The following is a 278,786-nucleotide window of genomic DNA, read 5'->3' as shown; positions in this document are numbered from 1 at the left end:
TTCCTGTACTTGATGCTGGACAGTAAACAAGATGCTTCTGTTTTTCCCAATCCTACTTCTCTGCCCACTCCCCACGCCTTGTGTCTCCATGGTGAAGGGGACTATCATTTATAATGTGCCCCATCATTTATGAAGACTTGGCCTGGAGCCTGGATGGAGAGAAACAGAGAGATTTCTACAAACATTTCTTCCACATACTCACAGAAGAAAAGGCAGTGAACCAGTTATGTTCAGGTGGTTGTATTAAAGTTTTTAGGGAGTTGTTTCTCCATGCTACGTGACTCAAATAATAAGGTACAAATTCTTTAATTCCCTGACATTTTAGACAACTCCATTCTGTACATGAGAACCTTCCATTCTATGTAGTAAACCAATGGAGGAGCTAGACTTTGAATCAGAAGGACAAGTGTACTCTTCCCCACCCATTCCAATACAGCTTTCACCCCCAGGTCTCCAATGACATGTCAAAGTCACCAGTGTGTGCATCTGGCCAAATCCAACAATGGATTTTAATTCTCATCTTAGGATCTCAGTAGCAGTGACACCATCGATTCTTCTCTTTGTGAAACACTCTTTCCCCTTGGCTTTTGGGCCACACCACATATTTTCTTTCCCTCCTCCCAATTTGGATCTTCCCTGTCTTTTTCTGGGCTCTCCCCTTCTTCCTGACCTATTTACATGTTGGCATTCCCTCCAGCTCAATCCCAGCCTTCTGGTTTCCTCTGTGTGATATTCTCCAGTCCTGTGGCATCAAAGGCAGCCTATATGTTGGTGACTCCCAAATTTTAACTTCAACCTTGACATTTTTCTTATTGGGAACCTCAAATCCAATGTCTCCAAAATGGAATTCCTAATTTTTCCTCTTAAAGCTACCCCTCTTTTAGTCTTCTCCAACTCAGCAAATGACACCAAGGTGTTCAGACCAAAACCCTGGAATATTTCTTAACTCTTTTTCATGCTTCATATTTACTGAACCAGCCAGTCTTCCCAACTCTGTCCCAAATCTGAGTTCTTTTTAAAACCTGGACTGCTACTATTTTTGCTAGCTTCATTTTTGCATTGATTATTGCAATAGCCTCCTGTGGTAGACGGTTCCACGGTTTCCAAGCATTCACCACTCCTCATGGTGGAGGATTATACTTCCCCACTCCACTGATGTCAGGCTTAGCCACATGACCTGATTTGGTCAATGAAATGTAAGGGAAGTGATGTGTGTCATTGTCAGGCAAAAGAGCTCATAGTTAGCATGTGATTCACCGTGACCTCTTTTGTCTCAGATATAAGACCAGCAATGCTCCAGATAGCGGAGATGATGTGTGGAAGAGCAGCAAAACATGAAACATTTTTGCCATAGCATTACTCAGCCCATTCTGACTCATACAGTTATCAGCTTGACTCCATAGTTCTATGTCCTGGCCCTCCCCTGCCACCTGCCCAGTAAATTATCCACATAGTAGACAGAATCCATTGTGAAAGAGTAAATCAGCTCATGTCATTTCCCTTCTCAAAGTCCTCCAAAGGCTTCTCATTCAACTTAGAATAAAGTTGTTTATTTTTCTCATCTTGTTCCCTAAGCCCCTTTGTGGCCGAGTCCCAGCCCATCTGACAGCATCTCTTGCCCACCTGCTTCTTGCTCACTTCTCTCAGTTCACACTGGCTGAGATGATCATGTGTCAACTTGACTAGATCACAGGATGCTCAGATATTTGGCTAACATATTCTGAGCGTGTCTGTGAAGATGTTCCTGGGTTAGCATTTTTTAAAGTTTATTTATTTATTTTGGGAGAGACAGACAACACAAGTAGGGGAGGGGCAGAGAAAGATGGGGAGGGAGAGAATCCCAAGCAGGCTCCACATTGCCAGCACAGAGTCTGATGCAGGGCTCAAACCCACAAATCCATGAGATCATGACCTAAGCCAAAACCAAGAGATGCTTAACCGACTGAGCCACTCAGGCATCCCCCTGGATTCTCATTTGAATCAACAGACTAAGTAAAACAGATAGATTGTTTTCCCCAGTATAGGTGGGTCTCATCCAATTGATTGAGAGGCCGAATAGAACAAAAAAGGTAGAAGAAAGGAGAATTTGCCCTCCTCTGCTTGACTATTGAGCTGGAACATTGGTCTTCTGCCCTTCAACTGGGATTTACACAATTGGTTCGGCTGAGTCTCAGTCCTTCAGACTGAGACTGAGTTACACCACAGGCTCTCCTCAGTTTCCAACTTGTGGAGAGAAAATTGTGGGATTTCCCAGCCTCTAAAATCACATGAGCTGATTCTTTATAATAAATACATAAACATACATATATATGATACACATATAGAGAAAGAGATCCTGTTGGTTCTGTTTCTCTAGAGAACCTTGACTAGTACATTTCCTTTCCTGATGTTACTTAAATAAAATATATCTACTCCAAGAAGAAAAAAAAACAAAGATAGGCTGACAGGAAAATTCTCCTGAAGAATCAAACCAACCAAACCACCTTACCCTTTACAATTCATTCTAATGAAGTCCATGATTAACAAGTTCCACCCACACACACAGAGCTTCCGGTTAGCTTTTAAGCATCCTATTTTAAAATGTGAGCATAAGCCAGTGATCACCAGACCCCCAAGGAAATTCTCTAACCTGAAAACTAGAGGTCAAATTATTGGCGGTGTGGGGGAGAGGGGTGGGATAAAGAAACTTATATAAACCTATGGAGGAAGATAACAAATTGAGAGGAAATTATCATTAACATCCTCAGAGAAGTAGAAGTTATAGTATTATAAAAACACTTCTATCAAAAATAAAACAATTATAGACCAAAAGAGACTTCTTAGAAATTCAGTTAAATAGAATGAAAATTTCAGCAGAGGGATCAGAAGATATACTTACGAAAATTTATTGGAAAGTAGAGTGAAAAGTCAAAGGGATGGAAAATATGGTGGAGAAGAAACTTTAAAAATCAGTCTAAGAGTCCATCCTCTGAATAAGTAAGTAAAGTTTCAGAAAAAGAGAATATGGAAAATAGAAGAAAGGACAATGCAACAAAAATAATTCAAGAAATTTCCCAAAACTAGAGGGCATGAGTTTCCAGTTAGAAAGGCCATGTTAGATACCCAGAATAATAGATAAAAACAAGTCCATACTAAAACTTATCATCATAAATTTCCAGAACAGTAGGGACAAAGTAACAATTTTAAAGGTTTCCAAAAAAGTAAAAAGTGTCACTCAAAAAATCAGAATAACTATGGATTTCTCAGTAACCATGCTAGAAGCAAAAAGCTAATATAGCAATGACTTCAAAGTTCCATAGAAAAAATCATTTCTAGCTTAGAATTCCACATCCAAAAAAGTTATCAATTCAATGTTTGGGTGAAATACAGACATTTCAGACATGATAGGTCTCAAAACATTTACCTCCCATGTACCCAATCTCAAGAAAATATTGGGAAGTTCATCCAAAATGAGAAAGTAAACCAAGAGAGAGGAAGATATGGCATCTGGGAAATATAAGCATCCAAGAAAGAGCCAAAGGAATCTCAGGGATAAAGATGAAGGGAGATCCAAGAAGAACAGCTGCACACTGAACTTTGAATGAAAACAGTCCAGATCGGAACAGCTTAGAAGAGCACAGGAGAGAAGACCAAACAGATGGCCTTGTAGGAATAGAATACCTGATGTGAGTGAACGTACCAAGAGGAGATTTAAACAATTAAGGAGAGAGTTTGGGATGACTTGGTGTTAGAAAACAAAGCAAAGGTGGAAAAAAAAAACAATGTAACTGTTAACTCCAGGAAAACCTAACGGTCATACAAGAAAACAAAAATTATGTCCAGCTGTGAAGCGTGTTTATGTAGATGGATGATATACACACTAATATTAACCTAAGCAAAATTGTGAAGTAATAATAATGAGATAATGGGAAGGTGGGAGGTCAAGAATTATACACGGTAGAGCAGGGCAGGGGTGGTAAAAGAGAGCTGTCATAGTGGGAAGCTAATAGATAATGCCTGAAGCTGAAAAAGAAAAGAGAAAGTAGTAGTGTAATCATAGTATAGAGATAAGGAGGTAATATCAAAGTAAGCAATTAAAATCATTAAACATGTTGATTCTAGAAAGCAGGGAAATGGTAGAGCAAGGAGGAGCTACTTCATTTTAGAGTGCCTTGTGAAATTATTTGTCCCCTGCTATGGACTGAATGTGTCCCCCCAAATTGATGTGTCGAAGCCCTAATCTCAAATGTGATAGTATTTGGAGGTGGGGCCTTTGGAAAGCAGTGGTTTAGATGAGGCCATGAGTGTGAGGGTCTCCATCATGGGATCAGTGTCCTCATTTAAAGAAGAAAGACTAGATCTTTCTGTCTCTCTCTCTCTCTCTCTCTCTCTCTCTCTCTCTCACCATGTGAGGACACAGAGAGAAGTGAAGCCAGAAAGGAGCCATCATCAGGAACCAAATCTTCTGGCACCATGATCTTGAACTTCTCAGCCTCCACAACTGTGAGAAATAAATGTCTGTTGTTTAAACCACCCAGTCTATGGTATTTTGTTATGGTAGCCCAAGCAAACTAAGACAACTCCTAAAATTATGTAAGTGCATAACTTTGATGAAAATGAAAACTGCATTTTAAAATGATCATGCATCAACAGTGAATTAAAAGGATGGTTTTAATTTGGCTTCCCTTTGTTATGTGCACACATAGACACATAGCACCATTTGGGCAATACATTTTGCAAAGCATCTAAATGCATGAAAATATTTCAGGGAAGTGTTAATGATGGCCTGGGCCAATCTGTCTGTTGTAAATAGTTCTCAGGAAAGTATACTAATTAGAGCTAGGATAGGCAAATGATAAAACAACCCATCAATCAACAGCACTTGCTGCTCAACTATTGAATATGTAGCAAGGGATAGTCAACATTCTGTGGGGTAAACAACCTAGTGTATGATAGAGTTTCTGGCACTGAAGATTTTATTATTCAGGGAATGACACAGGACATAAACTTCTGTAAAGTTAAATGACAATACAAATTTATAAATAATGTTTCATTAAAAAGTAAAAAGATGTCACAAGATAATGCATGACCTTTGTTAAATATATACCAGAAACTATAGATGTGTTATTGTTTACAAGATGTGTTATTGCTTATGATGCAGGGAAGGAATCTCAGAGGAAAGATTAAAAGTAGATCTTGAGGGATGGGCTGGACTTGAACGGACAGGGGGAAGGAGTAATTCAAAAGGTGGATCCAGGAGAGCAAGATGTGGTCTGGGAACTGTGCAGAATTTGCGGGGTCTAGAGCCAAGGCATTTGAATGAGTCCACTAACGAAACTGTGAAGGCAAATTTTAGCCTTTGGCCTAAGCAAAGCCACATATTCAGAAAAAAAATAATTCCATCACCACAGTGAGGACAAAAATCCAATCCAGTATTCTGCTAGGAAGTGTATCCATCATTTCATGAAATCAAAAAACCCCAGAGATGGTTTCTGATCCATGTTATAGGCCCAAATTCCCTGCAAACAGAAATTACCTCTTATAAAAATCATTAATTATGACATTGCCTCAATTCTATGGTGAACAATGAAAATATGTTCATGGACCTGTGTACTTGGATTAAAGCACCAGGGTATGATTTATTGGGAAGACTATTCTCCAAGGGAACATAAAAATGTAAGGCTTGCATTTTTATAAAGTTCAAACGCATTACCTCTTCAATGGTGAAATAAACTAAAGTGACCTCCATTCAGACAAATTAATAAAATAGCATGCAAATTAGCAAAAATTAATATTCTGCCATTTATGCAGCACTTGGAGCCTACAATGAAAAATACATAGAACAGTGGGAAGTCAGAAGCATTTTCTATATGTAGCTGTTACCAGACAAACCTACACATATGGTTGTCACTCAAAAAAAAAATAACAACAACTTCTGCTTTGATCTGTTAAGTAATTAAGGGAGACCTACGGGCAGATATTAGAAGACAACCCACAGCACATCATGAGGCTGAGACTAGTTTATATCCAGTTCCAAAGAGCAGGTAGCTGTACCCACTAGTGCCCAGAAGAGGGCAGACAAGAGCTGCTCAGGTGGAATCTTCTTTAGAGGGACACCCAGTTGGTACCAGTCAGGGAAAACCATCCTCTCCACCTGCACAGGGAAGACCAGAATCAGCCCAGAACTGACTGGTGAAAGAGGTGAGGCAGGAGAGAAGCAACGGTGGGTAACATGGACCAAAGTAGCTGAGATAGATGAAGAGCCAGGCCAAGAAGAATCATGGAGAAGCCAAAGAATGGAAAATAAAGACAGATAGTGGCAAGGGGTCAAAGGATCTAGACTCAGGACACAGCAACTCGAATCATGCCACTCCCTGGCTCAAAGGCTTTCAATGGCTCCCTATTACCATAAAACAAGCCTGAACTCCTTAGCCTAACTTCCAAGGTGACCCTACAATCTAGCTCTAACCCACCTTAGGATTTACTGTTTTTTATAATCACAGACCCAAGACTCCAAGCAAACAAGAGGTGACTTCCCTCCTCTACATTTTTGTTCCTGCCGTCCCTTCATTCATTCATGCACACACTGAGTGGACATGACACAGTAGTGATGGGAGGAATACAGGATCAGTAAGATGAAGTGTCCACTTTTGAGGAGCCAGAGGCTCAGGGAGAATAAGCAAGGGAGTCAATGGGGTGGAGAGAGGAGTGACTAAATCAGACCATCAGACAAGGCTTCCTGGCAGAGGGGACTACCTCCCTGAAAATGCCTCTCTCTTCTTTCCCCTTGCCTAAACCTTCAGTGCCTGCTAGAGAGCCATCTGTTGTTTTCACCTGCTGCCCCACCTTTCCACCCTCTTCTCCTTTGGAAACTGCTTCTCATTCTCTTTTCCAGGTGAGCTTAGGTGGCACAGACCTGGCCAATCATATTACTTCATCCTGTTGTCCATTGTCATTGAGTTATCAAGTCTCCTCCAAACCAATCACATTTCTCCCCTGGATTTTTTCCTTCCCTTTTGGCATCAAAGGGGTAGCTCCCTCTTTCTCCTGGATTAGAAACTGTCAGATTGGATTCCAGAGCTGCTGGTGCCATGTCCCTTGTCCCATTAAGGATTCTGGAAGAATGAACTAGAGAGAAGACAGAGAAACCCAACACTATGAAATCCCAGAATCAAGGTACGCTAAATCAGACCCGACCTGTGTTTAACTGCATGTAATAAGAGCCCAGCTCCAAGACTTAACCAAAGAGGAATTTATTTTTCTCAGGTGACACCTGACTGAAAGGCTGGCAAGAAAGATCCAGTTTGCAGGCTCCGTGGTGACAGCAGAGACCCTGGCCTCTCCTGCCATTTTACTCCACTGTCCTCATCACCTGGCTATCCTTCTCATCTGCCAAGATGATTCCTGAATCTCTGGGTGTCATATCCACATCCCAGGCAAAAAGGATGAGCCTCATATGCCAGCTAAGTGTCAGGATTCCCAGAAGTGCCACCTGTACATATCTGCTTAAAATACAGAGAACAAACTGAGGGTTGACGGGGGATGGGTAGGGTAGAGGGGAAAATGGGTGACGGGCCTTGAGGAGGGCACTTGTTGAGATGAGCACCGCGTGTTGTATGCAAGCGACGAATCACAGGAATCTACCCCCGAAACCATGAGCACACTGTATACACAGTATGTTAGCTAACCTGACAATAAATTATATCTTAAAAATAAAAAGTTAAATTAAAAAATGAAAAGAAAAGGGTCACATGAACACCCCTAGCTGCAAGGGAGCCTGAAGAGCTGAGTGCTTTCAGTTGGGTGCACTGAGACGGTAGAGAGAATGTACATTGGGTAGGCAGCTGGCGGTGTCTGTCACGACTCCCCAGTCACCACGTTTGCCTAAACGTTTGCCACAAATCCTCCTTTTTCCTTAAGCGAGTTTGAGGTAGGTATGCATAACTTTCTAAAAAAGCCGCGGTTAATATGCCTGCCAAATGCCACCACCATCACCACCTGATCCAACTATATCCGAATAATCTTGCCTTCAATATCCAGTTATAATGCATGCTTTTCCCACAGTAGCCTGACGAAGGGCAATCACGGGGACAAGGTTAACCCCACAGACAGTCAAAGCAGTCAGAAGGACCCTGCAAGCATGATGGCTGGAATGCAATGTCCCTCCCCCTTTGCTTGGCCTGTAGAAGATTCAGGAGGCGGCCATCTTTAAAGCCAACAGTGTGATGAACGTCTACCTAGGCACTGCTATTGACCCTGTTCCCTGAGGGCTGCAATGCTACCCAGGGCATTGCTAGTAGCAAAGAGGTGACAGCAACAGCCCTATTTGCCACTATAATGCTTAAATACAATATGGGACATCTAATTGCTATGTGATGGGACACTATACCACAAAGAAGAGAATGGGGGCGTTCTGTATGTGTACTGATGTAAAACACTTTCCAGAAGGCATTACCGAGGGGCGGGGGGAATTGCAAAATGACATATATAGGAGGTAATCATTTGTGTTAAAGGAAGAAAAAATAATATATGAATAAATATTTGTTCCTGCCTAAAGTATCTTGAGAAGGGCATATAGTGCAAGAGATTGGTGCCATTAGCTGCCTCCAAAGTGAAGGACAGGGAGCCTCAAAAACAGGAGGGAGGCATTTCTTTTCCCAGCCTTTACACCTTTTGAATTCTGGACCTTTGTGGAATCTATCTAAACCTACTTGTACCTGTTTGGATCCTGTGAGCCTATTTGAAAAAGAATGAAAATATGTTTCTTAAAATAAACACATTTGTGGTCTGTGGTGGTAATGCCTAGTCTTTGATTTGGTTTGGTCTGGTTTTTCAAGGCAGAACAACAGGAAGAAGGAAACTGGCAGTCAGGGCTCGCAAAGAAAAAAAGAAAATGAGCAACCATTTAACAATAAAATAGAAATAACGTGTTTTGATTAATGGATTTTTTTTTTCACATTATTCTCAAAGCATTTACAGACTTTGGCTCACTCATCCTCTTTCTGTTCCTCTTCTACAAGGTGTGGAAAAATTGATTCAGTTCCTTTCCGTTCAGAAGTGAGGAGAGGCGTGAGGAGCCCAGGCTGGGAGCCTGGCCTGCTACTCTGTCCTGGAATCAGGACACCAGGCCTTTGCCCCCCACTGCTGCCTGTGTCCCGAACTGCCTTTCTTCAACTCTTTATTCCCAGAAGCCACTCCTAGGTGCTTCTCTATTGAAAATAGCTGTTCCTTCCTTTAGAACAGGGGCCAGAAAACTTTTTCTCTAAAGGGCCAGATAGTATTTTAGACTTTGATGGCCACTCGCTCTCTGCAACTACTCAACTCTGCCATTAGGGGGCGAAAGCAGCCTCAGACATCACACAAACAAACAGGCCTGCTGTGGGGCCAATACAATTTCATTTACAAAAATAGTCTGTGGGCTGGATTTGGCCCACAGGCTGTTCTTTGCGGACCCCTCCTTTGGACCCCAAGGAAATCTGCCATCAACTAGCATCATGCTCTGCATTACATTTTGGTTAGCGGTTTACCCTTCTGTCTTCCCCCAGATGCAGACTCCTTGAGAATGAAGACTTTTCTCATCCTGGTGTAATGCCCATCCACTAGCCTGAATATCCACTGAACTGGCCCAGAGTCACTCAACCCATCTGCCGAAGAAAGAACCCAGCTCATAGCTTACTTTTCCCGGGGCATGTCTGTCACAGCAGACGCCAGCACTCGCACCCCACTTGCTGTCCCCGGGCCCTCAACAGCAATGTCACTGTCTGCCCCACTGCGCTGGGTTCTCTGGACCCAGAATAACTCAGAGACCCTTCTCTAAATGTTTGGTTGCATGTCTGGATTAAATAACGTTTAGGGGCACCTGGGTGGCTCAGTCGGTTGGGCGTCCGGCTTCGGCTCAGGTCGTGATCTCACAGTCTGTGAGTTCGAGGCCCACGTCAGGCTCTGTGCCGACAGCTCAGAGCCTGAAGCCTGCTTCGGATTCTGTGTTTCCCTCTCTCTCTGCCCCTTCCCCACTCACACTCTGTCTCTCTTTCAAAAAAATAAAATAAAAACATAAAAAATAAATAAACAAATAACATTTAAAGCTATCAAATTCAAAAAGCAATGTTGCTGAATGTGCCAGGTTTATGATTTTGAACATCACAAAAAGACATTCAAGGTTGGGGGGGGAGGATGGATGCCTGGGTGGCTCAGATTTCCGCTCAGGTGATGATCTCCCGGGTTGTGAATTTGAGCCCCAGCTGGGCCCCCCACCCCCCGCACTGACAGTGTGGAGCCTGCTTTGAATTCTCTGTCTCCCTTTTCTCTCTGCCTCTCTCTCTCTTTCTCTAAAAAAGATAATACTAATAAATGTTTTTTAAAAAGTGTTTTTAAAAGACATTCAAGGAAAGAAGAAAAAACTTTTACTTTCCATTGTAGAACCTTGAATTTTTGGCCATTACATTATTGCTTCCAGTTTATATTTTCGAAGACACACTGAAGGGACTTAGTATGTCATTTTTTAAAATGTGTATTTCAGGATTCCTAACAAATAATTGTTGGCTAACTCTAGAGAAATACAAAGTTGTTTTGAGTTTGGAAATCACAGAACTTTATTAAATCATCTTACCCTCATGTTCTCCTTTTCTTTTTGTTTTCTTTTTATTTCTTTTTAAGTGAGCTCTACATGCAACATGGGGCGCAAACTCACGACGCTGAGATCAAGAGTTGCATGCTCTAGGGACTGAGCCAGCCGGGTGCCCCTCTTACCCTTGTTTTCTAAGATTCATTTCTGCACTCGCAATCCTATGCTTCCGAAGTCAGGGACCTCTGTGTTCTGAGTCTTGAGAACCCATAAAGGATCCAGCCTTTCTTTGGCCCCTGCCTGCCACGCTCCACCGGACCCAGATCACTGCCTCCTGGACTTGGAGGGCAAGTCTACGAAAGGCAGCCTCCACCCAAAAACACTGTGGCCTCTGCAGCCAGGCAGGACTGCTATTCCTTTGGCTCCAGGTAGGAGGAGCAACTGTTCCCTCCTTCAGCTCCGGGGGGCCTCCTCAGCCCCCAGCTCTTCTCTGTGGTCCCTAGACCTAGGAATCCCTCCCCAGAGTTTCAGTCCTCCGTGTCCCCCAGCAAGACACGGCCGACTGAGTTTCCTGCTACCAATGAAAATGCAAAGAAATGAAATTCCGCTGTACACTGTCCTGGAAGTCCGCTGAGCCTCCCACTAGGACTGCCATCGGCCTTCAGCCCCTAACGTCTTAAGGAAACTTCATTGAGTGCAGTGTGTATTTGGATAAGCAGAGGCGATGAGTTGAGGCTTCCCCCAACCTTGAGAGCCACTGGGCTTTCTTCCCTGATCCAATCACTTCTTCCCTCACCTCCCAGCCCACCTTCTAGAGCCTGCATCGGAGTTGAAAAGTACACTTGAAAAGCGACTGGTGTGACTAGGAACGGAGTTTTTACTTTCTTTAAACTAATGTAAATTTACAAACTAATACTTAATTCAGTTACTGAAAAACTTTAAGTATGTTTGCAACTACATAGGTGGGTAAATCTGTTTTTTCAACCGCAAATTTCATGAAATTGAAATACACATCAAGTATTTTCAATGAAAATTGAGTGTCCACATTGAGATGTACTGTAAGTATAAGATACATGTCAAATTTTGGGGCGCCTGGGTGGCGCAGTCGGTTAAGCGTCCGACTTCAGCCAGGTCACGATCTCGCGGTCCGTGAGTTTGAGCCCCGCGTCAGGCTCTGGGCTGATGGCTCAGAGCCTGGAGCCTGTTTCCGATTCTGTGTCTCCCTCTCTCTCTGACCCTCCCCTGTTCATGCTCTGTCTCTCTCTGTCCCAAAAATAAATAAACGTTGAAAAAAAATTAAAAAAAAAAAAGATACATGTCAAATTTTGAGTGCTTCGTACAAAAAAGAAAAAAAAAAGAATGCCAACTATCTCATTCATGATGGTTTATATTGATTGCATGTGAAAAAAAATGGTATTTTGGCTATCTTGGGTTAAAAAAATATATTATCAACATTAATTTCAACATTGCCCTTTTTTCACATTATTTTTCTATCCGTCAGCACTGTTCTAGACCCTCTTTCAGTTTTCCTTTGCACTAGGAAACTGTCCAGAAAGTCTGGCCACCCCCTGGCAGGGCTGCCCTCCTGGTGTTAGCAGGATGGCGTTTTCAGAAGAAAGTGCTCACCTTTCTGAGGCTCATTGTGATGAGAGGAGAGAAGGGTGGTCAGCAGGTAGAGCTAGCTGGGTCTGACTTCCTGCAGAAAAGCCAGCTCGGAGGCCAGTGTGGCATCCCACAATGGGATGATAAAAGCATGGCTCTGGCCCTCCAAAGACACAGCTTGGTGGCGGGCTCCCGCAGCCGAAGGCTGAGTGCAGTGGCACTGGTACACGCAGGAGCATCTAACTCAGCCTGAGGAGCAGGGAACTCTCCCCAGGAGAGGTAGCATTGCAAAGCTGGAGCAGATTCAGACATCTCTCTGGCTAGCCCGTGCGGTGGCTCTGCATGGCCTCGCGGGGGCCACACCTATTGCTGAGCCAGATGCACGGACCCGGGCATCATTACCCTCTCTGAGGCGTGGTTTCCATCCTGTCCAAGAAGAGGGTTTGAGCAGACTCTACTGCGAAATGCTGTCATTCAACACAACTGCCTGTTTTGTACATGGTGTTGGCAGAGAAGCAGGGCGCGGTCGGGCCGAGGCCAGGCCTTTCTTTACCTTTCTCCCATAGAGTAGGGCTTCCTTGGAGTCCATCTCCATGGCCAGCACCAAGCCCAGGTCGCTTCAATGAAGAGACACAGAAGGGAGGGCCGCTGGGACCGGTAGTGCCAGCCCTCCTCAGCAGGACCAACGTGGGGACGGCAGCTCTCTGTAGCTACAGCCCTTGTCCCTGGGGAGCACCTCCCCTCCAGGAGACTTTGACTTGGAAACACACAGGATGGATTTGGGCACACAATCCCGACTGCGAATGCCAGCACTTTCGGAATACCCAGCAAAGTGCTTTCCGGGCTTCTGGAAACACCTGGGAGGAGGGGGTGAGAGAGCCCTGGAGTCAAAACCCAGAAACCCAGCCCTAATGCTGACTCAGCCAACAACTAACTCAGTGCCTAGGGTCATAACAACAGCAGCAGCAGCAACAACAACAACAACAACAACAACGTGGGGTGTGTGTGTGTGTGTGTGTGTGTGTGTGTGTGTGTTACCATGTGCCAGGGGAAACAGGAGTGTAGATAATATGCAATAGTGATGAGAGATGACCTGTTGACCTCCAGTTTCAGGGATCGGGAGGGACTTCCTGACATTTGGGAGACCAAGCAAGTGCAAAGCCTGAAAAGAGAGGCCATGAGGACTTCAATGAGGCGTGTCTCCCCTTGCTGACTGCCAAGTTCACTGTCCATCTACCTCCTCTCAGACACCCCCTGCAGCAGTGAGCTGAATCATCTCCACTCTCTGAGACAAAAAGCTTGTCCAATACAACTCAACACTTGATTATTCACACTTACTGTTATTATATTTATTACTATCAAGAACATCTTCTCTTTTTTTTAATCTTTACTTATTTTTGAGAGAGAGAGACAGAGAGACAGAGTGCGAGCGGGGGAGGAACAGAGAGAGAGGGAGACACAGAATCCGAAACAGGCTCCAGGCTCTGAGCTGTCAGCACAGGACCGAACGTGGGGCTCAAACTCACAAACTGCAAGATCATGACCTGAGCCAAAGTGGGATGTTCAACCAACTGAGCCACCCAGGCGCCCCACTATTAACAATTTTGATGGTCTACTGCTATCATGCTTTGTAAGTACCTTGTCTCTCCAACATCACAGTCAGTGAATATGATCGATACTTTCTTGTATTGCCTGCCAGCCTGCCATACAATCTCTGGATTGGAAGGGAACCCAAAGATCATTCTATCCAGAGCCCCATTCTCCTCTCTCCCCAACATGCCTCTGCAAGACCGACGTGCATACTGTCTACCTCTTTATTATGTTTGTGCAAAACAGAATGTTGAAAACAGGTTCTTTCTGCTTCAGTATCAGCTGATACTCCAAAACAAGAGCTGACTGCTTCCCACCTCAATGAGGGGTCAGACCACCAGGACTTAGGGTAAGACAACCTGACTTAGTCAGGTTTTAAAAAGCCAATCCAGGGGCACCTGGCTGGCTGGGATGGTAAAGCATGAGATTCTTGATCTTGAGGTCGTGAGTTTGAGCCCCACATTTGGGGTAGAGTTTACTTTAGAAAAAAAAAAAGCCCAATCTACCCACCTGTGGAAGCTTAAAGTTGGAGAGGGAAAATAAGGGTTGGGGTTAGGTAAGGATTTGGGGAGAGAGCCGTCAGTGTCTAGACTCGCACACTCCCTGTGGGGGCTCTGTCTTCCCACCAAAAACCAAGGCACAGGAGCTTCAGTGATACCTCTTAGAGGCTTCAATGCATGTTCCCTGGAAAGTGCAGAACTCAGTAGACTGGTGTCAGATCATGCTGAGGAATCCGAAGGGCTAGTGACTATGGCTGACAAGCTGCATTGAGGGTGGAGTAAGGAGTTGTGTTGAGGGTGGCTTTATTTCCCCAAGTTGTCAGGGCAAAGAATGTGTGAAGGTTTCCATAAGCCAGAACTGACCCAGGAGGTGTGCGGCCAGGTGCTGGGGCAGCAGGGGAGGGAGAAGCGCAGGAACAATCAGAAGAGACACAAGCTCTTGATCAAGCAAACTGCAGGTGCCCACCAGGAACAGGAGGGGGCTGGCTGCAAAGGACCCATGAAGGAAGACTCGAGAAAACCCAGGTGGCTAGGACAACACCAGTCGAGTGAGTCTTTTCCTGCCCCTTTCTTTCTCTCTCCCTCTTCCCAGTTCTGGGGGAACCGGAAGAAGCCCCGAGAGTATGGGGGAAAGAAACAGAGCACCCAGTGAGGAGAAAGAGACACAACAGCCCTCTACCCCTTCTCCCCTCCACCCAGCCTGATGCAGCTGAGGAAGAAAAGGGAAGAAAATTTCACCTGCAGTGAAAATTGGAGAGTTTGAGCTCTTACACTAGAGTGGACACGTTAATTACTAAGTGGAGACCAGGTTTTCTGAGAGCAGTGACTAGATGACTTTTTCTTAGATAAGAGTGACCAAAAAAAGCCCTGGGCCTTGCCCCAGTTTTCTCAGGGTGCAGGATAAAAACTCCAGGATGAGCTTGATAGGACAGCAGGAAACCAAGAATACAATTCATTTCCACTGCATCCTGCAAGTACCTTCTTGTCCAGTATGATGATGACATATACCATTTCAAAAATTCGGATCATACTCTATATGGTATCCAAATGTTTTTTCTTCAAAGAATAATATATCATGAAGGTTTTTCCCTTGGAAGAAAATATTCATCTATGAGTTGAACATTCCACCATATGGACATGCCGTAATTTATTTATCCAAGATCTATCCAATGTTTGCTCTTGCAAATCACGCTAAAATCAAATACCCTACGCATAAATCTTTGTTCACATATTTGCTTCCTTCCTAAAGATAAATTCCAAGGAATGGAATTGCTAGACTAACAGAAATTTTTAAGGCATTTTAGCTCAATCACCAAAGAGCACAGGGTCCAGAAATACATTTTCGCTGACTGGATTGAGTGTCCAGACCAGCCCTGCAGAGGCTGAGAACTTCCTACAATCTGTGTATCTTCCCTCACGTGACCAGGGAAATACTAAATGTGACTATTAGAGGAAGTTCTTCTCATGCACAGGGACTTAAGGGGAGCAAGCATCACATCTGAACAAGCCTATTCTTTTTTTCTACCCTAACACACACACACACACACACACACACACACACACACGAAGAACTCATTGCATATACTTGTGTAGTGTCTCCCTTCCTGGCTCTCTCATGGGATTAATTTCTTGGGGAAGCAATATGGAGTATGGCCAAAAGCATGGATTCTAGAGTTGGACTTGGCTCTTCTGCACAGTAAATGTGTTACCAAAGCAAGTGTTACTTCACCTCTGTGTCCTGAGTTTCCTCATTCATAGACCTTGTATTATGACTGAATTGTGCCCCCCTCCATTCATGTTTGAACTCCTGACTGCCAGGACCTCAAAATGTGACTGTATTTAGAGAATTGGTTCTTAAAGAGGTAATTGAGTTAAAATCGGGTCGTTAGGGTAACCCAAAATGATGACAGTCCTTAAAGAGGGGCTTAGGGTACAGACAGCACACAAAGAAGAAAGGCCTTTTTTTTTAAGTAGACTTCATGCCCAGCGTGGAGCCCAACATGGGGCTTGAACTCACAACCCTGAGATCAACACCTGAGATGAGATAAACAGCAGGAAATTTAATCAACTGAGCCACCCACGTGCCCCAGAAAAGACCATCTGAGGAGATAACCATCTCCAAGCCAAGGAGAGAGGTCTCAGAGAGGTCTCAAGCCTGCTGACTTGGTGACCTCAGACTTCCAGCCTCCAGAGGTACGAGAAAATAAATTTCTGTTATTTAATTCACCCAGTTTGTGGTACTTTGTGATGGCAATACTAATACTAACACTAATATTAGTTTTGATACACCTTCCAAATTAGATTAATTCCTAAAAGTACTTAACAAAGAGCCTCAAATTCAGTAAATGCTTCATTAATAATATCATTAGTTAACATTTTCTGTTCTTACCTTCCCGAAAAATTGAACCGGGTTCTCAACAGGGAGTGATCGTTGGCAATGTCTGGAGACATTTTGGTTGTCACAAACCAGGGAGAGGAGTGTCACCAGCATCTAGTGGGTAAACACCAGGGATGCTTCTAAACTTTTATGCCCAGGACAGGTCCCACAACAAAATGTCAGTATCACTGAGGTTGAGAAGCCCTGAGCTAAACCAATCCTGACATTCACCTGAGTGCCAGCTCTTCCATCCAGATGAGCCCCACATCCCTGTTTTGGGGGATCCTGCTTTCATGTGGCATTTCCCTCACATGATCTCGGAGGCCATCTGGTACCCCAAACAGGTAGGCTTGGGCATACCCCCAACCCCCACCATAAAACATGCACAGTGTGACATTACAGACAGGAACCTAAAGACCAGGCATATTAGCAAGCTTCTACCACGATGCAGCTGCCTGACAAACAATTACCAATCTGTGAGGCAAAGAAAATACACATTTATTTATTGCTCACAGCTTTGACAGGTGGCTGGGGTAGTTCTGCATCCACCTGTGGATCAAGTTCAGGTCTGCCTCGTGCATCATGCCTCATGCCTCATGCCTCATTCTGGAGCTCAAACTGAATGAACCCCAGGAACTGGGGCATGTCCTTCCCATGGTGGAAGGTCCCAGAGGGGCAAGCGGAAAGAAAGTATCTCCTTCGGCTCAGAACTAGTCCACTTACTTCAGCCCACATTCCATTGGCCAAAACTTGCTGCTGGTTCCCTGTTACCTACAGGATAAAGTCCAGAGTCTTAGGCTGCCTTCAATTTTGTATTGAAATCAGATTGACTATAATAGAAAAGCATTTTTCAGATGTTTGGCAGCACAGGAAAGGGCTTCGCTGTCCAGCTCTTTAGCTTTCCTCTGGTTCTGTTTGCAGTTTTCGAATGGGTCCATCGTACTATTTCACACCAACAGGACTTTGCGGATGCAGTCTTCCCAGCCTCCCACCCAGAATGCCTTCTCCCAATCTGCACTTGGAGAATTCCTCATCTCCATGTCCCAGTTCACATGTCTCCTTTTCTGCAAAGCTCCCCAGCCCAACCAGAACTAATTTTTTTTCCTTTGGCTATCACTGGACGTAGACTCATCTATCAGGTCACTTCCCACATGTCATTGCCCTTATCTCTGCACACTTAGGGAGCATTCTACAGGCAAAAACAGTGCCTTGTTCATTCTCAGGTCCCTGGGACCTAAGTACTCAATATTTGTTGAATTAATGAGTGAGAAAGCAAACAAATGACTCAGTGAGTGAATGAATGCATGCATGCATGCATGCATGCATGAATGAATGAATGAATGAATGCTGTGTCCCATTTCAAAGTATGTGCACTTACTAATTTACTCACACAGGGAATCACCTCCCAAAAGCCATTCTCCCCTTCTTCCTTATGATCCAAAACCTAAATTTTAAACTGAGCACATTATCATTCACTTCTCAACCTCCCTTGCAGTGAGGGTGTGCCTATGAAACTAAGTTATAGTCCATGATATATAAGCTGAAATATTGTATGTGACATCTTGAATGGCTTCTTAACAGGAAAAGGACAGCCTTTTTCCATTCCTCCTTCCTGCTGCCTAGAATTTAGATGTAATGGCAGAGCTTTGGCAGCCATCTTGGACCATAAGAATGGAAGGTACACATGACAGAGCAGAAAAATAGAGGGCATGTGGGTGCCTGACAATTCACGGAGCTGTCTTAGCAGCCCCCCACTACTTACCTCCAAAATTCTTTTACATGAGACAATAAATTCTTGTATGTTCTAGCCACTGTAGTTGAGCCTCTTATTAATAAGTAAAATGAATTCAAAAGCACATTCAGAGATTCCTGAGTTTTCACTGGTTAAACACATTTTTATCTCAGTACGATATACATTCACTTTCCTATCAGTGGTTCTGGCATTCTCTACACAGTCGTAAAGAACTGTCGCAAAATGAAATCCTCTCATATCCAGCTCAGTCTTTGCATTGCTGCTACCGTTCCCTCTTTCTACTGAAAACTCGGGGCGAGGGAGTGGAGTAAAGTTTTACCACTAACATATTACCAGGAGATTCTTAGGAGTGCAGTTACTAAACTTTCTGGCAACAGGTAGATTCGGTCACCTTTTTTCTGAGCAATGTTAACATTTTACATATGAAACCAAAGTCCTTGAGCATGGCTGTCATCCTCCACTGTTTCTCTAAACACCTCCCTATCTCACATAGAGGACAATCCTTTACAGCCCACACTCTCTGCAGACTTAGCACGCATGGAGGTCCTTTGTCTGTGGGCCTCTGCCTACTTGCTCTATGCCGGTCTCCTCTGGCTGCTCTCCCACTGCAAGGCCTCCCTACTTTCTGCACCAGCTTCGATGCGTCCAGCCCTTTAATCGCTGACTCTCACTCCCCTTATCAGCACCTGCCCTGTACTAATCCAGTATCGCCGTGGGAAAATTAGGCTTCCAAATAAAGATAATTTCTTCTGCTGCCTATTCTCTCCATGGACAATGGACAGATAGATAAAGGTATAAAATAGGGCAGGGGTCACAGAGTTCATCCAGAGCAGTGATTTTCAGAGTATTTCTATTTTAAGCCTGGAAGTCTTTGTTCGTCTGAAATCTTAGGGGAAGCCAAATATGCAAAGCAGATAAAGTTAGAGCCACTTGAAATGGGAGGGTGATTTGAGAGAACCCAGAGACCTATTTGCTTTCCCTCCCCACCCAGCAGTTTTGGGGACCTCTCAGAACCCCTGGTCTCTACATCTTCTTCCTTTTGCCCAAGTGTGCCACCACCAGGTGTTTGCATGGATCATCCTCACTCCCCAGTTGAGTTCCTGAACAAATGTCACCTCTCCTGAGGATCTTTTCCTGCCACTTATCCAAAGTAGCTCCAACCCCAAGTCACAGCCTCCTCTTTCAGGCTGCATCAGTCTTCTGTTAGCCCTGGTCCTCTAAGAAACAGATGTCAAGATGGAAGGAGTGCAAACTTATCAAAGGGAACATACGAGAAAGTAAAGAAGGGGTGTGGGATGGGCTGGCAGGCTGCAGTGAAGGGCTGCGCCTGAGAGAAAGAGAGTGGGGAGCCGGGGTAGACAAGAGAAAGAGATGGTAAGAAGTCTTAGACCATGGTACATTTCTAATAAAACTTGGGCAAGACCATCAGAGAGTATCCAAGTACAAGTGGAGTCCTACATCTACGTCAGTATCTCTACCGTGCTCAGTTATTGGTGGGAAGTGGTCCCAGAGAAGCATGGTCCCCATCAAACACAGTGATGGATTTCAGAATATAGTGACTGAGGCTCTCTCAGTCACTTACACACCCTGCAGTATGAGATCAGAGAGGCCCATTCGTGTGGCTGCCACAATTTTTCTTCATAGCACTCTCAGCATCTGACATTACATTTAGTGTTTGTTTATTGTTGTCCCCCAGCTAAAATGTAAACTCTATGACAATAGAGACATGCCTGGCTTGTTCACCACTGTATCCTCAGCTCCTAGAAAATTTGTGGCAGATAGAATGTGCTCAACAAATATGCATTGGTTGGTTGGATGGATGAATGGATAGATTGGTTGGTTGGGTGGATGGGTGGGTGAATGGATGGATGGAAGTTGGGTGCATGGGTGCACGGGTGGGTGAGTGGATGGATAGATGGATAGATAGATAGATAGATAGATAGATAGATAGAATGGGCCACAAAGGAGGTGTTACATGAAGGGAACAGTATAAATATCTCAAAGCTGTGTTGTTGATCAAAGAAAAAACAAAAAAAAATATCTTTCCATTATGGGTTACCAGGGGAATTGGAAGAACAGAATGATATTGAGGGGGCTTCAAGAATGTTGTTTCCTTGGATAAGAAACAAAATTCAGGGAAGCCATACAGGTGAGGGGAATTCAGCTAAGAGTTTAAGAATATAGGCTAGTTTGTTGGCCATGGGTTGGAATTCATCCAGGCTGAGAGACTTGTATTTATTTCTCTGAAGATAAAGGGAAGCAAACTTACGGACATGAAAAAAATGAAAATGTAATCTAACCTCCTCTCCTTAGAAGACACACACCCCACAAACACTCATACACTGGGCTTCTCTTGTGTGTGATCATTAATGGCACATGTTCCCCACCACCATAACATTGCTGTTGTATAAGTCACTTTCCTGACTACAGAGGCTCCAAACTCCAAGACTCTGTATCACCTGGGGAGCTAACTCCACTATCTAGATTTCAGTCAAGAAGATCTGAGGAGATCAGGTTTAAGGTGTCAGCATGGATGTGAACATGTGAAAAGTGGAATGGCTTCTCAGTGAGTCAATACTGAAATCTAAAGTGATTTTCCTCCCTTATTGGTAAAAACAAAATAGCACACACTCCATAAAAGAATACCTGATCTTAGTTTACGGGGCTTTCCAAAATACATGTGCTTTCTCTGATATGACAAGTTCAACTGATTTGTGTAACAAACCATAAAATTAAATGTATGTACTTAGGGGACTGGGGCTGCCAAATGGATTCTCCAAAGTAACTCTGCCTTTTTGATTCACTGCACCATTTTTAGCTAAAGCTGGTATAATGCTCTGAACACTTCAATAAAAATGGAATCTCACAAACCTCCAAGAAGCTAAGGGCAACCTCCAACTTCTAATAACAGAGTTTAGGCAGCCACTAAGGACCAAGAGAAGTCCACAGGGTTTGATGGATTTGAGTTTATGAAAGCAGCTATCATTTTTGTCCCATTGACTCAGGGATGGGGTCAGACAGGGGCCTAAACGACCACAGCAGGAAGTGAGAAGCGGTAGCATGAAGGAGGGGGCTGTAAGCACACACCATCCCTTTCCTTCTGCAAGCAATGCACCACACTTTCCTCTGACATGCACACTAGGCTTTGTAGTAACTTTTCATATGGTCCAAATCAACAGTGTGAATAGCACTAGTCACTGAGATGCTATAACATTTGTATCAGATCCTTCGTTCCCATAAATCCCCAGGGGTTGCTCATATACGATTCACTGACATTTCTCACTCCTCAACACTAAAGAGCTATATACTAAATAGAACAGACAATGCTTGGCACACACTGTTTACTGTAGCTCTTAGTGGAAAAAGTTATGAAAAATAACTACTATTTCGATGAACATTTATTGAGTTCTGACCCTGTGCTAGACATCAGGGATACAAAGATGAGTACAGGATCATCCCTCCCCACAAATAACTTACAAAATAGAGGAGGCACAAAGGCAACATGATGAACATATATTGAATCATTTAGAATGTATTCACCTGAAAGTAACAGAATATCCCCCAAAATGTGACTTAGGCAACAGGGGTTTCTTTCTGGATCTCACATATCAAAAAGGGTAAAGGAGAAAGTTCCTAATGTGGTTCTGCAGCATTCCTTCAGGATGGGAGGGATTTGTTTCACTCGTTCTGTGATTCTCTTGACTTTTCCCTCATAGTTGCAAGATGGCTGCTCCAGCTCCAAACATCACTTCTCACAGAACTACATTCAGTGGCAGAAATGAAAAGGGAGAGTATTCTCTGCATCACTCTTTTGTTGTCATGGAGGAAAATCATTCCCAAGAATCCCTTAGTAGATTTCCCATCCAATCCTTTTAAGTAAGATTAGATCACATCCCAGACCCTACCTACAAGGCAGGCTGGAAAAGAAAATGTCAGGATTTTTTTAGCCTTTGTAGGGAGAGGCAAATTCTGCCAGCAAGTCAACAGGAGAAGGACCCATTGTGGGTGAGCCACCAACAGGGTCTGTCAGGCACAATGGCAAAGAAGTCTAAGTCCAACTATGGGAGCATGGAGGAAGCACACCCGTCCCACTAAGAGGAGAATCCCTGGAGCTGATAACACCTGACATGAATATGAAAGAATAAATGGAATTTAGCAAGATGAAGATAAAGATGACGATAAAAAGGATGGGTGGACCAGGGCTCCAGGCAAAGGAATGACATGAGCAAAAAGCACTGAATCCTGAAGGAGCAAGATGTCAGCACCAACTTAGCAATACTAGAGCATCTAGCAATAGGACATGAGTCTTAACAAGTGTCAGAGGCTTGGTCACTAAAGCTGCCTGGGTTGCGGGCAGGAGCTTGAACCTGCAATCTAGGCCAGAAATTGCAGATTCCACAGCCAGGGAGGCCAAACCCCACCTCCAGATGTGTTCTCTTTGGCAAGCACACAGTGTCTGCGTTCTGAATACAATGGCTACAGGCAAGGCTCTCACTTTCCCACCGAACCCCTTTCTATTGTCTTCCACCTGGCCTCCTTCCTTCATTTACATTGTCTCCCTGTTCCGTTAAGAATTTTGAGCTTGTCTCCCCTGAGCAGGCTCTGGGAGCCATCAAAGGATCTTAAATAGGGAAATAGTAGTGCCATTTCTACATCTTATATTAATCCCTCTGAATGCAACAGGGAAGTTGTAGTTCCGAGAACCATAGTGGAGATACGAAGAGAGTAGAAGTTATATTGTTCAGGGTTCTTGGTTGCAAGTGTCAGAAACACAACTCAAACCAGTGTAAATTATTTAAAGGATATATTAGTTCACACAACTTTTTTTTTTTTTTAATTTTTCAACGTTTATTTATTTTTGGACAGAGAGAGACAGAGCATGAACGGGGGAGGGGCAGAGAGACAGGGAGACACAGAATCGGAAACAGGCTCCAGGCTCTGAGCCATCAGCCCAGAGCCTGACGTGGGGCTCGAACTCCCGGACCGCGAGATCGTGACCTGGCTGAAGTCGGACGCTTAACCGACTGCGCCACCCAGGCGCCCCACTTTTTTTTTTTAAGTAAGCTCTACACACAACGTGAGCCTCGAACTCATGACCCTGAGATCAAGAGTCCCATGCTCTACCCACTGAGCCAGCCAGGCGCTGCCCCCCCCCCCCATCTTTTTTTCCCCTAAACCAGACAAAATCAAATTTAATAGGTAGGCCAGACAGGGAATCCACACCAACAAAGAATTCCAAATTCAATGAGGCAATATGAAGCTTATATGAGCTAAGGAAAAAGAGGAGAAAACTCATTAGCAAGAGAGTCAAGTTTGGAAAAACAAGATTGTTCTGTTATGCAGATGAGTTCCTTGGTAAAGAGGGGGCAATGTTAACGCTTCTCTTCCCACTGCAGGCTGTGTTTTCTGATGTAAATTTAGGCAGTAATGGGAGAAGCAGGACACCTTTCCTGCATCTGCTGGGTTTTTATTACTTTTCACTCGAAATAATCTTCATGCCAAAGTGGCACATTTGTGGGCAGCCTGCCCTGGGCCCCTACAGCTCCCCCATCTGGAACTTCTCTGGAAGTTCCACATATTAAAAATTGAGCTAGTAAATTGTTCCATCTCATTGAGCAAGTCTTAGAACCGTAAGTCTATGATTCAAGAAATCAGGTATTAAACAAGAGGTATTCCTTTAGACACAAAAGAAAAACCTTGGTTAGTGATTAGGTCATAATATAAATCAGTCTTTGAGTCCTGAGGATGACTGGTGGAGATTTCTAGATGTTAAGACCAAAGCATCTTCAGGCAGTGACAGTCAACAGATTTTCCTGGTTTGTAGTTCAAATGTCTGGAGATCTTTGAACGTCCCACACAGCAACAGGCACGAAGACGGCCTACATGTAAGCCGTTGTGGTCCTTTCTCTGAAGTTTACAACCAAGTCATTCATATTCAGTCTGCAGGCCTTCAGGGAAAAGGGCACTTTTAGTTCTCAAATTAATCCAGCTCAAGGGTGGCAGAAAGATAAGAAATGTTAGTTTGGAGAGTGGTAGTCGGGTTCCAGAAGAAATCAGGATCTGGTCTAATTTGTAACGAACAGTATTAGAATCTCATATTTACTCAGATGTGTTATTGAAACATTTTTCTTTCTATAATCACCCTCATTTTTACCAAAGATAGCCATATTAATATGTTTTTGCAAGATAAGTCTAGTTTTTAACAACTTGGTCTAATTATATGCATACGCACAGCAAGAATAGTGATTGGCCATACGAGTTCCTTTAAATCTGCTTTGCTAGAATTTTTCACAAGGAATTTCAAGATTGAACTTTTAAAACTCTCTCAAAGCTAGAAGCCAAACCAATACTTGCATCAAATACTTGCCAGAGTTTGCCTACTATATCTATAGATTTGGATGAATTCCTCTCTCTTCCAGGTCCCCAACATACCCTGAGGCTCCTGCACCTTCCAGGAAGTGACCTTCTTTACGTACCTGGTAAGGCTGCTGGAAACTGTAAGTAAGGTATCAAGCCAACATCTCCAAGGGGTTCTACTGGCCCTGTAAAGTCAACATTAGTCCCTTACATCTGTCTGGTCATATCTGAGTCTATACATGTCTCAAATAGCACATTCCAGTAAAAGCCTTGATAACATAACTAATGTTTCCAATGGTGTCCTGTTACAAGGAGAACAGATTCTTATTGAACTAATATAATTAAGTATATTGCCATAAAAATATAAGGACACTAAGTGTGTGTGTGTGTGTGTGTGTGTGTGTGTGTGTGTGTGTGTATATACATATATATATATATATATATATATGTATATATATATATATATATATATATATATATATATATGAATGCTCACTGAGGGACACCTGGGTGGCTCAGTGGGTTAAGCAACTGACCTCAGCTCAGGTGATGAGTTCAAGCATGTGGGTTCAAGCCCTGCATCAGGCTCTGTGCTGACAGCTCAGAGCCAGGAGCCTGCTGCCAATTCTGTGTTTCCCTCTCTTTCTGCCCCTCCCCCACTAGTACACTGTCTCTCTTTCAAAATAATAAATAAACCTTTAAAAAATTTACAAAAATACTCACTGAGCTTTTGAATTCTAGAGAATTCAGGTAAGAAGAAGAAAAATGTTTCAATTCTGCTTATAATGGTATAATTTATCAAATTGTTATAGGTCAGTTAAAGAGAAAAGATTTCCTTGCATCCACACAAAAAAAGGAAACATTTTAAAAAATCACCAATGTTTTAAACAAAGTCATAACAATTACTATTCTCCTCTTTAGTTTATTCAGTCCCATGTTATTGATTGTTGTTTTGCTTGAATCCAGATTTTTCATTAGTTTTGGAAATTCTTTAAGTCAGTTTTATGATTTTAAGGTTATTAGAAACCGGTATTCAAGAGTTTGTTTTGTTTTTTTTTTTCTCTAAGTCTCACTGAAGATAAAACACATTTGTAATAGTATCCATGTAAACAGGAAAGTAAAGGACAAGACTTAAAATGGCCATGGTTGGGGCATCTGGGTGGCTCAGTTGGTTCAGTGTCTGACTCTTGATCTTGGCTCAGGTCATGATCTCACGGTTTTATGGGTTCCAGCCCCGCATCAGGCTCTCACAGCTCTGCACACTGGCCGCTTGGAGCCTGCTTGGGATTCTCCCTCTCTTCCTTTCTCTCTCTGCCCCTCCCCCACTCTCACTCTCTATGTCTGTCTCAAAATAAATAAATAAAGTTCAAAAAAATGGCCAGGGTTAAAGATTTTTTTTAACTTTTATTTATTTAAGTAATCTTTACACCCAACATGGGGCTCAAACTCATGATCCCAAGATCAAGAGTTATATGCTCTTCCAACTGAGCCAGCTGGTGCCCCAAAGGCTAAAGATTTGATAAGAGTTCATTATGATGCAATTGGCAAAGAAATTTAGTTATTTCTATGGCATACAACACTCAAGATAATAATATATCAGGATATTCAATTTATAGTTTTATACAGTTTTTAGAACACTTATTTTAATTACGTATCTACACAAATATAATCTTCACAGAGATTAGTATCACTTATTTGACAATGCTTCCTATTTAATTTAATGTACCAGATATGTCTAATTTTTCATAAAATCTTTGAAATCTTCCAGGAACTCTGGAACAGCTCAGATTGCGCTCAAAAGATTTTATTCTATAGGAAAGAAAATTTCCAAATTTATTCTATGAGGCCAGCATTATCCTGATACCAAAACCAGATAAAGACATCACAAAAAAAGAGAGAGAGAGAGAGAGAGAGAACTACAGGCCAGTATTTCTAATGAACATAGATGTAAAAATTCTCCATAAAATATTAGCAAATCATATCCAATAGTACATTAAAAAATCATTCACCACCATCAAGTGGGATTTATTCCTGGGTTGCAAGAGTAGTTCAATATTCACAAATTAATCAGCATGATACATCACCTTAATAAAAAAGAAAGGATAAGAACCATATGATCATTTCAATAGATGCAGAAAAATAATTTGACAAAGCACAACATCCGTTCATGATAAAAACACTCAACAACGTAGGCTTAGAGAGAGTATAACTCAACATCATAAAGGCCGTATGTGAAAACCTCACAGTTAACATCATCCTAAATGGGGAAAAACTGAGAGCTTTACTTCTACGGTCAGTAATAAGACAGGGATGTCCACTCTCACCACTTATATTCAACATAGTAGTGAGAGTCCCAGCCTCAGCAATCAGACAACAAAAAGAAGTACAAGCATCCAAATCAGAAAGAAAGAAGTAAAAACGTTTACTATTTGCAAATGACATGATACTATATATAGAAAACCCAAAAGACTCCACCAAAAAACTGCTAGAAATGATCAACTAATTCAGTAAAGTTTCGGGATACAAAATCAATGTACAGAAATCTGTTGCATTTCTATACAGCAATAATGAAACACCAGAAAGAGAAATTAAGAAAACAATCCCATTTACAATTGCACAAAAAACAAGAAGATACACAGGAATAAACCTAACCAAAGAGGTGAAAGACCTGTACTCTGAAAACTATAAAACACTGATGAAAGGAATTAAAGAAGACACAAAGAAATGGAAAGACATTCCATGCTCATGGATTGGAAGAACAAATGTTGTCAAAATGTCTACACTACCCAGAATAATCTACACATTTAATGCAATCCCTATCAAAATACCAGCAGCATTTCTCACAGACCCAGAGTAAACAATTCTAAAATTTGTATGGAAGCACAAAAGACCCTAAGTAGTCAAAGTAATTCTGAAAGACAAAAACAAAGCTGGAGGCATCACAATTCAAGTTCAATTACAAAGCTATAGTATTCAAAACAGTATGGCACCAGCACATAAATAGACACATAGGTCAATAGAACAGAATAGAAACCAGAAATGAATCCACAATTATATGCTCAATTAATCTCCAACAAAGCAGAAAAGGATATCCAATGGGCAAATGAATTTTTGAATGTTTCTTCAAATGGTGCTTGGAAAACTAGACAGCAACATGCAGAAGAATGAAAGAAAAATTCAAAACGGATTAAAGACCTAAATGTGAGACATGAAACCATAAAAATCCTAGGAGAGAACATAGGCAGTAACTTTTTAAAAAAATTTTTAAATGTTTACTTTTTTATTTTGAGAGAGAGATTATAGCTGAATAATATTCTATTGTATATACATACAACATCTTCTTTATCCATTCATCAATATGTAGACACTTGGGCTGTTTCCATAATTTGGCTGTTGTAGATATAATACTGCTATAAACATCAGGGTGCATGTATCCTTTGAATTGGGATTTTGTATTCTTTTTTAAAATTTTATTTAAGTAAAGTCTACCCCCAATATGGGGCTTGAACTCATGACCCTGAGATCAAAAGTCACAGGCTCTTCTGACTGAGTCAGCCAGGCACCCCAGTGTAGTTCTATTTTTAACTTTTTGAGGACAGTACATATTTTTTTCCAGAGTGGCTACATCAGTTTGCATTCCCACCAACAGCATAAGAGGGTTCCCCTTTCTCTACATTCTTGCCAATACCTGTTGTTTCTTGGGTTGTTGACTTTAGCCATTCTGACAAGTGTGAGGTGATATCTCATTGTAGTTTTGATTTGCATTTCCCTGAAGATGAATGATGTTGAACATCTTTTCATGTATCTATGGGCCATCTGCATGCCTTCTGCCCATTTTGTAATTGGATTTTTTTTGAGTATCAAGTTTTTTAAGTTTGTTTGCTTTTTTATTATTTATTTATTTGTTTGTTTGTTTATTTTTAGTAAGCTCCACACCCAATGTGGGGCTTGAACTCATGATTCCAAGATCAAGAGTCACGTACTCTATCACTGAGCCAACCAGGCACCACTGAGTTTTATAAGTTCTTTTTATATTTTGGATATGAACCCTTTATCGGATATGTCATTTGCAAATATCTTCTCCCATTCCACAGGTTGCCTTTAAGTTTTGTGGATTGTTTTCTTCACTGTGCAGAAGCTTTTTATTTTGATGTAGTCCCGATAGTTATTTTTGATTTTGTGTCCCTTGCTGCAGGAGACATATCTAGAGAGAAGTTGCTATGGTTGATGTTAAAGAAATTACTGCCTGTAGAGGTGCCTGGGTGACTCAGTCAGTTAAGTGGCCTACTCTTGATTTTGGCTCAGGATATGATCTCAAGGTTTGTAGGATTGAGCCCCATGATAGGCTCTGTGCTGACAATGTGGAGCCTGCTTTGGATTCTCTCTCTCCTTCTCTCTCTGCCCCTCCTCTACTCATGTACTCTCTCTCTGTCTGTCAAAAATAAGTAAACATTAAAAAAATTATTTTTAATTTTTTTAATTAAAAAAAATTTTTTAACATTTTTTTTAGAATTTGATTTTGAGAAGTATGTCCAAAAAATCAAAACTTCTGATTAAATAGGATCACAGATTATTATAAAAGAACATGTAATTATGCATTTCACCAAAGTGACAACAAAAGATATCAAAAACAAACACATAAAGTTACATACTTATGAACAAAATATAGTTGGGATTTTTTTGTTGTTATTGTTCTGTGTTGTTTTTTAAGTAAATCAAAGTCCTGATTAAACATAGGAAATTATTTTGGCAAATCAGATTCCTTGCTTTTTAGGCAGATAACATTAAAGAAAACAATATTTACAATTTATTATTAAGAACAGATCAATAGTTTTTTTTAAAAAAACTTTATTCTTTTAACAAAGAGAAAACAAAAATTTTAATTTTTGCACCAGTGTATTTTTTATATTAAAATTAATTTACTTACTTAAATGTATTCTAATTTTCACCAGTGTAGACCACACACAGAATTCCCTTTTAAAGATTCCTTTCCCAGAAAACTTCTGCAACTTTCCTGTTTATACTCAGTTTGTCCTAAGCTTTTCTTCTTTAAATAACTAGTCTCATTTCACTTTCTTTTCCCTCAACAAAAACATATTCCCATTCCACATATTTTTCCCCAAAACACATATCTTAATTTGCCTGTATGCAGAGTTCTCTTATTTCTAGTGGTCTCAATTTCATTTATTAGAATTCGTCACGCTTAGGAAACTTCATTTCTAGTGTAAACTAAATAGTGAATAATTGTGAATTGTTTCTTACGCCAGTATTTTTGGTTAGCAAATTTATGAGTATATTTTATAATTTCTAAAAATATATATTTTCCATAATATAATTTTTTAATAAAGCACAAAGTTTACTAATAGAACTGTATTCATCTTTAGTTTGTCTGCAATAAGGCAAAAAACAGACAAACCTATGTTTAGTACTTAATATTTCATTATTTTATCTTATTTAGAAATGATCTAGCTATTCACACTCAGCTCATCATTTAACTCAGCAAAATGCCAAAATTTCAGGTTACCACCCAAAAGTTTACCTAGAAACATTTTAATCTTATTTACATCTATTTAATCTACTTGTTCTTAACAATTATGTTTAGATTACCCACAAAATTTCATGAGGCATTAGACAAAGTTAACCATTATCCTAATTTTTTTTGACAAATTTGCAACAGAGACAATAAGAACCCATTTGACCTTTGTTAAACATGGGTAAAATAAAAGCCTTACATTTTAATGCATAACTCTAAAGACAATTTTATTTTAATTAAACCAACAGCCTTAAATTGGCTTTGGTACCAAATACTATCCCAGATTCATGTGAACTTGAAAAAACATTTGGGTTAGTTTGACTTTTGGAATGCCCGATTCTTACAAGGTCTTGCCTCCAAACCAACTAAATAGAGCTCTTATACAAATGAATTTTAGCAATAGCATCCAGAGGTAGAAAAAATATAACACAGGTAGATACACATACAGACGAGATGGATGGAAACACAGACGAGATGCAAATAATCGTCTAGATTTTGTTTTTGCTAATATTTGTGGGAAAGACATTAAAAGCTCAATTTCCAAGTATCTCCCTTTCTCTCTCTCTCTCTCTCTCTCTCTCTCTCTCTCTCTCTTTAATGAAAAATGTTTCACCAAAGTTCCTAATCCTTTCTATTTCAAAGAATTGCTCTTAGGCCCTCTAAAAGATGGGGGCAGAAAATTTACATCACCAAGGCAGAGACAAAGCATCTACATTTTATCCAAGGTAAAGATTTGGAGCATATCTGTCTAAGAGATGCTAGTGTCTGGCACAAAAGCCATTCTAGAAGTTAGTATTTTTTTTTTAATGTTTATTTATTCTTTGAGAGAGAAAGAGAAAAAGCATGAGCAGGGGAGGGACAGAGAGAGGGAGACACAGAATCTGAAGCAGGCTCTGGGCTCTGAGCTGTCAGCACAGAGCCCAACGTGGGGCTCAAACTCACGGACTGTGAGATCATGACCTGAGCCGAAGTCGGACGCTCAACCGACTGAGCCACCCACGCGCCCCGAGTTAGTATTTTTTTTTAACTCTTTTCCCCTTTTATTTCTTCAGTTTCAGGTAGTTTTCTTTTTAAAGATGTAAGATTTATAGTTTCATGGCACAGAAAGAGTGCAAAACAGTTTTTGGGTTTGTTTGTTTTTTTCCCAGAGTTTCAGGGTAATTGCGATTTAAAATTCACCTTCCTTTCTCCTAAGTACAGGACAATTTTGTTCCAATCTTGATCTTTTTTACAATATCCACAAACATTTAAGAGGAATAGGCAAGTTTGGGGATTGGTAAATAGGTGGGACTTGACTCATTTCTGTAATTCCATTTCTGGTCTCATATAGATTTGCAAGACAATGAGTTGTTTTTAACTGCCCAAAGAACTAGATTACAGCCTGAGTATTAAGCGATTGGCCTGTCTTTTTAACAAAATCTGCTTCCCTATATTAGAGAGATTTTTAACTAAAATTGGAATCAAAAGATTTTTGTCTGTATAAAGCATTTCAGTAAGAGCTTTCTAATTCAACCTTGGCTTCTATTAGCCCGTAACACTGGTCTTTTCACAGATCATTTGTAGGCGGGAGGAGGAGAAATGTTGGTCCCCTTTTCCTCTGAAGGGAAAGTAGTGAATAAGTCATTAACCTTTTAAATTTCTCTCTGAATTTTGTAGGACATTTTAAAAGTGGAAGTAAAAGGGCTTATAATTTAAAAAGATATCGCCACTATCCAGGAGACACAAATTCCTTGGCACTGGGGGGTGGAAGGGTGTCCAGGATGCACCTGCAAAGGGCATCGCATATGAATGCCCAAAGCTGGCAGAGCCCAATTCTCAATCCCTGGAAGGTAGGAGCCAGTCTCAGATACTTTTGTTAAATTTATTTTCTGGCTTTCAGCATTTATATGAGCAACCTGTACACTTTGAACCTAGAGATTAGAGCTGAGTGCTCCCTGTGAATCTCATAGGGCAGATGAGGCCCTGTAGGCAAATGAGGCCAGATTTTAAGGGAAATTTACATTGGATATGGACATTTATTTCTGAGTCTTAAGCCTAATTTCTGTCATTTTATCTTGTCAAGGGAGTCCCTACTGCTAGCCATTATACTACTAAGAAAACTGAAAGCTTTCTATAAAGAATATTTTCTTTTAAATACAGCCAATTTAAAGGATCCATCATCTGGCCATTGGCAAGTAGGATCTAACAGCAACTCAAACTAATAAGGCTTAAAGGGTTTACCAAAGATGCAAGATGCATCTGAAGAGGGCATAGGTGATACAGTTCCACAATCCAAAAGTTCATTCCCAAAATTAGCCTAAGAGAGCAAATATCTTCATTGCACAGATGGTAAGAATGATGTGGTGAAAATGGTGTCTCAGGTCTCACAAAATTGTGAGATGCCTCCGGTCACAGACTTGCTAACCTGTAACACCAGGTAGGCAATACTGGAATGGGACTTTCCAGCACTAACAAGCAACAAAAGTTTAGACAACAAAGGTTCCTATGGGCTGGAACCTCTCATGACAAACACCCCTGAGAGCTGGCATAGTTGGACAGAAAGAGAGAGAGAGAGAGAGAGAGTCAGAGTTGGTTCCCCAGTCTGTTTGGCCACTAAAGTGCACCCTACAATGGTGGAAAACAAAGAGAATATTCTCATTGGTCACAAAGCCAAGCTCTGAGGATATAGAATGAGACAAAAGGAAAATATATGCATATCAACAGTCTTGGTCAAGCCTGAGTCTCTTGGAACCATGCTACTACCTAAAAGGGATATGCCAGGGGGTTGGAGACTGTGTGATGTTTTACAGTGTACCTTGATGCATGGAAGTTTTCTTATTTTTCTTTTTTTTAATGATATTTTGGGAATTTTAAAATAAGTTTTAAATATTTTTTTTTATTTTAAACATAATCTAACCCCCAACAGGGGGCTCAAATTCATGACCCTAAGATCAAGAGTTGCATGCTCTACTGAATGAGCCAGTCATGTGCCCCCACAGAAGTTTTCTTGAGGTTGGTAGGTGACCTAGTATCAACCTAATCCATTCCACGACCAATTTATCCTATGACGGGAGTCTTCTTGAAGTGGTGAGCACTCTAACAGCTTGTAAGTGCTTGACCTGTGCCCACCAATTTTGCAGCTTTGGCTTCCAGGATGGCCCTTTGCAATAACTTTTACCTCATGTGCACATCACATGACACAGACAAAAAAATACAAAGACCATATCTGGGAGGAAATGGATCAGTAACCAAAAAGTACTCTACCAAATTTAGCCAAAGAGTCACTAGGCCCAAGGAACTAGTTCCACAAATATTTTCTATTGCTAACCTAAATTTTGAAAGAGAGAAAAGGACTCTCACCATTCTTGCTCCTTTGGATCCTCTAGATGGAGATTCTTGAAAGCTAACATGGCGATATGGTACGAAATCTCACCTTCTGCCAGCTACTTGTCAGATGTCCCAAGGATCTCTCAGCTCCAGCAGAGTCCAGGGTAAGTGGTGTCCAGCAAGTTAACATCATCCTGCCAACTCCACTGACTGTCTGGGAGGCAGAACTTCCTCTGTCCTATGGTCCTTCTAGCTAGACTTAGAATCAGGTTGACATGATACAGATTAACAGGCAAAAATCAAGGTTTGACTGGCTCAGTCAGTAAAGCATGCAACTCTTGATCTTAGAGTTATGAGTTCAAACCCCACACTGGGTGTGGAGCTTACTTAGATTAAAAAAAAAAAAGAAGAAGAAGAAGAAGAAAGAAAAGGAAAAAATCAAATTTAATAGGCATTCGTACAGGGAATCCACACAGACATGAAATTACCAGCTCATACAACTTTAGAGTCAGGATTAATTTAAGCCTCAGATATGGCTAGATCCAGGGGTACCATGATAACAATATGTCTCTCCACTCTGCTTTTCCATGTTCTGACTTTATTCTCAAGCAGGCTCTCCTCCTAGAGAAGGTAGTCTCTCACAGCTCCAGACTAATGTGATACTTAAAGCCAACTGTCTCCAAAAAGAACTTGCTTTCTCCATAATTCTAAAATTCCCAGGAAAGTCTTTAAATGTATCAGATGCTGGCAGGACTCCCTATCTCCTTCATTTTCATGGAGACTGAAGAAATAGGAAGTTCTTCCAGCATCTGATACATTTATTCTTTCCTGCATTCATTTATTCATTCAACAAATGTTATGAAGCCACTACCTGGCCAGGCACCAGTCTAGGTTCCAGTGATCCAGCAGTGAACAAAACTGACAAACAAAATCATGGGTATTAGATGCCCCTGATACATGAGTTTGGGCTCTCCTAGGGAATCTGAGCTGTGCACTTGACTCCCAGCTCCTTCTGGGCCCTCAGGCAGGTGTTCCTGGACACTGGGCCCCATCTCTGGAAGTTGAGAGGTTAGTCCCCTAAACCTCATAGCTGGCAAATCACTTACCCATTAGCTGAGCAAAGAGAGAGATAATTTCTGTATTATCCCTTCACAAACTTTTTTCTCTTCCTTGTAGAACCCAGAGGAGGTCAGGGAAAAATAAAATTTCCCCCATCCTCAGCTGCCAGTAGTATTCCCAAAATAAGATAAACTTCTCCAGGGGACTCACCTAAAAAACAGTCCAGACTTCTGTGCCCCTGAGAAAAACAATAATGAGTAGCTATTATTCTGGGCTACAGGTGGAAATTAAAGATGGACATTCAGCTTAACAGGGGCCAAGAGTGGGCGGAGAATATGAACTTCAGAGTTCCAATCCTGGTATTCCCACTTAGCAGCTTTGACACCTCGAGCAAGTTACCCTGCCTGAGGAGAAGCGCACCCATTTGCAAGTGGCAGTAACAATAATGATGGCACCTATATCAAAGAGCTGTGCACAGGAGATGCAGTCATTCACTCAAGTGACCACAGGGGCTGAGGGCCGGGTGTGGTGCACTGTCACATCAAAGTTGGGGGCTGCAGCCAAAACGGAAAGACAATGAATGTCACAAAAGCAAACATCCAACGCTGTGAAACAGTATTTACCTAATAGCTCACCCTCCTTCCAAACAGCTCAGCCTGGACAGGAGAAGCAGGAAGAATAAGATTTCTTTGTCTGCTTCAGACATCGAGGTTGGTACAATGTGTACTTAATTCTTCATTCTGGGGCCAATTGGCTTATGTCATATATTTAAAGAAAATCTATCTTTCTCTCAAAAACATAACTTGGTGCAAACGTTAGGTCAAAATTTCAGCTAAAGATTGGTTTCCTGCAAAATGTCAAGTAAAGTGTCCTACCATTTATGACAGGACAGCTGTTGCCTCTTTTTCCAAGAAGGAATTAAAGGATCTTATTACCCTAAATGAAAATGACTAAAGCATGATTATTTTCCTTTTAATCTTTTTTTCCCCAGTGGAAATTTACATAAGATGGAGTTGTAATCCGTTCCTTTCATGCCAGCAGTGTGTCAGAAAATCTCTACTCTTGTAGTCCCCGTGGCAGCAACCCTTAACCTGAGCTGAGGCTGCATTTGCCTCATGGAGTAGAGCTGGCTTTTATCTGGTGAATGCAATCGATGTAGACAAGTGCATTGGATGACTCAAACTGGAGATTATTTCGGGTTTTGAATTCCATGTGTATTTTGGCCCTCTTCTTTGGCTAAATCCACTGAATGAATTCAAGTCTGTTTGTTACTTGATGTTGTGGTGAAATGGCCTGAGAACTCTCCTGACATTAGGAATGCTGGCTTTCATCACTCCATACTGGTGATGGTGCATTTTCTAGTTTTCTAAGAAGGGATGATGCTCCAGACTCACTTCCTGGATCAGTGAGGACATGCCCTTTGAACCGTTCTCTCAGTGGTGGACCACTCTTTCACAGCTCATCTTTTTGTGATGTTCTGAAAAACACTGATTTGTGGCCACTGGATAGAGTTAACCCCTGGGGGGCGGGGGCATGGGGGGTGGAGGGCCAGCCATTTTAAAGCTGAATGAGCACACCTAAATGGGAATGAGACCCTCATGATCTGCCCTCAGGAGCAGCAACCAATGGAGTGACTGTGTCCAGCACTCTTGAGTAGAGGTCAGGCTTTTCTAAATGGGAATTTAAAACCTCCACTCGTTTTGTGCTGCAAAGGACCCTGTTTAGAGGATGAACAAATAAACTACAGCGTAGGAGAAAATATTTGCAAGTCACATATCTGATGAATACCTTGTATGAAAACTATAAAAAGGCCTCTCAAAACTCAACACTATAAAAGCAAAGAATCAAATAAGAAAATGGCCCAAACACATGAACAAATATTTCAAAAGAGAGGAGTTACAGATGGCAAGTAAGCACAAGAAAAGCTATTGAACATCAGTAGCCATTAAGAAAACGCAAATTAAAACTACAATTATATATCCCTACACACCTATTCAAATAGCTAAAATAAAAAAAATAGTGATAGTATCAAAAGCTGGTGAGGACACAGAGAAACTGGATCTCTGAGGCATCGCTAATGGCAACGTAAAATGGTACAACGACTATGGGAAACAGTTTGGCAGTTTCTTACAAAACCAAACATGCGCTTACCATATAACCCAGTAATCACACTCCTTGGGCATGTATCCCAGAGAAACGAAAACTTATATTCATGCAGAAACATGTACACAAATGTTCATAGCAGCTTTATTTAAACTAGCAAAATACTGAAAACAATTGCAATGTTCTTTTCTGGGTGAGTGGTAGAGCAAACTCTGAGACATGCATAAGGATGGAATACTGCTCAACAAGAAAAATGAAGTATTGGTATGTGCAACAACCTGAATGATCCTCGAGGGCATTATGCTTAATGAAATAAGTCAGTATGTAAAAGTTGCATACCTTTTGAAGTATGACTCTACTTCTGTAACATTATTAAAAAATGACCCCAAAACCCCACATGGAAATGGAGAGTAGATTGATAGTTGCCAGGGGAGGGAAAGGATAGGAAAGTGGGAATACAAGAGGTAGCATGAAGGAGTTCTTCCTTGGTGACAAAGCGGCTCTGTGTCTTGATTGTGATAGTAGTTATATGAATCTATTCACGAAATACAATTACATAGACACGGACACACACAAATGAATGCAGTCTTCAAAAATGATAAAAACAAGGGCACCTGGGCGGCTAGGTCGGTTAAGTGTCTGACTCTTGATCTCAGCCTAGGTCTTGATCTCAGGGTTGTGAGTTCAAGTCTCATGGTGGGCTCCACCCTGGGCATGAAGCCTAGTTTAAAAAAAATTATAAAATGTGCTCGCTTCGGCCGCACGTGTACTAAAATTGGAACGATACAGAGAAGATTAGCATGGCCCCTGTGCAAGGATGACACGCAAATTCGTGAAGCGTTCCATATGTTTTAGCACGCAAGTGGTGTAAAGCGTATCAAGGAGGGTTAATAAAATTTGGAGGAATAAGAATCCAGAATGGATTATAACAATGATCACTTTCTTAGCCACAGCTCATAGGGTTTTTGTTCTTTGGTGGTGAGGAATAAAAAATTTATAGCAGACTTTGACATACTCATTATAATTTATAAAATACATGTGTGGCAATGTCATCTTCATAATAAACTACTATATATAAAATCAAAAAAATTATAAAAACAAAATGAGGTCTGTAGTCTAGTTAACGGTAATATACTAATGTCAATATCCTGGTTTTGATATCATACTACAGCTTGTTATCACCAGTAGGGGAAGCTGGGTGAAGGACATATGTGACTGTGCTATTTTTCGCAACTTCCTATGAGTCTATAGTTATTTCAAAATTAAAAGTTACAAAAAGCCCTCTATTCGTCATTTTCATTTATCATTTGCTTAATCATTTATTCATGGTGTTAACTCTAATGATAACCCTCCGTGTCAAAACAAAAACAAAACAAAAAACCCAAACCCTCAAACAATCAGCAGATCTCCTTGTTTATTCTCAAAGCATTGCTGGGAGCTGTCCCAAGCCTGCCCGTGATCCTTCTGCGCACTTGTCTTACGCTCCGTCTCTGACAGAAGCATTGAGGGTGGACGCGATTGTCCTTTGTTGGCAGGGCTTCATCTAGACCGTCCTCCGGGGTCGGGAGATTCACTCTTGGTCTGTCGTCCATGAATTTACGCAAATTCTTAAGGACTTTATCTTTTCAAACACTGTTCCTTCTAAAGTCACTGAATTTCATGTGTTTATCTCCATTGTTTAAAACACTCACACTCAATATTTGTAATTCTTTTAGCCCTTTGAAACTTCATGGGTGCCCCTCTTATTTGGGTCCATTGAAATTTGGTCAACAAGTTTATTTACAGACATATTTTCTATGTCTTTCGTGAATTCATAGCATTTGCTTATTTCTTCAAAGCTTTGGTCTTTCCATAGTTGAATCCATACCTTTTGAGCTCTTGCTCAGATGTAGGTTCCTCTTAATAATTTAGTTTGCCTCTTCTGATGTGTCCTCTACATGTCCTTCCTTGAGTGGCGGAATGACTAAAATCACACACATTCCTTCAAGTGCTGACCCATCTAGGTGTTGTACAAGATAGATGGAACCAAACTTTTAAGAGTCCAGGACCGGTGAAAGGCTCTTTTACATGCTAAGTTTTAGAGGTGTAAATTTTTCTTCTAGACTTTTTTCTTCACTTGTACTTTTTTTTTTTTTTTTTTTTTTTTTACCAATTGAAATATGCATAAAAGGAACACAGAGGGCAGCCTCTATCAAAGGAATTGAAAGCTTTGCCCCAGAACACCAGGCACTGGGGAGAAATGTTTCCCAGGCACCCAGAGCAGGCAGAGACAGTGAAAGAAGAAAAGTGAAGGTAGCAGACATTTACATAATGACATCAACATATTTTAGCTGCCAGCTGTGAGCTGTCTCCAATTCTTCTTTCACGAGCTCCTCAAAGTGCTAGACCCAGAGTGACCCCTGGGTTTTATTGGCCCCAAGGGCAACTCTGAAAGTAACTACAAGTAAGTTTCCTTTTGTTTCTAATGCTGCCCAGAATAATGAGCAGGATTTTCTTATCCTGATAAGAAAAACACAGCGCAAGTATTTTTGGCAAATAATCTATAGTGAATACTATATCTGTTCTCTGGCAACTGATGGCCATCATTGTATGATTTGACTTGTTCAGATCTGTCCGCTTTTAATGTGTTTTTATACATTTGCCTATCACGCTCTTTTGCTTACTCAGTTGTTCACTGGTTTCATGTCATTTCTCATTTGCTTATTATTACGCAAGTCCCTGGGTTATGCCCTGGGAGCACACCACAAATATCACTATGACTGAGTGTCCGACACTCAAAAAGTAACTGGCATTTGGTAAGTGGGGCATGTGACCCAGCCCAAGCCAATTAGCGTATCACATACTCCTGGCTACAGTGATTGGTCCACAGACAGCACGTGTCCAAAGACAGTCCAATCAGAGCCCCCAAGGGCTCTCGTGTGAAAGCCCCAGGATGACCCAAAGCTCTTCTACCTCTTTCTCTCTACATCCCCAGCACGTAGAGGAGCCCTTGACATGTAGTGGTCCCTCAATAAGTATTTTTTGAATTATTGAATGCTATGCCTTTCTTTCTTATTGTACCAGAAATCTGAGAGGACACAAGAGGCTAGACCTGCCATCTTACCCCCTCAGGGAGCCTGAGACTGAGCCAACAGAGCACAAAGCATGCGGCAGGCAGAGACACGTGATTATATCTGGGAGCCCTGAATCTTGCCATGTCTGAAGCCAGAGCTGCCCTTGGTCTTCTCACTTCCATGAGCCAGTAAGTTTCTGTTTTGCTTAATCCGTGTTTAGTTAGGTTCATGTTATGTCACTGTTTACTGCCGAGTCCTAAATGAAAAAATTAAAAGGGTCATGCCCCAGCCTTAAACTGGAGCATTTCAGTCCCTTGGAAGGTGAAATATGGAGCACAGGCACGTGGGATGGGAGTTTGATGGAGGTGCTTTCCATGACGATGTGCTGATGCCTGTGGCAGAGGGGTGATGGCAGCAGGCATAGAGACAGCACTGGCAATGGTGATGATGCTTGTAATAATGGTGGTGAAGGGGCACGTGGGTGGCTCAGTCGGTGAAGACTGCAACTCTTGGTTTAGGCTCAGGTCATGATCTCACAGTTTGTGGGATTGAGCCCCGCAGCAGGCTTTGTGCAAACAGCATGGAGCCTGCTTGGGATTCTCTTTGTCCTTCTTTGTCTGCCCCTTCCCCACTCTTGTGCAGGCTCTTCCTCTCTCTCAAAATAAATAAACATTTAACATGGTGGCGGACCCAGTGGTGTTGGTGATGCTGCTAATGGTGATAATGGTGGTGGGGGCTGGGATGGCTGCAGTGGTGGCCATTAGCACCAAGTGACTCTCCTCCTGTCTCCTCCAACACTCAGCACCACCGTAAACTAACCTTACAACTGCCTCCAGAATAAGAAATCTTAGAACTTAAAGAAACCTCAAAAAAGTGTCTAATATGAGCCCCGCATTGTGCTGAGCATGGAACCTGCTTGGGATTCTCTCTCTCCCCCTCTCTCTCTTTCCCTCCCCTGCTCGTGCATGCTCTCTCTCTCTCTCTCTCTCTCTCTCTCTCTCTCAAAATAAGTAAATAAACTTTAAAAATTAAAAAAAAAAATAACTGATCTTGAACTTCTAGCCTTCAAAACTATGAGAGGGGCGCCTGGGTGGCGCAGTCGGTTAAGCGTCTGACTTCAGCCAGGTCACTATCTCGTGGTCCGTGAGTTCGAGCCCCACGTCGGGCTCTGGGCTGATGGCTCAGAGCCTGGAGCCTGTTTCCGATTCTGTGTCTCCCTCTCTCTCTGCCCCTCCCCCGTTCATGCTCTATCTCTCTCTGTCCCAAAAATAAAAAAAAAAAAAAAAACGTTGAAAAAAAAAAAACTATGAGAAAGTAAGTTTTTGCTTACCTACCTTGTGGTACTTTGTCATGGCAACCCTAGAAAACTCATGTAGGGTCAGTGAACTAGTATTTCTTAATTCCCCCCAGTTTGTTCTAAGACTCAATCAGTATCTAGAATAATTGCCTTAAAAGGTAAACTTACATTTCCCAGCCCTCTTTCAAGACACTGGCCACACTTCACCTGTCCTACCACAGGTCCAACTTCCCTATGAAAGTTCCTAACCTCAGTTAGGACCTTCACTGCACCATCTCTTAGAAGTACCATACCAGTGCCAAGAACTCATTTGCTCCTGCTAGCTCTTCCCCAACCCCAAAGTTTTCACCTCTCCCTTCCCCCAAACCACACGCAAGTCAAGCTTTTATCAAGCATTTACTAGGCAAGGTGCCATGATGCCTAGCCACATAATATATTTTTAAAGAAGGGACTTTCAGGGACCTTTTCTCCTGAGCAAGGTGGGGGGGTGGGGGTTGCGGATTCAAGCTTTGCACTGCATCTCTCAAGTTATGCCAACCGGGAACCTATCTAAACCACTTGTTAAAAATTTGATGCTGGGGCGCCTGGGTGGCGCAGTCGGTTAAGCGTCTGACTTCAGCCAGGTCACGATCTCGCGGTCCGTGAGTTCGAGCCCCGCATCAGGCTCTGGGCTGATGGCTCAGAGCCTGGAGCCTGTTTCTGATTCTGTGTCTCCCTCTCTCTCTGCCCCTCCCCCGTTCATGCTCTGTCTCTCTCTGTCCCAAAAATAAATAAACGTTGAAAAAAAAAATTTTTTTTTTAAAAATTTGATGCTAAGTTCTCAGGGAGCTAGAGCAGGAATTTATTTAAGATTTTGTTTTTAATCAAATCTCTACATGCAATATGGAGCTTAAACTCACAACCCTGAGATCAAGAATTGCATGCTCTACAGACTGAGCCAGCCAGACAGCCCTAGAGCAGGAATTCCCACCACCGGCACAAGGAAGGGAATGAGTCCTTGGTTCAGGCAAAGCACCATGAATGAGTTGGTAAATTCACCTTGGCAATCTTTGAGCTGTGTTCTCAGTTTCTGTGCACAATTTTCTTTGTCCCAGACTGCCTTGCTACTCTACCAACTAATGCTAGTGAGAAGGTATGCCCATTAATAATTAAGAGCATAAGCCCTGCACTTGGAAGAACCTGGTTCAAATCCTAGCTGCTCCACTTTGTAGCTCTCTAGAACAACATCCTAAATTTGGGAATATGCAGAAGAGGTTCCTGGGTGTTCTTTTGGTGCAGTTTTTGGACTTGACTTTCTACTGAGTAGGCAATTTTCGTTTCTGTAGGGGCAGAGGTTAACTTGTAAATTTTGGTCCAGTTAAGATGCAAATAATTTAACTCTGGTGGTAGAATTGGTTCCAAGGGTTATGGTTTATGGCCCTGTTGGACATTAACCAGCTTTCCATCTAATCCAGTAATATTTCTGTATTGATTTCCTGCTGCTGCTATGATAATTTACCACATCTTAGGGCTTAAAACAACATAAACTTATCTTAGTTCTAGAAGTCAGAAGTCCAAAATCAGGTTCATGGGCTAAAATCAAGTGCCAGCAGGGTTGGTTTCTTCTGGGGGCTCTACAAGAGGATGTGTTTCCTTGCCTTTTCCAGCCTCCAAGGTCACCTACATTCTGTAGCTTGTGGCCCCTTCCTCCATCCTCAAAGCGCATCACTCCAGCCTCTGCTTTCACTCTTCTGTCTCTCACTCAGACACTCCTGCCTCCCTTGTATAAGGATGCTTGTGATGACACTGCACTACCAGATAATCCAGAGTAATCTCCCCATCTCGAAATCTACAATTTAATTACATCTGCAAAGTTCTTTTTACCTTTAAGGGGACGTATTCACAAGTTCTAGCATCGGGATGTGGACATCTTTGGAGGGTGGGCAGGCATTATCTAGGCTACCGGGCTTTCCTTGTATTTCTTTGTTAAATCATCTGCATATACCTAAATTCTCTAATGCTCTTTGCGTAAGCTTTAATATCCTACTGGTTCTCACACAAATTAAAGACTAAAAATCTTTGACATGTGATCATTTAATACTCACCTGAGAATCATGATGCACATTTTGTAAAAATACACTTAACGTAGCTTCATGACCCTAGGCAAGTCACTTAACCTCTCCAAGTTTTACATCTCTATAAGCAAGGATGACATAAATAATAATAATACTTAATTTGGGGGGTTGTCATTGTAGGGGACAAATGAGACAATGTATGTACAACAATTGGTTCAGCGCCTTTGTGCATCATAAGACCTCAATAAATGTTACATGCTGATGCCGATAAGAACCCGGACAAGTACTGTGGCCCCCTGTACCTCCACTTGCCTAAAACCAGAGTGCTGTGCTTAGCGCCCTCTATTTGCCTTTGTAGCTCTCTCTAGCTTTAGGACCAGTTAGCAAACATCAGGTAGTTTCATTCAAGTTGCAAAAAGGCGCCCCCTCTCGGTGAAGAAGGCATTGCAACTCCAGCCAGAGCACCTGACCTGGCAAAGGGGTGCTGACTGGTTTTCAGTCTCCACTTGCCCTTCCCCAGCCGGGTCCCTTTGTGGCACACACAAACTGTACACTCCGCGTGGGGAATCCCTGACCGTGATTTTAAAACTAATTGATGCTGGTGATTATCATAGGAAGCACTCCACATTGTTCTCTGGACAGAAGGAGAGTGATGTAATAATAACCTGAGCAGAAAGACAGGACTTGTCTTTGTACTGATTTCATGCCAAAACATGGCAAATTGCAACAGACAATTGCCAGGAAACTTATTAGCATCAATAACAATATTCTTGCACACACACACACACACACACACACACACACACACCCCAAAACCAAACAAAACTAAATCTGCCCAGAACAACGGACAGTCATCATTCAACAGACTACAAACAGTTCTTCCCGTGGCATGTATAATGATGGATGAAACTCGGCACAAATGTAGTATCCTGCAGCTATGGCTGCACTGACCCCAGAACTGCTTGAACTCAGGGTCATGTTTACACTGTAAATATGTAAATATGCTATGCAAATATGTACACTCGCTCCATTTCTTAAAAAAAGAAAACAGAACCATGCTTAAGATGAGCAGAGCAGCCTTGCCACTCAATGTGTGGTCTGGATCGCCAGCATCTACATGACCTACCTGGCTGCTGGTTAGAAATTCAGAGTCTCAGGCCCCCCAGACCTGCTGGATCCGAAGCTGAATTTTAACAAGATTCCCAGGCAATTCAAATGCACATCAAAGTTTAAGAAGCTCTGCTCTAAGAACTTCTGAGTGAAAGCGGTGGGTGGTAATATCCTTCTGAATAGCTGTCCCTCTTTGTAAGGAAAATTCACACCATTGCTACCAACCAGCAGGGATGTCAGAGAAGGGAAGTCACTGAAGCCGTCTTTCTACACAAACATTCATTAGGGTCTGTTGTATGCCAGACATTGTTCTAGATGCTGAGATACAGCAATGGAAAAGAAAAAGAAAAAGAAAAACCCTGCCCTGGAAGATCAAATGAATAGTCTATAGCATGTCAGGTGGTGGTAAATACTATGAAGAAAAATTAAAACAGGATAGGGAAGGTGACATTTTTGCACTTTTTTAAAAAAAAAAAATTTCTCTCTGTCCCAAAAATAAATAAACGTTGAAAAAAAAATTAAAAAAAAAAAAAAAGGGGCGCCTGGGTGGCGCAGTCGGTTAGGCGTCCGCGTCCGACTTCAGCCAGGTCACGATCTCGCGGTCCGTGAGTTCGAGCCCTGCATCAGGCTCTGGGCTGATGGCTCAGAGCCTGGAGCCTGTTTCCGATTCTGTGTCTCCCTCTCTCTCTGCCCCTCCCCCGTTCATGCTCTGTCTCTCTCTGTCCCAAAAATAAATAAACGTTGAAAAAAAAAAAAGTTTAAAAAAAAAATTAAATCTTTCCTTTGTTTTCACATTTTTCCTTCTTTTTACTTCCAAAAGTAAAGGAGATCGTAGCTCTGCAGTTTTTGCACTCTTCAACATCATGGTCAGGAGAGGATACTTGTGCAAAGATCCAAAGGAAACAGAGACAAGCTTTGCAAATATTTCCTGGAACAGCATGGCAAGGAAAGGGAACAGCACATGCAAAGCCCCAGGGAGCAGAAATTACAGCATGTGTGTATGTGGACGAGAGTGACCCATTGATGATTGATCGAGGGAGAGGGAAGAATTGCTGATGATGTATGTTCTCATCAGTGGAAGAGGATGAGACAGAGGACACAACAGAGGCCGGTCCAGTAGGGGAGTATAGAGTCTGACCACTAATATGAGGGAAGGTAGAACACATGTGCCCAATGTGGGTAAGCTGGTAAATAAAGCGGCAAAGCTCCCAGAGGTTTCCTGTAGGATTTAAGATTTCTCCTTGTAATAGGAGTCAAGTTCATGAGTTGAGAGAGAGAGAGAGAATACTAGAGGTATAGCAGAGAGGGTAGGGTTTGAAACGTCTGGAAGAGTGAACAGACCAGGGAAGCGTGTGCTTGTTAAGTAGCACTGATTCCTCCTGGTGACACAGCAGCTGTCTTTCTCCAGCCACGTTCAGCATCAAGTGGAGACGAGGAGAGAGTGGGGGGTTGGCAGTGAAGATAGGAGCGGCCTTCCCCAGGGAACAGGGGGCTCCCTCTTGACCGCTTGAACCTACAACCAGAAATGCTTAGTGTTGGAATTTCCCTGGAGATGGAGGCTGCTGGAAGCAGAAGCCAAGCTTCAGGGACCCCATACTGGAAACCTACATGAGTTCAAATCCTGACTCGGCCACTTACTACTCTGCATCCTGGGGTACGTGTTCTCACTTCTCTGAGTCTGCACCCCTTCTCTTCAGGCTCTGCTCTTGTTAACGCCTCTGCCCAGAGGCTTCCTCTCCCTTTACCAAGCCAAGGAAATGGTCCTGGTCTGCTGCTTGAAGATACACATTTTAAATATTCAAACAACTGTGTTCATGTATTCATTCATTTATTTAATCATTCATTCAGGGAATACTAATAGCTCATAGTAGGAAAAAAAAATGGATAGGGGCATCTGGGTGGCTCAGTTGGTTAAGCATCTGACTCTTGATTTTGACTGGCATCATGATCTCACAGTTGGTGGGATCAAGCCCCGCCCTGGGCTCTGCGCTGACAGTGCAGAGCCTTCTTGGGATTCTCTCCCTCTCCGTCTCTGTCCCTCCCCTTCTCTCTCTCTCTCCCTCTCTCTCCCTCTCTCTCTTTCTCTCTGTCTCTCAAAATAAATAAATAAACAAACAAACAAACAGTTTTTAAACAAAAAAGGACAACAAGTGGATAAATCCAGGTTCCAATAGAAGTTCTACCAGTTACCAGTTTTATGAAACACACAGAAATAGCTGTACCAGAAAGTTTCTAACTACGCCAAGGCTCATTTTTCTCTGCTGCAAAACAGAAACATTAACACAATGTTCCTCACAGGGCTGTGTGAGAAATAAGTGAAATAATCAAGCTCACCCACAAAGATACTTAGTGCAGTGCCCAGGCACATAGTAAAAGCTCATTAAGCGTTAGCCGTTATTAGTCACAGATATGTTTTGCTAGGCACTGTGCTAAGAGCTGGGGATGCAAGGATAAAGGGGGTCATTTGTGTTTCACACGATTCATATTATAGTGAGGGAGACAGTATCTAAACCAATACATTATAATTGTGATGCAGTTAGACACGAGCTCTGCCAAAGACGTGTATACAGTTACCACTGACAGGTAATGAAGCAGAAGTTTTCACTGCACCTTGGGAAGATGAGAAGTCTTCCTGGGGTGATATTTGGAATGGTCTTCCAATGACGAGACATTTGCCAGATGGAGAAGGGGAAGGGCATCCCACGTTGAAGGAACAACGTGGCATCTTGAAAGGGCATAGTGTATCCATGAAGCTGTGCGGAGCCACAGTCACTGGAATGGAGGGTACATGGAAAAGCAGAACAGCAGATGAAGCTTAAGAGGCAAAGGTCCCACGTGGGGAGGGCCATGTTTGCCATGCTAGCCCTTCCCACGTGATCTTATAAACCATGGACAACTGTGTTCAGGTTTTTAGGCAGAAGAACAAGATCAGGATCCTGGCATTACAATGGAACATAGACGAGAGGAGGAACAAGGCTGAGGATGGGAAATGGGAAATGGCCAGGAGGCCATTGTAATAATGCAGGTGCGACATGATAAGAACTTGGACAAGGGCAGTGGCAGAGGGCATAGAAAGGAAGCTAAGGATGGGAGAGACCATTCAGAAGTCAAATCCGCAGTACTCAGGAATATATTGGGGCTGGATGTGGGGTAAGAAGATGAGGGAGACATTCACCAAAGCCTATTAAACTCATATAGCGATGGGTTAGTGAAGCGGAGTTTAAAAATGTTTTAGGAAGTGAAGGCTCCAAATCTAGGGCAGCTTGAGAGTTACCTTGGAGCATATCTTCTTTGACTCCCTGATGAACACTTGAGCATTTCCTGGTAATCATGTGATAGTAAAGCAAATAGCACCCATTGCCCTCAGAAAAGACTATATGACCATGTATCTATAATGCAAATATAATATTGCTATAATATTAACCATTATGCCATGTGCGTGCTACAGGAGATATGGAACAAAGAATACAAGACTTAGCAGAGAGAAACGTCTACTCCATGGAGGCACTCAACCATGAGAACATTTTTGAAAGATAGAGATGGGCACTGAACGAGGGAGGAAATGCCTGAGCTGAGCAGGTGGGTAGGAAAGCATTTTTCAGGTGTGTTGTGACAGCCCATCATCCTGTGAGCTGTTCCAGAACGAAAGGGTCCATGATCAGAAAAGTCTGGAGATTCAACCCCCTGTCACAGCATGTCTCACAATTCTCTTGACATATTAAAGATCCTGAGAAGCCCTTCAGCTAAAAATAATTTGTTTAGGGGCGCCTGGGTGGTTCAGTCGGTTAAGCGTCTGACTCTTGATTTTGGCTCAGGTCATGATGTCACAGTCCATGGGATCGAGCCCCATATCAGGCTCCACACTGACAGCAGGGAGCCTGCTTGGGATTCTCTCTCTCCCTCTCTCTCTCTCTCTCTGCCCTTCTCTGCTCATGCACGCATGCTCTCTCTCTCTGTCAAAATAAATAAACTTAAGAAAAAATAATTTGTCTAGTGAAAAAAGCAAGTTAGTGGTTACTTGAGACAGGTGGTAGGGATAGAGAGGGGCACAAGAAAACATTTTGGGGTAATGTACATGTTCTATATCTTGATTGGGATGGTAGGTTACATGGATGTACGTATGCATCAAATTCATTGACCTGTACACAGAATGTAAACATTTTGCTGTACATTTTGTGTGTAAATTATACCTCATTTAACTTGATTAAAAACTATAACAATTTGTTGGGGGGCCTGGGTGTCTCTGTTGGTTGGGCATCTGGCTCTTGATTTTGGCTCAGGTCATGATCCCAGGGAGGTGGGATGGAACCCTATGTTGGGCTGAGCATGGAGCCTGCTTAAGATTCTCTCTCTCTCCCTCTCTCTCCCTCTCCCTCTCCCTCTCTCTCTCTCTCTCTCTGTCTCTCCCTCTATGTCCTGCCCCCATTCGCATGCTCTCTCTAAAAAAAAAGTGTCTAAAAACTATTATAACTCGTTGTCTTTTTTTTTTTTTTTTTTTTTTTTTTTTGCTTTGGAGAACCTTTTTATTATTTTCATTAATATTCCCTCAAAAGGCCTATTTCTCTGAACACCATCTGGAGAAACACCAGTGTGTCCATTTCCTATGGCTGCTGTTACAAATTACCACAAATTTAGTGGTTTAAAACATCATAAGTTTATTATCTTACAGTTCTAGAGGTCACACGTCTGAAATGGGTCTCACTAGGCTAAACTCAAGGCGCTGTGTTTGTTCTGGAGGCCCTAGGGGAGGAAAGGATCTGTCTTCTTGCCTTTTCCATCTCCCAGAGGCCACCCACATCCCCTGCCTCAGAGGGTCCCCGTTCCTTCATCTCCAAAGTCAGCAATCATCTCCCTGTGACCTCTGCTTCCTTCCCCAGATCTCCTTCTCTGACTTCTACTTCCCTCTCTCGCTCACTAGAACCCTTGCGATTACCCTGCCCCCACTCACACCATCCAGGATTGTGTCCTCATCTCAAGCTACTTACTTGGATCACATCTGCAAAGTCGTTTTTGTTGTATAACACTCCCAGTTTCCAGGAATTGGGACAACTTGGGAGACTGGGGGCATTATTCTGCTTAACATAACCAGTTTTTAGTGTAAAATAAGAGGAGTGAATAGTAAGCCCAGAAATGAAGGTTGAGGAGGTTGAGGTCAGATCAAGCTAAAGAATTTGGTAAGCGACAGGCAGAGTTTCTTTAACCTTAAATTGGTACATTTACGTTTTAAAGTATGAAAGCTATCATCGGGTATAAAGAGTTTTTCCTAGGATCACCAGCCATCCAGTTCCCCTTTATGGGACCAACAAATGTTACTTACCACTTTCTTATATATTATTTCAGAAATAATCCATGCCTACATAATTCCTTTACACACATGGTAACATAGTATAAAAATTGTCTTGGTGACTTTCTAACTACCACTCAGCAATGTAAGTTGGATATCACACCAGAACAAGACAATGAGAGCTTTTTTAAAAGTTTATTTATATTTTTTAGTAATCTCTACACCCAATGTGGGACTTGAACTCACAACTCCAAGATTAAGAGTCCTATGCTTTACCAACTGAGCCAGCCAGCCATCTCCAAAGAGAGCTTCTTTATTCATTTCAAATGGATACATAGCATTTAATTTTATGGACTGGTGATTCTTCTCATGGTTGTTCATTGGAATGGACTAGAGAGATTTTGAAAGATCCTCAGGAGTTCCAGTTATCTTTTCTCTGCAATAAATCACCTCAAAGGTTAGAAGCATAAAACAATGACCATTTTGTTATGCTCACAATTTGGGGGGGGGGGAGGGCAAGAATTCTTGTAGGGCACAGTGGGGACAGCTTGTCTCTGCTCCACAGTGATGGGGGGCTTTGGTGGGGTGACTTGGATGGCTGGGAGATGGCAGGAATGGTTTGATTGGAGCCGTGTATCTGGGGCTTTGATTTTGACATCAGTTGGAACGCTTGGTTACTATCCACATCATATCTGCAGAGGCTGAAATATCTAAAAACGATTCCTGACTCACATGCCTAGTGCCTGGGCTAGGATGGCTGTAACAGCTGGGGCTGAATGGACCTCTCTCTCTCTCTCTCTCTCTCTCTCTCTCTCTGTCTCCTTTCTTTCTTTCTCTCTCTCTCTCTCTCTCTCTCTCTCTCTCTCTCCCTCCCTCCCTCCCTCCCTCTCCACCCACCGCCTGTCTTCATGCAGCTGGTTTGGGCTTCCTCAAAGTATGGCGGTCTCAGGCTAGTCAGACGTCTTACAATGGCAGCTGGCTCACCCCAGAGCTTAAGTTCCAAGAGTCAATGCAAAAGCTACAAAGCTTCTTAAAACTTAGCCTTTGAGATCTCAGATGACCTATTTGATCCCCTTCTATTAGTTGAGCAAGTCCCTAAACAAGAGACTATCCCTGTTTAAGAGAGGGGGAATTAGACTCTACCTCTCAATGGGAGAAGTGGCAGAGACTTTCAGATCATCCTAATATACCACACCCAGGTGACCTGAAAGTGCAACCAGGCTTAAAAACCACAGTTAAAATGTTCCAGCCCTTATTAGCCAAGCCCTTATTGCTGAATATGCTGGTTGCTTCAGATTTGCTGCTACTGCCAGTGATACAGCACTCAGTATGAACAGCAGTTGTGATTTCACACATGGGCAGATATGTCTGGGGTAAATTCCAAGAAGTGAAGCTGGTGTGGACTAAGGACACCGGGCTGGCTTGGTTGGTAGAACACGTGACTCTTGATCTTGGGATCGTGAGTTCAAGCTCCACAGTTGGGGGGAAACAAAGGAAATTGGTGTGGATTACAGATTAGATACTATAAGTTTTTGAGTGATAATAAAGTGACACAACCAAGGTGGAACTTTAGAAAATCCAGTCTGTCTGCACTGCCCGGGATGGAGCAGAGGGATGCAGGAATTGTAGACAGAGACCAGGTTGATTGTGGTCAGACCGTCTGGTGGGGACAGATCATAAGGTAGAAGTACATCTAGAAAGCGACAGGTGAGACAGAGCTCCCGAATGCTATGATTCTCATTACAGGTGATGGAAGACAGAGGGTAAGGGGGTGATAAACTTATCAGTAGGGATCATATGCACTGGAGTGCTCATGGCCAGTTTCTGAGAAGGGGTGGGACTTCAGATGCAGCATGTAGGATGAGGAGAATTTTAACAGGCAGCAAGGAAAAGGGAAGACAATCTGGCCAGCAGCATTTCATGAGTTAGAAGCCACGGAGAAAGCTTCTTCTTGAGATAGATAATCCAGCTCAAGCACTTAGGGCTTAGCTGTTACCTGTCACACAGCAAGTATTCAAAACAATGATGCATGATTCTCAATAATAGCCAGTAAGGTCTACTAAAAGCTTAACAAATTGGAACAAGACTTTGGATGACAACTGTCAATGCTCTCATTATTTCTAAAGAGATCTACACGGAATGAGAAAAGCTTTGGTTCGGCCATCAATTCTTCAACCATAGGCCCAATCTGAAACCGAGAGGGGTTTCCTCATTCTGTCCTAGAACCCCTCATCAGCTTCCCTTCCTTCCGAGGGATGATCAGTGGGAACTGACACTAGCTGCACAGAGAATCCCTAGAACCCCATTCCTGACCCACCATCACCCGTTCAGCCTGGTGCTCCTGGTACTCCTCTCCTTGCCATCTGGTGACACTTGGGCCCAGGAGTTGATGCTCTTTGGGGTGCATTAACAAAAGATCCCAGAGCAAGTCTGAAAAGGGTCTCGCTCTAAGTGCTGGAAAGACCTTCTCTGAAGACTTGATACAATTCTGGGTGGTACATGGTAATGAAAAGAAGTAACATCTGGATAGTATATGAGGATATGGCTAACTTCAGTCATCCTTTGGGTCTCAGCTTAAAAAGTCACTTCCCATGGGGTGCCTGGGTGGCTCAGTCAGTAAACTGTCAGACTTTGTTTCAGGTCATGATCTCACGGTGAGTGAGTTTGAGCCCCACATCAGGCTCTGTGCTGACAGCTCAGAGCCTGGAGCCTGCTTCGGATTCGGTGTCTCCCTCTCTCTTCCTCCCCACTGCTCGTTCTCTCTCTCTCTCTCTCTCTCTCTCTCTCTCTCTCTCTCTCCGAAATAAATATAATAAAAAAATTTTTTTAATCACTTCCTCCACAAAGTCCTAACAACCCTGACACTGTTTGAGTGCCCCCAATATGTACTTTCCTATACTCTAAGCAATTATGACACTATTGCTATTCTTGTGTATACATCTCCCTTATATACACACTCTCTCTTATAAATGAACTCTTGTTTGCACATCTCTGTGGTAGAGAGACCCCAATGACTCCCACTTCCGGTTTTCTATGCCTTGGTATAATCCCTTGCCCCTTGACTATATAGCCAGGACCTGTGACTTGCTTCTAATCAGTAGAATAGACAAGGTCAAGGGATATCACCCCCAAGGCTGTATTAGCTTACATAACACTCCATCTCAGCAGACTGGAGCAGGAGACTCTGCTGGCTGGCTTGATGAAGTCAAGCCGTGTTGAAAAAGCCGCCATGGCAAGGAGCTGGAAGTAGGCCCCCGTTATCATGGGCGGCCTCTATGGCCTGCAGATGGAATGCAGCTGATGGCCAGCCAAAACCGAGGCCCACAGTCTTACCGTGATAAGAAAGTCAACTCCTCCAGCAAGCTGAAGAAGCTTGGAAGCAGACTTTCCTCCAATCAAGCTTCCAGATCAGAACGAACCCAGTGGACACCTTGAATGCAACCTTACAAGACCCTGAGCAGAGGAGCCAGCTAAGCTGTGTCCAGACCCTTAACCCACAGGAAATGTGATATAAAAATGTATACTTTCAAAGCCTCTAAATTTCTGATAATTTGTTACAGCAACAGAAAACAAATATATCCCCCGCTAGACTATAAGCTCTGTGCGGGCAGGAACCACGTCCATGGCGTACCCCTCATCGTACCTCCAGCAACCTACAGCGTGCTTCACAAATATTTATTGACTGGATGTGCATCATCCCTACAACACTTGTAAGCACTCCATAAGGAGGATCATTTTTACTCGAGTTTTCCTCGAGTGAATCCAAGATTCACACAGAAAGAGAAGAGACAGGACTTGAGCGAGCATTTCCTCAGACCGGACCCCAAGCTCACTCTCTCACATCTGTAGGAACAGTGCGGGCTTTCCATCCCGGCAGGCCCAGTAGAAGCCTACAGACATTACTGTCCCTCACCCACACTCACGGCAGACACATCACTGATAAATCCCTGTATGCTCTCAGGCTGAGTCCATTGCAAACCTTCTCAACTCAGCATTTCGGTAGCCACGAGCAATTGATCAGAGCTGGCCCAGGAGAGGAAACCTATTTATCATCTGAGCTCTCAGCTCTTAGTTCTCTTCATATCTCCGTGCAGCTGAATTTGGGATCTATCCCTAGGAATGTGCAGGAAATAATAGGAAAGCAACGAAAGGCTGGGCATAGATAGAGTGGTACCCAGGAAAGAAAAGTCAAGAAAAGAAAAGGGAGCTGGGGGTAGGGGGGGTGGGGGGGGGCAACGTTCCTAGAACTTTCCCTGCAGAGGAAAGCCCTACAACGTTTCCAGGCAGGAAATTCCACTAATGACGCATGCTACAGCTGGGTTCTCTCATGGCTGAATTCCCTAAGTTAGCTGATGGATTCTTCCTTCCACAGAAATTGGATTCAACAATTCGAATCCTTTTTTAAATTATTATCACTGCCATGCCACCCCAGCTGATGACTACACCAGTGGAGCAATGGACTGAACATTTGCCATGGCTGATATTTTTGTTGTTTTGACAATTAAGGTGTTATGTTTGCCTGAAGGGTTATAGTTTTGATATTTTAAACATTAATCTCCAGAAAAGAAAGCTAACTGTTCAAACAAGGAATACCTATGCTGCCATAAATGTGATAGAGCCTTGAAGTAAGAAAAGAGGTTGAAAAGTGAGGAAAACAGTCAATGAAACAGTTGTCTGGCTTTGACTTTATTTGTTAGTAAATTGAATCAATCCACTTTGCTCTAGGCATTAAATAGACCAGGGTTACCAAAGATATTATGCTGACAATACCACCTCTCCTGCCATGGCAGGCATTACTAATTAATCACATCATTCCTTCCTCCCTGAGTCCCAGCTTGGTCTTGGGAACCTTCCCAACATGGAGCTCCAAGCAGCCAATAACAATCTATCATGTTGGATCTCCAGGCAAAACTACTTGCCGTCCAAGATTATCGGCACAGCCCCAACTCACAAGTTAGCAAACAAACAAACAAACAAACAAACAAAACCAGTAGAGTGAAGCTTTAAGATTAAGAACACAGAAACTGGACTAAGAGTGTCTGGATTGGAAGCCCATCTCTGCTATCCATTAGCCATTCCATGCCTCATTTATGTCAGCCATAAAATGGGGATAATAACAGCATCTACCTCACTAAGCTACAATGTTGATGACATGAGTTCAAATACATACAGATCCTGGAAGAGTACCTGGCAATGGCACTGGCTGTTCTTATCTTTTGATTCCCTTTGTTCCATGTACAAAATCTAGCTCTTCTATCGGACTGTAGGTTGTTCAAAGGTAAGCAACATGCTTTTTCTTCTTTGCATCCCCAGCGTTTAATACACAATAGGAGCTGAATCAGACTCTTCTAGCCAGACCGGCAGACTCACTATTTCCACCCTTGCACCTTGTGCATTTCTGCTTCCGTCTCTTCCACAGCTTCTCGCCTCCCCCACTGCTTCCCATCCCCCCACCAGCCTCCATGTCTTTACGGCTCCCCTTCATCTTCTTCATCCCTCGACTCTCCCCACCAAACCCACCCCGCCAATATTCACCTGATCTCTAGCCATCCTTCAGAGCCTACCCACCTGGAGTCCTTATTCATCTGTTCACCAAATATTTCCAGCTCCCTGCTTTCTGGGCTCGTAGTGGAATTTTACTTCCTGCCCTGCCCCCCTGTGGTGGGGTGCAACCATATTAAAAGGTTGGCCCATGAGTGGAGAATTTGATTGCTGGTGTGAGACCCTCCCAACCTCAGACCCGTTTCCTCTGCCACAACAAGAAGCAAAGATCCAACCTGAGGCTGCTCTATCTGTCCGGTCTGGAGTGAAATTAGGGGAGCAGAGCCACCAGCTGACCCATGATGGACCAATAGCATGAATGAGAAATAAATCTTCATTTTTTTTAAGCCACGGAAATTCATCATTACTATTTCTGCCACCATCACCTGATCTATCCTGACAGATACATTACCTTAAGGTCAGCACCCTCCTACAAGCCTGCTCTAGGCTCCCCTGACCCACAATTTCTTCAAAAGGGCAGGAAAAAAACTCTTACCCATTTTTATCCCCAAATCTAACATACTGTCACACAGTATGTTACCCATTAACATAAGTTGGTTTTAATCTCTGGGCCTCTAGTTTTTCAATCTGTAAAACAGGATAATGAATTTCTTGCTCTTCTTACTTTGCAGGGCTGTTGTGCTCCTAGAATGGAATTGTGTGTAAGACAATGCTTTGTGAACTATAAAATGATGAACTCATCTCAAGCATTACTATTAGATAATAAACTACTGAGAAACATTCTCGGAATTCATCCATTCATCTCATACTTGGTACCGTTCCATTTTGATCATTAACTACCTACACACACGTCACTTTTTAAGTTCTGTTACTGTTCTTAAACTCAGGAATGATAACAGTGGTCAACACCTATTGAATGGTCAATACATGCCACGCACCGTGCTGGGTTCTTTTCATGCCCTTGTCTCTATCATCCTCAAAGAGTCCTAGGAGATGGACACCATATGCCTATTTTACAATACCTGCAGTTCCAATACCTGCTCCATGGGGTTGCTAGAAGAACTAAATCTGAAAACCCCTGGAACATAGCACGGTACTTGGGACATAGCAGCAGCTCAATAAATGGCAGGTGTTACATTCTCACCACAAGCCCTGAGACTGGTACTGTGACCCAGGTGTCAGATGAGAAACTCAGGCCTCAGAAGATCAGGCTCCGCAGCCAGGGGCCCCCTAAGTGGGAGAGTCCAGATGCACACCTACGGCTGCCTGCCAGATGCCAAAACCCATGTGCTGGACCACCATCCCCCACTGCCTCTATCACAGAGCGGGGCCTGTCTTGATGGCCGATGTCACACTCCAGGCCTAATTCTGAGGTCCTCAAACCACACAGCCCTCCGAACTTAGGACCCACCAGAACCTTTGTAGCAATCAAAGTCCTGGCGGGGATCAAGGTAGCCCTGCTAGGTAGCGACCACGACCGCCAAGTGCGCCTGCCCCAAGAGATCTCCCGTCTGTCTGACTTCCCTTCCAGAGAGGCTCATACAGTGCCACGCCCAAACGGGTACTTGATGAGCTCCTTTGATACAAATCTAGTAGCTGATAAGGCTATACAGCACCTGCCTAATATTTGATGCTGATGCTGAACAGTAGGAGGCATCCAACAAGAAAAACCTAGGAGAATCTCAATAGAAACTAAAGGCAAAGGAAAAAAAGTGAAAAAGACAGACCAGGCACCGACTGAATGTTTGAAACCAAGGCTTTTATGCCTTTGAAACGGAATCCGGGGAAAAGGCAGCAACGCCTGCAGACAGTTGGAGGGCTTTTCTCCCCTGGATTGTTGCACCTCTGGGGAGTCTCCGATGTCGAATCTCACAGGTTGGAAGCACAGCCCTGGAGTCCCTGTGCAGCAGGGTGCGCATGAGTCAGCCCTGGAGCTGGCGCGGCCCCAGGGCCTCGCGTGGAGTCCAGACCCATCTCTGACACATGCGGGAGAGCAGAGGCAGGAGTGGGTGTTTGCTGACAAGCAGCTTCATGGGAACGCTTGCCTTGGCATTTCTCAGTGCTGAATCAGGGAGAAAAGTTGGGCAGGGTGCCTGCGAGGTTCAACAGACTGGGGAGCAGGGAAGGGGAGGGAGGGAGAGACCAGGGCGTGAGGCGGGAGGGTGGTAGTCACAACAGCAAAATGACCACCCCTGGCATGCCAGGTGGGTGCATTCCACGCTCTGTCCTGTTTGTCCTACCACAGCCCTAGGCAGCGAGGAATCCCCTGGGGGAACTCTCTTATTCTCTCCTGCTCAGGAGGAAACCAGGGCTAAGAAAGACCAAGGGCTGCACAGCTACCTAGTGGCTAACATGGAATCCACACTCCAGTCTAACCAAAGCCTGCCATTCTCCCACATCTGACCCATCACTTGGCCCTACCTCTGATACACCCTGTCTCACCCTGCGCTCTCCTGCTTCTCCTCCAAAGCTTAGCAAGAGCCAGACAGACGCAACAAACGTGGAGAATGGCATTCACCTCTCGCACAGACTGGGAGGGAGGGAGCGGCCCCCAAAAGCAGGGGCCTAGATGTGTTTTGCTCAACCCTGAGTAGGGCCATCCTACACCTGTTGATCCAGATGAAGAGAGAAAAAGCCAGACCTCCCCATTCCTCCCTGATTGTGTCATCCTGAGCAGCACCGTCCAATCAAAATATCATCCAAGCTATGTATTATGATTTTCTAGTTACCAGATCTTTAAAAGGAAAAAGAGGTGAAGTTAATTAACAGTATGTTTTATTTAATCAAACTATCCAAAACAGTACTATTTCAAGACGTAATCATAAAATATTATTGAGATACTGCGTGTCTTTTTTTTTTTTTTTTTTTTTTGTATTAAGTCTTCAGAAGCCGATGTGCTCTTTATACTTGCTCAACTGGGACTAGCACACATGAGTCGTGGCTGCCATATTGGATGGTGTAGACCTACAGGACAGGAAAATACTTAAACGAATATGCACGCTCCATGATGAGAAGGGTTTTTTAACTGTCATACAGGGAGGTTGACTCTTTTTATTTACAGTTCTATGAATTTTAACACACGTATGGATTCATGTAACCGTCACCATAATCAGGATACAGAGCAGTCCCATCCCCACCAAAGAATTCCATCCTCCACCCATGCCAATGGTTTTTCCATGCCAAACTTTCCATCCTCCCCCAGTCCTGGTACACATGGAATCACACGGTAGGTAACTTTTTGAGACTGGCTTCGTTCACTCAGCATGATCTCTCCGAGATTCATCCAAGTTTGTTGTGTGCCTCGATGCTTCGTTCCTTTTTACTACTGAGTTTTAGCACAATGTATACATATATACACCACAATCTTGCATATCCATTCAGCTGCCGACGGGTGTTGGAATTGTTTCCAGTTTGGGATAATTATGATCAGAGCTGCTGTAAATATGTGCACAGGATTTGTGTAAACATAAGTTTTCATTTCATATCTCAGGAATGGAATTGCTGGGCCACGTGGTAAGTGTATGTTTAACTTCATAAGAAACCACCAAATTGTCTTCCAGAGTAGTTGAACTATGTCTTATTCCCATCAGCAATGTGGGAGAGTTCCAGCTGCTCGGCATCCTTTTCTGCACTTGATGTTGTCCGTATTTTTATTTTAGCCATTATGATAGGTATGTAGTTGTGTCTCATTATGGCTTTAATTTACTTTTCCTTAATGCCTGATGGTGTCGACATCTTTTAATGTGCCTCTGTGCCCCTCCATACGTCCTCTATGGTAATATGTCTGTTCACATCTTTTACCCATTTTTAAATTAGGTTGTGTGTTTTTAAGGTTTTGTATATTCTAAATACAAGACCTTTGTCGGATATGTGATTTATATAATATTTTCTCCCAGTCCCTAGGTTGCCATTTTATTCTCTTAACACTGTCTTTCACCGAGCAGAAGTTTTCAATTTTGATCATGTTCAACTTAACAATTTTTTCTTTTATGGACTTTGCTTTTGTTATCAAGCACTCTTTTGCCCAACCCCAGGTCATGGAGATGTTCTCATATTCAGTCTCTGAACAACAAATCACATGTTTCATATGCAAGGGGTTGAAACTCCTTAAAGAAGTTCAGCTGTGGGTTTTAGTTGTGAAAATCTACCTTGTCATGTGGATTCATTCATCCACTCCGCAGATATTTAGTAAGTGCAAAGTCATCACTAGTAAAGCAGAGATGATTAAAATTTGGCTCAGGATAGTGGCTGCCATTAATTGAAGATCTAGGGCCAATGGCCATGTCAATATCCTCTGCACCCTCCAATCTGGTGTTACTATCCTCATTTTATAAGAGAAGAACCTGAAGCTTAGAAAAGTAATTTTCCAGTAACACAGGCAAGTGGCAATAGAGTTAGGATCAGCTGATTCCAAAGCCTTCAGGTATGGGAGGGTTCTTTGGTTTCTAGCAACAGAAGGGGTAAATAATAACAATAATTAATAATAATAATAATAAAGAAGTAATCCACAGGTATTTCATATAACCAATCCAATGGTTCAAGAACCAAATCTTGAAAGGGGGAAAAAATAAGGAAGTTCAAAGATCTAGGTAGCAGAAAACATATATATGTTAATGTTCAGACATCCTCTTTGAATGAAGCATCTTCAACTAGTTTCAGCCTTTTCTTTTTTTTTTTTTTTTTTTATAATTTTTTTTTTCGTTTATTTATTTTTGGGACAGAGAGAGACAGAGCATGAACGGGGGAGGGGCAGAGAGAGAGGGAGACACAGAATCGGAAACAGGCTCCAGGCTCTGAGCCATCAGCCCAGAGCCCGACGCGGGGCTCGAACTCACGGACCGTGAGATCGTGACCTGGCTGAAGTCGGACGCTTAACCGACTGCGCCACCCAGGCGCCCCTAGTTTCAGCCTTTTCATGTGTCCTCTCTAGATTGAAGTTCCCTGGAACAATCATCTGACTGACCTGTCATGGGTCACGAGACCATCTTTTGACCAAGAAATGATGCAACACCTGGTTTGATGGTCACATCACAACTATGTCCAATTAGGGGCCTAGTCCCCTTTCCTTGTTGAGATGAATACTCAGGTACTATTACTGCAGAAAAAGGCAAGAATGGATCCTGAGAAGACAAAAACCACAGAGGCCCACAATGGCAGTGCCTTCAAAATTTTTGAGCATGATCCATGTTGAGAAATATATTTCACCAGCACATGAGCATATTCACACATGACTGAAATGAAGTTTTCATATAACAGTATGTACCCTTACAACGAGTAGCATACTTTACTATGGCACATTCGTTTTCTTTCATTTTTTAAAAATGGATGTTGCAGGGCACCGAGGTGGCTCAGTTGGCTGAGAGTCCGACTCTTGATTTCAGATCAGATCATGATCTCACGGTTCATGGGACCGGGCCCCATATCAGGCTCTGTGCTGACAGCATGGAGTGTGCTTGGGGTTCTCTCTCTCCCTCTCTGCCCCTCCCCCACTCACACACTCACTCTCTGTCTCTCCCTCTCTTTCTCAAAATCAGTGAATAAAAATGGACGTTGTAACTCCCTCATGGGTCACAACCTACAGATTGTGAAGCATTGTACTTACCGTGCTTTCCTTCCCCTCTCCATCCATGAAGACCCCTGAAGGGAAGTGAGACAGGGAAGGAAGGAAAGCCAGCAAAGGGTTCATGGTGAGGGGCTTGTCACTGTGGCATGTGGGGCTCAGTCACACAGGAGACTTTCTAAGAAACTGTGCAGAACATGCCTGAGGACTGTTCCACCAAAGGGCAGGGAAGCTGGGGTGTTCATCCGCTAACTGACATTCCTCCATATGAAGGTGGCACCCGAGCCATTAATTTCCCAATACTTCCAGCCCTCCATCAAGTGAGGGCCAAGCTCCCAAGGCCAGAGAACACCCCCAAGCAGAGAGGTGCAGGAAGCTTCAGACTGTATGGGAATTATCTTTAGAAGACCTCTGGGTGGATCAAGAGTATAGTTTGACAGTGTCCTGCAAGATGTAACTGGGAGGAAGAAGGACTAACTCGGAAAGCCATTTTCAGCCATAAACACCTGCTTCCCTTCCCGAGCCACACGTCACAGTGAGGCACATCCTGCCCCGATCCCCCGATTTCTAAATTCACCATGTTCATCCTGGCCTGGCTGCCCGGTTCCCTGCTTCAGCACTGCTGAATGTAGACAGGAAATCTGCCCATCTGGTTCGCCAGCCCTACCTGGCCCCACTGATTCTCAGTCACTGTCCCAGAGAATGTCTCGATTTCAGCCAATCATCTCTGCCACAACATTTCAGTAAATCTTTACCCACCCTGCCCCTCCCCTTAGTGCCAGAAGAGAATATGTCCCTGCTCCTGTCAAGATGCCAGTGAAAACAAATATCCTGGGCTCAGGGAGGGATCCGGCACACAAACCTTGATTAATCATCTGCCATTTGTCAGATTAAAACACAGAAGACAAACTGACTTTTGGAGTCGGGTCCAATGGGATGGGACTCGAAGCAGCACTGGGTTCGGAGAGCAAAGTCTTAATCAGCAATGTCTGAGGGCAGTGGGTTTTCACCCAGGCCGCACCAGTCACCCGAGGAGCTTTTAGAGCATACTGATTCCCACTGGGGGATGGGGTGGATCCCGGGGATCCGTAAGTGTTTTCAATCCCCCAGATTGTAATACAGAGGAAGTACAAATGGGACAAGAAGGAGGAAATAATTTGCCTTGGGGTGGTTTTCTTTTTGAGCTAACCTTTGTATCTCGTCGAATTATCTCAATAATGCTACAGTAGCCTCCCTTATCTGCGAGGGATATGTTCCAAGATGCTTGGCAGATGCCTGAAACCACAGTTAGTACCAAATTCTATATATACTATGTTTTTTCTGTGCCTACATAGCCATGATAAAGTTCAATTTATAAATTAGGCACAGTAAGAGATTAAGAACAATAATCTAATAGAACTGTAGCGATATACTATAATAAAAGTTATATGAGTGTGACCGATCTCTCTCTCTTTCAAAATATCTTATTGTCCTATACTCACCTTTCTTGTAACGATGTGAGATGATAAAATGCCTGTGTGAGGAGATGAAGTGAGGGAGCAACGTGGGCATTTCGACGTAGTGTTAGGCTACTTGTGACTTTCTGATTATCCGTCAGAAGGGGGACCCCTCGTTTCCAAACCGCTGTTGACTGCAGGTAACTGAAATGGCAGAAAGCAAAACCAAGGATAAGGGGGAAGGACTGTTTACATTATGGATTACTGTACCCATCTCAAAGGTGAGAAGACTGAGGCTAAGGGAAACCAAGTAACTCACCCAGGTCCCCATTGTTATGAGCGAAAACACCACCATCACCATGCAAGATGGAGTCCGAAGGCCACGACTCCTTCTACCCCGCCGTGCTATCCCCCGAGTAAGATTTTAAGAAGATTAATGATGAAAGGAAGGGAGCAGGAAAACATTTGAGGACAAGAGTGTCACTGGATAAATCAAGACTGGGCCAGGGGAGGCATGTGGGAAGGGCTCTGGAGGCAGGGCAAGCCCTAGATACCTGCTTCAGGAGAAATGAGGCAAAGCCACCAAAGGGGAGGCTGAGTACCAGCTACCCTGCCCTGTCCCAGTGTCCCCTGAGGCTGGCCCTGCTCTCAAGGAAGTCTTGCATTCACAGTTAGCTCAATGGGCCAATTTCTCATCAGACCTGAACTATGTCACGGAGCGCCCCAGCCCGCCAGCCCATGTGAACCTTCCCCCTCTTGTCCCTGGCCTCCAGGCTGACTACATTCAGCTGCGAGAATAAGCCGACATCCAGCGGCCAGCCTTTCCCCATTTCCGCCCTTGATTTCTCTATTCTCTGTGACTGCCTGGCTCTCCAGGCTCAGAGGCCCATCTGGTTGGAGGGACGTCCTGCTGTTTCCAGCCTCCTCTGGGACTGCTCAAAGACAAGGGAAACCCTATCCGTCTCTACTCCTCTGTGTCTGCTCCATGAAACGGAATTTTATTTAAGCATCACATTTGGGGAAGGAAAGGGAACTTCAGTCTGTTCTTTCTTGATTGTACGTTTCAGCAACAAGATGCCCAATAAATTAAGGCAAACTTCGAGTGGAAAACTTCAAAACCAAGGTCTCCCCAGCACGCTGTGCTTCCCAAGTCCAAGAGCGTCTTTCAGAAAATCCTGGAAAACTGTAGGGCTGGAAGGGGATCATGTCGTGGAAGGGGAGGCTGAAGGCCCACATGGGAGAGCAACCTGCCCGATATCATGGCCTGAGGTGACAGCAGACGAGGGCGAGGGTCTGGAACCTGGGGCTTTGACCTCCTGTCTCCAAATGGCGTGTTGCTGGCAGCGACTGAGGAAACACAGAAGAGCAGCAGACTGAAGGTGGTCTCCCTTGGGCCCACCACGATCCATGTTGAGGAATATATTTCACCAACATGTGGGCACATACACTCGTGGCTGAAATGCGTGTGTAGAAACTACAGCCGGTGCCAAGAAAAACAGCGAAGGGAAAACATGCAGGCTCAGCCCCAAGTGTGAAGCAAACAAAGTGATCCTCACTATTTACCAACCCATCCCTCCCAAGTTGACTGATCGGAGGGGGCCACCATACGACACGACTCCAGGGGGCATACCGCACTCTGTACCGCTAATCTGTGTTTTAGAAAGGCAGAAGAGCTGAAATATTAGCTGTTATTTTTCTCGCTCTGCATTAACAGCAGGAACCGAGGCATTAATTGATAACTACAGGATTCATTAAAAACAAATAGTAACTTAAGAACAACCCCGGGAGACTTGGCTTTCGAGATACAAAAGAACAAATCTATAAAAGCAAGTTAATCACCAAGATGCCTGAAAGGACATCCAGAAGGAGCGGACTTAAGCACACACAGGTGTTGGCTGTGGTAGGCATTGTTCTCAGTGCTTTGTGTACATCGAGTCTCCCAACAACCGTATGACATGGTTACTATTATTATCACCCATTTTACAGATGGGGGGACTGAGGGGTACAGCTATCAACTTGCAAATCACATAGCGAGGAAGTGGCCAGGCGTGATTCAAAGGCTGCCAACGCCGTGTGCTCGATTATTTACCACATCGCCCTTTGCAGGAGCCGGCTAATCAATGTCACTTGCTATCAGGAGCTGGGGGCAATTGACTCCTCTGTTGCTCTCGCGTCAGTGCAGGTAAGGAGCGTGAAGTTTGCAGAGGGGCCACAGTGAGGAAGCGATCCTGCTCCAGGAGATCTGGGAAGGAAAGAGGATGTCGGAGCAGGGAAGCACAGGTCTGGACAAGAGTCTCAGCATCCCCAAATATCGACATGGGAGCCTCTGGAAATCCTCCCTTATCCCCAGGCCCCACCTTCTTCAGGGTGAGGAGTGAAAAGAAGGAAGAAAGTGCTTTAGCTCCTCCCTTGGAGGCCCAACAGAGTAACAATTCTGAGTAACTTGGGACCTCCTCCACTTCTGAAGCCAGTAAGGAGAGAGGAGATACTTCTTTTTCTTTTTAAGGAAGAAATTCTTTTTTTTTTTTTTAAGTTTATTTATTTATTTTGAGAAAGAGAGAGAGCACCCACGTGCATGCCAGCAATCAGGGGAGGAGCAGAAAGAGGGAGAGAGAAATCCACGCTGTCAGCACACAGGCCTTGATCCCATGAACTGTGAGATCGTGACCTGAGCTGAAATCAAGAGTCAGTTGTTCAACCAACTGAGCCACCCAGGCAAGATACATTTTAATTCATTGCTGTCTGCTACCTGGAGCGATTTACTTAATGCCTTCCAGCCTCAGTTTCCTCACCTCTACCCTAGAGTTCCCGCCTGCCACACCTACCTTAATGAACTTGAGTTGGCTGGTAAAAGGGCTTAACACAACGCTTACCGCCGCTAAAAGACCAACTGAACCAATGAGTGACTGTTCTCTTCTGCCCCTTTGGGATAAAAGGGCACAGTTAAATTCCTGCCCAATACTCCTAATTTTTCTTTCCCAACAGACCCCTGATTTGATGCAGGGCTTCAATATGGCCAAATAAGAGGATGGCCTTCCCAGGTTCCTTTGTGAGTAGGAGTGGCCATATTTCAGTTCTGGCAAATGAGATGTAAAGAGAAGACTATTTGTGGGTAGAGGACTTCCAGGACATTAGTTACCTCCCAAAAAACAGGGGGAACAAACTCAGCTAGGATTTCCCTCTACCCTTCCCTCTCCTTCCTTCTGAAGGTATAGCAGCCAACTTTCTGCCATCAGGACAAAAACCACAGGCTGACGTCCTGGGTGGTTCAGTCAGTTAAGCCTCCAACTCTTGATTTCAACTCAGGTCATAATCTCACAGTCTGTGAGATTGAGCCCCATGTCGGGCTCTGCACTGACCTGCTTGGGATTCTCTCTCACCCCCTCCCTCTCACTCTCTCTCTCTCACTCTCTGCCCCTCCCAGCTCATGCTCTCACTCACTCTCTCTCAAAATAAATAAACTTTAAAAAGAAAAAAAAAAAAAAAAAACCACAGGCTTATGGCAAAAACAGAGGAGCCTGGCTCCTAAATAACATCCCAATTCTTGACTCCCTGCCTCTTGGTTTGTCATGTTAGAAAAATAAACTCTTATCAGGTTTTCCATTATTTGTAGCTAAACACATTCCTAACTGATATTTACCAATTTCAGTTTGATATATTGAAACAAACAAAATACAGTGTTTGCCTAAGGTCATATCATGAATTGATTGATGGCAGATCCAGGCCTGATGAGTATCTTGAGTATCTTAAATTCCCACTGCAAATATTCTCCTAATAGACTACATGCCCATGAAAATCATATTTATGGCGAGAATCAGAATGAGCAATTATAAAATATTTATATGGAAGCCAGTTGTGCCCATGTATAAGAAACTCCCATCAGAGCACCTGGATGGCTCAGTTGGTTAAGCGTCGGACTGTTGATCTCAGCTCAGGTATGATCTCACGGCTCCTGGGTTCGAGCCCCACGTCGGATTCTTGGGGTTCTGTGTCTCCCTCTCTCTGCCCCTCCCCCGCTCTCTCTTGTTCTCTCAAAATAAATAAGTAAAGTTTAAAAAGAGAAAAAAATGAACTCCTATCTAGAAATTTAAGTAGCCAAATTTATTTTTGAAAACCGTGGATTTCATTTAATCTGTGCAAGTCGCCTTTCAGTCTTGGGGCAAATCACACAAGGAGCTGACCACCTACAGAGCCTGACTTCACCCCTCAGTAAACACAAGGAAGTATCTTTGCACATCACACCGTGAACTCAAACCCAGAAGAGCCGTCTGCCCTGAAATCTATCCTAAAGAAGATACTGAATTTGCAAAAGCAATGCTTTTGAACCACTAATAAATATTTTATAAGCCGATCACTTAGGAAGTCAGGACTGAAAAGCACTCTCATATAAATATAATCTTTGCATGGCAAAATTGTTTGAGCTTAAGGATATCATCTGCCTTGGATTGTTGTAATTTAATGAAAACTGCTGGACTCGAAAAAACGCAATTAATAAAATCATATTCAAATGTTCTTGCTGTGAATCTGTATCTGCAATAAAGCTGCAGGGTGTGAGTTTGGTCAGAATCTCTGGAACTTCAGGATCCCTGGGAGACGGAAGCCTATTCCTTTCCCTGGGACAAGCTATGTCCTTAGAACTATCCAGGTGGATGTAGGGAGCGGTGCTTAGAACTTAATTCTGCCACCAAGCAGTTAGACACCAAGCAAGATGGCTTCATACAGATTCCCCCAGTGGCCGTGGCTGTGCTCATGTCCCTGTTCCCCTGGACAGATCCAGGTTGTCCAGTGTAAAAACAATGTTGGGCCAGATTCTCTCTCGTGGGAAGTCAAGACATAAACAAGAAGTCATAGTGATGGGATGTTTTTACACCCAAGTCACATGGCTGTCAGCAAATGAGAAAGTGAGCCCACCAAATGCTGCCAGCAGCTCAGGTCCCGGGGGCTTGTCTAGTTCTTGCCCTTCCTAGGACGGGCTGATTCTGTGAGCTCTCCCAGCACTTTTCCAAGAAATACTTCATTTTAAACTTGAGCTAGATGGAATCAGTTCCTGCTGCTTAAAGAAAAAATATCTTCACGAATACATTTGACATTATTATGCACTTATTTGTAGGGTCACAGAATCAGAAAGACTAGCTCCTTCCCACATCCAAACAGAAATAAGCAGTCCTACTCTTGAGCAGACAGGAGGTGACACGGGGGGGTGCCTGGGTGGCTCAGTCAGTTAAGTGTCCGGCTCTTGATCTCGGCTCAGGTCATGATCTCACAGTTGGTGGGTTCGAGCCCCACGTTGGGCTCTGTGCTGACAGCTCAGAGCCTGTTGGGGATTCTGGCTCCCTCTCTCTGCCCCTCCCCCCACCCCTCTCTCAAAATAAATAAATAGACTCTTTAAAGAAAAGGAAGTGACAGGGAATCTCTACCCTAGTGTCTCTAGGCCTCTCAGGACAGTAGTTTCAACATCTGCCCTCATACTATGCGCCACACTCTTCTTTGCCTTGTCCCTTCTCGTCCCTGCTGTGGTGCCAGCAGTGTGGCAAGTGGTTCAGGGTGTGGGCTTTGGAGCTGGACCCCCTGCGTTGGAGACCTGACACTGACGCTTCTAGCTGTGGGACTTAGACTATTGTCTGACCTCTCCACGCCTCAGTTTCCCCATCTGGAAAGAGGGGAAGACACCACAGCACTTACCTCGTGGGGTTGTCATGAGGACTGAGTTAACCCAGATGAGTGCTCAGAATAGCACCCCCTCCCTAACTCCTCCACATTTCTCCTCCCGTATTCCAGGCACACCAGCCTGCCTTTCAGAGACGTGTACTCTTCTTCCCACCTGGGAATCTCACCCCACCCAGACCGGTTCCCTCACATGCTCCCCATTCCCACCTAGTGATATATTGCAAAAAAAAAAAAAAAAAAAATGGGCCTGGTTCTCCACCCCTCCCTGTATCCTCACTCACCGTATGCTCTGTGATTTCACAGCCCTTCCCATCCGGAGTCTGTGTTCCCTGTCCCTTGGTCCCGGGCTTGCTTTAGCTAATAGAATGCAGCAGACGTGACCTTCACCAGTTTGGAGACCGGGCCTCAAGAGACCTGGCGTGTTTCCAAGCTCCCTCTCAGACCCCTGCCCGGCCACAAACCCAGGCTGGCCGACTAGATGATGAGACACAAGTGTGCCAGTCTCCACCCTCACCCCAGCCTACAACCAACCAGTCCCCTTGAGTGGGGGCACCTCCTCGCTGACCAGCATCTGACCATAGATGCGTGATGCTCTCCATGGCCCCGCTGAGACTAGAAGGACTGTCCAGGGGAACCCAGCCCAAATTGTCAACTCACTGCACTGAAAACTACATGAGGGTTTGCCGTCTCAAGTCACTACGTTTGGGGGTGGGTTGCTGTGTTGTAAACGCTTACTGATAACACACCCTCTTTAGGCCTGGCTTCTTGGGTGATATAACTGACATAAGGAGTAATGAGACCTACCTCCTAAAATAAGCATGAAGATTATGTGACATAATGCTTGTAAAGTGCCTACGTGACATCACCCAACTGTTAACTACCACAGACACATTAATGATTCTTTGCCTCTTGTCTATAAATGGGGAAATAATATCTAATGAATAGGGTTGCTGTGAGGAATTGGGAAAATTCGTGTCATGTGCTCAGCACCGTCTTAGACACAGATCAGCAGTAAATGGTTATTATTGACTTGTTAACATACTATTGCACAGGCTTGACTCGTTCATTCTCTTCCCTGGCCCTTAGACACAGTCCACCACCACCATCCCCTCGCCAACCCCTAGCTTCAGTTTTCTCGCCTTGATGATTAGACCTGGCCTCCCAGCCTCACCTTGGGGCACCCCCAGCCGGCTCGGCCCCCGGTCGTGGGAGGCGGCATCAGAACCCAGGGCAGGAAGGTCACCTTTAGTCTCTGGGACTCGTTGAACTTCGGCCCTGTGCGGACCTTTGCCACTAGGGGGCCGCCTCCCCCTCCAGCCACACAGAAAGCCGGGGTCAGCCTGTGGCTCCTTTCCGGTTCTGCGACGCACCGCCCATCTTGTCTCTGGGCCGCTGGGGGGCCCATTGCATTGGGGCCACACCCGCACTGTGATCACGCACCTGTCCACAGACCATCTCTGCTGACCGGGAGCGACCCCACCCCCAGCCAGCCTGCAGAGACACTGGTGGCGATACTTGCCCAGCTCCGGGCAACCTCTCAACCTACGTGAGTGGTTTCATAATTCATGTCTGCCCATCAGCGGACAGATTTAGCCTGCTGCCTGCTGAGTCTGGAAATACTGAATATTAAAATATCCCAGCTCGCCCTTCTGACGCCCTCGCCTCTCTCAGATTCGCATGCAGTTGGTTGCACAAACAATCCCAGAGACACACATCAATTTGTCAATTAAGTAGATTTTGAGTATGCACATGTGTACCTTTCATTGAAACAGGGGAAGGAATATTCAAGGCCCCGGGTTTAGGTGCCTGACCTTGGAGAAGGCCTAGTGCTCCTGCTTCAGAGCCAGCGTATTTTCCACCCCCCCACATCGCTGCCCAAACTCCCTGGCCCGTTTTGTAGCACCATGCAATGAAGGGATGCAGGAATCCTGAAGGATTTTACTGAGCAAAGTAAAGCAAAAGACCTCTCCATCCACCCAGAACAGCAATAGAGAGGCTCCCAGGAATTAAAACCGACCATTATCCGAGGATTGAGGAAGCAGAGAGAATCTTTCATATTTGGTAAAGAGGTGCATATGTGTGTGTGTGTGTGTGTAATGTCGCACCCCCTACCAAAACTCTAGCCAACTTGCCTCATGCACATCAAAGACTACCAAGTATTTCCCACCTTCAATGTTGAGTTTTTAAAACTTTTACTAAAAAAAATTTCTAGGCTAATACACCCACCTTTGCTGCGATATCCAGTAGTGGCTAACTGCAAAAGTCGGTTTAGGATTTCAGGGAAAGGAGGTGGGAATTTCCCACAGATTGAAAATAGAGGAAGGAGTTTCCTCTTTCTCTCCTGGCAGATTTCATTGTTTCCTCTAAGAGGAATTTGGTGAGCCTCTAAAGCAGGCTCCAGGTACTGAGCAAAACTCAGAAGGAGCCATTGCTACCTCTTAGAGAGCATGATCTAATTAAAGGGGCAAGAACTCCGTGGGGGAAATGACGGATAAAATCCAGGCAACACAGGGAGCATGTGCGGTAACTTAACGTAAGCACTGTAGTGGGCAGAGTACGGGTCTCCACAGAGGGAATCTGAAATTCCTCTATAACGTATTCAGCAGGAAAGTACTTGAGGTCAGGCAAACCTGGGTTCGAGCCCTGACTCTGCCATTCACTATGGGACTTTGGACAGTGTACTGATTCCCTCTGGAGCCTCAGTTTCCTCACCCATAAAGTGGGTATAACAATACCCACTTCAGAAGCTTGTCATAAGGGTTCACTTAGGCCTTCTTTAGGGCATTTTTCCTCCAATGCTTCATTAGGAACTTCACCTGATCTTAACCTAAAAATGATTTATCACAGCTGATGGATAAATTGCTAATTGGATTAGTAAACAGTTAAACTAAGCATGATGGCTAACTATAAACAGGTGGGCTTTGCCCAACGCCTCTCCCCTCGCTGAGAGAGGTCACAATCTTCTCTTTTCAAAGGTGCCCTGCCAGGAATCCAGGAATATCCATTGTATTAGTTTGCCGTTGCTGCTCTAACATAGTACCATGAACTTGGTTGCTCAAAACAACACAAGTTTATTATCTTATAGTTCTAGCAGTCAAAAGTCCAAATTGAGTCTCAGTGAACTCAAAATCAGAGTATTGGCAGTGCTGCATTCTTTCTAGAGGACCTGAGGGAGAATCTATTTCCTTGCCTTCTTCAGCTTCTAGAGCATTCCTTGGCTTGTGGTCCTTCTTCTGTCTTCAAAACCAGCAGCATCAGGCTTCATCTTTTTCGTGCTGACATCTCTAGTTCTCCCCTGCCTCCCTTTTCCAGTTAAGGACTTGGGACAGCACTGGGCCTACTGGATAATCCAGGATAATAATCCTATTTCAAGGTAAACAGATTAGCAACCTTAATTCCATGGGCCTTAAGTGCCCTTTACCACGTGATCTTACATATTCATGAATTCTGGGGGCCTGGGAGGTAGACATCCAGAGGGGTCATTGTTCTGCCTATGATACCTAAAGGTGTTCCAGAGACAGGCAGAGAGGAGCTGGTCCACTTCCCATCATGGTGGTGACTGAGCAACCTTGTGGGGATGAGAAGGGTACTTAGTGGTCAGGGGGTCAGGAGGTATGAGGTCTGGCCTGACTTGGCTACTCGTTGCTAAAAACTTTGGGCAATTCACCCTTTTCTAGGTATCAGCTCCTCATCTGTAAAACAAACTACCCCTGCCTACTGCCCCTCTATCTTCAAGAAGGCTCGAATGTAATCCTCCTGAAAGCGTCCTATGGACCAGGCAGTGTGGAGGATGCTGAGGCGTGGAGAATGCCACACCTGCTTCCAGGGAGCTCACACTCCAAGGTGTCATCACCTGACCAATATTCATTATTCTCCTCTCCACACACCTCAGATGTGCCTACAGATTGTAGTTTCCTTGTCATCAGGAGCTCTGAGATACACATCCAATGCCAAAAGATTAAAAAGAATTTTATCCAAATATTTTATTTGAATTTTCCTCTAATTTACCTTCATTGTCAAATATTTTACTACTAATAAAGATTCTTTAAATATTTCCAAATCCATTTTATGAAGCCAGCATTGCCCTGATACCAAGACCAGATAGGGACACAACAATCAACCAATCAATCAGTAAATAAATAAGCAAACAAACAAGCAAATAAATAAATAAGAATACAGGCCAATATCCTTGATAAACAGATGTAAAAATCTTCAACAAAATATTAGCAAGCCATATTTAATACTTTAAGAGAATCATAACTATGATCAAGTGGGATTTATGTCAAAGATGCAAGAATGTCTCAACATCCACAAATCAATCAATGTGATACACCACATTAACAAAATGAAGGATAAAAATCATGAGCATCTCAATCGATACAAAAAAAAACATTTGACAAAAGTCAACATCCATCTATGATTTAAAAAGCTCCCAGCAAAGTGGGTATAAACGGAACATACCTCACCATATAAAAGCCATACATGACAAGCCCACAGCTATCATCATGCTCAATGGTGAATAACTAAAAGGTTTTCCGCTAAGATCAGGAACAAGACAAGGAGGACTAATCTCACCACTTTTATTCAACATAGTATTGGAAATCCTAGTCAGACCATTTTGGCAAGAAAAAGAAAGAAAAGATATCCAAATTGGAAAGGAGAGATAAAACTGCCATATTTGCAGATGACATGATTTTTTTTTTTTGACATGATTTTATATATAGGAAACCCTAAAGACTACACAGGGACACACACACACACACACACACACACACACACACACACACACATTATAGAACTGCTACATGAATTCGGTAAAGTCACAGAGTACAAAATCAATATACAAAAATCAGTTGCATTTCTATACACTAATAACAAATTATCAGAAAGAGAAGAAAACAATCCCATTTACAATTACACCAAAAAAAAAATACCTACGAATAAATTTAACCACAGAGGTAAAAGATCTGTATACTGAAAATTATACATTAATGAAAGAAATTGAAAATGACACAAAGAAATGGAAAGATATTCCATGCTCATGGATTGGAAGAATCAATCCTGCTTAAAAGTACATATTACCCAAAGCAATCTACAGATTCAATGCAATCCCTATCAAAATTCTGATAATACTTTTCACAGAAGTTTTTTTAAAAATCCTAAAATTTGTATGGAACTACAAAAGACCTTAAATAGCCAAAACAATCCTAAGAAAGAATAACAAAGCTGGAGGCATCAGGCTCCCTGGTTTCAAACTACATTGCAAAGCTATGGTAATCAAAATTGTATGGTATTGGTATAGAAACAGACACATTAATCAATGGAATGGAACAGAAAGTCCAGAAATAAATCCACACATACATAAGTCAATTAATTTATCATAAAGGAAGCAGGAATATACAATAGGGAAAGACAATCTCTTCAATAAATGGTGTTGGGAAAACAGGACAGCAACATGCAAAAGAATGAAACTAGCCTACTGTCTGACACCACACACAAAAATTAACTCAAAATGGATTAAAGACTTGAGTGTAAGACCTGAAACCATAAGACTCCTAGAAGGAAACACAGGCAGTAAGCTCCTTGACATTAGTCTTGGTGATGACTTTTTTTTTGCATCTGACTCTAAAAACCAAGACCATAAAAGATAAATAAATTAGTGGCACCACATCGAAATAAAAAAAGCTTTTACACAGCAAAGGAAACCATCAACAAAATGAAAAAATAACCTACTGAATGGGAAAAAATATTTTCAAATCATGTATCTGATAGGGGGTTAATATCCGAAGTATATAAAGAACCCATATAACTCCGGGTGCCTGGGTGACACGGTCAGTTAGGCCTCCAACTTTGGCTTAGGTCATGATCTCTTGGTTCATGAGTTCGAGCCCCATGTCGGGCTCTATGCTGACAGTTCAGAGCCTGGAGCTTGCTTCAGATTCTGTGTCTCCCTCTTTCTCTGCCCCTCCTCTGCCCATTCTCTCAAAAAAAGAAAGAAAGAAAGAAAGGAAGAAAGAAAGAAAGAAAGAAAAGAAAAAATATATATATATATATAAACATTAAAAAAATTTTTTTAGGGGCCCCTGGGTGGCTCAGTTGGTTAAGCATCTGACTTCAGCTCAGGTCATGATCTCATGGTCTGTGAGTTCAAGCCCCACTCAAACTGAGGTCGCGCTCTGTGCTGTCAGTTCAGAGCCTGGAGCCTGCTTCAGATTCTGTGTCTCCCTCTCTCTCTGCCCCTCCCCCACTCACGCTCTGTCTCTCTATCAAAAAATGAATAAATGTTAAAAAAATTTTATAAAAAAAATTTTAATAGCAAAAAAAAAAAAAAAAAGGTTTGCTTAACAAATGGGTACAGGACCTGAATATACATTTTTCCAAAGAAGACATACAATGGCCAGCAGGCACATGAAAAGATGCTCAACATCACTAGATATTAGGGAAATGCAAAGCAAAACCACAATGAGGTATCACCACATGTTAGAATGGCTAAAATCAAAAAGACAAGAAATAACAAATGTTCATGAGAATGTAGAGAAAAGGGAACGCTTGTGCATTGTTGGTGGGATGGTAAATTGGTGCAGCCACCGTGGGAAACAGTACAAAGGTCCTCAAAAAATTAAAAATAGAATTATCATACAATCCAGCAATTCCACTTCTGGGTATCTGTCCAAAGAAGACAAAACACTAAATTGAAGATTTAGGCACCAAAATGTTTGTTTCAGCATTATTAATGATGGTCAAGATATGGAAACAAACTAAATGTCTATCGATGGATGAATAAAGATGTGGTATATATAATAGAATACTACTCAGCCATGAAAAAGAATGAAATCTTGCCATTGTGACAACATGGATGGACCTTGTGTGTTTTATTCTGGGTAAAATAAGTCAGAGAAAGACAAATACTGAATGGTTTCACTTATATATGGAATCTAAACAAACAAATGAATAAACAAAACAAAAACTCATAAATACAGAGGAAAGATGGAGGGTTGTCAGAAGAGAGGTGATAGGACGATGGGCAAAATGAGTGAAGGGGGTCAATAGGTACAAACTTCCAGTTATAAAATGAATATGGGGATGTAATGGGAAGGTGAGATTCACCATTGGGAAGGTGAGATTCTAAGCCAAGACTTGAAGGAGGAGGAGGGGCGTATTCTAAGGGACTCTCTGGGGAAAGAACACTTTTAGGCACAGAAATAGCTAAAGCAAAGGGACTAAGGTGGGGCCATGTGACTGAATGGGAGTCAGGAGACCCGGGTTCTCCTCTTTGGGCCTCAGTTTCCCCATGTCTTTTAGGTCTCTTCTCTCGAGGTCCTGTCCAGCTCAAACATGCACACCTCCACCAACTTCATCCCTCAGAACTGCCTGCCCACTCCTCACCCACCAAGAGGAGGCTTCGGAGATCTCTCTGGTTGTCTGAATCCTAGAAAAGGCTTTACCGGGAGCATGGGGGGAGGGGTGAATGGAGACAGATAAGGCTTATTTATAGATCAGGACAGTCTGTGGGCTGCTCTGCAAAGCTGGCTCATCTATAGAAAGAGCAGCCAGTTGCTGAAAGGGTCATCCCAGGGGACCTGCTCGGCTCCTTTGCCAGCCAGACCTGTCTCCACAAAGGGAGTTGGGAGAATGGCAGGATGGAAGCAAATCAAATCACAATCGCTCCCTAATTGGTTTCCCTGCCACCTTTCCCATCCCATCCTTTCTCCTCTTTGCCACACCGGTCTGAGCATGGCGTACTGTGCTGGAAAGGGCCCCATGCAATCACTCTAAGCCCAAAGATCTTAGTAGGGTGAGTGAAGCCTAGAACAGCCTGGCCCAGCCAGATGCTTCCACATCTTTCGTCTATAGCATCCCTTCCCAACACGCCCCAGTCTCCCCTCGAGCCCTTCTGCAAGAGGCACTGTGCCCGCAGCATGCCTTCGCTGCTGCTCCTCCCTTGTCCATCTGGCAGACCCCCCCCACTCCTCCTTAAAGGACCTGCTCAGGTGTCCCCTTCTCTGAGGACACAGGTGTCCTGGGGTCAAGCTTCAAATCCCAGCTCCGTCACTTCCTACCAGGTGTCTAGAGCAAGCTCCCTGACCATCCGAGGCTTTGGTTTCCTCACCCATCAAGTGGGATGAAAACAAATAGCACATGCTCGTGGAATTGTGAGGATTGAGGGTCCTAATGCCCATGAAGAGCTCGTTGCAGAGCCTGGCACACACTAAGCACACAGTAAGCCCTGACGCTGTTACCACCTTTCAGGATTTTTATTATTGTTACTTTATCAACAACTGCTGCTACCACCAGTGCTCCCTAATGTGGTGGCCTGAACATTTGTGTTCCCCCCAGATTCATACATTAAATCCTAAAGCCCACCAGGATAGTATTAGAAGGTGGGGCCTTGGGGAAATTATAGGTCATGGGGGTGGAGCCCTCATGAATAGGATTAGTGCCCTTACCAAAGGAACCCTGGAACACTCCCTAGTTCCTTCCGTCATGTTGGGACACAGCTGGAAAGCACCATCTGTGAGGAAATCAGCCCTCACCGGTCTCCAAACCTGCCAATGCCTTTTTCTTGGACTTCAAGCCTGGAACTGGAAGCAATAAATTCCTGCTGTTTATAAGCTACCCAGTTTGCAGTATTTGTTACAGCAGCTCAAAAGGACTAAGTCGGGCAGAATGGACCCTCCCCTCCAGTGTGTTCCTACACACCTTAGTTAGGGTTCCCTAAAATTGGTGCTGGTTCTCTCAAAATCAGACTCTGAGATAAGGACTTCAATGAGAGGAGTTTCTTTGGGAAGCGATCCTAGGGGGAAGACAAAGGAGGAAGAGGGGGAAATGAGACACCGAGAGAGAAGAGCCAATAGAGAGTGTATGAACGAGATGCACCTTTGTGGGAAGTGAAGCTCATCCTTGAGGGAGCCCCCTAACAAAGAGCCACACCCAGCATTTAGACAATGACATGTGGAAGACCCTACACAACCCGGTCACGGAATGTTTCTGAGAGGCTGGACCGTGGCTGCAGAGAACGAGTACAAGGTGGTGTCAAAGATCTGTCCACAGAACCTCAAAAGTTTTCCAACCCTTGACTCAGCAATTCCATTTCAAAGAATTTATCCTAGGTGAATAATCATAGATGTCCACAAAAATATGACTAAAACCATTTTCATTTCCAGAGTTGTCTATGACAGTGAAACACTGGACACAATCCAAATATCCAACAGGAGAGTGGATAATTAAACCATGGCTTGTCCCCACACTGAAATCCCCAGCAGCCACTGAAAGTCATTTTATATGAAAATATTTAATGTGACAGAATACTGACCGTGATATTGTTCAATCGTTTTTAAAAGCAGATACATACACACATAAACTAATATGTATGATATGACTTAATAAGAGCTGTAATGGGATAAGCACACACACGTGCACACACACGCATGCACACGGGCACATATGCGCACACACAGGCACACACATCCACACACAGACCTGGAAAGATAATGACTAAAAAGGATGACAGTGATAATAGCTGAGTGGTTGAATTGTATTTTAATTTCCTTTTTTTCCCCTTATCTGTATTTTTTATTTAATTTTTGTAATGTTTATTTATTTTTGAGAGAGAGAGACACAGAGTGTGAGGGGGTGAGGTGGCCAGGGGCAGGCAGAGAGAGGGGGAGACACAGAATCGGAAGCAGGCTCCAGGCTCTGAGCTGTCAGCACAGAGCCTGACGTGGGGCTCGAACTCACCAACCACGAGGGGCTTGAATTCACGGACCGTGAGATCATGACCTGACCTGAAGTCAGATGCTTAACCGACCGAGCCACCCAGGCGCCCCGCCTTATCTGTATTTTTAAAATGTTCTACCGCATGCATGTGCTGTGGGGCTGCTCTGACGCACCAGGCTGCCAACACAGAAGGTCTGCAAGAAGGTAGAACACCACTCAGTTTGCTGCCTGTCCACGGAGGCTTGCATTTTTCTCTAATATGAAATGTCCTGCGATCAGGCGCCTTGGGGGACAGGCTTGCCTCCAGTCCCTAAGTAGTCCATCTGAGACATGTGCATCCCTGAAAACACACAGGCTTCTCCAACGAGAAGATACAGCCCATGACCAGAAAAGGAAATTAAATGCTTTTCCCTGTAAATTTCTCCACCTCCAAATTGTAATCATTGAACTGGGGCTACCTGCTGGTTTATGCTGTTTGAGGACTGATTAAAATATGTTGATTCTATGAAGCTACCAGTAGATTTTAACAGAGGGGGAAAATGCAGTATTTACCCTGGGTTTTCTAATGTCTGATCTTCAGTTGTTTTTGATATCATTTTGTGTTCTCTGACTATCCTTTGAGGTGGGATTCAGGATCTAAGTAAGGAAAGGAGGAGACTGTAGGGAGAATCTTTACAATAACTCAAAATATATTTTCTGATTTTTAGAGGAGGAAAGCCTTCTGCCTTTCTCTGGTTTTTCTCTCTCACAATAGGATTAGAGGAATTTTCATCCCTTTTATCACTTCTAGTGCCTCAGCCTCCTCCGTCCCTTAATAGCTTTCCCCAAAGAGAGGGACAAGCTCCTGTCATCGATCAGAGCCTGGCGTGATCATTGGACCATGAGTTACTAGAAGATGGACCTACTACGCCCTTCACATCCCGCATCCATGAACATAGCCCTCTTCACAATTCCTGTGTCGCAGGGAAGAGCCTGCTGGACCCAGCTCAGCCCCAGTGCCTGGCTCCGTGCCCACTCCTGAGCTAGGGTGCAAGCTGGCCGGGTAAATGGGCCTAGAGCTGGCTCCACAGACCCAGCCGTTGTAGATAGCAGGGAACAGGGAGAAGAAAGCCCCAGCTTTTTCTTCTGCCCTGAGGCAGACCTCCTCCAGCTTGTATCAAAAGAGGCCTTCTTTGGGGGACTTTATGGTGCCTGCAGATCATCAAGCAAGCTCGTACTTTGTTCCCCATTTGACTACTGTTCCTTATAATGATTTGGCCAAGAACCTATGGGACAGCAGGGATGAGTGGGAGGATTTACTCTCATCCTACGAGCTGCAGTATAAACACCTGATACGTTCCAGGGATTGTGCCAGGTCCTGAATATACACGGAAGTACCCACTGTTGCCCCCGAAGGGCTCTCAGCCTGTGGGAGGAGGCAGATATATAAGCAAATATGTGTAATAATAAGTACAATCTGACGTGATAAATAATATAAGGCAAGAATGTACAACGTGCCGGTGAGCATAGAGAAGGGACAGCACGTCCCATTGTGATAGAGGGGATCAGAAGGAGACTGAAGTCTCCACAGAAGAGCAACATTTAAGCTGTGCCTTGAAGAATGAGAAGAGCAAAGGAAGGAGATTCTGGGCAGAGGGAACGGTATGTGCAAAAAAAAAAAGAGTGGTGTCACTTCCAGATGTGGTAAGTCATAGACTTTTGGGGTCAGAGTGATTTTCTTATTAGTTTGCATAAGTTTTTTCTAAAGTAAGGCTAACATTCCCTTGTCTAGTAGTGTTGTGAGAGACTTAATCTGTCATACTGTATGGAGTTATCGTGGGAAAAAGCTGAAGATAAAGCATTAGTTAGGAAGTTGTTTGTCTACTTAAGAGCAATGCAGACTCAAAGGAGAGACGCAAGAACAATGCATCCCACGTGAGCGGTCCAAGGTCACACTTCGGTATATGGTAAATGTGCAAGTCAAACCAGAAGGTTAATACACCGCATTCTACCTCATAGAAGGTGCAGCCCGGGAGGGTCTCAGGGAATGATAGGATGTCTCTGGAGCTTTAAGAAGAAAAATGAGGGAACAGTGAAAAGAAATATCTTCACAGCTTCCACTGAAGTCCTCGTCTTCTCATGGAGTTCCATGTACCCACATTTCAGTTGAGGAAGCCCTGCTAACCAGGAAATCAGAGTCGCTTTTTAAAATGCACAACGTGCTGGACCATTAACAAGGGCTTCATGAGGAAGCTGGAACTTAATCTGGTCTGAAAGAGTAAGATTCGGGTAGGGGGGTGCTACGATCTGGTCTGAATGTGTTTCCTCCAAATTCATATGTTGCAATGGTGACAGTGCCTAAATCCTGAGGGCACAGCCCTCATAGGTGGGATTAGTGCTTTATCAAAAGGGCTCCAGAAAGATCCTTAGCTCCTTCTACCATGCAAGGATACAACAGAAGCGTGCAACCTGAAGGAGGACCCTTATTTAACCATGCTGGCACCCTGATCTTGGACTTCCAGCCTCCAGGAGTGTGAGATAGAAATTTCTATTGTTTATAAGCTACCTGGTCTGTGATATTTTGTCACAGCAGCCCCAATGGACTAAGACGTGGGAAAGAGATTGACATAGAAATTCCAGGAGACAATTCCGTCATGCTGCTACTAAACTCAGGCCAGGGTTACCACTCTTTCTCAGGTAAGCCCTCTTTGGTTCCAAGTAACAAAAATCAAGTCAGTGTAGCTCAGTGAAAAGTGGAAAATTTATGGAAGAGATAGATAGTTGGGCATCTCACAGGCTATCACCTCATCACAAAGCTGACAGGATCTCTCTGAACCCCAACTCTCAGAAACGGATCTGACTGGTCCAGCTTGTCTCACATGATCAAACTTCAGCCAATCAACTCTTGCTGCGAGTCCAGATCCCATGGGGTAAACATGGCTGCTTTGAGTAACTCTCACAATAGACAGTCCGTGTTGATGGCCTGGCTAGCTCCATTGGTAGAGCATTTGACTCTTGATCTTAGGGTCCTGAGTTTGAGCCCCACACTGAATATAAAATTTACCTTAAAAAAAAAAAAAGACAGTCACTGCAAGCCAGACTATAGTCCCCAAATTCAAGTTCCTTTCATATGCTAAAGATTCCTTTTGTTTTAGAACTAAAGATTCAGCTGAAATCTGTGAACAATTAAAAATTTTAATTCAGTGTGGAAAGCAGGGTTGTCAGATTTAGCAAATAAAAATGTAAGGTGCCCAACAAAATTTGAATATTTAACAAAAAAATGAGTACGTCCTATGTGATATTTGGGACCTACTTAACTAAACTATGCTTCATGGTCTGTCTAAAATTCAAATTTAACTGGGCATCCTGTATTTTACCTGCCAGCCCTGGTGGAAAGGTGGTACTTTTGCAGGACTCTGAATTCTTGACATTTCCAAAATAATGATCACATCTCTGGGAATTTAAATGCCCAAGACATATGTAAGGGTTTTCAATATGCCAAATCGAGGACATCGTGAGCGAAGCTAGCATCCTGAGAGTGAGAGGTAGACCTGCGTAATTGTCAGGGAGTTAAATTGCTTTCTCGCAGAGAGTCGGCTATTAAATCTGCATTTCAATTTTGGAGGGGTTGGCTGAAGAACTTGAGTATCAACAGATGGGAAATCCCTCACTGCAGCCGTGACCTTTACCTGTCATGCTAGCACAAAGGACCACAGACAAGAAGACGTTATTATACCTCTGGATGCCATTCTCCACAGCCTGTGGACAGAGAGCTCTCTGGGCTCCCTTAGGCTGAGCTGGGAAGGAGGAGAGCCACAATGCCTACCTAGATGCATTCATGGCCTCTTTGGCATATGTGGGTATTTTCTGTTCTTTTCTTTTTTTAAGTTTACTTCTTTATTTTGAGAGAGAAGGGGAGAGAGAATCCCAAGGCCGACATGGAGCTCAAACTCACAAACCATGAAATCATGACCTGAGCCAAAACCAAGAGGCTGATGCTCAACCAGCTGAGCCACCCAGGCGCCCCACATATGTGTCTTTTCATAACTGCATTGTTGTGTCTCTATGAAGAGGACGTTGTTCTTAGTGTTCAACAAACTTAGGTCCTAGGCCTGCTACTTCTTACATGCTACCTTTTCATGAGCTAGAGCAAATCATAAAAGCACTGTAAGCCTCAATTTCCTCATCTGTTAATTGGGGATAATAATATTACCCATCTTACAAGGTCATGGGAAAGGCCGATGATCTCCTGCCTATTTAAGCGTCAGGTTCTGTGGACTACAGTCCCTCAAATTTGTCCCAGTCCCTCTGCTTCCTATTATCCAAAGCCCCAAGTTCAGTCATTAATAATGTTCTCCCAGCAGCCTTAAAATATATGTCTTGTCCACAATCCTACTCTGCTTATCACCAGCTTTAGAGATTTGTTATCCCACTGTCTCTACCTCTGAGCTACTCGGCAGAACTCGTAAGTCATGTTATCAAGTCAAATCAGGTCATCGAGCCCCAGCTGGGCTCTCCATGTGTTCAACAATAATATGCTTTTACTCTTTTCCAATGGCTGAGGGGTTTCATGACTACAATAGAAGTTGGGGCTTTTGTTTTCACATCACACACGTGACAGGGAAGAGGAACAGAAAAGACGAGATCTAACCCTTGGAGTCTTGTCTAATCCATAAGCAGAGAGATGCTTTGAGAGGAGCTGAAAAGGCTGGTTTCCTGAAGTATTTTCTGCAGTAGGGGGCCCACACGGCACCTGCTGCGGGACCTAGGAGGTGAAGTAGAACCAAGTGTGTGGTCCACAGGAGTAGAGCACAGCAGATTCTGATTCTCCGTTCCCTCGTACTGGAGCGGAGCCACGTGACCTGTTCTGACCAATAGTGTGAGCGCAGATGCTGTGCGTCATTCCCATGCCCAAGCATTTAATTGCCCCTTGGAGCCCCTCCAGAACCCTCTTCTCCTGGCATGTCTACAAAGAGGCTGAATGTTCTAGACCGGGAAGCTGCAGCCAGAGGACAGTCCATGATCCTGGATTGCAGAGTTGCCTCTAAATTACTCTGGATCCATACCGAACACTGCAGTCCACACGCATGTATGTGTGCGGGTGTCATCAGAACAAAAATTTCCAAGAAAAAACCCAAAACAAAACACACACACACACACACACACACACACACACATATACACACACATACAGTTTACCTTTATTTACTACATCCATCATGCTGTAAGATTTTTCATTTCACTTCATTTTTTTTAATGCAGGTCAACCTCACTAAATAGATTTCCTGATATGTGCTCTGATCTCAGACTTCCCACTGTGAATTCAGCCCCCTATTATTCTCTTGCATGGGCAGCACTGGATTCCTTCTCTCTGCCGCCAGTCTGTAATCCCAGATCTGTTTATGTTTGTTCAATGCCCACTTGTCCACTAGACTGTAATTTCCATGAGGGCAAGGGCAGGTCTGTGTTATTCACTTCCTTACACCCAGCACCTGGCACTCAATGAGCCCTCTTAAAACCCTCCTTGACAGTTTTTTTTTTTTAATTTTATTTTTTTAATGTTTATTTATTTATTTGAGAAGAAGAGAGAGACAGAGCACAAGCAGGGGAGGGGCAGAGAGACAGGGAGACACAGAATGCAAAGCAGGCTCCAGGCTCTGAGCTGTCAGCACAGAGCCCAACACGGGGCTCAAACCCACAAACTGTGTGATCATGACGTGAGCCAAAGTGGACGCTTAACTGACTGAGCCACCCAGGCGCCCATGCAATTTTCCTTTTAAAAAAAAAAGCCTGTTGGGGCGCCTGGGTGGTTCAGTTGACTTCGACTTGGAACTCAACCTCTGTGGATATGAGAAGACTACTGTATAATACTTCCCCTAATGGGTTGTTTTAGTCACTAAATAAAATAAAACCTGGAAAAGCGTACTTCTTTAACTGTAAAGCCCTATACAAACTAAGTTCTTACTAGTTATTTGTGCTTTTCTTTTTCCTTAATTAGCATCCACACTTTTACATTCATATGAAACAGATCGTGTTGTCCATTCAGGAGAATTAAGAAGTAAAGTTTATTTCAGAAAGACTGTGGGATGTTGTTGGAGGGATGGCATTTCTTTTCTGTCCTTCTAACTTTGAAGAAATAATATGCAAATGCCATGATCTTGCTAAGGTTTTTCCATACAAACCAGATTGGAAATATCTTGCACCTGAACAGTACAGGTATGTTTAAACTGTAAATAATAACCCGGGGGAATAATAAGGTGAGTGAGGAAGGGACAACACGGAATTACAACTGGAATTTCACTAGGTGAGAATCCAAAGCAGGCAGAGCATATAAATCAAATCATTCCTTTTCTAAAAAAAAATTTAACGTTTATTTTTGAGAGAGACAGAGAGACAGAGTGCAAGAGGGACAGGGTAGAGAGAAGGAGTGAGACACAGAATCCGAAGCAGGCTCCAGGCTCTGAGCTGTCAGCACAGAGCCTGACGCGGGGCCAGAACCCAGAAACTGGTGATCATGACCTGAACCAAAGTCAGTCACTCAACTGACTGAACCACCAAGGCCCCCCACCCCAAATCTTTCCTTTTTTTTTTTTAATTATTTTAACATTTATTTATTTTTGAGACAGAGAGAGAGACAGCGCATGAACGGGGTAGGGGCAGAGAGAGAGGGAGACACAGAATCGGAAGCAGGCTCCAGGCTCTGGGCCATCAGCCCAGAGCCCGACGTGGGGCTCGAACTCACGGACCGCGAGATCGTGACCTGAGCTGAAGTCGGACGCTTAACCAACTGAGCCACCCAGGCACCCCCCAAATCTTTCCTTTTTAACTAACAAGGTGTGTGTGTGTGTGTGTGTGTGTGTGCACCCACAGTGTATGTGTGCACCTGTGTGTGTGTGTCTGAATGTTTGTGTGGGTGTATTTTTTCCTAGTCTTTTTTTTTTAATTTTAAAAATTTTATTTAAATTCAAGTTAGTTAACATATAGTGTAATAATGATTTCAGGAGTAGAATTTAGTGATTCATCACTTACATATAACACCCAGTGCTCATCCCAAGAAGTGCCCTCCTTAATGCCCATCACCCACTTAGCCCATCCCCCCCCAATACCCCTCCAGAAACCCTGTTTTTTTTCTATATTTAAGAGTCTCTTATGGTTTGCCTCCCTCTCTGTTACCTTATTTTTCCTTCCCTTCCCCTATGTTCATCTGTTTTGTTTCTTAAATTCCACATATGAGTGAAATCATATAGTATTTATCTTTCTCTGATGCAATTTCACTCAGCATAATACACTCTAGTTCCATCCACGTTGCTGCAAATGGCAAGATTTCATTCTTTTTGATCGCTGTGTGATATTCCATTGTATATGGAGGCCACATCTTCTTTATCCACTCATCCGTCAATGGGCATTTGGGCTCCTTCCATATAATCTGGCTATTGTTAACAGTGCTGCTATAAACTTTGGGGTGCGTGTGCCCCTTTAAATCTGTATTTTTGTACCCTTTGGATAAATACCTACTAGTGCAATTTCTGGGTCCTAGGGCAGCTCTATTTATAATTTTTGAGGAACCTCCACACTGTTTTCCAGAGTGGCGGCACCAGTTTGCATTCCCACCAGCAGTGCAAGAGGGTTCCCGTTTCTCCACACCCTCACCAGCATGGGTTGTTTTTGCCTATTTGTTTGGTTTGTCTGGGGTGGGGGTATTTTACTTTATTTTTGATAGAATAACACATGCATGTGGTGTTAAAATCTAAGAGACCGTCTATTCTACGGAAGGCTGCTCCCAGCTCTCTGGGGTTAGGCTAGAGAGGACACTGACTGGCTCTAGATGACAGTTCCAGCAGTGGCAGAGCTGACAGGGGAGACAACTGTTTTCCTTGAAGTGTTCTTGAGGTGGAAGGAATCTTAAAGGTCACTTTACCGATAAGGAAATGGAGGACGACCAGAGAGGGAAAGTGACTTTCCCAAGACGACAAACTCTTCAAGCCCTTCCTAAGCATCTCTCACATGCAAGCCTTCATTCTGTCACTTGAGGTGGGTCCAAGATGAATAAAGCACGGTCTCCATACTCAAAGAGGTGACAGACTAATGGAGGGGCATTAAATGTCCTATAACACAAGGCACAGTGAATCAAGACTAAAAAAAAAGTGCTTAAGAATACTGGAAGAACTAAAAAGAATTTCTGAACGGGAAATTAGAAAAGGTTTTATGAAGAAGGTGGCATCTGAGCTGGATATCAAAGACAGAAGGATCCAGGACAGTAGCACCCACGCTGGTATAGTTGTCATGTCACCTGCTATCTTAGGCATCCATTTTGGAAAACAACATCAAAATACCAGACCATAAAACAATAACAATAAGCCGGCACAAGGGAAGCTGAGAAGCACAGGCTGGGACAGGACGAGCAGCATGAAGTCACATTTCTGAAGGGGACGGGGGGAAAAAAAACAGGGAGTACCTGCTGATGTATCGCTTCCATTTAAAATGCAAAAAGCAAATCAAAGGGTAAATATATTCTGATCATGCTAAAAAGTAAAAACAATTCTGTAGGTTTATTAAACGTGAATATGGTGCACCGACCTCATGTATATAAACTATAGGTTAGAGGCCTGCTTAGCTTGAGGTAAGGCAAGGGAGAGCAGCTAAGGGGGAAAAATGCAAAGAAAAACAATTTTGAACTAGATTCCAAAATGGGGGGGTGTGGAAGAAATACCACTGTAAGTGTGGTGACACTAAGCCCTGCCTCAGGGGGCCAGGCCAGCAGGTAGAATTATGTAAGATGTAATCTTGGGGGAAAACCGGGTAAAGGGGACCAAGGTCCTCTCTGTATTATCTTTGCAACTTCCTGTGAGTCCATAATCATTTTAGAAGTAAAGGGTTTTGTTTTTGTTTGTTTGTTTGGTTGGTTGGTTGGTTTTTAATGCTCTAGCAGCATCCACTGTGATAGAGCAGGCACTTTGCAGAACTCATAATCTGTAAAATTAACCAACATGATGCCATCACCTTGAGTAATTATTGAAGCCCCAGGGTTGGGGTGAGATGATCCAGCAGGCGTGAGGGTGAGTGCAGGGTGAGCAGGGAGACTGGGCCAGGACTCTGGAAAACTGTCAAGGGCAGGATACGGCACGGAACAGTCAGGAGTGACTTGGATGGTTACAGTTTCCTGCCGTGGTGGGAGCAGAGGGCAGCTCTGTGGTTTGGGTAGATGTAAAATTGTTCTTCTTTTTTCTTTTAGGTTCATTTAGTTTTGAAAAAGAGAGAGAGTGTGTGAGCAGAGGAGGGGCAGAGAGAGAGGGAGACACAGAATCTGAAGCAGGCTCCTCCAGCCTCTGAGCTGTCAGCGCAGAGCCCGAACCCATGAATCGTGAGATCATGATCTGAGCTGAAGTCGGATGCTTAACCGCAGCCACCCAGGCGCCCCCATGCAAAATTGTGCTTAAACCTGTCCTCCAGGGGGCTGTGCCCTACTGCAAGCGGGAATGGGTACAGCGTGAGCTCGTGTGGGGGCAGACCTCGCAGAGCAGGACACTCACAGGCCAAAGGGGAGGGTCTCTCAGGAAGTTCTGGGAAGCTTATTTGCCCTGGGACAGCTAAAGAGCCTCACAAGAGCTTCACTCCCTGTCACGCTCCCAACCACACACACGAACCTCCACCACCACCAACCGTCACCATCACTGCCTTCACCCAGAAATAAAGCATTTCATTAGGGGAGCAAACATCACAGTTTACACCTGCTGTCTTAGCGTAATAATTGAGGGCATCCCCCTTCACTCCCCAGAGTGTGCCAGTTTGGAAGACGGATGAGTGGTGGCAAGGGTGAGGGAGGGTGGGGACAGGGCATGGGCGTGACTATGAAGGGGAAGCAAGAGGAAGGTCAGTGTGGTGATGGGAGCATTTATATCTTGATGGTGGTGGTGGTTACACAAATCTACACATGCGATAAAGGAGATAGAATGATACACACACATTGTATCAATGTCGCGCTCCTGGTCACTATAGTTATGTAAGATGTAATCTTGGGAGAAAACCGGGTAAAGGGGACCGAGGTCCTCTCTGTATTATCTTTGCAACTTCCTGTGAGTCCATAATCATTTTAGAAGTAAAGGGTTTTGTTTTTGTTTGTTTGGTTGGTTGGTTGGTTGGTTGGTTTTTAATGCTCTAGCAGCATCCACTGTGATAGAGCAGGCACTTTGCAGAACTCAGATTGGTGCAGCCAGCATTTGCTTGGATCTGTACAGTTGCTAATAGGAACATAAATTGCAGCCATTATAGGCATGGTGCCAGAGGAGACTTGGTTCTTTTAAGTTGGGAATTACAAGACAGGGAGACCAAGAATTCTCTGTAACTCTTCCATTAGCTCTGTTACAAGAAAGTAAGTGTTCCAGCATGAATCAGCAGAGATAGATATACCCTGTGGAAATGGATCAGTGGATGGCCCAGAACCAGCTCACAGACAGCAGAGGAGATCAGGAAGGACCAGGACAACAATATTCCCTGGCCATGAGCTGCACCAATGTTCAGGAAAGCAGAGAATTAATAGTTAAGCCCAGACCCGCATGATAGGATAGCTGTATATAGTCTGGTAAACTGTTTTTAGTTTACTCCATATCTTGACTTTTGTTGTTCTCAACTGCTCAGTTTTGCTTTTTAGTGCCACAGTTAAAGGAATCCCATGAAATGTTTTTTTTTTTAATTTTTTAACCATTTCCATTTATTCAATGTCATATGTCCACACCATTCACATGACATTTCAATCTTCCCACAAACTTACCAAGTGGATGTTACGATTCCCCACTTTGTATGTGAGAAAGCTGAGACCCCAAGAGGTTAAGTATCTTACCCAATATCACATGAATAATAAAGGGCAGGGCAGGATTCCAGACCAGGTCACTTCAACTCCAAACCGGTGTCATCGCCACTACGCTACACTGCCCCTCCTGGGATGAGTGAGGCAGGGGTAAGGAGAGTTACAGGGTTCCCTGAGCTAGGTGGAGCCAACTGCCATCAGTCACGATCCCATTGCTATGGTGGAAATGCCACCCCTTGGAGAACAGCATCAGAGCCCGCACTGTGCTCCCTCTACTCCCTATCCCCCCAGAGTTGGGGTTGGCGGCAGGGGGGGGGGGTGAGGAGCCCTTTGATTCATTCTATCTTTGCTTTTTTTCCCTGGAAGTCTGGGTGAGGAAGAGAACCCTCCACCCATGCCAGGAGCCATGTGCTAAGCTCTTATCTCAGAGCACCCATGGGTTCCATGCAGACTCACTCATTCTGTTGCCCCACCCCTGAACTGCAGTACATTGGGTGCTACTGAGAACCTTATGGGGTGGCCAGAGGTCCTCAGTAACCTTCAATACATAATAGAAACTGGGAAACCCAAACACCATGTTTCTTTCACTGCATCCTTCAGGTAAATGGCATCCTCAAGAGAAAAGAGAAGAGAGGAGGGGAGGGCAGGGGCGGGGAGAGGAGGGAAGGGAAGGGAAGGGAAGGGAAGGGAAGGGAAGGGAAGGGAAGAAGGGAAGGGTAGAGGAGGAGAATAGAATATTTCTGACCTGAGAACATCTCCAGCAAGGGCTCCACTGGGGAAAGCCTGCAGAATCTAGATCTCTCACAGAGAAATCTGTGGATACCCGGCCAAGTCATTGGATTGGAAATTCTGAAGCCGAGAAAGGAGAGAAAGCAGCCCAGACGGCTGACATCTTGACCGCTTGGCTCTGCAAACGCCAACGAGGACTTTGTCTCCAGTTCACGTGACTCCAGCGGGCAAATCAAGTCTCAGTGTCAGACCAGAAGAGGGTCAGAATGAGGTTAAGCAGCTCCCAGATCTCTCAGCCTTTTTCCTCAGACATGGTTACAGACAAAGAGAAGGACTAAGAATAATTAGTGGCCTCAGGCGCCTGGGTGGCTCAGGCAGTTGAGTGTCCTACTTCAGCTCAGATCATGATCTCAGTTTGTGGGTTCGAGCCCCGCATCAGGCTCCCTGGGGTCAGTGCAGAGCCCGCTTCAGATTCTTTGTCTCCCTGCCTCTCTCTCTCTCTCTCTCTCTCTCTCTCTCTCTCTGAGAAATAAATAAACATTAGGAGCACCTGAGTGGCTCAGTCAGTTAAGCATCGACTTCAACTCAGGTTATGATCTCACGGTTCATGAGTTCGAGCCCCACTTCAGGCCCTGTGCTGACAGCTCAGAGCCTGGAGTCTGCTTCAGATTCTGTGTCTCCCTCTCTCTGCCCCACCCCCTCTCACACTCCGTCTCTCTCTCTCTCTCTCAAAAATAATCATTAAAAATAAAGAAAAAGAAATAAACATTTAAAAAAAGAATAACTAGTGGCCTAATAAAAGATACTTAGAAACTAGCAGCTACAATTTCTCCACATTTACTTGCAGGCCTGGCATAGTGCCTGATATGCATGTATCTCACTGCAAGCTCACGACAGCCATACAGATCATTGTAATGATATCCCCATTTTACAGGTGAGGAAACTGAGGCTTAGAGACACCAAACAACTTGTCTACGGTCCCACTGATAATCAGCATACAGACAGGATTTGAATCCAGGAAAACTCACTCCTGAGCCATTTTTAATGGCTCTTATTCCGTCTCCCATGTGGATGATAGTGGGATGTTCTAGGAGCAGGAGCAGAACTAGAGCCCGGGGTTGCTCAGCTCTATTGTTCTTCCCTACTCAAATATTCCATATGTGTGGTCACTTGCGTGTGGCCCACACATGTGTGTGCACAAAAGCGTTCAGCCAGGAGGTGAGTCCTCGCCCGCCCCATCTCACACACCTTGCCCTGAATCCTTGCTTTGAATGTCTGCCTCTTGTGTGTGTATCTTTCCAATGTGGCTACGTTGGAACTACAAGCTCAGCATTTTGGAAAACCCAGAGGGAAGGGAGGGAAGTTCTCGGGGCTACCTTCACGTGGCTCTACATCAGAAGAGTTGCTTTGGCAGATGAAGCACATAGCCTGTCTGAGCAACCAGGTAGCAACCCATAAATTCCAAGGCTGGGGTCACCCCCAGAAGCGGATCCCATGTTTGTGCAGGGATTTAAGTCCCAGCTAGATCTGGGCCTTGCTCTGGCCTCCCCCAGCCCCTCCTTCTCTGTGGCTGTGTGATATTGGGAAAGTTATGACCACAACACTCAAAATCAGTAAGTGGTCAGCTTTTCCAGTCAGGTGCCTGGTAAGCTCTGTAGGACCTGGACTTGGAACAGCAAGTGAGGCAAAACCATCACTGAAATACAAACCTTGAGTTTTATTTGCAAAAAAATAAAACTCTAGGGGCACCTGGGGGGCTCAGTCGGTTAAGCGTCCGACTTCGGCTCAGGGCATGATCTTGTGGACCCTGAGTTCAAGCCCCGCATCAGGCTCTGTGCTGACAGCTCAGAGCCTGGAGCCTGCTTCGGATTCTGTGTCTCCCTCTCTCTCTGCCCCTCCCTTGCTTGCACGCTGACTCTCTCTCTCTCTCTCTCTTAAAAACAAATAAACGTTAAAAATAAAATTTAAAAAATAAAGCTCCAAGAAGAGCAGGGGGTGTGGAAGATAACACAGATGAAATAAAGGAGAAGGGACGGGTCTTGAAGAAAAGAGCTAGTGACAGGGGAGAAGTGCCAGGTGGGAGGAAGCCACACACTGCAGGAAGGAGGAATGGGGCACCCCAGGAACAGCAACCCAGAAGGGAGCCAGCCACAAACACCAAGCCTGCCCAAGATGGCAGCTGGGAGCTGGCCTTCATAGGGTTTGGTTCATGGTCCCATTGCAGGACCATGTGCAATGGCTTCTGAAGCAGACAGGAAAGTTGCTCAGCCCAAACATGAGTCTCAGGGGTGCAGTGCCATTGGGCCCAAACCCTGGGCACCTCGGCAGTAGCCTGGGAGACAGAGGCCCTATGGGTCACCTTGCAAAGGCCACACCCCTTTTGCCTTAGAGTCTAGGGAAGGAGCTTTGACCCAGGCTCAGTGACTCTGCAGGGGGTCTGATCGGGGCAGTATTGAGATAATAATAATAGTAGGAGAAGTAGTAATAATAGTGATGGAGTTTAATCATAAGACTCTTTGGGAACTTAGAATGTGTTAGTTACTGCTCTGAACACACATATAGTAACTCATTTAATACATCTACTAAATGGAGGTAATGTACTCATGATACTTATCACATGTTAGGAATATTATCAAGATGACACATGTGAAATTGATGATAAGGATGATAACTATAGTAATAATAACAGTGGTGTTGATGGAGGTGATGCTGATGGAGAGGTGCTGTTAATAGTGGTAATGGCATACACATTACAGTGCGGCAGGTAAAGATATAGATTTGGAGTTTCACAGGGACCTAGGTTCAAATTCCAGCTCCATACTCATGGTATGATCTTAGGCAATTAACTCCAATGAGTCTCAGTTTCTTCATCTGTGAAATGGGAATAATATTTCCCTCATGGTGCTATTGAGAAAAGTGCATGTCAGTTTCTTAGCACAGTACCTGACACTGGCTGCACCCTGGCTGCTATGGAAGAGGGCACGGGGCTTGGGGGGCGGGGGGTGGGTAACGGGTGGGGAGGGGCAACAGCAGCAATAAAAATAGCAAAAATGGGGTTCCCTGAAAACTCTCTTGCACTGTTGGTGAGAATGCAAACTGGTGCATTCCCTCTGGAAAACGGTGTGGAGGTTCCTCAAAAAATTAAAAATAAGACTACCCTACGACCCAGCAATTGCGCTCCTAGGTATTTATCCAAAGGATGCAAAACTGCTGATTTGAAGGGGAACGTGCACCCCAATGTTTATAGCAGCACTATCAGCAATAGCCAAAGTATGGAAAGAGCCCAAATGTCCATCGACTGATGAATGGATAAAGAAGATGTGGAATACTAGGCACCAATGAAAAAGAATGAAATCTTGCCATTTGCAACAACATGGATGGAACTGGAGGGTATTATGCTAAGCGAAATAAGTCAGAAAAAGACAGATCTATGATTTCATTCATATGTAGAACTTGAGAAACTTAACAGATGAACATAGGGGAAGGGAAGGAAAAATAAGATAAAAACAGAGAGAGAGGCAAACCATAAGAGACTCTTAAATACAGAGAACGAACAGAAGGTTGATGGGGGGGGGGGGTGGACGGTGGGATAAATGGGTGATGGGCCTTAAGGAGGGAACTTTTCGGGATAAGCACTGGGTGTTGTACGTAAGAGACAAATCATTGGGTTCTACTCCTGAAGCCAAGACTACACGGTATGTTAACGAACTTGAGAATAAGAATAAGAATAAGAATAAGAATAAGAATAAGAATAAGAATAAGAATAAGAATAAGAATAAGAAAGAATAAGAATAATGAAATTCCCGGTAGATGTCAAGAGGTTCTCCCGGGCAGGGAGGGCGTCACCTCCTGATCACACTCTGCACAGCTGTTCCAGCAGAGACAACCTTAAGGGCCTTCACTTCACTTGGAGAGGATGTTTTTAATTTGGCAACGTTTAGACTCGAGTATGCAGGGAGGCCTTCTACACTCACCACAACTCAGGCGCCACTCCTTAACTATTAACCAAGTTGGCTCCAGCCAAGCAAGGAAACAGACAAAGGTTATCTCTGGAGATGTTATGTCACCCTCTCACCTTGGCCCTGGCACCGCATGGCCTGAGCCTGACTCCTTGTCTGCTGGGACCACAATTGCCTTGCACCATTTCCTTCCCCCTCCCAGACCCACAGACTCCCAGACTGTTGCTTTAACCCTTTTATGTCTAGTCAACATCTGTCATTTGAGGTTCTATGACGTCAAAGTGAATGATCATAATAATCGTAAATAGCTTGCGTGTACTGTGTTTACTATGCTGCATGGGTTAGTTTATTCAGTCCTCACAACTACCCTGTGAGTTGGGTAGAATTATTAGCCCCATTTTGTAGGTGAGGACACTGAGGCTCAAAGGGCTAAGTAACTTTCCCTAGGTCATACAGCTCATAAACTGCATAGTGGGTACGTTATTTGACATACGTTCGATCTTGGATCCCAGGCTGATTCTTCCATATGATGCTGCCTGTCTTTCAAAGACTGAATCCACAGGAGCGAGAGTTAATTGAAGAGCCAGGATGGAGGGAGAGTGTCAGGGCTGGGAGGGGAATGCACTTGCCTGACTCTCAGATCCCCCCAGGAAAGCAGCTCTCCTCTACCAGCTTCTCTCTAGACATTGACCTGGCATTACCATGGTCCAATTGACGTGGTCAGTGTCGGTCTCAGAAATGATGCGTCATGCTTTCTGAAAAGACAGACTTAAAAAATAAATAAATAAATGTAGCATGCCCTTTATCTCAGCAGCTCCGCTTCTAGAATTTCATCCTTCAGACATACTTGCACATGTGTGAATTGACATATTTACAAAGTTATTCATTGTTTGTAACAGCACAAATTTGGAAGTAGCCCAAATGTCTGTCATTGGGGAATGGTTAAATAAATTGGGGAATGTGCATATGATGAAATACTCTGCTGCCTAGAATAAATTTAAGAGTAAAGCTCTATCTGCAGGGATATGGAAGTGATTTGTAGGAATACGTAGGAGATGAGAATGTACAACACATTTTAAGGAAGGAAAGTAATAACAGCATGTATGTTATGTTGCCACTATGTGAACCATGGGGAGGAAGAAGGGTAACTGCAGATGTTTTCCTGCATATGCATAGATGGCCTCTAAATGGGTACGTAACAAACTGGAGCCATCAGTTGCTTTCAGAAAGGGCTCTAGGTGGCTCGGAGGCAGAGGTGGGACAAGGACTTTTTGCTCTGTACCATTATGCACCTTCTGAATTTAGGCACCTTTGCCAAAATTAATTTACCTGTAAAAACATGAATAACCATAAGGGAAGGTTCACGGCACATCAATAAAGTCACTGGACATGACATCAGAGACCTTGAATTTGATCATTGTTTCTGTCACCTTGGAAAAGCTGCTTGATGTTTCTGAATCCAGGTTTCCTCAATTATAAGGCTGGGGGGGGCGGGGGGAAGTGATAACTACTTCCTAGGGATGATCAAAAAGATTAAGAGGCAAAGTGTATTTGGTTATTATTCACTCTCCAGATATTTGTAGAGCACCTACTCTGGGTCAGGCCCTGAGCTCATACTGTATATTAACAAGGCTGGCTTCCCCCCTCCTGCGTCATGGGGTTACAGTCTAGTGGGGGGGAAGGCCATGAAATCAATACAGACTTGTGCAGTCGCCTGTTGTCATAAATACTGCAGCGGCTCTGTGAGACAGAATCCCACTGGGGTTACAGAAGGCCTTTCTGAGACAGGGACACTTAAGCTCAGACCCACAGGCATCTGCTTAGCCAACAGAGGAGGGAGGGGCATTGCAGGTGAGAGGTCTGAGCCAGAAATAAACTTGGAGAGTGCAAGGAACCAAAAGACAATCAAAATGGCTGGGAGCAGCGAGCTCTGGGGGAAGGGCTGGAGGCATGGGGGAATGAAAACATCCTGAGCTTCCAGAAACCATGGCAAGGGCCACGGGTATGTTCCAGGTGCAGCGGGAAACCACTGCGGTCCTACCCAAGGCAGTGTGGCATGGCAGGGAAGGGTGTAGGCTCAGACAACCAGCTTCAAGTCCTGGCTCTCTCTCTTTCTGGCTGGGTGCCCTGGGGCAGCCCCATGCTTCTCAATAAGGAGGCAAACAGTGCCTCTGGTACTGTGTGTGAGGTTCAAGTGCATCCCAGGGGAGCTCTTAGCTCTGCGCCTGGTGCCTTGTACACACTCAGCAGATGGCTTCGCAGCAGCAGCAGCCATAACAGCAGTTGCAGAGCATTTCTGAAAAATCCTTCTAGAGGGACGCTGGGCAAACAGTGGCCCCTGGACCAAATCCAGCCCGCCTCCTATTTTCGTGCTGTCCAGAAGCAAAAAATGCTTTTCACATTTTAACATTGGCTTAAAAAAAAAAGAAGAAGAAGAAAAAGGAGAATATTTCCTGATGCGTGAAAATCTTATGAAATTTACATTTCGGCAGCCATAAATAAAGTTTTATTGAGACAAAGCCGCTCACATTCATTTATGTATCATCTAAGGCTGTTACTATGCTGTAATAGGATAATTCAGGAGTTGAAACAGAGACTTGTGGCCTACAAAGCCTAAGGTATTTGCTATCTGGCCCCCTATGGAAAAAATTTGCCAACCCCTGCTCTAGAGAATAGATAAGAGATGCCCAAAGATACAAAGAGCAAGACTGGTTAGGAGGCCCTTGTAGAGTCTGAGCAAGAGATAACAGAAAAAAGGGAGAGAGCAGAGAGAGTCTGTAGACAATTTTTGGAAACTAGCAAGGGCTCACAAGTATTGGGCTTTACCGTATTTGCTACATTGGACACGGTTGTGACTACATCTATCTGTAAGATTTGAGAAGCTTTTGAGGTTTGGTTATCAGCTCCGACATGTTGTAATTAGAGGGCACTTGAGAACAGCAGAGGATGATTCCAGATTCCGGCTGACCGACAAGCTGATGGCATCACAGATATGTAATGTGGGCATCCTCTGGGCAAGCCCAGCATTGAGCTGTATAAATAGAAGCCAGTGGTCATCAGGAAGTATTCCTGGGGCTGAAGTCATCCTCCTTTTACACTGTCACGGCAGACCCCGGGCAAGTGCTGGGTTCACGTCTGTGCCCACAACCAGCTTGAGGCAGGAGAACACAGTGGTGTTGAGAGAGAAGCCAGAACGTTGGCTGGGTAACACCTGTGAAAAAGGTAAAACAACTGGGATTATCCAGTAATGGTAGGTACCACGTATTAGGCACCCACCATGCCCCAGTGTGGGTGCAAGCTCTTCACGTGACTCGTTTCATTTAATCCTCATGAGTACCATTAATTACATTGTCACTACCACCATTATCTCCATTTCACAGATGAGGACAAAGAAACACAAGGGGAACTTGCCCAAGGCAGCAAAACTAGTAAGTGGAGGGGTCAGGATTCCATTCCCAGACATCTGGGTCAAGAACTCCCATACTTAACCACTATGCCTCATTACCTCTCTTTTCAAGCTGTCAGGGAGAGGAGAAGACTATGGGTCATTTAGGAGTAACATTTAGGCCCCTTTTGTTACTTCCCCTCACAACTCCCAGGGATTAAAATATTTTGTCTACCAGATAGCATTTATTATGTAATGACCACCTCAGTGTTTTCTTGAAGTCATATGTGGCCATTGATCCTTGCTTATCAGCATGTAATGCCAACCCTCCCCCCTCCCCAATATGCACATGAGTGAGTGAGCAGGCGCGCGCACGCACACACACACACACACACACACACACACACAATTCAGTCTTATCAGGGATGGATTAGGATTTCCAATGGGCTTTTTTACAACCTGCAGGTAACTCCCAAAGCACCCATGTCACCATCCTATGGGCTCTAGACAAAGGACCACTGCCTGGATACATAGCTCAGGCCCTGTCCAGCTCTTCCTGACCTATCACCACTTAAAACCCAACTGAGTGGTATGGGTATGATTATCTGCATAAGAAACAGAAATTAGACATACCACCAACAAGAATAATAATTCTAACTGCCATTTATTAAGTGCAATGTGCCTTCAATCCAACCCTCTCAACAACCTGTGGGTTGAAGTAAATTGGTGGATATTGTTAGCCCTATTGTGCACAAAGGAAACAGAGCGTCAAAGTTGTCCTTACCACATGAACATCAGAGAGAAAACGTCTGCGTCAGTAGTTACACGCAGGGCTTCCTGACTCTGAACCCTGCTCCTAACTCCAAGGCCACAGCAAGGAATTCAGAAGTATCCCAGAAGGAGCTCAGTTCATTAGATATTTACTGATCACATACTATGTGCCCGGTACTGTAGCAAGTCTTGGAGATCCAATACGACAGAAACGGTCCCTGCCTCATAAAATTTAGAGTTCAGGGGCGCCTGGGTGGCGCAGTCGGTTAAGCGTCCGACTTCAGCCAGGTCACGATCTCGCGGTCGTGAGTTCGAGCCCTCCGTTGGGCTCTGGGCTGATGGCTCAGAGCCTGGAGCCTGTTTCCAATTCTGTGTCTCCCTCTCTCTCTGCCCCTCCCCCGTTCATGCTCTGTCTCTCTCTGTCCCCCAAAAAATAAATAAACATTGAAAAAAAAATAAAATTTAGAGTTCAATTAATACAACTACGGAGTTTATTCATTCAACAAACATTTATTGAAAGTCTATATGCCAGATCCAGACACAATTCTAAGTGTTTGAAGATGCAGCAGTGAATTTAGAGTCTTATGCTTGGACCTCCAGATGGGACGTGCCTTCCCAGCCCTCCGGGGAGTCATCCAGCTGTTGGCAGGAAGTCTGGCCTGCTGTGGGGGCAGTCACCCATCCTGGCACTTACCAAAGTCACAGCCCAGGAGCAGGTCAGAGAAGGGCGGGCTGCTTTATCCCCAGTTGTGCTGAATCCCTGGAGCTCTGCAATATCATGAGGGGTGTGGGGAAGTTCTCTTCACAAGGGCTCCAAAGGAGATGAACCCTACTCTTTCATTAAAAAGTAACTGTGTCAACGTGGTGAGCATACCAAAAGGTATAGAGTCATCCAATCACTGTGCTGTACCTTGAAATGAATGTAACATTGTGTGTCAACTATACCTCAATTAAAAACAGCATCACCCTGTCACAGGGAAGGGGAAGCAGAAGATTCCAACCACAAAAACTAGAAATCAATTACAGTGAGATAACAGAAAAATTTCCAAATACTAGAAAACTAAAAAAAAAACAAAAAAACAAAAAAAAACAAAAAAAAAAAACTTAAATATAGAACTTCATCAAAATTAAAATTTTTGCTCTGTGAAAGACCATGTCAAAGTATTAAAAAACAAGCTTGAGAGTGGGAGAAAATATTTGCAAACCATATACCCAACAAAGGAGTGCTATTGAGGGTATATCAAGACTTCTCAAAACTCAACAGTGTAAAAACATACAATCCAATTAGGAAACGGGCAAGAGACACAATGAGACATTTCACCGAAGTGAAATGAATTTGACATTCACAGATGGCAAGTAAGTGCATCAAAAGATGTTCAGTATCATTAGCCATTAGGGAAATGCAAATTAAAGCCACAATGAGATACCACTATACGCCTATCAGAAATGCTAAAATAAAAAATGTTTGCAACACCAAATGTGGGTGAATATGCAGAAACGCTGGGTCACTCATACATTGCTGGTCGAATTATAACATGATATAGCCACTCGAGAAACCAATTTGGCAGTTTCTTACAAAACCAAAAGTGCACTGGGGTGCCTGGGTGGCTCAGTGGGTTAAGCATTCGACTTCAGTTCAGGTCATGATCTCGTGGTTCTTTGAGTTCAAGCCCTGCCTCAAGCGTGCTGACAGCTCGGAGCCTGGAGCCTGCTTTGGATTCTGTGTCTCCCTCTCTCTCTGCCCCTCCCCCACCTCTCAAAAATAAATAAACATTAAAATAAATAAATGAAATATTCTTTAAAAAGCTAAACTAAAAGTGCACTGATCATATGACCCACCAATCTCATTCCTGGGCATTTATCCCAGATGAATGAAGTCTTAGGTTTATACCAAAACCTGTATACAAATGTGTATAGCATCTTTATTCATAATAGCCAGAAACTTGAAAAGACCCAGATGTCCTTCAACATGTAAATGGTTAAATAAACTGAAACGCATTCATATCAAAGAATACTACTCAAGAATAAAACCTGGGAATGCAAGCTGGTGCAGCCACTCTGGAAAACAGTATGGAGGTCCCTCAAAAAACTAAAACTAGAACTACCCTACGACCCAGCAATTGCACTACTAGGCATTTATCCACAGGATACAGGTGTGCTGTTTCGAAGGGACACATGCACCCCCATGTCTATGGCACCACTATCCACAATAGCCAAAGTATGGAAAGAGCCCAAATGTCCATCGATGGATGAATGGATAAAGAAAACGTGGTATACATATATACTCTGGAGTATTACTCGGCAATCAAAGAGAATGAAATCTTGCCATTTGCAACTAAGTGGATGGAACTGGAGGGTATTACAGTAAGTGAAATTAGTCAGAGAAAGACAAAAATCATATGACTTCACTCATATAAGGACTTTAAGAGACAAAACAGATGAACATAAGGGAAGGGAAACAAAAATAATATAAAATCAGGGAGAGGGACAAAAGAGAAGAGACTCATAAATATGGAGAACAAACAGAGGGTTACTGGAGGGGTTGTGGGAGGGGGGATGGGCTAAATGGGTAAGGGGCACTAAGGAATCTACTCCTGAAATCATTGTTGCACTATATGCTAACTAATTTGGATGTAAATTTTAAAAAAGAAAAGAAAAGAATAAAACCAAATTATTAGTACATGCAACAACCCGTTTGAATCTCCAGAGAATTATTCTGAGCAGAAAAAACCCCAGTCCTAGAAGGTCACATACAGTATGCTTCCACTGAGATAAGATTCCTGAAATGACAAAATTATAGCAATGGTGAGCAGACTGATGGTTGCCAAGGAAGAGAAGTGGGTATAGATGTAAAAGGGCAAATGGGGGACCCTCTGCTTACGAATCTATAATTATCTCAAAATACAAAATCTTAAAGAAATAACCACAACATAAAAAAATAAACTTCAAATTTCATAGAACAAAAAAAAAATGTTAAGAGTGCATAAGAAAAACCTAGTGAAATCCAAATAATGCCTATACTAGCATTGTACCAACATCAACTGCTTCCTTTTGAAAAATGTACTAGGATCGTTGGGGGAAGCTGGGGGAAGATTCCATGAGATCTTCCTATACTATCTTTGCACCTTCTTGGGAATCTTAACCTATTTCAAAATAAAAAGTTTTAATTTTTAAAAACCACCTAGTAGTCTAATGTTCTTACCTTCAATCAATTCTTAAAAGACCACACACAAATGCAGGTCCTGGTGTCTGTATGTCCAGGTGACCACTAGATAGACATACCCACTACACTGGAAAATGTCAGTTATAAATCAGAAATCTCAACTCACAAGTTTCTTTAATTTCTCTAATGCAATTTCATTTGTATTTTGAGCTCCCGTTCAGCCAATGTGGTAGAAATAATCTCAGGCAATTCAGCTCCTGCCCCTTCCTACTTTCCCTGGGGAGATGGCCCAAGGTTTGGGAAACTTACAAAAAGTCTGATATCAATGTGGGGTCTACGTTCCTTTGTGGAGGCTCCAGGAGGGAATCCATTTTCTTGCCTCTTCCTGTTTCCACAGGCTGCCTGCATTCCCTGGCTCGTAGCTAAGAGACTCCGACCTTACTCATCCATTGTCACATCTCCTCTGGCTCCAACCCTTTGCTGCCCTCTCATAAAGACTTTTGTGATGAGGGTAGGCCCACCCCAACGTGTGTGCACAAACAAGTCATGTGAGCACATGATGAGATAGCAACTATCCACAAGCCAAAGAAACATGCCTTAGAGGGATGCCTGGGTGGCTCAGTCCGTTATGCGTCCGACTTTGGCTCAGGTCATGAGTTCGAGCCCCATGTCAGGATCTGTGCTGACAGCTCAGAGCCTGGAGTCTGCTTCAGATTCTGTGACTCCCTCTCCCTCTGCCCCTCCCCTGCTCATGCTCTGTCTCTCTCTTTCTCTCTCTCTCTCTCTCAAAAATGAACATTAAAAAAACTTAAAGAAAGAAAGAAAGAAAGAGAAAGTAAGAAAGAAAAAAAGCAAGCAAGCAGCCTCAGAATGAAATCCACCTTGCTGGCACCTTGGTCTTGGGCTCCTAGTCTGCAGAACTGGGAGAAATGAATGTTTGTTTTTTAAGCCCTCCACCCCCATCTGTGGTGCTTAGGTATGACAGCCGGAGCAGACTACCGTAGTCTGCTGGTTGTGTGGGCTGCGTCTCCAGCACCCAGAATGAGGCTGACATACCCACAAAGAGGAAGGGAGTGTTGTGAGGAGTGCCCCCACCCGTGCTAAGACCAGAACAAAGGAGACCCGTGCTCTCAGGGGAGGAAGTGTGAAGCTGGGCCAAACTTGTCCAGAGACCGAAAGGCAGAAGCAGAAGGCAGAAGGTTTTACCGACAACCCCTCCCTCCTCAGGGGAACTAGGAGTGGGGAGAGGCATCCCCTCCACTGTCCTCTGTGACCACGAAAAGTACATGTTCCCATGCATTTATTCATTCAGCATTTACTCAGCATCCATTCTTTATCAGTCTTCTATTGGCGTGTGAGGAATTACCAGACACTGAGCAGTGTAGAACAGCACAAATTCATCACTGCACAACATGTAGGGCAGGAGTCTGGACATGGAACCACTGACTTTTCTGCTCGGGATCTCACTGGGCAAAAAAAGAGGTGTCAGCCAGAGCTTCAGGCCTGGTCTGGGTCCCAGGGTGCTCTTCTGAGCTCAGTGGCTCTTGGCAGAATTCATTTCCTTGTGGCTGTAGGACTAAGGTCCCCGTTGTCTTGTTAACTATCAGCCAGGGCCTGCGCTCAGCTCCTAGAGGTGGCTCCCGGGTCCTTGCCACATGGGACCCTCCATTGCAGCCACGGAGAACTTCCCCTGTGTGAAATCCCTCTCCTGCTTTGAATGTCTCTGACTTCTTCTTCAACCAGCCAGAAAAATCTGTCTGCTTTTAAAGGGCTCACATGATTAGATCAGGCCTATCCAGATAATCTTCATAATCTCCGGATTTTAAGGTCAACTGATCTGAGGCTTTAGTTACATTTGCAAAACCTTTTCACAGTAGTGCCTAGCTTAGTGTTGGAATAACCAGGGGCGAGGGATCCTGGGGCCATCTCAGAGTTCTACCTACCACAAACTTCATGTTAGGTAAGGCACGAGGACAGGGATGCCTGGCAAATTACCCATCCCTGAGGGACTCACAGCCAAGTGGCCATGGTAAATACAAAGAAGGGACTGGATTGCAAGGCAGCAATTCTAATTCAAGAAAAATGCAATATTCTGTAGGACTTCAGAAGAGGCAGGTTTCACTCTCCCGGGAGGAGTAGAAGGCTTCCCAAAGGAAATGACGTTTGATTTGAGTCTTGCAGCATAGGAAGCGTGAAGGCATTCCAGGTAGAGGGTGTTCCATGTACAAGGATGGAAAAGACTAGCAAATTTAGGCAGTGACCAGGAACCCAGCGATGCTGAGTCTTAAGAGGACAAGGTTAGAAGAAGGGAGAAAGAAGACTGGGCTGGAAAGCTAGACTGGCAAGATGACCCGTGCCATCCTAGAGCAATGGGAAGCAACGGCCAGATTGTAAGTGGGGAAAAGACCTAGCAAGCTCCGTGTTTTCGGTGACAGCAGGGATAACGAGGGCAGATACGGGAGCCAAGAAAATGAGTTAGTTGGCGTCTACCACATTTCGAGTTCCTCAAACTAACCTTATGCTCTCAGAGGGAACGATACTAACTGATGGATCCATGAGAGGCAGACAGGTGTCAGCGGGGTATGAGACGTGCAGTGCTGGTAACACGTGTGGCGCATGGGATGGTTTCAGATGATGCACGGACACAGCAGTAAATGGCTCTGACTGAGAGAGAGAGCTACTGCTTTCCCATTCTCTTTCCATCCTTTTAATTAGCCCCAAAAGAACTTCTCGCTTTGCAGGTAGTCAGTCTTTAACACCTAACACCTTTATCCTCGGGTTCTACCTTCTGCAGTATCTAGCTAGATTAATAGCACTGTGTCTCCCCATAGATAACTTTTACTGTTCCTTTCATTTGCTACAATCAGTATTGGATTTTTTTCCACTGGGATAAAAAGCTTTATTATTATTATTATTATTATTAGCATTATCATATAAGTATGTTTACATTTCAAATGTGATCCAATATAAATTTAAAATGTTATATAGGGGCGCCTCGGTGGCGCAGTCGGTTAAGCATCCGACTTCAGCCAGGTCACGATCTCACCGTCCGTGAGTTCGAGCCCCACGTCGGGCTCTGGGCTGATGGCTCAGAGCCTGGAGCCTGTTTCCGATTCTGTGTCTCCCTCTCTCTCTGCCCCTCCCCTGTTCATGCTCTGTCTGTCTCTGTTCCAAAAATAAACGTTGAAAAAAAAATTTAAAAAAAAATGTTATATAAATAATACTGCAGATGCACGTATGCTGCTGGGGCAAAAATTGTGAAGGTGGTTTATGAATGAGTTAATTTGGGACACAGGTGTAAGAGGGAGCAGGCAGGATTTGCGGTCAGTCTAACTTGGGTACAAGTCCCACTTCTAACTTATTAGCTGGACGACCCGTGAATGAATCGTAAACCTCTTTGTGCCTCAGTTTCCTCCTTAAGGAGATGACGCACCCTCTCAGAAGGTGGTAACGATTAGATAAAACAAAATGAAAGACTCTTCTAGGTGCCTCATACATGGTAGGCACTTGGATCTCCTGGTGTGCATCTCTGAAGAAGGAAACCTCAGTTTGGGGCGACACCAAAAAGGACTTGACTCCAGCACTTACTGAGTATCTGCTCTTGGTAAAAATTACCTGAAGGCATTCATCGGCTTAGTATCTGGGACCTGTGGGCAGGGGCAGTTTTTAGGCTGAATCCAGCTGTTTTGAGAGAAACAATTCATATTAGGAAAAGGTTTTGACTCAGGTTGGCCAGCGCAGGCACCCAGTGTCTTGTCCTGACCTTCTCTATGATCTCAGAATGTTTCTTCCTGCAGAGATCAGTTGGAAGTGGATCTGGAATATTCAGATACATGTGCAAATGAAGATACGTACAAAATACTTCCCATTTTAGTTATCTAATGCCGTGTAATTAACCACCCCAAAACTTTGTAATGCTGAATGTCTACCATTTTGCTATCATCTCTCACAATTCTGGGGGCTGACTGGGTTACACTGGGTAGTTCTTTTGCTCTATGTGACATCAGCCAGGGGTGTTGTCACCTGGAAGGCCAATTAGTCTACAGCATCCAAGATGACTCATGTGGCTGCAGTCTGACTGGGTGTTAGCCAGCAATCAGCTGGAGCTGTTGTCCCCTGAATCCTGGTTTTCTTCCATGTGGCCTCTCCATGAAGTTTGGGCTTCTCACAGAATGATGGCAGGATTCTAAGAGGAAGGAAACAGAAACTACCAGTCTCTTAAGGCCTGGGCTCAGATGTCCCAGAATATCATTTCCATTCATTCCAAGCAATCACAGGACTAGTCCAGAGTCGAGGGAAGGGGACATAAACTCCACATCTTAATGGTGAAGTAGTTTTCATACAGGGAGGGAAAGGATTGATGGAAGCCAACTTAGAAGACTGTACCACACCTCCTAAAGCTTTCACTTTTTGCAAAGGTTGTCAGTCTAAAATTATGTGTATATTTGAACCCAGCAAATATCTATCTAGGAATTTATCTTAAGGAAGTAATCGTGGATGACTCAACACACTGTTGTCCATTGGCGAGGGGGGGGGGGGGATGAAATTACCTAATATTCAACAGTACCGGACCAGTTAAATTCAATGGGGTTTGAGGACAGTGTTTTGAGAGACTATACCCTGGAAGCAGACAGAGTTAAGCTTAAAGCCCAAATTCACCACTTAAAATTTGGACGACTTAACTACCCTCTATAAGTCTCAGTTTCTATAACTGTAGGAGATAAAATATGGGTTTGTTGTGATGAGACATGGAAAAGATTCAACACATAGTGAATGATCACTAAATGTGAATTGCCGTTATTGTTTGTAGTCATTAGTGCTATGATTTTAGTACAAATATTTCTAGATTCCCCCCCCCCCCCATCTCCTGGCACATAACACTTCTATGTCTCCATGTGGGTAACTTTGTGACTAGTTCCAACCAGTAAGTGATAAGTAAAAGTGATATATCACTTCCTGGCTGAACGTTTAATTGTCTGTACAAGATGGTTTTCCTCTTCTAGAATGATTGGCAAAGTCTGATGCATGTGTTGACTGCTTTGTTAGCTGGAGTCCCTGAGTGACTGTGATGGTCAGAGTCTCCTTGCTAACCCTTCACGGACAAGTAGCCAAAGCAAGAAATACAGCGGTTTTAAGTTACGGGGCTCAGGGGGTTATTAGTTACTGCAGCATATTTTAGCCTGTCCTGACTAGTCAATGCTGTTTTTGTCATTCAACCTTGCAGTGAACAACAGTATTATGATCCCATTAAATGTAGCATATAAAAAAGGTATTTAAATTCTTAATGACAACAGGTGGCCAGGTGGCTCAGTTGGTTAAGTGTCTGACTCTTGATTTCAGCTCGGGTCATGATCTCACGGTTCGTGAGATCAAGCCTCAGGTCAGCTCTGTACTGATAGTGCAGAGCCTGCTTGGGATTCTCTCTCTCCCTCTCTCTCTCTCTGCCCCTCCCCTGCACATGCACTCTCTCTCTCTCTCTCTTTCTCAAAATAAATAAACTTAAAAAAATTCTTAACAAGAAAAAATAGTCCTTATATAAGGGCCACCTTCACTATAGAGGGTTCACTATACACAGGGACACTTAAAATATGTTTGTATTTCTCTCCCACCAGATTCCCTTCATCACTCATCCAAATACCAGCTCGACAAAGAGGCTATTTCTTTCTATCCTTTTACCAAGCTTTATTCATGTTCATGGAATTTATCACTACATGTTGTATTACCTATTTGCTTATCATCTGGATCCAATATAAGCTGTGTATCCCAGGTCCTAAAAACAGTGTGTGAAACAAAGTAGACAATTTTTTAATTTAATGTAGGCATACATATATAGCAAAATGTTCATTGTGCTTTTTTCGCGGTTGTAAAATTGAGTGCTATCTATCCATTTCTCTAATGTATTTATTTTCGCTATGCATTCTTGCAACAAATATTTTATTTATGTGAATTTTTGACATTTTCAATGATTAATATGTATTATTTTCACATGAGAAATGATCATAATAGGTAACATTTACTGAGCACTCACCATGGGTCAAGCACTAAAGCTCAATACTTTACATGAATTATCTCAACCTCCCTGGGAGTCAGGTATAATCATCATCCCCATTTAGTATTCACAGATAAGGATACTAACATTTAGAAAGTTAAATGAACACCGGGGCTGGAATTCAAACCCCAGAGCCTCTGTGCTATAGCCAAATAACTAACTTGACAATGTATACATCAGGATGCACATATAAGCTCATTATAAAGAATAAATAGGAACATTCACACACGTTGTCTCATTGGAAGCTCACAAAAATGTTATGAAGGTAAGCCAGCAGGCATTATGATTCCCACTTCAAAGACCGAGTCTTGGGCCCATGTGACTGTGTCTTGCCATCTGCCTCCTACCACATCTTTGCAACAGGTGTTTCCTCCTCCCCCCACCCCCCACCATACTTGGCTATGCACATCTTTTTTAGCTCCGTTGGATACTGACAGAAGACACAGTTCTGTGTCTCAGGGGCAAGCTTGGGGCTTTGTTGCTTATGAGCAAATCTGCATGGGGATTAATATAAGCCAGAAGTTAGGAGACCCACGTTCTGGTCGTGGCACTGTCACCAACTGAGAGCCTCAGTTTTCCCACCTGTGAAATGAGCTGGTTGAAGAAACAGATCCCTAAGGACCGATGCCAAGCTAATGTTTTGCAGGCTGAGAATCCAAAGGAGGAGGGACCAGTGATGTTCTTCCACATCAGACTCAAAGCCCAGGCACCCCATAGAAATAGAAGCCTGGACCACAGGAAATGAAGTGCTTAGCAAAGATCATTCTCGGTAAACAGAAAATGTATACAGTCTCTCTCTTTTTTAAAGTTTATTTATTTATTTATTTTGCGAGAGAGAGAGAGAGAGAGAGAGAGAGAGAGCAAGGGAGGAACAGAGAGAGAGGGAGAGAGAAAATCCCAAGAAGGTTCAGCACTGTCAGTGCAGAGCCCGATGCAGGGCTCAAACTCACGAGCGGTGAGATCATGACCCTGGCTGAGATCAAGAGTCAGACACTTAACTGACTGAGCCACCCAAGTGTCCCCAGAAAATGTGTACAGTCTTGAACAGAATTGGCTCCCTATTACTGGATGAGCCCTGACAAGAGCACACTTCATTCATTCATTTATTTCACAATCACTTATTGTGCACCTATGTACAATGCCCCAGGCAGGCTTTTAAGCACGGGAATATGATAGTGAATGAAACAAAGTACCTGCTTACAGAAACCTTGCGTTATAGTCGAGAGACAACAAACAAATGAATAAGCACATATAAAATAGCATATGATAACAAAGACCTTGCCAGGTGATAATTCTTTTCCAGGATATTGCAAAAGAGAGTCTGATAGGGCCATACTTTGGACCCCTTTTGATACAATAGCAAATGATGGAAAAGGGCACAGAAATAGCATTAGCCTTGCAGTTAGAAGACTTGGTGTCAAATCGTGGTTCTGAATCTAGTCTGAGAACTTGAAAACTACTACACACCGTATACCATCATTGCAACCTTAGTAGCTTCAGCGACCTTCTCTGTAAGACGTAGATGGTAGTGTCCACCGTGCTTACCTTACAGGAATGCTGCAAGGACCAAGCCACACTGTGAAGTCGGAGAACTAGCAAGCTCTGAGTTCTCCCGACTTTGTAAACTCTCTGTTCTACACTCCGTGTAGGTTCAGATTTCTGCTAAGTCAAGCTCCTGCTATAAACTTGAAAACGTCAAGTCGCAGCTTTGATCCTACCAAGGATATGGGATTCCATCTCAAAGCACAAGACATTTTGTATCAAACCACGGAGTGAGGGGTTGCAGACATGTGAGGAAACAGCAACCGTCTAGCTTGCTTCCTTTTTTCCTCCACTTGCATGTATTTGGCAAAGCAATCTGAATATTCCAAAAGGTCACCCTCTATCTTGCTTCTTTAGAAGTTGGGTCCGTAGTGGCTGTTCTGTGCTACAGTTGGTAAATTGATATTTAATACTTTTCACTTCTGAATCTTAGAATGGAAAAATTAAATAAATGTAACATGTGCAAGGATATATACCAAAATTATAACCAGTACCTGTTTGGACTGCTGATAATTACTTTCTTCTTCTTGCTGACTTCTCTGTATTTTGTGCTTTCTTTTTTCATTCATTTAAAACATATTTACCTAGGGATCAGACAGCTGGAAGGGGCGATCCTGCAATTCACATCTTAATTCCAAATAAATTCTGCTCTGCCACCTTTCCTTTGTGTTTACAAACCAGTGTGGATTTGTTGTCATTTGATTAGGGGCTCCTCAGGGATAATGCTATGTTTTTGGTTTCTTCTCCTCCTGCAATTTCTAAATTTGCAAGACTTCTCAGCCGGGCCTGGTTCTCACCCAATTAAGAACAGAAGCTGTTTTCTCCCCCACTGGGCATCTATAAAACACCAGGATGGACTCTTGTCCTTCCTTGGTTTTGAAGCCACTAGACAAAGATTTGAATCCAAATTCGAATTGGCTGGGTGACTTCGGAGAAGCGTCTTAACCTCTCTGAACAGCAGTTTTGCCATTTGTAAGATGAGGGAGACAATACACGCAGGGTAGGTGGTTCTAAGGATTTGACAAGATAATGCATATAGGAAGGGCTGGCCCCTAGTAGAGCCTCAATATGTGATTGCTGTTAATGAAAGTAGTCTTGGGAAACACTAGATGCTGTTCTAGGCTGGGGGATGGGGGAGAGGAATTCAGATTGTTACCAAAAGGTAGAATCATGCAATCAAGAACTCTGGCTCAGGCCTCTAATGAACTCAGTTCTGAGCCTCGACTTCCTCCTCTGTAAAATGGGCATGATAATGTAACTTACCTTAACAGTGGTTCTCAAAAGGTGATCCAAGGACCCTGGAGGCCCCCAAGGCTCTTTCAGGGGTCCCTAAAGTCAAAAATCATTTTCATAATAGGGCAAAAATATTACTTTCCCTTTTCACTCTCATCCTCTCACACATATACAGTTTTCCCGAGGCTCTATGACCTGTCATGGTTGTCATTGCTCTGACGGCTAACGGAAAGTGTGTCTGTAAATCCCTGTTTTCATTTTTTTCAATTGAATTTCTAATACGGTAAACGTCAATAGGTATACAGCTCACATGGGCAAAGGCTATTTGGGGCCCTCAATAATTGTAAGAGTTTAAAGAGAACTGAAACAAAACATTGTAAGAATTGCTGCCCGATAGAGTTGTTGGAAATATTAAGTAGCAACTGGCATATGGCGGACAAAGCACTCCATAAACATTACCTTTATCATCATGGATTCCAAAGCTCCTGAATCATATCAGATAAGGGTCCATCTACTCCACCTACGCGTAGAGCAAATTGAAATCATAGCACTTAATGCAAAGTCACCCTTGGTTTATTCCCTGCTGTTTGTTTAGGTAGTGAAAGTTCAGTCCGTGTTAAACTTTGAACAATTTGCAGACAGCAGCACATCAGAAACCTCCACAGTGTCCATGACATAGAAATGACCTGTAGACAGGGGGACTTGGTGGACAGTCCAGAGGACTACCCTGCTTGGCTCAACCCTGCCCCTTCCCACCCTGTTAATCTCTCACCAGCCAGAAGCAGATGGTAACAAGGTAGGGGCACAGGAAACTTGACTTATAGAAAATGCTCCTAAGTGATGGACCACCAAGAGGAGATGCAGTCTCAAAATGGGAACAGTTTCCTTAAGGCTTCCATAATTTCCGAGGAAACAAACTGAGAGCTGCACTTACTTTGGGGCACGGGGAGCGAAATGACCTGGAAGAGTCAAGGGTAAGCAATATAAAATTATTAAATTTGGCAGGGGGGTCCTTTTTTCCCACTGTATTCTTCTGGCACACCCTTGGGGGAAGAAATATAAAACAGTATTCTTAGATTCTCATGTTTATGGCAAATACATTAGGATCTTAGAAGTTATCAAATGAGTCTGAGAAAGATGCAACACGATCTGGGTCATGGTCTGCGAAGAAGTTCTTAATGAATACGTTAAGAGCTGCATCAGCAATACGATGCATCACTTCTTGGGTCTGTGAGCATCACACAAGAGACCCCTCCCAGGCCAGGGCCTTGTTGTCTGCGTCATTAAAAAACAAAACAAAACAAAACAAAAAACCAAAAAACCACCACCAACAAAAAAACAAAACCAACAGACAGACCCCACATGAGCAATAACCGAACAAACAGGTGCAGACCAGTAAGAAAATTTTGCATATGAGCTATTTTTATTGTCAAAACTTCTGGAGACCCAAGGAGCTCTGTTAGAGAAATTGGAGCCCCAGGGGAGACCCTAGAAAAACGTTGTTCAGCCAGTTTTTTGTCCCCAGTCTAGAAAACGAAAATGTAAAAAGGTCACCCAGTGCCTTGGCCACGCAGTCAGCCCCCTAGGCCAGCCGTCCCCACTCCAGTCCCCGTCCTCGCCTCTGGCCACTCCGCCGCGCACGGCCACCTGTTGCGGTCCTGGCGCCCAGAGCTGCGTCGCAAACCGCCGCTAGAGTTCGTTCTAATTCCCCGGAGCAGAGGCTGGCCGGGAAGCCCCGACGCTCCGCGCCTGCTAATCCTCAGGGCGGGCGGGGACTCCGCAGAGCCTCCCAGCCCCAGGCTCCCTTTGTTTTCTCGCTGCGCTCAGACTGTCAGAAGTAGACCCCAGACAACATCCCTCGGCCCGGTTCTGCTAGTGCACGCCTGCGCCCAGCTCAAGCCGGGAAAGGCTGACGCGTCCACATGCCCTTGGAGGGGAACCGGGTCCGTCCGGGCAGGAATGTGCGGCGCCGACAGGTTGCCCGCTGAGATTCCGAAGCGTCCCCGGGATCCGAATTCCTTAGGGCTCCTCAGCGTAGCACTGCTGCAGGAACGCCGCGCCCAGAACGCAAGTTCACGGGTACCGCGCCGCAAGCGAAGGGCAGCGAGATCTTGACCCGCCCGTACTCTAAAACGCCCGAGAGGAGCCAGGGGGCGGCAGTTAGGGATCTCTTCCCGCCGGGAACGCCAGAGTCCCAGTTCCGAAAGCGACCCGCCCAGCTTCCGAGGGACTTCCCTGCGAGCGCCGCAGGGGTGTGCATTTCTCCGAGTCTGAGAATCCCAGCGAACGGCGGCCCGACAAGAGTTTAAGTCAGCTCCCGGGGCGTCTGTTTGTTTATTGGCTCTTAAGGGAAAAAGTTTCAGGATCTTTAACTAACCTCAGACCTGGCGCAAGCGCAAATCCCTGAAACTCCCCAGCAAAAGTCATCTAACTTCAAGTCGTTATATAAGTGGGGGCTCTTTCTCACCCTCCCTACCCCAAGCCCTCTTATTACTATTCCAGGAGCAAAAACGTGTCTTGCTTTAAAAAAAAAAAAAAAATTTTTTTTTTTTTTTTTTTTTTTTTTTTTTTTAGTTATTATTTCCCTGAGCCGGGAGAAGGGGGAAAGCGCAGGCAGCGCCCTGGGCGCGTGGCGGCCCCACCCGAGCACGACCCCTCGTGCTGCGAGAGGGACGCGGGGATCTGGGGTGCCACCCGCCTAGGGCCAGCAGCCGCGCCCCGCGGTCCCTCCGTCTGCCACTCCACGTGGTCAGGATCAACAGTTTGTTGAGCTCATCAGTGACACCTTGAACTTTTCATAAAGAAAATGGGTATTGCACCAGGAGGGTTTGGCCGCGGCCGCCGGGCCGGGTCGTGCTTAATATTCAATGATCTCGCTCGCGCCTCCCCCTCCTCCCCTCGCAGAAATTCCACCGAGTCCGTTACTGGGCTCAGACTTTTAAGTTAATTTACTGCCCACCCCACCCCCCCAACCTCGGCTAGTAACCAGCGCCTTTAGGGCTAACCTCCCCCCCAGCTCCCGCCTGAAAATGACATTTCGCCGGCGTCTCCGGAGGGGGCTGAATTTCACTTTGTAACTTTCTGCGGAACCCGAGCCCGGGTGGCAGCTCGGGTGGTGGTATCGTATGCAAATACGCATGCTGACGTTACAGATCATGTGGGTTTTGGCGTAGATTCCCCACTGATCGAGACATTTTTTTTCCCCTTTTTTTTTCCTTCTTTTTTTTTTTTTTTTTTTTTTTCTTTTTAAAATTTTGGCCACTGTTCCCCGTACGGGGGCTTTTCCTGTCCGTCTGTCTGGCAGGCTGGCCGTGCCCCTCTTTCCCACGGAGCCCGAGCCCGGCGCCCGGTGGGGAGTGGGGAGTGGGTGGGGGGAGCCAGCAGAGTTCCATTTTGGAACGCCCGTGCCGCGTCTCCGCGCTCCCAGCCCGGGTCCCCGCGTCCCCAGCCCCGGCGCAGGTAAGAAACTTCGCCTCGGCGCCCGGCACCCCCCGCCCGGCGCCGCCAGCCCCGAGCCCCGCACGCCGGGCGCCGGCCACTCCAGCCCAACTTTCCCACCGCCGCCGCCGCTGCCGCGGCTCCCGAAAATGTGTTGTTAATGGGACTTGGCCGGGTTTGTGATTGGAAGAGGGGGTGCGGAGGGGGGGGGTGCGGGCCCTTTCGGCGGGTGGGAGGAAAGAAGAGGATCCGGAGGTGGGGGGAGATTTTTTTTTTAAGAGTTTTGATTACAAGTTTGGATAAATGGGAGCCAGACCGAGGAGGAGGAGGAGGAGGAAAAACATGTCTACGTTTCCCTATGTCGACATAAGCCACAAAAAAATATGGCGTCCGCTTTCGACAGGGCGTTACGTAGACCCGACTCTGTTTTTATTTATTTATTTCGTGGCCGGCGCCCTCCCCTCCGTGGCCCAGCTGCGGCGCTTTGTGCAAACGGGGCAGGTCCCGCGGGGACTCCGGCGGGACGTGGCCCCGGCCCGGCGGGTTTGGCGGGGGGGAGGGGGGGGGTCTGCGTGTGCGAGCTGCCCTCCCTCCCCCGCGCTCCCCTCTTCTCCCCTCTCCCGGTGACGATTCGCCGTACTGTGGTGGCAGGAAGCATGACGCCGTGGGCTGAGGCTGCCTCTGCTCTCGTCGCCGCCGGTGGCTGCGGGCGGCCGCCCGAGCTACCTGCCGGGGGGCAGGGCCGGAGCGCGGCGCGGGCCCCAAGCCCGGCTCAGGTGGCGGGGCGCCCGCGTGTGTGTGGGGGGGGGGGTCCGGGGGTGGATCCCCCCCCCCTTCGCTGTCCGCCGCCGGCCGGCCCACGCCCGCGGCCGCCTCTGCCAGCCGAGCCCACGCTCGCCCCCGGAGCGGCAGCTGGCGCTGTGGCGTCCGCCCCACGAGAGGTTCATCTTTGTTGGTGTTGCGGCGTCTTTGTGGCTTCCCCGGGACTTGGTATCCTCGCCTTTGCAAACTTGCCCTTTCCCCCGGCCGCTCTGCAGGAGGCTGCGGAGACGGAGAGCAGCGGAAAGTTGGAAACCAGTGAGCATCACAGGACGGTCCCCCGAGCTGTGCGGAGAGCTCGGAGGCGGAGGAGGAGGAGGGTGGCTCGTTAGGCTGGGGAGAAAACTTGGGGAAGCCAAGTTGTGATTTGCTCGGGCTTCCACCTGATTGATCGGCTTCAAAGCCAGTGGGGTCTCTGCCTGCCTTCAGCTGTTTGGGGATGGCCTTTTGTTTGTCCGGAGGTGGGGAGGGGGAAGGTGGAGGAATGGTGACTTTCCCTGGACCCGTCCCCTTTGGAAGAGGTATTGCCCGGCGGGCCCCGGGGTCCCCTGAGTCTTGTCAGGCCCTAGAGTTCTTCCCCCACCTGATCTCTGATGATCTCCTTATCTCCCAAGTTAGCAGCTCACCAGGTCTGAGGCAGGCCCTGATGGGCAGGTTTTGGAGGGGCAGGAAGTCCCCCTCTTCATCCCCTGGGAAGTTCAGACCTACACTTACCCTCTTAAAACATCACACACACACACACACACACACACACACACACACACACACGCACAGGCACACACTCTCAGACTTGCAATACACTCACACTCCTTTATGTAGAGCAGAAATTAATGCCTGTTGAAGTGAAGGGGGTGAGGTTCTGAGGGCTCTTCAAGATTTCAGTCAAAAGGTGATTTTCTATTTATGAGGGCCCTGAGTTTAAGCAGTTCAGTCCCAGGGCAGTAATGTCAAAAAGCATTTGGATGACAACCAAGTGGAATAAATATCTTGTAAAATGGCATGTTTAAAAGTAAAAATAGATTAATGGAACCCTCAAGTGCTTCAATGGAACTAACATAAAGGGTTGATTCAAGTTTAAAGGGAAAATTATATTAAGCCATATACACATCTTCTTTTACTGCCCGGGGGGTGGGGAATCTACAAGTAAGACTGAAATGTGTCACCGACAGGAACAGGGACCTGTGATCTGTGGGAATCTCGTTGGTGTGGAAACGCTGTGCTCTTTGATCGTTCTTGTGTGCATGTACCTTCTGGCCAGGTTTGATGTCAACTAGGATCCAGCTGAAGTTAACAGCTCTTAAGGGGCAATTCAGAGGTCAATGATTTAGGGGACATCAGATGTATTAACCAATCCCCATTTAAAGGAAAAGATCAAAATGACAGTATGGGCACTCCAGAAGGGTATTTTCCTGATGTAAATGCAGCATATCTTGACATGCGGAAAGGTGATCCCCACACCAAGGGTCTCACCTCCATCAGGGCTGTGGGATTGAGTGGGATGCCTGGTGTTTGGCAAAAAGAATAATGACAATATTTGATAATGATTGCTAATGTTTACTGTTTTCATATGCCAGGCACAATGGTTAGTTTTTTGTGTGCTTTATCATTTAGTTCTTAGCATAACCCTGTGAGATAAGTGCAATTATTATCCTCAGGTTACAGTCGAGGAAACTAAGGCTCAAAGAGGTGAGGGAATTTGCCCAGAACTGCAGAGCAGATAGTGAAGTCAGTGTTCAGAGCCGGGCCCTATTTCTTAGCCTTAAACACTCCTGTTACAGCAGTTCTCATTAAAACGAGTCCTCATTAGAAGGGAAAAGTAAAGGGACAGGTGTAGTTATGAAAAAGAAGGAACAGTGACACTGCCCTGGGGTCTGAACTCCAGAATTTTCCTGGGTTTTATTCCTTCATTCACTTATTTAGCAGCTACGTGTTGATTTATTTGTTCATTCAGCAGCTGTGATAGTCATCATCCTAATAAGAGTGCAGTCATTAAACACTTTTATATGCCAAGAACCCTTATAAGTGCTCGTGATTATTTTGTCTTCGTGACATCCCTGGGGGGTAAGTACTGTCAGTCTCTCCTTTTTATGGATGAGGAAGCAGAGGCACAGAGAGCACAGAGGTTGCCCAAGACCAAACAGTAAGAGCACCAGACCCCAGAACACGCACACTTTGACCCCAGAACAGCTCACTCCAGTGCGCTGCGCTAGACATTATGGAGAGACTGGCGACAGAAAGCCCCCCAACCTCAATGCAAAACCCTGCTCCAGGCACTGTGGAGGTGCTGGCGGGGTCCAGACCCCCTACCCCCGAGGAATCTGAGCAGACCGGCAGGCCCAATCAAGCAGGATTAACTAAGTGCTGTAATTGAGAAAAGTACTGCGGAAGCACAACGAAGGGTGTAATTATTGTGCTCTGAGGGAATCGTGGAGGTTTTCCTAAAGGGGGTGGCATCTGAACTGACCCATGGAATGAGAAAGAACAATGTCTGGAGGTGTGTCAGATATGATTGTATTCAGCTGTTAGCAGCAGCGATCCTGACCACTGGTGACGTAGCCAGATGGGGGCTTACTCGTGTCAGACAAGAGGGGTGAGTGGGACGATGCCTGGGCTGTACCACTGGGGACCCAGGCTCTGTCTTTCCACTACACCATCCTTAGCTATAGGCCTCCGATCCCCCAGGTGTGTGTTCTTGAGGTGGAAAGGTGGCTGCCGCGTGTCCGGGCTTCACATCTCCATCCCAGGAAAGAGAAAGCAGGATGAACGAGGCATTGAACATGTGCCTACTAGGGCTTTACTGTTACATTGGGAAGAGATGCCCCTCTCAGGGACTTCTGTCCTTGGTTCATCAACCAGAACTGCACTGCCTGGCCACCCACACGTACCAGGGAGGGCAGCCCTGCATTTTTAAGGTAGGCACATTGCTGCCGTGAACAAACTGGGGTGAATGGTGGGATGGTTGTTGAGTTGGCAGATAAAGTGTGTGTGGCCTAAGAGGAGAAGAGGAAGAAAGGTATTTCTGGTAAAGGTAAAGCTGTGTCCTGGAAGCCGAGCATATTCTGAGGAGGTGGAGAGGGGGATGGAGGGACAGTTGTGCAAAGAGATGATTGCAGACTTGAGGGTGGACGTGGAGGAGGGTGGCTGGTAATCCATAGGTACTGGGGAGCTATGGCAGGTTTCCGAGGACGCGTGTCAAGCATTTAGGAAGGTAAGACTGACAGCAGTGTGCCTTGTGCAGACAAATCAGCTCGGTTCTGGTTTGAAATAAAAAGTTTCAGACCAGGGGACCAGTTTTGCCTTAGGGCAAAAAGAAGGCCGAGTGCAGTAAGAAAGTGAGGGATGATGGGGAGCTTTTCTTTTAGATCCTGCCAATAGGAATCCCAAATTAACCCAATGCTAGTCAGCTGTTATGAGGACGTAAGTAGCTCTCCCTTTTCATAGCTCAGTTACTGAAAGCTGTGGAGGTAGGTACCACTGCTCCCCAGACACTACAGTTGGCCTTTGTCCTGATCCTCAGACTGCTAGGTATTACCTGCATCAGAATAACTTTGGTCATGACCGTTCACCTTTGCTTTAAATGGACAGGATGTATCAGGAGGCCTCAGAGGCCCTTCTGTTAGGTTCCCCACTCTGGATTCCTCCAGCAAGGACTGATTCTCTGCTCAATTTATTAGCTACTCTCTAAACCTCAATTTCCTCATCTCGAAAATAGAGATCGTTCTAATAGCTGCCTGATGAGTTGTTGTGAAGCTTTGGAAGAAATTTTAAAAGAGCTGAGCACAGCGCCTAACACTGTGTTCAGCAAATATCACCTGCTGTCACCATCATCACCACCAGCATCATCACTGTCACTGCCACAACCTCTGGCATGTGACTTTATTGTATCCTTGAGATGCCAAGTGATTAACATACATGGATTTTATCATTGATTCCAAGACCCAGACTGCCCCCGTCTTATTGCATTCCCCCCCCCCCTCACGCATATGCACTGGTTAGTGGCAGGTCCGAGTAACCACTGAAATGGAAAGCCTTCCCAGAAAATCGCCGTGAGACCCCGGTGCAGTGTTCAGGTAGGATAATGTGCTGTGTCATAGTCAAATCCAGACAGCGCAGTTCTGAAAGGATGCCTGACTACTCACATGGCCCTGTGGTAGACGATAAAGTAGACATTGTTTTTAGTAGTGACAAGGTAGTTTCGTTTTTAACTGGGGGGTCGGGGGGGGGAGTCCCTCCTGGTTCCCCTCCCCCACCCTTCTCTAAGGCCCCCTCCCGGCATCCAACAGGTTGTGATTTTAAGAATCACCCACAATGTGTTTCCTGTTCCTATGCTTATAGTCTTAAGAGGGGCCGATTGGGGGTGGTGTGAGTGTATGTGTGTGTGTGTGGGTGTGGGTGTATAACAGACCCCTGCACGGAGAAAAACTGTCGTGACAACAGTGTATCAGTTTCCACCCAAACTTTAAAATGGAATAAAAGAGGCCAGAGCCAGAACTGATTTTCTTGCTTACCCCTCTTGTTTACCACCCTGGTGAACAATTTTCAGTAACAAGCCACAGTGCACACACTTTCTTCCTCCCCTCTGCCTGCCTCCACACCTCTAGTACTAGAAACACTTAGTGGACATTAAATCTTATTACAGGGTGTTTCGCTGCGATAGAGTTGCCACATAGAATCTGCAGTGAATGAAATACTTGTACTGTTGATCCATGGGGAATCAGTATTTGTAAGGAGCGTGCCCCCGGTGTTCACTTTGGTGTAAGAGATTTGTGGTATGTTTTGGGGGTGCACAGGCTTGGTTTGGGATAGAAAAGTGAGAAGCGTATGATGGGTTTACTTTTGGGTTTCAAGCCATGCTTGGTTTACCCCGCAGGGGGAAACCAGCAAAATCTTGGGAACCATTTGCTGTCCAATTCAGTGTGGGCAGTGGACTCATGGATCCCTGGGGCCTCAGAGAGTGTCCAGATTGAGTTAGCTCCTTCTTTGGGAGGGAATCCTCCCTGTTGGGGGCCCTGGACAGACTGTGGGAGAGAGGAGTCTGCTGTTGAGAAAGGAAGAGGGAAGATGTGAGCAAGAGTTTCTGGGCTACGGGTTCTCCTTGGCCCGGTTGGATGCCTGCAGCTGCAGCTTCTAGGCTCCGAAACATCTGCAGAAAACCAAGGAAGGACCAGAAGTCTAAATTGAGGCAGCATGCGTGCATGCCCTGGCTGTGCAAACATTATGGTTTAAGTCAGTGTTGCAGAAAGACTCCAGAAAAACACTCCTTGGTGGGGCTGACCCACCCCCAGCTGTCTTGCTCCCCCTCCCGCTTTGTCCCCTCTGACTGGTGGGGCTGAACGAATACGAAGTTCCCTATACCCCCAGAACACCACAGACACACAGTGTTGCTGCCTTAATAACAGCGATGCGTCACCCAGATTGAGCACCTGCTGTGTACCGGGCCCTCTGCTAATTACTCTCACTATGTTATTCAGTCTGACCATGAGTAGTACTTTGAGAGCAGGGTCGTAGCCCAGTTTTAAAGACAGGAAACCAAAGCTCAGAAAGGTTAGGTACTTGCCGAAGGTCACAGAGAGAAAGTAGCCAAGTCAGGATTCAAATTCAGATCAGTCTGATCCCAAAGCTGATGTCCTTTTTTTTTTTTAAGTAGTTTTTTTTTAAATTATTTTGAGAAAGAGAGAGACCGAGCACACAAGCCCGGGAGGGGCAGAGAGAGACAGAGAGAGAGAGAGAGAGAGAGAGAGAGAATCCCAAGCAGGCTCCACACTGCCAGTGCCAAGCTGGATGTGGGGCTTCAACCCACGAACCGTGAGATCATGACCCGAGCCGAAGTCAAGAGCAGGACGCCTAACCGACTGAGCCACCCACGTGCCCCCCAAGGCTGATGCTGTTAGTCATCACCAGGTCTTTCTGAAATCTTGTGGAGGTGCCCCACCCCAGCCTAGGAGGAAGTATGGGGAGAAGGGACAGTTTTAGAATGTGCTTCTAGACGCTCTGATTGCTTTTCTGCTAAAGGGGTGTAGGGGTGTGGGCGTTCATGCATGCGTGAGGATGCGTGTGTGTAAGTTTAGTCAAAACAGAAGAGAATTCCAAATCCATGCTTGTGATCCAACTGCCCCACCCCAAAAAGACAACTCTAAAGCCTCCAGCAGTGTCTATGACAGAACATTCCCCAGGGGCCCTGCCCCCTTTCCGCCCTCTCCTTGGCTGTAGGGAGGAGGAATCCCAGCGGGCTGCAGGCTGCGCTCCCGGGACTGATGAGAATCCTGGTGCTACTTTCAGGATGCTGAACAGCCTTGCCAGCCAATAGGGGAAGGAGATGGAGGGAGCAGGCGTTGGGAGAGGAGATGGCTGTGTTGCTGTTTTTATACAATAAAAGAGGATCATTGTAATTGGGAGCCCTTGAATCATAACACGTCTGCCTATGGCTCTCTCCAGCTGCAGAGCCATTTAGTTAAATAGCGCACAGAAAACTCCTTTCAGCAGATATTACTTTCCCGCTGTTCTTAAATACAAGACTGAGCTGAATTGCTGTAAGGACAAAGCCATCTCAGCCCCCCCCCCCCCCCGCCCCGGGTATACCCAGAGCCCTCGCGGAATTTCCCTGGCCTGTGAAGGAGGGCATTTAGAAATTATTTTCCTTTGCACTGCACCCTTGCCTTTTTGGAAACAGCTCCTTTAAGATATTCACACACAGTCTGGTCAGAGTTGGATGTCATAGTCAAGTTGTTTATGGGGGGTAGTGACCCAGAAGGGGCAGAGAGAGGCCAGAATGCCAGTGCGGGTAGAGATGGGGTGTGTCCTTGCTTTTGGAGGAGGGCGGTGGGAAATGGAGAGATATGGACCGACAACTAGAAGCTGGGAAGACTGCCCCCAGGTCAAGAAATTTAGAGGAAGGGATGGCAGTGGCTCCAGGCAGGAGCAGAGAAGCACAGACCCTCACCTAACCTCCCCTAACAGAGTGCCGAGGGCTCATTACCCTGTACTTTCTTCCCGGGAACTTTGTGTTACAGAATTAATTAGGAGAATGCGGTGAACTTCTGCCAGAGCCGCGCAGTTCAGGAGAGTGGAAGATTTCACAGTGTTCCCAGGAGCAGGGGCTTTTGGGCTCACAGAGCCACAGAGTGGACACGGTTTGGGTCACTCCATGGGTTAATGGTAGACATTCCAAAGATGGAGGGCTGTATTCAGCAGCGTGAAATTGAACATGGCCTGACGTCAGCACTTTCAGAAATGGGATTTATGGGTCTTCTGGTACAAACTCTAATATCCTCTGGGGTCCCTGGAGGAAGATAGTGGGGACTGGGGGATGAGTCTAATAGCAACATGGTGCATTAGTGGGATCAAGGAATGTTCCGGCTGGAAGAAACTTCAGGGAGCACTTAGTCCATCTTAGGGAAACTGAGGCCCAAAGAGGTAAGGGATTTGCCCAAGATCACACGATTATATGGCAGAGTATTACTTTCCTCTTCTATAGCTTGAGGCTCTTCGGTTTCCTGGAGCCTTCCTTAACCTAGCCTCTTTTCCTCTGTCCAGTCAACGAACACCTGCCAGAGGACGAAAACGACATCCCTGCCCTCAGGAAGTCCTCAGTCATTTGGCCCTTAGCAACTGCAGTGATCGTCACACTGACATTATAGGAGCAATGCTGAGCCCTTTTTGTGGATTAGCTCATGAGAATCCCAAGAGATACAAGAACCCTTTTATTTCCACTTAACAGGCAAGGAACAGCAGAGTGGGAAGCCCTCTGTCCGAGGTTTCTGGGAGCCAGGCAGTCTTCTTCCGTACTAGTGCTCCCCAGGCATGGGCCCATGCCACCTGTCCTGCCCTCTGTGCACCTGTGGCTCCTCCATCACTGATTAGAACCAGCGGCCAAGCCACCAGCCAGCGGCGAGGGTAACACAAGGATGCATGTGCAGTTAGGGCTTGACAAAGGGCTTTTTTAAAAATGGTTTTTATTTATTTTGAGAGAGTGTGTATGCATGGGAGTGGGGGAGGGGCAGAGAGAGCAGAGAGAGAGAATCCCAAGCAGGCTCTGCAATGTCAACACAGAGCCCAACACGAGGCTCGATCTCACAAACCGCGAGATCATGACCTGAGCCGAAATCAGGAGTCAGATGCTTAACTGAGCCCCCCGGGCAGACAAAGGGCTTTCTTGTGCATAGTTGGTTTTTTTCCCCCCAATGTGTCGAATGCCAACTGTATGTAGGTTCCTCACACCCTCACACCATCGTCCAGGTCGTTTGTACAGCAGCCCTGCTGAGCAGATAGTGTGAAGGTCAGGGCCAGGATTCCAGCACAGGTCTGTGGAATCCAAGACTGGAGCAGTTCTAGCCACATCAGGCATGCTGCAGCCATAACCCACTGATTGGGAGAACTCTGTGGGCAGGGACAGGTCACTTAGGGATACAGAATCACCAGTTGACTGCCCAGGTTAGTTTCCCTGATATCCCCCTAAAAGTAAAGGAATCTGAGGCACTTCAGGCAACTTTCAGCTGAGCAGCAGATACTTCTCTGAGCATGTTAAGAAGTACCAATTATAATATATGGGGCAGTACGTGCCAAGCCCTGTGCAGCTCTGTACGTGGGTCCTAGAGTTAGCCCCTATTGTAAAATAGCTTACAGTGTAATGTACATAGCTTAGAATTCACCCAGGTATAAAATGTACAACTAACTGATATCTAGTGTATTTACAGTTGTGCAACCATCACAACAATCTAGTTTTAGAACATTTCTGTCATCCCAAAGACAGATCCTGTGTCCATTAGCAGTCACTTCCCAGCCCCCTCCCAGCCCCCTTCCCCAAGCCTTAGCAACCTGAGCTACCTTCTGTCCTATAGACCTGCCCTTGTTGGACATTCCACATGGGAGAAACCGTGTAATCTGTGGTCTTCCCTATTTAATTTCTTTCGCTTCACATAATGTTTTTGAGGCTCATCCATATTATAGTATGCATCTGTACTTCATTGTTTTTATGGCTAAATAGTATTCCATTGTGTGGCTATGCCTGCGAGGGCTGCCATCACAAAATGCCACAGACTGGGTGGCTTAAACAACAGGCATTTATTTTCTCACAGTTCTTGAGGCTGGGCGTTCAAGATCAAGGTGTCAGCACATTGGATTTCTTCTGAGGCCTCTCTCCTTGGCTCGCAGATGGTTTCCTTCTCACTCTGTCCTCACACGGCCTTTTCTCTGTGCACACACATCCCTGGTGTCCCTCTGTATGTCCAGATTTCCTCTTAAAGGACACCAGGCACATTGCTCTAGGGCCCACACTAATGACTTGTTTTAACTTAATCACTTCATTAAAGGCCCTATCTCCAGGGTCATTTGGGTGGCTCAGTCAGTTAAGGGTCCGACTTCAGCTCAGGTCATGATCTCACAGTTCGTGGGTTCGAACCCCGCGTCAGGCTCTGAGCTGCTGGCACAGAGCCTGCTTGGGATTCTCTCTCTCTCCCTCTCTCTCTGCCCCTCCCCTGCTTTCTCTCTCCCTCTCTCTCAAAACTAAATAAATAAACATTAAAAAAAAATAAAGGCCCTATCTCTGAATACAGTCACATTCTGGGGTCCTGGGGATAGAGCTTCAATGTATGAATTGGGGGGGGGGGGGGCGCGGGCAGAGCACACAATCCAGCCCATATTTTGTTTATCCATTCACCTGTCAACAATTGGATTTCTACATTTGGGGCATTATAATAATGCTGCTGTGAACACTTGTGTGCAATGTTTGTGTGGAGGTGTGTTTTCATTTCTCTCGGGAGGATACGTGGGAGTGGAACTGCTGGATTGGATGGTCACTCTATGCTTTCCTTTTTGAGAAAACGCCAAGCTCTTCTCCAAAGTGGCAGCACCCTTGCACACTCCCAGCAGCAGTGCACGAGGGTTCTGATTTCGCCGGGTCTTTGCCGGTCCTTGGCATTGTCGTCGGTCCCATTTTACAGGTGAGGAAACTGAGCACAGCGTGGGGAAGGTCAGTCACATGGCTAGCGGGCAGGATTCACGCACTGGTCTGACCAGTGAACTACCCAGGGCCTGGACTGGGTGAGGCAAACGAGGCACCCATTGTGCAAAATATAAGGTGGTGCTCACTCCCGGGCTCCTGCAAATGCAGGGTCAGCGCTTGAGAGGGAGTGCCACCTTGAGTTCTGCGTCCTGGGTGCCTAGTTTGCCACTGCCTCACCCTTGTCCTGGCCTTGCCACTGTGTGTAGGGTACTGTGCTCAGTATTGGGAGCAGGGGAAGGGACACAGATGACCAAGCCACAGCCTCTTCCCTGGAGGTATTCTCAGTCTAGCTGGGGAACGTGTGCATTTGCTGGTCTACACAGTGGGCCTAGCTGGACTTGCAGGCCTGGAACCCCTGCTGCTAAGGCCGCTGTGTGAATTATAGGGGGTAACACCTGTAAAGTACTTAGCACAGCACCCGGCACCTAGGCAGTGCCCTAGAAATGCTGGCTCATATTGTTTTGTTATCCCCGACATATCTCTGACCTCATGTACTATGAGGCTGCCTCTGAGTCACTGTGGTTTGAGGGATATCCTAGTGCCATGAATTGATGACTAGGGGCCACACCCCTACCCCACAGAAGGGGCCATCACCCAGCGAGAGCAGGAACTGGTCATCCAGGCTCTCCTCAGACCTGCCGAGCCTGTCCTGGCGGACCCTGGTGGGTCCTGTCCCCAGAGCCCAGCACTGGCTCCACTCGAGCTTCTGGCATTTCCTGGCTGGGCTGTAGTGACGCTCTTGTGTCTGGCTGTGTTCCCTCCAGAGCCATAGTGTGATTCCTGTGCTCCCAGGTGTGAGAAAGCACCTGATGGATAGTGCTTGAAGCCGAGGTGAGACAGGGAAGGGTGGCTTCCGGTCCTTTCTGCTGAGCTGACAGTCCCCTGGTTTTCTCCAGCTGGGAGAAAGAGCCCTGTGTGAGGCTCCACTTATAACCAGATCAGCCTGCGGGTCTTTCAGGGTTGGGAGGGGTGCACTGATTGATCCTGGTAGGGGATTTGTGGAATCAACTTCAAGATTTCTGGATACAGGGGCGCCTGGGTGGCGCAGTCGGTTAAGCGTCCGACTTCAGCCAGGTCACGATCTCCCGGTCCGGGAGTTCGAGCCCCGCGTCAGGCTCTGGGCTGATGGCTCAGAGCCTGGAGCCTGTTTCCGATTCTGTGTCTCCCTCTCTCTCTGCCCCTCCCCTGTTCATGCTCTGTCTCTCTCTGTCCCCCCAAAAATAAATAAAACGTTGAAAAAAAAATTAAAAAAAAAAAAAAGATTTCTGGATACAGAAGATATGTGCCAGTTACAAAAATGATAGGAATTTGCAGTTCTTAAATACCACATCTGATCGTGTTTCCTTACCCTCCTAAAAAGCTCCCCATGTCACTGGTTGTCCAGGAGTCACAAACCCAAATGCTTTCAGGGGCTTTGAAGGTAGCATAGAAGAGTGAAGGGGTGAAGTATAGGGCAGTAGAAAGCAGTGGGGAATGGGTCAAAGTGGAAAGCATATGCCCAGTCTAAAGGCATTCAAAATCAATTTTTTCCCATTGTGCTTTCCTGTCTATTCTGAGGACTCCCACTTAGTAACTTCTAACCCATAGGATCAAGTCCAAATTCCTGACGCTAGCATGGTGGCTCTTGGAGAGCTGACCTCTGCCTACCAGGCTTATTCTACCATAACTAGTTCCCCCGCCCCCTCTGCCATATGCCCCACACTTCGGCCAGACAAGACTGATGCCTAAACCTTGTGTGCCATCCTTTCCTTTTCATTCCTTTCCACACATAGATTCTTTTCCCTGGAAAGACTCATCCCCCAAACTTAGCAAGACCTACTCATTCCTGCTATAGAGATACTTGCTCCCTCCTCCGAGAGGCTAGTGTGCCATAGAACCAACCCCTTATAAATCTTAGCAGATAAAACAAAAATGGATTTTTATCTGTTTGCACATCTGTCTCCCTGGAAAACTGTGAGCCACCCCCACCCCCCAACCCTCACCGCAAGGGAGACTTTCCTATTTGTCTCCACGTTCCCAGCACCAGCACAAGGCTGGCCCACTTAGTAGGTTCAAAATGAATATCTCTCCTCTCATGTGATTGGATTGTTACTGAGGATGAGGAAAGGACCCTTCACTGTTTGGGAGCCTGTGCTCTCGGTCAACACAAGTTGGCAGCCAGATGCGTTGCTGCTCGCTGCTGCCTCTGGTGGCAGGTCCTTGACCCTGCCTGGAAGGACAGTCAACTGGACCATTTTGTAACAGGAAGCAGTGGAGGAAGCTTCCGTCCCAGGCTGGTTTTGTCCCGGATTCAGGATCTTTTGGCCAAACTCTGCCAAGCTCCCTGCCTCCCTGGCTCAGCCCTACTGCCTCTTCTGGATCTCTGGCCTATCTGTGCAGTCTGGATCCACTGCCTCCCTCCAACTTGTCCCATGTGACACCTACAGCACTATCACAGGTGTTGTTGCAGGGTCTTTCTACTACTTTCAATATTAAACTTTCTTTTATTTTTATGTTTTTTACAAAGTTTGAACTTGAGACCAAACTCTACTGTAAAGGTGTTAGAGAGAAAGGAAACCAAACCGATTGAATGCTACGTACCAACCATTGAATCTTGTTTTAAATTGTTTCATTTTCCCAATAACCCCACTTGGTAGACGTTTTTATACCTATTTTATGTATGAGAAAATTGAAGTTTTAAGAAATCAGCTTGCCTGAGTTATCCGGGAAATGGCCGAGCTGGGATTTAAAGCCAGGTCTGAGTGACATCAGACCTCAGGGGATCTGTGGCCACATCACAGTGTTGGAGTGTTAGGTAAAGAGTATTAAGGGTCTGTGTTGGGGCACCTGGCTGGCTCAGTCAGAAAAGCATGTGACTTCTGATCTTAGGGTCGTGAGTCTTTGAGTTCCACGTTGGGTGTGGAGATTATTAAAAAAAAAAAAAAAAGTCTGTGTTAAGTGCCTTAGCACATGGGATACCAGGGAAACTAGTTCTGTATTCCCTTCCAGACTTTAAGATTTTGCTTATGAAAGCCTGCACAGGTAGAATTAGTAACAGGAGCGTCTTTTTCCTTTCCCTTACCAGGGGCTTCTTTGCCAGTTTCTCATTCTCGAGATATTTGTCCTCTCACAGTTTCGTCAACAATTTTTCCCTGCTCTGGGGAGGCAAGAAAAAAGTACCTGTCACGAGAGAGATGGCCAGATTTACTAAATCTTCATAATCTTGCTGGACCATCTTATGTGATGGGAAGATGGTCTCACTGAGATTTCAGTGTACTGAGTGTGTGGTTGAAAATAACTGGCCATCCTGTGACAGACGTGCATGAGCCTTCTGGAATAGGCACTGAATAAATGTACATGAGTCGTCAGTTATGATGCAGTGACCAGTAAGCCCCAGTATCCTAGTGGCTTAACAAAGCAAGGTCTATCTCTTAGTCTTTGGAGGTGTGCTGAAAGGCAACCGGTCATCAAGGTAGCTTTCTTCGAAGCCGGGACTTAGGGATCCAGGCAGCCTTGACTTGGTGGGCACAGCATTTGAAACAATTGGCTTTCAGGCTGCTGGAGCAGAGGAAAAGAAAATTAAATGGTCACATACGCACTCCCTAAAACTATCACCTCTCCTTCCCCTGCCTAACTCTAGGATGCTGGGAAACCAGGGGGTGGGGAGAGTGGATGTGAATATGAGTGTTTGGTGAGCAGTACATATTTCTGACCTGTGAAGCCCTGGACTGGCCGTGCTATTCCAGCAAGTGATTGTTCCTGTAAGCCTGGCTGGGGATCAGGGAGTAAAGGGGATCAGTGGCAGAGCCCAGACTTGAACACAGCTTCCAGACACTTAGTCCGGTGCCACTTTGGCTCTAAGGACAGCGCTCAGTTGTCTCTGTCAATTGGGATGTGGAGGAGCCGTCCTAATGCTCAGAAAGGCCACCAAACACTAAAAATAATTTTTTGCAACATCTTTACCTTTCTTATATTTTGTAGAATACCATTGCAGTTTGGATTTACATTGAACATCCAATGCGGGGTAAAGAAAATGAACGTTAATGAGCCCACAGCTGCTGCCAAGCACTAGTGAGTAACTCTGATGGCCAGCATTTGCCTCGAGAGTGCGATGTGCCAGGCGGATTCTCAGCTCTATGTGGACAAATTTATGTAGTCCACCCAACTCCCCTAGGAGGTCCTTTACTGTTAATTTCCTCCTGAGAGAGGCCTGATTATCTGTATATAACAGATGAGGAAACTGAGGCTCAGAGAAGTCACATGGCTAGGAAGAGGCAGAGCCCAGCCTCACAGGCAGATCTAGCTGATCCTCAACCCAACACTCAATTTGTGAGGTTTGGGAGTATGTTGGGGGATGCAGGAAAGGCCTAGGATTGCGTAGCGGTGCTATTCAGGTGAGTAGTTGAATGCTTTGCGGGTATTCTGCCATGCCTGTCTATTCCGAGGTGTGCCGGAAGCATTACGGATGCTGGACATTTGGTTTATTCGTACAGGAAATATTCAGGAACCTACTATGCATCAGACACGCTGGTAAATACTAGAAATACTGAGGTGCTTTCAATCTGATTTATTTCTCTGTGGGACTTTCTAGATTTTCAAAAATGTCCTTGAAAGATAACTTCAGGACCTCGATCATTCCTGCCTGGAATGATCATGTATTTGAGTTTTGGCTTCAAGAACATGGCCTGTGGCACCTGGGCTCTGCTTGGAAAATAAGGACCCCCTTCAGCCAATTGATCCTGTGATTGAACAGCCCAGCGTTTGTTGGTTACCAACTTCGCACTAGTTCCTGTCTCAGACGGTCGGCCAGCCAGTGATAAAGCCAACATTTGAGATCACCTAGTCCACCCCTCTGAGGTTTTATAGTAGAGGAAACCAAGGCTCTCTCTAGGTTGTGAAATACTCAAGGCCCTTCTGCTTCTTTAAAATGTTTCAGTCTCAAAGCGCATTCCAGAGCAACAGATTTTACCAGTGATTCAAGACGTGTTCCTCCCTCTACTGCGCTTCCATTCAGGAATGTTAAGGATACAGGGTTCTACCCCTCTTAGGCACTTTATACCTTTGACAGTATGCCTTTCCATTTACCCCGGGGGCCCAGGGCAGGAGCGCTGACCAGCCTCATCTCCCGCCTAGCCCCCCGATTTGAGGGGGTGATTGAGGAAGCAGTCCCTCCATCATGGAGAAGGTAAAGGACGCGTACAATGTCAGATGATTAGCAGTGGAACCTGGGCTCCAACCCTGTGCTTTTTGGTTGTGCTTCACGTGTGTGTGTGTGTGTGTGTGTGTGTGTGTGTGTGTGTGGTTTTCTTGCTTGTTTTTCGGTATTAGAATTTTATGGCCAAGTTCTCTGACAAAAACTGATCATTTTAGACTTTCAGGGTGGGGGGGTGGAGGTGGGGGAGGTATATGTCTGGGGAAATATGTCTATTAAATAGTTTTGGTTTTGGTGAACATCACATTTTTTCACTCAGGGTTTAAATTGTGGAGTTTGGGTCTCCGAAAGTAATGGCATGACTCGGTTATCTCCGCGGTGAGGAGAATTTGGCTTTAGTGATCCTGGTAATCCGAGGAGGGGTCTACAGGGCTCCTTCTTCCTGACTGTGAGAAGTTTTCCATCCAGGTGACAGGGCTGGATCCGGGGCTGTGGGCAGCCTCCCTCATTCTGAGATTTTGGAGGAGTCCTGTCCTTCTGCCCGTCCACTAACCCTCCGCCTTTGCTTTGCACAAATGACAGGCATTTGAATTTACTTACAAGAAAAACAAAACGCTTTCGACTCCTGTAGCTCATCTGGTGGGGCAAGCGTCCGTCTGTCTTGCAGTTCAGATGCCCTTGATGACAGAGGACCCCAGCCACTATTACATCTCTTTCATCGCGGCTCCATCACGTCCTGCCCTCCTCTCCCATCCTGGGTTCACATGGTAGCTGTGTGCCAGGCCTGCAACCCCTTCCGAGAGGGACAGGAACCGTGTCCTGGACAGTACGGTGGAGCCCCAAGCTCTAGTGGCCACCCCTTGCGCAGAGTAGTTGCTCAGTAAATATTTGTGGAATTTCTGAGGCAGGCAGCACTAGTGAACCCACAGTGACCCTTACCCGGGACACAAGCTGTTGGAGATTTGGCACATGGGTCATTTGTTCTGGCAACTAATGAAACATCTTTGCACCATGTGCTATCGGCAACCCTAAATGCAGGTTAACAGCACATGCTTGCATTAGTCATGAGGATAGCTAGTGGTCACTTCGTGCCAAGTCTTTTCCCAAGGGAGGAGAGAGCAGTGGAGGGCGGGGAGGCAGGGTGGGAGGGAGAGAGGATGGAAATCATATTAAACCACAGGAATAAAAGAACAAAGAACACAGGTTTCCCCCCCAGTGAAAACCATGTGAGAGGCTTGCCTGCAAGACTTGTAAAAACATAGCAAAAACCTGCAACTGGAAGTTATATCTTGTGTAGACAGGTGCACATGCACACACATACACATACACGGGTTATACACACGTACACACACAGGTGCACACGCACACACATACACACACATACACACAGCTAAAACAGTACAGCCGAAAAGTTTAATATTTGTGAGTCTTTTATTTGACAGGACATAGGTATTGTGTACAACCTTAGTCGCAGAAAATACACATTGAGACTAATTGTTTTGTAAGTTCTGAGCTGTAGATACTCTGTGAATCAAGGCTTTTAATGAATGAAAAGACTGTTTGTATATGGTTGGTTAAAATAACAACCCATGAGAAAATTCTTAATCCTAGGTTTGCAGAAGGGGACTATTTATTCCCTAATTACCTACTTCATTGTGGGTGCCTATAATAAAATTCTCAGGTTATCTTGGGCAAAATTGGGCAACGTGTAGTTTTTAATAAAATAATTTTTTAAGTAAACATATTCCTGCAAATTTCCCATAATGCCCCTTTTTGTGAAATGAGTTTCATAAGTTGGGACTTGACATCTTTCCTCATGAACAGGATTTTGACACGGAGCTTCTATTCAGGGGCTCTGGAAACACAAGGGGAATGTTTTCATTTCAGAAGAGAAATCTAGAAAGTAAGGAAGCAGAAATGTTTGGCAGTGTCCTCCCATCCCCCCCCCCCCCCAAATCACGTTTGGAGGAAGGTGACTGCCAGTTCTGGACAGTCACTGTCTTTCTGTTCAGATGAGCCCTCGTGGAACTTCCCCACGATTCTGGAACAAGTACGTGGCCTGAAAGAAATTCCATGCACAGATGGGAATCAGGAGGCCTGGAGACACCCAGCTCAGCCACCCGCTGCCTGCTGACATTGAGAGGGTCGTTCTTTCCCTCTCCAGCCTCAGTTTCCCTGCTCGTAAAGTAGGGGTGACCTTACAGCCTCTGAGCCACTTCTCTTCCCTGAAGTGTGCAGGGCGGGTTGTCTCTGCCCGCTCCAGGTTGGTAGGACTTCTGCAGGTAGGGCCGGCTGTCAGATGCCTGCCGGCACCCTGGCTGCCTCCGAGCGGCCAGTTGACTCAGACCTTTCTAGAAGCCTTGTACAAAAGAACTCGACTTTCCACCGAAATTGCCCGTGGAACTATGGTGACGTTTCCTTGGAAAACCCACGTGGTGTTGAGCAAGCAGGCTGCTCCGTGCAGCTGCTGACAGTCCAAACTCCCAAGGCAGTGGGTCTGCAACTGATTTACAGGGAAGCACCGAGAAGGGGTGGCTGGTGGGGGGTGGGGGTGGCTGGAGAGAGGGCTGGCAGGTTCTCAGGTCCCAGTGCCTGGCTGGAAAAGTTAACCGGCCATCTCCTCGAGGGGGACAAAGCCATCTCTGCGAGGGGGACAAAGCCATCTCCGCGAGGGGGACAAAGCTGGCCAGACCTGCCCTCCCACCCCTCCTCCTCTGGAATGCCGTGTTTATTTATGGCTCTGTGGATCCCTGTTTCTCTTGGGAAATCACTTCTCCCAGGGCTGGGGGAAGCTGGCAGGATGTCTCCAAAGCAGGCTCCTTCCCCCCACCCCCAGCAGTTAGAGCTTTTGGACACCAGGGATTGGGGGTGGGAGATGCCTCAGGAGAACAGGAGGAGGTAGGCCCGCAGGTGGTGTTGGGGACTTCTGAGTGGTCAGCCTGGATTAGCACCCTCTCCTTCCCCCTTTCCGGTTCGGTTTGGAACCTGGAAAGAGGGTGGGGACTTAAAAGTGAAAGCAGCCAAGCAAAAGCAGCCGAATTTCCCTCTCCCTTCCCCCCGCTCCAGCGAGCAACCCCAAAATGATGCCAGGAGCAGAGGTGCGAGGGCTCTTAGGTTAGTAGGTGGTCAGAGCCAGACTTGGTGGTTTAGCCATCTGGTGTCTTTCTATTCGAGGCTGTGATGGTGGCTCCGGGCCCACCTCACATTCCTTGCCTCTCGTCGCTTCCTCCAGAGACTCATGCTAGAACTCACTTTCCAGCTCTACCGTCGCCTCCACGGGGAAGCCTTCCCTGAAGTGGTCTCTGCCCCTGCCCCTCCAGACCAGGGTTTCTCTACGTCAGCACTGCCGACATTTGGGGTCAGGCAGTTGTCTGTCGTGGGGGCTGTGCTGTGCCCCTTGGGGTGTGGAGAGCACCCCTGGTCCTCCTCCACCAGATGCCAGCAGCACCTTCCCCAAAATGCCTCCAGATGCAGCCAAATGTCTCCTGGGGGGAGACTGTCCCCTCTCCCCTCCCTCCCCCCCCACTGCCAACCTTGGGGCCAAATCACATGCCCTGTTCTGTTTCCTTCACAACCCTCTTCCCTCCCTGACATGATCTTATTTTTCTCTCTTGATCCCGCTGGTGTGCAGCCCTGACGGCCCGTTATATTCACCTGAGAAGCTTTAAAACAATCCCGACGCCAGGCCCCACCCCAGGTGATTCCACCAGAATCTTGGGAGAGACTCCTTAAAAGCTTCCTGGCTTGGTCTGCTGGGCAGCCTGGGTGGAGAAACGTTTTGCTCTGACCCTCTGGCGGGTAAGCCACCACATGAGGGAGGAGCACGGCAGCCTTGACCATACCTGTAAGTCCAGAGAACGATGCCCGGCGCACAGTAGGACTCGGCACTGAGATCCCACGAACGTGCAAACACTCCAGACAACCCATCATCACTAGTAGGTGTTCTTTGTTCTTTCACTATTACCACTCGTTCGCTCAACAAACATTCATCGAATGCTTGCTGTGTGCCAGGTGTGGTGGTGCTACATGCTGGGGATGCCAAGCTGAGCAAAACTGAACCCCCGTCTTCTAGGTGCCTCCAGGCTCCTAGGAGGCAAATATGTAAAACGCGAGGTTGCCCATAGGATGCGATCGTTGCTAGACTGGCGGTGTGCAGAAAGCAGCTAGAACAGAGAACACGGAGTTCCTAAAAAGACACGAAAAGGAGCCTCGTTTCTCTTAGTGAGGTGTTTTCCTTAGTTTTGACACTTGGGTGACATCACAGCAGCTGAGCCAGCTGAGGTCCTGGGAGGCCACCTAACTTCCGGTAGGAGCCACCTGCCTAACGTGGCCCCGTCTGGATTCAGACCCAGATCTGCCTTCCTCGAAGGCCCGTGTTCCTTCCAGGAGATGCTACTGTGTCCAGAGCTGAGACTGGAACACAGGACCCTGGGTTGGTTCTGTGTGCACAGCAGCCACTCGGTGCCCTCAACCAGCGCGTAGGATGCCCGCCGCTCCCACCACTAACCTGCTGTGGACCATCCATCTCCTGCCCCCAAAGACTTTTACCCCCGAAGCCCTTTCAGTCTATGAAACCAAGAATCAGACGGTCTTCGTTTGACTCCTCAGAAGGAGACCCCAAGACAAAGATTTAAGTGAAGGTGGTTTATTTGAGAAGTATAGGAAGCTCTGGCAGGGAGCCAGGAAGGGAGCCTGGGAAGAGAAGGGGGGGGGGCGGGACACGAAGTACTTTCCAGCAAGTTACCACGGTGGGCACCTGGGGCCGCAGCTCACGGGACCGCATGGCCCACCCAAGGGGTGTGGCAGGCATGGGACTCACCAGTACCGACTCAGGAAGCAAAGTGGGCCTGGAAACCAGAGAGAGCCCCCACGCAAGGAAACACAGGTGTTGGCAGTTAGAATTCTATGAGGCTCAAGTGCGCGGAAGGGGGCATGCGGTAGGGCACGGGCGGCATCTGCTCAGACCCAGAGGAGCGCTTCTCAAATATCATTTTTTTTTTCAGTTGTCAGTCTCATTTTTGGGGCACCTGTTGTATACAGAGCTCCGGGCTGGGTTTGAAGGTTTGAAATAGACGTTCTGTCTCGGAGGGGCTGGCGGTCACAGACAGGTGACCAGAGCGCTGTCTGTGTAAGCCTCACTTCTGCAAACACTGGTATGAAAAAGGTCCAGGTCCTCAGCCCAGCATTCGTGGCATTTCCCTGGGCAGGATGCAGCCCCCTGTTGTCATTCCCTCCCCCTGGAGCGCTCTGCTCCAGGAGTTTTGAACTGCTTGCAGCTCCTGAAAAAGCGTCTTCTTTCTCTTCTCCCTCTGGACCTAAATTTATATGTGGTAGCCCTTCTTCTTTGTTCCCAGAATAACTCCCCATCGTTTATGAGTCGGGTTAATATCTCCTCCTCCGGGAAGCCATCTCTGACTAACACTCCAATCCGGGTGCCCTTGGCTGTTGTCAGGGTCACGATTCTTATTCCTCTCGGAGGAGTTGTCATAGAAGATTGTCATCACATCTTCTCTGTAAGCTTTGGGGAAGCCATGGATACATGTTTCCTTTTCACTGGGCGTTAAACTAGGCCTGGGTGTGAAAGCTAGGCCTGAATTTCAAACTTAGCTGAACAGCTTCCTAATTGTGAAACTGGGACTGGCTTTCAAGCCTCAGTTTTCTAGTCCTTAGAAATGGGCACAATAATGTTTCCCTCACAAGAGTGCTGGAAGCATTAGAGAAATTCATGAAAACTGCCTAGGACACAGTATACATACAGGCATCTGAGTCAGGGCCCCCAACAGAACGTGGAGTAGTAACGGGAATTAGTGAATGGATCGTTCACAGGTAGGTGCGCAGGGATGAGTAGAGCCGGCAGGAAATGGGGAAGCCCTGGGTGAGCAACAGCTGCAGGGCCCGAAAGAGCAAGCGGAGGGGGTGGCCCCTGGAACCGGAGAGAGGCTGTCTTACATGGTAAGTACCAACTAACCTTGACTGTGCACCTGCTATGGCCACTGTTCTAAATCCCTTAAGCCGCATTTATGGGGTATTCCTGTTTGTCCCATTTGACAGATAGGAAAGGTGAGGCACAGGAAGATTCATTTTCTCTGCGTCTCCAAGTTGGGGTGGGACCTTGCTGTCCTATGACCCTCTGATCTGTGTGGTTGGTGAGCGGGAGCCATTATTGCTTCTACTGCTACTTTGTCGCGGTGGCTGGGCCCTAAAATGTGAGGCAACGCGGGCTCCTAGGTGGGCTCAGAAGCTTTCCAGCCAACTTATTAGCTACAAATTGTAGCCATCTCACCTGGGCCCTAAATGGGCATATTTATCGAGTAATGAAATTGAAAGTCTCATCCCTTTAAGCTTCTGGTAATGTAGGACATGGTTCACTCCTAAGAGTTTTAATACTCGTGCATATTTGTTGACTCCATGAATCCTTTTTGACATTTATTCAGGATTTCCAGGCTGTATGGGAAGGAAAGCAAAACACCATCGTCAGTGTTGTAGGTAGAAATAGAGAAATAGGGTTTTCCATTCAGATTGAAATGTTAGGCACTTGCAGGTGGCCTTTGAATTTAGATGGCAAATTTAACACTCCTGTCGGAGGCCGCCCAGCCTGGTAACCACAGCCAGCATCCTGCCCAGTGGGCACGCCACAGTCAAGATAGGGATCATGGTACTGACACACAGGGCTTAGGATGGGCCAGGTGAGGCTCCGTACTAATCACTGATGTTGGGCTTCTGTGTGCCTGGCCTCCCAAGATGTTAACACAGGTTTACTCATTCAATTCCTATAACTACCTTCTAGGGTGGGGTCTATTATTAGCCCCATTTTGCAGATGAGGAAACGGAGGCACCAGGAAATTAAATAATTTGCCCAAAGTCACCCAGGTGATGAGTGGAAGACCGCCAATTGAAATCCAGAGTCTGACTCAGGATACCTTCTCTGAACTTCAGTGTTATTCCCTCTCTGTAAGATAAGGCCCTCTTATTTTACGAGTGAGGCTCAGAGAGGTACAGTGACTTGTCCAAAGTCACCCAGCCTTGTTAGCAGGAAAGTTCAAAAGGGTTCTTAGTGACTCCTTCGGACTCTGAACCATCCTATCGCCTTTTTTTTTTTTTTTTTTTTCAGTTTTCTTACTCATCTGTAAAACGGGGCTAATAATTATACTTTTAAATATTTTGAAGAGACTAATAATCGTTTCTGCCCTGAGTCCTTGTAGATATGAGGACCACATACAGTGTATGTGGGCACCTCACGTAAACTGCAGGGTGCTAGAACAGGTTTCTAGTAAATGACAGCGCTGGCCTTGGTCAGCAGAGTTCAAAGCACATGTATTAACCCACACAGTTCATCCTTCATAATCCATAATCCTCAGCACACCCTTTCAGGTTTGCAGCTGCAGAATCAGTTGTAGGAAGGAGAGTACCTTGTCAGGATATGGAAGCTAGTGAGGGCGCTTTCTAAGATTTGAACCTGACCAGTCTGGGTTGGAGCTCCTTACCAGCAGCTATGTTATTTTTTTTTTTAATTATTTTATTTTAGAGGCCGCACATGTGAGCAGGGGAGAGGGGCAGAGGGAGACAGAGAGAAAGAGAAGAGAATCTTCACACTGAGCGTGGAGCCCGATGGCTTGATCCCACAACCCTGGGCTCATCACCTGAGCGGAAACCCAGAGTTGGATGTTCAAACGACTGAGCCACCCATGCGCCCCCATCCCCAGCAGCTATATTATTAACAAATCTTGTCAATGTTACATTTTGCACCTCACACACATTTTCTCAAGCACTAGCTACAGCCACAAAATAAAGGAAAATCATTTCTTTATAAAACCTGAATCTGGGAGGGACTGGTCTTTTTTTTTTTTTTTTTTTTTGCAACATCCTAACAGAGATGATGACAAATGCCCTCTGTACCACCTTTCAGCGTGAGGAAGCTTCCAGAGGGAAATAAGGGCCTCAGAGACCTGCCCTCTGAAGTCCTATTAGCAGTTGTATCACAGCAGAAAGGGCAGAGACAGCTGAAGTGGCTAGAGGAGGAAGAACCCAAAGAAACTAGAAAGAAGAGCTGAAAACAAACCTCCCAGGGGCAAAGAGAGCTCATTTATGCGCGATCCCATGGTGTTACTTAGTTATGTCCGCTGGAAGTGATTTTAGACCATAGGTAACCTCACAAGCCATCGGGGGCACATGTGCCTGATGTGACCTGAGCCACATCCTTTACTAGGTAAGCTCCAGACTGGCTGGCTGTGGGGTGTGAAGTTTAAGAGCAGGACCAAGGGGTGCCTGGGTGGCTCAGTTGGTTAAGTGTCCAACATCAACTCAGGTCATGATCTCGTGGTTCGTGAGTTCGAGCCCCGCGTCGGGCTCTGTGCTGACAGCTCAGAGCCTGGAACCTGCTTTGGATTCTGTGTCTCCCTCTCTCTCTGCCCCTCCCCCACTTGCGCTCTGTCTGTCTGTCTGTCTCTCTCTCTCAAAAATAAACAAACATTAAAAAAAAAAAAAAAATAGCAGGACCAAGAGTGAGGCAGACCTGAGTTTGAATCATGACTCCACCCTTTTCCAGCCGTATGACCCGAGGCCACAGTATGCCACCATTTCATCACCTGTAAAGAGAGGTAATCACTGTCTACATAATACAATATTTTTGCAGATTAGAGGAAATCCTATACTTGGAGAAGTGGCTGCCAAAAGAACTAGAAACAGAAAGAGTTAGAAAAGGTTGCCTCTGGGGAGTATGTTGGAGGGGGTTAACTTTTATCATAAGCCGGTGGTTTTCATTATAAGCCTCTGTAGTATTTCATTTCTTAATTATGAGCATGTATTTCTTTGCTAAAAATGGTTTTAAGGCATTTTATGAGGGGCGCCTCGGTGGCTTAGTTGGTTAAGCGTCCAACTCTTGAATTCAGCTCAGGTCATGATCTCAGTATCCTGAGATTGAGCCCTGTGTTGGGCTCTGCGCTGACAGCATGGAGCCTGCTTGGGATTCTCTCTCTCCCTCTCTCTCTGCCCCTCCCCTGCTCAGTTGCTCTCTCTCTCCCACGCTCTCTCTCTCCCACGCTCTCTCTCTCCCAAATAAATAAGTAAACTTAAGAAAGATAAAGCATTTTACAAGATCATGTAAACCCAGCACTGTGCAAAATGCTTGGCAAATAGTAAGAGTTTAATAAATGCAGGCTGTTTTTCTGGATTCCTTAAATGACTTGCTGTCACTATTTCCTGAATGCTTCAGGAACGCAGTCTGGGGTTGCTGTTTCAGCCTAGAGCAGCCGAGTGCTCCACAATTACAACAGGCAAGTGATTTGGACAGATCTCTTCTTGCCAAATGAATCATTTTGCTTCCTGATTCTAATGCCATCTCCCCTCCCTGCCACCAACATGCTGGAGAAGGCAGACAGTGCCTCACTACAGGTCTCCCCTCACCCCTGGATTCAGCTAGTGGTGGACCTAGCTTCCTTAAATCTCCAGGTTCCCTGGACTCTTCGGCCAGGGCTGTGAGAGGGAAGAACGTGGTCAGTAGAATCCGGCATGGACTCACCGAGATCAGAGTGAAGCAGATTTGCTTCATTTCTTCAAAAATGGCTTTTGAGCTAGTAGATGAGGAAAACGCCCCAAGCCAAGCATCTCTGGTGTTAATCAAGGTGTTTGAGAAAGCCACTCATGAGTTCTTTGGAAACATGATGGAGAAATGTGGGATGATGCCATTGGATAAGTTGGCAGGTTAAATGACCGCACCAAAGGGTATTGACAGATCTGAGTAGAATTGTCCGGACTGAGGTTCCTGTGGCGAGTCTGGCTCTCTGGGCTCACCCCTATTCTAACCTAAATGCTAGCCCTAGGAGTCATCCAATGTGTGGCCTTTGGAACTCACACTGCTTCTTACAGGCTACAGTGATACGTGAAGGTGCTTCACTTCTGAAAACCTCAGTTTCCTCATCTGTAAAATGGGGGATAGTAACACCTGCCTCATCGGTTTGTTTAAGGGACAAGGCAAGGAGAATGCCTCGTGCCACGCCCGAGACCTTGCAGACCTTCAGGCAATGGTTACTTGCATTTCACTGTGGTCAGAAATAACACGAAGCTGGGAGTATTAGTGGGTTTATTGGATGATAAGCACAGCCATTTAGAAGATCTCAAGAAGAATGAGCCAAATCTAGTGACTTGAAGAACAGCATCAAGTCCCACGAGAGAGCGGGAGACAGAACCCTGAGGCACTGCAGATCCTGGGTGGGAAAGGCTGTATGACCTGCAGGTCCCGGAAGGACTAGCGGTGTGAAGAGGGATGTGGGGATAGTTTTTAGCAGCGTTGGGAACAGAGTGTGTCCAGAGCGAGCCAGTCACAAGCCTCCTCACAGAATTGTGCTCAGCAGTTTGCAGTATTGTGTGCAAAGTGGGGCATTCTCAAACTAATACGTGGAAGGAGAGCGACTAGGATCGAAAACAGTCTGGAAACAACATAAGGCTTCAGTTGTTAAAATTTGGAATATTTAGTTGAAGTTTTAGGGGTCAGTAAATGGCACAGCGCTGTTGCTTGACCAGGTTCAAGATCAATCAAGAGAGAGACAAGTGGGGCACCTGGGTGGCTCAGTCGGTTGAGTGTCCGACTTCGGCTCAGGTCATGATCTCATGGTTCATGGGTTCAAGCCCCGTTTCAGGCTCTGTGCTGACAGCCCAGGGCCTGGAGCCTGCTTCAGATTCTGTGTCTCCCTCTGTCTCTACCCCTCCCCAGCTAATTCTCTGTCTCTCTCTCAAAAACAAGTAAACATTAAACAAGAAATTGTTTTTAATGTCCACTTTGTTCCTTACAGAGCCAGGCTAGTGAGCATGACTTACGTACATCTGCTGGCTAGAAGGTCTTTCTAACGCCCCCTGTCCTGCACCCCACACCACACAGAACCCAAGGAGGGAACTGTGAGCCTGCAAAGCAGACTCACTCACTTAGAGCCATTGCTCTGTCTGATGGCAGAGCCAGAACAGGCAAAGAAATTGCATCTGTGAAGTTTGCAGCTTAACTTCATTGAGTCAAGAAATGGACCAGTGACTCATCTGCCAGCGAGATGCTTTACTCCACTTCTAGGCGAACGTGGGTGACAGGGATGGAAACAGGTCCAGGGTGACTAAGTAAGGATCCTTCCTCATGGAAAGAAGGCAGGGGAGGAGTAAGAATCTCCCCTTAACATTTAGGAAGGCTGCCCCAAATTCAGTAAGCACCTTCTTGCTGTACAAAGTGCTCTTCATTCATTCATTCATTCGTTCAGTAAATATCAAATAGTTACTGATCACCTGTTATGTGCCAGGTAGTCTTCTAGGCTTTGGGGGGACAGAAACAAAATAGAACCCTGCCCTCATGGAACACACATCCTTGGCCTGGGAGGAGACAGACAATAAAGGGTAGTAGTCATCATAAGCAAGGAAATCGTGCACTATGCAAGAAAGTAATAGTAGCTGTGGAAAAAATAATAATCCAGTATTTGAAAATGGTGTGGGAGTGAGCCATGGGACTATTTGTGGAAAGAGCATTCCAAGCAGAGGAACAAAGCTGGGGCAAAGGCCCTGTGGTAGCAGTGTGCCTGGGGAGTGGGAGAAAAGCCAGGAGGCCAGTGTGTGGAACAGAACAAGTGAAGGGAGAGCCGTGGGCCAGGAGACACAGGAACTGGATGGCCCAGAGCCTTATGGGCCATGCTCAGGACCCTTGTCCACCTTTACATGGGATGCGTGATTTGGTTCGCACTACATGATGTGGTGTTATAGGATAGTTATTCCTATTATCGTTGTTTACAGACGAATAAACTGAGATTCACAACCAAAGTCCCCTATTTTTACAGCTGAGAAAATTAATACCCAGAGAGATGAAGTGACTTGCTCAAGGCCACAGAGTGGGCAAAATGGCACTGGCCTAGGACTTGGGCCTCTCGATTCTCAGTCCAGAGCCTTTTTCCCCCACGCTTCTACCCTGGAAATGAACTGCCCTTGAAGGAGGTGACCCTGGGCCTCTCTTGCAGATTCAGATATAGATCATGGAGTTCTTAATACTGTGTTTTCTTTTCGGATCTTCTATGTGGACTAAAGAATCTCCTTCCTAGTAAGGGGGTTGGTGTGGAAAAGCTGTTAAACATGCATGTTAATGAAGACGGGATGAGGGGAAGGCCAATGACTGTAATATGGCCATTGCAAGCCGGATGCTAATTGCTTCCTATATACCTGGTCCTATTGTGAGCTTTGGACGTGTATTCATTCATTCATTCCTCACTAGCACCCTAAGGGGTAGGTATTGTTATTACCCTCATGTTATAGATGAGGAACTGAAACACAGATAACTTGTCCAAGATCACACCATAAGTAAAGAGCAGAGCAGTACTCAAAGTTCAGGAAGTCTGGCTTCAGAGTCTGCTCTTAACCCCTCTGCTCACACTGATGGACCAGGACCAAAGGAAGTTACACCAGCTGCAGGATTGGGGTCACCAAAAGCATTTCCTGTGGGCAACTGGGGAGTGGATGAGAGCCATCTTTTACTTTCCCACATTCTTACCTGGAAGATACTCCTTTCTCGAAGCTTCCCTTCAGACACAGGGACTTTCAGAGCTTAATTGGCAAGACGACTTTCAAACACCTCCCTAGGAAAGAAGTCTCACCTCCCCTCTGTGACTGAAAGCATGACTGTTTCTGCTTGGAGTTATTTTAGGAGAGAGAGAAGCCATTCCCATGGATTGAAAACAGCGCTCAGTATATGCTGATCTGTTAATAATGATAATGAGCATTTATGTGGTGCTTACACTTTCCAACAGGCTGTCATACTGAGTCATTAGATCATTCAGTCCCACGAGGGTTCTAGGTTGTCACCATTTTATAGATGAGGAAGCTGAGATGCACTGGGGAAGGTTAAATGATTTGCTTAGTCACACTAGTGAGAAGTGGAGAGAGACTTGGACCCAAGTCCATATCGAAAGTTCTAGCTACCACTCTGTGCTGGCTGAACAGCCACGCTCAAATATAGCCACTAAGACTTCAAGTTTCCCCCACTGTCCTAGAGTAGAGTGTTCCTATGAAACCTGTCGTGAGCAAGCTGAAGCAGCATAAAGCAAAGAAGCAATTACCATTCATTTGTATAGGAAATTTTTCAGCTCCCCAAGCCCCCAAAAAACCTCTCAGGCTTTTCTGATACCTTAGGACACATCTTGCTAAAGGATGCACAAAATAAGTCAAAGCAGAGGCAGTTGATGCCGAGATTCTAAGTGTAGGTCCCAGGGAAGGGTCTTGGTGGGGCCACTCTCCCTGCTTGGGGTGCAGCTATCTCTTTAATGGCTGCTGCAAAACTAATAATGCTATTTTCATTTTTTGCCCTTTTTTCCATAGAAAGTCCCTTTCGCATTTCTTTCCGTTAGCGAAGCCAGGTACTAATGGAGATCTCTCATAAAGGTGAGGTGGCATAACACAAACTTTCAAAAAGGGGAAAGCTGTATATTCCTGAATCACGTGAGCCCTTCAACCCATCTTTTCTCCTGAAGACAAGCATAAAGAGCCGTGGCAAATTCCTGGGGGTATTTACTTAGACTTGAAAGATATTGGAGAAACCAGTTTCTAGGATTGAGTCTCCACTAAAAAAGATTGTTTTTATTCCCTAGGATCTGGCTGGCTGTGTCTGTTTTACTAAATTAGGTTGCCGACGGATTGACACCCATTGGCCACGTTTAGGAGTTTGTGTTGATATTACTGTTGTGAAAAAGCACATATTGGTCCCCACCATCTATATGCCTGTGACTAATTTTTTTTTCTCTCTTCCATTTCGTGCAACTTTTGCTTACAGCCTTCTTGGCGTAATTGACACATTGGCTCGGGCCTCCAAGACTGCCAACTTGGAGCCTTGAATCAGTTAAATCAGTTATGACAGATGTGATTATTTACAAGAAAATAGAAGTCACTATAATTAGACCTTCTAAGGAGTACATTTGGGTGGAGAATGAGAAAGCACAAGTCTGATCTGGCATGATGTGTTTGGATTTCAGCCCTGCGCAGGTTCTTCTCTGCTCTATGAAAGAAGGTGTTGGGGCGTCTGACACCCTCCATAGACACTGCCATGTATCAATTCTCGTGACAGAGCTATTGATAGATGGAAAGGCGAGGTGGTAGAGGGAGCATTAGATTTGGCCCCAGAAGTGGTTTCAGTTCTCAGCTCAGCCGCTAGTCCTTACATCAGTATCTTTTTTTTTTTTTTCAGTCATACAATGGGGATTAAAAAAAAAGAATCCCTATCGTACCGCATTGAGAAGATGAAAAGTGACAAAGACAGGTGTCTAGCACTGTGCCTGATATGAGGCACCATGCACGGGCTCCTACCCCTCTTGAGCATGACCCTTGACCTCTCCGAGCCTCACCTTTCTCATTGGAAAATAGAAGTGAAAATCATTTCATACAGTGGATGTGAGAGTTGGAGGAAATGAAGTATGTGAAAGGGGCTTCATGACCATTTGTTGCTATTTCATGCTTCCATCTTCCTATTTTTTTTAATCCATAATAGTTTTGGGGGACCTGGGTGGCTAAGTTAGTTAACTGACCATCTCTTGATTTCAGCTCAGGTCAGGATCTCACCATTTGTAAGTTTGAGCCCCACGTTGGGCTCTGTGCTGACAGTGCAGAGCCTTCTTGGGATTCTCTCTCTCTCTCTTTCTCTGCCCTACTTCCCCTCTCTGTCTCTCAAAATAACAAACTTAAAAAAAAAAATCCATAATAGTTTTGACTCATTGCATGCATCATGGGCCAGGCACTGTAGTAAGCTGGGTCATCTTCTCCGTTAGGTACGTAGGCATAGCGCCTAGTGCCCACGATATTTTCAGAGCCCCAGAAAATGTTTGATTTTAATTTCCCTTAAAATCAGAAGGAAAAAATGAACATAATAATAATGAATATAAAATCAAATATAGAAATAAGAAACAATAATAAGCATCATGATTTATCTGGCCTGGATTGTACTCCTCTTTATACCGATGTAATATTAAAAACCCAATTTTTTTCTGTTTTTTTATTTCTATTATTTTTTTTTTTTATTTATTTAATGCAGGAAGGGACCCATAAAGGCAAAAATGTATAGGGCTCACAAAAGTCATAATGCAGCCTTGATTGTGAGATCTTCACAAATGTCAGCCCAGTCATTCTCAGGAAGGTTTTTTAAATTCTCATTTTACAGATGAGGAAATTGGAGCTTCAGGAGGTTAAGAAACTTCTCCAAAGCCACATGGCTAGTAAGAGACTGTATTAGGTTGGGCTAACAGCGGTAACCCCCAAATTTTAATAGCGTAACGCTTTAGGAGTTTATTTCCTGCGAACACGATTCAGTGCAGATGTTTGGCAGGTGGTCTTCCACACAGGGATTCGGGAACCCGGTCCTGGGAGCACTCTGGGTCAATTGGTAGATGGAAGGACCACATGTGGGAGGTTTTCAGGGGCTGGGCCTGAAATTGCCCCACATTACTTCCGCTTTCAGTCCATTGGCCAGAGTGTAGCCACGTGACCATCCTAACTGCAAGGAAGACTGGGAAGTGGAGTCCAGCTGCATGCTTGGCAGGAAGAGAACATGGATAATGGGGAACCCTCTCAATCCCCCGACATGGTGACAGTGTTGGATGCCAGCCCACATCTTTTCTACCCCAAGTCCATGCTCTTTCCACTCTAATTAGCTGATTCTTGCCACAAAGCCCCTTTATGGGCCCTTTAATCCTGCCAGACTTGCCCGTTTACTGTGCCCAGCACCAGACCTTTGCCTGCCCCGTCCCCCTTGCTGTGGTAGGCGCTGGGAAGAGAGATGCATTGGGAAGGCGCTCCTCCTACCCTGGAATTACTCGCAGGCTAGCTTGAGAAGACCGCAGCCTGGTGCTGTGTGCTCCGTGTCTCCCAGTACCCAGCCCAGTAGTGCTTCTGGGCATGTGCTGAAGGCAGAGAATACCTCCACAGTGTGAGAAAAGGAGGCTGCACAGAAGGTCTCAGAGAGCAGGAGAAAAGAGGTTTGAGCTGGAGTCTTGGCTGGACCGGGAGCCTTGGGCAAGGCATCAGCGGTAAGGGGGTGGTAGCAGGTGATCTTGCAGCACTAAAATGCTGCAGTCCTGGTATTGCTAGTTATTTGCCAAAAGCGAATTGTGTGGCCCTGCCCTTGAGCTGTTAACAGTGTTGCCTTTGAACCCCCGTGTTCATAAAGGACAAAACGGCTGGAGCCAGCTGCAGGCCAGATGCCCTGTGGATGTTTCTGTAACTGTTGGGCTAGCCCAGTGACCCTGGCGATGTTCCAGTAGTGCTGGTGTTGGTGGGCACCCAGGTCCTGCAAGATCAGACCAACACCATCAGTCAGGAGACCCCTGAGTTGCATCGGAATAACTCCCTCCTCCAGGAAGCCTTCGGTGGTCCCTACCTGCTTGGAACTCAAGGCACTTGTTGCCATGCCACCTTAAGGTCCTGCATTGCCTCCTGACACCTGGCACACAGCTCTCCTCCCATTCCCCCTTAGTCTCTCACGCAGGCGCAGAACCCCGCTTAAAAATGTGTCTTGCAAGGAGACTTGGCATCCAGGACGCGCCCCGGGAAGAATTTGTTTTTGTTTTAATGCCGAGGACGTTTGCATGAAAACAGGATCTTTGTTGCTTAGGAATTGATCAACTCCTGCTGCTCCTTCTCCCTGCTGAAGTGCCAGCCCCATATTTGTCACAGGCAAGCAAGTAACGGGACGGCTGGGAACTCCACAGATAGAGGGTCCTGGCTGTTCAGGGAGGGCTACAGAGGCCATGGGGTCCACAGAGAATCCGGAATCCTTCCTACGCTGAAAAGAGCTCACAGGTGAGAGGTGCCCTTGGCCGAAGAAGTGCCTCCCGAGTGAAGATTCTTTGTGGGTCTAGTTTGTCCTAAATGCTCAGGAGAGAAGAGAAGGGGCAACACATTTAAGAAGGGGCCTCCACCTGCAAGGAGAAAAAAGGAACAAAGACAGCGCAGACGCAAGTGACAGGAACTGGTATGTAGAGCAGAGAGGTGGGAAGTGAGGAGCTGGACAGACGTGGGGGTCTGCTACTTACCCGTAGGGTCAGCATGGACATGCTGCTTCACCTCTCTGCACCCCAGTTTCCTCACCTACAGAAGAACATCCATCTCTTGGGGGTGTTATGAAGATTAAATGAGATGCTATATGTTAAGTGGATGGCATGGTGAACACTCAATAAAGGCAGACTCTTATTACTGATATTAATAATAACAATTCATAATAATACCAGATGCTCTCCATCCTAAGGAAGAGATATCCAGATGGCCACAAAAGGCTATTTAGAGAAAGGACTTGAACTTGATTTGACACAGCTGTGTCCACTGCAGACCATTCTTGAGGAGGTTGGAGAAACAGTCCACGAAATCGAAGTAAAATCGCCCACATGCCCATGGAGGGGGGTTTTCCAGGCCCCCCCCCCGCCCATTTGTGGCCCCAGCCTGGCCTGACAGGCGTTGGCCTAGAAGGGACAGAGATGAGAAAAGCCTGGAGTGACAAGTCAACCCGTCAGGCCCTTCCTCTTGCCTCAGTGCTTGGTTTCTGGAGGGCAGGGGGGCGTTTATGTCCAAATGCCCACAAGAGGCCGGACACCTTTCTCTCTCTGCGCCCTTAATATATGCTAATCAAAGCTGAGAGCCTGCAGAAAATATCTGCTTGGCAAAGCCCTGCTCCCTCGCCTTGGCTTGCCCACCCTCCCTGGGCTTCCCCTCCCATCTGCCTATCCAAGGGCGTCCATAAATCCGGCTTTCGGAGCCCTCGGGGGCTGGCAGGGCTGCCGTGGACCTCAGTCACATCTCGATGGAAACAATTGAAAACCACTTGGCAAAAAACAAGGGGTGACCTAATGTTTCGTAGCAAGAATACATTTTTTCCTCGCCATTCTTATTCAAGCCCTGGAGAGAAAGCCGGCTGCTCTCCAACTCCTTCGGGCTGGGACCTCAGGGTTTCTTATTCCTTTCTCCCCGCTTTCTGACCACCCCCCAGGGGAAGCACGGGGAGGCCAGGCTCCCGGGCTGGCCGTGGCCCCCACGGCCATGGAGGAGCGGATCGGGCCTTACCTTCCTGACTTGCCAGGCGGCCTTGGTCCCCTCAGAGGCAAGGCTATGGGCACAGGGGCCTGTGAGAGGCCCATATATGGAGCCTGGGGAATGTGGGCTCTGGCAGTCCGCCTGGAAAAAATGGCCGTGTTCTGAGGGCCAACTCTGCCGAATTATAAATAGCACTGCCTCCCTCCCCTTCCAGCTTGCTGTGTCTGTCACCGAGCCTTCATAGAGTAAGTTGGAGAGGACTGGACAGGACAAAGGGGCAGGCGGTGGGGAGGAGGGGGAGACCTACAGGACTACAGGACTTTCGGCTGCTGTCTTGAGATCGATAAAGAGAACTGTCACCAGACCGTGGGGCTGAGAGTAGACACATTTGAGACAGCAGAGTGACTACTGATTTAATACGTTTTTATAAGCCAAATAAATATGGGGGAGGGGCGGGGGAGAACTAAGGGAATGTTTAAGTACAGGAGATGGCTTTAGAGGAGGTTTTGGAGCCTTTAAAAAAATAATAATCAATTGCCTCAATATATGAAAGCTTTCTCTCTGGCTCCAAAAGGCCAGCTGTTGTGGCTTCCAAATCGGAACCTTTGGACAGGTGCCCACAAAGGCCCATCCTGGGATTCTTCTCCCAGATGACTTCTCAGTGGGTTTTGGTATCTCCCTGACATAGGGGAAGCAGGGGCACTCACCCCTTCCCCACAAATGTCTGCACGTTCTTTTGCTCACCACGTCGAGGGTGATGAATTTGGAAGGTGTTAGAAAAGAAAGAAAGAAAGAAAGGAGTGTGCAGCTCTGGCTGTAGAAGGCCCCCCCAGCGATTCACACCTGGATGATAGTGATCGGTAGGAGGTGTTCCAGCAAATTCTGAATTCTGGAGGAGGGGTGGGCTACTACTGCAAGGACCCGAAGTCCTGGGTCGTGCCCGTGACCGTGCTGGGTGCTCCTGGGGACCGATGGCCAGGTCTGCTGATTTGCTGCCCGGCCCTCCACGGTCAGAACTCCAAAGCCGGGTCTAGGGGGCTCCGCTGAGGACGATGGGACTCAGGCGCCCGAGGTGTGTTGAGGGCCAGCACACCCCCGCATGGGTGTCCGTGCCTCCTCGGTGAGAGAGTGGGCAGCGCTAACAGCGGTTGCTTGTGTCCTTTGCTCCAGTGCTTGTGGCCCTTTGTGGCCCTTGTGTCCATATCACAAATTTGGAAGTGGGCTTACCAATGGGTCTCTCCTCTCCTACCTTTTTATAATCCCCCTTTCATGCGTGCTCCGGAGCTACGTGTGAAATCAGACATGTTGAAAGAAAGCTTAAAGAGGAACAGACAAACCTTTGTGTCTTTTGGACACTTGTCAGTAGAAGATCTGCGGACCCCACAGAATTCAGGCAACCAGTCAGCATGGGGTGTGAGTGGGTGGACTTTGGAACTTGCCCTAGTGTTAGATTTGGAAGGCCCGTCCCAGGGAGTGGCTTGAAACCCGTGCCTCTGGAGCCCTAGGCGGGGGAGGTACCTCAGAGGCTGAGAGACAAAGGGCTTCCAGACTTTGGCCCATTTCAAGCAAAGTAGCTCCGCCCATTCCCTGCTTTAGGATTAGACAGCATCATTTGAAAAGGGATGTCAGGTCTTCAAAAGTGTGGGAACCAATACTGTGGCTCTCTCTGTCATTTCAGTGCTAAGTAAATGATTGTGACTCTTGTCTCAGGAAGGGAAATCTCAGAGCGCTGGGACAGGGAGGGAACCACAGTGAGCATCTTTTCACCTCCCTTCCTTCGGCAACTGAGGCCCAGGGAGGTGATGGGATTTGTTGAAGGGATGTGAGTGGCAGGACCTGGGACTCAGAGCCACTGCAGGTGCTCGTAAAAGAGGCACGATGTGCCCTAAGCACCCCCAGTGGTGGTATTTGATCCGATCAAGACAGACAGCTTCCCAGAGGAAGTGACACTGAGCCAAGATGAAAAAGATGGCAGGTGACAAGAAGGTGACGAGGGGCAGGAGGATTATCCAAGCAGAGGAACCACATGGGGGCTCGGGCAGGCAGTTCAGGGAAGCAGAGGCTTGGGAAAGGCGTTGGCTTTCATGGGAAGACCCCCCCCCCCCCCATCTGTCTGAGCTCACATCTCATCTAGGGAACGAGGAAGGTGAACGGCATTACCACCTGCCAGGCGAGGCCACGTTCTGTGGGCTTTCAGAGCGGTTCCTCTGGCAGACCCGGAGCCCAGCTTACCACGAACAGAGCCTGCTCCCCAGAGAGGTGTTTCTGCTGGAGCCCAGGCAGGATGGCGTGCTGGAAGGCTTGCTGCAGCAGGACTTGAATACATAATGTGCCTCCTCTGACTTGAGCTGTGAGAAAGTCCAGACGGCCTTCTCTAGACAGGAAAGGACATAGCAGGGACGGTGGGGTTTGCTCGCAGTGAAACTCCCTGTGGCTTCCTGGGGAGAATATTGGTCTTTTTCTCAGGGTGTGCACTTTGCATGAGCATAGGCCCTGTTCGGGCCCCAGATCTTGTTTCTGGTCCCAGGGTGCACCATTTATTCCTTAATCAGAACTGAAGGGGGACTTGGGTAAAGATCCCCAGAAATGTGGACATTGATCGTCGTCACCCAGACGATACGCTTGAAAAAACAAATACATGTTCTCTGCAACATAACATCCTAGAAAAAGGATTCCTATTCTTTTATATTCTGCTCTCTGGGGAAAACCAGCACGGGCTAGTGCCGACTCATCCAATCATGGGCTTACCTTATCCTCAAGCTTCATGAATCCCACAGAACTGAGGGGGAGTCTGGGATGGCTCAGGAGAGTATGCAGAGCTTTACTAACTAGCAGTCAAGCAGAGAATTCCCAGTCACTCCCACTTGCTTTTTCTTTTTTTTTAAAGTAGGCTCCGTACCCAGCATGGGGCTTGAATTCACGACCCCACGACCCCAAGATCAAGAGTCACATGCTGTACTAACTGAGCCAGCCAGGCGCCCCTCTCCTACTTTCTGATACGCATTTGGAGGCGGGGACTTTCTGCACAAAATGCCTTACTCTGTATTCATGAGATTCATAGTCTCCATCCTGACATGCTAGCCTGGGTCCTGCGAGAGTGTGGTTCACGCTTCAGCTGTCTCTGGGCCAGGGTTTCTCAAAGTGTGTTCTGAGGAGCCTGTGTCCTGCGTGATGCTCTGGGACAAAGGGGTTGTGTTGTCATGTTAGTTTGGGAAATGCTGCCTACTGATTCATCTTGCATGTTAATTCTCTGTTCAGATGTCTACGCCAGATAGCTTCCCAGACCACCATTACCACCGCTGTCAACACCTATCCCCATACCCGTTCTGTTCCTCAGAGTCCTTTTATTTTTTGTTACGTTTGTTTCTCAATTTTGAGAGAGACCGAGATGGCACCAGTAGGGGAGGGGCACAGAGAGAGGGGGAGAGCGAATCCCAAACAGGCAGCGCAGAGCAGAGCCCGATGCGGGGCTCAAACCCACAAAGCTATGAGATCTTGACCTGAGCCAAAACCAAGAGTTGGACGCTCAACCGACCGAGCCACCCAGGTGCCCCCTCCGAGTCCTTTTATATCCTGATGTTATATTTATCTGTTGAGTTTTGTATTGTCTGTTTCCCCCACACTCACAATGCTCCACGCGCCAGGGACCTTGCCCGTTTTGTTCAGTACTGTATCCCTTGTGTCTAGAACACTGCCTGGTTCAATAAAATAATGTGTCATTGGACAGCGAACACATGAACCAACTGATACGTTCAAACCCTCAGGACTCTTCCATATAGAATTCTGTTTAATTTCATTTAGCTCAATATTTTTTCATACTTCTTCCCCCTTTTCTTCAAACGCCCAGCTCATCTCGTCACGTAAGCCCAGGTCGGATTTGACCCTGAGAGGCTAGCTCTGACCATTCTACCAGGAGAAGCTGTGGCCTCCTTGTCCCACACTGTCTCATCACCAGGTTTCATTTTCTTCGTGGTATAATGACCAGTGGAAATTGGCCTGTTCATTAGTTCTCTCCTAACAAAGAGTGTGTTAGTTCACTTCTCTGATCTGAGCTCTGTGAGGGCAGGGAGGTCATCTGTCCTGTTCACCACCGACTCCCCAGGGTTCAGAACAGTGCCTGGTAAGTGATGGGTAATAATTTGCTGCATGAATAGCCCTCTTTTCTGACTAACCCTTATCAGCAGCCCGTAGAATTTAAATTCCACCAAACACGCTCTGGGACAGGCTGTTTTCTGTCAACCCTCACAACCAGTTGCCAGTCATTACATTATGGTAGCTACTCCTCTTCATAAAACCACCAAGTGTCAGAACCAGAAGGGACATCAGAGAGTGTCTACACCCAGTGCTCTTGGTTTATTGTTGTTGTTGTTGTTTTTAAATTTTTTTTTTCAACGTTTATTTATTTTTGGGACACAGAGAGACAGAGCATGAACGGGGGAGGGGCAGAGAAAGAGGGAGACACAGAATCGGAAACAGGCTCCAGGCTCTGAGCCATCAGCCCAGAGCCTGACGCGGGGCTCGAACTCCCGGACCGCGAGATCGTGACCTGGCTGAAGTCGGACGCTTAACCGACTGCGCCACCCAGGCGCCCCAGTTGTTGTTGTTTTTAAGTAAGCTCCACGCCCAGTGAGGGGCTTGAACTCATGACCCTGAGACCAAGAGTTGTGTGCTGTAGTGACTGAGCCAGCCATCCCCCACCCTCACCAGTGCTCTCGTTTTTCAGAGGGAGAAATAGATAAATAGAGGCTTTGAGAGGGCAAGGGCTGCCAGTTCAGGACTAGTCCCCCAGGGCTCCTGTGTCCTACTCGAGTTATCCTCCATTGTCTGTGTTCTAGGGCTGCTGTACCAAACTACCACAAGCTTGGTGGAGGTCACAAGTCTGAAATGGGTCTCACGGGGCTAAAATCAAGGTATCACCGGGCTGTTCCTTCGGGAGGCTCTAGGGGAGAATCTGTTTCCCTGACTTTTCCAGCTTCTAGAAGCTGCCTGTGTTCCTTGGCTTATGGCCCCTTCTTTCATCTTCAAAGCAATGGCCTATTGAGTCTTTCTCAAACTGTGTCACTCTGACTCCCTCTTTCACTTCTGAGGACCTTCATGATTTCATCGGGCCCGTCCAGATAAGCCAGGATCATCTCCCCATCTCTACGTCCGTAACCTAACCACATCTGCAGAGTCCCTCCTGCCATGTAAGATAACATATTCACAGGCACTGGGGATCAGGGCGTGGACATCTTTGGAGGGGACGTTTTTCTCTCTGCCTCTCATCACACCATCTGCCCCTTGCTACACCCTCCGGCAGATGCACGTTCTCCTCCCCACTGGGACTCCCAGCACTTTCTGCATCTACTTGTCACATCACTTTATAGCTCGTCCAGTGTCTGGCTGCCTGGCCGGGCTGTGGCTTCCTCATGGGCAGGGCGGTCATCTCTGTACCCAACCGTTAGCACGTTCCTGGCACTTAGGAAGCACGTAGGAAGTGCCGTTGCCTTGGCTGAGATGGATGTAATCCACCTCCATTTACTGCACCAGCCCCCTGCTTCCATTCACTGAACTGAAGGGGCCCCCCAGCAGGTTCTGCTGTTTGCGTTTTGCCATGGGATCAGTCCACAAAGAGAGCAAGAGAGAGCCTGGCCCCAGCTTTGGTCTTCTGGCACATTAAAGTATGAAAAAATATGAGAACTGATTACCGTAAAACCTGCAAAATCTTTATATCAGCAAGTTTACTCTTGAATACTCTATACCAGAATACTCTGCTATAGAACCAAGTTGTGAGTTTAGCACGAGGTTTACATTTAAAAGACTTTAAAAACTTTTTTTTAATTTTATTTATTATAAAGAGAGATAGCAGGGGAGAGGGGCAGAGGAAGAGAGAGAATCCCAAGCAAGCTCCACACTTCGCACAGAGCCTAACACGGGGCTCGATCCCACAACTCTGGGACCATGACCTGAGCCAAAACCAAGAGTTGGAGGCTCAACCAACTGAGCCACCCAGGTGCTCTTATATTTAAAATACTTAAAGGGGCACCTGGGTGGCGCAGTCGGTTAAGCGTCCGACTTCAGCCAGGTCACGATCTCGCTGTCTGTGAGTTCGAGCCCCGCGTCGGGCTCTGGGCTGATGGCTCAGAGCCTGGAGCCTGTTTCCGATTCTGTGTCTCCCTCTCTCTCTGCCCCTCCCCCGTTCATGCTTTGTCTCTCTCTGTCCCAAAAATAAATAAACGTTGAAAAAAAAATTTTTTAAATAAAAAAAAAAATAAAATACTTAAATTCAGGGTATTGTACAGGTCTTAGAGTCTCTGATTCAGACAGCCTCATATGGTTTTGACATGGACTGTGTCAAAAGTTTCAATTTATGCCCTTTTGTGAGTGAGAAGCCTGGTCTGAGGAGCCCTCCCGTTCACACCCCCAGGCCTCCACACCTTGTGAGAGGTTCCACTTTGGAATAAAGGCTGAAGGAAAAGCCCCTGGGATGTGGCTTAATATTCAGTATCAGACCTTGAGCAAGTCACATTCTTCATCCAAACATTGTGTACTCAGCTGTCAGCGAGGGGCTTGGAGCCCACGACTTCTAGGTTCCCTTTTCACCAACATCCTGTTACCTGGAGGGATCTGTGATAGATGCCGCCACCTGGTTTCCGGTCCGAATGTAACCATGAGGAAGGTTTTGCTTCTGGCCCGGGCCGGTAAGTGATGCCATCACTGTCCTGCCTTTCACAGACATCCTGGAAGATTCCTTCCGCTCTCCACAGTATTCTGAACCTGGCAGAATCCTAGAGGTTCTCCACCCTGGAGAGATCCTGTCCCTCTTCTTCTTCTTATTTTTAATGTTTATTTTTTTGAGAGAGAGAGAGAGACAGAGCGCGAGTGGGGAGGGGCAAAGAGAGAGAGGGAGACACAGAGTCTGAAGCAGGCTACAGGCTCCAAGCTGTCAGCTCAGAGCCCAATGCAGGGCTTGAACTCATGAGCTGTGAGATCATGACCTGAGCTGGCGTCGGACGCTTAACCGACTAAGTCACCCAGGCTCCCCAGAGGTAGGGTGGTTTCTTATCTGGGGTGAGTGCAGACTGAAAAAAAGCCCTGATTTTTTTTTTTTTTTAATTTTTTTTTTCAACGTTTATTTACTTTTGGGACAGAGAGAGACAGAGCATGAACGGGGGAGGGGCAGAGAGAGAGGGAGACACAGAATCGGAAACAGGCTCCCAGAGCCTGACGCGGGGCTCAAACTCACGGACCGCGAGATCGTGACCTGGCTGAAGTCGGACGCTTAACCGACTGCGCCACCCAGGCGCCCCAAAAAAGCCCTGATTTTGAAGCATCTTTGATGGCTTTTAGAAAACAGGACCAAAAAAAAAAAAAAATCACAAACAGTTGAAAACAATATGTATGTTTCTGTGTTATGTGGTTTTCTATATGTTCCGTTTCACAATAAAATACATTTTTTTTTCTTTTTTTTTTTTTTTTTTTTTTTTTTTAATTTTTTTTTCAACATTTATTTATTTTTGGGACAGAGAGAGACAGAGTATGAACGGGGGAGGGGCAGAGAGAGAGGGAGACACAGAATCGGAAACAGGCTCCAGGCTCTGAGCCATCAGCCCAGAGCCCGACGCGGGGCTCGAACTCACGGGCCGCGAGATCGTGACTTGGCTGAAGTCGGACGCTTAACCGACTGCGCCACCCAGGCGCCCCTAAAATACATTTTAAAAGTCACAAGCAAACAGTACTGAATAAACGGGGTTTAAGGTCCACAAGGCAGCCAAGGACCCGTTACTCCCTTTCTAAGACTGTTCTGTTTTAGGCTGTTGTTCTTCCGCCCCTCTCCCTCCAGCCCCCTGCCTCACCCTACAGCAGCCATGTCTTGGGCTGGTCCATCCACCAGGTCATTATGGTGGTCCTCCTGTATTGAAAACACTGTGTACCCCCAAGTTGCCCTTGATGACACGCAGTGTGATATGGGAAAAACAGCCCAGACCCTGATGTCCAGCAGAAACCTGGATTCAAGTCTGCCCTTGTCTGCTGTCTCTTCACCTCTCTAGGCCTCAGGTTCCTCACTAGCAAAGCAAGGGGCCTATTCTATGTTAGGCTTGCAAACTCAAGTGCATATGAAGTCAGGCAGGTAAAAGGAATGAGGAAGGCGAGCCAGAAGTAAGGAATGGGGAGTGTGGCAACTTTGACAAAATCGAAAATTCCACGCCCAGTCCAAAAGGGACTCTCTCCACTGAGCCCCAACAGACTGTTCCCAGGCAGGAATATGGACTTAGGGATGCCAGACAGCTACCTTTTGTTTTTTTTGTTTTGTTTTGTTTTGTTTTAATTTTTTAATGTTTATTTATTTTTGAGAGAGAGGGAGACAGAATGCGAGTAGGTTAGGGGCAGAGAGAGAGGGAGGCACAGAATCCGAAGCAGGCTCCAGGCTCCAAGCTGTCGGCACAGAGCCTGATGCAGGGCTTGAACTCACAGACTGCAAGATCATGACCTGAGCCGAAGTCGGACACTCAACCGACTGAGCCACCCAGGCGCCCCTACATTTTGTTTTTCCAAGGAAAGTTGAAAATCTTGGTTTAAAAAAAAAAAAAGTTTATTTATTTGGAGAGAGAGAGAGAGAGAGAGAGCATGAGTGGGCAAGGAGCAGAGAGAAGGAGAGAGAGAATCCCAAGCAGGCCACGCGCTGTCAGCACAGAACCCAACACGGGGCTCAAACTCACAAACTGTGAGATCATGACCTGAGCCGAAATCAGGTGTCAGACGATCAACCAACTGAGCCATCCAAGTTTCCCTGAAGTCTTGGTTTTTATAAGACATTTCCAAAATGCTTAACGCATAGTGTAGCTCAAAGAAAACACGTCTGAGAGCCAAATCCAGCCCCAGGCACCTGTTTGCAAGCCTCGGGCCAGAGATTTGGTAGCTTGCAACCCACTCTGATACATGGGGATGCCGCCATGCATGCCTTACTTTCTGTGTGCCTGGATGTGTGTTTCTCTCATTGCAATCAAGGCACATATTGTCCCTGGAAGATAGTAGGTGCTCAATTAATGATAGCCATAAAGGACTAGATCCACGTGTCGTACTCCCGTGTACCGCCCCACACGAATACACACCAGGACTAGCACGCGTATACAAGTAGTCCCCAGGCGTTTCTGCTTACTAAATACGCAAGAACAGCAACCTTTAATGATATCATGGAATCGTAATGATGGAATTATGGTAATGATACCGTGGAATGATATCATGGAGTAGACTGACCTACAGCCTCTAAGAGGGGCCCCTCATATGTGGTTTATGCTCTTCCTGATGTAGTTTATGCAGGTAAGGGAAATGGAGTCCTGCTGGGTTATGTCCTCTGCCAAAGGCCATGGTGCAGCAGCCCCCTCTCCCCATCTGGCACCCAAAGAAATTTATTCCGTCACGCCATGAATTTCTCCCTCACCCTTTCCTTTCTCCCTCCTTCACTGTCCCCTACTCACCAGGAGGAGGTAGCAGACAACTCAAGGACACGTCTCACTCACCGGGGGCGGGACATGGGCTTCGGTGGAAAAGAAGCCCATTATACCCCAGATCTGTGGCTGTGAGGGTGAGCGCACCTTGTGCAGCTGAAGGGAGCACAAAGAAGCACTTGAACCCAGTGGCATCAGCCTGCCTTTCTTCACTGGAGGGAAAATGGGCCATTATTCCCACTGTGCCCTATTCCCACCAGCTCTCCGCCTAACCTCCAAGCAAGAGAGGCCCCACTTTCCAGCAGGTTTCTCTGCTGGACACTCCAGCAACATATTAGCATATTTTGCATTAAAAAGGACTTGGAAAATGAATTAAATGATTGGCATGGTGTTTTCAAAAGGGTTTTCCAAACTACTAGTAATTGTGTGGTGTTAAAATTCACCACTCCTGCCTGAAATGCCCTGAGCCTGGCAGCCAACTTAATCAGGAGACATCGCACCAGGCGGGGCGTATTTTAAGGCTCATGATACCCGGTGATTGCCTGAACAGTACCTGGAGACTTGCTAAAGAGAACCTTGTCCTAGTTTTTCAGCAAACCGGCAGTTCATTTTCCTTCCTCACGGAGCCGAGATTTACGCCAATTCAGAATCTCTTTTTATGAGAGGGTCTGGGTCAGCTCCGGAACAGTCTGTTGAGGCTCCAGGCTGTGTAGACAGTATCCAAATGCAGACAACAAGCTAACAGAGGTGGAGCTTGGGGGACGGGTACTAGGTTGGTCACTCATGGCACTGCTCTGGCCACGGGGGCTCTGTGTAGGGGCACGAGTGTGGCAGAAGCTTCTAGAACGCGCTTTGAGAAATGCTGCTCTGGTCCAACCTCTTTATTTTTCAAGTGAGGGAGATGAGACCGAGAAAGACTATTACTCGCCCGGGGTCAGAAGCCATTTTTATTCTTCCTTGAAAGCGGGATTCAGATCCCCTGACTCTTAATCCAGGTTTGTCGTTTTTGCGGGTGCAGAGGAAAGAAAAATTAAGGGGCACCCGGCTGGCTCAGTCAGTGGAGCGTGTGATCTTAGGGTTGTGGGTTCAAGTCCTACATTGTGTGTAGAGATTACTTAAAAAGAAAATCTTACAAAAAAAATTAATTGGGAAATAGGGGTGTGGGGCTGGGTAGGACTCCCAGAGGGAGATTAGGAAGTCCAAGGAGGATGACAAGCTGTGGGAGAGCCTTAGGCTTTTTAGAGTAACAGTTGTTACTAACATCATAATTAACTGTGATAATGGTAATAGTTGCTAACACTTGTGTGCTTTCTCTGTACCAAGCGCCGTGCCAAGAACTGGCCTGTATTACCTCATTTGACCCTCCTAACAACTCTGTGAAGCAAGGGTTAGTACTCATGCAACCCCGTTTTACAGATGAGAAAACTGAGGCTCAGAGATCAAGCAACCAACCTAAGGTTACCCAGACCTGCCTGCAACATCAGAATCTGTACAGAAAAAGAGAGCGTCCATAAGCAAATGATCAGGAAAAGGTGGTATGAGGCACACAGCTACCAGGCAGAATTAAGAACAGAGACAGGATGAGGGAGAAAAGAGTGGGGACCGAGGAGAGCGCCAGGGGCACCCAGAAGGTGCTGGTCGAGAGAGCAGAGTGAGATGCAGTGTGGATGGAACGGGGCTCTGTGACCTGGGCTCCCATGTCTGTGCAGGGAGCAGCTTTGGCCCAAGAGCAGAAATACAGACCTGGAGCTCAGGAGAGGAATCACACAAAAACTCCTGGTTTTTCAGGAACTGGAGGGGGGAAGGAAGAGAGAGAATGCCTGGATAATAGAGTGTGTGTGTGTGTGTGTGTGTGTGTGTGTAGGAGGACCATACGCATACACACCCTCACACACATCCCTCAGGAGTGACTTGTAAGGAGAACGTGTCCTCAATCCAGCTCAGCCTGGCATGAAGGAAGAAGTGCCTGATCAGAAGGGAGACTGGAATCAGGGAAGACAGGGACAGCCATGCCCCCATGCCTGTATCCACCAGTGCCTTGCAAAAGGGATCTCAGGAAGTGTCATCCTATAACTCCCCTTGTCTGAGCAGAGAGCCCCCCGCCCCCTGCCGCATGCTGTTGGGAGAGGCGGCTCAGTGGGTGTGGGCTGAAGCAGGCTGCAGGACAAAAGACGGAGGGGTAGAGGGCTGCCCCCTGAATGGATGAGTGGTTTATCTCATCTCGTGTATTTTTCCCTCCCCTTCTTGGGGCTGATGGATCATATATGTGAATGGGCTTCTGGATGACTAATGACAGATGATTCTCACTGGGAATACAAACAAAGTATAGTGGGTCTGGGCTCTACCAGGGTCTTGTGGGCTGGCTTTTATTTCACACAGAGTATCTAAAGATGGCAGATAACAATTCATATACCCTACACATTGAGGGCACTGATCTTTTTAAAAGTAATTAAGACACTCTATTTCAGCAAAAAGTTAGAAAAACGTCCTATTACCTTTTAGTCTCATTAAAGGGCCTCAAGAACTTTTAACAGTGGTTAGAATTTCTGTGCTTTTCCACATTTACTTAACGTGCTGATAGTCCCTTCAAAAGGATATGCACGGGTACACATATAAATTAGAAAGAAAGGAAGAGGAAGAATAGTATGAAAACCCTCCCACCTCAGTCTAGGAGCTGGGCAAGAAAGCCTCTCTGCCTGAGCTCTGCTGGGGTCTGCGTCCATTTGGACTGCTACAGTAAAAATACTATGGACAGGGTGGCTTGTAAACAGCAGAGACGTATTTCTCACAGTTCTGGAAGCTGGAAGTCCAAGGTCAAGGCACTGGTGGCTTCAGTGTCTGATGAGAGCCCGCTTCCTGGTTCATAGACAGTCGCCTTCTCACTGTGTCCTACATGGCAGGAGAGGTGAGGGGGTCTCTAATAAGAGGTGATAAGGGCACTAATCCCATTCAGAAGAGCTCCACGACCTAATCATCTCTCAAAGTCCTCACCTCCTAATACCATCACACTGGGTGTTAGGATTTAACATAGAAATTTTAGAGGGACACAAACTTTCGGTATAGCAGGGACCAAACATAGAAGACTGAGTCCACCTTCAAGTGCTAAGGAACATAGGGTTGGAAACCAAATGTACAAGCAAAGGCATGGGACAGTTGCAAGGCAATAGCCCCAGGATTGAGGGCTCTGACTTTTAAGAGTGCAGAGAGGATACAAAATAAGTGACCCCAGATGGAATTCACCTTGACAGGTTTTCTGCATATAAAAGGTAAAGTTTGGAGCGCTGTTGTGAAGGAGGAATGGCCAGCTGAAGGAAACTGGCACAAACAGATTGTAGAGAACCCATTGGTGCTGACGATCTGGGTTTTGCTCTCTAGACCGGGAGAATCTGAACATGCCATTTTGACGGACTTATCATGTTCAATTTTGAGTGTGACTGAACATCCAAAAGAAAAGGCCCCTGAGCAATGAGTCTCGGAGCTCTGTTTGCTCGTATGGAGTCCGCTAGCCCCCTGCAGCCCAGCATCGTTCAGATGCCTGCCCTCCTTTCTAAAACAAGAGCCAGTTTAGTGAGGTCACCTGCTGGTCCCCTCATTTGCATTTGGTGGTCAGAGCTGGTCAGGTTGTCATTCAGACAAATTAATTTCGCAAAGTCCTCATGGGTTTACAGGTAGGGGGATGAAGGATGAGAATGTGAGATGTAAAAAATGCATTTCAGAAACGCCATCCCATTAGAGCTTCACTTCGGTCCCTTGGGGTGGCCACCAAGTAAACAGCTTAATTTCCATCCCTGCTGGAGGTGCCGAATGCAGCATTCACACTTGCCAACAGATAAATGTCTCCTGTCTCTGGCGGTGCTTAATGGCTTTTAGTGGAGTTAAGGCTGGGAAGAAAGGGACTGACTTTCTCTTATTGGGTAAAACTGAAACACTGGGGAGACAATCCCTTTTCAGACAGATCCTTTCCTTCTCAGATTACTGAGCCACAGCCCAGCCAACTCCTTTTCAGCTCTTTCAGGTAAAATGGGAGACAGAAGCCACCCAACTGGGGTGCAGGCGGTGGGGGGGGCTGTGACATGCTGGTGTTTGGGATTTGTCAGCTGAGAGATTTGCATTTCTAATAAGGGCCGAGTCCAAGTGTGCCTCAGCCCTGTGGCTGCCCTGTCTCTTTAGCTCTCCGAGTGCTCAGTTTGCTGGCACCCAGGGAAGGATCTTCAGCATAAATAAATCGCTGTGCAGAGAGAGAGGAAAGCAGAGGGTGGTGGGGCATCGGGGGCGCTTTCTGGCGCGAGCCTTTAAGGTCCTGTAACAAGCTGCAGAGCGCCCTGGCGAATATTCCCTGTGCATCTGTACCTCACATGCCCTTTGTCTACATTTGTTTTTAAAGATTTTATTTATAAGTAATCTCTGCACCCGACCTGGGGCTCGAACTCACAACCCCGAGATGGAGAGTCGCATGCTCTACCAAATAAGCCAGCCAGGTGCTCCAAGAAACTTACGAAATGTTGCTCTCTGAGATTGTGAGATTCATTGTCATTTCTCTGAAAAGAACCAGGCATGTCTATCCCAGTCTTATCTACATTGGCAGAAAATTGGGAGAAGGAGGGGCACCTGGGTGGCGCAGTCGGTTAAGCGTCCGACTTCAGCCAAGTCACGATCTCGCGGTCCGTGAGTTTGAGCCCCGCGTCGGGCTCTGGGCTGATGGCTCAGAGCCTGGAGCCTGTTTCCGATTCTGTGTCTCCCTCTCTCTCTGCCCCTCCCCCGTTCATGCTCTGTCTCTCTCTGTCCCAAAAATAAATAAACGTCGAAAAAAAAAAAATGTAAAAAAAAAAAAAAAAAAAAAATTGGGAGAAGGAAACCTACGTCCTCTAAGAGATGAAGAGTAAAACAAATTCAGTGGTTAAATAAATGAACGATTAAATAAGTAGCAGAAACCAATACAGCAAGTCTACTTAGTAGTGTGATTTTTTTTTTAAAGTGTTAAACGTTAGGGGTGCCTGGGTGGCTCAGTCAGTTGTGTCCGACTTCAGTTCAGGTCATGATCTCACGGTTCGTGAGTTCGAGCCCGGCATCGGGCTCCATGCTGACAGCTCAGAGCCTGGAGCCTGCTCCGGATTCTGTGTCTCCCTCTCTCTCTGCCCCTCGCCCACTCGCACTCTCTCTCTCTGTCTCTCTCCCCCCCCCCCCCTAAAAATAATAAACTTTTAAAATTTTTAAAAAATAAAAAATGTTTAAAGATTAAAAATTAAAAAAAATAAAAGCATTAAATGTTAAGTGAAAAATGCAGGATATTTACTGTATACTGTATATAGTTTTTATTTTTAAAAACACGATGTAGATGGAAATACAGCAAGACGTTCAACAGTTAGTTCCTAGACATGACATCAGAGATGATTATTTTTCTTCCTTTATTGCTATATTGCCTACAATGGCTTTTTTTTTTCTGATTCTAGAAGTTAAATGTCAAAGCAGGAAACTATCATATTCCCTCTTTTCTTTTGTTTCTTTTCCTTTTTTGTCTCCTGGCACGAGAACATCAGCTTTGCTGTCACTGGGACCATCTAGGTGCTGCCCAGCCAAGCCTTCAGTTGCTAGCAGGGAACAGAACTACAGGAGCACAGGACAAAACTTGAACGTACCTAGCCCCCCTCACCTGCCATTTACTCTGCCTTGAGTTCATCTAAACCCTTCTTGAACTTGTTTATATTTTTAGCTCGTACTGCCTCTCAGGCCCAACAAGTTCCATGTGTTTTCCACCCGCCGTGTGAAGTGGCCGAGGCCTGCCTGTCGCGTATCCTCAGATGACCTCCTTCCCACGCCAAGGGGTCCTCCCCGGTTTTGCACTTCTAGCGAACAAAATAAGAACAGCGAGGACGCGTGCACAATTAGCAAAGCACCCGTACAGACATAATCGATTTTGTAGAACTGTTGAACCTGGCGTTGAGAGAGACCTCCGAAATTGTTGAGGCCGGTGTTTTCCTCAAAATTCACATAATGACAGTCACTATTTCCAGAAACCAGTGGAAATTGTACAGTACCCAGGATACGGTGGCACTGGCTGCCTAAAAATATCACAGGGCTGTGTGTGTGGTGGTGGGGAGGGGTATTTTGGCTTTGGCCCTGGGCAAGAATCGAATAACAATGGTCACCTTGTTTTGATCAGGGACTCCAGCATTTCTACAAGTGCTTTGCTATTTTGTTAATGGAGACGCTAATTAATGTATGAGAGACAGAATCTTTAAAAATTTGGCACGTGGAGAAGGAGGACATTGACGGGACTTTGCTAATCTGGGCCAGACCTATGAGGCGGAGAGGGCAGGAATATTCCCGCATGCCGGACAGAGGAGCAGGAGGACCCCGGAGCGGCCACCTGACCCCAGCTGAGGCCAGCGCACGGAGGCATGGGCCTGGACCCAGGCTGTCCAGCTGTAAGGCCTCTGCTGTCTCCAGGGAGCCTCTTCTCTGTTTAAACCATGCCCCTGAGATACGTTACCTGCACTGGGAATAATTTAATAGACTTTGGATTCGGGCACGCTCCAACAGTGGTCTTCCTGTCCAGACTGAGTCGTCAGTCTGGAAAACGATTGATTAGTTTCGTGGCCTTTCTAGATCCTTCAGTCTTTCCCAGCTGTAGAAACACGGGCTTCCGGGTTCAATAAGGTACAGAGGGAAAGACGGTGGGCTCTAAACTCCGAAAGCCCGGGTTCAAATCCTGCCTCCCTCCCTCACCGGTCCACAATCCCAGGTTAAACTTCCCAACTGTAAAATGGGAATAATGATAGTATCTGCCTGAAAGGGCCTTTGTGAGGATCGGGCAACACACTGAATGAAAAGTGCTTGTCCAGTGCCTGGCGCCCAGTATATACTCCGTGAAGATGAGTCGTGGCCTCTGATGTCATCATTGTTATTGTCGGTGTCCCATGAAAGGACCATAGTTAGGACACACTGCCAGCTTTGAACCCGTTTTGCTTTGCCAGACCAGTGGCAGTTACCCCATTGGCTGTGTCGCTTCCTTTATCCTTTAGGGGAAAACAACCCAGTAGCTCCTCATTCACCCAGTTCCCGTTTCAAAGGGAGCAAAGCAAGGCCCAGATGACCTGCCCTACATGACTTGCTCAAGGTCACACGGCTCGCTGGGGCAGAGTGGGAGAAAAGAGCTAAATCTAGAGCTCTTCACTCTGCAGTGCCCTGTTCCCTCTACGTGCCTCCTTTAATCCTCCAGACCAGGAAAATAGGGAGAAACGAGAGAAAGAAAGAACCAGATCCCCAGGAACCCTTGTTTGGATCACTGAGCAGTCACTGCATGCCTGCTGCTTGGTTAGTGTCTTTCTTTCATTTAGGGGCTTTAGACGCCGGTGAGGGTGGGGGCCCCCCGATGGTTCCGGTTTCGCTTTCCTCCCTTCCTGCCTTCACCTGACTGTGCTCTGCATGAACCTCAGAACCTCAGGCGGTGGGTGGATGACGGACACAAGGAAGAAGCAGGGAGTTGGCTGGTGGCTTCTGGTTGGTATTAAGCCCTTGTCCCCGCGTGCTGGCTCCAGAGGGGCATTACAGGAATCCTCTGAGGCTCACGCCCATCTCAGGCTCTGCCGGAAGCCTCCTTACCTGAACCAGCCACTTCCTGAGCCCACCTTTTTTTTTGAGAGAGAGAGAGAGAGAGAGAGAAGAGAGATAGCACGAGTGGGGGAGGGGCGGAGAGACAGGGAGACACAGCATCTGAAGCAGGCTCCAGGCCCTGAGCTGTCAGCACAGAGCCCAACATGGGGCTCAGACTCTTGGTCTGCAAGATCATGACCTGAGCGGAAGTCAGACAGTTAACCGACTGAGCCACCCAGGCGCCCCTTCCTGACCCCACCTTTGAGGTGTCAGACATCCTGGGGCCACAAAACTGAAGGAGCCTCACTTCCTGCCTTCCAGAGGCTTACCGGTGGGGCAAGTTAGGCACAGACTGTGAACCAAATCACGGGAGGATTTGTGCACATACGGGTTTGGGGAAGTGCATTCCAGGCAGAGGAAGGTTTGAGCAAAGACACTAAGGTGTCACCTTGCACAAAGTGCTTCAGGGTTGTCTTGTTGCTTTGAATATGTTTCTTCTGTCCCGGCTGGACTATAAGTGCTTCTAGCAAGAAATCACAGCGAGTCCTCCTCTTTCTTCTTAGCCCCTGTGTTCGTGGGGGCTGTTGACAGATTGGAAAACACCTTCAACTGTACAATTCTTACTTGACTTGCTCAGCAGCTTTGTGGGGTTAGGCTTTATTTCCATTTTAGAGATATTCAAACTGAGGCCTTGCAAAAGTGACGTGGTGGCTCAACTCCTTAGTGACCGAGCCTAAATTTGCACTCAAATCTGAGGTCTGATTCCAACTTCACCATGGATCTCACCTTTAATTGGTCAACACTCGGGAAAGGGGCCTGAATTCAGTGTTTGACTAAGAGGGAGACACAGGAGCAAGAGTCATGGAGCTCAGTAGAAAGGGCAGTGGCTTCAGAAGGGAGGCCCCTGGGGGCACCTGGGTGGCTCAGCTGGTTGAGCGTCTGACTTCGGCTCAGGTCATGATCTCGTGGTTCGTGAGTTCAGGCCCCGCGTTGAGCTCTGTGCTGACAGCTCAAAGCCTGGAACCAGCTTCCGATTCTGTGTCTCCCTCTCTCTCTGTCCCTCCCCCACTCATGCTTTGTCTCTCTCTCTTTCTCTTTCTCTCTGTCTCTCAAAAATAAATAAACATTAAAAAAAAGAAGAAGAAGAAGGGAGGTCCCTGGCTTGGGTCTCAGCTCTGCCAAGCATGAGTTGCAGGGACTTAGAATAGTCACTTCTCTTTGAGACTCAGTTTCCCTGGTTGGAAAATGAGAAGGTGGTAGGAGATCCCAGCTCATAAATCTGTAGAGCTGGGATCAAGAACCTTGGTGTTCAGTAGCTTTCTTCTGTCTCAGCCCCCAGCCCCTCCCTAGCTGCCCCCAGCCCCTGGTTCCATCCAGCCCCTGTGCTTTCCCCTCTCCAACAAACCCCACCTCTATCTAGCTCAGTGGAATCACCCAGGGAGCATGTTCAAATGCTGAATCTGAGGACTCTGAGTCCCTGGAGATGGGCCTGGGAACCTGCATTTCTTCCCTAACCACCCCTAGGAAATTCTGATCATCAGCCAGACTTGACAATTTGTGCCTAAGCTCGGTAGTTCTCAAACTTGAGTGGGGATCAGAATCACTAGGGGGGCTTATAAAATGACTGAGCCCCAGCTCCAGAATTTCTGATTTCGTAGTTCAGGAGCAGGACCCACCAATTTGCATTTGGAACAAATTCCCAGGCGATGCAGTGGCCACCCTTTGGCAACCACTGCCCTAGCTGATTCTCTGAGAGCCTAACTAGCAACAGCAAGGGAATCTTTACTCATGGGGAAGCCCCATCAGCACATGAACTTTTTTCACAGAGACCTTTATAATTATTTAGATGACCAGAATAGAAGCTAGTGTTGGCTGTGACATATGCTACATACCAGGCCCTGTGCTAAATGCCTAGAGTCAGTGTTTCTTGTTATTATATAGGATTTTGCAGATTCAGAATTAGAGGATCCATTAGATTGAGTGCTCATCTCAGATTGCGCCTACGACTAAGGCAATCAGGACTTTGTAGAGCAGTGTTCCGGCTAATTTCCTTACCCCACGAGGCCTCTCTGTACTGTGTCAGCCATGATGGATTCTGGTACGGGCATTTCAAGCCACGTCCAGAGAGGGTTCACCATGCAGGTTGGGAGTGGTACTGCTGGTCGGAGGAGCCTGGAGCCTTTCGTTAGTTCCCCACAAATGGTACCCTGCTGTTAGTGGCCTTTGGCCCATACCTGCGGGACAGCACGACTGCCCCTCATCTCATCATCTACCTAGCCCACTTCTAGGGGACCCTTCATGGACCCACAGGGTATTGCGTCTGTAGCTCGTAGCTCCTGGGGTAAACACTGGGCTCTGCTGCTGGGTCTCAGAAGACCACCAGCCAGGTGGGGCTCTGCCTGGGTTCTGGCCCGGCTGAGGTTCCGTTTGCCCGTAACAGCCTTGGAAAAGAACTGTTGGTGTGAGATCCCAGGAGACATTCAGCAGATACAGATGGAGAAGGTTGCATCATAACTCGAACTCTGGCACGTCTTTATTGGCGAGCTTCTTTCCCCCTGACTTGTGAAGATTCGTCCATTGTTTAACAGCAGGTTCCCTGATTTGTGAAGAAATGTAGGACAGAGTAATTAGAGAGGAAATCCAAGTGGTCATGAGGGCTCGTTCCACCCTTAGGTCTTTATTCTCACAGTTCGCCAACACACACACACACACACACACACACGCACACGCACCATGCTTGTGTGCGTGGCCTGTTATTGTTTTATTTCCCCGATTATTTGTACATCTGGCAGGAATCTCAGGGGTCTCAGGAAGTCATCCAAGTTGTTCATGCCTTTCATGCAGCGTCTTTTACTTCCCCTACCTGTGCTCTTGGCTCTGTGGAGAAAAGGAAGGAAGGAGGGCAGGAAAGACACTGATCCTTCAGGGGGGCCAGAGGCCTCCACACAGAGGCTCAGAGTGTTATCCTTTCTGTTTTAAGCGGATTGACATGCCCCCTTGAAGGCAGCTTGGCAGAGTCAGCTGACTTTGGAATTGGCTTTGAACGCTACAGCTCTACTCAGGATCCTCCATTGAACCAAGCCACCTTCTCCGAGCTTCGGGTGGCCAGTCCGACCTGCCCGTCTCCTCTGAGAGGTTGTGAAAGAAAAGAGATGGTGGCTATGAGAGCATCTCTCCCGTCTGAGAGGGGAAAGGGATTCTAGAAACCTAGGTGTTTTACTTTGCTAATGAGAAAGCGGGGCGCATGGTGGTCCAGCACTTCCGGGGCAAAAGAGCAGGATTGGAAGCAGAAGCAAGGCATTGCCGTGGTTGTGTTTCCTTCCGTGATTGCTTTGTAAACGGCGAGCAAAGTGAGTGCGGAAGCAGAAGGAAAACGATAGGAATCTCTGGCCGGAGCACCTTCCCCAGCTTCTGAGACAGCGTGTCGTGACCAATCACTCGGTTTCTTTGTGTGTGTGTGTGTGTGTGTGTGTGTGTGTGTGTGTGTCACTCTCTGTTTCGGTCTGTCGGTCTCTCTCACACACACAGACACATCTCTTGGTTTAAATAGAAAAAGGCAGTGACTGCTCTTCACAGGACAATTACTCTCTTTCACTGATCAGCGGGAAATCCATTGGGCATCATCTTACTCGGCAACTTATTTTCCGAGACATGAAGGAGTGAAGCTTCAAGTCAGGGAGAATCCACTGCCTGAGCTCTCTGGCATCCATGGGCTTGTGGCCTTGTACTTGCCTCAACCCCCAGCCCCCTAGTCCCCCTGTTCCCCTCCCACAGATAGACACATTCCCGGTCCTGTAGCCCCCAAACACACATAGGGTGAAACCGGAGAACATGGGCTATTAAAACAGACAGAGGATCAGAACTGTTTCTCACTAGCAGTGTGACCTTGGGCAGGTCACTTAACCTCTCTGAGCTTCAGCTTCCTCATCTGGACCATAGTAATAGCCCATTACATTGAAGTGAGGCTTCACCTTCACAGCGGAGAAGGATAAAAAGTGCTTAATACCGGGACGGACACAAAGTAGCGGCCCAATAAACATTAATCTGCCACTATTGCAAATGTTGGAGGGATACTGAAGATCACGTGATTGCTGTATCATTTTCGTAAGGGAATTGACTGGTTTATCATGTAAATGAGATCTCACTAGGCCTCCAGCAATCTGGCTGCATAGTTAAAGCTCTAATTTTCTACCCAGGGAAGAACAAATATTGTCCAAGTGTTAAGCACTCCATAGCTGAGCTGTTATCTCTGCAATACTGAGATGCTCCCGTGGTACTTTTCAATACTACCTTGTGCGCATAAATATCCTTGTATCTGAAAAGGATATAAAATTGCAAATAATAAAAGGATACCGATACAACAGAACTGGACACCATGAAAACAGGAGTAAAAACACAAAAGCCCAATTGTCAACGGGAGAGAGGTTACATTATGCTGCACTTTCTAGTTTACAAAGCACTTTTTTATAATCCCCATGCCCCAGCGGCCTCACAGCCGGCCTGGAAGGTAGATATCATCTCACCCAATCTGCAAGCGGGAGAACGGGGTCTCAGGAGGAGAGCCGTCATGTGAGTAGGAAAGACAGACAGCAGCCACATCCTCCCAGGCCTTGTAGGACTTAGGAAAGGAATGTGAGTAGTTCTGAGTTCAGTGGAAAGCCTTCGAAGGTTTAAGCAGGACAGTGTTGCAATGTGGTCCACGTTTTCAGATGATATCTTGGTGGGGGGGTGGGGTGGAGAAAGAGCCAAAGTGGAAACAGGGAGGCCACTCGGGAGGTGGCTGTGGAAGTTCAGGCGAGAGAGGTGATGCTTGCGAGAGAAAGAGAAGTGGATGGGTTGGAGATGGAGGCCAGGAGCCAGCCTTCCGGGGGGAGTAGATATGGATACTAACGGAGAGGGGAGAAGCGAGGATGGCCCCCAACTCCCTGGTGGGTCGCTGGGTGGCTGGTGATCTGATGGGGCATCTGCAGAGGAACAGGTTTCTGAGGTGGGGGGCGGGGAATCGGGAGATCCATTTGCATTTATTTTTGGAAGGAGGATGTATTTCCCCAAACACTTGGTCCTCTGATGGCAAAGAGCTGGTCGTATTCACTTGCTCCTGGATGTTGAATAAATGCTTTCAGTGAGCAGGGTGAGCTCAGGCCCATCCCCAGCAGCCTGTCTGTAAAGAATGCTGCCCCTGGCAAGGCTCCATGTTCCTTCAGCCTCCAGGGAACCAGGGAGCCATTCATGACCCCTTCTCAGAACATTGGGCCCGATACAAGAAACAAACAAAAAACCCCAATGTCCTACCTTCTAATGTTTCAGGCTTTCGGTAACTTTTTCTTTCGCCAATCTCCACGGGATCTTTCCTCAGCTAACGTTTGAAAGTGATTCTTTTTTTTTTTTTTTATTTTTTTTTATTTTATGTTGTACTCAGGCCTTAAATAACCTTTACCCCGTGGCGGCTTCCAAATAGATGAAGCCTGGTAAAATTACAATAACATCAACAACAATAACAAGCTTTTGTAGACTTCCATTTAATTAAAAGACCTTGTTATTTTAGCCTCAGGAAAAATCTCTGAGCTAAGATACATGGTGAGTTTGTTTGGCTCTGTTTGAGAAGCCAAGGAATGTGGTACCCAAGAGCATGCAAAATAATAATAATAGTAATAGTGTTAAATTAAAAGAGTTAAGGCACTCGGAACAGGGCCTGGCGCATGAACGTTAGCTGTTGTTTTCATGATCGGTTTCTAGATAGACAGACCCAGGCACAACGAGGCTATGATGTACCCAGTAGTGGAATTGGCTCCCGTGTGCTCTGCGATATTCCCGGATGCTGCTCTCCAAAGGAATCTATGTTCCAAAGTGATGTTCAGGTGGACGGGAAGGCTGCTGCCAGGGCTGGGTCCCTATGAAATGCTCCTTTTCGGCCGGCCAGCAATCGCCACATGTCTCCCTTGCAAATCTGTTTTCTACCTGAGGTCTGGGAGCAGGCCACCCCAGAGCCTGTCCTCTCTCCACTGCCTCCCGCCCCAGGGGCTCCCCCTCTGTCCATCATCTTTTGCTCCTTCCCATTCTGGGAGGTAGAGCACAAGCCCCGCCTCCACCACCTCCTCCTCCCCTGACCTCCACCCTCCCGGCACTCTTCTCCAAAGGGCTTCTGCAGCAGGGCCACCATGGGCACCATGGAAGGGCACATGACCTCATCTGCCCCAGGTGACTCCTCACATGTAAGTCTTGCCCCCCACCCCCCCCCCATTGAGTAGATGGAGACAGAGGGAGGCCTTGTCTTGTACCTGGTGACTCTCGCTGCCCGGTGTTCCTGGCCCAGGGCCAAGCCAAGAGCAGGTGCCATGACATCATACGACTGACTTCTGAAACAATCACCACAATCATCCCTACAACCCACCTTTGCCAATGGGTGGTGAGCTCATCCAAGTCAACCCCTTGGGAAGCTCACCTCTCATTACAAAGGTGCCATGGCTCAGAACAGCCCAGACCCCCCAAATATCCCCCCAACACATTCTGAGCCTTGAGCTTGGCAAATCAGTGTCCTTTGAAGGTGGTTCCACCTGTCCCATCTGTGGAACCAGGAATGTGACTTACCTTAGAAATATAGCTGGGGAGGCAGGGGACAGGTGTTGAGAGTAAGGGACAGTTACACCATAATGTGCCCAGTTTGCTTTTTGCCTACAACCTGACAGTGAGGACAGCTCCAGAAAAGGGCTTCCAAAGGTGTCTTAAGCAAGGGTCATGTCCCTGAGATCAATAGAAAAGGTCTGCCGCAGGGATCCTGTGGAAACAAAGGTTCACTTTGGGCTGAGTCAGTTCTGTGAGTGTGGTTACAGTTTGTCCACAAAGAGGAATGAACAAGTGAGTGAGCCTTTGAGTGAAACCTCGTTATCTCCTGGCCAGAGTGCGTGTGTCGTTGTATTTGTGTATATTTGTGTGCATGTGTGCCTTGGGAGGGGAGCCTGCAGACCCAGCCACCCCGAAAAAGACAATCCTGCTTTGAAGCAGATATAATGCTCATTCCTTTGCCTCTTGCCGTCCCTCACAGGGCCCCCAAATTTGTTTCAGCCCAGTGACTCCCTCCACTGACCTGAATTTAATTATTTTATTCTTCATAAAGAGAACACCTCCCCCCTGCCCCGATTCCCACCCCACCCCCAAAATTAACTGACCTCTCCTCATTAAGTGTTCTAACAACACGGTTTTGTGTGGGAAGAGACGTGGGCTCTGTTCACAGGCCCTGTCTGTCCACAGGCCCTGCCGTTGATCTCTGTTAAAATGATGAAAATTTGACAAGGCAAGGGCGGGTGGAGGTTGGGAGGGTGTTTTCCCTAGATCCCCGATATTTGGGTTTTGTCCAATAAAATATTTTCCTGGGCATCAGAGGAAGAGGAAATGGACAACCTCTGTTTCTTCAGAGACCGATGTTGGCCGGCTGGCAGAGGCTCAGGAGTGAGCACCCTTCTTTCCCTATCCTCCTAGTGGCCCAGGGTAGGGTGGGAGCCAAGAGACTTTCAGTGTGCATATCATGGGAGAGGAGGCAGGTTTAGTAACCCGACTGGCTGTAGCTCCTGAGTGATTGTTATGAATCCTGAGGCACAGCTGAAACCTGTTTACTGAGGCCACTACCCAGCACCCCCCCCCCCCAGGATCTCTTTGTGGCCGTGTGCATGGGGGGACCCAGAGGCTATACTTGAAGTCACCAGGTTGGACAGAATTCCCAGCAAAGCCCCGGGTCATGTGGTGGCTGCCAGGAAGCAGTGGAGAGGATGGACAAGGGCCATTCTGGGGTTTTGCAAAGTGGGGACATGGGGGTCAAGGGCGGGAAAGGCATCTGTCCCCCCTGCTAGAGGCCCCAGGGAGCCTGGTGCTGCCATTCACCAGCTCTGTTCCTGGCACATCCCTGTGGCTCTGATCTCCACTTCCTCATTGGAAAACACAGGGATAACAATACCTGCCTACAGAGTGAGCGGCTCTGGAGCCAGGCATTTCCAGCTCTGCTCCTCAATTGCTGTGTGACTTTGGGCAAGTTACTTCACCTCTCTGGGCCTGGTTTTGCTTGTCGTATTCACGTCCTGTGGTTGCTGTAACAAATGACCACAAACTTGGTGGTTTAACACAACAGAAATTTCATCTCTCACAGTTCTGGAGTTCATGAATCAAGTGTCAGCTGGGCCATGCTTCCTCTTGAAGCTCTAGGACAAATTTTTTCCTTGCTTCTTCCAGCTTCTAGAGGCCGTTGACGTTCCTTGTGGCTGCCTCCGTCTTCACATCACCTTCTCTTCTGTCTGTGTGTCTCTCTTCTGGGTGTCTTATGAAGACACTTGTCATTGGATTAGGGCCCATCTAGATAATCCAGGGTGATCTTTTCTTGAGATCCTTAACTTAATCACACATGCAAAGACTCTTTCCAAATAAGGTCACGTTCACAGGTTCTGGGGACAAGGACATGAACCTATTATTTTGGGAGCAGGGCACAATTCAACCCACTATGAATGACTAAAGTCCTTCAGCCAATGCCCACAAACACTTACCGTTTGCTCTTCTCATAATCCTCACCAATCCACTGTTGACTTCGGGGAGCACCACGTTGCACCCTCCAAGGGGCACCCGCCCCATTTTGGTGGATGCAAATGGCCCCTCTAGAGTTACACGTGAGCACGTGCTCGCGGACCCCTGGGTGGTGCTGCTTCTTGCCACGTCAACCGCCGCCCCCCAGTCCAAGCCCCCGTCCCCTCTCAAGTGGACCATGGCAGTGCCACTGGCTGCCCCTCCCCCCACCCTCCCTCCACTTTCTACACACACCCCACAACTGTCTCCTCTCCCCACAGCTGCTTTTCCAAATGATGGGTCAGATCCTGTCAATTGCCTGCCCCCAGCCCTCCACTTTGTCCCCCCTTCTCAGAGCAGTGGCCAAAGCCCTCATGGCAACCCCAAGACCCCCCATGATCACCTGCCCTCTGCCCCCTGGCTCTCTGGCTCAGCCCGGAACACACGCACGCACGCACGCACGCACTGGCATTTGCACAGGCCGTTCGCTTAGCCTAGAACACTCCTTCTCAGTGGTCTGTACTTTCCTCCCTTGTTTCATTCAGGTTCCGCTTCAAAGTCACTCCCTCAGAGGGTCTTCCCTGACCACCACAGGGTCGTAGCTAAACTAGCACCCCATCCATCTCCGTTCCCTCACCCTGGTTTTTCTTTAAAGCACACAGTGTGCTTGGCACTATACATTTATTTGCTTGTTGAATGGTCTGCTCTCCTCATTACGCTCAACTCCATGAGAGGAGGGAGGGTGATCAAGCCCTGCTGAATCCCCAGCCCGGGCACATGTGAGGCACATGGTAAACATTTCTGGGATGAGAGGATCTTACCGGCCAGGCTTTGGCCCTGTATGCATGACCTAGTATCTCCCAACAACCACCAACGATGGTGTTGTTCTACCCTCACTTGTTGGAGGTACAGAGAGAGTAAATAAATGTCCCCTCTCCCCATGGGGAGTGATATCAGCAAGATCCGAGCTAACTAGCCTTACTCCAGAACCGACTTTCTGAATCACCATCTGTCATGAGGCAGACATGAAAGACTAGGTGAAAGGCTAGTGAAGTGAAAATGTGCTATGTGGAGGAAGCAGAATGACAGGCAGTAGCTGAGCCCTAGTCGAACAGATCGCTCCACATTGCTTTGGGTCACCTTCTTGTTTAATTCTTTTAATTTTGAGAACCATTTTTGGCTGCCTCCCTGGATGATATAATGTGAAGTGGTAAGAAAGGTGTCTGTGAAGTATCGTGGTTCTCGTCTACTACTGTCCTACGTGGGTGGTCTAGAATGTTCTAGAAATGGGGCATGCATGCATAAAGGTGTCCTTTCTTCCAAAACAGGTCAGTCCATTTTTCTGCCATCGGTGAACATAGCATATTGATTAGGATAAAATATTTTGGTGTGGGGCCGTGCAAAGAGCCTACTTCCAACTCTACTGCTAAAAACACCCTGGGGCCTTGAATCATAATACCAGCTCTTCCCCCAGGTGCTAGGCACATTCCAAGCTTTATACTTATTGACTCATTTCATTCCCCTAAGCACTCTTGGGAGTAAGCACTCTTAATAACCCCAGTTAATCCCCATCACAGAGACACAGAGATGTTAAGTAACTCGGCCAAAGTCACCCAGCTAATAAATGGCAGAGCCAGGATGTGAACTCAGGCCGTCTGTCTCCTGAGGGTGAGTTTTAACCAACTCTCTTTCGTGACTCAGCTTCATCTGTAAATTATGGGGGAATGCATCCAATCATGTTTCCAGCTTGAAATATCTATACTTTGAGGTGGAGAAGCTGATAGTAGTTTTGAGTCACTGGTGTGAATGCAGAAGATGTAGGCGAGCAGGGCTGGAAGCAGGGCTGAAGCAAGGAGATCACAAGGGAAGGTCCAAGATATGGGCTCCTGTCTGTCAGGTCCCGGCTCGCATCTTGCTGTCCCGTCATTTGCTACTTTTCTTGCCTTGACGGTTTGCGGACATAAGAACACACAGGTGCGTATCTGCCCCCAGACGGCTTTCCCCCGTGTGTGGGAAAAGGAAAACGAAACTCTTATGGTCGACTCGGCCTCGCATCTCTTTTCTTGTTTAATTCACACAGAAACCCTGTGTGGACAGGCAGGGAGAGTCCCATTTTACAGATGAGGAAACAGACAGAGACAGGTTGAGAAAACAGATCTCAAGGTCACATTTCCCCCCTCCTGCCCTCCTACGAGTATTTCCTGGGTCCTTCCTTGGGGTTTTTCCTACCTTACTGTACGCAAATACCTTTGATTGCTCCCAGCCACCTCCCACACTGTTGCCACCACTAGATTGGTAATAAATACCCATCATGAAGACAGCTGTCCTTTATTTAGTGCCTCCGGTGTGTCAGGAACTATGCCGGGGGCTGTCGCATTTTGTTTGCTTCTACTCCCCACAATACCCCTCTGAGATGCAGCCTTATGATGCCCATTTTATAGATGAGGTGCCTGAGGCCACATAGCCCCAAGCTGACCCTTGCATACAGTCACACAGCTAGAAAGTGGTAACCCCAGCATCCCTATGTGTTAACCCAGGTTGTCTGACGTCCCTTCCCCCCTCCCCTGGGGGACTCGTGGTCATGGACGATGTCCAGTCTCCTTGGCATGGTGTGTAGGGCCCCCACTCCCCGGCCTCTGCCCCTCTATCCCACACGCTAGCTCCACTGTCCTCACTGGCATCCACTCTCAGCCACCTGCAGCTCTCTGCTCAGGCCATGCCCTTCCTCGGGACCTCACCCCTCTGTTCCCCTCCCTGGAATTCCCACTCCCTCCCACTTCTGACTGGTGATTTCCCATCCATTCCTAAGAGAGCGGGCCAAAGCCACCTTCTTCACGAAGCCTCCTTCATGCAGACCCGCCATCTTCTGTCCCCTTCTCCCCACCCAAGCGTCACTGTGTCCCAGGGCACCCTGTACCTCTCTCCATTCTGGCATAGCTCACAGGGTGTCTCCCACAACTAATGCAGCCTGTGGATCTGAGGACAGCAAGGAGCAGTATGGCTTATGGAAAGAGTGGCGAATTCGTGCCCCGCCAAAGGGCATTCTGATTCCTTGTTGTTGTTGTTGTTAAGTTTTTATTTATTTTGAGGAGGGAGGCAGAGCCAGAGAGAGAGAATCCCAAGCAGGCTCCGGGCTGTCAGCACAAGCCCAATGCAGGGCTTGAACCCATAAATGGTGAGAGTATGACCTGTGCTCAATCAGACACTTAACCTACTGAGCCACCCAGGCACCCCTGATTCCTCATTGTTTTTAAAAACACCATGCCAGCCAGCCCAACAAAACAACTTTGTGGGTATTTGAAACCTGAGCCACAACTGTGAGACTCCTGGGAGCCCCTCAGGATTTTCTACATTGTCAGTGCTTAAATGAGGGAGTCAGGGAGGGAGGAAGAAAGGATTTACTTTCCTAAACCTGCTATGTATGGTATATTATACCATTATTATATTATGTATTATACCAGACTGCCATAACAAAGTACCACAGACAGGGTGGCTTAAACAACAGATATTTATTTTCTCACAGTTCTGAAGGCCGGAGCTCCAAGATCACGGTTCCAGCCCATTCTGTTTCTGGTGAGGACCCCCTTCCTCACTTGCAGACAGCCACTTCCTGCTGCGTCCTCACATGGCCTTTCCTCAGTGCATGATACAAAAAGAGAGAGAGCAAGCTCTCAGGGGTCTCTTCTTACAAGGACACTAGTTCTGTGGGATCAGGACCCCATTGTTGTTTTTGTTTTTTTTTTTTAATTTTTTTTTTTTCAACGTTTATTTATTTTTGGGACAGAGAGAGACAGAGCATGAACGGGGGAGGGGCAGAGAGAGAAGGAGACACAGAATCGGAAACAGGCTCCAGGCTCTGAGCCATCAGCCCAGAGCCTGATGCAGGGCTCGAACTCACGGACCACGAGATCATGACCTGGCTGAAGTCGGACGCCCAACCGACTGCGCCACCCAGGCACCCCCTGGGACCCCATTGTTAATGACCTCATTTAACCTCCCTTAGAGGCCCCCATCTCCAAATGGCCTCCGTCCCACTAGGGGTCAGGACTTCAACATATGAATTTGGGGGAGACAGGCATAAACATTCAGTCCCTAACACATGGCATTCCAGATCACTTGATCCTGTGTCCTTACTATGGGGATTCTGGAAACACTGAAGGCAAGCAGGACAGTCCAGTGGTCCAAAGCGTGGGCTTTCAAATCAGAGAATTTCAAGTTTGAAACCTAACCCTGACACTTATTCTCCAAGTGACTTAGCCTACAGGGCCTCAGATTCCTCACTGTAAAATGGGGCCACGACACGAACCACACAGGGTTGGAGGATTGAGATTAATGCATATCCACAGTGCCTGACAGCACCCCTGTGTGAGTTCGGGGAACACTCACGGAGCACACCTCTGTTCTGGCCGCCCTGCCAGGTGCTGGGAATCGGGTGGTGAGCAAGATAAGCAGATCCCTGGTTCTCACACTTACTGGACGAGCCAGATAATAAGTGAATATGTGATCAGATAACCAACAGGTCAGTCATTTGAGGACAGGGCATGGGCCGTGAGGAAATAAACCAGGTGGTAAAATAAGGGCACCTGGGGAGGTGACTTTGTCAAGAAGCTGACGGCCACACAGAGACTCAGGTCGGCGTATTCCAGTCGCGGGAAGAGGATGCACGCAGACTGCAGGTGGATGCGCTCGGTGCCTGCGTGAGCTGTTAATACTTGCTGTGACTGTTGTGTTTATTCTTGCGTGTGGCCCCACGTTCGGAGTCCACCTCGCTTGTGGGGACACAAGACCTCTGCCCAGCCCTTCAGGGTATAGTGCCCCCTGAACTGGGCCTTCAGAGGAGGGCAGCTCAGCGAAGGCTGGAGTGGTCAGGAAGGCCTCCCCCTCTGTTGGTGCAGAGGGGAGGGTGTGTGGGGAGGGAGGCCAGCATTCCAGAGGAGGGGGAGTTTGGCTAAAGAGCCTGGCATCTGAGAGGGACCCTCGAAGACTTCCCCGGCCAGCACCAGGTCTGAAAGAAATGCCCAGGGCGCCATTGGGTGACCTCAGTGTGGGCTGACAAGGGCAGCGGCGGCCTCCGTTGTCACGGCGGGCTGGGCAGGTTGTCAGTTCGAGAGAATTAGCTCCCCACTCAAGATGTAAGGCCCTGGGCAGAAATCCAGCTTTGTGAGTCACAACCAGATGCACATCTTGTCAGAGAAAACCATGGCCACAGAGCACTGGTCATGGTTTCCTGGAAACTTCCTGAGTGTCGGGGGAGGGGGCCCTCTGAGGATATAGGTGCCAGCCACAGCTGAGAGTGGAGGATGTGCCGTGGGCAGGGCCCAGGCTGGAGGCCTGGGGCTGCACCTTCCGGGGTCCACAGCCAAGCCTTCCAGGCCCCCCCTCCCCTCTCCTTACATGGGGAGAGGTTCCCCTGAGTCCCCATCCCACCAACATGGATTCAAATCCAAGGACTTCCACTAATAGAGCTTCTCTGGCCCTCAGTTCTCTGGTCTACCAAGCAATAGGATAAATTGGGAGCTCTCCAAGGTTCCGCCCAGCTGCAGTATTCAGACACTTCCTTCGTTTTCCCCCGTATAGATAAAAGAAACTGAAGCCCAAGAGAAGGGGTTTGCTCGGAGTCAACCCAGTTGAAGGTGGGACCAGAGCTCCTGCTCTGGCCAGATCTGCACCCTTTCTCCAATGCCCGGCCTTCTCTCCTCAGTCTCCCTCACCCTGGACACCTCTTTCCCTCTGTTCTTTCTACCTGTGCTTCCCGCCTGCCAGACAGAGGTTTTCAGCTACTCCAAGAAAGATGTTCCCACCTGGGGGGTGGTAGGTCTCAAATCAGAACCAAGATGGGAACATCTGTGTGTTCTCACCAGTATTAAGCAGGCAGGGCCTCGTCTGGCCACCTCCTGTCTGAATCCTACACATCCTTCAATCCAGCTTCAATAACACCTCCGCCAGGAAGCCCTCTGGCAGATCACTCCAGCCAGAGCTGTCACCTTCCCAAGCCTTCCTTCCCCATGCACGCCACCTTATAATCCTGCCATTGGCATTTTCACTTACTTTTGTTGTGATTATTTGTGCATACATCATAGCTCTTCTATGCAATTTCCAACTCACTGAAATCAGTAACCAAATTGCCTACCACCAGCCTCCCTTGGACATCTGGTGCAGTGTTTGTATTCTGAGTGTTGGGTAGATAATTGTGGAATAAATGGAGTTTTCTTTCTTCATTGCAGAAGGGTTCTTTCCTTTCAGAATGAATGGCTGGGCGTGTAAGAGCATCTGTTCTAGAACTACAGTGGGTTGAATCTTAGCTTCGCCATCTGCACACTGTGAGACCTTGGGCAAGTTACTAACACTTTTGTACCTCAGTTTCCTCACTTGTAAAAGGAGGCTGACTGTAACCACCCCACCAACCAGGGTGGCTGGTCAGGTACAGTGCCCTGCATAGACTTGCGTCAATAAATGAAGTCGTTAAATTTCAGTGGCCCTCTATGCAAATTTTTATTTGATGTTTTGGAATATAGCACAGCCTTGCAGAGTTCAAGTTTGGATTTAGTTAAGGTGCCAGATCCTTTTTAATCCTTGCAGTCACTGAACCTGCTTTCGGGTATTTGGTACCCGTTGTAGAACCTCCCCAGGTCCCTGGAGTAGGAGCGGGGAGGGAGGGATGGGGCCCCGAAGCTAGCGTAACTGCTCGCCAGCCTAGGACTAACAGCTACATTAAGCGCTTTTATTCAATTCATGTGACTCCACAAATTTGGAATGTGTTAGGGAGAGTTTTTCCAGCTATGAGTCAGTACATTTATGCTCTCTCACACACACATAAAAAAAATTTTTTTAAAGAAAAAGAGTTTAGCGAGAATCATTTATGAGTGCAAAGTGGAAATCTGTGGAAATTTTATTTTGACCCTGAAGGCAAGTAATACTTAAGAATTTAATAAAGGGCTTGAAACAGGATGCAGTAGAGAAAAAACACAGCTAACTGCCTTTTCCTTCCTTCTGTATTCTCAGCCACTGTGTTTCACAGAGGAAGGTCTAATTTGCATGGGTTTATTAAGCACCTCCTGGACACCCAGATTTGTGCTAAATATGGTGGGGAAGAGAGGAGAAGCAGAACCAGCATTTATTAGGCACCTATTATGTGCCAGATAACCGTGATGGGAGGGGAAGAAACAGGTCTTCACTTCAAGAGGCAGTGTTGGAGAAAATGGAACAATTGTATTCAGACACATGGGTTCAAACCCCAGCACCCTATATTCGTAATACCATCTAATCCCCATCATATCCATTATATGGATGACAAAACTAAGGCTCGGAGAAGGTAAAACATTTGTCTATGGACACAGAACTCTTAAATGTTAGAAACCATATCCTAAACTGGGTCTTTCCGTCTCCCTATCAGGGTTAATGTCCCTAGGAGCTGGATAGGAGCTGTTTCCCACCAGGGAGGGAGGCAGACACACTCGTTCTCGGAGATCGTGTCTGCATGTCATAACCAGGTACAACCTTCCTGCAGACCAGTCTCTTCAGCCACCTTCTGTCACTTGCTTTTAAGTCCTGCAGTTAGGGATTATCAAGAACCTGCTTCTCATTCAGGCTGATCCTCTTTGCTGTTGTTGTTTATTTTAAATAAAGAAACCACCGCCCACCCAGAGGGCTTGTGTTTCTAGCTCACTTTCCTCTCTTTTGCAAGGGCTCATTTTCATAGAATCCTGATCACCAGGGAGCTGTGTTTTTCCCTCTGAAACATGAGCTGTAATCAAAGGTGTATTCATCCCCAAACATCTGCCAGGAGCCACCTGAGCCAGGGTTCCCCAAAGCCTCGAGGCTCAGGCCAGGTTCCCGGGGACAATTTTTCCCTACACAAATCAGATTGCCCTGTGGTTGTCCTTTGTAAAGATGGCAGGGTCCCAGGCAATGCCTCTCAGATTGCTGGAGGATGTGAAGGGGACCCCGGGGTAAACAGGATTCCACTGTCCATTCGGCAGCTACTTTTAAGGGCCACCATGTGCCAGGTATGGCAGGCATAGAGAATCCCATCACTCACAGGTATAAGGACCCGACTCCTTGAAATGCCTGCAGGGCTCTGAAAAGTCTGGCCCTTGCTGTTTCTCTGGCCTGCTTGGCTATGGCCACTCCAGCCCGCTTCTGGTATCTGTGTCCAGCAGGGCTCCACACGCACCCTTCTCCAGCTTTTTCGTCTTCCTTCCCCTCTTCGCCTTTCAGATGTGCCCCCCTCTGCTATACTCCCGTGTGCCTCTCCTGGTGCTCTTGCTGCCATTGCCATGTGCTTCGTTGGCACAATAATGTCTTTGAAGTCTTTATCTCCAGCCCCATTGCAAGGGCTCACCTTACCTCCCCAGCCCTGGTCCATAGTGCCCGTTGTTGGAAGAATGAGGACAGTAGTAAGCAAAACAGACTGTGCCCTGCCCGGTGCTGGGCACGTCTTCCTCGAGTGTTCATTGTGCTTAACAGTTTTGAAGAGGAAATATTTGGAAACAAATACAGATCAATTCTAGAGCAGAATTCAGTGTTCTCATTCAAGACGTCAAGCTGCACCCACACACCACAGGGAGGTTATGAACTCAGCATTCTCTGTACTCTTGGGGGTCTTAGTAGAAGAGTAGGTTGGGCTTGGGGGAGAAGTAGCCCAGTTTGCCAGCAACTCCAGCCATGGGGCCAAAGTTTAAGAGGCCAGTATGGGTGGGGGGGAATGGAAGGACTATCCAGTCAGGCCAGAGTTCAAAACCCCAGTGCTGGACTTTCAACTTTGTGACATGGGGCAGTGTATTTGATCGCTCTGAGATTCAGGTTTCCATCTATAAAATGGGTACATGAATACATGCTCCTCAGAGTTGCCGTGAGAGAAAGAGAGAGAGAGAGAGAGAGAGACGGCCCCTGGAGGACTCAGCTCAGTACCTGGCACAGAACAAGAACTCAGGAAATGGTGGCCGTTGCATTAGCCACTCACTAGTGATGCTCTTTTTGGATTAAAGGCTGTTGTTGGTGATCAAGGTGAAACATTTTCTGGAGCAGAGACAGGCAACTTAAAACTATACTTCCAGCTTACAAATTGATGCCTTCTCAGAAGTGACTTGTAGCTTCCCACCTTCTTTGTACTTGACCTTTGTCTCATGTCCAGCCTGGACTGGCCCCAGCCAGAGCCTGTCACCCCCTCCCCTTTATTCCATGGGTTCCTTGCCCTCTCCTCAATATGAGGCCATCACCGCAGGACATAATGACCTGCTTACCAGACCTGGAGTTTCTTACTCATCTGCTAAATGTTTGCTGAATGAAGAAATGGAATGGAATAAATTGTGTTAGTGGGGGTGACCGTGGAGGGTGGGGGGTGTTTTTCTCCTACAAATGGTTCAAGTAGCTTCCCCCCTCTTTCCTCCTTCAGGTGTCTAGCAATCCAGGAGGCTTAAAGTAGGCCACAAGGGAAAGAGCAGGGGAGCTGGAGGGAAAATCCCATGGGCAGATTTTTCCTTATTGGGATTTTGCTCCATATGACCAACACTTTCTGGTGAAAGGAGTCCTGAGCCAGGAAGACTGGAAATACGTGCATGTGTCGAGGCTGAAGAACATCGAAACGTCCTTTAATTCATTTATAATGCTCCTAACGGGAGCTGCCGTTTTCCTCACGCAGGAACGGTGCTCGGCACCAAGGTGTCCGTTCCCTGGTGCGGCCCAGCGAGGAGGTTCTGATAGAACCCCACTTGGTTGGTGAGGAATCCAGGGTCCCAAGGAGTCGAGTCCTCGGTGTGAAGGCACAGCACAAGGGTGTGAGACTCAGACTCAGAAGTCCTGTCTCCTAGACCAGCACTGTTCCCCACGCTGGTTAGGACCAGGTGTCTCGCAGGCTGGGTCCGAGGGTAAACAGGGAACACAGGACTGATTCACGGAGACCCCTCCCAGCTCTGGCAATAATTCGCTGTGCAGCCCCATTGCAAGTTGCTCTGCTTCCCTCTGCTCAAGAATCACCTGGCCACGGGGCGCCTGGGTGGCGCAGTCGGTTAAGCGTCCGACTTCAGCCAGGTCACGATCTCGCGGTCCGGGAGTTCGAGCCCCGCGTCAGGCTCTGGGCTGATGGCTCAGAGCCTGGAGCCTGTTTCCGATTCTGTGTCTCCCTGTCTCTCTGCCCCCCCCCCCCCGTTCATGCTCTGTCTCTCTCTGTCCCAAAAATAAATAAACGTTGAAAAAAAAAATTAAAAAAAAAAAAAAAAAAAAAAAAGAATCACCTGGCCAGCGGAGGAGAGTGATAAATGTCAGTAATAATAGTAGCTACCATACCTGCTGACAAGATTCTAAGCGTTTTATGGGTTGCCTCCCTCAGTCCTACAGGGTAAGTTGGGGTTAATTAGGGGAAGGGGGAGGACAGGGCATTGAAGGAAGAGACTAAGTGTAGCCGTGTGGCTGCCTAAAGGATGGTAGACGGATTCAAGAAGCTTGGCAGTCAGGGATCCCAGAACACACTGGAGTGAGGCGAGGCAGGGAGAGATGAGCCGATCTGGACCTTGGAAGCCCTGGGGTAAGGAGCGTGGTCTTTATCCCGAGACAAATGAGGCATCTATTAGCTTCTTCCCCCACCCCATACTACCTCTGTCACATTGTCCTTTCTCAGACTCAGTCCATTATTGATTTTTTAAATGTCTATTTTTTATTTTGGCGGGGGTGGGGGGGTGGGGAGTGGTGTTGGTGAGGGCAGAGAGAGAGGAGACAAAGAATCCCAAGCAGGCTCTGCAATGTCCATGCAGAGCCTGACGTGGGGTTCTGTCTCATGAACCATGAGATCATGACCTGAGCCAAAATCAAGAGTTGGACCCTCAACGGTCAGTCTATTTTTTATCTTCCTCCTTTTTTATACTGTGAATTTCCTAAAGGTAGGGACTGGGTCTTCTTTTTTTATGTCTATCTGGTGCTTAGCACAGAATCAGGTACTTAATATAGACTGTTAACCAAGGGGCGCCTGGGTGGCTCAGTCAGTTAAGAATCTGACTTCAGCTCAGGTCACGATCTCACGATTTGTGATTTCTAGCCCCACATCATGCTCTGTGCTGACAGCTCAGAGCCTGGAGCCTGCTTCGGATTCTGTGTCTCCCTCTCTCTCTGCCCCATCCCCGCTCATGCTCTGTTTCTCTCTGCCTCTCAAAAAATGAATAAACATTAAAAAAAAATTTTTTAAGACTTAATCAAACGTTTAATGTAGTCAGTATTCAGTATTGACATGTTCGATATTCAATAACTATATATAGTGTACATTATATATAGATACTAGTACCTATAATGCAACTTACATTCAGCTGGATGATTGTAATGATAACTGAAAATTCAAAAATCGCAGCACCTCGGGGGACAGTTGGGGGACAGCAGAGCCGTCACTCTCCATGCAACTCTGTAATAAAGCTCAATCCTAGTATTTGAAACAAACACAGTTCAAAGGGCATGCTAGATTTTGAATTAAAAAAAAAAATCAGTAACTTAGGGCCCAAGTCACTACTATATTTTAAAAAGGAAGAGGGGGGATTGATGGGAGGGGCTAGAGAAGGGTTGAGGCTGCGAAGGCAGGAGGGGACAACGCCTTTGTCAGAAGTTCCAGGTGAGGACAGCTGCAGCTGTTGCCACAGGGTAGCAGAGACGGGTGGTCTAGCCCTTGGCCTTTGCACAAAGATCCGTGAGGCCCGAGCAACAGGAGCTTCTAAGACAGCATGTGGCCACGCTGAGCCGAGAGGAGGAGTGTGGAGCACGTAGGGCGACTGGACAGCGAGACCTCCAGGCTTGCCTTGCTCACTCAGGCTTCCCCAGGGGCTGGGGGGTGGGGGGGGGGGGTGTGCTTTGCATCCAGCTGGTGTCACTGGGGCAAAGCATTCATGTACTGGGAGCGTTTGCCTGTGAACTGCTGCCACCTCCAGATTTTGTTGACATCCTTCCCCTATATACCCTGTGTGAGCTCATCTGCTTTATGGAAGCCAGTGCAGTAGAAGGAACGATACATAGTGTAATATGTGACTACCTGATAAGCCAAGAAGGCCAGCTGGCCAGTTTCCATGGAGAAAGGTAACAGTCACACACCTTGTGTGGGCTGTGGACCATTTTCTTCTTGGTCCATGAGTCTATTCAGCAAACCCATTCTGTGAGCCAAGTGTGGAGCAAGGCCATGGGGAGTTAGGCACAACTAAGTGAGAGCATCATAAGCCTGTGACAGACATGATCTCTTTCCCCATCAGGAGCAGCTGAGCCGTCAGAGGACCTCAACCCCAGCCTGCCCACAAGCTGTGTGACCTCAGGAAAATCACTTAACCTCTCTGTGCCTCATTTTTCCTCAACTGCAAAATAACACTGATGACACTCTCCCAAGTTCTTTTTTTTTTTTTTTAATTTTTTTTTAATGTTTATTTTTGTGAGAGAGAGACAGAGTGCAAGCAGGGGAGGGGCAGAGAGAAAGAGAGACACAGAATCTGAAGCAGGCTCCAAGCTTTGAGCTGTCAGCACAGAGCCCGAAGCGGGGCTCGAACTCACGAGCCTTTGAGCTCTGAGATCATGAACAGAGCCACAGTCGGCCGCTTAACCGACTGAGCCACCCAGGTACCTCTCCCAAGTTCTTTTAAGCGATTAGTTAATGGATAAAAAGCTCTTTCTAAACTAAAATGGGCTTCACAGAGTATTGTCCCTCCCACAAGTCAGTGCCTGGAATACTAAGGCTGGCTGGTCTCCTGGGACCTTCTTCCACTGGATGGTTAGTTCTAAGTGCAGTGGGCAGGAGCCCCAAACTCCCTGCAATCCAAATAAATTAATCGCTGGGATTAACACAGAAGCTTGAATTCTCCTGCAGGAGGAAGGCCCAGAACCTTTAACTGGGAAATTTTGTGGGCCCTCACAAAAAGTGAGGAGGAGGAAATCAGTGTGCAACATGCAACGCCTCCCTCTCTGAAGGCTCTCCAGGACACCCAGGACCCTCCCTCTCTGGGGCCTGAGGTCATCCCCCGGCCCCCCACTGCCCTTCCCCAGCCCTCCCACCCAGCTGGGCCTGCCCATCCCTTCCCCCTCGCATTCTGCTTCCCCGAGATCACGCGGTGGAAAGGAACACCGGCTTGGGAATCACACGAGCACGGGCTTGGCTCAGCTCTACCAGTCGCCAGCAGTAAGCGAGTTGTGGCCTCGTGAGCCTGTTTCCTCACCTGGAGAATGGGCTATGACTTCCTTCCTTCCACGGTTATTGACGGATATTACTATTCCTTCCGAGATTATGGATGAGAACCTGGCGGGCTTTAGTGTGCCCAGAAATCACCCGAGAAGCTTGTTGGGAGGCAGGTTCTGACGCTGTAGGGCTGGGTGGGGTCTGCAACGCTGTTCTCTCCACCAGCTCCCAGGTGACACGACTTCCCTCTTGAAGAACAAGAACACAGAGCAGGTATATGACGGCAACTATTGCCATGAAGATTCTTTTTTCTCCCCAGTCAAAAGGTTCTTCCTTGCAAACAGGCATCGATGGATAAGAGAAACCTCTGCTCACCTCTGAATTCGTAGGGAAACAAGAAAAAACAAGTTTTGCTTTAGAGGCAGCCTGGGTGTGGGGAGTGAGGAGAGTGGCCTCCACGGCTCATCAGCACGCAGCTCCACGCGCACACGTGCGCCGCAGGTGGGCCTCCGCCGGCTGCAGAAACCTCTAGAGCTCAGGCCTCAACTTGCCATGCTGGGAACGCAGCCTCGGAGCCGGGCACACGCCTTATTCCTCCGGCTACAGCTCTCCAGAGGAATTTTCAAAGCACACGGGGTTCGCTTGGCAGGAGCCTCCCAGGATATAAACACGCATTTGGGGCTTTTGCTTTAAGGACTGCGGTGCCTTTTTGACTGGAGGCCTGTGCCCAGGCCTCTTCCCCCTCACCTTCATCAAAATGGAACCACGGCCGGCCAGCCGCTGCTAGGAGCAGACACCAAAGACTCCAGGAGAGCCGGAGTGAGGATCGGGACACCTCCCCACCCCACCCCATCCGATCCTGCTTTTGGTTTCCCCTCCTAAAAGGCCTGCTTCCCAACAAGCTGCTGACTCACCCAGGGTGAGGGGCTTTTTGTTTTTCCCCTCTCCTCTCAGCATCCCCACAAAGCCCAGAGGTTTTGAGGTTGGTTTCATGAGCAGCTTTGTCCTTATCATTTACTTTCCTTTCTCCCCGCCCCCCTCCCACCCCCGTCTCCATCCCAGTCTCCCAGTCCTCCATCCCGCCTGGAAAGAGAGTTGGACACCCAGGTGGTCGGCCCGGCTTTTAACATTGAGTTTCTCCTCTTTGTAGGTCTCGACACACTGGCTGCTCTTGGAGTTCAAGCATACCAAGATTCCCAGGATGTAAGCAATCCGGGACTGGTGAGTGACAATGTGTTGGATGCAACCTCAGCTGGATTTCAAGAAGGGGAAGGGGATGAGAAGGGGGCGCGGGCGGCCGGTCCTGGAGCCTGTCCTGAGGGCGTCCGACTTTTGCAGCTTCAAACCATTTCCCTCCAGATACACCTGGAAATGGCACAGAGAAGCTAGGTGTGAGTCCCTCGCAATTCAGAGGGGTCCTGCCAGTCCCTCCCTAGAAGCAAACAGAGTGTGTAGGTGGCTGGGCTTCCTTTCTCTGCTCAGATGCACCATCCTGAGGGCCTGGGCCTGGAATTGTTTTCAGGGAGCCTTTAACCAGGATTAGGGAGGTATTCTTAGAAGAGAGAGGACATTACCTGGTCCCCTCCAGTTTGTAACCCATCGCCCTGCGGAGACCTGAGGAGGTGAGGTGAGAAAGCCACCTTTGCACATATGAAGGGCTGTCATTGAAGAAAAGTGGGCAGCTGTTGGCTCAACCTAAGGAAAAATTCCTACCAGAAGAGGTATGCAAAGGTGACGTAGGTGTCCACTACAAGTAGTGAGTTCCCTGTCACTGGCAGAATTCAAGTGCAGGTTGCAGAAGCATCGGTGTTGAAGGAAGGAGTGGTTTTGACTAGTGTTTTACAGACTGTTCCATGATGACCTAGAACCCCCAGGGGTTCTAGGGTGAGGGGTAGCGGACTTAGGGAGAGTGAGGGGGCTTGTGAGTGTGCACTCTCTCAGCACTACCTGTTTGGTGTCGTTCTGCTGTAAAACGGTTTGGAAGTTGCTGGATGAGATGATCCTCAGCTCTTCCTATGACTTGTCCACCGGCCCATGCTGTACCTGAACTACCACCAGACAGACACACATATCACAGCACGTCGTGAACGTGATGGGGTGGGCGGCTCTCCAAGCGTGGTGGGGGTTTTGGCCAGAGGCTCCTGTCCCATGCCAGGACCACCGAAAGATTAACCGGCTAGTCATACCATCTAGAGCTCTGATCCAGGCGACACAGACCCGAAAAGAAGGCATGGGGGACACTGGAGCCCCCCAGTCCCCCAGGCTGTGGGGGGACAGTGAGGGTGGCTTCCTAAGGGGGGTGGAGCACTTTGGCAAGACCACTACCCCAGACTCAAGCTAGCGTGAGAAGAATTGCACCCAGACCCAGGTGGGGACAGTACGCGAGAGGGACACCCACTGTGAAGGGGAAGGTCTGAGTAATGAGCCCCCAGGCTTCCTTTGTGCTTTGTCACTGGGCCTTCTTCCCCTGGGCCTGGGTCAGCTGCAGCTGTAAATATTTATCAAGGGCCCCTGAGGGCAGGGTGCAGTGGGAGGCCAGAGATGGGGTTTTTCTTTAAGAAACTGACAGCATGGATAAGAATTGAGTTTGACAGTCGCTGTGCATAGGCTGTCTGTTCAGCTGAGTCCTGAGCGCTGGGGGCGGTGGAGAGGGGGTATTGAAGACCAGCAATGGGAACAGAGGGCTGAACAATGCTTTTGAGCCATGGCTTGATGCTTCCTTGGCAAATCTTCAAACAGGAGTGGGGCTTTGAGGACAGGGGCTGTGTTCTTTGATTCACAGGAGCTGGCACATAGTAGGTGCTCAGTAAGTGATTGTCAGATGACTGAAAGGGAAAACAACGAGGAGGCACCCGGGGAGGTGATGTCTAGTTAAGAGGAGCGGGGCCCCCGGAATCGATCTTCCCAGGTTCAAATCTCGCCTCTTCCACTAGCTGCTGGGCCATAGGCCAGGACATAGTAAGTGCCAATAACCCTGAGCCCTATTTTTGTTCTACATGTGGGGCATGACCCTGAATTAAGGTTCAGTGTTGGGACAGGACAGTGTCCAGTGTTGGGGCAGGCTCAGTGATGGGACAGCATGAGTCAGAGGAGAGAGCTCTGGGCTGGGAGTCAGAAGACCTGGCTCATCTGGAGGGTGGGGGGACAGGGAAGCAATCTTACCCCTGAGCCCACTCTCTAAGACGGTGATGCTGTGAGGAGGTGATCAAGGCGGCTCTATTTTTCCTGCTCTCCCTCTGATGGGCCATTGTAGTCCTGGCACCCTTCCAAAGGCAGGGGCAGCTCAGCCATTTATTGCTTGTTGGGGGCCCTCCTGGAAAGTGGTCCAACATCTCCGGACCTCCCTGTCCCCCAGTGAAAGGGAACCCAGTGCAAGCCTTCTTCTTTTGCAGAAATGGTCTTAACAACTTGAAAAGCACTGTACAAAAGAAAGATTCTGTTGATGCAGACAGAAAATCACTAAAGATGGGAGCTTGGGTAGCATAATCTCAAGCCTCCCAGCCGAAGCCCGTTCCCTGTCCCCTCCCTGGTGACGCCGCCTCCACTGGGAGACCAGTTCTCCGAACGATGCAGACACCACCCACTACACCAGGACCTGTAGCAGGTTCCAGATAAAAATTTGCACTTGCCTGAACTGGGTATAGCTGGCATCTGCCTAACTCCAAGCCTCAGACTCCACAAAATGCCCATATTTGCCCTGAAAGCAGACCTAGAAGAGTCTGGAGGGCATTTCCAGGGAGGGCCCCTGTGGGCTGGTGTGGGTACACACCTGTAAGAGACACCGAGGCAGCCTTGATTGCCGAAGACTAGAGTTGGCAGTCAGGCTCAATGGGGGCGCGCTGCTGGCACCTTCGAGCGGCCACCTCTGAAACCATGTCTGAGGCAAGATACAGTGGCCCAGGATGCTATCCGGCTTGTTCCGGTGTGGGTCGGGCGCCACAGGCAGAGAGGGTCCGGCATCTCCAAAATGGGTAAAGGAGTGCCTGCTACACGTGTGAGTCATGCAGGTGTGGGGAGCCAGGGACCCTAAAGAGAGCCAGCTGTGCAGAGAGGCAGGGTGATGGTGTTAAAGGCAGGTTAGAATAGGGATGAGGGAACAATAAAAAACAGGATGTCATGCATTAAGCAACATTCAGCCTACAAGTAGTCAGGGACCTGACTAAAGAATAAAATGCCCAGGCTCCTTTTTCGTTTTTTGTTTTTGTTTTTTTGAGACCCACACATGCACGTAAGTGCCTTAAAGAACTGAGAACAACCCGTCCACCAGGGGTACTCGAGGGCACAGAGTATACTCGATATTCGGGGTATACTCCTGGCAAGTGCCAGGACACATGCATCAAGTGACCAAAACTAGTCCCTCAAAGCTCCTCCAACATTAAAGGAAAAAATCCCCCATCCCTCCCGTGAACATTCAATGGCTCCCTTTAACCTCCCAGTAAGTGGGTGAGACCCAGGCTTCCTGGGGTGGCTCCCTCTCAGAGCTGGCACCCCCTTCTTGAGTGTTGCTTTCCCTTTCAATAAACTCTTTGCTGTTGCTTTTACCTTAAAAAAAATTGCATTTGCCTGAAACATTCATCAGGCGTTAGTAATAGACCTGGACTGCAGGATGGGCTTGCTCAGGGACCCACCTTTCGCCTCCCCTGCCTGTCACACCGTGATCCTAGCTGGATAGTAGGACCGTAGTGAGCCAGAATCACTTAGCACACAAGCACTGCCCCTGTGCCTAGGGGATCTTCAAAGATGTCTAACATTTTGCCAAGTGACCTCAATTTTACTTCTGCCTTTAGTGGGAAGGATACAGGGAGGAGGGGCTTTCCTGGCCAGCTTCAAAGAGGGAGCTCCATCAGTCACACAGCTTCTCTCAGCTTCTGTGCCACCTCTATTTAGATGAGGTGACCAGGCTAGGTCAGGGATGGTAAACAGATTTCATCTTCTGCCAACGCTGATCAACTGGTCTTGGCTGCCAGGGGCAGGATATTGAGAAGGATTCTGAGGACTATCTAAGAAATGGTGTGCTGCAATGGATTAGTGATGTCTGCTCAGGCAGAGGACAGTAGCATCTGTGGCAGTTTTTGGCATGCCTGCACTACCCCCCCCCCCCGCACCCCACCCCGTGCTTCATGTTTTATATCAACAGCCTTGTTTTGCATCAGAGAGGCACAGCACAGCAAAACCTCATTAATCTGGCCCACTTTAGAACCCACCCGAGTGAGTGAAGAGTCTTAATCTTTGGGTGTCTGCTACATTCAGGAGCTTTGTTACCTTTCAGTGAATGGAATGAAATGAACTCGCAAGTAGTTAACTGGTCCACAGTGATCTGTGCTTCGCAAGTCTGACCAATAGGGCTGAGCGCAGCTGACCTGTACTTCTGGCACAACTTACTCTGTTTGTGTGCCGAGTATGGATACCACCAAAAGAAACTCTGATAAAAGCAGAGTGTTTTTGAGGTACAAAACCGTTCAATGGGCAGCTTGACTTCTATTTCAAATTGCCAGAGAATTTGAATTAGAGCTGGCTGCACTAGCCAGGAATAAGCTGTTTTTTCCAGAATTATATGCACAAGATGAGACAAAACAGTCCAGAACTAGATTTTCCCTGAGCTTCCCGATCTGTAAAATGGGGAAATAATACACCCCATAGGGCTGTTTGGGAGAGTAAATGAGATAAAAACGCAGAAGAGACCTAGCAGGCGATCGTGCACACAAAAGCTGGTCAAAAAATGCTATTTCTTCTCCCCTGTACCACCTCCTATCTATAGTCCCCTGAAAGCATAGCTTTCTTCTTACAATATGTTCGAGAAAATGCTGTTACAGATAGATTTTTTTTAAATAGTATCATACTTTTCAAATGACTCCTGTTTTTCAGAGCCTCTTCCTTTTTATTTCCAATGATTTTTCAACGGGAAAGTCTGCTTAAACCTTCAACTGGAGTTGCTCTCGGTCGTCTGGGTGTAGGAGCTGATGCTCCAAGGGTCCCGACGGGCACGTGCGTGAAGGCTGTGGTTGCAGGTCTCCCTAGACGATGACTAGACCGTGTCCCTGTCTTCCCTTTAACTCAGCAGGTGTCAACACCCAAATACCGCTCCCTCCATAGGGAGAGTCGGGCCAGCAAAGGTGGAAAAATGCCGAATTGATACCAAGTGAATTGGAGTGTGAGCGTGTCAAAGAGGGGATCTACTTGTTAAAAATGGGTAGGAAATTGGAAATGGAACTCCAGTTTGGGCCTTAGTCCCTGAGAATCTTCAGGAGAAAGAAGTTCTCACTTAAAGAAATCAAGACCAATTGAATCTATGAGAGGCAGGGAGAGGAACCCACGTGGCCGGAGGGGCAATACTCCCCAGTCACAGGAGCCCAGGGTGGGGGAACAGGCCTGGGAGGCCCAGGGGAGCAGGTCAGGACTCCTGGGTTGTTGGCTGAGAGCAGAGGTTCTAAGGGGGCACTGGACAAGCGCGTGCCCTTTGTTCTGGTGCCTGGAGCATCTGTCCCGCCTTCTCCGGCCCCGGTGTGGACAGCCTCGTGCTTCTCCTTGGACTGGAACAGAACCGCTCTGCAGCCCGTGCCCTGCTCCCCTGCCAGAAGCCTCATCTTCCCTGCCCCAGCAGAAGGCCTGGCCAGCAGCCTGCCCACTGCCCCACGGGCAGGGGAGGAGGGGCATGGACCCCTTACCCTCCCTCCCCTTCTTTCCCCTGAGCCTCCACTCCCTGTGTGATGACTGTGCTGTGGGTCCCTGTCCTCATCCTTGTCCAGCCTCGTCTTCTCGCTCCTGAGGATGGGGCTGAGAGTGCTTGGAGCAGAGGGGAGGCCTTGTGGTTGGGGGGGAGGGGGGACAGCCAGCATAGGCTCTCCTGAGGAGCTGTCACCTGGAGGTCCGGGCAGCCAGGGATGTCTCCTTAGCACTTGAAACTCAGCAAGTCCTGCAGCTTCCTCTGAGGCCCCTGTCCCCTCTTTGAATCCCCATGGACCTTATGGCCCCACCACCCAGTGTGAGGCAGTGCCACAGGGTCATTAAGACCATGCGCTCTGGAGCTGGACTGGCTGGGTTAGCATCCCAGCTCCACCCTCACTGACCCCAGTGTTGGCCAAGTTATTCAACTTCTGTGTGCATCAGTTTCTTCATCTGTAAAATGGGCCAGCTCACAGGGTAGTTAGGACTCCTGAGTTTATGGTATGTGCTTAGAACAGGGACTGGCACAGAGTGAATAAATCAAAATCAGTAAGAAATGCAGAAATCAGTGTGTCATGTGATAGCCTGATTGACACCAGCAAGATTTTAAGTTTCGGCCCACAGAAACAACATCCTTCCTTCTGCCTGTGGGTTCAGGAGGCTTTCAGCTAGAGCCTGAGGGAGGGGGAGAATTTCTGCAGATAGGTGGCTGTGGAATCATGGGCAGAGATGCAGAGGGAGAGGACACCTGGGACATTTGGAGGATGCCAGAAGTCCGGCGTTGCTGGAGCAGGTGGAGCCTGAGGGAGGAGCACGAGGCAGTTGAGATGGGCAAGCTTGGATGAGTCAAAGCCTGGAGATCCTCAAACGCCATGGTCAGGATTGGACTCCGCAGGAAGCAATACACAGCTGTCGGAAGTTGGAGACCAAGCAGGTGATGTGATGCACGACGTGGTCACGGTGCAGGGAGTAGGTTGCGGGTAAGACAGATCAAAGGCAAGACGCAGTTGGAGGCAGCTGCAGAGAGATGGCCCTGGAGAGAAGGTGTGACTGTGACAGACAGTCACGGCAGAGGCGAAGCGAGGGGAGTTGCCCCCAGCGTACTAGGTCAGAGAAAGCATCGACTGGTCTTGAACACAGAAAGTGGGGACAGAGGAGTCCAGAGGGAGCCCTACACTCCTGGCTTGGGAATCTGAGGGAGATCCTGCTGAGCGTGGTAGTGAACAGATAGAGAAAATGTGCCAGGTGGTACAGAAGGCGCTGGGAAGGTAGTAGCTGACGCACTTGGGGGACGCCCAGGGACAGGGGTGGGCAGCGTAGAGCAAGTGGCCAGGCACGTGGTCTCGGGAGTCCACGTGGCATGAATCCAAATCCCAACTCCACCATTTACTAGCCGTGTGACCCTGGAGGGGTCATTTCCTTTTCCAGAGCTTCAGTGTCTTCGTCTGTATAATGGGGATTACATAGTTATTAGCTGCCTGAGAGGCTGTTCGGTCAGGACATGTGGCGTTAGGAGCTATGCTGACAGAGAGTGCTTAGTAGGGGCAACCTTGCCTTACAGTAGCAGTGGTCTTGATATTAACTTATAGTACTAGTATTCGTGTCCTCATCCTATTGGGGATGTCCAACATGGGCATAAGCGAGCCCAGGACAGGAGGGAGTCATTCCGGAGTCCTCCACCCAGAGGTCAGTGGTTGTCAACCTGACAGGGGTGGTCCTGGGGGAGGAAGAGAAGGCCGTCAACTGGGTTCTTTACAAATTGCATCACCCTCCCCAGCTGTGGCCTCACCACCACACCCCCGCCCCCCGCCTGCTGTCCTGTGAAAAATCAACGTGGGTGACTGTCACCATTCCCAAAGGGCATGTGCCACGTCCCTCAGGCCTACTGGGAAGGAGTGAGATGGGCAGACAGCTGACGGAGGAGCAAGGCAAGGCCATGGGGTGATTGCATTCTCTCTCAGGGACTGCTCAGAGCAGGGGGCAGAACCCGGGGACACTATCCACATTTAAGAGGCAAGACCGGGGGGCGCCTGGGTGGCGCAGTCGGTTAAGCGTCCGACTTCAGCCAGGTCACGATCTCGCGGTCCGGGAGTTCGAGCCCCGCGTCAGGCTCTGGGCTGATGGCTCGGAGCCTGGAGCCTGTTTCCGATTCTGTGTCTCCCTCTCTCTCTGCCCCTCCCCCGTTCATGCTCTGTCTCTCTCTGTCCCAAAAATCAATAAACGTTAAAAAAAAATAAATAAATAAATAAATAAAAAAAAAGAGGCAAGACCGGAAAAAACAACTCAGTCGGGAAACGGAGCTACCGCTGTCCCAGGTGCCGCTAATATGAAATGCACTCAGTCCTGCCCGACTGGACATGAAGACCCCATAAAAGGCGGGCAGTTCTGCATAATCCAGGTGCGGGTTCAAACCACACTCCCACTCAGCACGTGAGGGGTCCTCTGCTCCTTCCTCCAGCAGCAGTAGACTCTGTATCTGAGTTGAACAGGAGAGATGGCCTCCCACCTTCCCCTTCTGTCCATCTAACACTTGCCCTGGTGCCCTGCCCTGAACCCTGTTCCGTGTTATTTCAGAGCCCACAGTTTATTGGCCAAGGAAATGATAACACCTGGAACTAGGAGGTAACAAGGCTCAAGTGGATATTCAATTATATTAGTCAGACTTTTGGTTACAAGCTTAGAGATCTAATTCAAATTGACGGAAGTATAAAAAACAAAAAAGCAGTTCATGTAATTGAAAAGTCTGAGCTGCTCTGGCCCTGAGCCCAGCTGGATCTAAACAATGTCAGCAGGCATCGCTTCTCTCTGTCTCTAGACTCAGATTTCTTGTGTGGGCTTCGCTCAGGCAAGTTTTCCCCCCAAAGATCCAGCAGCTTCTCTCGGCAACCCCCACAGAAAGAGAGCTTTGCTTTGGTGGCCATCCTAGCAGATGCCCTGCGGTTGAGGGGTTCGGGTCACGTGTCCATGCCTAAGCCAAGGATTGCTGTTTGAGCAGCATCAGTGAGCGTACAGGGGAGGCTGGCTCACCCACCAGCCCGGGCAGGATGCTATCTTTGCTTTAAGTGAGCTCTCAGCTGATGAGGCTTCTCCTTTGTATGGCCAACAGGGTATCTGTTCCCTGGTTCCAATCGCTCTTCGTGCCTGAAACCACTCACACTGTTCTCGAGGTCAGAAGTCTGAAATGGGTCTCGCTGAGCTAACATCGGGGTGGCAACAAGATGCATTCCTTTTTGGAGACTCTAGTAGAGAATCCATGGCTTGCCTTTTCCAGCTGCTAGAAGCTTCCCTAATTCCTTAGTTCATGGTTCTCCCATCTTCAAAGCCAGCAATGGCCAGTTGAGTTTCCCTCCTGCTGCATTACTCTGAAGCTGACTTTTCCGCATCTCTTTTCAATCTCTAACGACTCTTGTGATTACATTGTGCCGACACAGATAATCCAGGATACTCCCTTTATTTTAAGGTCGGCTGATTAGCCACCTTAATTCCTCTTTGCCATTTAAAGTAACATTCACAGGCTCTGGCGATTAGGGCCTGGGCGTGTCTGGGGGCTGTTTTTCTGCCTGCCACAGCTATTGTCATTAGTGTTGTAATATTTAGGCAATATTTGCCATGACCAAGGCCATTTGCTAAACTAACCACCCAGAGGCAGGGTACAGCAAATAACCCCCATTTTACCATCAAGGAAACTGAGGCACCAAAAAATGAGTCACTTCCAAAGTGACACACTCAGTGACAGTAGAGTTGGGGCTGGATCACAGGTCTGCCAGACCCCAGAGTCTGGCTCTTTACCAGGTCAGTTGGTGGAAGATGTCGGGAGTGTTGGAATAACAGAAAACAGAGTGGAGGCAGATGGATGGAGTGGTGGTGAAGTTCTCTGGCACCAGACCCCCTAGGGTTTATGTGCCAGCTCTGTCCTTCACTAGCCGTGTGACCTTGGCCCCGGTCACCCCACTTTTCCATGCCTCCCTTCGTAAACCAGAAAACGAGCCTTGCAGGACTCCCAAGAAATCACCAGGGCTGGTTTTATTTTGATTTTTATTATTATTATTTTTTTTTAACGTTTTATTCATTTTTGAGACAGAGAGAGACAGAGCATGAACAGGGGAGGGGCAGAGAGAGAGGGAGACACAGCAGGCTCCAGGCTCTGAGCTGTCAGCCCAGAGCCCGACGCGGGGCTCGAACTCACGGACCGCGAGATCGTGACCTGAGCCGACGTCGGCCGCCCAACCGACTGAGCCACCCAGGCGCCCCTGATTTTTAAAGTAAAATTGCCGGACCCAAGTTTTTCTTTTTTATGTGTAGCTTCAACCCACTTTTAGTGGGAGAAAAAGCCATGTATACATCTCCTTTAACTTTGCTTTCCTTTTTTCCTGTTTCCTCATAAGACAGCATGGCAAGGATCAGCCAACTATGCCTATCTCTGAGCAGCCTGTGAGCTAAGAATGGTTTTATATTTTTAAAGGATTTTAAATACACACACACACACACACACACACACACACGCACGCAACAGAGAGTGCATGTGACCCAGCAAGCCTAAAATATTTACTATCTGGCCCTTTACAGAAAAAGTTTGCCAACCTCAGAAAGAACAAGGCAGTTGAGTCGACCAGACCTGGGTTTGGATCCTGTGCTGTATGGTCATGGTCCAGTTAGACCTTTAGACCGTGAAAGCACCATGGGGCCCCCTTGGGGCTTTCCCCTCCGGGTGGGGGTGGGAACACAGGGGTGGTGGTCAGTATGTGATGGGGCACCTACTCTGGGTAAGAGTGTCACCTGTCGTCCCCTCACCAGCCAGGTACACCCATGGGGGACAAGCCACTTGGGAGAGCAGGCCACTCGCTCACGAGTGACACCGTGGGAGGAGATGGAATGGGGATTTGAACCAGGCAGTCCGAGTCTGCACTCGCCTGCCTTGCCTCCCTGTTGTTTCCATTGATTTTTTCAGGCAAGGGAATCATTGGCTGTGCCTTCCCCCTTCTCAGGCTTTCCCCAACTCTCTGCAAAATTCCTTCCCACTGTAAAGTGGGAGAGTGGTCAGAAACAGCTCTCATGAGAACCATTTAAAATTTTGGTTCTGGCATTCATCTGTCCATCCATCCGTCTATCCAGCAAACACAGCACAGCACCAGGAATGGGTGAGAGAACATGCCTTTTTAAAAAACAAATTTTAATGTTTATTTTTGAGAGAGACCGAGCATGAGAGGGGGAGGAGCAGAGAGAGAGACATACAGAATCCAAAGCAGGCTCCAGTCTCTGAGCTGTCAGCACAGAGCCCAATACGGGGCTCGAACCCACAAACCATAGGATCATGACCTGAGCTGAAGTCAGATGCTTAACCGATTGAGCCACCCAGGTGCCCCAAGAGAACACGTCTTTAAGAGTGACAAAGACACAACCCCAAGTCCTTGGGTCCTCTGCGTTCATTGTTATGGGGAGGCATACAGGGAAACTCATTAAATAGCACCACGCACTTGATTAATATGCTGTAATTCGGGCAGCACCAGACTATTTCAGCACCCCTCCCCCCACCCAGTTACCATGACAACATTATTTCAACAAACAGCTCCTTAATATTTAACAAAAATTATGCTCCTGCCAGGTGAGCAGAAGAACCACCACACTACAAAGGGCTTAGAGGGGTTTACAAAGACATTTTTATATGAAGCCATCAGTTTCCCCTGATCCCTGTGTGCCGTCCGTCGCCAGAAAATGCAAGTGTTCTGGGGGCTGGGCGCCAATGTGATGCCAGGCCTCCGTTACATGCAGCAATTGAGAGTTGTCACTTTTTTAATGCAGAATGTCACAACGGCTCCGTGAGGACGGGTAGCGTGATAGCATTATTAAACGCTTCTTTGTACACCAATCTACTAATTTCACCCCAGCTCGCCTGAGGCTGCTGAAAGCCTTGTTTGCTTCCTGTGCCTTGAATCAAGCTGGATTGCGAGACGGCGTGTGGAGAGCCCAGAGCGTGTGTGTGCCACTGTGAGAAGGGGCTCGTTTCCTCTTCAAGGCGCCATCTGGTCCCACCCGGTCGATTCAGTAAGGAGCAGGTGCAGGGATCAGGAGACCCAGTCTTCTGCCCTCAAGGGGGCTAGAGATGAAAGAGAAAAGGCCAAGGAGACACGGAACATTCTGTGGCAGCCTCCACCAATATGATGGTCTGACATGTGCTGAGCATTGAGAAGGCACAAATTAATTACACATCCCAGACCCCCATTGGGAAGGATGGGTTAATAACTGTAATAAAGTAGGGAGACTGGAGAGTGCTATCATGGTGATCTATTAGCTGTAGGCTCTTAGGTAGGTTACTTAACTTCTCTGTGCCTCTGTTTCTTCATCCATAAATTGGAGATAACACTACCTATAGGACAACCTAACTGTTGTCATGAGGTTTAAAAAATGAAATAAACGTATAAAAAGCACTAAAACGGTTCTTAAAATACTCAAAACAGTAGGCACATGGTAAGTATTAAATAACTGCTAGCTAGGATTTCAGGTTCCCATGGTACCATGCATACAATTATAATAATAGCTCACATCTATTAAGGGCTTACTGTGCCTCGCACAATGCTGAGCGCTGGTGCTGTACTATCTCATTTAATCCTCACATTCGCCCTGTGAGATAGATACTCTCATTATCTCCACCTTGTTGTAGACGAGGAGGCTGAGGCTCAGAGGGGTTGGGGAACTTGCCTGAAGTTGCGAGGCTTCTTGTTTGTAAGAGGGGCTGTTTGTAAGAGGGGATTGGAATTCAGTTTGTCTGCGTTTGCCACCTAACAAAACACCAAGGGCAGTACCACACGGAGCACACCAGTGGTGCTGGGGGAGCACGGGTGCCCTGCTGGTGGCTCCAGGGGGGGCTGTCTGGGGGCAGCGGCTGTAGGTACTTTGAAGGCTCCTGTATAGTCGTGGAGAGAGGATGGGGTTTGAAGGCAGAGGGGCAATTCTAAGCAGGAGGACCGAGTAGCTGCATTTGTAGGAGAAGCACTGTCTTGTTGACCATCCGAAGGGCAGATTCATGGCATTGAGTGGGACCTTATCTATTTAAAATATACATTGGGCTTTTATTTAAAATAAGTGGACTGGAAGAGGAAGCATGAGACCTAAGGGGGAGAGAAAAGCCTTTAGAATTTTCCATTTTCTTGGATCAGGATTTCATTGGAATAATATGACTGGGTCTACATTGAGTGTGCATGTCTATGCAATATGGAAACATTTTGCCCCAGTATCTCCAAAAGCAGAGAAAGGAAGGTTTAGGTTGTGTAGCAAATTATAACCATAGCCATAATGCACTGTATTTTTTAATATATACATATGTATGTGTGTATCAGCTATTTATTACCACAATAGTGCTTCATAACAAGCAACTACCAACCTCACCCATGAACAACAAGAAGCATTTATTTAGCTCATAATCTACAGGATTTAGCCTTCATGGATTGGGTTCACTCATGAACCTGAGGTTAGCTAAAGGTTATGTGGCTCTGCTGATCATGGCTGGATTTACCCGCATCTTTGGGGTTGGCTGATCTAAGATGACCTCAGCTGGGATGACAAGGGTGAGTGGATAAAGCCCCACACATGGTTGACCCTCTAGTAGTCTTGCTCAGACATAGGAGCAAGGGTACAATCTGAATGGTGCTCGTGCTTTTGCAAGCCTTGGCTTGCATCCTGTCTGCTAACAAACCTCCAGTTGGACAAAGCAAGTCACATGGCCAGAGTCACAGTGGGAGAGCTCAACAAGGTTACATGTCAAAGAGTATGGGTTGGGGGGGGCGCCTGGGTGGCTCAGTCGGTTAAGCATCTGACTTTGGCTCAGGTCATGACCTTACGTTTGTGGGTTCGAACCCTGCATCAGTCTGTGAGCTGACAGCCTGGAGCCTGCTTCAGATTCTGTGTCTCCTTCTCTCTCTGCCCGTCCCCTGCTCATGCTCACTTGCTCTCTCTCTTAAAAGTAAATAAGCATTTAAAATTTTTTTTAAAAAAAGAGTAGGATGGATACAGGGAAGGATATAGAATCGGGACTATCAGTGTAACCAGTAACATGTTTCCCAAAGTCCACCAGATGAAAGCATCAAGCCATCTGGGAGGAGGAATCCTCAAAGGCAGACTTGGAATAGTCATATGATTTCTTCTGGTCTGAGAGCTACAAGGTGACCTTGACCTCAAAGTGAGTCCTCAGTGCATGGCATTTAAGCCAGCGTCTGTGTCTTCAACATCATACCTAATCCCTGACCCGAGGTGTCTGCAGTGACAAGTAGAACCCGTCACTACAGGGAGGGGGACCTCGTGTACCCCCGGTAGCATTTGGTTTGGATGTACTGCTTGTCCTAAGCTGCTTCTCTAGACGGCAAGGACAGCGCAGCCCTGGGAACTCAAGGTTGGCCATGTGTCTCCTGGCAGAACTTGGTACCCAAGGTTTGCCCTAAAGGCAGTCTGTCTAGAAATATAGGTCAAATGAAAGGAAGGTCTATCTAAGAAATTCTTTTTTCTTCCATATCATTTATTTAATAGTAGCCCAATACCTTGACTTTGCACTCTACTGGATACTCATAACAATAAGGACTAGCATTATTCCATTTCACAGATGAGGAAACTGAGGCCAAGAGAGCTGAAGTGACTTTGTCAGAGTGGCAAAGCCAGCTGTGCAGCCCAGCCCGCTCTCTCTCTCTCTCTCTCTCTCTCTTTACCGCCAATGATCTGCAGCTCAGCCCTAGGGACTGTGTTCACATCCCCATTCTGCCTCTTGCAGACATGTGGCCTTGGACATGTCACTTACCTGATTCTCTGTGCCTCTGGAGAGAATCTTATCTCCCCGATGGGGCTGTTATGAGAAGTAAATGAGTTTAAAATTAAGGACTAAGATTCTTGAGTACTGCCCTCAAGTTGGACATATTCCTAGAACTCTCCCTGAACCCTCAAAACCACTCTGAGGAAAGTACTGTTCTTACCCCCACTTTTACAGATAGGAAGCTGATGTTCAGGGACAGAGTGACCAGCCAGAGGTCCCACCAAGGTGGGGCTGGGGCTTGGACACAGGCTGTTGGCCTCCAGAGCCTGTGAACGTCTGCTTCCCGTGCAAGGATTCAGCAAGGACACCATAATAAATACTAGCTGTCCTTGTCCCTTTGGAAGCCTGAGACTGAGAAGCACATTGGGGAGAACATGCCACAAGAGAAGCAAAGGTGAAACCCTGGCACCACTCTAAAAAGCATCTAAAACAGATGCTGCCCCAGCATTTGGTCCCTTCTGACGATAGGAGCATCATGTTAGAGAGCCCCTGAGGTCATACCCCAACACACACACACACACACACACACACACACACACACACAAAACTACCAAAGCGTGCGTTCACTGAACCCGGTGACTCAGAAGGCAGTGGCACCATCTCTGTACATCCGAACACTTGATTAACATTGAATGACCTATGTGACCAAATTCATCTGATTGAGATGCATTATCACCACCAGTTCATTTGCCGGGCGCGTGAGTGTCGCTAACAGGCTCCAGCTTGAGCGCACAAACCCTCCATCGTCATCCTTATGCACCACATACCTGTAAAGCTTCCTAAGCACCTTGACATAGGGCCTTTTCACTCCTCGAGGGAGGTTAAAGCAGGGATGGTATCTGTTTTCCAGTTTAAAAAACAAAGGCCAGAGCAGTGACACTTTGGCTGCCGGCCCTTAGGAGAGACAAAAGAGGTCCAGGCCAACACAAACTAAAACTGTTCCTTTGTGTTCAATCAGAATCTTGGGTCCAGATTTCTTTTTTATCATGTACTGTCTGTGTGACCTTGGGGAGGTTACTGTATTTCTCTGTGCCTCTGTTTTCTCCTCTGTAAAGTGGGGATAATAGTGTTTACCTCTTAGAAATGGTAAGAGGATTCAGCATTTCATCTATGTCATGCGCTTACAGTAGTACCCGGAACGAACATACGAAGCATGTGGTACATGTTGCCTGTTGCCATTACGGTGTGCATTTTTGATTAATCATAAATGGAAATTAAGGAGGGCTTGATAAGTGTAGCTTGTGGACAAAAATCCTTATCGGGCGTGAGGGTGGAGTCACAACAGGCGTCTTGCGTGATGAAAATATTGAGGAGTCCATTAGGATACATGGCCAAGGTCACCCTGCTAGTGAGAGGCCCCGTGGAGATGAGAAGCCATCTGACCCCAAAGTCTAGATCCTTTCTGTTTTACCAGGCTGCCTGACTGTCCTTAGCAGGAGATCTGTCCCTTCCCTAAGTCACCCATCCTGTCACTCCATAACTCCGGCATTGGCAAAATGCCTGGGCTCATGTACCTAATGGAAACCTCCCCATCTCCTTAAAACTTCCAGCCAGCAAATTTAATGGAGCTGTGAGCCCAGGTTTGCATTAGCCATTCAAAAAGGATACAGTTTGTATCTGAGAACACTTAATTAAGCACTAGGCTTAATTAACTTAAATCAATCTCGCTCCTTACTCCCAAGCCCCCCTCAAAAAAGAGGGCTGCGTAAAGTATAGTCCTCAACTGGAAGTTCTGATTTTAGCTGTTTCTAATCAGACTCAAAATTGCCAGCTTGTTGTCTTAATCTGCCCCTGAGATATCAGCCTTCCCTGTGTGATTAATCTTTCCTTTCTTTGGCCACGTTTCAGACCTAGACAAGCATTGCACTGCAGCTTATCATGTTGTGGTTATTGTTCCCTGAAAGGGATGAATGGAAGCAACCGCCTTTCCTTGCATAATTTGTCAAACACCCACACACCCCTCTTTTTATTTTTAATTCCAAAGCCAGCCGATGAGCTTTGCACTTTTGCAACTTTGCCTCCACCCTCAAGAATCTTCATTAATTAAAAAAAAAATTTTTTTTTAATGCTTATTTATTTTTGAGAGACAGAGTGTGAGCAGGGAAGGGGCAGAGAGAGAGGGAGACACAATCCAATGCAGGCTCCGGGCTCTGAGCTGTCAGCACAGAGCCCGACGCGGGGCCCTAACCCACGAACCGTTAGATCATGACCTGAACCGAAGTCGGACGCTTAACCGACTGAGCCACCCAGGTGCCCCTATTAATTTTTTTTTTTATGTGTTTTCTTCCTTTCGCTAGAGAATAGTGACTTGCCCCAAACTGCAAAATGACAAAATGCACAAAACCAGACCGTGGGTCCTGCAGAACTTCTCCCTTTCCTTCCATGTCCACGGGGGCAACTGTGATGCCTGCCACCTCCAAGGCCTCCTCTGCCACCCTGGCCCAGACCTCATCTTTCACCTGGGCCTGATGGGCCCCCCTTCCCCCCCTTACAGTCTTGCTTGCAATCCACCCTGCACACCTCTGCCAAAGTTACCTTTTTACTATACAAACCAAATCACGTCACTCCCAAGGATTATAACCATCCAGTAGCTTCTCCCTGCAATTCAGCTGATGTCCAGACTCCTTTCCCTGGCTGACCAAACCTTAAGTAAAAGATCCCGCCCTTCACTACCCATCAAGCCCCTACCATCTCCTCCACTGAGTATTCGCCATGCTGGCTTTCTTCCTGTTCTAAGGGACCCCAAGCCCGCTTTCTCCCTGGTGCACTTGCTGTCCCCTACATGTGCAGTGTTCTGTCCTGGGTTCCCAAGAAAACAGAGGCGGAGGCACAGCTCCTAATGGTCTATGCGGGGATGGGGACAGATGTGCGATCCCCAGGAAGCAACAACAACAAGGCAAAAGGGAAGTTCAGGTGAAGAGAGAAAACAGTGTTCGGGGTGGGTTGTTCAGCTGACTGACCGCTTCACGAGGAACTCCAGCCCGCTGCTGTGACACACGGATGGTGGTGTGGGATGTAGTCAGCTATACTGTGATGCCACATCCGCGTTCCTCAAATCTGCCACATGATGCAAAACCGCACAGTAAAAATCACCAGGCCCAATCGCGGAGAGGATGAAGTTAGGGCCACAGCTCTCAAAAACTTTGTCCTAATAAGAGCAGTGGCACGGTTTTACACATCACACATGGTTTAGAAAGGCACAAATACTGCAGTAAATACAGCATTTTTCCTTGCCACGAGACCCGTGTGTTTGAGGAACTGGGTGGCAGAAGGCGGCAACTTGTGGGTCACCGTGGCGTAGTAGAGGGACGAAAGCTGTAACACCAGCTGTGACGGTCGTGACTCGTCACGCACAAGGTAAACTGAGGTAGCCAGCACTCATTTGAGGTGGATTTCTGTTCATTTCTGTGGATTTCGGTTCAGGTGGGTGAAGTCTGTTCACCTGTGGTTTCTCACGGATGACCTCGGGCACAAGCATGTGCAAAACCCATGGCTTACTCCACCGGGGTCCTGTTGCAACAGATTTGCATTTTCCAGACCGGCACTGCAGCCGACCTGACAGGGCTGTGTCCCAGAAAAGCCCGTCGGGGGAGGATGTCAGAGTTCCCCCGTCAGCATCAGCGCTGACTCTCCGTGCTCAGGGGGCTGAGCCTGAAGGAGGAGCCAGAGCCCTTAGGCCTGGTCAGGTGGGACCCGAGGCCAGCGGAGGGGGTGATGTTGGCCACGCTGAAGCCCGCCCTCACGTGAGAGAGCTGGGGGGACACCCGGGGCCCCGCACGGCCCAGCAAATCCAGCACCGTGCCGGGCCCGGCACCTGCTGTTGCCTTGTCCTTACGCGTCCCACCGCTGGTGGTTCATTCTTTCACTTAAAGACACCCCTTTGGGGTGGAGGCGAGGGCCGCGGGCAGACTGGCAGCAACACCGGGGGTCTCCAAGCAAAATTGGGAAGCCGCGGGAGCCGGACAGATGTGGTGGGATTTGGATGTGTTAAATCCTGCCCTACAGCCGTGCGGGAACTGGCTCGCTGGGGAGAAGCCCAACTAGGAGGGCGATGACAGCTTGGACCAGGGGTGCAGGAATGAAGCTGTGGGAGGCGGGCAGGTGGGGGGTGTGTTTCGGAGGAAGAGCCGACAGACTCACTGATGGAGAAATGGGGTTGTGGCCTGTCAGGGCTCCCCCGGTGAGACCCTCCTGGCTCATGAGAAAGTCCCCGGATTACCACCTTACCACCGTCAGGAGACCGGCAGACCCTGGTTCAGTGTGGTATTTGGCGAGTCGGTGACAGCTTAAAATCATCTAGACGTTGAATTTGTCGTCTCTGGAGTGCTTAGCTGGGATCAAAGCACACACACCCAACTCTTGGGACATGCAGGGGCCTTGGGAGGCCTGGGGGGAAAGGGGGTGGCACCACCTGCCACCTAGTGAAGGGAAGGCCCCTCCCAGGGGGTGGGGTTTTATGTGTGAGATTTGGGGTGGCATTGAAAGTTCTCACCTTGAGAGCAGACAACAAAATGTTTAAAACAGTGCTTCTCAGAAGTGGGAGGCATAAGGGAGCACTTTTGCTCCCCACCCCTGCCCGGAGGACATTTGGCAGCATCTGGACACTTTTTTTTTTTTTAATTTTGTAGTGTTTGTGTATTTTTAAAAAAAAAATTTTTTTTAACGTTTATTTATTTTTGAGACAGAGACAGAGCATGAACGGGGGAGGGGCAGAGAGAGAGGGAGACACAGAATCGGAAACAGGCTCCAGGCTCTGAGCCATCAGCCCAGAGCCCGACGCGGGGCTCGAACCCATGGACCGCGAGATCATGACCTGAGCCGAAGTTGGCCGCTTAACCAACTGAGCCACCCAGGTGCCCCAATGTTTGTGTATTTTTGAGAGAGAGAGAGCATGAGCTGGGAAGGGGCAGAGAGAGAGAGAGAGAGAAGAAAACAGAATGTGAAGCAGGCTCCAGGCTCTGAGCTGTTAGCACAGAGCCCGACGCGGGGCCGAAACCCACAATCCGTGAGATCATGACCTGAACCCATGTCAGACGCTCAGCTGACTGAGCCACCCAGGTACCCCTGGAGACATTTTTGATTCATCACAATTTCAGGCAGGGTTGCTGCTGACATCTAGTAGGTGAAGGATTTTTTTTTTTTTTTTTCTATTTTAGAGAGGGCATGTGCAAGTGGAGGAGAAGGGCAGAGAGAGAATCTTTTTTTTTTTTAATTTTTTATGTGAATTTTGAGAGAAGAGAGACAGAGCATGAGTGGGGGAGGGGCAGAGAGAGAGGGAGACACAGAATCCAAAGCAGGCTCTAGGCTTTGAGTTGCCAGCAAAGAGTCCGATGCAGGACTCGAACCACGAACCATGAACCACGAGATCATGACCTGAGCCAAAGTCAGATGCTTAACTGGCTGAGCCACCTGGGCACCCGACAGCAGGTGAAGGATTTTAGTGCGCTGCTAAACATGCTACAATGCACATGACAGCCCCCCTCAGCTAGAAGCTAGTTGGCCCCAAATGTCACGTATGCCAAGGTTGAGAAACCCTGATTGTGTCCCGAACACCCAACACTAGGGGGAGGGGGGGGAGCCTTTTCAGGTCTGTTACAAAATCCCATAGTCTAGAACACTGATCATGTGGCTGGTGGGTCTGGTGTCTACACCTGATACTGGAGTTTATTGCTCTGTATATTCGAGGTACATTAATGGAGAGTTGAGTACACATATATTTAGCTCAGCATTTCTGAAAGGCTGCCAATTCAGGGAAAAAAATCAATTAAAATGCACAAAAATGCCATTAAAAGTTAAGCAATATGTGCCAAACACTGGACACAAGCAAGATGCCTCTCCGTAGGTGAATGGATGAACCAAGTGTGGTATATCCACCCCCTGGAGTGTTATTCAGTCATAAGAGGAAATGATGAGCCAACAGGACAAGAAAAGATTCGCAGGAACCTTAAGTGCAGATTGGTAAATGAAAGAAATCAGATGAAGTGGTTGCATATTGTAGGATTTCAACTTGGTCACATTACCTAGTAGAGGGAAAACTATCCAGACCTAAACACATCAGCAGTTGCCAGGGGTGAGCAGGAAGGGAGACGGGGGTGACCAGGTGGGGCACAGGGAGGGTTCATGGCAGGGAAACCATCCTGTGTGATGCTGTAATGGTGGACTCATGTCCCACATGTGTCAAGACCCATTAAATGCACAACACAAAGAGTGAAACCTGGTGTAAACCGATGAACTTCGGTTAGTAATCACTTTGGTTGTATCAATATAGCTTCATCAGTTGTAGCACATGTACCACACCAGTGCAAGTACAAGAAGTTACTAGGGGAAACAGAGGAAGTGGGGAGAGAAGAGTGATATGGGAACTCTGTACTTTCTGCGCATTTTTTCCAGAAAACCTAAAATAGCTCTAAAAATTGGTCTATTGATTTTTTAAACATTAAGCAATATAACAGAATTAACAAAATTATTATAATTATCATAATAACTAACACTTACCGGGTGCTTCCAAAGAGGCAAACACATAATAAAAAGTCGTCACTGTCATCATTGGTGAGGACGTAACAGAAGAACTGAGTAGGAAGAATGGCTCTCACTTGAAGAGCACTGCTTAGGTCCAGGCAGATAAGATGTTGAACCTTATACATTTAACCCCCACTGCCACCCTAGGAGGAAGGTCCTATTATCGTCATCTTCATTTTATAAAACAAGGAAATGGACACTCAGGTTAAGTCACGGGCCCTGGGTCACAGAACATCAGAGGCAGGATTTGAATCAGATCTCATTGACTCCTGGGCTTATGTGCACACATGTGGGAGTGTGTGTGTACGTGTGTGTACCACATAGAAGGAGAAGGGTGGGGTGATTAGTGAGTGACTGGATCAAAGGAAAGAAGGAAAAGCATCAAAATAATGGAAATACACATACACACAAATGAAGTTTCTCCCCTCCCCCTGCCTTGTGTCTGGGTCTCTTCCTGTGGGTGTTACCGCCCTCTACCCTGCCTGCCCACCAGGGCTCATCGTGGGATGGGGTGTGGCGGTGACCCAGGCTGACCAGTGTTTCCATTGGGCGCTGGCCAGCCTGAGAGTTGCATCTGAAGCCAGCCTCCTGCCCTGGGTGGTCCTGGATAGCTCCTCTTGCCCAAGGTTGTACAGAGGGCCCCTGCCCCTTTCTCCAGGAGCATTCTCTTTTGTTTTCTTTTTTTTTTTTTTTTTTTTTTTTTTTACTGTTTATTTATTTTTGAGAGAGAGAGACAGACAGAGCATGAGTGGGGAAGGGGCAGAAAGAGAGGGAGGCACAGAATCCGAAGCAGGCTCCAGGCTTCAGGCTCCAAGCCGTTGGCACAGAACCCAACGTGGGGCTCAAACCCACGAACCGTGAGACCATGATGAGTTGAAGTCGGATGCTTAACCAACTGAGCCACCCAGGCACCCCAGCATTCTGTTTTCAAGAGGAATGCGAGGACCAGGCAGCAGCCATCCCATCCTTAAATGGGGACAAGCCCCTCATAGTCCCGGAGAGCTGCCTGTAGTCCTGCAGATTTGTGCCTGCTGCGTTCAGAGTCCAGAAACAGCTACTTGTCTCCTTCAGAAGGTGCTGGAATGAATTGCCCGGCACCGCCCAGTTTCCTGAGGGCTTCTGATCACGTCACTCTGGACCAAAACATGAAGCAAAGATCCAGCTGCCCCATCTGGCTGGCATTTTCATATCTTTATAAGGTGATGTCATGCACGAAGGGAAGGTGGCATCACTCTCACCTGATTCTGCCTTATCTCTTTTTTATCCACCTTATTCTGTCTAGACCCCCATCCTGAACCCACTGGCGGAGAAACCCACCTCAGGGCGTGGATTTCGTCCTGGTCTTCTCTGTCTTCCTCTGTGTCTGTACCGTGCCTGACAACGGCATGTCCTCAAGAAACGTTTGAGTGGCGCTACCCCGAATAAATCTCAACTGACCATGGACCGAATATTCAAAGAAGCATTTTTCTGCCCATTCCAGAAGATTTCAGTATGGGCCCATCATTCTCAGATTGTTTTTCAATCACCAGAATTGATTTCCGTCGTCCCCCTCTGCAGGGTCGTCGCCAGTGAAGTGTATGAAATTGCAATTAATGTTGGCATTTGTCCCCGTCTCCCTCCCTTTCCTTAAAGGGGGCACACAGGTGGTGGCAAATTGACGAGCCAATAGTAATCGCATCATAGGGGAGGTGTGAGCATTGGCAAGGGCTTTTGCAATTAAATTAGGTGGAGAAATTCGCTTTCTGAGGAAGGGACAGCAAGGAGGTGCCCCTGCCGCAGGGGAGCTGGCTTCTCTTCAGAGGCGCTGCAGGAGGGTGGCTCCACAGAGCACAGGAAGAGGGCGTGGCCGCTGGGATTATTTCCAGCGTAATTGGTTTTGCACGGCTCAAGTTTTAGCAAGCAATTTCTATAAGTCCTTTTACAATTGGAATTCATAAGCAAGTCTGTGTGCGCTCCCCTGAGTGGTTTTTTTTTCTCTTCTGTTTCCTGGTCCCGTCTCACTAGTACCTAGTATCATCTTTCATCCGATCCCAGAGAGATCCCTGGTCTTCCCACCCGTGCCAAGCCAGACCCTTCCCAAAGAATGGGTTTCATTAAGAGTTTCCATCAGCCCAGTCTTAATTTTGTTTCTCTCCTGCAATCAGCGATTCATCAGCCTGCGGTTCATTAGGATACTCTTCGCACCAAGAAGAGCACAGCTGGGCACTCGCTGTCTGGGCCGAGCTGCGGGCAGACGGGAGGGGCCGATGGCAGAGGTGGGGACTCTACCATGCCTGGTCTGTGGATGCTCCTTGGAGGCAGAGGACTTAGGAGGGAGGCCGACTAGTCCATCAGTCTAGACCCACAGCCCTTCTCTTCTCCGTGGACTCCCTCTCAAACCTTCCTACAGCTCCTTGCTGGGACTCTGGTTTTAAAGGCACATTTTTTTGTTGTTGTTGTTGTTATTAAAAGGGATGAGCTCCCCTCTGAGAATTCTTTTACTCCCTGCCCTCTTCTCTGCTCTTCCCCTTGCACAAAATGGGCATAGTCAGATCTATTCCATAGGATTCTTGGGAGATGGTGAATATAAATGCCTGGGACATGGTGTCATTTTGAGCAGTTCTGTTTTATGTACCATGCATACAGTATCTCATTTAATTTCTACAGAAACACTTTGAAGTGGGTTTTTTGGTTCATATGCTTATTTGTTCTGTAAAAACCTTTTATTGAGCATCTACTACATGCCAAATAATATTACATAACCTGCTGGGGCTCCAGCCATGAGCAGGCAGATTTCCCTGCTGACAAGGAATTTAGGTTCTCACAGCTGCTGTTACACCATTTTACAGACCAAAACACTAATGCTCAGAGACAGTGTCACTTGGTCAAGGTCACACGGCCACTTGTCTGGCTCTGAAGACAGTCCCCACTCTTCTGTCCTTGCTGCGTTCCTGGGTCTGAACCCAGCGCTAGGCATGCACATAGCTTTGTCAATGTGTGGAGCTTCCCCCCACCGTACCCTCACCCTGTTTCAATTAGGCTGGATTACATGTCACTGGGGAGGGAACAGTGCCTGGGAATTAGGAGATAATCGTGTGACCTCAGAGAAGCTGTTTAACCCCTCTGAGCCTCAGTGTTCATGTCTGTGAAATGGGGATAAATCTAACACTTCAGGTTATGATGGACTTCCCAACACCCAGGATATGGGAACCTATTTTAAGGGCTGTGATGTCCTGAGCCAGTATGAGTTGTTTCTTTGTGCCCTAGTAGCCCCTGGGTGTCTTGGGAGCCTGTTCAGCTGCCCTAGGCCCTGGGCACCTAGTTTCTTCTAGATCATTAGAGGGAATACAGGCTAGTGGTTTTGACCGTGGTTAAAATTCCAGCTCCGCATTTACCATTATGCCACCTGTGAAATGGGAATATTAAGAGCATCTGCCTCAGAGAGTTGTTACGAGAGTGAAGTGATCCTTTCCTGACAGCAGTGGCCGCCATGACTCAGTGATGTTCACACAGTGGCTTCATTCTTAAACTGCTAAGCAAAACCCTGTGATTCTGAAACATCTCTGAGGATTACATTTCTTGGTCTGAAAATCAAATCTAATTGTTTCTGTGAAACATTGCATCCCTCTATTCAGTTTTGGATTCATCCCCTTCAGACTAGGTGGTTTTTGTTTTGTCTGTCCGTTTTGTTTCTTTCATGTGATGTTCAGAAATATAATGGAGCGATTTCATTTCCATTTAGCGAAGTAGATTGTTAAAGGAACAGGAAACCTGACGACGAGGTTCTCCTCCCAGGATGTTACCCCACACGTGGAGTGGTTTTCGTGTTTTTCTGACAAAGAACTGAGAGATTGTTTTTCCTTTAAGCTGCTCAGTGGTAAAGCCTCTTCTCTTAAGCCCGGGTCAACTCTGTATAACCAAACAGCTGGAAGTGTGGGCCAAGAGAGTGAGCCGTCTAGACACAGGGACAAGTCCCTGTCCGTGTGTAAAGGACAGCTTTGTTGTTCTTGCCAGGCGCGATGGCCCAGATCACTGGAAGGCCACATTTTGGCTTATTGGAGGCCGCAAGCAGTCTTGCTCAACCTGGAAACCCACATTCATGAGGAGAAATCATGGCTGTCAGTCCTCGTGAAGTGAATGGCACATTTCAGGATCTTCAGAGGGAAAATCAGCAAAGCAGAACTCGCTGATTTGTCCCCACTGTGCAGATAAGCTACCATTTATTCAACGTCTCCATGCACGTGACCAACCTTTCCTAGGTGCTTGGAACATGTCATCACTTGTTTTTGCCCCAAACCCACCTACTGTAGATGAAGAAACTGAAAGTCAGAGAGGTGAGGTGACTTGCCCAAGGTCACACAGCTCTGACGACGCGGAGCAAGGTCCTTCTTATTCCCAAACTCTTGTCGTTCTGGGGAACCACTGAGGGAAAAATTAGGGATGAGAAAACAGTAGAAAAAGCCTGGTGTGATGGTGGCAGAGGAGGAGTTGGTGTTAACCCTCGATAGAAAATTGTTGCCGCTTATCATGACAACGTTGTTAACTATTCACTTTCAGAAAAGGACCTAAAAATGGACTGACAGATCATATTCAACTCTGTTTAAAAAAAAAAAAAAGAAAAGAAAAAGAATGAAATTGGCAGGCATGAATTCCCAACGTCAGAGGCAGAACCAAGCCCGGTCAACCTGCTTCTGGATTTCTTTCCTCCTTACCTTTATACTTCACAAGCGTCACGTTGTATAATTTTTTGCTTCTAGTCCAGATAGGACTAAGCCATCCCATCATGTGGTGCCCCCAGTAAAATAATAGCAGTTAATACTTATTTAGCACTCTCTGTATGCCAAGCCTTGATGGAACCATTTATGTTCATTTTTTTTAATGCTTCTTTATTTTTGAGAGAGAGTGAGCATGGGGCAGGGGGAGAGAGAGAGGGAGACACAGAATCCGGAGCAGGCTCCAGGCTCTGAGCTGTCAGCGGAGCCTGGTGTGGGGCTCAAACTCACGAACCACAAGGTCATGACCTGAGCTGAAGTCGGTCCCTTAACAGACTGAGCCACCCACCTATATTAACTCCTTCAAGCTTCACAAGAAGCTTGTGAGACAGATACCATACTCATAATCATTTCACAGAGAAGGACACAGAGGCACGGAGTAGCTAAGCCCGGTGCCAGGGTCACTGAGCTGGAAAGTGGCCGTGGGGTTGGGCGCCCAGGCAGGCCGCTCCCTACTGCACCTGTGGGCTCCTGCCCCAGCTTAGCACAACCTGCTCCTGACCTTGTTCTTCCAGTTGCCGCTTGATTTCGCCCAGACTTGTCTGATACTCACTCACTGGATCTTCTCACAGCTTTGCAAAGTCCTGGGTGTCCAGGGTGAGTGGTTTCCGTCAACAGCCATGGACCAGCCATCCATTCGGCAAATCCGTACTGAATCCTTGCTGGGTTCAAAGCACCGAACTGGGCACTGAGTCTGGGTCCTCCTCCTTGTATTCATGGAATTCCAAATTCCCTGAGGGCTAGGGTGCGTCCTGTGTTTGTTTTTCCTCCCTCTCCAGACCTAGAGTCCCACACAGACCCTCTCCCACAGCACCAAGAGCATTTCTTCTTCCTGACATTTTAATGTTTTCCTCCCCACGTGATGAAAAGCAGGAATTTTGGCCTCAATGCATGGAACCTTGCGTTTATAGAAGGTGCTCAATAAATGCTTAACAGTCATAGAAGGTGCTCGATAAATGCTTAACAAAGTGGATCCCTGGTATTGTCTTTCCAGCTAGAGCCAAACAGGGCTGGTTTACAATTGCACAAAGAGAAGCTACTTAAATAACAAGCCATAAAAGGCTGCAGAAAGAGGGTATCCACTGTGGCCCCCTTCAGGAACATCCTCTTGAGTTTCGGATTTTGACCCCAAAGACAAATGCCATCAGGGAGGGGGGTGGGGGATGCTGGCTGCATCTGTCTCACCGTGTCCAAAAATGCCTTTCCTTAGCCTCTTTTCTAACCACCTCCCACCCCCACTTCCCAATATCCTGACTTACATGGAAAATCAATGTAGTTCAAGTAGGAAACAACGAAGAGAGAGGTTTCACCTGAGGTGGAAATTATGCAGGCAGCTTAATGCAAATTGGAGGGAAAGACAAAAATAAAGCCGTGCTAGTGAATCCAGGCACCCTGGTAATTCCGAGCTGTTTTATTCGCTGCACTCGTTGCGGGGCCGGCTGTGTGCAGGACCCAGTTAAAACTAACATCATGTCAGGTTTAGGCTTTCTGGAAAAGAATGTGAATGGAAAAACAAACTGCAGATGTTTGTTCTGATTTCTAGCAGAGACGTGAAATGTTCTGTGGCTTTCAGTGTATCAAGCTTTTCCCTCTGTCCACGCCTCACCTAAGGAGGGCGCCCTCTGGGAGCCAGATGATATCATGGAAGCCAGTTTGTGGTTGGAATGACTTCTCACATGTGGCTTCCAATGTCTGAGGCTCAGTGACATTCAACATGTGCTGGTCCTTCATTTTGTCCTAGTGCTGGCTGTGACGTGTTTTGTTTTTTTCAAAGGCTCATAAATGGTGGTTGGCAGGTCTCCGTAAGGTCACAACGTCCTGGTCAGGCATGAGCCTTTGCCCACTCTAGTCCTCCTCCAGGAAGCCACGGGGTTTGTCATCCATCCCTGAAAAGGTGGCTCTGAGATTTCAAATGTCTGCTTTACAGAGCATGTAGGTACTCCTCCTAGTCGTCTAGCTAACTTTAATTGCTTTCCCATAATGCACTGCTTCCTACACGTATTGCATGTCTGTTTTAAGTGGCATAGACAAATATTTCATGCTTATGCATGTATTCTCAGGAGTATTAGGGGAAAAATGTAACTAAATAATTTTTAAATTATTGAGTAAAGAACAGTACAAGTAGTATTTGTCTAGGGCATAACTCACAACGTGTGGTAAAAATGACTAAAGTTTGAGGAACTGGGGGGCTCCTGGGTGGCTCAGTTGGTTAAGCATCCGACTTCGGCTCAGGTCATGATCTTGTGGTCTGTGAGTTCAAGCCCCACATCGGGCTCTGTGCTGACAGCTCAGAGCCTGGAGCCTGCTTCAGATTCTGTGTCTCCTTCTCTCTCTACCCCTCCCCTGCTTGCACGCATGCTCTCTCGCTCTCTCTCAAAAATAAACATTAAAAAAATTTTTTTTTAAGTTAGAGGAACTGCCCTAGAATGTGAGCATTTTCAGTCAACTTTCTAAAAACTCACATGCATATGGTCTGTTTACCTCTTCTCCTAGAGAAGGGAAGAAAACATTGCAGCGTGCATCTGATCACGGTGGGGTGTCCTAAAAATGTAGATCCCTCATACTCTCACCAAGAGAGCCTAGTTGAGGGCGACTGAGGTGAGGCCCTGGAATTTGCATTTTAATTAGCTTCTGAGGTGGGTTTGTGGTAGGAGGTCCTAAGGCCTGAAGTCCCAAAGGACTGCCTCAGAACACGCTTCCAAACAAAGACGGTTCCACTCCCGGCACAGAATGTTCGCTTTCGTCTTCCCCCCAGTGAGCCATGCCTGCTCTCTGGGAATAAAATCTCATAAAACCTAATTTAATTGTTGAGCGGTGCTTCCTCTTTAAAACCACTTGTACATGCAGATTTGGGGGCTGCTTGGCTAATCAGGATTTCTCAGCCTCAGCACTACTGACATTCTGGGCTGGCTAATTCTTTGTCGTGATGGATTATGCTTCCATTGTAGGATGTTTTAGCAGTATCCCCGGCCTCTACCCACTAGACACTAGCAGCACACCCCACACCCCCACCATTGGGACAACTAAAAATGTCTTCAGACACTGGCAAATGTCCCCTGTGGAGACTAAGCCAGCCACCATTGAGACCCACCCGGCTACTTAGGTAACTTTATTCCGCTCGATAAACCTTTCCAGCCACAACCGGACTCAGAAGATGATGGTGAGGGGCGCCTGGGTGGCTCAGTCGGTTGAGCCCCTGACTCTTGATTTTGGCTCAGGTCATGATCCCAGGGTCGTAGGATCAAGCACCACATCGGGAGCTCTGGGCTAAGCGGGCAGCTTGCTTAAGAGTCTGTCTCCCTCTGCCCCTCCCCCACTGGTGCCCTTGCTTTCTCAAAAAAAAAAAAAAAAAAAAAAAGATGATGATGGTGATGAGGGTGAAAAAGGGATTTGCTAGCTTCCCACGACTAGGACTGAGTTCCTTGAGAACGCAGGTCCCTGGTGGTGAAAAAATATGCTCCGGTAGAAATTATTCATAGCTCTCTGGCCCTGGAATTTGAATTCTCTTTTTTCAGGAGCCCTCAGCCCCATGAAAAAAGAACGTTTTATGAAGTGCATGAAGCAGAACGAGTAGCCTGCAGCCTGGCGTAAACCTACCTCAGATCAGCTGTAAATTCAAGGGACTTCACAGAATCAGTATAGCTGGGCCAGGTCAGCTAGTGGTCTGCCCTTCCAGGGGAATTCAAGTGAACCAACAGGTATTAGCAGCTTACTTTGTGCTGGGCACTAGGGAAGCCGGTGAGGGTACAGAAATAAGGATGATCAAGTCCTTTCCCTCAAGAGGCTTGGGTCTGTTAGAGTCAGGCAAGTGCCCCAACAGAGGCAGCATGACATAACGGTCCTTAGCCATCTTGCCTGACTTCAAATCCTGCTCCACTTACACCAGCTGTGTGGCTTTGAGCAAGTTCCACAACCTCTCTGTACCTGTGTTTCCTCAGCTGTAAATTGGGGGTAGAAATGGTACCTACCGCAGGGGTTGTTTGGAGGGTCATATGTGTTCATATTGTAGAGCACCTAGAAAGGGCTATGTTAGAAAGCCCAGCGGTGAAGGTCAGACCTTGGAGTCAGGAGGCTTGGTTGCAAATCCTCACTCTTCTGAGCTTTGCCAGGCTCAGAGCCTCAAGTCCTCCATCCATGAGATGAGACAATCTCATCTTGCCCCACAGGATGATGGTAAAGATGAAATGAGATGATCCATGAAATGCCCAGGCCAGCCTGGCACACAGTAAGCACTGAATAATTTTAGTTATTTTGTATGGTTATTAGAAATGGATTTTTACCAACCAAATTCGTAAGAGATCAGAGACCATTTATCTGAAGTGAAAATTAAGAGAGCCAAGGGCCCAGAAAACTGCATCTCTTGGGTCAGTTCCCTGACACTGTCCAGCAATGGCATTAGGAGGCTGGATTCCAAAGGCCACCTGGGTGAGCACAGAATCCACTCAGGGAAGGTGGTTCTGGAATTCATATATGCACGCTCCCAGCCCGGCATCTGTACCAGCTGCCTCCGGGCTCTGGGAGCTTTCCCCCGGACAGGCAGACAGGGCACTCCTCCTAGCTGGGTGACTCTTCTCCTAGCATTCTTCTAAGCTTACTCTTTATTTAGATGTATTAATAACTTTGCTTATTAGTACAGACACTCTCTAAACTCTGCCCATCCTGTCTCTTTCTTATCTGCGTTTAAGACAGCTTTGCCCAGAGCTCATCTGTTTTATCTACTTGATGCAGAATTTCTGCCAACAGACTCACACAGACAGGCAAGAGCCTTTGGTCACTCTCTCCAAAAAAGTATTTATCATATCTCATTGTGCCACGAGGCAAAGATGCATCAAGCATGCCCTGGCTCTTTAATGAAGTTAAAATCCCAACTGATGAATTAAGTCACACACCTTCAGTGATTATCAATGTCTGAGTGCCAGGTCTTGGGATGGGCTTCAGTTTCAGCTGGAAAGTCTTAGGAGATAATCACCATACTACCCCAGCCACATATCCCCGAAAAACTGTGGCCCGGCCCCCACTCTCGCCAGCAAAGAGTTAAGTGGGGAACCCAGACCTCCACCCTCCCTTGGTAGCAAGGAGCCCCAACCTTGCCTCCGCTCCCGCCCCCACTAGGGTGGTGTCAGAGAAGGCAGACTAAGGAGAGGACACTTTTCAGCACCGCCAGCCAAGGGTAACTACACCCACCTTGGTGTCAGTAAAAGCCACACAGAAGGAGTAAGAAGGCACTCCTAACCCTTCCCAGCTAGGGAGGTGTCAGTGGAAGCCTTGTGGGGAGGTGGAACTCCCATTCCTGCCCAGTGGGGATTTGAGTGTCCATGAAACCCAAATGAAGAACCTGGACACGCACCTGGCAGTAATGAGGTGCCCCCCACCCTGTCAGAGCAGTATCCAGGAAAGCCAGCTCAAACACGTTTAAGAAAGATCCAAATTCTCATAATATCCAAAAGGCCATATTTCAATTGAAAATCACTCATACCAAGAATCAAGATCTCAAACCGAATGAAAAGAAGACAATCGATAGATGCCAACACCAAGCTGACACAGATGTTAGAATTATCTGACAAAGATTTTAAAGTGGCCACTATAAAAATGCTTCAGTAAGCAATTATGAAATGTTTGAAATATGAAAAAAAATAGAATGTCTCAATAAAGAAATAGAAGAAAAAAACACATGGAAATTTTAGAACTAAAATATATAATAACTAAAATTAAAAATTCATTGGATGACCCCAATAGACTGGAGGGGACGGCGGGTGGGGGGGCGGTGGGGAATCTGTGAACTTGATGATTAAACAGTAGAAGTTACCCAATCTGAACAGTAAAGAGAAAATAGACTGGGGCGGGGGGGGGGGGGGCAGGGGAAGGGAACAGAATCTCAGGGATCTATGGGACTATAACAAAAGGCTTAATATTCATGTCCTCAGAGTCATGGAGAGAGAAGAGAAAGACAGTGGGACTCAAAAACTATTCAAATAAGTAATGGCTGGAAACTCCCAAATCTGGCAACAGACCTGCAGACTCAAGAAACTGAGTGAATCCCAAATGGGATAAACCCAAAGAAGGCCACACCAAGACACCTCAAACTCAAACATCTAAAAACCAAAGACAAAAACTCTTGAAATCTCTGAGAGAGAAATGGTACCTTACTTACAGGGAAAAACAACATGAATGGCAGATTTCTTACCAGAAGCCATGGAGACCAGAAGGAAGTGGCATAGCATTTTTGAAATAACTGTCAACCCAGAATCCCATATCCAGCAAAAATACATCCTGCGGGAATGAAAGGGAAATCAAGACATTCTCCAATGAGAGAAAGCTAAGGGAATTTGTTGCCAGCATATATACCCTAAAACAATGGCTAAAGGAAGTTCTCTAGGTAAAAGATGATTAGGGGTGACTGGATGGCTCATCAGGTTGACTATCTGACTTCGGCTCAGGTCAGGATCTCACAGTTTGGGAGTTCAAGCCCCGCGTCGGGCTCTGTGCTGACAGCTCAAAGCCTGGAGCTTGCTTCGGATTCTGTGTCTCCCTTGCTCTCTGCCCCTTCCCCCACCCCCACACGCACTCATGCTCTGTCTCTCAGAAAATAAGTATGAAAAAAAAATCTTTTTAATTAAAAAAAAAAAGAAAAAATTATTAAGGCATCTTGGAACATCAGGAAGAAAGAAAGAACACAAACCTGTTTTCTACTTTGCCTCCCATCTGGAAGGAAAAGGACCACAAAAAGCAAAGCAGGGCCTGAAGGTTTTGAAAAAGGAAGACAGTCGGAGTCTTAAGGACCCTTGAAGGAAGAAAGGATGATTTGGATTCTGCCCGGGACAGAGAAGTAGTCTGGGGACCTGATGAGGGGACACAGTCTGCAACTGATGTCCTCAACTTCTTGTTGTTCGAATTAGAATAAAATGAGCTAGAAGAGAAATGTAAGGCTGTCCAGCTTTTTCCTTTCTTTATGTTAGACTAGAGTTAAACAACTTGTCTTAGAAACCCACAACCCACAACACACCCTTACTTACTGTAGTTTCCTGCAAAAACCGAGCTGCAGTTAGAGAACGAGTTTGAAAATTTGGAAAAGTAGTATCAGTTCAAAACTTTCCTATCTGAACCCAATTTTGGTATTGAATTAGGTACCTGTAACACCTGGGCCATGAAAGTAACCGGTTTCCATAATGAGCAGGAGACAGACGTAACTAACTCCAGCTCTTAGAAATGTGCACTTGCCAAAAGAATTGAATGGAGGCCGGTAGTTAAATAAAGCCATCTAAGAAGGCTAAAAAATTAATTAATGTTTATTGGGAGCTTGTATCTCAAGCATGTTACATTTACAATTGTGTTCGGTGCAGAATTAATGAGAAGTTAGAGACAACTAAGAGTCCATCGGTAGGGGAGTGGTTTATGCTACATTGAGACCACGAAATCTGTCCAAGAGGATAAGGATTCCTCCTTACGTGTGGATGAGGAATGATAACTGGGATACACGGTTGAGTGAATAACGCAAGTTGCTGAATAATGCATCTAGTGCAGTCCCATTTGTGAAAAATAAATTCCCTGTGTGGGTGTGTTTGTGCATGGGAAAAGGATATACATTAAACTGTTAAAAGCAGTTACTTCTGGGGAGTGGAAATAGAAAAGAGGTGGGGGATACAGTAGAGATTCCTGTGTCATCTAGATTTTTGTAGGAATTATAGGCTGCTTGTGTGATGCAAAAATTAGAATGGTTTCAACTTAAAGGGGACAGAGGAGGGGAGTGCCCGGGTGGCTCAGTGAGTTAAGCATCTGACTTTGGCTCAGGTCATAGTCTCACAGTTCATGTGTTTGAGCCTGCATCGTGTTCTCTGCTGTCCGCACAGAGCCTGCTTAGGATCTTCTCTCTCTCTCTCTCTCTCTCTCTCTCTCTCTCTCTGCCCCTTCCCCGTTTGCAGTCTCAAAAAAAAAATTTTTTTTTAATTAAATAAATAAATAGGACAGAGGGCATGAAAGCCAACAGCATCCCGGTGGTCAACTTGCCTAAACCCCCCTCTAAGCCTTAGCTTCCTCAAAATGGGAAACCTCCCAGGAGCGTTGGGAAAATGAAACAGGAAAAGCTGCATGGAAGGGGCCCAGCCAGCATGAGGCTGGCGTCTGGATGCCCAGAGCCACTGAGTCGGGTCAGAGGATATTTCCCCATGTACAGAATGGCTGAGGACAGCCATCTCATAAGGGCATTGTGAGGGAGTAAATGAGGTCAAAGATGTGCAAAGTGCCTGGATTGTAGGTGCTCAGAAGTGCAGTGGCTGGTGTCTTTATTTATTTATACCAGCCCCGCCAGCCCCCAAACAGAGCCTTGCAAAAGGCACGTGACAAGCAATCCTGGGGTGTGGGAATTTTTTTTTTTTAATCTGGACCAAATGGATTGTAATGCCTGTCGCTGCCTTTCCCAAATATGCATATAAGGGGTTCGTCTTGGGTGACAGTGTGCAGCAGGGACAGCCAGCAAAAGACAGAAGACTGGCCTCACTATGGGCCCCGTCACCCTACTGTTGAGTTCACAGAGGGCTGCGGGTTCTATGTGGGCGGAATTGGGATGACAGGCCTTAGCCCTTCTATCTGGCTGTTGTGAACACAAAATGAGAGGCTAGTGTGAGAGCGTTGTGTAAACCGTAGAGCTCTGTCCACATGGAAAACCCTTGTTATCTCCCTCTTCTCTTTAATCTGACCTTAAACTGTGAGCAGTATGTTTCCCATGCCCACCCAGCATTCAAGTATCAAAGACAGATTTCAAAATTAATTTTTTGGAGTACGTAAAAACACTTTCCAGGGGCGGCTGTGTGGCTCAGTCAGTCAAGCGTCAGACTCTTGGTTTCGGCTCAGGACATCATGATCTCAGGGTTCGTGGGTTCGAGCCCCACATCAGCTCTGTGCTGACAATGTGGAGCCTGCTTGGGATTCTCTCTTTTCTCCTCTGTTTCTGCAGAGCACTCTTACATGCTCGCTCTCTCTCTCTCTCTCTCTCTCTGTCAAAATAAATAAATAAACAAAAAAAAAAAAAAAAAAAACAACAGAAACACTTACCAGTGGATGGCTATGGCTGGGGTAATAACCCTGAAGTAGGAAAACTCACATCTTTCAGAAAAGGCAGTTCTTGGCATTGTTGTTAGAAGTAGGTGTTTGGCTCCTGGTCTGATCTGAGTGCCCTTCCTGGGCCTACCTGAACTCCACTGGCAGCTGGGAACTTGGCTTGCCCCAGAGAGGTGGGGGGTGAGAGGGGTGTTAGTGGCTTCATCACCTTTTCAAATTTCCTTTGTGACTTCCTCCCTTCCATAGATGTCACTTAGTTCTAACTTGTTCTATAATTTAACATTTCTTCCACCTGGTTCTAGAAACCTATGGTGCTGAGCCAGCAAAGGTAAGGACTCACCTGCATTGTGGCTTAAATAAAGTTTATCTGATTTGGGTTTAGTAGCCAAAAGGAGTTAGATATGGTTAAAAAAAAAAAAAAAATAGGACAAATGAATACTCATTGCTCTTTAGGTTAATTTATAGACTTTGCATCCCTGGAGATTTCTAAAAATAGACTAAACACACATCATTCTGATTCATTTGCCTCGAGGGGCCAGGCCAGATAATCCTCCTCCTGCTTCCCCAGGCCTGTTCTTCCTCTTGATCCCACTCACTCGGGGCAGAAAGCTGGGAGGTACCTCCCATGTGCGCTCCAGCCTCCTGGGTGACCCTCCTCCATCAGCTTTCCATCCCCACGGTCACTCTCTCGAATTCGGGGCCTCATATCGCACACCTGGTCTCTTCCAGAGCCTTTGATTTTACCCTCTCCCATCCATCTGCTACCTGCAGCCAAGGTGATCTCGGAAAGCACAGGTCTGATCATGCTTTTCACCTGCTTAAAATCCTTTCTGCCTTCATTGGCTACTGGGTGAGTCCAACTTGCCTGGGGCCTCTCCTCCCCATGATCAGGCCTCTCCCACGTCCAACCTCAGCCACCCCACCTCCCAGCGGTTCATCCTACCCCCCCCCCACCTTCCCCACAGCTGTGCACACTCTCAAAACAGATCTGCTCTCATGTTCCCTTAAACATACCACGCCTCAGAACCTCTGTTCTGCAGCCTGTCTGCCCAGATAACATCCTTCCCTTTCTTACTCACCTGGTAAACTCCTGCTTGCTCCCCAAAACCCAGCTCAAAAATCCCCTCTTCAGAGAAGTAAGTTAACCTGGGAAAAATCAGAGCCGGGGCAAAGACCAGAGGGGCCTGACTAGTTTCTTTCTTAAATTCGGGGCACTGCCCTTGCACATTGCCTTAACTTAGTCCCTGCCCCAACTCTAAAGGTAAGTCCTATCATTATCCCGGTTTTGCAGATGAGGTCGCAGAAGTTAAGAGTTTAGTGACCCGCCCAAAGTCACACAGCCAATTCATCGTAGAATTGGGGTTTAAACTTCAGTGTGTCTGACGAAAGCTTGCATTTAGTCACTTGTGGCCTTCTGCCGTCCAGTGCAGTGTTTTTTCAAGCTGTCAGTCACAATTCATTAGGGAGTTGTGAAATCGGTCTAGTAGGCAAAGCTGGCTACATAATTTGTGGGGCCCGGGGTGAACTGAAAACACAGGGCCCTTGTTCAAAACAACAGGAAAAAGCTTTTCCCCCTCATCTGCAGTCTCTCAGGCTGTCATGGTGTTTTTTTATTCCCCACCTAATGTCACACTCCCTCAGGCACATGGTTACTCGTGGGAGAGTGCAGACCCTCTCGGGGCACCACCAAGGACAAGGCAGTGGCCGTTGCCGCGTGGGGGCAGGCAGCGGATGGCCACGTGTCCTGTCCGACTCCACTTACAAAACCCGAGTCTCAAGATAAACTAATAATAATGAGTATCATCATTATTCTCAAGTTAGTTAACATACAGTGTAGTCCCGGCTTCAGGAGTAGAACCGAGTGATTCATGTCTCACGTAGGAACCCAGTGCTCGACCAGCAAGTGCCCTCCTTCATGCCCATCACCCGTCTGGCCCATCCCCCCCCCGCCCCCACCTCCTGCCAGCAACCCTCAGCTTGTTCTGTGTATTTAAGAGTCTCTTATGGTTTGCCTCCCTCTCTGTTTTTATGAAGATAAAACTATTAAAAACGTGGAGACAGTGACCACAGAGCATAAAAAGAAGGTATTAGAATATACTGTACATAGTGAGAATATGATTTTGTTCACTCTGTTTTTACGCATAGGTCTGCACACCCACAGGATTACCACATGAAATGTATTTCTTAATGTAACTCTCGGCCAAAGATGTCTGAAAACAGTCAACTATCAACTGCTCGCTTCATTTATTTTTTTAAGTTTGTATTTATTTATTTTGAGAGAGACAGAGACAGTGTGAGTGGGGGAGGGGCAGAGAGAGAGAGGGAGACAGAGAATCCCAAGCAGGCTCTGCACTGTCAGCTTGGAGCCCGTTGTGGGGCTCGAACTCACGAAACCGTGAGATCACGACCTGAGCCAAAACCAAGAGTCGGACGCTTGACTGAGCCACCCAGACTCCCCTCAACTGCTAGCTTTAAACTGTTCCCCTTCCCCGGAGTGCACAGAAGAGGAAAGGGGCTTTGCCACGGTGAGCAGTGGACGGAGGAGCATAGAGGTGTGGGTGGACACATACCCTCTTCTTCCCCTCACCTCTCTCCCTGCTCTTCTTACGCTAGGGGCTTCTCCACGAGGAGACCCAGGTGCCTCTGAGGAATTGTCCACCAAGGTTCTGGGAGCCCAGGTATGAGCAAGAGACAAAAGACAGGCTCAGGGTCCTAAATATTTGGTTCTAGATATTTGCAAGTTTCTTTTCACATTTTTTGCAAGACAGCTTCATAAGGATGGTGGCCTGGCTTCCAGGGGTCATAACCTTGACCCTCACACAGCTAACTGTTTCTGCAAATACTGTGCCTTCTCTGTGTGTGCCATTAACACGCAGCATGGCCTCAGAGCTGGTGTCAGCCCTGACCGGCAGTGACAGACACAGTCTGGGACAGGCTGTCAGACACATCTCCAGATAGAAACGGAAAATCTGGTCTGACGTGTCCACCAGCCCCCTGCTGGCCCGGGCCCTCGGCATTGGTCAGCACGTGAGCGTGTCCTTTCAGAGCAGTCTCCAGCATCATGGCATCGTGTGGGCTGCCCCATGTGACAGCGTGGCCACTGGGCTCTAGAAGGGACATGTGATGGGAGGTGGGGCAGATGGCTAAGAAACCATACTATACTCCCCAGGGCAGGGGACCCCCTGTGGAGCCCTGTCAGTGGCACTGTGCCAGGCATCCAAGGAGGACCCTTTCATTGCACCTCAAAAGCCTTGTCTCCTAATCGGCCCTTTGCAGAAGGCATTCTTACCCCCACTTTGCAGATGCAGAAACTGAGGCTCAAAGAGCCTACAGGGCTTGCCCAAGGCACATATTCATTCATTAGCAAATACAAAAGCACCTACTAGGCACCAGGTCCTCGGAAGACAATGGCGCGGAAAACAAAGGGGTCCTTGCCTTTGCGAACCTTACAGGATAGCAGGAACCAAGAAGAGGTGGGAACTCAAATTTTTTTGTGGATGGTTTTATTGAGGTGATAATTCCCAGACCATACAGCTCACTCACAAAGTGTACCACCAATGGTTTTCAGTATATTCACAGGTGGGTGTCCATCACCATGAGTTTAGAATACTTTCCATCACCTCCAAAAAAAACAGAAAAAGAAGAAACCTTGTATCCACCTGCAGTCACTTTCCACTTCCCTCCGGCCCCCCTCCCTCCGTTTCCCTCCAGCCCCAGGCGACCACTAGTCTACTTTCTGTCGCTCTAGATTTGCCTACTGTGGACATTTCATACAAACGGAATCATGCAATACGTGGTCTTTTGTGACCGATTTATTTCACTTAACATGATGCTTTCAGGGCGCCTATGAATTGTAGCATGTCAGCCCCCACCTTTTTTTTTCTTTTTTCTTTTTTCTTTTCCTTTTTCGCCAAGTGAGACTGCATTTTATGGATAGACCATATTTTGTTTACCCATGCTCCATCGATGGACGTTTCCACTTTTTGACCGTTAAGAATAGTGCCGCTATGAACATTCAGCATTTGCATAGCAGGACCTCAGATTTGAACCCAGTTCTGCCCGTCTCTAAAGCCTAGCACTGTGCCCCTCAGCAGCTTCCATGCCCCCAAAAAGCTTGCCTTCATGAGCCTCCTGCCTCGTGTTTTGAGGGAAAGAATTCATCATCATGTACCACAGCCTTAGCAGAGCCCGGTCGACATATTGGCAGGTACGAAACTCCCTCTGAGCTCCTGGGAGTCAGGTGGTCCAGGAAGTTCTCCAGCATCTCTGTCACTCTCCATCCTGGCCCTCATGACAGGGACAGGCAGAAAGCAAATGCTGGGGCGCTCTGTCCCAAGCAACCCTTAACTCAGGGGACTCACGGGCTGAGAGGTTTGAGCAGCATCAGCAGTGGAACTTGAATGTGGCCCTCGTCTGCATTGGGCTTGCTCAGTGATCACATAGCATGTGCTCCAAGTCACCTCCTTACCTGGTTCTCTCTTATGACAAAAGAAGGGTTGTAACACCATCAGTTGTTGATTGAAAGGAAAGGAAGGCCATGTGCATAGGGCACGGCAAGTTACCAAGCCCGTGGGTGAATCCATCCTATAACTATGGCCTTAATGAGCTCAGCTGTCTCCTAGGGCAAGCCTTTCCTGATCTCTACCCGTAAACCCACACACTCTATTCTCTGATTGTCTGTGGTACTTTATGCTCCGTTCACTCACGGAAATTAATCCATTCTTTCATCTCTGCCTGTGTTCTTACATGGCTCCTCCCTGAATCCAGGGAGAACAGATAGCTCGCGGCCATACTCCAAACACCCAGCCCAGTCCTTGGTGCCTTGGAGGTGCTCAGGGGAGGCTATGGAAGGAAGCAGGCCAGCCAGAAAACAGCACTGAGGAGCTGCTGCTCTCATTCTGCTGCCTGATCCTGGCAGCTAGTTCTCTGCCAGGCTGCCTGGGTCAAGATGGCGGAGTGAACTAGAAGGAACAGAAGAATGCTGAAGGATCTTGAGTCTCACAAGCCAGGGTCACCATAACCGCAAACGGTGAAGTGGGGAGAGAATGGGGCAGCGGGGACAGCAGCCGGAACAGGTGGCATCTGCCTCCCACCGACAGGCACGAGGGCCCCACTGGTTATTTCCCAGCCCCGCCTGCAGGCCTCGGTTCAGCCTGGCCTACTTTCAAGCTCATTATATGCTGCTGCCGGAGCGAAACGCTCCCCCTGTCCCTGGTTCCTGAGACCTGCCCTTTCAGACCCATCGTTTGGCATTTTACTGCTTCCAAGATTCACCACTTATCAAAACCCCGACTAATTAAAACTTGCAACCGATTTCCTTTCTTACACTGTGGACCTCTACTCGCTAATAAATCTTACAGGTTAATTCAGATACGTGAGTCCGCTCCCGCAGAAGTGGTTTCCTCCCTACTGCTTTGTTATCTGAGCTTTTTCAGCTCTCTCTTGGATTTTTGTGATGTTCAAAGCCTGTGATGCACTTATTCCCAGAGAAACTGCTTCGCAGTGGCCCATCTCTCTAAGATTATTCCTGCTGCAATGAATATTTTTACTGTTATTCCCAAAGGGGAGCATGTTGCCTTTCTTCTCGGCCTTCCCCAGACTTCTCTTTAGGCTGGGTCTGTCACGTCAGGTTCCTCGCAGCCATATCGGGGCATCTTCTGGGCCAAGTCCCCTGCATGTTGACTGCAAGATGAGGCCCCTTCCCCCTTCTGAGAACGGCTATTAGCATCTCAAAGTCCTGGCAGGCTGCAGCTGAGCCCCTGAGAGCTCATCCATCCAGTGTCTATGCCTTACAGGTCATGTAATGACACCTGTTAGGAAGAGGACCCTGAGTGGCAGGCAGTCAGGTCTCCCAAATCCCCTTCAAGGGCTCTTTCCATGGGAGGCCTTGCCAGAGTTACTGCAGATCAGCGAGGCCCGCTGGCCTGGGAACGCAGCTGGTCAGTGCCCTGAGCTCGGCCTACAGCTCGCTCTTCTCTCCACTCGCTTGCCTGGTCTCCCACCATCTCGGTGTTTCCTACCCTGAAAGGATAGTCTCTTCAAACTCGGAGATTTCCCTGAGCGCTCCTCCTCGATCATTTGTGGAAAATACAAAGTAAACTGGAAGATGGGGAGCCCAGGTGGCTCAGTCGGTTGAGCATCTGGCTTCGGCTCAGGTCACCATCTCGCGGTTCGCGGGTTCGAGCCCCGCGTCGGGCTCTATGCCAACAGCTCGGAGCCTGGAGCCTGTTTCAGATTCTGTGTCTCCTCCTCTCTCTGCCCCTCCCTTGCTCTCTCTCTCTCTCTCTCTCTCTCTCTCTCAAAAATAAATAAACATTAAAAAAATGAAGAAAAGAAACTGGAAGAAATTTGTAAGAGAGCCTGCACTGATCATTTGGGAATTTCATTTGGAACATCGTCCACCTCTTTCTGCTTTTGCTTCCTTGGCTTTACGCTGCAAGAAAACATTTCCTCTCCCAGTTATGGGTGATTAATGGAACCCTGTCTGGGCCTTGGGTTCTAGCGGAGTTGCAGAATTTCTCAGGAGAGCAAAGAAAAGCAGGAAAACCTCCATTAGTGTCTTATCTGAAGCAGCCTCATTCTTTTCCCGATTCTGGAGGAGTCTTGTTCTGTGATGGCCATGAGAAAGGGTGGTTTGTGGTGGTTGGTACTTTTCCCCATGGCACAGTAGTAGTCTGAAGACCAAAGAAAGTGGTGAATTGATTCTGTGTCAGGTAAGGAGAGGGAGTGATGGATATTTAAGTCTCCAGCCCTCCTAAATGCAGGTTCCGGGCCTGGGGCTTTGGTGATTCACCTTCTCCTCCTCATCCTCCTGCCACCCGCCTGTGGGATGTGTGACCAGCTGACTCCGGTCCCCAGACACAGGCACTGGCAGGGAAGGGCGGACAGGCCCCTTGCCTTGGTGGGTTTCAAACCGCCTGCCTTGAAGTGCAAATGGCAGGTGTTGGCTCCTCTGTGCCTTTTAGAGCATCCGCCTGGCTCTTTTATGAGATTACAGGCGCTTTCATCTCGGCTTTGGCCCCGTTTTTCCTCCTTCTCAGCAAGGCTCCAAAGACAAGCATCGAGGCGAGAACAAGGAGAGGAGGCTCATTGGTGCCTGTGTCCCCGCTGGGCAGGGCGACCTGGCCTGTGCATCTTCCAGCCGCGTCCCTTTGAGCCGTGGAGGCTGGGAAGGGAGCGCCGAGGACCAGGTTAAGAGGGGTCCTTCCCCCTTGGTGCCGGGAGGAAGTTGCATTGCATCCTGGGAATGCTCTAATCATCCCTTTTGCTTTGTGCCTTCCACTTCAATCCAGTGGAGAGGGGCTTCGGTGCCTTTGCTTCCCTTTTTCTTTTCTTTTAAACCTAGAGGTACTTTTTTGAGGCTCAGGGCTGAGAACACAGCACATGTCTTGCGCTTTTGCTTTATGTCTGCATGTACACACACACCCTTCCTTCGTGGTGGCTGTGTTTCCTCACAGGTCTTGCTTTTCAGGTTCCCTTTGCTTGAAAGGCCCAAACGGGCTTTCCTTTCCATATTGCTCTCAATGAAAGAAAGGCGAGTTGCTATCCTGCCCGAGATGCTAGAATTCCTTCCTTCCGTCTATCCGTCCTATCATTTAAGCGTTTCTTATGGAGCCTTCCCTCTGGGCCAGGAGCTGGGAATGTGACCATGGATAAAGCAAAGTTCTTGCTCCTAATGGGCATGCTCCTTGCAGCCTGCCTTCCCCGGCCCTACCCCTTCTAGCTCTGTCTCCCACCACTTGTCCCCTGACTTCCATCGGTCCGACATCCATGCCCTTCGCTGAGCCAGTGTCCCCTTCCTGTCTCTGCACTTTGGCTCAGGCATCTCTATCCGTCCACAGGGTGCACTTCCTCTTCCAGAGCCCCACCCACAACCTTACCCGCCTCGACTCTTGCCTCTATGAAACTTCCTCACAGCTCTGCCCCCACACCAGACAGCGAGCAACTCCCTCCTCCGTGCACTTGGGGCTACAATGCACCCCATGTGGCATTGCAGCTATGACCTGTCTTTCTCAGGGCTCCCAGCCCTGAGCTCACATTTGGGTCACTATGCATAAGGCTTTGTTCCCATGTACCATGATGGGCCCTCCAGGCCCCCATCATCTCCAGCCCCCTAAGTATTTCTGGGAGTCCTCAAGGAATGTCTTGGTGTTCTTCACTCTGAGGAGCCACTGTGAGACCACTTGCTGCCCCTGCCAGAATTGGACCCCCTGTCCTTGCCCCTATGAGGCCACACAGCATCTGACAGAGTGCCCAGATTACCACAGTGTCCCCCACCCCCACTGTGCACAAGCCCGTGGAGGGCTGTGCTGTGACAAGGAGAATCCTGCCCCCCCCACACACACACCCCATGTGTCACATTATACCACAGGGCCTCTGCTGCCTCACACAGAGATTTTTGTTGAAACAACTCTGTCCGTTCTTTCTTGTCCCCACCTCTTGGAATCAGACATGGATCCCTGGGATCTCGGCCAAAGGGTGATCTGCCAAAGATCAGGCACCAGGCCGCAGTCAGAACTGCATTTCCTTCTGATGACTAAGGCACCGTTCTTGAGACAGGGTATGTGTACTCCCTAAAGATACATTGCTTCCCAAACAACCCTTGGGCCTTAGAATTCAAAAACTTATTGGCAGGCCTGTCCTGCCAGAATTCCAAATGTGCCCTGACATGTTTGAATCTTAAAACAACCAACATAGGCTGCGGAAACATACGCCCCACCGTTCTGCTTTCCTGGTCTAAAGCAGACATCACTAATCAATCACAGGATAGTTTCTCGTGACACCATTAGGATTCTTCTCCATTCAGCACGCTTAAGGGACCACAGAGCACACCTCTACTCTGAAGGCTTTCAGGATCCCTTCGTTGGAAATATTCACTATTTCCTCTATCTAATATCTAATATTATATAATATATAATATACTAATATCCACTATTCCTTTACCTTTCAACCCCTCCCCTCCCCTCCCCCCCCCCCCATTCTTGTCTGGGCTCATCCAGATTGCAATAACACAACTAATGGCTAATATCTTCTGAGCTCTTCCCTTGACTCGGGCAGTGTTCTGAGTGCCTGTCATTCATTAAACTTACTTAATACTCACAACCATATGATGCTGGTACCATTACCATCCCCACTTTACAGATGACAAAACTCAGATACAGGAATTACAAGAGTTCCCCAGTCACACCCTGTGTCCTGCCTACCTTTGTCACTTCTGTCATTCGGCCATCATTTTTATCAGGCACGGATGTGGGCCCGGCACAGCGGTAGGCCCTAAGGACAGAAGTAGATCCCAGCACGCCGCTTGGGTGCAGCCCTTAAGAAATCATTTATTTCGAGGCCACGTTCATGGAGAGAAGAGAGGATGGGAGCTAGATTCAAGAAGTGGGAAGCTGAATGGGAGACTGAAGGGGTGAGCTCATTCAAGGAGTTTAAAATGAATGAGAGTGGAGAGAATAGAGCTGGAGCCTGACTAATGTCTTTTATTCCCGGACGGCCCCCGCTGTTCTTGTAGAAGCTTCCTCCTCCCTCTTGACACCCCCAAGCTTAGCTGAGGGCATCAGAATTTGTGAAAAAACCACGGCCCCCTGGGCGGGAGCCCGGGGAGGGCCCTGGCCTTCACATCCCCCGTCCCCGGACCTCCCGGTTCCACTGTTCCGACAGACACGGGCGGCTCTGGCAGCCCTGCACAGGATGTGGGAGCCACTGACGACTCTCTTGCAGTCGTAAGGGGAAGGGCCGTTGCCGCCAGGCCCCGCCAGGATTGGCGTTAGCTGGTCCAGACCCCAGAAGCTCTGTCGCGGCAGCAAACCCAGCAATGCTCTTTCGCTTTCCCGGAAACCAAGCTTCCTTGCTGGCCTCCAGCACCCTGCGCCCTCTCCCTCCTCACCTCCACCACCTTCTGATCCTGAGCGCCTTACCTGTCCTCTCTGTTCCTTGCCTGCCTGCACCCTGCTTCCTCTCTTACATCCAAACCACTTCTTACCTGGCCCTCCGTGGACACTGCACTTTTTTCAGACCCGTGAGTCTTGGCCTAGACCAAGGGTCAACCGGCCTCCTCTGTAAAGGACCAGAGAGTAAATATTTTAGGCTGCGTGGGCCAATAGTTCTCTGTTGCGACGACTCGATTCTGCAGTGAAGTGTGAGTGCACGCACGGGCACGTCTGTCACGTCCCAATAAAACTTTATTTGCAAATGCAGGAGGCGAGCCATAGTTTGCCATCCCCTCGCCCAAACTGTTCTCTCATCCGGAATATCCCCTCATTTTGTCACATCTACTTCCTGTCCTTTGGGACGCAGGAGTAGTCTCACCTGGCTGGGAAAGCCCCCTCCCGACCACCTCACTGCCCTGTGTGCTCATCACCTCCTCACCCAGTTCTCTTTGTTTCCTTACCAGTTTGCATCTAGTACCCCCGTCAGTGTCCTCAACTGTGCCATTAGATGTAGCAACATTCTGGGTTCATAATCCGCACATGGAACTAACTTCAAGCTATTAGTAGCATGGATGTATAATGACGCCGTGCTTGGAAAACCACTAAATTAAGAAATGAAAGAGGGGCGCCTGGGTGGCTCAGTCGGTTGAGCGTCTGACTTCGGCTCAGGTCATGATCTCACCATCCGTGAATTCGAGCCCCGCGTCGGGCTCTGTGCTGACGGCTCAGAGCCTGGAGCCTGCTTCGGATTCTGTATCTCCCTCTCTGTCTGTCCCTCCCCCGCTTGCACTCTGTTTCTCTCTCTCTCTCTCTCTCTCTCTCAAAAATAAATAAACATTTAAAAAAAATGAAAGAAATTCTCAGAGATGAGAGGGTGACAGTAACTACTAGTCGAGCTATTCTTCCAATGCTCTACATCTGTTATCTTGTTTCATCATAGTCACAGCTCTCCGAGGTGAACAGCATTAGCCCATTTTACAGATGAGAAGGCTAAAGTCAGAGGCTTGTGGCCGGCTGGAAGTCACACAGCTTCCAGGAATTGGAACTGTTTCAGCCACGTTTTCTCTCCTAAAACAAAGTAAAACCACTTTTCTGCTTCTAAAGGTAATAATCTGGGTTATTATAGAAATTGTTGAAAATATATAAAGTAGAAAATAAAAAATCATAATAATCCCTATGCCATAAATAGCCAGTGTTACCATCATCTATATGTGTTTTTTTTTACAACTGTTTGTGTTTTTGCAAAAAATTGGAATTCTACATATCTGTGTATAGCTGCACTTTTTTTTTTTTTACTTTTTAAAAAAATTAAGGTCCAATTGGCCTTCAGTGAAACTCACCCTTTTTTTAATGTATAGTTCTTAGAGTTTTGATAAATGCATGCAGTTGAATAACCACCACCAAAATCAAGATATAGAACAAGTCTGCAACCCCCCCCCAAAATTCTCTTGTACTCCTCCTAGTCGCCCCCACCAACCCTCAGCACCTGGAACCCACCCCCCCCCCCCCGGTTTTTGTCTCTACAGTTTTGCCTTTCCAGATGTCATATAAATGGAATCATCCAGTGTGTTGTAGCTTCGTGTTTCACTTAACATCATGCGAGTATGTTCCCTCGTCATTATATATTCTTCAAAAGTATTATTTTTTAATGACTGCCTGGCACTCTCCATCCCCCATGCTCTCCAGCATGCCACAGCAGCCTCTTGGAGAATAGAAATGAGAGGTACAAGGTCACGTTGGAAAGAACAAGGGCAGAATAGATCTGCTTCCTGCTTGTCTCCCGACAAGAGGTGCCGGCTCTTCTGACTCCAGGCCGAGGTGACCCAACTCCACGTGGGCACACGGGTGATACCAAACCGCAGGTTAGAGCACCAACACTTGCACCCAGCTCTATGCCCTTACAGCCCTTGCTTGGACGTGGCACCTTCTGGATTCCTGGGTTCAGATCCAGAGTTTCCCCCGAGGAAATGGCAAGAAGAATGCCCACCCCACAGGGCCACTGGGAGGAGGAAAGGCGGTGGCGTGGGTGAATATGGGGACCACAGGGCTGGGCATTTGGGCCGGCTTTCCTTTTTCCCCATTCCCCGGTCCCCTCTCCAAATGTCTGGATCCACCTTCACTTAAAAAGAAGAGAGGAGTTGAGATTAATGAAAAGTGTTGAAGACCGGTTTTCACCTGATTGAAGCTGCCTCCTGGCCGACAGCAGATGGGGAGAGAACTGTCAGAGTTGGGATCTGTTGGGGACAAGTACACAGAGGCCTCCAGGACCTGCCCCCTCCCCCCAGGTACGGGAGACACCCCCTGAGCACAGGGCACGGGAGCAGGATCTGGGATACGCTTGCAGCTCTTAGTATCAAAATGGCTCCGGGCCTTTTCCGCCTGCCTTCTAGGTGATGAAATTTTAGCAAGTTCTTCACCACCCAACCCAGCATTTTCATCTCCCTCCTCCTGGGTCCTGCTTAGACTTCTCCCAGCAAAGTGCAGTCAGTATCCTAGTGTGTTGCTATGGAAAGAATGGCAATATCACTTCGAGTTCATGAAAAAAAAAAAAAAAATAAGAAAGAAAAGGAAAAAAGAAAAAAATAGGACAAGCAGGATTTTTTTTTTAAGTGTTACGAAACTGGAAGAAAAAGTGTTCCACCACTAAATATATCCACTTACAAAATCAGCAGATGTTAGGGCTTACACAGCGTCGGTCTCTCAGGCCTGCAGAAAACTGCAAAGCATTTTCACGCCGTCATCCCACAGAACTCTGAGAGGCTGTTGGAGATTTCTAGGTTGGTGGCTGGAACCTTCCATGTTGGCCAAATGGATGACATGGTAGCCTTTCAGGGGGTGCTTTGGAATAACTGGACTCCATTGTGTTTATTTCTTTTAAAGGCCTTACTCCCGTTCCCTCTCCCCACCCCCATTTTCTGTGCCAGGTCATTCAAATTCCGACCCCCTTGGGTACTTTCAAAAAGCCAAGCCTTGGAGCCTGAGTCGGAACCCCAGCTCTGCCGTGGACTAGCTCTGGTCCTTGGGCATGTCCTATCCAACGTCTCTGAGCTGCAGTTTCCATATTAATAAAACACCTGCTTCCAAAGGCTTGTGAAGTTTAGCAGTAACACAGGGAGCATCTAGCATCTGGGGGGCAGCCCAGAGCTATTACTAGTAGTGGGGTGGTGTGATAGAAGTTCTCGTGCCTTCTAGCCACATTTTCTCTCTGCCCCGGGGGCTGTCAGGGACTGCAGAAGGGGCAGTTCAGCTTGCGTCTGTCATCCGGCCGCAGAGCCAGCCAGGTGGCCCATCCGGAGTGGAACCGCACTCAACCTCAGGCCTTTGTCAGTGTCACTCATTCATTCATCACCTGTTGGTCTAGATAATCCGGATGTAGAGCATCTTCTCACATTCTTGGTTGATATCTTGGGTCTGCCTCTGTCCCAACTATTGCTGCCTAAAAACTACACCAAAACTTAGGGGTTTCAAACCGAAATCTAGTACATGTCACAAATCTGTAAGTGCGAAGTTCAGAGTGTAGCAGTTGGGGCTCACCGGTGCTCTGTGATGCCTGGGGGCCTCAGTTGGGATGGACTTGAAGTGATGGGGCTAGAACAGCTTGGGAGAGTTGAGCATCTCTTCATTCATGTGGTTAGCTTGGGCTTCCTCACAGCATGGTGGCCTTGGGACAGTCAGGCTGCTTACACAGGGGCCCAGAGCTCCCAGGGGAAGGAAGCAGAGATTGCATGTCCTTTTAAAGGCCTTGGTCTAGAACTGTCATGGCATCACTTCTACCACATTCTATTGGTCAAAGCAGTCACAGGGCAGTCCTAATTCAGGGGTGCAGGGATGGATTGGGTCATGAGCCCCACCTCTCAGTGGGAGAAGCGTCAATCTGTGGCCTTTTTTAATCTGTCACAGAGTCACCACACCTGCCTGCCTGCTTGCCCTAGAAGGAAAGTCTGAGAAGCTGATGGTGGAACCTGGGAGCAGAACCAAAGGGCAGGATAAGCATTACTGATCGAAGGTGAAGGTGGAGTTCAGATAGCACACTTTTCACGGGAGCTGGCTCCTTGAAGAGTTGGGTGCAAACCAGAATTTTGGAATAGGCCCTGTGAATGTCCCCTGGGCATCCTCTCTGGCAAATTCCTATCCATAGCACAACCAGCCCTCAACTTCTCTTGCGTGTAAATGCCTAGTGCACACATCAGGTTTGCTTACAGTGAGGCATTTCCGTTTCGAGTCACTGTGCTCTTCCTAATGCAAGTGGGTCCATATTTTCCCAACTGGGGCACCCAGGCCAGGCTTCACCAGCTGGTCCTGTAGGCCATGGCCACCTGGAAAGAAAAGATCTCTGCTTTGGGGGGTGTATTAGTTTCTTAGGGTTACCACTAACAGAGCACTACAAACTGGGTGGCTTAAAACAGCAGAAACTTATCGTCCCCCAGTTCTGGAAGCCAGAAGTCTGAATCAGGATGTTGCCAAGGACATGTTCCTCCAGAAGGCACTAGGGAAAGCCCTGCTCCAGACCTGTCCCCCCGTTTCTGATACCCTCAGACGTTCCTTAGCCTGTCACTGGTCGTTTTCCCCTGTATCTCCTCACATTGTCTTCCTTTGGGTGAGTCTGTCCCTGCCTCCAGATCTCCCCTCTTTATAGGGACACCAGTCATTTTTTTTTCATTTTTATTTTGGAGAGAGAGAGACAGAGAGAGACAGAGACAGAGTGCAAGCAGGGGAGGGGCAGAGAGAGAGGAAGACACAGAATCCGAAGCACGCTCCAGGCTCTAGCTGTCGGCACAGAGCCCAACGTGGGGCTCGAACCCACAAACCATGAGATCATGACCTGAGCTGCAGTTGAATGCTTAACCGACTGAGCCACCCAGGTGCCCTTGGGACACCAGTCATATTGAAGAAGAGCCCACCCTTGACTTTTGTAAAGATCCTATTTCCAAATACACTGACATCCTGAGATGTACCAGGACTTAGGGCTTCAACGTATTTTTAGCAGAAACAGAATTCAACCCACAACAGGTGGTGAACAGAGGCACACTGGGATCAAATCCTGACGCTGTGGCCATCTCACTCCCAGCCTCTCTCTGTCTCTAGGGGTCATAACCCGGGCCTCCAAAATATAAGCTCTAGAGGGCAGCGTTCTCAGCTGCCCAGAGCGGTGCTGGCACATATTAGGCCCTCAGTACATATTTTATTAAAAGAAAGGAGGGAGGGAGGGTGGAAGGAATACATGAACCAGTCAGCCAGTCATTGAACAGCCAGTGGCCCTGACAGACCAGAGGGGCCAGCATGCCCCTTACCCCTTGGGTCCTGATCCTAAGTGGCCCAGGAGTTGAGGGTCTCAGAGTTACTGCTGCAGTTACTTTTGCTACTGACAATACAGGACTATTAACAGGCCCCTCGTTCTCCTGTGAAGCTATGTCAGCACATTCTGCTATTGGGAAAAATATGGGGAGGGGGGGGTCCCACTGAAAAGCTTACAGAGGCTTCAGCCTGACCTCTTGGCATTTGAGAATTGAGTCCGTGGAGGGAGTTAAACTGATTTGGATAGAATTTAGGACGTGGAGGGTTGTTGCAAGGAGTACTAATTTGCTGTCCCCCTTGAAATCAGATAATTACCAAAAGAGGTTCTTAGTGGGTCTGCCTTCCGCAAATCACACTAGGCACCAAGGAAGCATGCAGGATAGAGGATGAAGTAATGGAGTGTGATCGATGTTCAGAAAGTGGCAACTGGGTTCAGAACTGTGGGAGAAAGGGGAATGAAGATGACAAGGTCCTGACCCAAAATGAGCTCTTGACCCACCAGGGAAAAGACATACCCAGACAGGTAACTAGTAGACCCCTAGGGGAAGTTCAAATTGTGTTATTTGAGAATAGGGGAGGGAGCAAACCATGTGACCGAGAGAAACCGGAGAGATTCTTCCGGGAGGAGGGATTGGAGCTAGACTTTGAAGACAGGCTAGGTTGGCCTTCAATAGAAATATTTTGGAGAGAGGGCCATTCCAGACAGAACAGCATGAGCCAGGCCCGGAGATAGGTGAGGGCAGGGCAGGTCCGGAAGCCGTGAGCACACGCCAGGCCACATCAGCAGGGCTTTGAAGACGATGCTACGGAATTCAGACAATATTTGGGGAGCAGTAGGGAGCGAGGGAGGATTTAGAGGAAGGCGTGCCTTGATCTGTTTTTTAGGCAGATCACAGGGGCAGTTTGGACAAGGCCCTGGGAAAGCCCAGTGGCAGAGGGTGGAAGATAATTGGAAGGCCTCCTAACAGTGCAAGTGACCCAGGAGGAAGGCCTGATGGGGGTGGAGGGAAGGGACATGGGACGGAGGGGCGGATACAAAGAGAAAGGACTGGACTTTCTGATGACAGCCCAGAATATGACCACACCTAACAGGAAAACGGTGCAGGAATAACCCCCATCTCGGAGTGTCCCCCAACAGAAGCAATACCCACGCTCCCCAACTCCGCTCTCCTGGGAGGTGACCGGCCTGAGACCAGGGCTCCTCAAACCAGGCTGCACTTTGGAATCCTTTTAAAAATACAGATGCCTGGATCCCACCCCAAGGAAATCTGGCGTAATTGGCCTGGGGTGCGGCCTGAGTGTTGGGGTATTTAAGAGTTCCCCTGCTGCTGCACGGGAGAATGATCTCCCTGTACAGAGTCAGGCTGTCCAGCTGCTGTCAGTTTGTCATTAGCTGTTAATTTGAAGGATTTCTTAGTTAAATGCTAGGTCTTGCACTAAATGGTAAACTCCATGAGAACGGGAATTATATCCACTTCCTGCGACTGCTGTAACTGAACCTTCGAAAGGTCATTCCACCGATCTGTCAAGCCAGCTGCTTGAGGGCTGTGGGGAACACAGGAAGACCAGAGAATTCCGTGGCCCCTTGCCGCACTTTCGGACAGTTTGTGCATCCAGCTGTGCAGAAGCATCTGTAAACCAGGCCCAGCGTGTTCTCCTCATCCCATGGGTTATGGGAAACTCCCCAAGAGGCCTGCACTCCCTGTGGAAGCTCCAGGGGACCATCTGCTGCCTTGTCTTTTCCAGCACCTAGAGCTGTGTTCTTTTTATTCCTTGGCTTGTGGCCCCTTCCTCCATCTTCAAAGCCAGATTCTTCTCTCTGACTCTGCTTCCCTCTGCTTCCTTCTGTCACATGGCCTTCCTCTCTTCCAACTCACATCTCCCACCCCCTCCCTCTTATAAAGACACTTAGGATTGCATTTAAGTCCTATCCAGATAATCCAGGATTATCTCCTCATCTCAAAATCCTTAACTTAATCACATCTGCACAATCCTTTTCGCCATGTAAGGTAACATTCACAGATTCCAGGGATTAAGACCTGGATTTCTTTCAGAGAGCCATTATTCAGCCTGCCTTGGGGGTTGTGTTATTTTTGTTTGCTTTTGTAGGCTTACAACCTAGTGCAGTGCCTGGGACATAGTGACATAGTGACACAATGAGATGGGTGGAGAGCGTAAGCTCAGTGCATTGGCTGATCGAAGTCGCATTGCAGTAGAATCAGACTCCTAGGGATGCAGAAAGAGAGCTGAAGGTAGACTGTGGAAGGAAGTGCCAGACATAGAGGGATTTAACCTGGTGCCTTCTAAAATGCACAGCAGTTCCTACCGTGCATCCCTGACTTCTCCCCCTCCCCATTCAGTGTCTTTCCATTACCCTCGGGACAAAGTCTAGTGAGGCTCCCCCCTCAACTCTCCCAGCTTTCTCTCCTCTCTCCCCTGGCACCCCATACTGTCCCTTCGATTGTGCCTGGCATTCTTGCATTATCATTTCTTCTGTAATTTTCTTTCTCCTCTACTAGACTTAAACTCCAGGGGACAGCTGTAAGCTTAGCTTGCCCCCCATCCTCTTACTTCCAGTCTCCAGGACAGAACCTGGCACTTAGTGAGTACTCACGTATCTGTCAAGTGAATAAAGGAACTACAAACTAACGGGTTATTAAGTGCTAGACAGCCTTGCTTCTGAGAATATTGGCTTATCAGGGGAAATTGGACTGTTAGTTCATTCTCCAGTGCCTGGACTGGTGGCCTGGCTGACAAGTCATTTAAAAATATTTGGTGGGGGGTCGGGGGGTGGAGGATGCAAAGAGTCTGCCAGAGCAGAAGAAGGTTCAGGGAAAAGAGTGTGTGAGTTTTGGTAAGAGCCTTGGAATTGTGTCGTGGGAGACCCCAAAAGCTCGTCAGATGACATTCAGCAGATAATCGGGAGCCACAGCTGGCCATTACTGAAATCAGAGATGGAGGGAGATGTACCCAGCAGCAGGCAGCAAGGCACAAGATGATGGAAGGAAGGAAAGTTATTCCATTTCAGTAACCCAGACAAGGTGTGATGATAGCTTGAGTATGGAGCCATCTAGAATATTACAAACAAGTGATAGAGCTTGGATTCAGATTGAGGGAGAGGGACAAACTCATGTGCTAATGTACCATGCCCTGGGCACACATATGAAGAATGGCACAAGAGGGAGCATCCAAGGTGACTTTGTGTTTGCCAGCCCCAGGTGACAGAGAGCTTGATGCCCCCACCTTGTGGCCCATTCAGTCATCCAGGAAGTGACCCCATTTCTTATTTGTGTGATTTTGCATCTTCATATCATCAGCATCTGTTACTTTATATTTTGACTAAGCTCCTGTACCCTGGGTCATAGCGCATTGGCACATTAAAACCGTCATTTGCATGGGGCGCCTGGGTGGTTCAGTCGGTTGAGCGTCCGACTTTGGCTCAGGTCGTGATCTCGTGGTTTGTGAGTTCAAGCCCCACATCAGGCTCTGTGCCGATAGCTCACAGCCTGGAGCCTGCTTCGGATTCTGTGTCTCCCTGTCTCTCTCCACCCCTCCTCCACTCGCACTCTGTGTGTGTGTCTCTCTCTCTCAAAAATAAACACTAAAACAAATTAAAAAAAAAACAAAACCCGTCAGTTTCCAGAAATTCCTCTTGAAAAGGACAAAATCACAATAACAGGCCCCTCATATCTGAAGAGAAATTCACCAAGTATTTTTTTGTTTCCTGTCCTTCTGCCCCCATAACACACTTGTATACCCACTTCTCACTGTCATCTGTAGAGCAAGTAGTTGCTGGTAGAGGTCGAACTATCTAGGAAGCTGCAGATGCCATGCGGTTGGTTGTGATGAACTAATGTTGCATCGGCTTAAAACGAGGAACCACAGAGGCAAAAGAAGAATCCAGCTTGGGCTCTTCCTTCAGTTCAGCAGGCAGGCCCAGCGCTGTGTCTCCTGTTTGTACAACAGCAGAGAGCTGGCATATGGAAGGCTCTGGATCGGATCACAGAGGAAAACCTCTTCTCAGACTCAGTGGCCTCATGGGGAAATAGAGGCTGTACTATTTCCTGCTCTGCCTGCCTCCTTGGGCATAGGAGCTCCTACGGGATGACGTCCGTAAAAGTCGTGCCGGATTGTGGTGCACAGTCCAGACCTGAGGGGTGCTTATTACCATCGCGCCATGACCATTATTACTGTCGGTGTGGAGGAGATGGTGAGGATCGTTGGCAAAAAGGAACGAGCAGACCAGTGATTTTCTACCAGAGAGCAGCAGTGGGCACAATTGCTTAGAAAAAGTGAAAGAGGAATTCTGGAAGAGTGGGCAACCCCTACATGTTCTTTCCCAAGTTTAAATTGTAAAAAGAAAAGAAAGAAAAGGAAAGAAAGGGAGAAAGGAAGGAAGAAAGAAGAAAGAAAGAAATCAATCATAATTTTCTAGAGTCCTCCCATACTGGACTCACTTGGTAAGAATTTTGCCCCCAAGATAAAGGCGATCCCAAAAAGGACATTCCAATCTTCCTGCGTACCTTCTGCGTCTCAAATACGTTGGCAGTGGGGAGACTGGGAACACTGCCAGGCCCATGCGTTGGAAGACGGAGTGGGCAGTCAGCCCTCCCACAGCCCCCGCCCTTGGTCCATCCACCAAGACATCCCATCAGCAAGGTCCACCAGAACCTTCGCCCTTCAGTGCAAAGCTGGTCCTTGGTGTTATCATGGGAACCCTCCCCGGTCAGGGGGCTGTTCCAGGTCCAGGTAGGGCACACCTTGCCACTGGGCTGCCAGAGGCCACGTGGTCTTTTGCACAGACCATGACACTTCTCTACGCCTCAGTTTCCTCACTTGTAAAATGAGCGGAGCTAGACAAGCTCAGGTTCAGGTTTGTAGTCTGTGATCCGTAATTGTCCAGGAATGCTGGGTTTCACTGAGTTCGTCTGTGACAGGGCCCAGCTGTGCAAGGGACCCTGCACCCCGGGAGCCCAGAGGATTTGTGCAGGAGCTGTAGCTGCTGGCTGTGTGGGAGAAACTCAAGTCCATGCTGTGGGACCCGTGCCTCTCTCTCCGTTAGCCTTCGGCCCATTGAGGAGCCTGCCTCCGCTTAGTGACCTACTCCAGGACATTTACTCCTTAGATGACCTTTAAAAGCAGGAGGAAAGGGGAGTCACGATCTCGTGGTCATGAGATGGAGGCCCACATCAGGCTCCCACACCAAGCATGGAGCCTGCTTGGGATTCTCTCTCTCCCTCTCTCCCTCTTCCCCACTCATGCACACTGTCTCTCCCTCTCAAAATAAATAAACTTCAAAAAAAAAAAGCAGGAAGAAAGGAAAGGGGAGAGGGTTGGGGACAAGGATGGGAAAGGAAGGAGGGGAGAGAGGCAGGGACGGGGAAGCAGAGAAGACACCTTGTCCCCATCACCTCATCCGATTGTCACCACAGCCCTGGGAAGCGAGAAGGAACATGTGTGTGAGGTCACCTTAAAGACAGTTCAGCTCAGGGGCACCTGGATGGCTCAGTCGGTTGAGCGTCAGACTCTTGATTTCAGGTCAGGTCAAGATCTCACGGTTTGTGGGATCGAGCCCCGTGCCCAGGGCCTGCTTGGGATTTTCTCTCTCTCTCTCTCTCTCTCTCTCTCCCCCTCCCCTGTTAATGCTTTCTAAAAAATAAATAAACTTTAAAAAAAAAAGACAGTTCAGCTCTGACAGGCTCAAGGTGAGGTCTTCACCTCACAGAGCAGGTGTTCTAAACACAGGGGTGTGCCCCGTCTTGCTCACCATGGCATGGGAGACCTCCAGCAGTTCTGTCGGCATCACTGGGGAACTGTCAAACATGCTGATGCCTAGATCCCCACCCAAGATTCTGAGGTAAACCCTCGCGGGTGTAGCCTGAGCATCAGGATACTTACGCTAATGTGGTTTATGATTTTAAAAGATCTTTCTGGAGGATTAATGGTTTGGAGGAGGGGCCGTGAGTGGGAAGGTGAAGACCAGGCAGGGGGTGACTGCATGAGACAGGCAGATGAACCCGACTTGGGGGTAGGGTGAGCAGCCATGCCACTGCGTGAATGTGCGTGCTCACACGTGTCCCTCTGAAGACTGTCATTCTGGAATGTTCTAGCAGAGGTAATCATCCTAGCTGTGGCAACTTTATGGAGAGGGGAGGCAGCAAGCGCTGGCCTTGTGGATCTGAGTCCAGCAGGGTTTCCAGCTTGTTCCAAAGAGACAGCAGCCCAGCTCTCTCCAGCCTGGAAGCAGGAAGGGGTTCACCAGAGAAGTGGCGTGGGGTGAAAGGAAGGTCATGGGCCGCAGCCCTGGCTCCCCTGGCCCTGTATTCATGTCCTGGGCCTGTCGGAACAGACTGAGTAGCCCCAAACAGCACAAATGCCCATACGGTTCTGGAGGTCAGAAGTCAAAAGTCAGATTCCTCGAGCTAAAGCCAAGATGTGGGCAGGGCCAGCTTCCCCTGGGGGTTCCAGAGAACCACTCCTTTCTTCCCCAACTTCTAGTGGCCGCCCGCATTCCTTGGCTCATGGCTCCCATGTCCACCTTCAAGGCACGTCTGACCATCTCCATTTCTGCCCTCACATCATCTTCTCATCTGTAGTCAAGTCTCCCTCTGGCCCTTCCCTTGTAAGGTTATATTGAGGCCCACCTGGGTAACCCGGGATAGTCTCTCCATCTCAAGGTCTTTAACCGAATCCCATCATCCCAGTCCCTTTTGCCGTATAGGGTCCCATTCACAGGTTCCAGGAGTTGGGACCTGCGTATCTTTGGGGCCATTGTTCAACCTCCTACACCCTGAGTCCTGTGCAGAGAGAAGCAGAACCGTGGCCCCTGGATGCAGTTTAAACCCATGTGATTTTCGTCCAGGATTTGAGTGGCGTGGATGAATGGCTTTGTGGAGCACGTACTATCAGAGAGCAAGAGTAAACCTTCAGTCTTTATCCAAGGCTTTGAGATCAAGGGAAGTCCCTTCAAGGTAGAGATGAAAGGTTCAAGAGAGAGCTGTGGTTTGGGGGATGCACAGGATGAGCTGGGGGCTGCAGGCAGATTGGGGGACAGAATGGAGAGAGGGATCTGACAGGAGAATATAAGCGACTGCTAAAAAGCCCTGTGTTGCCCTGATCTACGCGTGCCTGGGGAAAAGAGAAACCTCACTCCTCTCCAGGCTCCAGGAAGATGGAGTGAGCACGCATCACCCACGAGGAGGGAAATGAAAAGGTTACACCGGGAATTGTCGATATGATGAATGCCTGTGGTCTCACAGCCTCTCTAAATGTTTTGATAGCAGAATTTGATGGATTGTAAATCAGAGCAGGCCCATCTTACACTTCTCATGCCACCTTATTTATTTATGTAATGTGATGCGTAAAACCAGAATCGATTCCTTTTTCTCTGTCTCAGCGAGATTTTTTCCCCCTGCTTTCAGAAACCCATCACTCTGCTCCCAGCCCTGGTTTGCCATGTTTGTGGGTGTGTGGGTGTGTGGGTGTGTGGGTGTGTGGGTGTGTGCCTGTGTCTGGTGGCGGCTGTTATGATTCTTTCTACCCAGAAAAAGGATGCTTTGCCTTGGAGAGGATGATAGCACCAGGAATTAACTACAGAAATAACGAAGCCACTTTGCTTCAACATGTGTCTTAATCTTGTTGCTGGTTTTTGTGGGGTTTTTTTACAAGATTATTGCTCAGAGAAAGAGAGGGAGTAGAGATGGTACAGTGTGATAGATTTGTGATACGAAACCCAGGCAGACACAAAGACAGTTTCCCAATCATCCTGGCTTGCATCTGAGCTCGCTTGAGCCCCTCCGGGGGATCCGATTAACCTTGCCTTTGACGTATGCTCTCTACCATAATAATTACTGGTTAATAATACATCATAGAGGGGCGTCCCTTACTTCATCATCAACATTGCTACCATTTGTTGAGCGTTTACAGGTACCTGTGATTATGATGGGATCTTTACAAGCATTACACCATTTATGACATCCTCACAATCCTACGAGGTAGGCATTAGCTCCATAGTTACAGACAAAGAGACCAAACCTAGGAGAGGTGAAATATATTGCCAATGTCATACAACTGGTAAGAGTTAGGTGGGGCCTCACTTCAAACCCAGAGCTAGTGAACTTATTCACTCTACTTAACTGGCTTCTCGGCTCAAAACTCCTTGACGTCACCATGATACTGAGGACAGACAGCCACCCAGCAGAACCCATCACCCCAACACAACTGCCTTTGAGATACTTCACCTCCCTGCCCGGGAAGATGGGCCACTGAGGTCTTACCATGATAGTGAAGGATAGGATTCTGTGTCTTCTCGCCATGCTTGCCTTCTGTCTGTGCCCACATCTCCTGGTTGACTTTACCTAACGGATAGACTTAGGTCACCTCTGAGAACCTTCCAACTTTGATGCCCAGTGGACCTTCTCGATTCTGGTTCTTAGCCTTTGGCTTCTTTCACGAAGAAAGCAGAATATGGGGGCCCCTGTGGGGGCTCAGTCAGTTGAGCATCCCACTCTTGGTTTTGGCTCAGATCATGATCTCACAGTTCATGAGTTCAAGCCCCATGTTACGCTGTGCTCTGACACACGGAGCCTGCTTGGGATTCCTCTCTCCTCTCTCTCTCTCTGCCCCTCCCTGCCTTGCTCGCTCTCTCTCTCTCTCTCTCTCACTCACTCACTCAAAAAATAAATAAACATTAAAATCTTTTTTTAAAAAAAGAGAAAGCAGTGTATGGTTTTTGGGTGCAAAGTCTTTATGTGTAAGCCATCAAGACAATGCTTCATTTTAACTACTTGAAAAAAACTATTTCAGAAAAAAAAAAAAAACTGTATGCTATAGTTTTGTTTTTTTAATCCACTTTTTAAAAAGAACACCTGGAGATTAAAATTTTTTCTAATATTTTATCTAGACTCACAGATGGCACCCCCCCCCCTCCAAAATTTTTTTGGAGCTGTTTGGAGCTCTCCACTTATCTCAGATTCAACTATTCCTCAATTGTCTTAAGTAAGGAAAAGAAGAACTTTCTTCCATTATAAAACTATTGAAGAGTTTTGTTTTCATGTTAGTAAGTGAAAAGTTGTATTTCTCGATGAAGCTTTTTAAAGCCTTTCAAGAAAGTACCGTTGGGGAGAACAGAATTTTTAAATAACAACTGAACAATTTGAAAATTACTTTGCGGCAAACATCGAATGTCGTCAGCAGTCAGTGAGTCTGCCCCTCTGTGGTCACTGATAACACACAATCACGTCAAGGCAGCTCGTTCTCGATAGAGTTCTAGGCCCAGAACTCAGCTCCTTGAGGAGGCATCCCCTGATTATCTCTCTGCCAGGGCTGTTCAGTCACCATCACATCATTTTTCAAAACTCTGTCCAAATCACTCAGCACTATCTAGACGTTGTTTTCCATTTGTTTTCTGTCTTCCCCTCCTTGATCATAGATGCCTTGAGAGCAGGAATCTTTTGTCTTATTTCCTTAGTATCTAAAATTTTTTTTAATGTTTATTTATTTTTGAGAGAGAGAGAGAGACAGAGCGCAAGCAGGAGAGGGGCAGAGAGAGAGGGAGACACAGCATCTGAAGCAGGCTCCAGGCTTTGAGCTGTCAGCACAGAGCCCAATGTGGAGCTCGAACCCACGAACCACAAGACCATGACCTGAGCCGAAGTCAGACAGTTAACTGACTGAGCCACCCAGGCGCCCCTTTCCTTAGTATCGAAAGCGGTGACTGGGATATAGCAGACATGAGGGACGGAGTGAATGAACGAGTGAGTGAATGAATGAATGAATCAACAAATATATAAGTTGCGTTCTCTTTTCCAAGGCCCATGTTTCTGTTGTGAAAAAAATAGGTCCTCTGCCGTATTTCCCTTTTAAAATACCAGGAAGTTTCGAGGATGGGAAGGGGGTATCCAAAGGGAACCGGGTGGTGAAAAGCATGTCTCACAACCAGCTCCCTCTACCCCTAGCGAGGCTTTCAAGGCAAGGATGATGTGGTCAGATCTGTGTTTAGAAACATGATGTTCAGTCATGGCATCAGTTGTGAGGTATGTATTATCAAGAAGTATTGCTTCAGAAGTAAAGTAGTAAAGTTTGTGAATGACTGTCTTTTCTTGATTAGCAGGGACGCAAAAGTGACCCTATATGAATGGCACTCCCGCTCACATCCTGCGCATCTTCCTTAAGTGGGAAGGGATGGTGTGGAATAATGGCCATCACAACAAGAACGAGAGAATGTTGCAAATGGCCATGTCACCTAGCATGTCTGTCATGGCAGGAAAAGGCTGAGAATTGCTGTTTTAGGAAGAAATGGTGGCAGGGAGGAGGTTGGCCTGAAACTGTGTCTCTCGAGATGTTTTCAATTCCAGGTGACAGAAAGCCCATCAAACTGACATAAGTATGTTGGATTCGGGCAGAGCGGCATTCAGTGGGATGTTTTCAGGACTCACTGTCTGCATCTCTCAGCCCAGCATTCGGCTCAACTCTCAGGTTTGTTCCCCCTCGTGTGGCAAGAAGGCCGCTGGCAGTGGTGCAAACCGTGTGCTCGCATCCGGTCGGCTCGGTAACTCCACCAGAAAGGAGCACATGTCTCCCAGTGGTTCCGGAAGAAGCCCCAGAGGGAACCCCACTGGTTCGGACTGCTTTGCTCGGGCCATGAGCCCGTTCTGTAATGACTCGCCGTTGCTGGAGGACGTGGGGTTCTGAGCGGTCAGAACTAAGTCCCACGCCCACTGCCGGAGGGCCCACATGGACCAAGAGTGGGTCCTTTCTCGGCAAAGAATGAACTGCCATGGCCAGAGGAGGCGGGAAAGGCCGCTGGCACGTGAAGCTCAGAGGCCAGGCCAGGATGGAGGGAGTGTTTGCAGCTGCTCAGGGAGGGCGAGAGGAGAACCTGACCTCGCACAGAGGCATGAGGGCCTGGGAGGCATGGTAAAAGCAGCAGAGGCAGGAAGACCCGGTGTAATAAACTAGGGGGCAGGGGGAGGACAGGGGAAGGAGAATCCGGGTTCCCAGCCTGAATAACGGACAAGATTATGGGACTTTTATTTGGAACGAGGAGCATTACAGAAAGACCACGTTTGGGAGGGAAGGGATCAGCTTGGTTCTAGAAGGGTTCAATTTGGGGTGTCCGTGAGACTCCCTGCGATGGTCACAGAGGCAAAGACACACTTGGAGGAGACTCTGAGGCCATCCAGCTCGGCCTCTGCCAAATTTCCCCATCAGCTACACCTTCCAGGAGGGGTGACTGAGTAGAATCTGTTTTCCAACTGAGCAGGGATGGATCCTCTGGTATTTAAAAAAAAATTTTTTTAACGGTTATTTATTTTTGAGACAGAGCATGAACAGGGGAGGGTCAGAGAGAGAGGGAGACACAGAATCTGAAACAGGCTCCAGGCTCTGAGCTGTCAGCACAGAGCCCGACTCGGGGCTCGAACTCACCGCGAGATCATGACCTGAGCCGAAGTTGGCCACTTAACCGACTGAGCCACCCAGGCGCCCCGGATCCTCTGGTATTTTAATTTATTTATTATTTTCCTTGGTTTTCATGAATCATCTTGGCCTTGTTAAAAAAAAAAAAATCCGGGGGCGCCTGGGTGGCACAGTCGGTTAAGCGTCCGACTTCAGCCAGGTCACGATCTCGCGGTCCGTGAGTTCGAGCCCCGCGTCGGGCTCTGGGCTGATGGCTCAGAGCCTGGAGCCTGTTTCCGATTCTGTGTCTCCCTCTCTCTCTGCCCCTCCCCCGTTCATGCTCTGTCTCTCTCTGTCCCAAAAATAAATAAACGTTGAAAAAAAAATTAAAAAAAAAAAAAATCCGGTTTCATTGGACAATGGCCTGTCCAGCCTTTGTCCACACAGGCTGGCCTCACTGTCAGCCAGCAGTCGGAGCAGAAGGTCTGGGGCCCTATAGAGAGGAGCCAGGCTGGGCGGGCTGTTTGGTAGCTGGCTGTCCACCAGGACGCGTGTAGAGCTTTGGGATGGAGGAATTGGAGGAAGGCAGTTTGCCCCACAGAGTCGGGGATGGGGGGACAGATTTGGCAGTTGGAGAGAAAAGCGTCAGCAGAGCAGGGAGGGCAGAGCACGCAGAGGTGAGGGGCGAACGGTACGGGACTGGAAGAGGTGAGCAACAGTCATCCCAAACTTCGAGAGCTTTGATGGTTGCACAGTCTCAATAACATGGATTACAAGCTCAGCGCTCATACCATGTCGGGGGCCCAGAGCCAAACCTAGGGGCCAGGGCGTTCACTGGATGCTCTTGGCAACCCTTTGACGTGGGTACCGTCATGCCCGAATTACAGACAGAAAGGCCAAGGCTTCAGAAGCCTGACATAAGTTGTCCAGGCTCACACGGAGACAAGTGACAGGAGCAGTCTCTCCTTCACTGGGGGCCTGAGCGCCCCACCTCCACCATAGAAAGTGAGAGTTCGTGCGATAATGTGTAGACCGCGGCCGAATTGAGCGGCTTTGGGAAATTGGGTGTTGCTTTTTACTGTTGTTTTGCTTTATTTTTTTAGGAAAATGGAAATTGGAGGTGTTCCTGGAGGGAAGGGGATCCAGGGAAAGGAGGGGAGTTGAGAGCACCGATGAGTGCTGGGCTAGAGTCCCTGAGGAGCATCGGGGCCCGCAGGCCAGGTGGAGGGGTTAGCCTGGTAATGGGGAGACCCACTACCGCCTCTGAGCTGGAGAGAAAGAGACGAGTGTGGAGATGGGGAAGAAGGTGACCTTTGTCTCGTGACCTTGATCTTCTCAACAAGATGGAAGGCAAAATCTTTAAAATAGACAGGCAAAGTTAGGAAGATTAAAAATATTGGCACAGTTGCCATAGAAATTTCTATGGGCACGAACAAAACATGAGAAAGAAAATCTCGGAGCAGCAAGATTCAGATGAGCTGGGTCACCTTCCCTGGGGGTTGGCAGCTGAGAAGGGGGACTTGGAGAATGAGGTCAGGTGACCCGAGGGCAGACTGAGCAGGGGGTGCGGGTGCAGGATGAATGGCACAGCTTACCCTCACTTCACTGCTAATACCAGCTAACTAAAGTCACCTGTTTGGGGAACCAGACCAGGCCAGCGGTAAAGGTTCTCATTCAGCCCGATCCTGCCGCTGGAGAATCTGCCCCCCGCCCCCCGCCATTTTCTAAATGTGGAAACTGAGGCTGGCCCTTGAAAATGAGTCTGTTGCATTTGGAGCAGTCCAGGCTGCACGTGGGTTTGGGGTGTGTGAGGTGGGCATTCGGGCTATGGCCCGACAAGGAGAGACTTCTCCCATCAGTAAGCGGCAGAGCCGGGATTCAAACCGGGGGAGAGCTGGCTCCAGCCTGGGTCCGTCTCCACCAACCAGGTAGGCACTAACGGTGAGGACCGATGGGGGGAAAGACAGCCATGAGGCTAAGGTCTCACCTGGCAAAGGAGCTGTGGAATTCGTTGTTTCTGAGTCAATGAGTTAATTCTGGGGTCTGGGCTCACATGGGCCCGGAACGAGTCTTCCGTCCCAGGCATAGCTGGCCTTCTTTGCCTGAGTCCTTACTGCCTTGTCTCAGGTCGCCGCTTTTCCTCACGGCTAGCAAGACACCAGCCTCCTCTCGGAGCCCTGTGTTGCCTAAGTGCACGGTGGCGCTGATGGGGGTGGGCCACGTGCCCCAGCCACAGACTTCATTTCATCATTTCATCCCCTGAAACGTTTTTGGCTACGGGAGGCCATGCAGGCTTTTTCCTACCTCAGAAGAGAGCATCTCCGAGTAACAAGTGGAAAAAGACATTACAATTCAATTAAAATCGTACTCCTTCGAACACTCCCAGAGGGAGAAAGCCACTCAGAATTTGTGAGAAATCTAATTTATAAACTCAGTGTCAGGAAATGGAATTGTTCACGATTAACAACTGTGTGTTCCGGGGACCAAGCAGTGGGTGTAGGGCCAGGATTGTCTGGGCTATACCCGCTTCAGCAAGCCATTTAACCTCTCTGAGCCTCCATTTCCTCATCTGTGAGATGGAGATCATAGCCGTGTGCTGGTGTTGTAGGGATAATACAGATTATGCCTATAAACAGTATCTGCTCACACCATCCTGTCCATGCTTAACCAGATCAGCAAACGCCTTTTCTTTAAAAAAAAAAAAAAAATTGTCTGGCTGAGTAACGGAGCCATAAAAACATGAGAAGTAGCATCTTTTTTTTTTTAATGTTTATTTGTTTTTGAAAGAGAGAGAGCATGAGAGCAGGGGAGGGGCAGAGAGGGAGAGAGAGACACAGAATCTGAAGCAGCTCCAGGCTCCGAGCTGTCGGCACAGAGCCCGACGTGGGGCTCAAACCCACAGACCGTGAGATCGTGACCTGAGCTGAAGTCGGTCACTTAACCGACTGAGCCACCCAGGCGCCCCAAGAAATAGCGTCTTAAAGTTCACCTCCCCCAGCCACCAGTTGCGCTGCTCTGGACCTGTGGTGTCTACAGGTGTCCTATACTGCGTTAGCAGGCATCCGGCATGCTGTGTTCCTTTCTCCTCCTACGGTTCTTCCCCCACATCTGCATTGTCCTCCAAACTGTCATCGCCCTTGGGGACATGCGGTTCCACTCTAGTCCAGCACAGAATGCAGCAAGAAACCTCTCCAGTCTTCATGGCACAGAACTGGTCTCCCCCTAGCCACTTCTGCAGCAGGAGAAGCCGAGTGACGTGTTCCTGCCGAGGCCACCAAACCTGGCTGCCCGTCAGTCACCATGGCTGCTGGTTAAAAGTAAAGACTCCTGGGCCTGCGTTCGGTTGTCGGGTTTTAAAGTCTGCATGGGGGCGCAGGAAGGGCATTTTCTACAAAGCACCCCAGGGGGTACCTGACGGTTTGGGAGCCACATCGTAGGCTTTCCCCCACATTAGATTTCAGTAGGCTAGAGAGAAATCCGTAAAACTCCAGGAATTAACTCAAGGTCTCCTGAGTGACGTTTCAAAAGCGATTCCCATTTAACAGATGAGAAAGATGGAGGCAAGGAAGGAAGCAGACGAGCGAGCTGGGCAGCCAGGAGTGCAGAGCAAAACCCAAGACCCCTGCGTCCAATTCCTTCCTCCACTCCACCCGCCAGCCGCCACCGCCACAACGCGCCTACCCTTCAGGATTCCTTCTCCCTGGGCAGCGGAGGGGTGGGGGGATGTTGTGACTTGAGAACATAAAGGAACAATCACACGCGCGCGCACACGCACACGAGGTCTACCCTGATGAGCCGAGGTGATATCTGTTAACAGCTCTGTCAGAAGACCTGGCAGAGCTAAAAGCATCTTTTTTGGCTTTGATGTCTTGGCAGGATGCTTCCTTTGAAAGCCCAGAGACAGCCCTGTTATTTCCTCTGACAGCCCCAGTGAAAAGCCCCGAAATGAGAAGTGGCATCCTCGCCAAAGCCCAAAGGTTCGATTCCTTAGGAGCGGCCCATGTGCTCCCCGCCTAGGCGCGACGCAAAGCCTGCCTGGGAGGCCTGAGGGGCCCGGGCTCCTTGACTTGCTCTGACCTCTGACCCTCCTTGGGCTGGAGACTCCCCCCCCCCCACCCCCCACCCAGCCACAGGCTCTGACTCTCCCCTCCCCCACGTGCCTTCCTCTGGAACTCAACGGCCTGGACATTTCTCTCATCTGACAGCCAGGCTATGTGTCAGCCGCCTTGCAAAGCGATTCCAGGGGCTGGTCTGCTGGTTTGACCCGTTTTTAGTTCCCCTGAGGGCCGCAGGCCACTTGTAGGGAGAGGTCGGGAAATGCTACCACCCCATCTCTGGAAAGGAGGCGGGGAGAGAGAGGATGGCAGTGGGGACTTGCTTCCTTGGGGAGGCTCCACGTGTGGCCCACCTGTGCGTTCTCCTCCCCTGGGGCCCGGTTAGAAATGCAGAACCTCACTTCCACCCCAGACTTTCCAAATCCGAATTCTGTATTTTAGCAAGGTCCCCATAAAGCTTGCAGCCCAGCTCTGCTGCTCCAGGCTGTGTGACCTCGGCCAAGCTCCTTAACCTCTCTGAGCTTCAGTGTCTGCAGAGGGTTTTTGACAAGCGAGCCACTGAACACCTGGAATGTGCGAGGACTGCGGTGAATGCTAGCTGCCATTGCTGTTGGGAAGACGATCAAGGGAGAATCAGTTTTACCACATTTAAACCCGAATCATCCAGCTATCCTTGGGAGGCGAGTGCAAACTGAATGGGAGGAGGTTCAAGATGAAAAGGGAAGGGCCCTCAACATCTGCTTAGACAGCAAATGTAAGGATAGAGGGAGGAGTATCTCTGGCAGCCCGGGCCCTCACTGTTTAATTTGGGGGTAGTCAAGATTATTGTTCATCTGCTTGGCTTGGGGGCTCTTACCTTCATTGACGTGCCTTCTCGTCCTGCCATCCCTACCCCACCACCCCACAAACTTCTCTCTAAGACCCTGCTGCTTCCATGATTCGCCAGTGGAATGAAATTGCAGCTCCTTAGTGTGACATTCAAGGCCCTCCACAGTCTCTGCCTAACCTGACTTGCCAGCCTCTTCCCAGCTTCCGCCCTGTTGCCCTGCCCTTTGACCTCAGTCCTGTCCATTCCTCAGATATTTCCTTGCTCCTGCTCTCTCCTCTGCCTGGGAGCACGTTCCTCTGATTGGAGTCACCCTTCCCTTTCTCTGTCCTCCAGGATCCTACCCCACCCTTGGAACTCTGCTTAACGGGGGGAGGCTGTGTCTTGTGCCAAGAGCACGTGTTCAAATCCCAGCCCTACCATGAACTCACCGTGCGACCTTGGGCAAGGCACTTAGCCTCCCTGGCCTGGGTTTTTCTTCCATAAATTGAGGTTCATTACAACAGCCCTGCAGAGTTGTTGTGGGGCCTCATCCACATAGTAAGGAGAATTTCAGTTAATCAAAGTCATGGTCATTTTATTTCTTTTAAAAAAAAAATTTTTTTTATCTTTATTTCTGAGACAGAGAGAGACAGGGCATGAGTGGAGGAGGGGCAGAGAGAGAGGGAGACCCAGAATCCAAAGCAGGCTCCAGGCTCCGAGCTGTCAGCACAGAGCCCAATGCGGGGCTCGAACTCACGGACTGTGAGATCATGACCTGAGCCGAAGTCGGTCGCTCAACCGACTGAGCCACCCAGGCACCCCTTGGTTGTTTTATTTCTAAGACGATTCCCTCCTCTGTGAAGCCATTAGCCATCCTCCTACCCTGTCTTAAGGAATTAAGCACGGCCTGCTCTGTGTTTCATAAACTCTTTCTCCTTCCTGTCTGTGCAACGTCCCAATGCTCCCCTGGCTTCTCGTGGAGGGAGGCCCTGACCTCCCCGCTTAAAGTTGCAGGTCACCGCACTCCCCACCCCAGCCTCATCACTGCTTGACTTTTTCCCCATAGAGCTCATCACCTCTTGGGCTTCTGCTCATGTCAGCTTGTGAACACGAGTCCCACCAGAGCAGAGATTCCTGTGTGTTTACTCGTGTGTCCTGGGGACCCAGAATCGCATCTGCACTCATAGTGCTCGGTATCTGTCGTCAACACAAATAAATCACTTTTGCACCATGGAGGGTATTCGGTGGGCACTCCCCTGCCTGCCTGTTACAGGCTGAAATGGGTCTCCCCTGCCACCTGCCAAATTCACGAGTTACAGTCCTACCCCTGAGAATGTGAGGTATTTCAGAAAGGGTTTTTAAAGAAGTGGTTAGGGTTAAAGGAAGCCCTTGGGGTGAGCCCCAGTCCAGTGTGACAGGTGTCCTTCTGAGAAGAGGCGACCAGGCGGTACGCACACACAAGGAAGGACGTGCTGAGGACAGGGCAAGTAGGTGGCCATCTGCAAGCCGAGGAGAGAGGCTTCCAGAGAAACCAACCCTGCAGACACCTTGGTCATGGACTCCCAACTGCCAGAACTGTGAGAAAAACACTCCTGTTGGTTAAGCCTCCCCGTCTGGGGTGCTCCAGCCCTGGCTCAGTAATAACGCCGGCTGTGCGCTCCCTGAGGATAAGGACACGGTTTCCTCCTCTTTGTGGGCCCCGTTTCCACAGCCAAACTCAGCACACAGGGGTCTAATCGAACTGCATTCCACGCACAACACAAAGGGGCTGATGGAGAAGCAGAGGCGCCAAGCAGGGAAGGGGGAAGAGAGCACAGCGGACGCCCGGAAGGGAGTCATTCGTGATGGTCTGTAGAGGCTGGCCGTTTTCATCCCATGTTACTTATTCCAAGATTTTGTCCTTTCTCATTCATCATTGGATTTCTTTGTGGTGAGTGATAGATGCCGTGGTGGATAAAAGGAAAACCGAGTGTCAGAAACACGCAAAGGAGGCAAGGGTCTGTGTCGGTGCCTTGGCTCCCTTTCCGTGCACCATGTGCTTGTCGCGCTCTGTCCTAGTTGTCCTGTGAGGCCTGGGATGCCTGGAATGTCACAGACGAAGGAGATTTCTTTCCTCTCCTCTCCTTCTGGGCGCCAGGATCTTAGGCACAAATGTGCTCAGTCCTAACCGGCTCAGGCCACCCGCCCCAAGGCAGGATCGCGTCTGAGGCCCCACTGCTGGGCATCCAGGGGAGAACTCGCTGCCGCCCAGAGGTCGAATGTTCTCAGGCGGGCACAGAATGCGCCTGGGAAGCCAGCCGGGGTGAGACCGGCTGCACAGGGCTGGTGGGTTGTGATGCTCACCTCCCCTCCCCCAGCACGGAAGGGGACTTTTAACGTGCATTTTGACATCTTTATTTTTGCCAGTTCTGGCAGGTGTCCATCCGAGCCTGAAGATGGCTGGCAGTACTGTAGCCTTCGTGCCGGCGAGGCCCAGGCCTCGTGGGTGCTGGTCCCGATCTTGCTGGCGGCTCACAGACTTTCAAAAAGGCAGACCACGTGCTTCTGCTGTGCAGATGCTCACCCCCTTCTGGTGCCGGGGTGATTCTTCCCAGGGCCGTGGTTCTTGTGACTCCATCACGGGGACCCCCCCCCCCCACCAAGAGATGAGTTCTTCAAAGGTTCCGTGTTTTCTCGCCCTGCCCCCACGTCTGTCTTCTCTTCCTTCATCTTTCCTTCTTTTTGATCTGCTGTGGTTTGGACTCCTGGTTGCCAAATGAGTTTTAGAAGATGCTCTTTATTCTGAACCACAGTTTTTGGAACACTGAGAAGTTTTAGGATGTTTTACCACAGTTTGGTTCACTTCTGGGCCCCATTTGTCAACAGATTTAAGTCATTCTACGTATGGGGAGTTTCTCTAAGAAGAATCTCTTCCCCCTCCCTCCCCTGAACCCATTCCTGCACCGATTTCTTTGTTTTGCAGGCGAAAAGTTTTCTTTTGCTCCCTTGCTTAAAAATTCTATTTCAGGGGTGCCTGCATGGCTCAGTCAGTTAAGCATCTGACTTCGGCTCAGGTCATGATCTTGAGGTTCGTGGGTTCGAGCCCCGCTTCGGGCTCTCTGCTGTCAGCACAGAGCCTGCTGCAGATCCTCTTCCCCTTATCTCTCTGCCCCTCTGCTGCTCATTCTCTCTCTTTCCCTCTCTCTCAAATAAATAAACATGTAAAAAATTTCTAAAAATTATATTTCAGATTCCCCAGTCTGTTGGCTAGTGTGTGCAAATGTAGCCACCAGCTGTCACGACAGGGACACCCTCTGTGGCACTTTAGGACCTCCTTCCCCCTTACAGAGCCCCTCTGCTCATGCCCCCGGCGCACACCCACGCATACACTCACGCACGTGCACGCACACACAAGGGTGCCTACACGTGCACACACAGCAGGACATTTTGCCGTGCCTCCTCTCTCCGTATCAGCCACAGGCCCCGTGAGGCAGCCATCCTGAGTTAATTTTTCAGCCAACATGCATAGGAAGCTTACTACAGGCCAGGTGTGGTTCTAGGCTCTGAGGAAACCACAGTGAAAAGTTTCTGCCTCTATGGAATCTATGTTCTAGAATAGCACTGTCCAGTAGAAGGTCCCTCAATGATAGAAAAGTTCTGCGCTGCTTAATACAAAAGCCACCAGCCACGTGTGGCTATTGAGCACTTGAAATTGCCAGTGTATTGGCCAGTGTAACTTGAGGAACTGGTTTTTTTTTTCATTTTCTTTTATTTTAATTAACTTAAATTCGAAGAGCCACATTTGCCTAGTGGCTGGCATATTGAAAGTCCTAGAGGAAGAAAAAAGTAGGTAAATGCTCTCTCCTCCCTCCTTCAGTCACAAAATGTCTAAGTAAATTTTAAATATTGAAAAGTGCTTCTCAACAATAGCCAAATTATGGAAAGAGCCTAAATGTCCATCAACTGATGAATGGATAAAGAAATTGTGGTTTATATACACAATGGAGTACTACATGGCAATGAGAAAGAATGAAATATGGCCTTTTGTAGCAACGTGGATGGAACTGGAGAGTGTGATGCTAAGTGAAATAAGCCATACAGAGAAAGACAGATACCGTATGGTTTCACTCTTATGTGGATCCTGAGAAACTTAACAGAAACCCATGGGGGAGGGGAAGGAAAAAAAAAAAAGAGGTTAGAGTGGGAGAGAGCCAAAGCATAAGAGACTCTTAAAAACTGAGAACAAACTGAGGGTTGATGGGGGGGTGGGAGGGAGGGGAGGCTGGGTGATGGGTATTGAGGAGGGCACCTTTTGGGATGAGCACTGGGTGTTGTATGGAAACCAATTTGACAATAAATTTCATATATTGACAAAATAAATAAATAAATAAATAAATAAATAAATAAATAAATAAATATTGAAACGTGCTATGAAGAAAGCAAAGCCAAGCAGAGTAAGGAAATAGAGTAATGAGGGAGGCACTGATTTACTTGGGGTGGTGGTCAGGAAAGGTCTCTCTGTGGGAGGATGCCTTTTATTTTTGTTTTAATGTTTGTTTATTTTTGAGCGAGAAAGTGAGAGTGAGGGGAGAGGGACAGAGAGAGGGGGGAGAGAGAGAGAATCCCAAGCAGGCCCTACACTGTCAGCACAGAGCCCAGCGCAGAGCTTGAACTCACGCACTGTGAGATCATGGCCTGAGCTGAAACCAGGAGTCGGCCACTTAACCAACTGAGCCACCCAGATGCCATGAGGTTGACTTTTAAATGGGGACGTGAGCACTGAGGAGCTCGGGGGTGGGAGGTTAGGGCAGAGGTCCTGAGATGGAAGGGATGCCCCTGCTCCAGCAGCCGGAATGTGACGTGCAAGGAGGAGCAGGCAGTATGGGCCAGAACGTGCCGGGGTTGCAGGCTGTTATAAGGGCTTGGAGAAAGGGCTTTGTGCAGAAAGGTGACATGAACTGATTCTTATCTTAAAATATGCCGCTGCTCCAGAGAGGAAGGAAGCGGGGGACCCTTGAGAGGCTGCCGCAGACTTCCAGGTGGGAGAGGACGGTAGCTTAGACAAGGCAGGGGCAGGGGGGTGGGGAAGTGGTGCGGAGGGTCAGATACTAGATTTATTCTGAAGACAGAGTCAACAGCGTTGCTGACGGATTAGTTGGGGTGAGCCCAAGAGAGTTTGGGCCGGAATGACCAATGGTGGAGCCACTGACAGAGATGAGAAACTCTGGAGGAGGTAACGTATGGCTGAGGGGGAAACCAAGAGTGTCAGCAGCAGGGACATGGAGGCTGAAGATGTCAGTTTGGGTGTGGTCAGCAAAAAGACACGGTCCCCTCTGCTCTGCTGTGCCCGTGTCCTCTCCTCACCAGTGCCTGGAGGGACACTCACCCACTGCTGATGACGTTGTCCAGCGTGGGAATGCCAGGGCTCCTCGTTAGAATAACTGGGTTCTGGATTCACAGGGGGAAATGCCCTTCCCCAAGTCCTGCTCAGCTTTGTCACCTGAGCCCCTAAGCAGATGTGTGTGGGCACAGTCCCGCAGAGTTGCTCGTAAAAATAAGCCTCCACTTCCACCCTTGAGCACTCTCTTCAGTGGAACTCAACCCCAAGGCAACGGGAGGGACAGGAGGTAACAGCCATCTTTTCCCTTTCCCTTCTCCCCAGGTGTCAGCTCTACTCCTTTCAAAACACATCTCCCTTCTCCTTTAAGCACAAAATGAAAGATGCCCTTTACACCAGCCCGTGCATTTACACACTGGACGCTGCCACTTCCCCGACTTTGCTACTCCTGATAAGCAAATTGTTCCTGTATTCCCAAATTAATATTTGTTTAATGCAATTCCAATCAGAATTCTAACAGGATTTTATTTTGCAGATGATTCTGATTTATGGGAATTGATTTATATGAAGAAATGACCAAACTAACCCAGAAATGTTTTGCCAAAGAAGAGTGATAAGGAGGAGCTCACTCTACCAGACATTAAAACATACTCTAATCTACAAAAAAAAAAAATTAAGTCATGTGTGTCAATAACTAGATAAGAGGCACAGAATAAATGACCCAGAAACGCCCTAGTATATATAAAAATGTAATGTATGACAGAGATGATTTCACAAATTAGTGAGAACACAATACATGCTATGAGATAATTGGTAACTCTCAAAAAAAATGGTTAGAATTGTATCTTACAGCTTAACCCAAGATCAGTTGAATTCCAAATGCGTTAAATGTAACAAATAAAGCTAAAACACTCTGAGAAAACATAGAATGATATGTCTCAGCTATCAAGGCAGGGAATCACTTTTTTTTTTTAATGTACAAGTGATTTTTATTTATTTTCTGTTGAAGTATAATTGACATATAAGATCCTGTTAGTTTCAGGTGTGCATCAGAGTGATTCCGTGTTTTTATACATCATGAAATGATCCCCACAATCAGATAGTTACCATCTGTCACCATACAAAGTTAATACAATATTATTGAGTATATTCCCTATGCTGTACATTACATCTCAGGACTTTTTTTTTTTTTTTTTACAACTGGAAGTTTGTACCTCTTAATCACCCTTCGCCTACTTCATCTGCCCCTCAAACCCTCCCCTCTCTGGCAACCAGCAGTTTGTTTCTTGTAACTGGGAACCACTTTCTATATATAAAATCACAGCGAAAGGAGCCACAAAAGAAAAAGGTTGGTAAATTTGCTGCCTAAAACGTAAAACTTTTGCATGGAAAAACACGAAAAATGCCATCTACGAACGAACACGAATGAACATAAAAGGTAAACGATCGACTAGAATCATTTTGCAACAAATATAATAAAGTACTGATACTCTTAATATAGAGACTTGTAAATCAATACCACTGAGCATCACAAGAGAAAAATGGCATGAATAAACAATTCAAAAGGAAAGAACACACAGGGCAAGTAAATCTATGAAAGCAGTTCAACCTGATTAGCAATGAAGGAAAGCACAAAAGATCATCTAACCCTGGGGGCACCTGGGTGGCTTAGTCAGTTAAGCATCTGACTTCAGCTCAGGTCATGATCTCACGGTTCATGGGTTCGAGCTTCCCGCCGGGCTCTGTGCTGACAGCTCAGAGCCTGGAGCCTGCTTCGGATTCTGTCTCCATCTCTCCCTGCCCCTCCCCGGCTTACAGTCCTTCTCTCAATCTGTCTCAAAAATAAATAAACGTTAAAAAATTTATTTAAAAAAAAGATGGTTTAACCCTATCTAATCAGCAAGGCGTTTTCATGGTAATATTCCATGTAGGTCGAGTGGTAAGTCGGGCATTCCCGTTCATTGCCAGGGGAAGGGCCAGCTGATGGAAAAGTTGGCCAAATGAGTGAAGAGAACTTAAAATGCACATATCCTTTAACCCAGTGCTTCTGTGTCTAAGCATTCATCCTAAGGACTTACCAGAAATAAGGACTCACGGTGTTGCCTGCAATTTTGTTGAGAAGAGCCAAAATTTGAAGAAAAAAAAAATGTCCAACAAAAGCTGAATGACTAAATGTATCACATGTGTATATCCCCCCAAGGTAGTATCATGCAGCCATTTTTAAGTCATTATTTTGCTCATTATTTATAGAAAGAGGGAACATTTCAAGTGAAATAAAGGAACTACAGTATTCAGGGTGATTTTTTTCTCCTTTATACTTGAAAGCATTTTCTGGATTTTCTATACTGGTGACTTCTGTGATAAGAAACAAGAGTTGATATCCATTTTCTAATACCCATATAAACACCATTTGGTGGCCCCAGGTAAGCATCTTGCTTCTGATGTACCATCAATTAAAGCAGCTTGAGAGCCCAGCGACATCTCGACATCTCATCTCTGCCACCCCACCCATCACTTCAGAGCTTAGAGCCTTCATTGCATTTCTGTATCTGTTTGCCTCTAAACATGAATGAATGACCTGCACCCTCCTTTGCTTGCGTTGGGCCGGTTCCCACTGCCCTTCCCAAAGAAAGGAAGAAAAGAATGTGATCTTTTATTTTCATGTGCACCCTCTCTCACTGTCTGTGCGTACCTAGGTGTCTGCTTTATTGTGGGTGCCAGTTGGGGTGGGTTAGAAAGAAATGCTAGTTTCTTCTGCCTTGTGGAAAAACACTGACCCTATCTTTGTTCTTGTCCCACAGATATGATGCTGCCTCTTGTGTTTAGCCATTGGAGCAGTTACAGTTTTTTGTGCTGAGATCATTCTGAACACTCAAACACTAGACTTCAGCATTCAAGGGAAGCCAAAGCCATTGGAGGGGGAATAAAGCCCAAAGCCTTTTATCTGATTTGCTCCAAAAATTTCACTGCCCCTTCCCTACCCACCCCCCTCCCCAAATTTAAGCTGTTGCACACAGACAGACGGCATGGCGAGCAAGAGAAAATCCACAACCCCGTGCATGGTTCGGACATCACAAGTAGTAGAACAAGATGTGCCCGAGGAAGGAGACAGGGCCAAAGAAAAAGGAAACAGCACAACACAGCCTGAAACAACCAAGGACAGTTGGACAGTAGAACCCGAGAACTCTTCCAAAGAAAATGAAGTGATAGAGGTGAAATCTACAGGGGAAAACCAATCCAAAAAACTCCAAGGTGGTTATGAATGCAAATACTGCCCCTACTCCACGCAAAACCTGAACGAGTTCACGGAGCACGTTGACACGCAGCACCCCAACGTGATTCTCAACCCCTTATACGTGTGTGCCGAATGTAACTTCACAACCAAAAAGTACGACTCCCTGTCTGACCACAACTCCAAGTTCCATCCCGGGGAGACCAACTTCAAGCTGAAGTTAATCAAGCGCAATAATCAAACTGTCTTAGAGCAGTCCATCGAAGCCACCAACCATGTCGTGTCCATCACCACCAGCGGCCCCGGAAGCGGCGACGGTGATCCCGGAATCTCAGTGAGTAAAACCCCCATCATGAAGCCAGGGAAACCAAAAGCCGATGCCAAGAAGGTGCCCAAGAAGCCGGAGGAGGCCACGCCCGAGAACCACGTGGAAGGGACTGCCCGCCTGGTGACAGACGCGGCTGAGATCCTCTCGAGACTCGGAGGCGTGGAACTCCTCCAGGACACATTAGGGCACGTCACGCCTTCTGTCCAGCTCCCACCAAATATCAACCTTGTCCCGAAGGTCCCCGTCCCACTGAATACTACCAAATACAACTCTGCCCTGGACACGAATGCCACCATGATCAACTCCTTCAACAAGTTCCCTTACCCGACCCAGGCCGAGTTGTCCTGGCTGACAGCTGCTTCCAAACACCCAGAAGAGCACATCAGAATCTGGTTTGCCACACAGCGCTTAAAGCATGGCATCAGCTGGTCCCCGGAGGAAGTGGAGGAGGCCCGGAAAAAGATGTTTAATGGCACCATCCAGTCAGTACCCCCCACGATCACCGTGCTGCCGGCCCAGCTGGCGCCCACAAAGATGTCACAGCCCATCCTCCAGACAGCTCTGCCGTGCCAGATTCTCGGCCAGACCAGCCTGGTGCTGACTCAGGTGACCAGCGGATCAACAACGGTCTCCTGCTCCCCCATCACGCTTGCCGTGGCCGGAGTGACCAACCATGGCCAAAAAAGGCCTTTAGTGACTCCCCAGGCCGCCCCCGAGCCCAAGCGTCCACACATCGCTCAGGTGCCAGAGCCCCCACCCAAGGTGGCCAACCCTGTGCTGACGCCAGCCAGTGACCGCAAGAAGACAAAGGAGCAGATTGCGCATCTCAAGGCAAGCTTTCTCCAGAGCCAGTTTCCTGACGATGCTGAGGTCTATCGGCTCATCGAGGTGACCGGCCTTGCCAGGAGTGAGATCAAGAAGTGGTTCAGCGATCACCGGTATCGGTGTCAAAGAGGCATCGTCCACATCACCAGCGAATCCCTTGCCAAAGACCAGTTGGCCATCGCAGCCTCCCGACACGGCCGCGCGTACCACGCATACCCGGACTTTGCCCCACAGAAATTCAAAGAAAAAACACAGGGTCAGATTAAAACCCTGGAGGACAGCTTTTTGAAAAGCTCTTTCCCGACCCAAGCAGAACTGGATAGACTAAGGGTGGAAACCAAGCTGAGCAGGAGAGAGATCGAATCCTGGTTCTCAGAGAGACGGAAGCTTCGGGACAGCATGGAACAAGCGGTCTTGGATTCCATGGGGACTGGCAAAAAAGGCCAAGATGTGGTGGCCCCCAATGGTGCTCTGTCTCGACTTGACCAGCTCTCCGGTGCCCAGTTAGCCAGTTCTCTGCCCAGCCCTTCACCAGCAATTACGAAAAATCAAGAACAGGTACATCTCCTGCGGAGCACGTTTGCAAGAACCCAGTGGCCTACTCCCCAGGAGTATGACCAGTTAGCAGCCAAGACGGGCCTGGTCCGAACTGAAATTGTGCGCTGGTTCAAAGAGAACAGGTGCTTGCTAAAAACCGGAACCTTAAAGTGGATGGAGCAGTACCAGCACCAGCAGATAGCAGGAGATCACGGTTATGACGCCCCACCAAGGAAAGCAGTGAAAGCCGTCATCACTGAGAGCCCAAAGAATGGAAGTGACGTGGGTCAGCAACATTACAAGGACCCCAAAAAGCTCTGTGAAGAGGACTTGGAGAAGCTGGTACCCAGGGTGAAAGTGAGCAACGAGCAAGCCAAGGATGGTGTGCCGGCCAAGCCTTCTGAAGCCACCTCGGACAGGTCGGAGGGCAGCAGCCGGGACAGCCAGGGCAGCGACGAGAATGAGGAGTCGGGCGTTGTGGATTGGGTGGAGGTCACGGTCGGAGAGGAGGACGCCATCTCAGACAGGTCGGATAGCTGGAGTCAGACGGCAGCCGAAGGCACCGCAGAACAGGCCGGCTCGGACTCCGACAGCATCCCTGCCGAGGCTGGCCAGGCCTAACAGGTAACCCCCTCGCTGCTCCCCGCAGGAAAGTAGGCGAGGATGCTGGCTGGCTTTCTCTGTATTGCCAGAGTCCATATAGGTTGTAGGGTACAGAGATGTTGACACAGATGATGAGTTCTTTTTAAAAGTTCTTGTTTGAAAAAGGAAGGAAACCAGGGATGCTGGCAGGCCAGGTCAGAGGACCTGGAGGGGGTCCCGCAGGACCAGTCAAAACGGTCCTTGGCTTCATGCAGGATGGAAAGCAGGTGTGAGCCAGCAGGAGGTGAGAGCAGAGTTTACTGAAGGGAGAGAGAGAGAGATTGAGAGCAGATACGGACGGAGCGTCTGGGAGACTTAAAAAGGAAAGGAGCAGGAGTCTCATCTTTGCTTGGGGTCTGGGGATTTTATTGACCATTGCGGTCTGGAGCACGTGTCCTCTCAGGCATCCAGGAACTCAGGGTCCAGGTGTCCATCATAAGTTACTCATTCCCTGGAGTCAGGGAATTTTGACGACGAGATGTCTAGAGTCAGTGGTCTGCAATAGGCAGGCGTGTGCCACATGATGGCCTTGCCTGGTCCTTCCTGAGATGTTATCTACTGTGCTAGAAGGCCCCAGAGAAATCATGAACTCCTGGTCCCTTGTAAGGAGGACATACATTAAGGCATGTGCGGGGTGGAGGGTGCAAGTCCTAGCGAGAGAGAATAGAAGCAGGAAAGGGAGCAAAAAGCAGATTCCTATGGAGCCCTTCGGTTTCCGGGTCTCACTAGCGGCTGGTGGATTTTGTGTCCTCGTTTGCAAGGCCCTGCCCATGAGTGACAGCGCTGTGGCATATCTTGGACGCACCCTCTGGGGCCTCTCCGTTCCTCAATCTACAAGCAGTTATAGGGACACAGCCTCTGCCTGCTTTCTGTTTGCTGCTGTAAGAAACGGACCTGAAAAGGATGTGTCTTTTCCTTTTTCTTTCTGTGTTGTTTTGTTTTGTTTTGTTTTGTTTTCATTTTCATTTTCTTTCCTTTCTTGGATTTTTAAGGGTAGTTAACCAAGTTTACTGGCCAGAGATTTGGGGTTGTTTCTTTCAACCTGACAGGTTTTGGTGTTTGCCCAGTCATGGCTGAAGGAAGGCGAGTTTCTCACTATATAACACAGCTCATAATTGTGCTGAGTGGGTCCCCAGAACCCCTTCAAATCTGGAAGAGACTGGTGTAAATTAGGCCTGTGGAGCCACAAAAGCCTGGGAAGGGAGGTTGCCATGGTTACTAATGGCCGTGTCATCCACATGATGGGACATGCACCCAGGCCCTGGTGTTTGTGCTTTCACAAGAGGTCTGTGCAAATCAAGGCCTCAAAACACAGCAGCTTGCTTGGTGGTAGGTTTAGAATAGAGGGGGCAGCGGGAAGAGGGGTGCAGGAGGCAGAGAGCCGACCTTGGCCAAAGCCGACACATTCCACGGGCAGCTTGGAACCAGGAGGGAGAGGTGTGATTTACGCTCTGCCCAGATTGGCTTCTCCAGAGGTCACTTAAAAGGCAACAGAAGCTCCCCCCCCCCCCCCATCATGTCATCTTTAAAAATAATGAAACAAAGGTAAGAACCTCCAGAATGATTGATAAGGTCCCGAAGGGAGCCCTGGAAATTACCATGCTTCTTTATTAACGACTTCGGACAACTTTGGCTGGCCATGCCCCTCATCAATTCATTTATTTCATAGTAAGAAATAGCAGTAAAGAAATAAATGAAAAAATAAAGTCTTCTTAGAAACCGTATTTTAGCCGGTTCCATCAGTTAGTGAAAGAGCAGTTGAAGGAACAGCCAATCAAAGATGCCATCAGGGCTTCTTCCCGCCCCCCCCCACCCCGACTTTTCAAGAGGGAATCGTAATGGGGTACAGGTGAGGAGGCGGTCCAGAGGGGAGGAGCTAGTGGCAGGAGGGGGCTAAAGTCCAATAGTACCAACTGCCCCCCACCATCTGGCTACCTTGGTTCCTCCCTCTGGCTATTCTCGTACCTTCCTTTGAGACCTAGCTTGCCCTGTCTTCTATCCTTGACCTTTTCCAGCGCATGACATAAATTTACCCGATTGCTTTTTCCTCCTGCCACGGAGTAGACAATAGGGTTCAGTTCAATCCAGCAAATACATTCTGCACACCTACCATGTGCCAGTCTCTGTGCTAAGTGACAGAGATAACGGGATGAAGAAAGCAGATAAGAGCCCTTTCACGTGGTGCTCAGTCAGGCCAAGGAGAGAGAAAATTGCTCTTTCCTTTACTAGCCGGGGTGATCCATGGTGTGATAGGGACACGCCCAGATGTGCACTGGAGCACGCAGGAGGGGCATCCAGAGGTCAGGGCAGGCTTCCCGGAGGAAAGGATATCTGTCTCAGAGACTAGCTGAAGGGAAGGAGCTGGCCGGTGCACTGACAAGGAAGAGTGGCTCATGTGGAAAGGGACAGACAAGGAAAGTTCCAGAGATGAGAAAAGGAATGGTACAGTTGAGGAACCAAGAGAGTTTGGGCACAGCCAGAAGGCTGAGTTTGGGGTTCAGGAGACGATGAGAAAAGGCAACTCAAAGAAATGACTGTGGTTTTCCACAGCAAGCAAAAGCTATTCTGAACCAGCTGTGTTGGCCGAGTTTGAGTAGAATTGTGAGTGTCCCGTGTCCCAGAGTGAGCTGGGATGGCACTTCCAGGTCCCCATGGCTGAGTGGGGTTTGTCTAGGGGTAGCAGCTCCCCAGGGGCCCTGAGGCCACCTGTCCCCATCCCTTCTCCCCCAAGCTGTACCACCACCGACAGGGGAACATGCCCGGCTCTTCTGCCTACCATCAGGCCTGTTCCCCACGAGAGGCCCAAGAGAAACATAAAGGGGGAAGCAATGCTAAAACCGTTAAGGAGCAGCTTTGGAGGGAAGGGAGGAAGGATGGAAGGGTGGGTGCAGGGCCTCCTGAGCACCAGAGGCTGAGCTAAGTGCTCTGGCCCCAGATGGTCTTCCTCGGTGCTCCTAGTGACGCCGAGAGGTAAGCTACTGTATATTTTCATAGGCCCAGAAACTGAGGCTCAGAAACCAAGGAGCATACCCTCCTTCTCCCAACCAGCATCTTGGCTTCCCTCCACAGCCCCACCTCCTACTGCTGTCTCTGCCTCTCTGTTTCTGACAGAAACTCCCTGTCTCTGGATGACCCCCAGGGTGGGGTTGGGAGGTGGGTGTTTAGATTTGACAGTTGATATTAGATAATTCAGAGATGAAGGAACTGGCTGTTTTCTACCTCCCACCCACCCCCCCACACACACAAACCCAGAAATACCGTGGAACCCCCTTTTATGTTTATTTATGGCGAATGCCCTCCAGTGTGAGCTGAAAAATGTTCCCAAACAAGATGCTATGGTCTGCTTGACACCGGGTAGCACCCAGTGTCCCTACTGGCTTCCTGATGTTTCCGAGGTGCTACTGCATTGAGAAAAGGGCTGCGGGTCTGGCCTGGTGGTGGCATCCCGGACAGAGGCACCCACTTAAGGGAACCTTTCAACTTAGAGGGAAGAAATCCCTCCAAATTACTTCACAGCTTTTATGAACCGAACACATGGGTCTCTTGAAATTCATAAATATTCAGTGATGCCTTTATTTAAACACATATTTATTTAGGAAACTGCAGTTGGGTTCAGTTGTTACACATACGATAATCCTGAAAATAATGCACAGTTTCAGCTTCGTAAAAGGTGTTATGGGATGTACGTATGAGAAAGAGAAAGAGAGAGAATGAACTTGGGTGAGCAGCTGAGAGCAAACTCCAGGGTGGGGTTTCCTCCTCTGTTGTGGTTCAGCATCCCCTCTGCCGAAGCTTCACAAGCTCACGACAGGGTTGACCCGGGCCAGGTTCACTCAGCCTTGAGGGCAGACAGAAAGGGACTCCTTACCTTTGAATTGTGTTGTGATGATTCATCCTCTGGGGCCAAACAGGTATGGAGCTATCCATTGAGAGACCTGTCGTGGTAAGAGGCTGAACAGTAAATTCCTCCTTTCCTAAAAATGAGTCAGAATACTTGAGCCAAACATTGCCAGACATATGCCTCAATGTTTGGCCAGATGGAATATCCCAGTACTCCTACTACTAAGAATTTCTATATACCGGTATATGCCATGTACTTGGCATTCTTCTTAGCACATCCATTAAATCATTTAAACCTCACTTCATCCCCGTGACATAGGTATGGCCTTCTTCCTGTTGTGCAAAGGGCAAAACCGAGGCTCAGAGAGACGCGTGGGTTCCTCAGCTAGCAGCTGGTGGCGCCCGGAGGCCACCTCTCATCTGTGAGGCACCAGTGCCTGACCCAACCACAGTTGGTACCACTGCCACGGGTCAGGGCAGACCAGCAGGACTTGACTCTTTCTTAATACTATAGTCAAACACGAATACACAGTGACTCGTGCACTAACTTGGCTACCTCCCAATTCCTGACAGTTTCCAACTCATGATTAGGGATGGCTTTGGACAAGAGATAAATTTCGTGAAAAATATTTTCCAGGGTTCAGCTTGCTTAAAAAATTCAAGGCTACCAACTGGTGCATCCTGGCTACACTTGAGGATCCAGGATATGCGTGCCCCACAGTCTGTTCAGATTAGCTGTCTAAATACAGATATTTGAATGAGTGGACGGATGGATGGATGGATGGATGCATGGATGAAACTGTAATTATCTGTTTCTCTGTCTCTCCCCACCAGACCCTTGAATGTAGGGACCATATCCTATTAATCTCTGAGTCCCTAGTGCCTAATTTGGAGGGGGTGCTTAATAGCAATGTATTGAACCAACCTGAGAATTAACAAACATAGTTGACTTTCAGTTGTCTGGAATCTGGTATTTCAGTCCTTTGCTCCTCGTCCTCCTCCTCCTCCCCCTCCCCTACCACCCCCTCCCCACTCCCTCTTCCTTTCACTTCCCGTCCTCCTTCCCCTTCCCTTCCTCCTCATTTTCCATCACTCATTAGCCTTATTAGCTGACAGCTGACAGAGGAGAGAAGTTGGGGACAGTTTGCTTTCCATGCATGTGAGCAGCTCCAGGAAAAGGTCTGCTGGAGAATCTCACTGGTTATTTACTGGGTGATGCTTCTCAGGGACTGCCCATTAGCCTCGCAGCCCTGGCACCTAATGGAGAGTTAACTGTTACCACTTCCATTTACCTAAATCTGGAGCTTCTCACGCTAGGAATTCTCACTGTGCTTTGGGCAGCTTGTAGCAATTTAGGAATCATGAAGTCTAAGTTCTCTCATTTGTCAGAGGAAGGATGTGGGTCCCAAGGAGAGGAAGTAACTGGTCCAGAGACATCCATAATAAGTGATTCGACCCATTTATGCATCAGGTTATTTGTGGGATGCCTCTGGCATGCCACACTCCGGGTGTGTTCAAACTCTGAACATCTGTGGTACCCAGCATGTTCCTTCCCTCATGGAGCCCACAGTCTAGTGAGGGATGAAATTTTAACCAAACAAAAAGGAGAGATTGCCATGCTAACAGGTTTTTTGAAGGAAAGGTACACAGTCTGTGGGAATATACGATAGGGGAATTTGACTTGATTTGAGTGGTTGGGGGAGGCTTCTCTGAAGAGATAATAAATGAGTTAAAATCCAAAAAGTCAAGTATGAGTTGGCTGAGCAGAGAAGAGGGGGAAGTAGCCTTCCATGCTGAAGATACAGCATACTCAAAGGCCCTGAGACCAGAGGGAACTTCACATCGGGGGACCTAAAAGGTGGCCATTGTGGCAGTGATTTGCCCAGTTCATACTTCACAGAAGTTCATGGGTTAAAAACCAGAGTGGTATGTGACCTACAAATAATCCAAATTTCCCTTGAAACTCCTCTACCTCACCAGTAAAGAAGACTGTATGTGATTCAGTGTGTATGATCCTGTAGAGAAAGGTTAGATGCTCTGAGATACTCAAGGAAGGAGTAAAAGGAAGTCATGTTGCAGATATCTGGGCATTCAGACCTTCCTGCCATAGTGGTAAATGGAGGATGGATGCCGGAAAATTCTAGAGCATCCACATGGCCATATGTTTTACTTTATTCTCTATTACTAGTAGGTCTCTATAACTTTAATACTTAACGATATTAGTCAACTAAGGCTGCCAGAACAGAACACTACAGATTGAGTGGCTTAAACAACATTTATGTCCTTGCAGTTCTGGAGACTGAAAGTTCAAGATCAAGTTTCCAAGCAGAGTTGGTTACTGGTGTGGCCTCTCTCCTTGACTTGCACGCAGCCACTTCTCTCTGTGTCCTGTCCTTTCCTAGTCTTTCCTCTGTGCCTGTGCCCTCCTAATGTCTCTTCCTCTTCTTATAAGGACACTAGAGCCCCACCTCATGACCCTCATTTAGCCATAATTACCTCTTTAAAGGCCCATCTCCAAATACAGTCAGATTGGGGTTAAGGCTTCAACATATGAATGGTGGGGTAGGGGACATAGTTCAGCCCATAGCACTAATAGAATTGTCTGTTGTTGTTAGGATTAAATGAAATAATACAAGTGAAATCCCCTAAACAAGGGCCCAGTTAGCATCAGCAGTTGCTTAGTTGCTGGCTCTGAATTGACAGTCTTTTTTTTTTTTTAGTATATTATGATTATTTTTAATGTTTACTTATTTTGAAAGACGGTGGGGAGAGGCAGAGAGCAAGGAAGAGAGAGAGAGAATCCCAAGCAGGCTGCACACTGTCACCACAGAGCCCGATGTGGGGCTTGATCCCATGAACCATGAGATCATGACCTGAGCTGAAATCAAGAGTTGGGTGCTCAACCGACTGAGCCACCCAGGTGCCCTGACGCTTTTTTTTTTTTTTTTTTTTTTTTTTTTTTTTTTTTATGGAGAAGAACTTGGCTGAATGCCTTCCAACTTGGCTTTTTCAGTTGGGGCCCCACTTGTACAAGCTCATGCTGTTGTGTATTAATCGCATCTCAGAGGGGTGGGGGTGAGGATGGGGGGCAATGACAAGGGGTAACATTTGCTGAGCCCTTACTGTGCCAGGCACTTTGCATGTGTTGATGACTCTCTGAAGTCAACACTATTCTTTTTCATTTTATGGCTGAGGAGAACGAGGCACAGAAAGGTAGCTCATCCAAGATCCTTCAGCTAGAAAGTGGGGGAGCTGGCATTCAAACCCGAATCCACATGCATAAACACGTCAGGGGTGTGCCTAGTGAGTTTAAAATATGATTCTGTTTGCCCAAATTCTTTGGACTCCTCTAGATAATATCCTCTGATGGAAAAAGGGCAGGAAGAGCCAATAGCCCCTTTGACTCCTTCTCCCATTGAGCCTCCTTGCAAGCAGCCTGGGGGAGACTTGCCTGGCTTGTAAGTCTCAGCAATTTCCCCAAGCCCAGAGGCTCCCCCAAACTGCTGCGGTGAAAGAGCTTTGGCCAGATATGCCAGAGTTGACCAAGGCCTGGCATGGGAACGATTTGAGATGGGATGGAGTCTTCCTGGTCCACTGGGAAATGGCTTAATCCCTCTCCCTGCCACCATGTTTTCCTTTTCCCAATTCTAATTAAAATCGGAGCATGCCCCTTCTCAAGAAAAGAAAGTTTGGCTCAAATATTATTAAGATAATAAATCACTATCACGGTGCTTGTTTCTCTGTCTCACGGAGTACAGTATTACTCTCTCCTGAGTCCGCGGGGCTTAGGGAAATCCCTACAGGGCAGATTAAAGAGACACAGAAACAGGTATCACATGGGAAAAGAATTCTAATTTTTTCATGTTTCCCCAGTGGGTAAAGTAATAAGCAGATTTCGCTAAAGAATTAGACAGTACTTTTTAGCCTTCCAAGTTGTCCCCAAGATAGAAAGGGACTGCTATGAAGGCAGAGGGTTCTCTGTCCCGGGCAGTGTTCAGGAAGAGGCTAGACATCCACTTGGCAGAATAGTGGTCATAAGCAAAGGGCCCGACGATCTTGCTGTTTCCTCCCAAAGGGGAGATCCGGTGCTCTAGGATCAAATAATCCATCGGGTCACTGGTCCTCTGCCTTGGGGAATGTCTCCGTCCTAGTGGTAAGATTGCGGATAGAAGCCCAGGGGATTAGCAAGAGGCCACAGTCAAAATCACTGTGCTACTCTAAAATAAAAACCCGAGATGGGAGTTTGTCACCAACGTTGTGTAACCAGCCACCCCTCTAAGAGCAGCGTGCTTGTCCCATTTTTCTTTCACTAATGAACGCCGGGGCATACTGTGTGGGCCAGACCCAGAGTGGGGCGGGGGGCCAGGGGTCAGCAGTGAACACCGCGGGCCCCATGAATGTCCTCAGAGGACGTACAATTAACCAGGCAGTTTGAAGACCGCGTGATACCGTTGTGCTGGAGATCCCTGGTGCAGGGGCGTTTGACAAGGAGACCTGAGGGTGCTCGGGGGCAAAGCCTTCCGGGGAAGCAGTCTGTGGCTAGGACGCGCTGCCCAAGGGGAAGTGACTGGGCCACCGGCTGTGTCCCTCATGGGGAAGGGAAACCGCCCCGCCTTCTGTTCCCAGCGGCTTCCCAGCCTCCCTTTTGAGAGCATTGCCAGCCCCCGCAGTCCTGCCCGCTGCCACACACCCTGGGAGAGGCCAGAGGAGAGCTGAGGTCCCAGGGTGCTCCCAGGGCCCAGAGCCACCCACGGACATCTGGGGTCTCTGCAGAAGCAACTTGGTGTCCTTTTCTCCAGGTCACCCTTTTGCCCTCTGCAGTCCGTTTGGGAAGGGGGTGGGGGTGGTAAGGGCTTTGTTCAGTATTTCTTTTCTTCGTGAATACACCTGTTTGGAGGTTTATGTGTGTTGGTGTCCACAAGAAATGACACAAGGGAATCATAACACATCGCCCGATGAAGAACCACCTTCATATTGAGGCATATCTAAAAATGTGAGTTTTTGCCATTCGCTTGAAGAGACAGGGTTCAGTTTCACTTTTGAGAGGGAGAGAGAGTAAATACGTGTATACACACACACCCCCTAAGGCCCCAGTTTTACACCTGGCCTTCCTCAAAGGAAAATGAAGCAGTGTTTCGGGAGCACCTGCATGCCTGGCACTCCCCACCTGTAACCCCCGCCCCCAGTGGCCCAGCAGGTATGGGGGGATGGAAGTGAGTCTCAGGATGGTTAAGGAAGTAACACGGACACACAGCTAGGAAGTGGCAGGCCCTGGATCCCAGCTACTCCGACCCCACGGCTCTTTCCACTCTGACCCACCACAGCCAATACCCACAGTCGTGTGCTGACCTGATGCTCTGCAGCCTGGCTGGGAGAAGGATGAAGAGTAGCGGCCTACCCCCCTTGGGCCTTGTTTCCCGGGCTCTTGAGAACCGCTCAGGTGGACACCCCACCAGAGGCACCCCCTTTGCAAGGGTGGTGAAAGACCCTGTTTGCTGGGGGGAAAGCCAGTTCCTTGGGGAGCACAGGAGGAGCCTGGCTCTGGTCCCTGTGCCCACCCGGGGGTGCATGTGGCTCTCCGTGGGATCGGCAGTAGGCACGTGGACCTCTCTGGGTGCCCAGAACCGCCAGCCCCTGCCTTTGAAGCAGACGTGCTCTCCCTGTCCCCAGGTATCTCCATGCAGGGGGAGACTGTGTGAGTAGGACAGGGAGCCTGGACCCCGATCAGGTGTGGGAGGAGCAACTGAAGTTGGACTGACCTTGGAGGAATGCAGGCTCCACCACTCGCTACATGCCTGACATCATTTAATCTCAGCCCCTGTTTCTTCACGCCACAGTAGGTTTAACAGTCTGGTTACTATAAGGAGTGGACGGGATGCATTAGCATTAGCACCTACCATTGGGCCTGGCTCGTAGTAAGTGTGAGAGAAATATCAGTTCCTGTCACTGTTGTCACAACCAAGGTCATTACCGTGACTGTGCCTCTGAGAAGTCTCGTGATTCGGGGGATTCGCCTTTCTTCCCGGAGCTTCCCTCCTTTTCCTTGTGAACTGAGTGATGTGACAGCACCACCTGTAAGGACCCTTGTGGTTCTTACAGTTCAGTGACTTTTGCGGATCACTTTCAGGCGGTACCAGATCCCAAGGACACCCCCGGAATCTGGTTTCATCCACAGACGTTTCTCTCACCAGTTGGCTTCTTAACTCCAGCATTCATTCTCCTAGTCAGAGCACCTAGGAAATGTGGGGACAGCTGACCTCCTGACATTAAGAAAGAATGACCGTATAGGTGACCTGCTGATACCTCTGGCTGAGAAGTCAAGTCTGCTTGCTCTTGGGGTCCCCTGTGCTAAAGGCACTTCTTAGGGTCCTCTCCACTAGAAGCAGCCATTCCAAGAAGGAGGCAAAGAAAAAGCCAGTGGCTTCAGGAATCCACAGATCTGATAAACTTCCAGCCCGTCATGGAATACTAGCTGTAGTCCTGGGCCCTCCCCTCGGATTCCTTTCCCAGGAGCTCCAGATCCTGGGAACCCACAAGGGTAATCATGGCGGTCTGTCTTTGCTTCCTCGGGCTGCCTTAAAGTACCACAAAGCGGTGGCTTAAACAACAGAAATGTATTCTGTCACAGTTCTGGAGACTCGAAGTCTGGTGTTGGCAGAGTTGGTTCTTTCTGGGGGCCGTGAGGGAAATCTGTTCCACGCCTCGCTCCTAGCTTCTGCTAGGTTGCTGGCAGTCCTTGGTGTCCCTTGGCGTCCCTTGGCGTCCCTTGGCTCATAGATGCATCACCATGGTCTCTGGCTTCGTCTTCACGTGGTGTACTCTCTGTGCGAATCTGTTTCGGTGTCCGGATTTCCAGTTTATAACGTCACCAGTTCTGTTGGATGAGGGGACACCCTAATGACCTCATTTTAACATGACTGTTTATCCCTGTAAAGGAATTTCCAAATAGGGTTTCATTGTGAGATACTGGGGATTAGGACAACAGTGTATCTTTTGAAGAGACACAGTTCAACTCACAAGAGGGTCCTTGTGCTGTTTTAATAACATCAAAGAACATAAGGATTAAGCATTTCTCCATTCGGACTCTTAATACTGTTGGTATGTTATAAGCAGACACTCTGGAGATTGCCTGGGTTTGAATCCTGATGGGGCCACTTCCCAGCTGTACAATCTTGGACAAAGTGTTTAGCCTCTCTGTGCTCAGTTTCCTCACCTGTAAAATGGGAACAATGGTCACACACCTCTGAAGGTTGATATCGAATTAAAAATACACTTAAGGGGCACCTGGGTGGCTCAGTCGGTTAAGCATCCGACTTTGGCTCAGGTCATGATCTCGTGATCTGTGAGTTCGAGCCCCACGTCAGGCTCTGTGCTGACAGCTCACAGCCTGGAGCCTGCCTCGGGTTCTCCGTCTCCCTCCCTCTCTGCCTCTCTCTCTCTCTCTCTCTCTCTCTCTCTCTCTCAAAAATAAACATTAAAAAAATTTTTTTAAATACACTTAAAATGTTTCATCTTGTTATGATCACTGTTCTGTACCTTACCATGCTTGGAAAAGGCTGCAGCCAACAAAACAACAGAAGTCTGTAATACTATGTAGTATTGTCAGACTCTGGAACTTTAGGAGCCCCTGTGACTGGCTCCCCCTCCAGGAATGAGAAAAAGGCCTTGTAATGATGAAAAGAGTCACAGGCCACCACCTCCACTTGCCCAGAAAGTCATCCTATTTTCAAAGGTCTCTTTCTGGGGACGCTTCCTGTGATGTCAGACTGTACTCGGGAAAATACACTCTTTTAAAAAAAAAAAAAAAAAACTGGGGCACCTGGGTGGCTCAGTCGGTTAAGCATCCGACTTCGGCTCAGGTCATGATCTCACGGTCCGTGGGTTCAAGCCCCGCGTCGGGCTCTGTGCTGACAGCTCAGAGCCTGGAGCCTGTTTCAGATTCTGTGTCTCCCTCTCCCTCTGACCCTCCCCCGTTCATGCTCTGTCTCTCTCTGTGTCAAAAATAAATAAAACATTTAAAAAAAAATTTTTTTTAAAAACTGGCCCCAAACTGGGGCACTTGTCTCTCCTCTAAGTCCTAGGATGGCTTTGGAAGGGGTCCTCCCCAAGAGAGCCAGGAAGAGTGACCCACCTGCCTTCCACCCAGGGACTGATCATCTCCTGACATCTCTTCTCTCCGGTTTTGCGTTGTCTTTCTAGGGAAGTCCGTCAGAACTACATTGCTGATAAAGGGGACGCTCTTTGAGGAAGGAAGAGGACCTCCCTCCCCGGCCGTGGGCCACCCTGGCCAGAGGCTCCAAGTGGAACCACTTAGCCGGCGTGTGGCTGCTGGGTGCCGGAGCCCCAGCCTTCACACACACCCTGCCCGGAGGACCGGCAGGAATTGTTCATAGTGCCAAAGTCCTACTACTGCGTTTTCAATGGGTCCTTGTAAATAGTTTGCTCCTCTGCCCTGGCCCCCACTTCTTGCTATACTGGAACCAATTTGTACGATGTGGGAATTTTGTTACCTTTTTAATCAAGGGCAACGTCCTTTTCCAGCACTACCATTGTAAGGTTTTTTCCAGGAGGGAGGGCTGATCACATGTGCTTTTCTCTTTTTCCTTTTTTTTTTTTTAATCTTTATTTTATTAATTTTGGGGAGGGGGGGAATGTTAGCATTAGTGCCATTATATCTACTGGATTTTAGGTAGGGAGAGTTCGTTTTATTAAAAGTAGTTTGAAATTTGGGAGATTTCTCCATGGGAAGGGCTAGGATTTGGGCTTCTGTCTGAACTTTGAGAGGGTTTTACAGATGGCACATCTTCCAGATCAAGCCCATTTTTGGTTCTCCCTCCCCCACCAGCCGCCTCTGGGGTCCCTGTTTAGCCACGCACAGGGCTTTCCGAACTGCCAACAGGTGGATCTGGTTTTCTCCTCCGCCTGGCCTCTTGGGCTGACCTTGGGCGGAGCCAGCACCAGAGAACTAGGGAGCAGGTGGCTCCCTCTTTCAGCGTCTTGTTAGATACCAGCAGAAAGGGCTTCCACATTTCTAGCATTATCGTTACTTTTGTGAAACTCCAACAAAAAGAGGTCTTCCTATCTAGATGGTACAAAGATGAACAACTTTGGTTTTGATTTCTGTTCCTAACTGCCTTTTCTCAGTGTGGTATTTGACAAGATTTCAGCCTGAAGCCTCACCATGATCTGATTTTTTTGTTTGTGTTTGTTTTTGGGCCAATTTTAGATTCCTGAGTGCACTTTTGTTTTTTGTTGTGTGTGTGTGTGTGTTTTTTTTTTTCCAATTAGTCCTAACTTTTAAAGAGGAAAAACCAAGAGACATATCTGGTGTAAATGTTGCAATATGAATTGTGTTTGCAACCCCCTCCCTCCCCCACCCCCCATTTGGGTATACTGCACAAATAAAATGCTAGGGAGTTTGGAAAAAAACATTTTTTCTAACTTGTTGCTCATTTGTTGTAACTCAATAAAGCAGAGACTAAACATTTTTATAACCTTTTCCTCTGCTCCTTGTTCTTCATTGCTGCCTGGCTTCGATGGCATGAGGTTTCCAACTCAGCCACCTCTCGTTTCAAAGCAGTATGACAGATTCATTTGACATTTCTCATTTTCTGTCTTGGTGAGGTCCGACAGCACAAATGGGACTTTAAAAACAGGGCGTACATGTTGATGTGGGAATCTGTCACATCTCTTGGACACAGAGAAGTAAGTGATAGGTCCTCCCTTCTCCAGGGTCTTCACAAATAGATTCATAAAATACTGCAGAGAACAGCATGAGTGGGAAGGAAATCTGCAGGCCATGTGCAGGACCACTGCTTGCCCTCCTGTGACCCGAGGTAAGTCACTCCCCTCCCTGGGCTGCTGCTGACAGGTGACTGGGACACCGCCATTTCTCAGAGAAGGCTGGCTTTTGCGTCTCTGCCCAGGTAAGGTTTAAAGAGTCCCTCACTGTTCAGGGGTGAGGCTCATCTGCCCGGGGATTTTCAAGCTTGGGCAGGCACCAGAATCACCTGGAGGGGCTAAAGTTTCTGATTCGGTAGGCCTGGAGCAAGATCCGAGAATCTGTGTTGCTAACAAGTTTCCAAGGTAAGGCTGATGCTACTGGTCTGGGAAACCCACTTTGGGAGTCTCTCGTCTAGATATTTGATTTTCCAGGGATGTATGGACTTTGGGCCAGTTTATCTAAACTAAGCATGTGTATAAAGCATGTGGAAGTATATTCTTCAGACAGCCCTCCCACTTCCCCAAACATAGGAAACATTGAAAAATCGGGGATTCTGAATAAGTTGGCCTTCTCTGGAAGATGTCCTCTATCTTGAATATATATTGTAGAGTTCTGGCCTTTGGCTACAAAACCATGCAGTCCTGCAGCAGCCATGGTCTGGGGCTCCGGCTGCCTGGGAGATGCCTGCCCACTAATCTCTGCACCCCCTTTTCAATCTCCATCCTCTGGTCCCCTACACAGTCAGGAGGCAGAGATGCCTTCTGCTTAGCGGAATCTGCTCAGTCCCCACCAGCCACCCCAAAGCTCATGCTCCAGATACTACCCTCCCACCGGGACCACTGCAAAAGCACCTGTTCTCTGTCCAGTGTCGCCCACCCTCCAAGGCTCCCTACCTACAAGACAGGATGAGATGGAAGCACACAAGCCACCTACAGCTGCGAAACATAAGGAGCCAAGGCCGTGCAAGTGCCAACCCCGAACGTGCGGGACCCCACGAGTGGCTGCCTCCTTAAATTTTGTGTCCTAGGTGCCATACGTGCCTCACCCTAGCCCTGCCCTGTCTGCCACACTTGCCTCCAACCCTGCTTCATTTTCCTCCATCTTATTTTCACAGCGTCTCATCATCTATCTGTTTACTGTCTTTCATATCCCACTGCGTTACAAGCTAGCTTCAGGAAGACAAGAATTGTGTCTGGCTTGTTCCCTCTCCCACGTCCTCTGGCCCTAGCACAGTGGCAGGATGTAATAGGTGCTCCCTAAATATTTGTGGGATGGACGGATGGTGGGTGGATGGACAGACGGATGGATGGACAGATGCATGGATTTAGAGTGCCAGCTCGGCAGTCAGACAAACCCAAGTTTGAATCCCAGCTCTCTGGCCCACGAGATAGGTGATCTTGTGGGGTTTATCTGACTCCTCACAACCCTGCTTCCTCATCTGAGGCATGGAGGTGCAGATCTTTGCCACAGGGCCAGTGTGAGGATTAACTACACTCAAGTACGCAAAGTGCCCAGTGCTCTACAAATGTTCTTTCCTCTTGTGCTGCTCTGACCAAGGAGTGACAGCGGGCCAGGCAGTGTGATGGCTGTGCCTTTCCGTGCCCGGATGGGATGTCCATGTGAGAAAGGCACACAGGAAGAAGCCAGATGAAGTTCTAGGAGATGATATTCCAGACACCTGTGCTTCTGGCTTTGGAGACTTTGCCATGTGTAGCTAATACTCTCCTTCCTTCCCTTGACCCCCAAACTCTCCCTACACCCCTCTTCCAAAAAATCCCCAAAATGCAACATACAATTTTCTTATTAGGAAAAAAAAAAAAAACAGTGAAAAGTGGCTGTAGCTCACTCATGCTCGGTCCCCACCTGCACTGCCTTTCCTGTGTGTTCCCAGCACTGGACCTTCCACAGACCGCATCTCCCCATGCCGTCCTGTGCTTCCAGCCCATTAACGAA

The 278,786-nt window shown here is 47.4% G+C and overlaps 1 protein-coding gene, 5 long non-coding RNA genes and 1 other non-coding gene across 16 annotated transcripts; 3 read left to right on the top strand and 4 right to left on the bottom strand.

Moving 5' to 3' along the window:
• Positions 1-37,468: 37,468 nt before the first annotated feature.
• Positions 37,469-37,575, top strand: LOC123587155. The gene has a single exon (XR_006707194.1). It is a non-coding gene; the product is annotated as a U6 spliceosomal RNA (small nuclear RNA).
• Positions 37,576-39,665: 2,090 nt separating this feature from the next.
• LOC123585524 lies at positions 39,666-56,026 on the top strand. 2 transcript variants are annotated; one of them, XR_006706263.1, is made up of 3 exons: positions 39,666-39,964; positions 47,686-47,816; positions 55,695-56,026. It is a non-coding gene; the product is annotated as an uncharacterized LOC123585524 (long non-coding RNA). The 2 variants fall into 2 exon arrangements; XR_006706262.1 differs by lacking the exon at positions 55,695-56,026 and adding an exon at positions 52,690-53,055.
• Positions 56,027-57,602: 1,576 nt separating this feature from the next.
• LOC123585522 lies at positions 57,603-70,124 on the bottom strand. Of its 4 annotated transcripts, none has more exons than XR_006706261.1 (4): positions 67,968-68,044; positions 64,109-64,261; positions 62,065-62,223; positions 57,603-57,987 (listed from the first exon to the last, which is right to left on the bottom strand). It is a non-coding gene; the product is annotated as an uncharacterized LOC123585522 (long non-coding RNA). The 4 variants fall into 4 exon arrangements; XR_006706259.1 differs by lacking the exon at positions 67,968-68,044 and adding an exon at positions 69,913-70,124 and having other exon boundaries at positions 57,604-57,987; XR_006706260.1 differs by lacking the exon at positions 67,968-68,044 and adding an exon at positions 69,127-69,206 and having other exon boundaries at positions 57,604-57,987.
• Positions 70,125-93,179: 23,055 nt separating this feature from the next.
• On the bottom strand, positions 93,180-98,001 carry LOC123585521. Its single transcript, XR_006706257.1, has 2 exons — positions 97,725-98,001; positions 93,180-96,085 (listed from the first exon to the last, which is right to left on the bottom strand). It is a non-coding gene; the product is annotated as an uncharacterized LOC123585521 (long non-coding RNA).
• Positions 98,002-101,476: 3,475 nt separating this feature from the next.
• LOC123585520 lies at positions 101,477-109,697 on the bottom strand. Its single transcript, XR_006706256.1, has 6 exons — positions 109,477-109,697; positions 109,048-109,113; positions 104,217-104,379; positions 103,957-104,009; positions 103,809-103,874; positions 101,477-102,857 (listed from the first exon to the last, which is right to left on the bottom strand). It is a non-coding gene; the product is annotated as an uncharacterized LOC123585520 (long non-coding RNA).
• A 2,147-nt stretch (positions 109,698-111,844) lies between these two features.
• Positions 111,845-276,608, top strand: ZHX2 (zinc fingers and homeoboxes 2). Of its 5 annotated transcripts, XM_045453789.1 has the most exons (6): positions 111,845-112,476; positions 184,210-186,039; positions 186,271-186,341; positions 251,402-251,502; positions 260,507-263,251; positions 275,309-276,608. In XM_045453789.1, the coding sequence occupies exon 5, from the start codon at positions 260,732-260,734 to the stop codon at positions 263,246-263,248; it is 2,517 nt and encodes an 838-aa protein (XP_045309745.1). In that variant the 5' UTR covers positions 111,845-112,476; positions 184,210-186,039; positions 186,271-186,341; positions 251,402-251,502; positions 260,507-260,731; the 3' UTR covers positions 263,249-263,251; positions 275,309-276,608. The 5 variants fall into 5 exon arrangements, with proteins under 5 accessions (XP_045309745.1, XP_045309744.1, XP_045309742.1 ...); XM_045453788.1 differs by lacking the exon at positions 184,210-186,039; XM_045453786.1 differs by lacking the exon at positions 251,402-251,502.
• LOC123585519 lies at positions 144,934-152,413 on the bottom strand. 2 transcript variants are annotated; one of them, XR_006706255.1, is made up of 3 exons: positions 146,457-152,413; positions 145,436-145,541; positions 144,934-145,321 (listed from the first exon to the last, which is right to left on the bottom strand). It is a non-coding gene; the product is annotated as an uncharacterized LOC123585519 (long non-coding RNA). The 2 variants fall into 2 exon arrangements; XR_006706254.1 differs by lacking the exon at positions 146,457-152,413 and having other exon boundaries at positions 145,436-146,036.
• Positions 276,609-278,786: the final 2,178 nt, after the last annotated feature.

The sequence above is a fragment of the Leopardus geoffroyi genome, chromosome C3 (genome assembly GCF_018350155.1).
Source record: "Leopardus geoffroyi isolate Oge1 chromosome C3, O.geoffroyi_Oge1_pat1.0, whole genome shotgun sequence".
NCBI lineage: Eukaryota > Metazoa > Chordata > Mammalia > Carnivora > Felidae > Leopardus > Leopardus geoffroyi.
This window is presented reverse-complemented; position numbering and strand designations above follow the sequence as displayed.

Coding starts and splice junctions, on each gene's coding strand:
- ZHX2 (XM_045453785.1), top strand. CDS start 260,732: ATGGCGAGCAAGAGAAAATCCACAACCCCGTGCATGGTTCGGACATCA.